The sequence below is a fragment of the Strix aluco genome, chromosome 1 (assembly GCF_031877795.1).
Source record: "Strix aluco isolate bStrAlu1 chromosome 1, bStrAlu1.hap1, whole genome shotgun sequence".
NCBI classification, from domain to species: domain Eukaryota; kingdom Metazoa; phylum Chordata; class Aves; order Strigiformes; family Strigidae; genus Strix; species Strix aluco.
The window spans coordinates 144,031,748-144,320,105 of NC_133931.1; the positions used below are offsets into that span (position 1 = coordinate 144,031,748).

The following is a 288,358-nucleotide window of genomic DNA, read 5'->3' on the forward strand; positions in this document are numbered from 1 at the left end:
CGTAGTTCAATCAACCAGTTAGCAAATGCATATAAAAAAGACTGAGGACAGATGACAAGTGGCATTTTTCCTGGATATGATATTCAGTATTTGACTTACATCAAGACAACTAGGATATGTTATCCCTTACATTCCAAATTTATCATGGTACAGACATTCTTGCACACATGATAACAAAAATCAGCCTTGATTTCAGAATTGCAAAAGACATAATGAAATTTTTAGAATTAGGTTTGAAACCAAAGATATTTGTCTAATTATTTTAGTATATCCTAGCATCTTAAAATGTTTTGGAAAGATTCTGCAGGTGGAAGACTATGGAAATGCTAATGAAATGTTCAGGCTACTACATAAAAAAAAACAACTGCTTAGGGGTTAAGAAATAGAAAACACAGATCTTCAGACACAGATTCCTGGAAGTTGAAGGAGTATCCTGTGAAGTACCATTGCATGCTTGCCCTATCCTTACAGTTTTTCTGGGCTCCTGTTACTGACTATTGTTAGAGACAAGATCCTGTGCTAAATGCTCTCAGTCTGGAGCACAATGATCAGACTTTTTAGAAAAATTAATAAAATTCAAGAAATGAAATCTTCCACATTTATCAAAAAAAGGCTTAAACTGCTAACTATTCAATGCAGCTATTAAAATGAATTTAACACTGTTTACAAAGGAGGATTCCATTGTGGCATATTGTGGAATATTTTGTTACTTTTCCAAACTGTAAGAAATTTTGCACCAAAAAAATAAGGTGTGATTTTTAATGTAAATTTAAAATTGAATTAATGGATATAATTTTTAAGAGTCACTCTAATATTTTTGACATTTTTAATATAATGTCATTACTGAATTCATGTAATGTTTGTAAAAATATTGTACAAAATAAGAAAATAATTGTGCAAAAGCCATGATTCTGCAAGTCACGCCATGGAGCTTTGTGCAGGTACAAGATACAGATTCAAAGGCTTGAAGAATTATTTCTGTTTATAGACTGACTATAAAGCCTGAAAGAAGGTGTGTCAATACTTCTCCAAACTGTTTTATCCTTGTGCTGATTAACTCAAAATTAGAAGTTAATTCTTCGTTTCTTTTCAGAAGGTAAACTGTAAGTATCAGTACCCACGTTTATATGATGTGGATGTCTAGCTTCAGGGAAATAAGTTAGAGTAACAACTAATTTCATACAGGAGTATCATACATATAACTGAATCCTAATTTCCCTGCTTTTTAACTCTAATTGTCCCTTTTCACTGCACTATGCACCTGTAATACTAGGGATAAATAGGCCTCTTTGAGGCTGTAATGGTAATTTTTGTCATCCCTGTCCACCTCCAGGAGCATCATATCTGTTTCCACTAGCAACAGAAGATTAAAAAGATGAATCGTAAACCTGGGGCACCCATGCCTTATGTAAGACATGATCTTGTTCAAGTGACCAAGCTGGAGTGACCTCAAATAGTTTTAAAATTCAGAACTTGTCTGGTGTTTCAAATTTAGGGTGTTACTGTTTTTTCTTCAACTTCTGTCTGTTAGATGCCAGAAATTTGGGTGTTTTGTGAGATTTCTCATGTGCATTATGTTGTTGAAGGGTAAGCTGTACTTACAGCACAAAACATAATTCCATCAACTCTGGAGTCACACAACTAGAACAGCAAAGTGTGAGCTATACAGTCAGGGACTGGCTATTAAGCCTTGAAGCATAGTAGACATAGGTCACAGATCCACAACAGCAGCAGTAGCACCGCAGAAAACTGAGCTGCCTTTGTGCTGTGACTTTGAATTAGATTAGGACCTGTGAGATAGTGTCTTTAGGGTGGACTTTTCTACGGTAATCACCTCTACCCCACAGCAACAGGCAATCTGCAGCTGTGACTATGCAGGTTTCTCCCCATCCTGTTTGGGCCACCTCTGCCTTTACCTGTATGATTATTTTTCCATAGTCCAGCATCCTGGCTTTGAGTTAATCTTGATCTGTCATCTTTGGGGTTGTGAAACTCAGTATTAACTCACTGCTGAGATGCCTGGTGGTGGGTCTGGTGTGAATAATATGGCAACTACAGTTACATGCTTATCCAGGTGCTGGGAAATATAGGAAACTCCTGGTTAGACATGGGAATATGAGGCAGAAAATGCTATAGAGATTTTGGGTAATCCTTTGTTTTCATTTATTGTTTTGGGGTGATAGTGTTCTGTTTTCGGTTTTATTTAAAACAGTTTTGTTCTTTGTTCTATCATTTGTGAAAGCTTGGAAAAAACACAGGAGAAAGAGGTGCTGAATTAAAACTGACCCATTTCTGTAGTTTACAAGCAGACATAGAGAATCAAATCCAGGAGCTGAGCTGATTACTGTAGCTGTCATGTGATTTTCTTTTACACTTTTTCGCTTATTTACTTGCAAAGAAGAGTATAGCAAGAAACAGCACTTCTGTCCCATTTACTTAGAGAGTTGGAAGGAATGTTCAACATGCAAGGTATGAAGATATGAGTATCTCTCAGACAAATGGACGTTACCTTATTCTTCAGAGACCTTTGGTCTACTCTTCTCCTTAAATTAGACTCTCATTCCTTATTCATAAAATTGCTATTTTCCATCCCCGCTTCTGCTTTCAAATCTCTCCTTTGGAAAGGTGAGATTTGCTGAGTCAGTCACTTTAACTAAAGTGGCTCAATATTTTAGTTTTTCCTGTAGTTTGTTCTTAATATATAGCACCCATGAATGTTAATCAGGAGGGAAAGGTATTGGGGAAATCCTAGCCTTTCTTTAAATCAACAAAGTACTAACTGCAGAAGACTGAAAAAAACCCACAGTCTGATTTATAGCTGCCAAAACATTTTTGGGTTACTAAGCTGCTTACCATGTTCTTTGTCTCCTATCCAGTATATAAAAAGACTGTTTAAAAACTGTGTGAAAATTTTCAAAAACACCTTTAAAAGAATCCATTACTTAAAGTGATTTGGATAATTGTGTTCAATGGTAGCCATTATTTAAAAATATAATTAGTTGCTGAACTCAGAGAAGGAGGGAAATTTCTGCAGGTGTTTCTCATTATTTACTATGCATACAAAATATCTGCATAAATTACCATTATTATTTCAATGTATACTAAGAGACAATAAAGCATTAGCAAGCAAAGAAAAATGTTGTTGACCCACAATCTGTGTTAGCAGCATAGAGTTTTGGCCTTCAGTGTTTTTGAGGCACATGTGCAACAGCATTCAAGATTGAAATTACAGTTTTGCACCTGTAACAACATTAAGTATGTAATAAAAGTGCATCAGAAGGATATTGAAAATGTAAAGACATTAGGAGAAAGACAGTAGCACACGCCTGTGACTGTGCGCTACACAAAACAGGTATTGATAGGCAGAGATTTCCATTCTGTATGAAGGCTTCAGGCAAAAGAAGTCATCCTTTCATTCCTTCCATAAGGATCTGAACTTCCAAGAATCTCTTTTGTAATTTATTGATGCTGCTACAGGAAGATTTTACATGTGAAGCACTGAGACCAGTTAGGACTTTCTGACTTTTAGCTCTGGTTCTGAGCAAGAGATATACTGCAACTTTGGGAAAGTTTCTATTTCTTCTTCTGTGAAATGTAACAATAGTAATAATAGGAGATGAACAAAAAGCAGAAAAATTCAAATTATCTAGTAGATTGATAATTTCAAATATATGCATTTTTTATGAATACAAATGAGAAAAAAATTCAGACAACCTCGAATTTCATAGAAATTCATTCAATTTGAGAAACTTGAGGTTACTTGAGTTTTTCACTGCTAGTTTTTCAATGAGCCCTTGTAAAAATAAATTTTGATTAGTTTACTGAAATGTTAATGGAAAAATCAGCATTTACTCATTGTAAGGAAAGTTTTGTCTTTCCTATCTGAATGTCTTTATTTTTCATCCTTTTGTTTCTAGAATTTTATCCCATAAAGGGGAAATGATAGTAATATGAAGTCAAGATGTAGTCATGAATAGAAAATAAATTATTAATCTCTTATCGATTATGGATGCTTTGTATCTTGTCACAATGAGTAGTATTCAAGTGCCCCACCAGGTAGAAAGAACTGCCTTGGAGGAAGGTATAAGATTTCTCACAGTACACATTCAGGATGAAATGATCTCCATGACAAGACTATTTTTACACTTTAAGGTTCAGAAACTGATGATGAAATTATTCCCTGAAGTATTTACGCTGTGAGCAGATTTTGCATTTTACAATGCAATTCTGTGATGTTTCATTACAGTAAGGGAGATGCAGTCTAGCTGAGACATGAGTCCACAAATGGTCTGGAAGAGTGAAGGATCAAACCTAGAACTCCTAACAGAAAATGTTAACATCTTTTCCAAATAAACATTTGCCAGTTTTTACACAAGAGTAGAAACTTTTGGATTAGTTGCACAAAAGACTTTTTTTTTTCTTTTCCAAAGGATAATCGAATGGTAATTTTCATGCATTTCTTATTAAAATAATGTGATATATGTAAATGCAAGATAATATAATATGAATGAAAGGCTTTAGGAAGATTGAAATGATGCAGTGGCTATCTGCACAGGAATAAATTTCAATCTGTTCCTTTCCTTATTCCTGGGACAATGCAGGACCTTGAGCAAGCACGTATAGGAAGTGACTTTCAGCTTTTCAGAGAATTCTTTATTTGCAAGGCTCCAATATTCTCAGCTGGATTAGAGGACGGAAATTGAGATGGGACTTTCTGAAGTTGCTAGGAAGAGTCATGATGATTAGCTTCAGAATAGCAGGGTATATAATGGGACTCAAACCATTTCACTTCTGAAAATCAATTGCGCTGGAAAGTAGCCATGTTAGAATCTTGTTAATCATTCACTAATAATTGTAGAACAGTTTAGTTCATATACTCACAAGGTTTTAATGACTGTAGTCTCCCATTGAGCAATACTCTTCTATCTTACTATTCTAATTTCCCCCATTTTCTGTAAAACTTCTCTTACGATTTTTTGAGTAAGTTGTTCACTTGTGTTTGTTTTAATTTTTAAATCCTTTGTAGTTTGGAAGGCCTGGGGTTTTTTTACAGAAAATGGGTAAGAAATTATTTACAATTAGTTAAAATTTGATTATCTAAAAATGTAACATTTGCGAAGTTTAAGTGAAGGAAAAGCAAAATTTCCAGAGCACATGGCAAGTGTAAGCCATTTTACTGGTGTAATTAGGATAAGGCTGTACTGTTGTCTGACCAGGATGGCTGTGTTATGTGACAAAAACTCTTTAGAAAGCACCATATCTTTCATTCACCTAGAAAGCAGCTCCATTTAAAGTAATGCATTTACAAAACTATTCCTCCACTTAAATAAATCCTGAAACTTAAAATTCCGTGTGGTGTACTAATACTTTTAACAGTTCAAGAGAATAGCTTGATACTAGCCTTGAAACCTATAAAAGACTCTGATGTCTGTAATTTTAGTGGTGTATCACAGTAACATGAAGAAACAGATTTATTCATTTTTTCTTCTGAGATTAAATGTAATTGGTTTAAAGAGATAATCATTCTTTTGTTTGAGTTTTATGCATTTCTTATGAAGAGCTAACACATTTTTCTGCAGTCTGACAAAGTGTACAGTCTTTTATCCTCATTTCCCAGTGGATAAATACTTTGTTAATTAATAAAGTATTATACTAGCACTTAGTGTCTGCATTTAACTGTGGAAGGATTTTATTCAGATTATGTTAATAGATTGTCCGCTTTATTTTTGCATTAATTACAACCTTTTGCTGTGATGTTGTCATAAGAGAATTGCCACTATGAATACAGGGGGCTTTTTTGGATTATTTTTGTTTGACTGTTCTGAAATAATGCCTGTTACATATTGTTACTTATGCTATTAAACTGGATGTTTAATTATTTCCTGTGAATGATATCAATTGCAAATTCACCTTTTTTTCTGCTTTATAATTTTTTACAAATAAGTCCTGATATACACACGTATCTGTATATAAGTATTTACTAAAGAACATGTACAGATAACAAAAAAATTTAGTGTTTTGTTTTTTCTTGGTGCATTTTTTTCTGATTATCTGTCTTTTTTTAATATCAGGTAAATAACATTCTATAGTGGTACAGTTGTTGAAGAGAATGGCTGTGATTTCTCTTAAAACAAGACTGATGAATGAGGGAAAATAATAATCACAATGAAAATAAAATTGCATTATATATATTTATTTTTGCAACAATATTGTAGTTTTACAGTATTGCTGAACTGTGGCTGTCCAGAGAAATGTGTATGTCCAGTGACAGATCTTTGCACCTAGTCTATAAGATAACATATGTATGTGGGAAACAACAGAGCTTCACATAACAGTACTATGGAACATTCTTACTTAGTCTTTGCCCATGTCTATCGAGTGAGAAAAGACTTTAATTTTCAAAGATTTTGACCAAATTTCCTTCAAAGAAGAAATTATTGTCTTTGCCATGTTGGGAAAGCAGATTGTATTTCTTATTTTTTTTCATATTTCATATCTAAAGACAGAAATAGAGAAAACACATATGCAGACACTAATATTAGCCATTCTCTTCCTGGACACTTAAAACTTGTGGAACCTCACTCCATTCTGTGGGAGTCTGGCCATACCAGCCTGTACATAAAAAACACATGACATTTGTAGATACACTCAAAACAAATCTAGGAGAGACCTGGTAAGTCAATTTTTTAAAATGTATTGCAATTAATTAAAATTTTTTTTCTTCCCCGCTTCCCAATGATTCTGCTAAACTGTTGATATATTGGTACTGAAGGAGAAGTCAAGTTTTCTATTTAACCTCTTAGTATATATATATATATATATATATAGTTTGATGTTCTTATTTTCAAATAAAAGGCTGTCTAAAAGCATAGTTTGTTTTTAAAAAACTTCAGTAAGCATAGCAAAGATAATTATTATGTGTTCTTCATTAAAGATATCTGAGATACTAAAGATATGTTAGGGGAGTCACCAAATTAGAGTTTAGCCCAGGTGCAATATTCCATGGCTCAGGGCAAATAACTATTGATGGTCTATCATTCTGCTACCCATGGCTTTTTTATAATTGCATCTATTTCCTGCATGCCTAAATAAATAAATAATAAAAAAGACTAATTTGCATGTGCTAAAACTGATGATCCATCACTATCTGCTACCAGGAAGTGATTCCCAGCACTCCTCATGTATCCACACCATGATAACACAGTAGCTTAGATGGCAGCCTGTGCTCAGAGATGTACAACCCTAGAAGAACGGAAATTCTGCAAACAAGGATCAAGGTGCATTGTCAAAGCTACTTGCAAAAGTATACACAACACCTGCCCACAGTATGCCAGGACCTATCTAGACTTCTCTGTTGCCGCTTCTTATATTGCATTCATTATCTTCACCTAGGAAAATCGGTGACAAATAAAATGGCGAAAAATATGGATGCACCTGCAACTATTTTACAGCATGTAACACACTTCTAACACTTAAATATTGGTATGTTTACTTGTTTTACTGACCACATTCAAGCAAAATTCTGAACTGAGTGTTAGATAGGGCCAAGTAAGTTCAGGTTTGGGAAGTCATCCCTGGCAATGTGTATGACACATGGTGAATCTGAAAGATAGAATATGTTCGTTTCATTTTTTTGAGATATCAGTTTGTTTCTTGAGTGCTTATAGAGTTTGGGAGGCTAAAACATGAAAAGGCTTTCAAAGGGTACAACTACAGTAGCATTTTTGTTCAGCTCAGGAGCATGCTTTTGCAATGAATCACCCAATAATCCCCACTTACCAGGCTTTTGCTTGCATTTTGGAGTGGTTCATCCTTTCGGTTGGAACTAAAGTGGAAGCTGTGATCCCTAATGTACATCTCATGCACTCTCAACAGGTATTCAGGCATAGGACACATATAATGTTGATGTCAGGTGTTTAGCATCAACTGTTTGGCTCTGCAGGTCTGTTCATAAAGTATGACACTACTCGTTAATATAGGCTTGGCCAACAGTATAACTTAAAGGTTCTGCTAGCAACTGGATACATACATTGCATGAAATAAGAATACCATCCTCACAAAACCTTGTCACCCACTCCAAATGGGAAATCTATATTACAGAAAGGCTCTTAATCTTCTCCTGTTATTCAAGGTCATTAGTGATCCTTGAGAAGACATGTATGAACATCTCTCCTCTGTTTTAACACCTCCCAGTTTCCTGGAGTACAGCTTGTGATGCCTTTCTTTAGTCTGAAAGCTGCCTGCCTCTGACAGCTTCATCCTACCAGCTGCTCCTTCTTCATCTTCTTGAAAATACTGCCAAAGCTGTGAGGCAAAGCAGAAGACACAGGTAAGACTGACAACTACCAAGAAGGAGATGATCAACTAACTAAAAAAAAGCCTGCCTTTTTTCATCAATGAGAGAAACAGGTGCATAAGGGCAGCTTTACTCCTCTACATCAGTGGTATCAACTGAAACACTTGCTTGAAAGGAAACTAAACAAATCCAAAACTTAACAGTACAAAGGTGATCTTCTGTTAGCACAAAACCTAATATTTCTGTGGTACTGAACTGAGAAAACCAGAGTGCATTTGTTCTTTGGAATGAAGTAATTTTTTTAATTACTGTGAAATGTTTAGAGTAACCAGCAGACCGGTATTAGCAACTTTTCTAGATAAGCAGGAATCTTTGTCATTAAGCATGTTAAAATCTGATGCTAACACATTGCTACCTTTAAAGTGGAACATTTTTCTTTATAAACCTCTAAATATTGTGATAGCTATCAGCTGCCATTCATTTAAGGACAGTGATGTAACATGGCTGGAATTTCAGAAGCAAATCTGCAGAACCTATTATATTTTTATAATATATTTGGAGACTTTCCAATTCACACTGTCAGTATAAAACTAAGATGGGCAGTACCATTTGACTATTTTCTGATGATGCAGTTTAACAGTTTGTTTGGAAGGCCCTGGGCAATTTGATTAGTGCTGTTTGATGGAGCAGTGTCATCAGCATGAAGTGGAACAGTTCTGCTTGTAAGTGTCTGGCAGGAGATCCGAGTTTCTGAGCATCACACAGGCATAAGCAATAAACAACATGTTATTGTACATTCCATTTTATATTTTTATAGCTGAAGAAAATTAATAATGCATGAGCATCCAATAGGTTTCCATAAGACTCTGCCTTCAAAATAAAAATACAAACTACAGCTTGTGGTAGTATAAATGTCTGTACTTCATATCTGTGAGCACACTTTCATGTCTCTTGAGGCAGCAAGAACCTGGGCTGAATTCTGGCCTTGCTAAAGTCAGAGCTCCACTAGACTCAGATGTGCCAGCATCTCACCCTGGTTTGTAGTGGTGAATTGTGGCAATGTTGCTGCTCTAGAGACTACATCAGGTGCTGCTGCTAGGCAGTGCAGATGGAGAAGCAATCTCTCTTTGTAATGCTCAGCTACCCTTTTGTTCTCCATGTTGGAGTTGCGGAACAGATATTGTGTAGACTTTCCTGCATCAGAGGATATATATGAATTCAGACTTCCCTATGCCTGGACTCTGAAAATTTTCCCCTTTCTGGAGATTTCTTTTCTGCCAAGAAAAGTCTTCCAGATTATTAATATCTGAAGTTGCATTAGAAGAAGGACAGAGGTGTAATGGGGCTGTTACCAGGTAGAGTTGATAGCAGCTGCCAATAACCATGCTTCTTGGTCCTGACCTGTTACAAATGCGTAACAGCTAGTCTGCTGGGTGTGCTAGTTTCCATACTAGGACCACTGCATGAATACTGCTTATCTGAAACTTTGGGGTAGGATTCATTGGTTGATGCATAAACAGAAAAAGAAACACCTTGGAATTGAGTGTTATAACTCAATGCACTACTTAGTATTATTACGAAAGTAACAATCAAAGTATTTTCAATTTGTATCTTGCAGATGAACCTCTGTTTCATGAGATGGAGCTTGGATGGATTGAAATGGCATGAGTGCTTAAAGCCTTTTTCTGCTCTTTATAATATAGCTGCAGACAGAGCTGAAATCCTAGGTGTTTATCTGCAAAATCTTGGATGATATGCCATTTAGTAGATCAAATACTGTTTTTCACTTAATGTTACTCAGTTTCTATACATGCTTTACAGCTGTAGTTGCATGGTCACAGATTTGGGATTACTTCACAGAGGTGTGGGATTACTTCACAGTATACACTTAACTGAAGTTAGGGTTAAATTGCCTAGAGTACATAAATCAATGTTAATATTGGTTGTGAGGGAACAGGTAAAATCACATTTAGCATCACATTGAAGCACTGTAGATTGGTGTTACTTAGTCTAGGGAAGAAGTCTGCCTAGCAGATACTTACACAGTTTTTTGAACAAACATGAATAACCAGAAAAAGCATATTCTAGATTAATACTTTATGTTGTGATTGTGGTGTTTCTACTTCGAAGTGTTCTGAAACCTGATTTACTCTATCACATAAGATAAAATAAAATAAATAAACTCAAAGGCAAAACCATAATCTAGAAAGTCAGTCTCCCTTCCCTGCCTCTGGCAATGAACCAGTCTTGGCTGTGTAACCCACCATTGCCAGAAGTCAGGCTAAATTCAAGCATTCTTGATATTATATAAAAACCATTTTCACTTCACAAGAGCCAAGCTCAGGGAAATTTCTTAAAATATTTTTTAAAAGAAACATTTTTAAACTGAAAGCCAGGAGACAGATTTAATTTTTATTTTTTGTGTTTGATTACATAGAGTGACACCTGATGGCTACATAGAATATTGTCTTGGTAACACACATTGTGATAGTTTAACAGATTTGCAAACCAGAGGGATTCTTCTATTAATGTGAGCCACCTGCACATTAGCACAGACCTTATCGATTCATCAGGTGATTCTTGCCTAACACACCCTTAGTGAACAGTGCCACTAATTGCCTCAAAAGACAGTGGAGTCCTCAACAGGTGAAAGTGTTTCTGTAAAAAGTTATAAATTGAATTAATGTGGCCTTATGTTTAGGTGACTGTTTTGTTCCCTGCTTTTCTGCTTTTTTGTTTGTTTGCTGTGGTTTCTTTTTACAGATAATTTTGGATTAAAGATCTCAAGGGGTAGAAAGTCTACAACTTCTATAGGTAAGTTGTTTTGGTATTTTTATATATATTGTTAACCACAAGATCGTATCTCATCTATTTATTTTCTCCTTCCACAGATTTTCTGATCTTGGCTAATAATTCTAGAACATAGACATGATTATGTGAGTGTTTTGGATAATATTGCTTCCTCAAAAAGACCTGGGAGGGGGAAGGAGAAGAACTTAGTATTTGCAGTGAAGACTAGAATTCTTCCTGCTCACAGTAGGAGAAAAGATTTTATAATAAAATGAAATTTTGGCTTTTTTCCCTGTTCACATTCAGTCTCTGTGGCTGTACACCCAAAGCACGTCCTTATGTGTCTCTTCCATGTGATAAATAAATAGAATTATTTGGGGACAGAGTAACAATTTTCAGTTGACTTTAAGTCTTTAATATACTAATTTAATTTCAGATTAGGGATTTAGCTTAATCAGAAGAAGAAGATGAAGCTCACAAACAAGGGAGTAAGCTGCAAAATCTGGTTATCTTAGTTTTGATGTAGTTAAAACTCTGAGAGTTTACGTGTTTAGTAATATAGATCAAGCTTTTGGTTTTAAGCATTATGTTGCTTAAAATAAATTGTATTTTATTATTGAAATAGTGTTTTCTAATGCCTTTAGTCAAATTAAATAAAGAATGGACAGAAGACTATTTAAAAATGAGATGACTTTAAATGTAAACTCTTGAACTCACTGGAAAATACTTGGTCAACACTTGTTAGCTGTGTTTCATTGCAACAATCAAGAGAAGATGATAAAGAACCCTTTATACATAAAGTTTAATATTTTCAGAAGTAGGGTCATGCTTTTCACATCAATAGTTTCACATGTTTCTTAATTTGTAAAGATTTTATAAGTAGCTATACAAAAGCTTTTATGGTAATATATAGATCTGCCATGATATTAAGGATTTAGATTACTTAAGAGTGAAAGCAAACAAGATCAAAAATATGAGGGACAAAGCAAAGCAGAGTCTTATAAAAAGGCTGCCTTTATAGCTCATCAGTGCAAATTTCTTGTCAAAATGCTCCTTGAGCTAAGTAAGGGTTACTTATTCATATGAACACCTGACTTATAAAATCAATCAAGCACTGATATCAAAGATGTCTGGCTTTTGCATCTATTCAGGTTGATGCTTCCATTAACTTAGCTTCATACTCTAAAAGCGTATTTCATTTCTAAATATGCTGTGTATAACTCATTAACATCAGAGCCCCTAACAGTAATTGCCTGAAAGTGAGTAAAGAAAATCGGAAAAGATGAAGAGCTGAATTACCACTTAATGAAAGAAAAAAAATACAGACAGACATTTAAATTGACTGTCATGCAGTAGAAAGTCTCTTCTCTATGGAAAACATTCAGTTGTGGGTTTTCTAAAGATTTTTAGACTGCATTTACAGTTTGTGTTCAGATGTTTAAAAATGAGTTAAGTAATATTAAATACTACTTAAAGCCTCAATATACTCCTAGATGGAAGTTTACTCAAGAATTATGCTTGTCAATGATTTTTTTTTTAATGCTTGCAATATTTTATGATGTTTCACTCTACATACCGTTGTCATGTCAGCCTTTAGAAAGGTCTTAAGAATGAAGTAAAACTCATTTTTGAGAAGGTATGACATATCAAAAATCTATTTTTCAGAATACTTCATTTCAGACAAAGCAAACGCGTCACTTTTGTTATCTGATTGGCATTCAGTAACTGAAGTCTTCTGAGCCAAAGACAGGACTGAGAGTGTTCTTGCACATGTTTCTTGCATGTGGTTATAGTGTGATGGCAGATATGGCCTCTCAGCAGAGTTTGTCAGTGTGGCTCCACTGGCTGTAATGGTCCTCACCTGGTGCAGATCAATAAGGCTCCATTTGCCTCAGTGCAGCTGGATTGATTTCCACCAGCTGTGGATCTGGCTGGGCGTGTGCAGAGACAGTGTTACAGAGGCAGGCAGACAGACAGCAGCTTTAAATATTTTAACATCATGAAGGCATATAAAGGTGAGATTAACTTTTTTGTCAGTTTAGCAGGGTACTGTGATAAATGGTTGATTTGATTGTAGTAGTGAAGCAAAAGGATATTTTGTTTTGGCTTTTTTTGAGCTATTAGAAGCTGGGTTGAAGCATTATGCAGGAACTATTGGATTCAGATTGTAAAACTAATTGTTGTCAGTGCAATTCATATTGATTCCTCTCACGCACTTACTCCTGCTTTGTGCTAATGTTGTCAAACCAGTTCTTCCAAATTCCTTCAGCTAGCTATTGGGGAGAAGCAGGTGATACAGCAAACTGGCATGGCTTAACTAATTCATTCACAACTTTCACAGGGACTCTTATTAAAGGATGAATATTTATTATTCTTGTTCTGGAAACTAATGCTTCAGTTTTATAATGCTGTAAGATAGATTTCTTTTAAAAACACCTGTGTAGACATGATCATAGTAGGAACTAAATATTTAGGTGTGTGTATGCCACGTGTTAAAGAGTGCACTGTGATTAAAATGATCACCGAAAAACCCACTCTACTATCGATGTACAGAAGGATTAACATTTAGGAAGATATGTGTTTTACTGAAGTAGCTAGAGATTAATTTCTCCCTGTAACTTTATGGATTGCCATTCAAAGAGATATTTCAGGTAGCATTTTATTTTGTGTTTTGCAATTATCTCATGTGAATCAAACTCTTAAGCTTGGCAAAGACAGGAGGGGAGAAAAAAAACCACCACTTTTCATGGCTGCTGAAGTTGTTTTTTTTAAAAAAAAAAATTTCAGTATTTTCAAAATAACAGTGAAATTTACCTTTTTATCTTAGCTGTGAAATGAGAAAACAAGATATTTATTTTCACACTGCACCTGTTTCTGTGTGCCTTCCAGTCATGAACAATATGATTCCTATCAGGCCACATGTCACTAATGGTGTGGGGTTTTTTCTCTCCCTGGAATGAAAATTACACATAGACTTTTTCCACATATGTGTATGTATTTTTAAGTGTGCCAAAACTGTCCTGGCATCCCTTTAGCAGCAAAGGGAAGGTGGAAGGCTGCTAAGCCTTTAATAGGAAGAAACAACGGCAAAGCTTTTCATTGTCCTTTAGACCTTCAAAGCCTCATTTTACAGTTTTCAATGTGTTCCAGCACAGATGTGGTTTCCTGCTTGTGCCTATCCCCGCTAATTCCTATTGTGCCTAATTGCCACTAGTGTCAGAATAAGTACTGGTACTGTATATATTTCATAAACTTTCCTTGGATTTAAATATATTTTAACACTTCACTCCCTCATGCTCTTATCTTGCACACCTTCCAGAAATCCTTCTTTCATAGTTTCTCCACAAAATCTTTTCAGGCAATCGTTGAGCAACTTCATTTTGATAAATCAGTATGCCTATTTGTTAAGGCACAGGCACAAGACTGGGGGAAGTACGATTTGCTCTGGGGTCGGCACCCACAGGTGTCCAGATCGTGGTGGCATAAGTATTGTGGAGTGCCATTTTGGAAGGACCTGATGGCACATGCTTCTAGTGAGAAGACAAGACAATCTTGTTTTTACTGCCTTAGTCATGTGCTGTTTCTGGGCTTGTTTCCACTACCTCAGTCATGCAGGGGCATTTTTTAGGATGTCATGGGAGATACGGACTGAGTAAGTACTACTGTTCCTGTGCCACTGCTCTTCACTGTAGACAAATGCATGCTTGGACCTGTGCTAAAGGGTACCATGGAAACAGGATTTGTTCCTCACCACAGTCTGGGCTTATGTCCAAATAACTTGTATGAGATGAGTGTGAGCTCAAGCATAAGGTTGGACTCATGCTTAAAATCAATCCTGAAGTAGCCATAGTAACCACTCAACTATCAGGGCTGAGTTTGCAAGACTACTTCATGCCCCTAAAATGTAAGCACTATTTATAGTACCTTTTCTTAGTTGGTAAGACTTGTATGTACACATCCTGAGGTAGCTTTTTCTGAGAATAGAGTCTTTATGTCAAAAGAATAATAATTCATTTTACAGGTGGCAAAAGTCCACAATGAGTGAAATAATAAGAAACGGCACTTTTAAAAAAAATTTAAATCTGCCAGTTTGCCCAAAAACCCCCTTTAATTATGAAGTTTATGTAATTCCTTACAGCATTTATTAATCTTAAATTGAAAATATGGGCCACCAATCTTAGTTGCCCACAAGTCAAGAACCTGTTAAATCTTGTTTTCATTATAATCTGAATTGTTTTTTTATATGCGCACATAAAGATTCTTATCTGAATGTCCAAGTATTTCATAAGTACTTAGATAAATAAGACTCTTGTTCCAAGGAAAACAGTCTAATATGGAAAAAATCAAGTAATTGAGAGCATTAAAAAAGAGAACAGAAAGGAGACTGTAGATAACAGAAATGGAATCTTGCTGCTGTGTTCCTATATTTTTGCTTAATTCTGAAGTTGTCAAATACTAATTGATAAATAAAATCTGTTATTTCTGACTGCTGCACAAACACACCCGTTGTAGTTGTCTGGGCTTCTAGACCTACCTTTGTCATGATGCTTAAAAGGGGTTAATTTTGAAGGAAATGGTTTTGTGGTTAAGTTGGAAAGTATTTTACAATCATGAGAAAATACAGAAGAAAAATTTGGAAATGTTGGAGGAGCTGTCAATGGAGCATCCAAGACAGACATCATTAATTCAGGAGCAAATATGTGCAAGTGTGCCTAAATAATACAAGAGGTACTACGAGACAAAAAAAAAAAGTGAGCTGCAGAGGAGAGAGAGACTTGTAGGATCAGTAAATGAAGGTTTGCGTAGTGTGTTGGGCCTCCTTTGGCTGTAGGAAATGACAGAAGAATATGGCAGGTGTTCTGCTTCCTGTTCTGTGCACAATAACTCTAGGGTAGACTCACAGGTAAACATATATATATATATATATATATAGTCTGCCTGTGGGAGGCTGGCTGAGGCTAACTCTGTGTTAATCGCATGTTCTTCTGAGGGTGGAAGTTTAGGTACTCTGCTTCCACAGGGTGTTGCCCTCAGATTCATTTACCTGTCATGTGGAGGTGTTAGGCCTGCCTTTGCTCCTTTAGTATAGGCATCAGATTGGAAAGATGACCACAAGGTACCAGAGACCTTCCTAGGTCCCAGGCAGATACTGCTTGCTGTATGGTAGTGATTGAGATATGTAGTCATAAGCCACTCCTCACTAATGTGGAACACTCTAAGCAGTGCTGTGGATGCAAAGAGATTAAGAAACAATGAGATTAGAGCTTTTACCCTACTTAGTATCTCAGACACTCACTTTCCCCCCATCCCATGTTATATTCGCTGGGTCTTGACTTGTGCTTCTCATCAGCAAGTTGGCTGCAGGTCTAGGTGGGTCAGGGAGAAAGATTTGTTGGTTTGTGCTGTGCAGCTGCTTACAACTACCAGCCCTGGACATTACTGGCCAAGGTCCCAGAGGCCGTTCTGCTGGCACTTGTTTCCATTCATTCCTTGATCTCCAGGCTCTTTTCTCCAGTCAGGACCTTCACCTTCTCTCTGGCTCCCAAGCCCCCCAGTTTTCCCAATATAGATAACCTATGTGCAGAAGTACAAGACATAATCAGCCTCCTAAAGGGGGAGGTGCCACTTTTTTTTTTTGGTCAGAATTTAGAAGCAGCCAGTACCAGTTGGAGCTAGCAATTATCCAAGCATCTTTTAAATTGGAAGTGATCTCCTGAGATCATCTAGTCCAACCTTCTTGCTCAAGCAAGGTCAAGGGAAGCAGACTAGCCTAGGACAGCATGAAGTTGGATTTTTAATATCTCCAAAGATGGAGACTCCACAACCTGTTTGGCCACCTGTAAAATAATAAAAAAACCACAAAACAAACCCCAAACGAACCAGTTTTTTGCTTCTATTCAGATGGAATTCCATGTGTTTTAATTTGTGCCCATTGTGTCTGGTCCTGTCATTGCGTACCGAGAAAAGTCTGGCTCCCTCTTATTCTTTCCCTCCCATTGGGTATTTACACACATTTGACAAGCTTTTCTCTCCCCGCCCTTCCATTCCCCACCTCCCAAGCCTTCTTTTATCCAGGATGAACAGTATAATCTCACTTGGCCTCTGCTCACGTATCATATGCTCCAAGCTTGATTGTGTTTGTAGTTCTTTGCTGGACTTGCTCTAGTAAGTTCAACTTTCTTGCATTTGGGAGTCCAGATCTGGACCAGCAGTGCAGGTGTGGTCTCTGTGTTGAGCAGAAGGAGAGAATCGCCTCCCTCAATCTGCTGGCAATGTTCTTCCTAATACAGCACAGGATACTGTTGGCCCAGGGTACAAAGGCACATTGCTGGGTCATGATCAGCTTGTTGTCCACCTGTACCCTAAGGCTGGTCTCTGCAGAACTGCTTTCCAGCTGATTGGTGCTGGTGCACATACTTGCCACCCCTCAGTGTGTCATGGTGCATGGGGTTATTCTTCCCTTCATGGGGGACTTGGGATATCCCCTTGCTGAGCTTCATGATGTTCCTTCAACCCTTTTCTCCAGCATGTTGAGGTCCCTTCATTGTCATTCTCTTGTCACTCTTTGCATTAATCCTACCTTAAAATCAATCATTTTCCTTTTGTACAACTCCTTCATCCTTCTCATAGTAAAGAGGGGAAAGATAACCTGATGCCTACACTTTAGGTGCTAGATAAAGTTGCTAGAAATGACATTTAAAAGGCCAAATTAGACTGAATTTTCAACTTCCTCTCTTGCATTGTCACAAGGCAGCTGCAGTGAATATACCATGTATATATCAGAAGACCGGGTTTGAGACCATCTAAGGAACCTGAAGGTGCACAAGTCCATGGGACCTGAGGAGATGCATCTGTGGGTCCTGAGGGAACTGGTGGATGAAGTGGTCAAGGCACTATCCATCATATTTGAGAAGTCGTGGCTGTCCAGTGAAGTTGCCACTGACTGGAAAAGGGGAAACATAACCCCCCTTTTTAAAAAAGGAAAAAAGACCCAGGGAACTACAGGCCAGTCAGTCTCACCTCTGTGGTCATGGAGCAGATCCTCCTGGAAACTATGCTAAGGCCCATGGAAAATAAGGAGGTGATGGGTGGCAGCCAACATGGTCTCACTAAGTGCAAATCATGCCTGACAAATTTGGTGGCCTTCTATGATGGGACTACAGTGTTGGTGAACAAGGGAAGAGCAACTGACATAATTTACCTGGACTTGTGCAAAGCTTTTGACACTGTCCTGCCACATGACATCCTTGTCTCTAAATTGGAGAGACATGGATTTGATGGATGGACCACTCGGTGGATAGGGAATTGTCTCAATGGTTGCACTCCCAGAGTTGCAGTCACTGGCTCAATGTCCAAGTGGAGAGCAGTGACAAGTGGTGTTTCTCAGGGGTCAGTATTGGGACTGGTGCTGTTTAACATCTTTGTTGGTGACATGGACAGCGGGATTGAGGGCACCCTCGGTGAGTTTGCCGATGAGACCAAGCTGTGTGGTGCAGTCAACACGCTGGAGGGAAGGGATGTGTCATCCAGAGGGACCTGGACAAGCTGGAGAGGTGGGACCATGCAAACCTCATGAAGTTCAGCAAGGCCAAGTACAAGGTCCTGCACGTGGATTGGGGCAATCCCAAACACAAATAAAGACTGGGCGATGAGGGGATTGAGAGCAGCCCTGCAGAGGAAGGACTTGGGGTTACGGCCGGATGAAAAACTGACTATGAGCCAGCAATGTGTGCTTGTGGCCCAGACAGCCAACTGTATCCTGGGCTGCATCAAGAGAAGGGTGGCCAGAAGGTCAAGGAAGGGGATTCTCCCCCCACTACTCCGCTCTTGTGAGACCCCCCCGGAGTACTGTGTCCAGCTCTGGGGACCCCAACATAAGAAAGACATGGACCTGCTAGAGTGAGCCCAGAGGAGGCCATGAAGATGATCAGGGGGCTGGAGCACCTCCCCTGTGAGGACAGGCTGAGAGAGTTGGGGTTGTTCAGCCTGGAGAGGGCTCCAAGGAGACCTTATAGTGGCCTTCCAGTACTTAAATGGGACCTTCAGGAAAGCTTGTCTTCTCCTGGTTTTTATTTCTCTTTTTGTTATGTTCTTTTTTGTTACAATTATCATTATTATATTCTACTTCAGTTATTAAAATATTCTTCTCTCAACCCACGAGTTGTACTTTTTTTTCCCATTATCCCCCCATCGCACTGGGAGCGGGGAGGAAGGAGCGAGCGGCTGCGTGGTGCCGAATCGCTGCCTGGGGTTAAACCGCGGCCGAGACCCGGCCCGAGGGGGGCAAAGGCCTTTTGCCACCGCCGGGGGGATCGGGGGGGGGGGGGGGGGGGCGTGTCGCGGCCGGCGGCTGCAGTGCGGCCCAGGGTGCGCTAGGGGGGGATCGCGCCACATCGGCGGCCGGGACGTGGAAAATGTTTTCACTGACGGGTTAGTTGAAATCCTTGTGTCATCAGTCTTTATCGTCATTCATGAAGGAGCTATGGGCAGCAGGAAAAAAACGCTGGAAGTCTTCAGTCTGGCTGAAAGAACACCCGTAGAAGCGGTGTTATAAAAATCTGTGTGTAGCGTTTTTTTCCTGAACCCCATTAATCCTACTTAAACCATAAGTATTGCAACAATTTAGCTAAGAAAAGCTTTTAGACATGTGTGGTAGAAAGTTAATAGTTTGGAGTTGTAATATATAACCCAAGTTTTCCAAGTGGGGCACCTGAATATGTGCTAGACTTGCTAATTCTCTATTGAACAGCTTGTTTCTGTTACTGGCTTGGTTTTGCATTTACAGTGTGAAATAAGACTTACTAATTCTTGATTGATAAATAAGACTTGCACTTCATCAGATGCCACATACAAAGAACATGATATGACAAAACCAACTGAAATGTCTGTCCCTCTGATCTAAACTCAAGCAGTGCTGTACCTTTGGGCAAGGTTAACTCAGCACCACCTTAGGCCTGGAGTGGGTCGAAGCATGTTTTAAAGTGTTTGGATGCTGTTTCTTTAAGTCCACATGTGGATTTCTGTTTTGGGGTCACCCTTTCTGTTTGCAGGACACATGAAAGGCCATGCTAAGTAAAGGGTAAGGTGGATGTGAGAGAGAATAAAGCAGTGAGGGAATTAATAAAGAGCTATCTGGAAAAAAAACCGTTCCTCTGACCTCTTCCTTAAAAGAGGTTATGAATAAAGCCTTCAAAGTATAAACGCCAGTTAAATACTCTGTCTCTGAAAGGCAATGATGAAAATATTTTAAGCCATAGATAAGATTTTAATGGAATATTTTCAATGTTCAAAATTCCTAATTTTGACAAGGGAAACCATCTAGCACTAGATATAGCAAAACTTCTCACTTCTGAAACAATGGTTTTTAGGGGGTAAACAAAATTATTGTTGAGGTAATGTGGCAAAACATTTGGGGTTTGGGTTATTTCCCCCCATAAATTCAGATTCCTGACCAGAAAAAAAAAGGCTTTGCTGGAAATGTTTTTGTAATTCATGCCCATTGGAAGTAAATACATCAGTTCATTGTCATAATTTCTCTTGATTTCAGTAATTAGGATGGGGTGATTAAGCTGCTTGCTAGGTTTCTTCATCGTAGTTTTCAATCTGACAGTCAATATTTGGAATTCTTCCACTACTAATCTCCTAAAGTTCACTCCTTGGATTAAACATAACTACCTATAAAACTGCATGATGTACAGGAGGCCTACCCTGAGTTTTTGAACTCCCATACTCACAGAAGTGTGTCTTTTCAGCCAACTCTTGCTGTCAAACAGCTGAGCAGTAAGGTTGTTTCACTCAACAGTTTCATGCAGTGTTTTCTGGTATATCACTTCTGGTCCCTTTATGCATGTGTTTATAATGGTATTCTCTTGATAATATCATCAGAAGTCACGTTTTTGGGTAGATTCTGAGGAAACATGCATGGTCAACCCCATCCAACACAACAGTGAGAAGGCTGCTCCTGACAAAGCAATGCAGTTATGCAAGTGTTCCCGCTTTACCCCTGAAGGAAAGCACTGCAGGATAAAGCAACACTATAAGGGACCAGAAATATGAAGTTTAATTATTGCAATTATGCAACTGAAACAAAAAGGTCTCTAAATGACCTGAGGGATTGAGGATTCAGTGTGGTAGGTGATTAGATGGTAGACTAATGATGACGATATCTTGACTCATTAGAGCACTGATAATTTCAAAGTGAAAGACACAGGGTTCATTGTTGGAGAATTTACAAGCTGTGGTATGTTTAGATATTGCAGTACAGCTTGATCCTCACACATTTGGTTGCGTGCTTTTGGAACTTTGTGAGTACTTTGTAATTAAAGCATATGATAGATGGAAGGTCATCATGATGTGCTTAATAAATTAATTATATATCATGTAGGAAGAACTGTCGTTTCTTGGATTCTCTGGACCAAGCTGTTGGATGGCTAAGATGTACTTGACATTACAGTGAGGCTGTAATTTAATGCCTTGCTTCCCCCAAAAGAGGCTTTGCATCCTTTTCTTAAGGTCTTGGTTAATAACCCAGAACAAATGGGCTATGTTTTTGCATTGTGAAGTTTAATAAAATTTCAGCCTGTTGTATTTCTTAATAAGTCAGTTCATGCAGTGAGCATCAGAACTTTTAAGTGGCTTAAAGTCATTCTTTCAGTATACATTATTTGGTTCTGGGTTTTTTTTTTAATTTTTTGATTTAAATAAGAGATGTTATCTGACTCTGTTACAGATGTAACATAACCTGGTTTAAAACTAGTTGAAGTCAGTGGCAAAGTACTTTCCTGCACACACACATCCCTTAAGGCCAGCAACAAGAAAGCTTCAAAATGGTCTAAGCATCCTAGGAAAATTCTTAATTTAATTCTCCATCCTCTAAATCAATAATTATTTTCCTTTATAAACCTTAATCTCTGGCAAATATGCAAATATTGTGCTGAGGAATTGCACTCAATCACAAATGGAAGCGGGAAGTCTGTGCTCTTCCCATGCTCTGCTCAACAACTCCCTCTCGCATAAAAGATATAAAGTGTTTGTCCAATTACCGTGGGTCTTTCCTGAGTAGAAGAGGTAGCATGTAATTAAAATGGCATGGAAATGTCTGTTTTATTTCAATTTGTAAGCAGGGGAGAACTTTGAGGAATTACACTGTGCACTGCCTCTGGCAGCAAAACTGTCTTCAGAAGTCCCTGCACCACCAGATCTCGTGCTACGGATCCTTCCCCCCAGCCCCGGCACTGTTCTGGCACAGATGTTGTCAGGGTTACAATATAATGTGGATCAGAGGAGCTATATGAGTAGGAAAAGAAACCTGGTGTTGGAAGATTGCTCTGAATCTAGATGAGTTTCTGATCTGATTTACTGAGCAGCTACTCAACAAATTCTATTGGGAAAACTGAGGAGGCTGAAACTCTTCCAGAGTGCTTGGAAGGAGCACCAAGTCAGGAACTTCTTAAGCTGGTTTTGCTTGCTTTGGCTAGTTTTCTCTTAGTTTGTTTGCTATAGTAGTAATGGATTTTTTTTTTTTTCTTATGTTATATGAGTAAAGGCAGAGTAAAGACTTACAGAATACTGTGCAGTTAGGAACACTGCAAACATTTATGTACATATCTATATATCGGTAGCTGGCTTTTGAAGCTTAAAGTAAACTCCCAAGGCTGAATTGATAGTCTGCAGCTATCTTTTTCTTTGGGTTTGTTTGTTGTTGTTTTGTTTTGTTTTCAAACAGTATCAAACTTTTAGATATCAAAGCAAGCGTCATAGAGTTGCCCACTGTTGGTAGGGATTTGATACAAAGCCAATGACTGCCTCTACTAACTTCAGTGAACTGAAGACCAAACTTGCAGTTAAAAACTGGCTTTGTGTTACAAAGTAATGCTACTTTCCATCAGGAAAAACCTGCCTTTTTTGTGCATGTGTTCTTCAATTAACTATAAAGAATACCACTCCTCCAGCAGTAGAAGTCATACATTACGAATTTTTACTTTGTAAGCTAGATGTGAAGCTTTTTAGTGAGAACTGGACTAGTGCAACAGCATTACAAAACAGTCATGAGTGTTCTTGGGTTATGACGTTAGGACATTAGTTTATCTTATTTTTAATTCCTGGTATTAAGCAGTAGGTGGCATCCTACTTTAACATAGTGAATAGTAGGCTCATTAACGTGTTATCACTTGGTCTAGAAAGTTCTTACAGTCTCTTTTCTACTTGTACTCATGTGCAGTATTAGCAAGGAAGGACTTTTTTTTGCTTAAAGTAAACAGGAATGTGTGTGAGTACTATATAGTGAAAGTGCTAGTTGAAATCTGAGTTTCAAATTCATCTTGTAAGACTAGAAGTAGACATTTATAAACCGGGAGAGTTGAAAAAAAATTATTGAAGGCTCTTCTTAGAAGCTGGATTGGTTCCAGATCTCTCACTCATCGTGTTCTGCCTACAGTGCCAGTGGGAAGCAAAAATAATTAATCCTGAAAATTAGATTGAAAAGCTGTTCAAGTTATGATTTGGAGCAGTAAAAGGAAGGAAATTCATCATTAACATCAATGCACTATTCTTAAGTCATCTCATTCAGTATCACAAAGTGTCAGGTTATGTGCTTAGGTAGAAACAAGTCAGAAAAACTCAGATGTGTTTAATGGAAAGAATCCAAAATAAACTTTTGAAAGGAGAAGAGTTACTGATGGTCCAAAGTGATAATGCAGAAGGAAACTGATTGGTATAAGTCTTGGAGTGGATAACAGAGAAATTGGATCAGTAACTGAAGCTGTTACTGTAAGATTTTAATATACTTCACCACTATCCCTCTGACTTTGAGTAGAGGTCCTTATTTCAGACTCAGGAAAGGTTCTAGGAACTCCTTTAGCATCTACTTTTTTATTATTTTTTTTTAAATTGGTGGGGGTGTGTGTGTAGAAATACACTTTCAGTAAAATTTAAGTATAGATTGCTCAGGGACCCTGAAGAGTATTCTCTGAAATACCTGTGCTCACTCAGGTTTGAACGGGGACTACTATCAGTAGGTGACATTTGAAACTCAGTGATATAGACTGGGTGAGGTACCTCTTTTGTTGATTTTAGTATCTATTTATTTGTATGGATTTGTGCCAGGACAGATTTACCTAACAGCTGCTCATTCTTTCTAATATGATAATTGTATCATGCTGAAAAGGAAAAATACTCAGTGCTTAAATGTTTTTGTGTATCTGGCCCTTGTGATACAAATAAGCAGCTTTTGTAATATTCAAAATCACATGGGTGCTCAACATAAAAATATTTCATTTACTGTCTAATCTTTTCTCTTTAAGCTGATTGCTTAGATTTTGCATATGAGAGCAGCTCTGTCTTAATAGGTGGTTAAAATTCAAGCCTTTTTAAATGTTACATGAAAACATACAAAGATATAAAGGGTGTTTAAACACTAGTTTGATATAAATTGTGTGTTTAACTTCATTATAATAACTTATTTGCTTAACGTGATTCACATACTTATGTCACCACCTGAATTTGGGCTATGGAGAAACAGCTTTATGAAAGAATTTATATGGCACAGCTTTATCCCAGTATTTATACTTCTGAAAGGAAAGTGCTGCTGTAAGCTGATAGGTCTTGGGCCAATGCATTTGGGATGTTGCTGTCTCTCCAGTCTGCTTCATTACTGATGCCTCTGAAATATATCACTTGCACATTCAGTAATAAACAATAACACTGAGTTACATGCTGTTCAGTATTGCAGATGAAGCCTTGCTAATGTTAGAAACAGTGTTTGGTGAATCGGAACAGCACACCTCAACTATAATCATACCTTCCTGTTCATGTTTAGTCTTTACTAATTTACCATACATAATATAATTGGGAAATAAGATAAAATATAGTTAGAAACAGGGCCTGGGAATTTCAATATACCTAGGCTGTATAAAGGGTGAGAATAATAATGAAGGAAACATGGAATGGATTGTCATGAGGCCAACTATGAAGTGCATAAGGGAGAAAAAACATTTGTGTCAATTTTATGTCCAGACCATAGTTCGAAGTATTGTGTTTATCTTCTACCAAATTAAACTGCTACATAACAGTTGCTGCAAGAAGTTCCTTAAGATTTTAAGGAAACAGAATGGATTGTTGGATTAACAGCATATAAATAAAACTGCTAAGAAAAATGTATCCTTCTCTAAAAAAAAATTTCCATGTACATCTAAAAATTATTAGTTTTCAAAGCCAGATAAACTACAGATAGGTTGATGTATCATAATTATTCTAGGCAGAAATTTAATATATCAAGCAAGTCTGGGCAGCTACTTTTTTAAAAAAAAAAATATTTTCTCTTTTTTCTTTGAGTTTTGGTTCTGGCTCTGAAAGCCCATCTAAACCCAGATCCTAAACTTTTAAACATTCATTTGATTCAAGTCCATAACACCTGAGGTGACAGCAGCTGTATATAGATCCAGTGCAAATTTACAAAATCTGTATGTTGTGCAACGTTTAAAGCCATGGGATGGAAGCTATGTTGTAACTCCAGTGTCATCAGTGCAATTTCACCAGCAGAGAAGCTGGACTTTCTGTCTATTCAGGAGTTTTCAAACATGTCAGTAACCAGGTCATGCTATGGCTGGAGGCAAACATTGACCACAGTCCTGGAAAAATATGTGGTGAAAGTTTAATACTTCAGTATGCTTATCTTCCAAAATACACTTGAACAAGTGCTAAAAGCATTTCACTAAACCAGAGCTTAATGTTAAGCATATTACCAGTCTTATATTAGTATATGTTTTAAGTGTTCTGCTGGATCAGCTCTGGAGAACATAAGCTTGTGCTTATAGGACTATAGCATTGATTCCAAAGGACTAGAGCATTAATTCCAAGCTAATTTTTAAAAAAATCAGTTAAAAAAACCCCTGCACTTACCATAGCATGAGTTGTACTCAGAATACTTGCAACAGCCATGTATATCACTGTATTGAAGTGTTTGGGACAAAATATGCATATTTAAGGTGTTTTCCTGCAACTCAAACTGTAGTCAGTGAAAATATTAATTTGAATACATTTCAGATAGTTATAAGATTCATAGTACCATATTGCCTGATTAAACTATGTAAATGGAGGTATAGCTAGCTGTAAAATTAATTTCCTACCTTTTGTACCACACTTCCATAATCTAAAAGTATATGAAAGATATCAATCAGCAGGTTGTATTTTCACTTGAGGAAACAGTTTGTGCTAATTAATATTTCACAGATTTTTATTTTTTTAAGTTCTTTCCACAATCTTCTTCCACATGCTTCTTTTATTCTCATTGAAAGTGTTTCATGTGCTACCTATGGTAAGGCTGCTCTTTTAGTGACATTATGATACTGGAAAATAAGGGCCCAGATCATATATGACTTGGGGGCCAGAATTCCAAACTGTTTAGCATCTGACTGCATCCTCTTTCAGCTTCTGGATGGCTGGAGAGTTTACTGCCCCTAACTCCTCATTCCTGCTATCTAATGAACTTTTACATTTAACAGACTTGCCCTGAAAGCTGCTCCCGAGAGCAGCCCATCTCGGTCATCTTTGTCAAAATGGGCTGGATAAGTAAAGATGAAGGAATGGATTATGTAGGGGAATTGGGGAGATACTAAGATCTAGGTGAAAGAGAAGAAGGGTCCTGATGGCTGTAAATAATTTCCCTCATGCATAGGGGAAGAGAAAGTGAGAACACCTTCTCAAACATATGATGGCATTTACAGCAAAAAGAGGAGGCAAAATTACACAGGTAATTAAACATTTCTGAAAATCCTGTACCTGTCCTACCTCCTCTTTAAACCACTGAAGACCGTTGTAACTTGGTCTTTAGCTGTTAGTACCTTGAACTCTGTTTTACCTGAACTTAATTGAAGTTTGAAAAGGCTGAAGCTGATCCTTGCACTTTATTTTAGTCAATAAACAGTGATACAAGGAGAGGGAGAAATCCAAATCCATCTAATAATTCTCTCCTATTAGTCACAAAATGCTTTAATGAAAGTACAAATACTCCAAAGGTTAGCAAAAAGAAATTGCAAAAATTATTGCATATCTTCTTCACAGTAAGAAAATAAGAAGGTAATATGTAATCCAAAATGTCATGGTGGCCTCTGTTCTGATTTAAAGGATGTTAAAGTCCAAATTCAATCTTGTGTTTTGTCCTGTTTTAGACAGCATAAGAGGTCCAGAAATCAGAGGTGTTAGAATAACTTTGTTACTATGTGAAGTTGAAGGAGGTTGGACTTTCAAGATAAGGACATCAATATTTAGCAGCTATGACAAATATAGAATATTCATACCAGAGTCTGGAAATGTACTCAAATATGCAAATATCACAAACTTGGAAGATGCATTCAGTGTTTTGAAATTAAATGTTTGTGAAGAACAACAGGATTAGTCAAAACTTATTAAAATAAATCTCTCTGAGAACCACTTTATCAATTCAAATGATCAACTTTACCAAGTTGTCTTGCCAAAGAGGGCAGATTAATTCTGTAGACAGTTAGGAAGTTGTGAATAACAATCTAGATTTTGAGGAAAATATGGAGGCATAGAGAAGTAAAGGAAAAGTGTAGCTGGAATGAGGGGAGGAGGAACCAACCATGAATTCTTGCTGAGGTTCTTCAGACAAGCAATTAGTTGGTCACAAGCAGGTACTCTGGGGTAATGTTGGCTCCAACAACTGTTGAAACCACATTGGGTAAATAAAGTGTCTTCCACTCTTAGACCATGTCAGGGATAGGTGAACTCTTGTTTTATCCCAACACTGCAGAGTGTGTTTGGTCTCAGGTTCACATGAAAAGGCTGGGCAGGTAGAGATGTAAAGAGAATTGTGAAGATGAGAATTTGGAGAACAAGATATCACACTGATGGAGCCATGAATCTTGGGAATGTGTGACTGATGGTTGTTTATGGGGTCTTGCATTCCCACTGAGGAAATGAGCTTCAGCTGCCACAATGAGGCTTAAAAGAAGATAATAGAATAAGCCATTTAGACTCTCATTTTACTTGCCTAATAACTTACTATTGGCGTGTTGACTTCCAAATGCTCGATTTTCTAGTTTACCAGATATATCAGTACAATCCTTGGACTTTATCAGCAGGCATTTTTGTGGGCTAATCACTCATTTTTTGTTATAATAATGTCTTTTTTTCTTGTAACTGAAATAAACCTCCTGAAACATAGTTTCTGCAACAGTTATCACGTGTCAGTTCTTTACAAATTGTGCAAGTGTTCATCTTCCATACAGTTTATCATAAAATATAAGCTACAAACTATATAGTTTGAATTTAAGAGAGAAAATAACAAAGTGCTTCTTTCAACTGTTAAAAGAATATAACAAATTAAAATTCTTTGTAATGTCAGAACAAAACTATTGTAGTTATTCTCTGCCCAGAGTAGTAAGTTCTATGACGTTCTGCTATTCTAGATAGAAAAATCTCTATCCAACCACTTACAGAGCATAAATAATATCTGTTTGTTACCCTGTCTAGTAAATATCTGACCACAATTTCTAATGAGAATACAGCTGTTTAGATTATAAGAATTTAGGAGTTTATTTGGAAAATACATTTTAGTAATATTAAATTCACTTATAGAAATCATAATACCATTCAGATAAAATACACACCATAAACTGCAACTACATGTTTACATGTATATTCAGCTTCAAACAAATCAGATGATATAGAAATTCACAATACCTAGCCCTTAATTGTGAAAGTTCCTCTTCTTCTGACACATGATTAGATATCGGGGATATATAAAAAAAAAACTGCTCATAACACTGATATATTTGATAGTTCACTTGAGTAAAGTTGTGATCCTTAATCTTTGTAAGACTTTTGACTGCTGCTAGTTCTACGGGTAACCTGGTAGACCAGCTTCACTAGAAAAATGGTACTGAAAGGTGGGAAAATGAATTCTGTTCAAATCTTGAATTTCAAGCTGCATATTTCAGCTCACCCTGGATTTGATTCCACATCATTTGTTCCCACTGTATTGCTAAAGGTGGAATGATCTGCTATTTGATGCTAGATCAAATAATACGAAGGTGATCATAGATTTCTGTCACTTGGTGTGAAACAAAATAAGGTTTGGGATTAAATAATCTGAACAGGTTTTTAGTCCAAGCAGAAAAAATAACCTTCTTGTTCTTGGGAAATAAATGTGTTTCAGAAGAACATGGAAAAATCTTTTACATGGCTAGAAAACCTCCCAAAAAGGCTTATGAAGTGCCCATGGGTTTTAGTGTGCTTGCTTGTTGTTATGAGACTGGAAGAAGCTGTGAGTCTTCTCAGGACAATGTCTGCATTATCTATGTTTTAATGCTTTAATTTCAGCTCTTCCTGGGAAAAAAAGCGCTGACACAAATTCTGTATCGAGTCTTAAACTGCACTGTAACAGCAAATGCCATCCTACATAAAAAATTCTGCTTGAAAATTCTACCAAGAATATGCCAACTAGTATATGCAAAAAGGATAAGGATATTAATTTAACCTGACTAGGAAGTAGATTATACTATAAATAGGACTCTGAGACTGCATCTACTGCAAGGCTGGTCATTTCCTAAAAAATCCATTGCATATATATTTGCCCTAATCCTATAATGTGATCCCCAGTCTAATCCTTACACTTAGCTATTATACTATACTAATTTTGCTATGCACAGAGAGCTGTGCATACTTAAGGCTTTACTTGCTTGGATCTATTGTAGGATCAGAGCAGAGGCACTGTATATAGATGGAACGTGTAGAAATATATAAAGTATTTTATACAGAAGATAAGCTAACAGAGGATTTACACACCTGAGATCTGAAATTCTTGCAAATACTGAAATAATTGAGAAAGATCAAAATCTAAATAAAAGCAAGGATTCTCTAAGATGAAAGTGTTGTGTGTACTAGTACAACCTATTTTGGAGCTGACTGGAGTTTAAGACTGATTTCTTCAGCCAAAGTCCAAAAATAACCTTTTGTTTCAGCCCCGAAGAACACACAAAAACAAGATGGATGTGATTACAGCATACATACATCATCTTAATCCTGAATTCCATATTTTTGCAATTAGTTCAGTTACAGACAAAAATACTGCAATTTTCCCTTTTTTTTTGGGGGGGTGGGGGGGGGGGGTGGTAGTTTGGTTTGGGTTTGTTTTTTTTTTTTTGTTCCTGGACTCTGCACAACTAAGCATTGCCTGAATCTCCTGCTATTCCTTCTTAGACCTGGTGCGCTGCTCACTCCTCTCTCCATAGATGTTATTTCCTCCTACTTAGACCCCTTTTGCCTTATGTTGCATATGTTGCACCACAGATTTAGTTAAAAGCCTATTCCTGTGCCAAGCAAGGTAACTTTCAACTACTGGAAGTTTCCTTCTAATTTTCCTTCTCTATCTTCCTGCTTAGGATTTCTTTGCCAATAATTCCTGTTGTGTTTTTTTTTTTCCTCCAAACTAACAATAGTGCTTTTTTCCTGCAATGTTCCTTTTCTCTCTCTGTCCCTTTGCAGTGTCTCTCTTCACAAATGTCTAACTCATTGTGTATTCAGTGAACACACATAGTTCAGAAAATCTTTCCAAACTAACAGAAGAGTTTTTCTAATAATGAAAACAGAGGTAATTTATTTGTAAAGTTATAGAGTATATTCTAAGTAGAAAAACATGAAGTCTGACTGAAGAAGTATCTTACTAGTTCTCATGTTTAAATGGCCTCATGAGGAGAACAACTAATGAAACTCTTATTAAGATGGAAAAGTAGTTGATGAGTTAGAGAAGATTAAAAAGCAGATTAATCAGTATTAAGGCTGATCTGTTATACTCTTGGTGGATCAGGTTACCATCTTGTTCCTTAATTACTTACAGTTTATCTGTTGTCTTCTGAAGTACTTCTAATGTAGAAATAGGATTTAATGCGCATTCAAAGGGATTTGTGTTTTTAGTTTAGGGTTGTGGTTTTTTCTTTTTAAACTATCATGTAATTGACTTAAGTGAGAAGAAAAATGTGATGATCATTGGTATAATAGTCATATAACCTGAACTTAACTTTTTTCTAAAAGCTATGGAAAATGGTTCCTATTAATTTTCCCATCTTTCAGAAAGGACATACATATTGCAATATCTGTACTAATTTCACCTATTCTAGTTCATGCAAGGATTCTTGAAATAAGACTAACCCATTTCAATTATTTTAAAATTAGTATTTTTCTTTTTCTCATCCTCTTTTCATTCTTCAACTAGGAGACAAGGGGTTATTACACTCAGAGTGCTGACAAATTTACTATTGCCTCAATTAGTCAAATGAGATACATGAAAGATTGTCATAGGACAACCCTCCCTGCTTTGTCTTCAAACTTTTCAGCTTGACCAATTAACCAGTAATAAATTATTTACACCATTCTGATTGCAAGTTGCTTTATACAGGACTATACGCACACACTCTCATATATTCATAAAATATATTTGTAAATATTTTTTTGGTACCATACATACATATAATACCTGTGGTGTGAGGGGGTTTGTATGTGTGTAGATACTTTTGTTTGGGGAGTAAGAAAGCAGCTATGATGTAAAATAAAATTTCATAGGTTTGCTTGTAAATTTGAAAGACTAAAGAACAATTTTGTATGTACTGGGAGATAGTTGGCTCTGGTTAATGTAGCTTTAACACACTGTAGTTAATCCTTTTTGCTGTGTGTCTTGAAATACCAGTATTACTTATTTTATGTATCTAGCCATTAAGATAGATCATTAGTTTTTTGTGGATTTCTCTCTTTGGTAACCATACCACTGTACCTATACTCAGACTCCTGAATAAAGAATGACAATAATGATGTCTGATAAAAAGATGGAAAATAAACTGCAGGCTGTATTTGAAAATTGCAAAGGGGTGGGGGTTGGAAGAGGAACAAACAACCCCCTCTGTTTTCAGTAGAGATGTCAAGATGGCAAATAACTTGCAACTAACTCTTGGCAAAATATTTGATGTTGGTGACGCTGTATTTTTACTAATAAATTGTCTTTTTTTTTAAAGGGCATTTACACTTCACGGACAGGTATTTTGGAATGATGGAAATATATTTTGGAGATAAACACATCTTTCTCTAATATTTTATGGAAGTTTTTAAGCTGCTAGTTATGACATTTTAATGATACATCAAACACGCTTTTTTTATTTCTGTGATCATTGTATTTACAGTCTTCTATGGCAAAGATTAAAGACCTCAGGACACCTTTAAAGTATATGCCCTTTAAATTCACATACAAGGTGTATTGAGGTAGAAGTTGCATTTGACCTGCCACGAGTATTAACCCTGAATTCTAAAAGAACTGAAATTCACAAACATAGTCCAGTTATTGTTTAGATGTTATGAAAGATACTACAAAATACATTGGCTATAACTATATAATGGGGAAAAACCCCTTAGTTTTCCTTGTTGAAAACTTCCTAAAGTAAAACTTATTATCTGGCTTCAATTATCGCTGTTGATTTCTGTGAAGCTTGCTAATTGCAGCTTTGAGACAATGTATTTTTACTGTTTACTTCACACCCAAAACAAGCCATATAATTGAGTGGTATCCATATTTACCATAAAAAACTTCAATGTCTAAGAACTTGGACCTATGTCTTTCTGATAAGATGTTTTTGTAGAAAAACTGTCAGGTCTAATTTATGTATTAATTTTAAATGTCTATTAAAAATACATTCATCATCATAGCACTAATTTCTGTGTGAAGCAATAGAAATACTTGTACATTACAAGCATGGAATTCCTGAATGTTATCTAACAGGTTTTAGCTATTAATCTTACATTTTAATATGAGATTTTTCATTTTTTTAAATGTAGTAAAATCCAAGAGATAAGAGGGAATAAAAACCAGTAGTCACCCAGGCTTTTTATTAATGAATCCTCTGTCAAAGCAATTTCACTGAAAACAGAATTGAAGATGACACCTAGTGAAATACTAGTCTCTGTTTCCTTTTGAGTTTTCTGTGTCTTGCCAGTCCTTTGTGATTTGCAGTGATTTATAAAAAACAATGTTGCTGTCATTTACTGGTCTCATGTTACTTCATATATGGCGATCAAAATCTTAATTCGAATTAGCACCACAACACTGATAAGCACTAGCATAGCTGTACTGTTTATTACTTTAAGCATTACCTGGCGTGTTTTGCAAGTCAGAAATACTATTAAAGTAAAAACAGTTGGTGGGTCTGAACCTCCTTTTTATTCCACTGTTGTAAGTCATGAAGAATACCACTGAATCATGCGAGTTATTTTAGTGATATTGAGGAAGCTTAAGCCCAATATGAATTGTGTTCCAAAAATATCAGCTAGGGAACAGAAGAAATTATTTTCCACTTATCCAGTTTAATCATTTAAAAATAGGTGTACTTGTGAAGGAATTTGTGCTGTCTTCTGAGTTGTATTTTAATAATGGTGTTTGAAAAGTGATCATACTAAACTGAAGTTCCACTGACAGGAAATTTAGATGCTTATTTCCCAGTGTTCAGGGGATATCTCTGTGGAAGCATAATTTCTAATTAACTTCTGTGGATCTGTGGGAAGAACTACTTCTTACATCTGCATGTAGGAAGATCATGCTTAAGGCTTAAGAGAAAATCCCATAGCTAGAGCTATGCTTATAAGTACTGTCTTTATTCAAAGCATCCTACTATAGCTCCTATACAAACAGTAACACTTCTTACACTTTTAGTCTGAATTCTCCTTTGCTTTCACTGAGCACAATTTTACCTTGCAAATAATTCTGGTTTTGTACTCTTTGAATGTGAACAGGCAAAAGGTAACAGATTATTTTTTATAATGAAATAGTTTTAAACTCCAAATCATAAATAAATGAAGTTGTGATACTATAAAGAAAATTCTCAGCAGCTATATTTGTGTTCACTAAGTATTCAAAGGAAAGAACTGGGAACAAAAATAACACTTAACAGGTGAACAGAAACAGTAACATTGTTTTGAGCTGTAGAATAATCTACAAGATCCTTCAACATCGATGTTACCTTCAGTGCCACAGTGAGGTAAACAGGCATGCCATGTCTTTCATATCCAAGAAATACACAAATAAGCTATTGCAGTGCTCCAGTCTTGTCCAAATCCAACTTTATCTCTATTTTCTTGCATAGATTTTTGAGAAGAAAACTTCCGTTCCCATTTAGTTAACAATAAGCTTCAGCTTCACCTCTGGAAGTGTAGGTTGTTTTGGGGGTGGGGTTTTGAGGGCTTGGGCATAGTTTGGTGGGGGGTTTTGTTTTGTTTTCTGGTGGGAAACAAACTTGATTCAAACTAGATATTGCTTATGCAGCTTTGGGTGCTAATTCTGTGCATAGAGGTACCTTTCTCCTTTAAGCAATATTTTTCCTATAAACAACAATTATTATTTTTTCCCACATGATGGTGCTCAATTAATGATAGAACAATTCAGTGTCTTGTAATTCCTTGTTTGAAATGTGGTTCCATAACTTTCTGAACATTGTCCAAACATCTCTTGAATGAAAACTGTTAATTTGTTTCTAGCTTTATTGAATGTTTTTGTGGAACTTGTTTGTGTAACAAAATTAGCAATAGCCACACAGTCCTTAGAGATGAGAGCTATAATCCTGCTTTTATGGATAGAAAAGTGGGGACAGAAACAGAAATTTTATAACCTTATTAATTTTGAGATCTGATATAGTCTATTCACCTTTGACTCATTTTTTTTTTTTTTTGTTTGACAACAAGATTAGCTTTCAGGTCTTATTTCACCTTCTACTTTCCAGAAGAAATGAGGCAGCATCTCCTCTCTATACAAATCTGATGTACACTCAAGACCTTGGTATGTGAATGAATGATGAGATTTCTAACTGAACAAAGACCAAATCAAGATACAAAGACCATAATCATTCTATGTAGTTGAAGAGTACAAATAATGGAATTATTCATTATGATGTGTGTGATTTCCTATACATCTTAAAAGTAATTATAATAATGTAAATTGCAGGCTAACATGCTGATGGTATCAGTACAACTAGAACCTTTTGAATCTACTACACTGATTTTTTCAGTACATTAGTGAATGACATGTCTGTGAACATTGATACACTTGCATCCTTTATTTACACCAGCACAAAAAAGAAAGGAGACTTTTGCCAAAACGTTTCATAGGTGCTTGCCAGCAACAGAGAAAAAGTGAGGTTGAAACTTTAACTTCATTCCAAGTAGTGATGTATGGATTCTACTTTCTTCCCCTGTGCTTCACATGTTTGACCCTTTCCTCGCCAAACTGTCCTTGATCCAATCCTGTATTTCCCCCATGTCTTTCTGTTTAGCTAGTCAGCTCATTTCCCTTCTGACTTTTCACCCTGTTCCTGGTGTTTTGCCCCATTGTTTCAGAGCTGCTCTGCTTCATCTCCTGCTGCTCATCTTCTATCTTGTTCCCATTGAGTTTAATTCAGCTGGGATATATTTCCTAATGATTTTTTGGTTTTTGCTTCTCCTGAATTTTATTTTCTGTCAAAGGCCTCAAGGGTTTCCAGGTTCCCTGCAGAGCTCTGGCTTTTCCTTACTCCAACATCTACTTCCCGTTTGCCCTCATCTGTTTCATCCTAATTACTAATCGTGTCCCAGGCCCATTGCCTAGCATGCCTCCTCCTTTACGTTATGTTCCAGTGTGTTGGTCCTTTATTTGCTGAGATTTCTTGACCTGTACTTTTCCTCCTCTCTTGAATCTTGAAAATGGCAGAATTTTTAAAATTATTATTTTAGCTGAAACGTTCCAGAGATATGTTCTCTCTGAAGCAGATTGTCATGTTTGGTAAAATTTTATACAATAGAAAAGATGGTCTTGTAGTAGGAATTGCTGGCAGATATGTAATTACATGTAGGTCTGTGTAACCCACGTAATATATGAGCAGCCTTTACTGGGTCGGACCAAGGGTCTGTCTAACCCAATATAAATTTCTCCACTGTGACTAATGGCAGATAGTGGGGGAAGATCATACTAACAAGGCAAGGATTGTAACCCTTTTTCTCACAAGCTTTCCCAGTCTATAACAACTTAGTCACCTCCTGAGACAGAGGTGGTATCATTGTATTTAAACTTTGACCCAGACTGTCCCTGACTTGGCAGAGCTTCAATTATGCAGCTTTATTCTTGAGAAGTTCCATTGGCTTATGCACAATGAAAGAAAGGGTCCAGCATTTCTTTATGCTCAATGGTCATTTATTAGGATAATACTCTTTAACACACACTACTTCAGACTAAATTAGCCTGTTCATGGCAGATGAACAGCAGGTTGCCATTCTTTGCCCTTTCCTAGTCTTTTCAGACTCTTTCATAATTCCTTTTTTTTTTCCATTGGATGCCCAGGTTAACAAACAAATAAGTGGGTGGTAATCTCAAGTACAAAAGTAAACTGCAGGCAGTCCTTTCTGATTGTTAATTTGTTTTTCACTAACTGTTTTCATTTACATAACTGTAGCAGGTAAACTGAGGTTACTTGCTTATGTCAGGGAAGAAATAAGCAGCTCCTAACTTCTTGTATTATGAGATAATTTGTGGTAGTGTGGAATATTAATCCAGAAACTTGGAAAATGTGTTTTCGGTTAATTTAAAAATGAAGAAAAGGAGGTGTGCAGTTATGACCAGAAAATGTTACAACGTGCTGCTCCTTGCGTATGTTCTGTGCAAAACTCACTGCCCATGCTCTCATTTCTGGGTGATAAACAATATCTACAAAGATTATACAGTGCCTCAGAATGTCATGTGCTACGTTGAATGCCCAAGTAGCTGTGGATAAGTAGGAGGAAACGTATGGCTGAGATTATATTTTACATATTGTTGAGTGCTTTGGAGCAACAAACCTTAATTTTTCAGACCCTAATTCTAGTCTAAACTGCAAACCCCTGACTAAATTTTGTTTTCAATGTAGATGTTAATGGCAACCTGAAGTATAGAAGCAGTGCTATTAGTCCCTAGTCTCTCAGCTTTGATATTGTCTTGTTATAGATTTTTTACATTTTGAATTCAGCAAAATGCTCCACAGTAAACAGAGAGGAATACAGGGAGTGGGTATGGATTTATATACAAAAATCAAAGTTAGATTTCAACTCTTGTTTATCTGTCCTTGCCAGCAAAATCACATAATCTTTTAGAGACAGTGTCCAGATATCCCAGATACTCAAATTCTAAATTAATGTAGAAGAGTTGAAAGCTGATTTCCTGAAGCAAGTTTAAAATTCATCTGGTTTTGTATTTTACCTTTTCTTAAACATAAAAAAAAAAAGAGGAAAAAAAAGATTAACACACACACACACCACCCCACCCCACCCCCCCCAACAACTATTTCAGACTATTCAGAGTCCCTAGTTTGCATTTTGCTAAAATCTTAAGAAATAATTTTCCAGGACTTGACTACAAATTTTCAGCTGCTCCTTCACCTCTCTTTTAAATACTCTCAGCTGTTCTGACTCTGCTTTCCTGAACTTTCTGTTCTCAGCAAAATGAAATTTTAACCTGCTAAATTTGTCTGCTTTGAACTGCTCCAGACTTAATGCTTCTGTGTTTTGCAATTAACTCTCTGAAGTTAAGTACCAGTCGGTATTAAGGAGGATTACTCTTGTGAGTAAAAAGTTGTAGAATATGCCAAATTCAAGAGCAAAATGGATGCTACACTTCAGTTTCTCTTCTTCTGTGGTTTGAGGCTTTTTGTGGTGTGCATAATTTTTGTAAAATGTTTCATTAGTTCTACTTCAGAAAAGTTTGGGGGTTTTGTGGTATGTAGAACACAAACATAATTTTTTTAAATGCTTAATTGTTCATAGTACACAGCTATTGTCATAACCAAATTATAATGGTATGCCATGATTGCAAGTATTTGTAAAGCACAGCAAACTTCCTCTTTCCTGAAGTTCTCACAGTTGTAGAGACCTTCAGCATGATCTCCTTATAAGGAATTTGGTATTGTCCCTCCCTCTTGTGCATCACTAGGTGTTCATTGTTGGTAGAGATTTCACTGCTGCTGCTATCACCTCCTCCTGACCAGTGATGCATACATTTCAATAACTGTAATTTGTGTTCACCATTATCAACATGAAACATGCCACATAACTCCTCTGGCAGATATCCATCCTTTCTGGGGTGTGTATTTGTGTAATTGTTTGGGGTTATGTTTTGACCCAGGGTAAGTCCTAAGGCTTTATTGAAACATTTTCTGTCATGGTTCCTAAGAAATCTCCATTGACTCTTAATAAAGAACTGAAGATGTTATGTCACAAAGCCCTCAAAACAACATTCTATTTACAGATCAGACTTTGTGTTGTGTGTGAGGAAGTATAGTATTAGCCACTTATGGGCTGGCACATTAGATGGCAATTTGACTCCCCTGGAAAATGGTATAATTTTTTTTTCCCCTTTTTGTGACAGTTTTTGGTGAGTCAAAATTGAGAAATATATATCTATCTTTAAATGTATACACAGGTTACTGTCTCCTGAATGCCCGTAGTAGGGTTGAGAATATATTCCTTTCTCCTTCACTGTATCCCTACTTAAATAGTGTTTGGGGCAGGTCATAGAAAAGAATGTAAGCTGAAACACATCCACAGGGCACAGGCTACATCATATGCAAGTCCCTTGGCAGATTTCAAAGGTTCAGATTTACCTTAATAACCTCTGCTGCACTTTGACAGAGTGAAAATCTGATCATGCTCTTCTGGATTTTGCAAGTGGTGGAATAGAATTTTCTTTATTTCACCAGTAGGGACATGCTGTACCATCAAACCTAACTACGAGTATCATACCTGCCACTGAGACGAAATGGAAAGCTATCAAGAAAATTAGTTTTGGTGTTCTGCTTATATTGAACTGGAAGATGTGAGAATAATTTTGAAAAAGAAAATTAACAATTCCTGGCATTCAGCATCAAAAATTGTATGTTATAAGGACAAGTCTAGTGATTCCCAATGAAGTTAAAATCCTGCCATGAATTTGACGTTTATCAGCTAAGAAACTCATAGTACTGTGAGATCTTAGAGACTTCCAAAGCAATAGTGACTGTAAGACAGACTCCCTTTTCACATGCCACTTCTGAAAACTGAGCTAGCAGCTCTATATCAACTATTTTGTACAGGCTTCCAGTACAAGGACAATTGGACAGATTCATGATCTCAGTAAAATACTGCTGTGTTCTTCAGAGCCAAGGTGGGGTTACTGTTGGTAGATTTTATATTGTGTTGTAAAACCTATGCATCAGCATTTTCTGAGGTTTTGATTTGTTGGGTTTTTTTTTTTTTTTTTTCCTTTTCATTATCTGTTGTAAAGAAATACCTCTTTTGTCCTTCCTGGAGTCTCCCTCTGTGCTGCTTATCCTAAAAAGTGGAAATCAAAGCCCTCTATCCATCCGGAGAAAGGGAGAACCTGAAATAAATGTGAATAGCAAGAAATAAGAATAGCAATACTGTAAAATAGCAAGAGACCAACAGGCTTCCCCTCCATAATGCACAGTGTCTTTGTATATTAGGGAGTGTACTCACACTTCTTTTCTCAAGTGTCTTTTAGTTCTGAAAAACCATAGCGAAGTTTTGCATTGCTGCTACAGTAAGTGAAATGACTGTTCCATGGGGCATTATCTGGCAGCATTTGAAAAGCCACGGTACCAGCCTGAGCAAGTTATCCCAATGTGGGAGCAGCTGGTGTGCTTGCTTCTTCATTTTTATTTTAATTTTTTAATTATTTTTTAATTTACACAGACCTCCTTATTTAGACTTCCTAGGCTAGCATCTAAGTCTTGATTCTCTCTTTGGTTGGCAAAAAAATAATTTATTTCTTCCAGGAACTTTTCAGGGCGGGATTTCTAAAAAAAAGGATCTAGGAAATATTCACAATGAAGTTGAAAATGCCAGTCCCTTAAGTAAACAAAATAGCCTCAACATGCAAATAAGGCGCCAGACCACACACCCGGTGGAACGTTCTCCACGTTCTAGTCTCGCTCCCCGGTGAGCACCTACGGGGGCACTTTGCTACCCGCGCCAGCCCCGTGCCACTCCTTCCAGCAAAGCCACATCCCGTGCCTGACCCTGTAAAACTTGCTCACGAAGCAGGGTGCAGGTGATCTCACCGTGCCTCCAGCCGAGGAAGCCTTTGACGTGCAGAGCCGAGAGCTGGCCGGGCCGGGCCGGGCTGGGGGGGGGAGGCGGCACCGGCAGCCCCGGGGCGGCCGCGCGATCCCGCGTTGCCCCCCCCGCTCCCGCCGCAGGCAGCTGAAGGTCGCTCTCCCCCCTCGCCCTGCCCTCCCCGCAGTTCCCCACCTCGCACGGCTGCTCTCTGCCGGCACCCCCTGCCCCCCACCCCCCTTGATTTTGGGGGGGGCGAGGGAGGGGTGCGGCGCCCCTGGGCGGGGCGGGAGCGCCCAGCGGTACCGGGGCTGACGAGCGGGGGGCTCCCGGCGCCGGAGGCGGCGCGGCGGCATCCCCATCCTCCTCCTCCTCCTCTCCATCCTTCCCTCCCGCCCTCCCTCCGCCCTCTCCCTCCCTCCCTTCCCCCGGGCGCCCTCTGCACTTTCTTCTCGAACCACCCTCGTAGGCAAACTTTGATGGGGAACCTCGCACCGGGCTGGAAAAATGCCGGTTATGAAGGGATTACTGGCACCCCAGAACACCTTCCTCGACACCATCGCCACCCGGTTTGACGGCACACGTGAGTTCGGGCTGGGCGGCGGGCGGCGGCTGCGGGCGCCCGGGGAGGGGGATGCGCGGGGGGCACTGTGCAGGCGATGGGAGCCTCCTCTCCCCTCCCCTCCGCCCTCCGGGGGTTTCCGTGGCACTAGAAGCTGGCAGTGAGGAGGGGGAGGCGAGGCGAGGCAGCTTCCAGCCTCTCCCGTTCTCCCGCCTGGCTCCTCCACAGCTCTGCAGGTGACGAGGGCGCTGGGTCCCCTCTTCTCCCGACCCCCTGCGCGGGGGCTCCGGGAGGGCCGGGGCAGCTGCTGGAGCCAGGATCTCTGCAGGAAAGTTGTGCCTTGGGCTGGGGCTCCCCGCCCGCCCCGCGCCCCCGGCAGCCGGGAGAGGCAGGCTTCAGAGCCTGGGCAGGAGCTCTGGGGAGTTTTTTGGGGTTTTTTTTGTCTTTATTACCCCCAGCCCCGCTCTTAAACCTCCCGAAAAACCGAATTGCTGTAATTCGGGCTCAGCAGTGGCAGCAGCTGTTGCCGGGTGTTGAGGGAGGGAGGGTGGACGGGCCCTTCAGCGGCCGCGGCGCTGGCAGCGGCGTCCGGCTGCAGCACCATGGACGGGGCCCGGCCCCGCGCGGGTCCCGCCGCCCGCGGCCGCGCTCGGCAGCTGCCCCGCAAGGCGCTGCCTCCCCTGCGGGAAGTTGTCTTGCTCCCCTAGGGCTGGCGGTTAGGGGCTGCCCGTGTCTTGAGTTTTGTTTCCTCCTTAATGGGGCTCACACATACTAAAGAAAATAACAGGAGGGGGGAGAGAGAGTCGATTTGGGCTGAAACGAACTCCCTTCCCTTTAATTCCCTTTAAAAAAAAAAAAAAAAAAGCAAGCCAGACATCCAGCGTGGAGGAAAAACAAACTCAGATTTGAGTTGCTGTCTGCTGTTTCTTGACTGAAAAGGTTGCAATCTAATGGTTTGACATCTTCTTGACTGAGTATCTATTAGCGTTTTCTCAATGGTTCAGTTAGTGTGTGGTTAAGACAACGGAACTGTGATTACTGGATCAGTAAGTTGTAAAATGCCAAGAAAATGATATAGTCACTGAGATCAATTGCGGAGAAGCACAGAACTGCATTATAACTGCTCTGCTACTCTGAGGATATGTAGCTAATTATGATTCAGGGCTGTATGTAACTGATACTTCATTATAAAGCAATCCTTCCTAAGATTACTTAGATGTACCTTTAAATTCCTTTGACTACAGAGCTCAGAGTCCTTTTTCCTCATCCTCCACCCTTTTATTTATATAAAGCATATCAGTATTATTTACTGCATATTGAAGCATGCAGCTCTAGTAAGAGTTTTGTTGCTGACACTGTCATTTGCCAGAAAAGCAATTCTTCCCTGCTTTGTGCTCAGGACTCTCCTCCTTTACAATGGCTTCCTTCCAAAGGATGGAGCACACAGCCTGCGAGCAGTACACACAAACATTTCGTAGATTCTATATTGTTCTTCAAAAATTCAATTTAGCAAGCAGCATTAATGATGACATGCAGGTCTTTTATTAAATAAACACTAGAAAAATGTCTAATCCCTGTGTTTTCAGTGACACCAACAGACAAGTGTGGTAGAAAGTTTATTGCTTAGCTGAATTCTATAGCCAAATGTAGCTACCTTTTTAAACCAGTAATTCTACTAACCTTCATGAAGTCAACTGGGCCAATGTTCTCTTGAACAAGAAGAAACAGACCCCAGGGTCTGACTTTGAGATCTCTAATGCTAACAACTCATATACTTTTTCCTGGGATGTAATTTAAGAAGAACGCAATTAGGTATTTAAGTACTTCCAGAAAATACAGCACACTATATTTTATTACAGGCAGTGAAATTTTTCTTTTTAGCTAGTGTTTCAGAATTTGGCTTAAATATTAAACCGCCCTATTCTGGAAGTCCTCATTGTATGACTATCAGCATGTGAAATATTCCCAGAAGTTCACAAGGGAAGACTTTTTGAACTATGTGGTCCTACATCTAATAAAACTTTGGAGGATGTACTATTCTGTGGAAAACTGGTAGCATGTCTCTTAATTTACAGAATAACATAACATCTCTTTTAGAGTGTTAGAGTAAAACAATGAATCAACTCAGTGTTCTCTGAAACAAAGTTATGTATAAGAATACACATCATAGCTCAACTGAAAATCTTCAGAAATAGCTCACCTCTTTTGCTGCTTTGATACAACATATTTTTTCATTAAAAATGCTAAATTTAAATATAAAATGATTGCTTCTTCAACTGACAACAAAATTTCAGCTAAAGAAGTTTTGTAATTTGTGTATACATATCTGAGCATCAAGTAGAAACATTAAAGCAAATTTTGTTTTCATTTATATTGTCCAGGTAGTATTCCTGAGGTTGTTCAGGTAGCTAAAGCTAGAATATGATGGCTAATCCTTGCAGGAATTGGTCCCTTGTCTTACTAGTTTTATAGGTGGTATGGTCTGTGAAAGGAATAGAACTGATACATGGCACTGAACCTGAGGCTATATTTCACAAACTACTTTGACCTCACACATGATGATATTTAAATGTTAAAATACGGTTTTGTGTCAAAGGGATTTTTTTTTTTTTTGGTTGTTGTTTTAACATAGTCTGTAGTTAACAGACCTCCTTTCATTTTAAGCCTCTGGGCAGGATATATTATGTTGTCATCAGTGATAGACTAATCCACCAATGCATCTTTAATCCAGAAGAGGGATAATTCTGATTCTGGGCAACAGTGCAAGAAGGGATTCCAGATAATATTAGAAAATATGCTTTGCTTTGCACAGAACTTTTCAAAAATTCATTCACATAAGTCTTTTAATTTTACTATTGCAATGATTTATGTCTAATTAGCAACTATAAATCACATTATGAAAAATTGCATATCTCAAAAAAACATAGAGAACTGCTTGACAGTTACTTCAACTGCTCGGAATTCTCACAGTAGATTTTTTTCTATTATAAGTATGTTACACATACATATTCTTTACATATGAAACCAGAGAATATATGCTAAACAAAGAATTAGATTACTGTTGGGGTGACTCTTAGCTGTGCAGGAGATCTCCTGCAAAGTTTCCATTACCTGTGATGCATATGTGGAAGAACAGCATTAAGGGTTTGCCTATCTGGATTTCCATGACTAGAGCTCTTAGATCTGCCCATGTGCTATTATACCTTCACCTTCTTACAACTCTGAACTGTCTTTTGTGTTCCTGACATTGTAATTTAAGTCAATGCTTTCTCAAAGACCACTTTTCCCCCCCGATAACTACGCATCAGGTCATCCAAACACTTTTTGCCATCTCTGTTAGCAATGTGGTTATGTAGTTATTGCTTATTCAGAAAACAAATGTACACGTTTTCAAATCAGTAGGTTGTGGTTTGGGGTTTTTGGGAGGTTTGTTGGGGTTTTTTTCAGATTTTTAAGACAAAATATTGTTTTAAAGTGGGAAAACTATTTAAAATATAAGCCTATAGTTAACACCTTCCCCCCACCCTCCACAATATTATGAAACTAAATTTTACTTCAATCTTTTGAATGGAAAATTTGCACATTTTTACTTCTCATTCTTACTTAGATAAGGCGAAGCATTCAGAAATTGTTGCATGGTAGAAAATTATGTTCTATTGCTTTCATATATATATATGTAAAAATAAATATTCTATATGTACACTTTATTTATTTCAATAGATTAAATCCACACCAGAGGTGTGTTTTTCTGAAAATTTGTGGCACTTGCTCAGAGAGCAAAGCTAAGAGATTAGCAAATGGCCTCATTAATTTGTATTTTTAAAAGTATAATGATTTTGTGTATGGTTATGCTATAAAATGACAGCTGAAGTTCTATAATTATCTCTTCTGTCTATCAAATATGATCAGTTTCCAAATTAAGTGTGTACTTCCACATCCTTATCAACACAATCTTGTATGATCAGCCTAATCTGAAGATCAAGCCGAGTTAATTCTTTCTTGCTCACTGTCAATGGTGATAATTTGATAATTCTCTATTTGTAGAACAACTACATTCAGATATGTTTTCTAATTAAAAACTTGCTCAAGTGTTAACGAACAGAACTTTGTACCTAAGCAGCAATTTTCATAACTTTTTTTTTGGTGCCTACCGTTCAGATGGATTCAGTTTTCCAGTTGCTTTAGTTGCCCTTAAGGGGTGATTGAAAGGTACCTGATGGGAACATACAGATTTACGCTGTCATCACATTTGAGATGTTTACTTCCACTGGCATCATGGGAAGAACCAGGTTGTCTCTTTTGCATAATCAGCAGTTGTTACAGAACTGAAAGCCTTTGTATGCAGCGATCTTCCCAGATTGCAGGGGCAGATTCCTCCCCTGCTCCCTCTACCCACCGCCCCCACCCCCATCACTTGCTTTTATCTCTCATAAGCAAACTGGTGAGGTCTGCTAGGTTGAGCCAATGCACTAACGCTTTCTGGAACTTTGTTGTCAAATTCTGTGTCTCATTAGGTTAAACTTTATCCTCTTTAGACTAGTCAATATGCTGCTTAACCATAACACGGTTATCGTAAAAACTTCAAAAGCAGCAAAATACTTCTTGGCTACTGATGCTACTCAAGTGGTTCTCTCCCAAAATGGGCTCAAGGAATTGCAGCAGTGTCAGGTGTAGGGAAACATCAGCTGAGCTTTCCCAGGGGGAGGATGTTATGATCAGACTCTAGGATCACAATGGTCCACCTCCCAAAGACAAAAACCTGTGACCAAAGAAGGGTGAAAGACTCAAACTATGATAGACACTGATCAACATCAGAGACTTCCAAGCAGTGACAGTGGAAAAGCTGGTGGCCTGTCAAACTCCCTCTGAAGGAGGGGAGATGCAGTGAGGGTGGTCTAGCTCTTTCTGCTAGAGATTGCTAGTCAGCCAGAGGAAAATTTTCAAAGATACATATATACTTGGTCTTCTGTCATGCAGACTCATTTTGCCCTTTTGCTTATATCCTTGGATAAGCAAATAATGTGTTGTTTTGAATGAATCATGTATTTGTCACTGCAAAAGTATACTGTCAACACAAGAAAAAAATCTTGCTTGTGCTCAGCTCAGAGCACAAAGAAAGCAAGTGTTTTCCTTTCTGTACTTGTCTCTATAATACATAGCCTGTGTCACAGCTCACTCTAGCTCTGTTACTAAAAAAAGGCAAATGTGATTTTGAATATAAATCAGGGGTCAGATGTTGGAATCTGTGTTGTACTGTTGCTCCTCACTGGAAGTAACCACAGGCTAGATTAAGCAGCTACTTGAAAAATCTTTTCCTCTCCTTTCGGCACAAGTGTTGGGGGCGTGGAACATCATAATTTAAGGTTGTTTTATTTGGATGATCTTTGTTTTCAACAGCTGTACTACCTTCTGATTCTAACTTGAACTGAAGTTGGACCAGAAAGATAGAATTGGAGGGGTTCAGAGCATTTTAAGACCACATTTCTTAACTAATTCTTGAGTTCTGGTCCTAAGGATCTGGTTCAAGGAAAAAAAAGCGTGCAGGTACCATTTTTAATATCCAGTCACTGGATTATTATTTAAAATCATGAAAAATCATGATTACTGTATGTTTTAATCAGAGATGATGTTACTGCTAGAGAAAATACTGATGTATTTGAACTGTCAGGTGGTGTTCTCTTGTTTTTCGCTAGACATAAAAAAGTTAGAATCACAATCCTGCAGTGCATCCATTCAGAAGGTTATAACTCATTAAGCACACCACGTTTAAACCTAAGGTTCTAGATTAATGCTAGTAAATGTAAAGTTAGACTAGTGGCCCACACTTATTTCAGAAGTGAACTCTGTATTTGAATTCAAGATGAGCACTTGAAATTTAAGAGTGGAAAACAGCCATTAAATAAGGGATTTTTTAATAATACAAGAATATTATCCTCTTTATTGTTTCTGGGTATAATTTTATATGTGAGCCTAAGAAACCTCAGACTCAATGCAGTGATCAAAACAAACCTGTATACTTGAAGTGACATATATTTGAATGAATGTATACTTTGTCAATGGATTACAGAAGCAACTCTTTAGAGGGTTTCTAAATCTTGGATGATTACCAGGATTCTTACTGGAGATGTTCTGTAAGTCTAACTTCTTTTTCTTCTCCAAATATATGATACTATTTTCTTCTCCGATAAAATTTCAGTGAGTAAATAGGTTTGCTCTGAAAATAGATTTATCGTTATTATTGCTATATATTCAACTTCTATTTTATCCTGGTTTTATCTTTTTATGCAGGTAGCAATTTTATATACATTCCCAGTCTTTTTGGATGCAAAGAAAATGTTCTCACATTATTGTTCAGAGCAACAGAATAGAAACAACAAAAACACTGCCTCAAGCACATGTAGAAGTGTAATCAAATATATATGCATGAATATTTTACAATAAATCAGGAAAAGTATGGGTTTACAGAGCATTAATTACTGTTAGTACCACTCTGATGTAATATATTTTTGAAAGGAAAGTTGCGTGTATTATATCAGCTATAGCCTGGAAAAGGTGAATGCAGGCAATTGCTACAGTAGTTCTGCATTTTCACAAGCTAGCTTACCTTACCTTTTGTTAAAGTGATTAGAAGTGAAGAGCAATTAAGGAACAACCTGCTCCGAAAGTAATGTTGTTTCCTGCCCACTCAGTCTAAAAATAAACAAATAAGAAAGAAAATAAAAAGAAAGGGGAGAGAGATAAAGAATCAAAAAAAGCATTCTCAAACTGCAGACAGGAGACAGACATCCTCAACAGTAAGAAAAATCTCCTTTTGGAGTTTTTATTGCCAAGTGCTTATGGTTCCTTCTGTTTTCTGGGACTGATAATAGTATTCAAAGGCTTTGGAACAGGTGTTGTTCTTAAAATACTAACGTATTCAACATTGAACTTGACATTAAATATTTTCTGAGCATCCGTAAAGCTTAAGACTGAGCTGTCAATCACTTGAAGGACAGCTGAAGACAGTTGCGTTATGGAGAAACACCTTGTCTTCCCTGTTGATCTTGGATGCAGGATTTGTTTTAAGAAACGTGGTCCGCTATCTTATGATGTTACAATGGTTTTCCCCTTTTCAGGGAAGGGTGGTTTGTTTGTTGTTGGATTTTGTTTGGTTGATTGGCTTGGGATTTTTTCCCCCTCCTCACAAGTTACCTGTTCTATTTTCAGTGGCTGCTTAAGACTAGATCCAGAGCTTTCTGATCTCCTGAGAGAAACTTAGGTTGAGCCAGTTGTCCCTGGGTCTTCAAGAAATGTTTTTCAGCAGAACATATTTTTGAGAGTTCATGGCCAGTTTAATTATTTTCCATTAATGTTTTTAATCAGGTTATATAAAAAACATTCAGAAATCTGCTGCATTTTATCCTTAAAGAAGCACTGCTTTTTTATGAAGATCAGTGAACTCTGATGGGAACACCCTTATTCTGTGTAAGGAAGAATGCAAATAAGCAATAATGAGGGTAGCCATGGGAACTGTCCTAAAAGATTTCCAAAATGTTCCCTCTCAAATGGAATGAAGGAGGTAACTGGTTCTATAGCTGAGTTTGTCCATCTTTGAGACATTAGGAAAAGTATTGAAAATACAAGTAAAACAACAGCCATTACCATTCAGGTTTTTCACAGAATTTTGTAATGGCAAACTGACAACATGCAAAGTCATTTTTTTGCTCAAAATGAAAGAAAATAAGCCAATTTCTTTCTTTTTTTTTTTTTTTGGCCTACCTTTACTTTCATTGAAGCCGATATGAAATTTATTCCTGTGATAATCAAAGTTTTGACTTCAGTGAGAATTGTTTAGGTACAAGTATTACCATGGTGTTACAGAATTTTGCAAATCCCTGCAATGGCTTTTAACGTTTTTGCAACTAAAGTTGGCCTCTTTCTTAGAGTGACTGTAGATGTATTCCACTTAAGATACTGATACAATTTCAGCAAGTTCATTTAGGCAAAAGAATGAGGAGTTTGGTCCAAAACCTTAAATGACCTTTTCAAGTAGCACCTTATCTTTTCCTATTTTTCTAGTACAGGCGTTCCAAAAATATTAATGCACTGAGTATGAAAGATTTTCCTTAGTACTGAGCACAAAATAGAAATACTAAAGTTTTCATCTATCTTTCAGGAAATATGAATTTATATACTCTTAAAGACAAAACATGAAATGTCAGGAAATTATGTCCTTTAGAATTCACAGTATTTAGTGATATAGTTAAAAGAAGTTAACACAACTTTTGAAGTAGAAAACTGCACATAGATCCAACAAATCGGCAAAAGAACCTGAAGAAAATTTGTTGTCACAAAATGATTCTTTTTTATTTTTTAAAATAGGTCAGTAATAAAGATGTAAATACATTGATGCATTGAATCTGAGTTAGACCTTTCCTGTGTCAAAAGAAGAAATGGAAGAAAAACAACTGTGACACAGTCTAACTTTAATTTTCTTTAATAAAGACATTTAACATATCATTCCTTTTTAATTTTACCATAAAGAAAAATTAGTGCGAGATCAATAGAGGAAATAACTGTCAGTATTTAGATGTATTACCTTTGGGGGGATGTAGGCAGTTTTGAGGTTGTATTATACAAAGCTGTAATTTTTCCCTTTTGAAGAGAAAACAGCTTCCAGTGTGCCAGCACTGAATTGACTTTTTCTTTAGGCATTACTTATGACTTCCAGGAGTCCAGGTTGCAGCTCTTGAGACTTTTAAGGGTTGAAAGTTACCAAGGTTACTTTGCTTTTCCTTCGATTTGAATCTATAGAAATACAGAAAGATTCATCTGGACGACATGGACCTGAAACTCATTACTACAGCTTTTTATGGTGCCCTTTTCTTTTTGCCTTCTATCTCCCTCAAGAGCTTGTTATGATACGTGACTAGACATCTTATTCCAAATGTATGAAAGAGAACTCTAACCTGGTCATTTTGCCATTTATGGGATGTTTTTAGAATGGCAAACTTGTCCTAAGACAAAAAGCTTTTTTTTTTTTTTTTTTTTTCCTAAATGTCAGATATCTCTTGAGATGAAAAGAGTATGCTTTTGCATAAATTGTGCCTTTTCTAACATTTTGGAATTAACAATGATAAGAAACATAATGGGAATACTATGTTGTTTTAGAGGAAAATATTTTTGTAGGAAAAACAAACTTCTTTGAGGAAGACCAAACCACCTTCTTTGGTGGGTAAAAACTTCAACAAGTCAATAATAATCATGATATATCAGCAATAAGTTGATTTTTTTTTTTTTAAGGAACCAAATGAAAATACACAATATTTTAATCTATGTCTTTCTTTTGTATATATGAATTACATTTATGAGGTAAGACAGTCATTGCATTTACTAAACTGGATTGTTTCTTTATAGATTTGAAAGGTCTTGAGGCTAGGAGTTTGGACTTTTCCACTTCAACAGTGGGAAGAAGCACACACCTCATGAAACCTGCTGTTATAGAACAATATGTTAGATATTTCAGTAATTAAAAGTTCAAGTAGAAAAGCACCATTAATAAAAATGGTAGAGGTTGAGCTACACATTTGCCAAGAATAAAGAAAGTTGACAGGATCACTGAATTTCAGAGGAAAATCTATAGGTAAATGTTGTGACTGTTTCAGTAATATAGAAGTTGGGCATCATGGAAGGTAAAGGGTGAGAGAATAGTGCAGTTAGACACTATATTTTGTGGGCTATTCAAAGTCTTACTGTAAATTGGTGTTTGCAATTTTAAAAGATATTGCAGCTTTAATGGCCTTTTTAAAAACAGAGCTGTGCCACAATACAATATGGCCAAGTCAGTTCTTAGTTGTGTTGAAGAGCTGCTTCTTCACTGGAAACAGAAAGCAGGATGCATTAGACATCCTGAATATCTTAATTATTTTTATATATTTTTACAGAAATATTTACCTAAAACTTTTTTTGTGAAAGTAGACTTATATGAGATTTTTACAATTTATCAGGAGGATGGTTCTGCTGATACTGCCTTGTAGAGCATGCATCCAAGAGTGGTTAGAGCACAATGTGCTCCATATATCTGTTACCAGGAAATTCTTGCCTGGAACTAGGCAGACAATGGCTCTTATATCATACTACATTGAGTCCTTCTCTAAGGAAAAGTGTGGTAGGCTTGACAGCCCCACATCAGTTATGTGAACTCATTGCAGTGCAGTATGAGACAAAAAATGGAGGATTCATCCTTTTCACACTTACAGGTGTGCTAAAGTTTGTGCTGGTGTTGTGGTTTAACCTCAGCTGGCAACTAAGCCTCACTCCACCCTAGTGGGATGGGGGAGACAATCAGAAAAGTGAGAACTTGTGAGTTGAGATAATGACAGTCTAATAAGTAATGCAAAAGCCATGCACCCAAGCAAAGCAAACAAAGGAATTCATTCACCACTTCCCATCGACAGTCGGATGTTCAACCATCTCCAGGAGAGCAGGGCTCCACCATGTGTAAAGGTTACTTGGGAAGACAAAATGCCATGAACTCCAAACATCCCCACCTTCCTTCTCCTTCCTTCCCCCAGTTTTTTATTGCTGAGCATGATGTCATATGGTATGGAATATTCCAGTGGTCAGTTGAAGTCAGCTGTCCCTGCTGTGTCCCCTCCCAGCTTCTTGTGCAGTCCCATCCTACTCACTGGTGGGGTGGTGTGAGAGGCAGAAAAAACCTTGACACTGTGTAAGCACGGTTCAGCAATAACAAAAACATCCTTGCATTATCGACACTGTTTTCGGCACAAATCCAAAATATAGCCCCATACTAGCTACTATGGAGAAAATTAACTCTACCCCAGCCAAAACTAGCACAACTGGTTAAAGCCTACTTTCAGATTTTCTTCTGGTAGGGTGCAGGTTTGCACCCAACTATTTCCAATAGCTTTGACATCCTTATGACAGCTTGTAATTTTTCTCTCTCTGAATCTGTGATTTTTGTCTTCAAATTCATTAGCAATTACAGATAATTATTTGTTAACTCATTTTCATATTAGTAGCCAGTAGCCGTAAGTGACGTGAATTTTGAAAAAGCAGGCTATTCTCCTTTAAGATGTATTAAAAGCCTTAAGAAAAAAATAGATCATAAGTGACCTTAAATAAAAAAAAAACCAAACAAAACTGTTTGGTTTGGGTTTTTTTAATTTTACTTCCAGCATGAGATGGAGTGGTGATTGATTTTCAGAGGGAAGAGGTAGTCTTTTGTGGTAAAATCTACAAGTCATCTTTGGCCAAGAAAGAGAAAGGGAGGGAGCAGCTGTGGAGAAGCAGTGGTTGACTGATGGGATTGCTGAGTGAGCAGCAGGTAGTGCTTTGGAATGAACTAAATGGCAGTAGCACTGTAGGAAGCTTCACTTCGGTGCAGAATGTGGCCAGGGAAAGGTTACTGTGAATGAGTAGAGTCACAAGAGGATTAAAAGCACTGTCTTCTTTCTTCTCAGAGAACAAATTACCTGTGGTCCTACCTAGCACTAGGCCATCTGGCAGTTCTTGGGTGTCATAGACCAACATGTCTTCATTATCTTCTTGGTGAATGTTTAACCACTAAAACCAATGAATTAAAGTCTTCATTTCAACATGTTGTCACTTCTAGCTGGTTGATATGGGGGAAAGAAGCAACTAGAAGTAAGTTAGGTAGCTGACGTAGTGAAAAATCACAGTGAGAATTGACTATGGCAACTTGTTATTACTTTTTTTTATAAAAGACTACCTGTATAAATGACTAATTTTATAAGGGTAATGAGGAACCAGCATTGGGGGTTTTTTTTGTTTTAACTGATTTTAGGTTTTTTACATGTGGATGACTGGATAGCACATGATCTTATTTTTCATAAACTTTCTTATAGTATGTCTGAAAGTCTGATGTGTTTCTCATGTTTGCCGTCTGTCCTGCCTTGCTCCCAGAATTTCCCCCCTGTACCCTTGGGGTGGATTGGATCTGACCAAGCAGCTGCTGAGCAGCTGCAGATTGCATCCTGGCAATGAACAGTCCCACCTTAACTCCATGCGTGGGGCTGTGAATCACAGCAATTCAGTGCTGCTTCCCCAGGCAGCTGATCGATCCCTGCAGCAGAAGCAGAGATCAGCAAGAGCCAGGATGGACAGGTGGAAATTACTTCAAACATTTAAGCTCATTAGTCATAATTCCTATACAAATAAAACAGGCAGCTGTTGAGCTGTTTTCATACTGCTATGAGCAGGATCCAGATGGGGACCTGGGGTTTTGGTTTCATTTGCAACTCAGAGCTAATAAGCGAAGCAGATAGTGGAAGCAGTAACTCTTGGAGAAATGCACAGACTTTGTTGCCTGGATCCAGTTGGAGCTATCTGAATTGCTCTTTTTCCACCGCTTTTGTACTAACTAAACAAAATAATTATGGATTAGAGATGTGCTTCCTTTTGACCCCAGCAGTATATTCAGAAAACCAATTATCTAGACCTTTCAATACTTTGTATGTAACATGTTTATAAATACAGAAACATGTATGCAGGTGATAACCTGCTTTAATTACAGAAGAAATCATGCTTTAGTTAGGAGAAATAGTTCATGTATTCATCTTTTTGCTGAAGAGAGTCTTCTGGGGATGATTGCTTGAACTGTCAGGGCAGCTGCAGGCCTTCTGTTTGTGTCTTTTTATGGTGAATAATTTTAATATTACTAATTCCTGATGTCTTTTTTTGAATTTGTTTTTTAAACATAAATAATCATAACTTGATGTGGTATCAATCTCACCTGAGATATAACAAATTACTGAAGTAAGAACTTTATATAAATAGGTGTAATCACTCACAGAAATCATGAGACAAGGAAAAGATTTATTCCAATGCAGAAAACAGTCATGGGGGGAAAGAAAAACAGTCAATATATGCATCGTTAAGTAAGGTGCAAAGTATAGGTAAATAGTCCAACTGACAGTCTCACAAGTGACAAATGAATAGCACAAGGAATGTCTCTTCCAGGAAACCAAGTTCAGGGAATTATTAGCCACATAAATAAATAAATAATCTGGAACTATAGTCATTCATTCACCTTTTACTCTTATTCTGCTTTTTAAAACACATTTCCCTTTTATGAATTCTTTGTAGGCAGGGTCTTCCTACTGAAAGGAAGAAAGACAAAGGCCAGAAAGCCCAACAACAGAAATACTGTGTGACCAACACCGTAATGGATAGTTCTTAATAAGCCAAGTTTTGGGAGATGAGTGAAGTAAGTACAAGTAAAGCTAAGAGGTTAGAATTAATTGGGGGAATTACAGTAGGTTTTTTTCCCCAGCCTGATGTGAATGATATGTCCTTTTATACAAACTGTCATTGAAAAAAAATACTTCCAGGGGTAAAACTAAAGGTTATGAGATATTTTCAGCCACCTTTACACATTCTGTGTGGGGATGACTTTAGAAGATGAGAAAGAATTAAGGGAGAGAAACAGTTTTTTTATATTTAAAGCATGAAGGTATTGTCTCCTAACCTTGTTGATGCTCAGGCATACATAAAATTGATTACTTATGTTTAATTAAAATGTACATAGTAATTCTAATGAAAATACTTTTCTAAAGTGAAGTTAATGAGAAAGAATCTTTGTAATGGTGTTTCTTAGTTTGATAGTTGCTGTTTTTCTAGCTATTAAACTTTAACATATTGCTGTGCAGAGCACAGGGACTTTATTTCATCTGTTTTAATGTTCAGGATATTGTAGCTGTTTGCATAGCACTTGAATGTTTTGGTGTTCATTTATCATGGTTAATTCGTGGCTTCGAGGGAGAGTTTGTGAATGGCACAATAAACTAAATATAATAACAGAATAGTTTGTTTTTGAAAGCAGGTGCTTCCTGATAGCTTTACAGGCCTGGCAAGCAAAGTTTGTGGCAATAAAATGCTGCAGTAAGTGTTCTGATAGCTTGGCTGTGAAAAAACACCAAAACTTTGCTTTTTGACAGACCTCACCACTATCTTCTTTGTTACATAAGACAATGCCATCTTGGGCCACATGACATGGAATATCTCTCGGGCTGAAGATGCAAAGTGGGAAGTGTTCTCCAGACAAACTCAGTCCAACTGCGTAGCATTCTGTTCTGCTTCAGGGAAGCACCAATGCCTCTTTTGTTCCAGGAACCCATGTGCCAGATTAGTACGTGATTAACAGATCAAATATCAGGGCAGGCAGCTACATATACAATGTGGGCACCTGACAGGAAGGGGTCTGAAGTATGGCACTGTGTGATATTCAGGCCTGTGTGCTGAGATTATGAGGCAAGAGCCAATAGCTGTTCTCTGTATTACCAAGAAGGTAAGTCCCCAGAAATAATACAAATGATATCCATAGAAATTCTATTCCTTTCTGCCAGTACTGCTACTACAAACTAAGGGATATGTTTGTTATTGTTGTTAAATTCCCAGTGCTTCCCAAATGAATTTATACTTGCACTTATAATCAAGCATATGGAGTTATTATGGAAAACAAAACCAAAAAAATTCCTGTGGTTCTGAACCAAAACATTTATCTTTGGTTTTTAATTATCTGAAATTTTGGATCAATTTTGCAATATTATCAGCTTTTAAGCTAAAAGAAGGAAATTTTAGAAACCTTTTATATTTTGTTACTCAAGAAAGGTCATGATGATCAAAATTGTTTCAGGATCTCTAGCAGGATCTAAGTAGTTCAGTTGCTCAAGTACAATGGTAGAGGACTGGATAATTGCAACAAAAGAGAAATAGAGAAGTTAGAAAAATGAGGGATGTATCTTATTTCCACAAGTGCAAACTACTTCCAGAGTTACAATTATGAGACTTCCACAACCAGAAGCCACCCTTGCACCATATCTATCCCATTCTTGCCATGAAAGGGGTGTATTTCACACTCTTAATTCTTTTTGTAGGATAGTTACTTTATGTGAATGGGTTATTATACACAAGAAGTGTGTTTCCATCCTTATCCTGTATTTCCAAAATTACTCTCATCAAAAGATATCCTACCAAGTCCAGGCCAGCAGAAAATGTTAAACTTAGTTTAAACTATACTGGTGACAAACCTGAAGCAACAAAGCACAGAGCTAAATAGTCTAGGTTGCAGAAACTCATCCTGCATTAGAAACACAAAATATCTCTCTTTTTCTAATCTTGGAATGTTCTCAATCACAGACTTGGAGGAAGAGGATTTTTCACGACAAGGGATTTGTAACAACCTACACTATGATGAAACAGCATGTCCGTGAAGAGGAATTCTATCTTTACTTGCAACGCTTATCTTTCACAACATTAATGCTCAGTCAGCAAGACAAAAACTTTTCATATAGATGTTGTTTTAAATGTCTAGAAGAAAAAAACAATCCTATAAAAATGTACTTCCTACTTTCCAAAAAGTTTTTCTAATTAATGCAACTTTCAGACCAAAATTTAAAAGAAAATTGCATAAATCTTTAAAAAGAAGACCAAAAAATAAAAGAAGATAATCCAAACATGCCTAACATCAATAAAAATGTGGCAATAATTAATTTCTATATCACATTGACATTCCTGTTATTTCATAACTTCAGGATTGCTGTGTTGTGTTCTAGCACACTTTGTGAAGCATCAGGAGGACATGAGGAGTCAACAGTGGTTTTTACCAGTATTGACTCAATTTCCTAAGTCACAGCTGAATTTGTTTTCAATCTACTGAAAACAAAAATATAACTTCTATGAATACTCTAAAGTGTCATGGTGTATCTTCCTGTTTTCTAAAGCATCAAGATCAGAACCTCCTAGTACTTTAGCCATTACCTTATCTAATTTGTTTCTTCAAGGTAGTATCTTTTGTGGTTCCTCCTCTCAGACTAGGCATTAGCAGCCCAACGTGCCTTTCTCCCAAGACAGTTCTTGACTCAGCTCAGATCTGTTGGAAAATTCCTTTTGTAAAGTATGAGAGAGCTGTCCTCGAAGTTCAGTTGCTTACTTGTTCACCAGGCTAACTGTTTGAATATTGAGACTTTTTCTAGGTGTCTTATGGGAACTACAGCAATAGCTTGGGTTTTTCTCCATAACTGGAATATAAACTCAGCGAGGAGAAATGTGAACCTTTAGACCCTAGCCCTGAACTGGTCACTTTTAATAAGCAGTGATAGTGGTATTAAATCAAAGGGGCATCTAGTAAATTGTATAATCTTTTTTTTTAATTAATATTTTTTGTTGCTTAATTTCATAAGGTGCTGAAATTCTAACATTTAAAATTTGTTGAAGAGAGATTTTTGTATCTGATACTTTATCTCTTGCAAGCATGTGAAAGGGGGAACAAATGATTTTGTGTGCCAAAGAACCAAGGAAGCCTTGTTTCCTCTTGCAGTTGAGCTCCTATATGAATTTTCTGAAATCCAATAAAGTCAAGATGACACTGAAGCCTTGCAAAAACGAGGCATGAATCATTTCTTTCCTGGCTGTTTTATGAAGCTTATAACATCTCAACACCCTTCAGATCTCTTCCTCTCTGTTAAATACTGATGAAAACAGGTGTTCAGGGGATCCCCCTGAAAACAAGGATTTAGCTCTGAGAAGGGAAAAGACTGGGGGAATCAGATATGCACGGGGAACATGTTCACTTATGTTCTGTTTTCTTTATTACAAAAAGCCTCAACAGGTTAAAACTTTCTTGAGAGATTCAGCAAGCATAGGCAATCCACAGCAGCTTAAGTACCACCCTTTATAACACTCTGAAATAGACCCTTATCTGACTCTGTGGTGATGATTTCCAAATTCAGCTGTATTTGCCTTCAGTATCCTGAAAGAAATGCTTGATACAGTAATTCTGAATCTACTGTTGTGAGAGAAGAAATTAATTGGTTGAAATACCGAGAATATGTATAATAGTCATATATGCCAGTTGTCCTTCTTGCTATTTTAGATATGAGCCTTTTCTTAGAACTGCCTTACTCCCTTTTTGCTAACAAATTTCTCAGTCAATGCCCCTCTCACAAGTGTGAGTAGAAGAACTGAGTATGGGCTTTGTGTCAATTGGATATTTAGGAGTAGGCTTTGAGTGATTTCACTGGATTCACCTTCCTGATGAAAGAAACTCTGAAAGGTATGGTGAATTTGGAAGTCTTTTTTTTTTTTTTTTTTTTCCCTTAACTGGTTTAAGTTATTTACAGAATGGAGTAGGGGAAAGTGCTTTTCTCTCTTTTGACTGCAGAGGGAATCTTGTATTCCTAATCTTTAGTGTTTCTTGGATGCATTTTAATTAGAGATCTAAAATAGACAGTATAACTACCTTTCATAAGTGCATAAAACTTATTATAAGAATCTTTTAACAGATTCTCTCAAATCTGTCACATCTGGAAATAGTGGAACCAATTTTTCTGTTACCTTTTTTCTGCTTTTATGGAAGGATCTTGTATAACACCTCCAGAATTACACCTCTTTCTCTCAAAAGAACTGATGTAGAGAGTGAAATAGAGTGGTCAAAAGCAAGACCATTTTGGTTTTTGTCTTGCATTTTTTTCACATACATCTGCCTGAAGCAGATGGAACTTGAGCTAATTTCATCAATAGAAATTACTGCCTAAGTTAACTAGAATAATTTATTTGCTTGAAACAGTTTAGAAATAAATGATGCTTAAAGGAGTTATCTAGCAACATTCATTTTTACACAGTTCCAGCTAAATCATATATTAGTACACAAAATGAAGCAGATGGTGATAGCTGTGACACTTGAGAAAGGAGGCAAATTTGTATCCATAAATTTAACCCATGTGAGTATGAGAAGGCTTTTTTAGGTATGTGTGGTATAGGTAGCAGTCTTAATATGCACATAATGAATTTTCTGATAATTAAACCAGGTTGGACTATATATTCAGTTATTTAATGTCTTTAGTGTTGCTGAGTAGTGTTTTCTTTTTGCCTAAAAATATACTTAAGGAGTATGAACTTAACCGGTTTAGTGATGGGGATCTTAGTTTGGTTTCTGCTTGTATTTTCTTAAATACTAAAATAACTACTAATCTAATGACCAATGAATTGCACATTGTAAGATACTTCTAATCAATCATTCAGTCTTTAGTGAGTTATCCCCATAAAAATCATTTCTTCCTAAGATAGTAACATTATCTGGTGTGCAGTGTCAGAACATCATGTACTTACTACAGTCTGTTGTTCCATGCAATGTTAAAAATGCTATTGAAGTAGTTTCCACGTAAACTGAACCACCTTGTATACCATTAAGTATTTTAAAATAGTTTTATCCACTGTTAGGAAAAGCTATGTAGTTATAACATGCATTTATAACATAAAAATCAGTATCACAAAAATACTTGTTAATATTATAAGGATGTGGGTTCCAATTTTTCCTTCAGATTTGATGATTGTAGAATGCCAGACCTTTATTAATAGGGAGTAAAAATAGGAGAGTTTGATTGGCTTGGCCTGTATTTATACTTCCATGTGTGGAAATTGAATAATAAGGAACAAGCCCTCCTGTCAGTTCTCAAAACACCAATAGAAAGTTTATACATGATCATCCATCTCTGATGAGTCAGCATGCAATTTATAGCTTGTAGTGAATTATTTTTTAGAAGTGACTTCATTCTTGAGAATATTCATCTGTAATTTTCAGATAAGTCTAAGGAGTGAAGTCAATTTTAAATTAAAATTTGAAACTTCTGGAGGACCAAATGTTTCAGTGTCTTTATTATGAACGTACTTCCTAAATGGAAGGGATGGGAAAGGTACAGGCAGCTCCAGATGGTTTTTTTGCCATCTGAAAAGTGTCCTCTCCAATGATTAGGGCAGGGAAGTAAGGAATAAATGCCTGAAGTTTGATGGGACAAAAGGGAGCATGCAGGGAAGGTAGTTGTGAAGTTAAATCATTAAAGAATATTGATCTATTACAAAAAAAAAAAATCTCTCTCTATAAATGTTACATTTATATAAATATATAAATGTTACAGCAAGTTCTAACCCCTGCAGTGATACAATTTGAAAACAGTTGAAGTATAACATGCTGTTTCAGACAAACCAAGTTAGTATTGATATTTGAACTTAAATCTACTGGTTAACTTCTGCAGAGTTAGATCTATTGAAAGCTGTTGTCCAAATTAAAACTGGGGAAAGTATTTCACAGGGCTGCACTGATTTTCACTAGGTATGAACTTGATTCAGTTCTTAATGAAGTTAAATTGAAAATCAAAACCCCAGTATTACCCTTGTCTTTCAGTGCAGAGATAGTTAAATAGAATGGATGTAGAAACAAATGATCATAGGAAGCTGCACACTGTAGGTTACAAGAAAGTGTAAGTGGGTCAGGAGCGATTGGGTTGTTGTTTACCATTTACCTCATGTTAATTTGTAATCCCACAGGCCGTTGGGAGATTACAGTGGAACAGAGCAGTCCTGTAACAATGCTTCACATAGTATTAATCATGAAAGAAAAACCTCTTTTCCCAGAAAAACAGAAGGAGCACTGAGCACCCAATAAACCGTATGCCTTTTCAGAGTAAGCCCTGTCAGGTTTGAAATACCACCTGCCTGTCACTGCATGCTCTCCATCACTGTTTCTCAGGAACTTGCAAGTGCACCCTTCAAAAAGGTAAGAGAGCTGAAAATGTAGCTCGCAGATAAGATCTTTCTAAGCTAGAATATTTTCCGTGGGAATGTCTTCTTCATCTCTCTTTTGATACTGCTTGCAGCTGTGTAGGTGTTTCATTTATATTGTGCAAATACATAGCCAGTAGGTTCACAGGGAGTATCTGATGCCTGTGTTTTGTAACGTTATTATTACTTTAAGTCAAACTAACTTATGTCTCTTATTAATGAGTGTACATTAAAAACTGAGGTGTGGTCTGAATAGGTCTCTTATATGTCCTTTAATTTAGTCAAAACCTAATGTGCCTATGTGAGCACTCTGTAGTACCTGTAGTTTGTTTCACATGCCATGGGTGCCTTGCACTAACCAAGGTGAGCTGCCATGTCCACATAATCTGCAAAGGAGACAGAGTGGGCATGGAGACCTGGTACAGCAGGTGCTCACCAGGCCTTGAATGGCAGGAAACATTGGCAAGACTGTGTGTGACATCCTGTAGCAACATATCAAGCTTAGTCTAGTGAGACCAGAGTAATATGCACAGGAGACTTTGTGTTTTCTGAGGGTGGTAATCCACATGTTGCACTGATGGATTTTATCCATGGTGTTACTATTAATTCTTACCATTTTGTGCCTCAAATACTCTTTTATTGCCTGCTTCTACATTTTTTCAAATTGGATTTATCCATTCTTTCTGAACGCAAAGCAATTTTTTTAAACATCACAAAAAGAAACAAACTATCCTGTAACTTCTTTTTTTTTTTCCTTTCTCTTTTTTGCTTCTAGCTACTTCATTAAACTTATAAAGGACTTAACGTTTTCTTTCTTTCTAACTTATATAGCCAGCCACAATCTCTTTGTGTGAATACTCCACACTGCCTTTGTAGGAGTCAGTGATGGATAGATGGGACAGATCAGTGAAGTAAATAGATGGAAGACCAGAGCCTTTTATTTGCTAAAGATTGTCAAGGCTTAAGCTGAAAATGCATGCATGTTACTCTTTCAGAAACAATGTAAAGAAATCCTGCTATGATTGACCTATTAGAAGGCCTGTTCCTGGAACATGGATTTTCCTTTTTCTTCCTTTCTTGACTTGTGAAAGTATTTCATACTTCTGAAACTATTTCATACTATTCAGTGTATCCTTCCATACGTATGATGCTTTTTTCACTTTTGCATGGGTGTACATGGACAGTGAAGTGCGTGATTACAAACGTTACCTTCTGTGACCCACGTGCTTTCCACCCACATGTCTAACTGTCAGTCCGGCTGTTGTTCAGTTACCACATCCACTGTTCTTGCTTAGGAAGAACTTAATTGGTTACTTGCTGATAAAGAAGCATACTAAACCCTGCTGACTCCCAACTCATTGTGGGCTGGGGCTTAGGCTCTTCACTTCTTTTGAGCTGTATGAGTTTGTCCAAGCCCACTCTTTAAGTGTTTGTGTATAAACCATGTGAATGGTGGCACTAGAAGACTGTCTTAATATGTTCTCACCAAGTTTTCTCACTTTCTCTTAAGTTTTCACTAAAAAAATCTTTAAAACACATAAAAATAAGCTTTTGCATAATCTTACCAAGAAAAGTATCTTTTGAATTGTAAAGGAAATAATTATTTCCTGGGGATAAATTTCAGAAGTTTGCATTTATTTAGATCTTAACCTTTAAAGCCTCTGAGGAAGCATAAGTATCCACAGGACACTGCAGCTCAGCAATAGCTTATTGTTCACACAGAAATATTCAAAAACTCCTATGTCCATGTGCAGCCAGAAAAATACATATTAAACCCTGAATGGAGAACCTGAAAGTCAGATTTCTATTTGCAAGGCAGTAGGAGAAAATACCTATTTATTTTTTTAATCACTTAATACTATAAGCCTTGTTTGCCATCCATTTTTAATAATAGGCTTTCATGTTAAGTGTTGCTATTTCTGCTGTTTCTTGGACAATTTCATACAGGCTTTCAGATCAAGATGTGTCATAAATATCAGAGTATAAATAATCTATCATTATACAGACTTTTAATAAATAATGCATGTCTGACATGAATGAGCATGCATAACTTGCAGAGTAACATTTTGAAACATTGATAAATATATGCAACAAAAATGTGTAAAAATTGTACCCACCTTTGCAACACCTACAAGCTGATGTAGTAACGAGACAGAATGGAAGTTTAATAAACAGAAACAAAAGAGTATTCTCAGGCATTGTTAGTTGTAAATGCAGACCGTAACTATAATTGCTCTTTCAATCTATTGGGGTGCTAGGTAAAAATATAACTACACTATTAGTAAATCAACTTAAGGAAAAAATTGATATATATTCCACTTCTGAAGATCATACTGTTGACTAGCAGTGCTTTGTGCAATATTTCATGCAAACTTTTTTGGGTGTGTTATTGCCAGATGATACACATATCAAAATGCAAAAAGTAGCATTAAAAAAAAAATCATTCTGCTCAAATATTGATTAAAAATGTAACTTAATTGTTTCTTACTTTATTAACTTGTCATAGAAGATAGTTTTCATTTTGTTTTGTGAATGTGAATCCTGAGCGTTTCTTTGTCACTAACTATTTAGATTTCTTATGTATATTTTATGTGGAGAACTTCTTAATGAAAAAGTTGTTGTCTCTTCCAGTGATATTAAGTTCCGTTCACTTCTGAAATTCTGTAGACTGTAACGTGTTCCCCCTGAAAACATGCTGATGGTTTCAATAGTTTCTCTTCATGTTTACATGTTTTAAATGATACAAAATTTAAAACAATTCAAACTAGAAGCAGAGACAAAAAGGTGTATGACAAATTATTATAAACAACATAGGCAGAGGAAAATAAAGCAAGATGCCTAGAATAGATACTGTAGAATTAAGGAAAAAAGGTGATGGATAGAAGAAAAGGTAGAGGTAATGAAGTATGACAACTGCTGTGACCACATGCTTATTTTTAGTGTGTATTGCTATTTGTGTCTATCTTTTACTATGATCTAGTGGAAAGTGTCCCTGCCCATGGCAGGGGGGTTGGAGCTAGGTGATCTTTAAGGTCCCTTCCATCCCAAACCATTCTATGAGACTATGATTAAATCTATGTGTACTGACAGATATTTATAAAGCCATTTGACACTTCTTGACCAGCCATTTAATGCCTTAATTTTATTTTTTAATTTTTAACTAGAAATAATGGAATTGTAAGGGTGTATTATGCTATAGTCAGAAAAAGATCCCAGAAAATATAGCTGAAAGTCTCACACAAAGCTGTGAGTCAAGTTTTCCTAAATATCACATATGATTATGTCTTGGAGTCTTTCAGCCCCATTAAATGGCATGGAGAAAATTGATTTTAGTAGAGAACAAAAAATGTTGAAATATCTTGCAGCACGCATGTCATTAAGGATGCATATATTATGCTTTTATTGAATAAACTGCAGTTACCACCAAATAATGCCATGTCTAATTTATGGTACACTACTGCTGAAAACCAGGATTGTGACATACCTTTTGCTTTAATGACATGCAGGACTCCAAATACTCCAGTTGTTTGTCACTACCCGATCATTCCTGTTTATTGTCATGTGTGTCTTTATATGTGATAGGTAAGACATGCCTCTGGAAATTAAGGCAACACTGTGCACCTTCTACTTTTCTGTGCAGTTAAATTATATATTTAGCTTAATTATAGTGTAGAAAAACCATTACAAAGATATTCTATTTATTAAGAGTTTTTCAATGCTGAAAGGAGTAACAAGAACTTGCAATAAAGTGAAATTATCCTTCTCAGTGTTTCCACAAATTGCAGTAAAAAATATCCAGATGTATACAAGATTCTTGAATATAGCAATATTTCTCTACCAGATAGTGCTATATGCATGGTAAATGGGGGGATTGATTGCATTGAAAAGCATAGCAAAATCCTGCATTTTTAAAAAATGAAGTAGGGTTATGATTATTCTGTCAGAACGTGCATCCTTTACTCTATATCCCAAATGCTGGTTTTCAAATTCTGTTCAGCAATTTGGTTCCTTTGATAAGTGCCCTTATTATCAGCACTGACATCTCTCACACAGTTGTTTTTCTTTTTGTTCTGCTTTATCATCAGACCAAGCATCTTCCCACTCATCTGTCTTCAGGGAGATTTACAATGGGTCTCTGTATGTATTTCAGATCCCAAGGGAAAAAGGACATCTTAGGGATGATAAATCACATTTCTTGTGCTTAAATTGCTTACCAAAGCCCTGATTTAGGAAAGGACTTAAGCAAAACCTTGACAGAAAGTGTATGTCAAAATTTTGTGTCTTTTTTTTTTTTCTTTAATTTCTACTTGAGCGGAAGAGGAAGGACATTGCATTAAGGGATGAGATTTTTTTTTCCTTCCTGATTGTGGCCTAAGCCTTTGGTTTGCTAGATTATGTGTACTCGATTTACATACCTTTGTTTTTTGAAATGTGGAGCTTTGTAATATAGATATTGTTTCCCATTATTTCAATTAGAAGATATTAGATATTAATTTTGTGGCAGTTAAATTTGTATTTTTTTACCCCCAAAAAAGATGGTCTTCCTAATATAGTTGGCTGATTGTTTTTTTAACTTTTCCATATTATTTAACTCCATATTATTAAACTTTGCTGTTTGAGTTATTCAGGGTTTGTACTGCTTTCAGCAAGATCAGAATTTGATGACTAGATCTTTATTGTTTATGTATGTATAAATATATATGTACAATTTATAACTTCATTTCAAATAAAGGAGTTTGTATTAAATATTTGAAGTGAGGCTGTGTAAATAATAGATTCTTTAATTTTGGGAGCCTAACAGATTTTTAAAAAGAAAAAAAAAACAAAAAACCCCCACAAAACAGAAAAAAAATTGGAGATTTATAACACATTGTTTAAGGCTTTTATGGAAAAGTTTAAAAAACTTGTGTCTTTTTAAATCCTTTCACCTTCAAAATGAAAATTCTATTTTCAAGAATATTTCCCTTTTATGGTCACAGTCTCTGGGATGACACCAACCACAAAATTCAACCAGTATATGGAATTAGTTCAAGTTTATGCAAAGTGGCTCAGGGGCACTTGTTACTTATTGTTCTTCTTGTTGTTTGTAGTTTAGTTTTTGCTAGGCTTAGCTTCAGTTACAGAACATGTCAAAAACATTTTTCTGGCATACGCTGGGTTATCTTCTGCACTGTGGTGTGTCTCAGTAATGATGGAATAACATCCCCACGGCAATTACAGTAAGTAGTGTTGCTGATGTATTTAATACTCTCTTATCTATTTTAATACAGTATAGCAGGTGGAAATTGGAGACACCCTGCCATCAACAGAGCAGCCTTCTGTGGTGTGTTAGCGTTTCTGTGATAGCTGTATAGATGGTAGATAGGTCATAATAAATACAAGTAATTATATGAAGTTTAAGAATCTGTGTCAAAATGAAGATAAATAGATAACAGAATGGTCATTTTCTGCTTCAGATTCATCTACTAGATTTAGAACTAGAGAGTCCTAAATGACAAAAGAGTTTCCAGACAAGAAAAATTATTATGATAGTTTTTAGTCCATGTTGTATATAGTTATTTTTGTTTCATTTAGATATGGATACAAAGATTTGTTCAGAAAGTGAATGTGTGTACTTATGAATATATAAATTGGATTAGATTTTATTTCTATTAATATACTTTTAAAAATAAGTTTAATAGAAAGTAATTTATCACAGAAGTATTCTGCTTTGGTATATAATCTTTTGAAGAAGGTAAAAAGTCTGCGAAAACACACTTTAAGGAATATAATTATTAATAGTTATAAATACATAGATTTGAGTAGGTTCTGAACATTAATGGAGATTAACATGACTTCTAATCTGTCTACATGTTGCTGTGATTCATTATATTTTTGAATACTCGAAATTCAGTGAAATTCTCTCTCCCTTTTTAGAGCAAGATGCTTTTTTAAAAAAAAAAACAAGACTTACGTTAGTCAAGTTGCTTTTTTTTAAAAAAAAGACTTGTTTATGGGAGTTAATTTTCAATTATTTTGTTTTGTTTCTTTCATTTCCTTTCCATACAGTTGAGGTTTTGAGTCACACACTAGCCACTGTCATAGCTAACTACCTCAGCATTCAAGATAGCTTTTAAAAGCTTATTTGTGGAAATTTCCCTGGCAATATGCAGAGACAGAAGCTACCTTGGAACACTGCTGGTTGCCAGTTCAGCTTCAGTTTAGTAAACGGATATTTTATTTCTCTGGATTACTGTGAGAACAGAGACAACTCTCTGGATGAACAATTCACAGTAAAACCAATGTTCATCAAATACAACTTTTTCTTTTTTTTTTTGTTTAACTGCATGTGAAACACCTGTGATCAGATCATACTGTACACACATTATTTGAGAAGTTCCACACTTGGGCCTATTTTGTTTATCTTCCTGACCTTGATTGCGACTTTGGGAAGGTTCCTTACAGGCATAGCCATTAGCAAGATCAGGCCTAATTTATCTGCAATTTTTGTCTCTGTCCCAGTGCAGGGCCCAAGTACCTGATCACCAGTGTGACTGAGGAATTCACAGCTTCTCAGTCATTATGTTCATGGTTCCAGCTGTGTAGGGTGAGATAAGCTATGTTTACTTGAAGCATACATGACATTTCTGTAGAAAGGGACAAAAATTTTTTTTCAGGTCAAGGGAGTCTGTATTTCATGTATAATTCCAGCAAGCTAACTCTGCTGGAGAATAATTTTAAATGAATTTCAGTTTCACAAATAATAACAGGGCCAGAGTCTGCAACCGTTCCGTTAAGCCATGGTCTAATGATTATTGCACAAACAGCCATGTTGATTTACAGTGTTTGTACTCTCTTGGGGGTGATTAGTATCTTCACAGTGCAGCCAGCATAATGGATCTTATTAGTGTTCTTGATATGTTTCTGTGCAAAATCAGCCAACGTATTTTAATCTACCTTCAGTGAACTTTTGTAGGGAAGTGGTGAGGAGTGCTCAAGTGCTTTTTCTGCAGATTGAGACAAGAGGTCATGGTTTTGCTGTGTAAAGACAGATTCTGGAAGGAAGGCAACAATTTGGTACTAATCATTTTATAATGACTCTACTACCTTATGCCATTGATAGCTCCCTTCATTTCAGTGAAGTCTTTTTCAGAGCAGACGTACGCTAAATCAGAAATTATGAGGATGGGCGATGGTAGCAAATAATCTATGTGGAGCTCTGTTTCTACCCATCATGGTCTCTTCCATTACTCCCATTAGAATCCTGGAGGAACAAAAGCAGCTGCTTCTGGGGTACTGCTTTTCTGGTGTAGAGGCAGGCAGGTAGTTGGAGAAAAATAGTAAGGAGCAACTGAAGCCTTGACAGCTCTTTTCTCTATCATATATCACTGACTGTGACTGAGGAAAAAAAGAAAAGGGGTTGGCACATCTTTCTTTCCTATCCTCTGCTTTCTTCCATAAATCCCAAATAAAAGGGATGATGGAAACCAGGTTTATCTTGGAGGAACACATACTAAGTGCTCTGACCTGCTTGGTGTAGTTATTGCTGCCTGTTACACAAGGGGAACTGAGAATTGCAAGGTGCAAATCCAATTCAGTGTGAAGGAGGAATGCAGAATATGGCCCATTTATTTTTAAGTTTGAGGAAATAATCAAAGCAAATTTGTTGTGGTTTTCACCCTGCTCTAATTGCAACACAGAACACTTCAAATGTAGTTATTGCCAGATCTATTTGCATATTCAGTGTAAATTAAAGTAATCATCCTGATTATCTGTCAAGATATATGTAAAACGATCATAAAATAGATGGAATATAGTATTCATTTTCTTACTATAACATGTTGCCTAAAACTGAAGTGTTATGGTCCCAGGAGTGAGATATGGATAAATATTAATATATGAACTTGATGTTACTTTTTCACATCATGCTTGTAAGTCATGGGAAGGTACGTAAAATGTTTCATTCTGGCTTTGTTAGTTTTGAGCAGAAAGGCTATAAATCTGTGACCTGACACAATGATTACTAATAACTGAAGAGCGTAGTTAAGAAAACGAGTTTCTGAAGAAAGTATAGTCCCAGCATACTGAGCTAAACTCGTAAGAGTTTCTTTTAGAGGAATTGAAAAAATGAAATGAAAGACATGGTAAGGAACACATTAATTTTAAAAGGATAAGTAAGGGAATAACTCATTTTCCCTTCAGACATTTGGATGTATGGTCACAGTGAAGAATGTGGCTGTAGAAAGTCATAAACAAACAGTATCTCTATTTAGATTCTATAGGGTATTTAAAAATCTTAACACTTTTTTTAGACTTAAAGATATGTTAGAATTAAAACAATATTGCTGAAAATTATTTTGGTGAACCAAACAAAACTGTTTATGTCATTTTCAGCTGAGTAAACCTCTGTTTTAAAAGGAAAAAAGGCATTTTGTATATGTTCTAAACATAGTCATTTTGATGCAGAAATAAAGTATGATTTGTTCCATTGCCTTCATTACTTCCTTTCATTGTTTCTTCATTTTATCCCAAATGGACTTTTTTCAGACATGTACACGATGTAAATTTAAGGACTAGATTCTTCTAGATCTGCCTGTTCTCAAATTACTGGTTTAGAAAAGGTGGAAATAAGGACACTGACATATCTATTATGCTGAATAGCAAACTGTCAGCAATGATGTAAATGCAAAAGATGAAGTCAGAACAATGGAAAAACACATTAGAAATTAGTGGCTTTTGATTAAGCTTTCATGACAGTTTTATGTTGGTACAACTTAATTATTTTTCAGTGGAACTTGTTTACATGGGATTCGAATAAATTTTATTTAAAATTTTCTGTGAGTACCTAGTAAAAAGCTTAAATCTGCAAACTGATATGTGAGAGAGTCATGCATACTCATGCAAACAAGATTTTGTGTCTCTGAGTTCCCAGTAAACATCCCTACACATATTCTTAGATATATAGCATATGCAGTAATGATTACAAATATAATGAATGTAAGCACTAGACAAAGCACAGGTATTCACAGTTCCATTGAAGAAAATGGGAAATATGTCTGCTGTTAGGAGCAGGATTTAGTCTGTTCAGATTTCATTTAATTTCTTTTTGGCAGTGGAATCTGTCTCTGCTTCTCTTCACATGTTAAGCTCTGTGTTTCTGCATCCTGGCATAAGTAGAGGAAATGAGCAGCAACTGGAATGGTCCTACACTGGCTGGCATGGATAGGAAAACAGCTACTGGAAACTGCCTTGGTAAAACACAGAGCAGAAAAACACCATGCAAAGCCTGAAGTAATACTTGAGGTTTTAAGATTAGGGCATAATCACTGCATTCATTGACTTTCTAAAAGATGTTTGAAAGGTCTGGCATTTTGAGGTTTGTAAAAATTACTAGGTTTACATTTTAGCTAGATTTTAGGGGGGTTTATAGATAACTGCATTAATATTTAGGGGGGTTGTTAGATTTTATTTAGTAGAAATTGTTAAATTCATATATTTCTGTCATCTTCTTGAAGCATGCAAGATTAAATAAGGAAGGTAAATATAAATCCATAAACCTCATCCTTTAATCAACAACATCATCAGCCAATTCATGTAGAGACGCTTTGGAGGCATAAAAATATGGCTTATCCAGTTTGGTATGACAAATGGGTTGTGCTGGTACAAGGAACACTGAATAGATAGCCTTGAGTTTCTACATCTTCTACCATGCTGTTAGAACCAGGTAGAAAGAGGGAGGAAAAAAATAAAAAGTAAAAGACATTAATATTTCCACTGGGCAGTCAAGTATTTAGGAAGTGCTGAACTCCAAGGTAGAAGAGATACTTTTGCATCGTAGCAGCTGAGACATGAGAGACAGTGAATAGACATGCTAAACATTATTTTTGGTGAAGTTTGCATCATAGTATCAGAAAATGTGTATTTGTGATGGTGTCACTAGGAGATCTTGTGTTCCAAACAGAGCAACAGGCAAGGCTGTGCTGGAGTTTGTTTATACAGGTCCTTTCAGAAGTTCAGTAGGCTCAAGCACTGCCTTTCCAACTCTGCAGGCATTCATAACGACTCCATTATGGCTCTTATGTATGAATGTATGAAATGCCTTTTTGTATGAAGTTTTTATCTTTTGGCACTGACTAGTTAATATACAAAAGCTATATGAACAGGATTCAAATAAATAACTGTGTAGCCTTAACTTTTACAAAGAATATAAACAGCCTGTTGCAGAGGTAAGGTTTGCTACCAGTCTTTAGGAGGTGTGTTTCTGAGGTGCTATTGTTAATGTTACATCTTCGTATATCTGTTTTTTTAAGTATCTTTGTAGTTGAAGGATAGTGAAGATTTTGAGAAACTCCATAATTACCACATTTATTACTAAATGATCTCTTGGAAGATTTACTATATTGAAAAGGAGGAAAACTCCCTTCAAAAATGTTCACATTATATAAAAATTTCGTGGGTTTGACTTTGAGAGTATGTTTTTCTTTGAAAAAATTCAAGAGTGACTGTAAGGGGTTATGTCGTGCAGGAGAAAGAAATAATATCATGTGGATAGAAGATTTGCTTCATTGTAAGGAGAATAAATGTTTAGAAAACAACAGTATCTGCCTCTTACCTACTATAAAACGTTTGATGCCATGTTTAGAGAAGTAGCTGTGTAATGAAATATTTAGGTGGAGGCTTTGGTCCAAAGACATTCTTTCAGGAATTGTAAATAGCCTGATTAATTTTAGCTGTTGTTCAGAAAAGGATACGTTTCACATGTAGGCATGGAAAATGGATGAAGTGCTATGGATGACTGTGTTAAAGTGATCTTAGAGATCTTAGTGGTCTTGGAGATTCGTAAAGACTCAAAGCCCTGCAGTAATTGATCTAGATCAGATTGTAAGTGTCAAGCCTTTCCCTAATGTCTTTCTGTTAGGATAACAGACCTTGTTGGAAAAGAGGTGCTGACTTTTCAAAAGAAAAAGGATTAGCTTGATTTGTAAAAGATCAGACCATTTCAAAATACTCCAGTGGCTGCTGGAACAGATTGATTCAGCCTGTGGCAAATATCCCTTCATCACTACCTGGGATTAGTCTGTGAACCAAAGGCCATACTCCACCAGCCCAAACAACTGAATATGCAGCTTGTTATGAGGATTTTATTTTTATTCCTTGGTGTCTTTAAGGAAATATGTGGGAGATAAATGTGTGAGTACAGTCCTGGTATATTTGTTTAAAAAACATGGAGAACAGGATTGGATCAGGCTAACTGAATGTTGCACTCCTGTCCTAGTCAGAAAAAACATCACAGCTCAGGAGGGAACATGACTGCAGGAAATTGTTGCATAATTAAATCTTTAATTAATTTATTAATTCAAGGCAAACTCCTTCACTGTGTTTCACCTACCAATAATGGATTTTTCCATGACATATACAATAGAATTTGATCTGGGTTTAGGGATAAGCTTTGTGGCAGTAGTTTCAAGTCATGTCTTTGAGGTTCTTTCTTATAAAGGTATAAAAAGAGGTTTCTTCTGAATCCACATCTCATATATAAAATTCAATAAAATGTGACCCTTTTAATAAAAGCATTCAGTTCAATCTACTGGAGATTATTCTGGTGTCTATCAAACTCCCACATTTCTTCATTTGTACATGTTATTAGCAGCTTCTTTGCGGAAGTGTGCAAGATTAAATAGCCTAAGTTTAAGGCGCCTTTTGTGATTATTTTAAAGACAATTACTTGCAAATAAAATAAACACACTAATAAACGGCACAGCAGAAGAGAGTTGGGTTTTTTCCTCTTCTGATTGTTTTTCCTTGCTTAATTTCATACCACAAACCTCTCTAAGACAGACTTCTCATGTCACCTTATCACATTGGTTCTTGATGGCAATGATCAGGTTGAAAAGTGAATGGTAAGACTCCTGTGTAACTGCTGAATATTTACTTATGACAATGCATGTACTTGAGAAGACGAGCCTTTTTGTCACATTGAATAATAACAATTTGGAGCCAAAGGGAAAAAGAGAAACACTCAATTTTTGTAAGAAAGAGGAATGAGTAAGTTTTTTGCAGGTCCAGTATGTGAATGGGTCTGTCTTTATGTCAAGAGAGTGAAAATGAAACTGAGCATGAAGGTCAATGTCAGATTTCAAGAATACAAATATTAGAAGTAAAATTTTATGTTTAAAGCACATCACAAAATCACTTCTGTCTATAGATATAAGTTATTAATGTGTCCTACTGAAAGCCAAAGAGTAGTTTTGAAAAAGTATTGAGTTGGCATCACTAAGTTGCAATGCTGCCTGTCACCCTTGCTGTATATCAGTCGTGATTTACACATTTGTTAAATTACTTTCTGTGCTGTTTCTGAATAGTTAAAATTAGACCATTTATTTTATTTTTTTAAAAATTATTTCATTAGGAAACTTAGAATTTGAGTTCGGAAATTTATTCTTTCATCCCTAATTTAAACTTCTCTTCAAACTGTTAAGTTTTTCCAAGTATCGATGTACAATGCATCTTCATGCTCGTGTCCTTAGCAGCAAGTTAGGATATCTCAATATAGAATTGAGATATGTTAATAAAAGTGGCAGCTATGCAGTCACAGAAAGCCATTCATGAACAATGCATAAATATGAAATTAAATTACATTTCAATGAATTATTTAATTTATTTGTGGTTTTAAATAACTATGTTTATGGGTAGATAATTTGTGACTAGACAGGCATTTCCAAAGGGATAATTGTTTTAAGCATTTTTCCCAACTCTAGAGGGAAATAAGATTACATTGGTATTCTGAAATACGAGAATAAGGAAGCTATGACATTGCTATATCTTCAAATGAGTCTTCTGGACAGAAATACTAGTGATATACTGCAGTAGTGTCACATAATAAAATGGGAAAGACAACCCACTGTGGTAAATACAATCCAAGCATGTCTTAAGGGACTGGCAGGGCCCTGAGAAACTTGTAGTTTAAGCAATTGGAAGGAAAAGAAATAATATTATAAAAAGATTAATTTACCCACATGTGTTGACACTGAAAGAAATTGGTCATAGTGATCAGAATGAGACAGTGGGTGTCCTTGTCTTGCTTTGCCAGTTGGGCTGCATTCATCAACACTGTGTCTAAAAATAAGTTTCTCTTCTGGAACAGTATAAACAACCTTTTAAAAATAGATAGAAATCCTATTCAACATTATTATGTATTCAGTATTCTGTGTTAGTGTTATAACATTTGCTGTAATACTCTTGCATTTTATTTATATGAAATAAACACCCTTCCCCTTCATACCTCATTTGCCATAGAACGGTAAAGTGTTCAGGATGCTGCTGAGTTCTCAAGACCTGCCAAGTTCCATGTTCAGTTTTCAGCATCTGATTCTAATGAATCTTCTCTTGTTTTCAGACCATTTTGCTCCAAGGAAAGGGAATACAGGTCTGTAGATGCTTGCTTATGGGATCTTGTTTACATCTACTTTTAGATTAATTATATCATAATTCCACTGAGTTGAAGCTAATAGGAGTATTTTATTTTTCTCCTTATGTGCACTTACTGCTTTTCTGATTATGGCACGGTATATTGTAGGAAAATATAATACTGAATAAAATCTTTCACTTTTTAAAATTAAAAAAATTATTGAAATAGGATAAGAATTGACATGTCTGAGCATATTCATTTCAATGCATTAGTATTTTTTTCTGGGTTGCTCTTTCATTATCCTTTTTTGACATTTCTCTTTAAGATCAAGTTACCATGCCATTATGGATTGCTTTGTGGTGCCACATAGGTGCTGTCTCTTTTCTGAACTGTTTCTTTAGGTCTTGTGACTACTACCTGAATTCTAAATAGCCAGTTTAGCAGGACCAAGACAACTGTTCTCCTAATCACAATTTAAAAGCCATATGCAGTCAATCAGGATTCTTAGAGTGCTGCTGTTATGGCCTTGATGTAAATCAGAGCAGTTTAAAGGATGTTTATGTTAGCTGTTCAACACCTGCTGAAAATTTACATCACATAGCTATAATCTTCCACTTTGTTATGCTCCCTTCAAGCACCTTTTCTGTCTGGGATAGAAGCCTGTGGGCTGTCATTATTGACCCAGTTAGTATTTGCTTCAGAGTCAATAGAGGAAATCTTGCCTGGGCAGCAGCAGGCAAAATCTGGCATCTAGTTGTAGACTGTATGTTAAGTAAATAGGAAGGGAATTTCATTCAAACAAAAACAGGTGATGATCATCTATAAATATTTTTTTTGCTGAGAAGTTAATTTTTGAAAGCTGCTTGCATTTGTATTCAATCATAAACTAGAAAATATCTTCTCAATGATTATCAGATAACATTGAAGTCTTTCCCATCATGCTGATCTACACAAATTTCATAGTTAAACACCATATAGGCTGTATCACACATGATATACATGAATGCAGCCCCTGTTCAGAGGGGTGAGGTAGAAGGTTCCTGTTCAGCTGGTGTATTCCTTAAGATTATGGTAAATCTATGCTTTGTGATATATAACCAGAAGAATAAGGATGGATTATATATGCAGATTTACCTGTGAACTCTAATAATAACTTTTACATGGATTTTATTTGCTTTAATTTCCTTTGCATTTTTTAACTGTAATATACCTTACATTGACATTTCATTTCATTATAAAGGAGTCTTTATAGGCTTCCACTGAAATTATTATTGCTATTGTACTCTTACATTGCAACAAGAATTGTCAGCGAGTGTGGACTTGCAGTGAATTAATTTCCTCCCTATAAATCTTGACTCATGGTGACATTAAAACAAGACTTGACAAGACTTGAGGGGGTTTTTTTATTGCAATCTCACACTATAATAGCATAAACTACTGAAACTGCCTTGAAATTTTCCAACGTGGATTTCATGGATTTGAAGTATTATCTCCAAAAATTGTGTATGAATCATGAGTTCTCCAGTTTTTCATTCACTATTTTAATTTTTTTTGTGTTCCAGATTTAAAAAAAAAAACCCTGCCCATATTTTAGTCAAACTGCAAGATTTGTTGATCTATTAGAACTTTAGAATGTAACTTATTTCACCCAAATATCTAAAAAGTATAAAGCTCAGTCATTAGTGAAAAGTGAGAAGTACTTTCAAAGGATGGTACATACTGTTCTGAGTTAGGTGTTTCCAGAGCGTGATTCATCCAGGCTTTCCCTCCTCTTTGGCTTGTAGGTGTTAGTTTGTAGGTGCAGTTTGTGCTAGAAAAGATGTATATTACGCTTAGTAGGTTTTTTTAATTGCATATGGTTTCTGAGCATGACTTCTGGTTTTTGTTTTGATTATTTTGGTGGCAGGGAGGAGTTAGCAAGTATTTGGAGGGGGATGAAATATGAAAGGGATTAAAAGGCAAAACTGATTTAGAGATTATTTGTGAATAGATGTAGAAATAATGCATATGTTATTATTATACCAAATATGCACATAGATGTTTAATTTCTGTCCTAATTTTATAGTTACAAAGTTAAAAGATTTCTAGATACCCAGCCGCTGTTCAGATGTGTTAAAGGACTGTAAAAATAAAAGGTATGTTTCTCATACTCATTAATTTTGGGGTGCTGTTTTTTCCACTTATAATAGATCCAAATAGTTTTTAAGTTTCTGTTTTGTATTAACAGCTAATAAATCGTACACATATTCCTATGAATTTGCATTAGGCCTGACAGAAGGGAGTTGCCAATGGTTTTTCTTTTTTCTGAAGTGGTGCCTGCACCAACTGCAAGAGAGAGTTAGAGTTTATTCTTTTACCTCTAAGTCATCTTTTAGAGATCTGGGAGTGCCTCTAATGGCTGCCTAAGCGTATTAGCTACATCTCTACAAAGCTGTAGTGATATAAAGCTGCTTCAGTGCATGACATAATTGTGGCCATAAATTCTGTTTCTCTAAATGAGAAAATAGGCAGCCAAGAAACAACTGAAAACTATTGTTGTGACTCTGTCAAGGAGAATTGCAAATACATATCAAAGTGGTCACGTCTTAGTCTCCAGAGGCTATTAGTATGTTGGAGATTGCAATGTGAGATACAAGGTTAGGTAGCAGAACTTGGAATGTAAAGGTTGCAATTTAGAAGAAGCTTATGAAATCTTTCAAGCTGCATGGTATTTTGATTATTTTATAAACAACATAAAAGTTGTACCTTCTATATACTGGTTTTAAATTATTTAACCCATTATTTTTAGTGTTCTCTTTAATTGAGTGAATTTTAGAATTTCAGGCTGCTGGTGTATCTCAGGAATAGCCTTAGGTGTTAAAAGTATTTAAGGACAGAAAAGGGAATGTGTTGCCAATGTGTTCTCAATAGCCAATCTACTTTCTAGACTGTTGGGAAAGCCAAGATATGGTCCATACGACACAACCTGAAGTTTACTGCATCCTGTAGGACACAGTGGGAAGTCAAGGCAGAAACTTGGTCTTATGTTACTAGTAGAACATGTGATGCTAACCAAATAAAAGATTTTTTTTTTTTTTCTCCAGTCTTCTTAACTTTGCCAAGTCCAGCCTGTCTATCAGTTTAACTTCTTGTACTCATACTTCTCAGATGTATGTTGTTTTTTACATACAGGAAAAGTCCCTTTATTTATATATCAAAATCCCTAGCTTCATTCAAGTCAACCTTTTAAAATAACTTATTTTCAGAAAACTTAGTCAAGATAAGTCACAGTACATAACAAACAAGGCCATGTATAACTAGTGTTTTACCTTGTCAGATCTGACTAGTAGATACTATCTGTTGGTAGTGTCTGTAAGAAAACATTTTATTCAGGGCCTGTTCTGCAAATAGTTTTACACAACGGCACATTCAGAATTTCTACCCATATTTATAAACAACATGAATCATGGAAGATGACTCGTGAGAATGACTGTGTATAGAAGAGCGGGGCTATACTGGGTAAGGTTCGACCACTGGTACTTGCTCAAGAATAAGCCCTAATTTGGAGATTACTTGAATACTTCCTTACCAATGTGATGTTGAAGTGCTATGCCTGTGTGGAGTCCTCTGGAGGAGAGGAACTGGTTGTCCAGGGTGGACAGGAGTTTTCCTTGCAGTTAACCATGTGAGGCAATTACTATGAACCAGCAAGCACGACCATGCACGTTAGCTGGTGCTGTTCAATAGAGTCTGGGTCCTGTGTTGAATGCTTGTTCCAGGACAAAGTCACAGGAGGCCTCAAGTCAGGGGGTGTTTGAATCACCTTTTGAATTTATAGTGGAATAAAGGAATACTGAAATGTTTAGACAGGTATGCTCTGTAAGGAAACATTTGGAATGAGAAGGCACAAAATGGAGCTTAACTTTTCAAAGGCTGGAATTTAAAGTCGTTTTTCATAACAAAAAATTTTGAAACATTTTTGGATAATGGATTTATATGCCTGGGTATTGGTATTAATATCATGTTTTAATATTTGGCTTTAAAATTATGACATGATGACATTTTACCTGATGTAAAAGTTGTGAGATCCTATGGGAGAGAAGGAGCTTAGTGGAAGAAAAAACCAAACAAAATGCCCTCTACCACATCAACCTTACTTTAATTCATTATACAGCTTTTCATAGACCTTGGTTTAGCTTCTCAAACAGTGGAGTGGATTAATAAATGGCAGCTGAGCTCTGGTTTTCCATAACTTTTTGGAGTATGCTGCTTCTCTGACCCAAATACCCACCTGCAGTTGAGCCATCTTCTATCTTTGTAGTTAACGGATAGAAATAAACAACTTCAGGGCATGATTTATATGACCTGTTTTTGACATCTACATTAAAAAAGATTAATCATGACCAGGAAACACCCATTGTCCTTCCAACTATAAAAGGAGACCAGATGTATACTTCAGATATGAAGTACATTTAGTCAGATGAGATTTAACCATGGATTGAGGAATGGACATTTTTAGAAGTGTAGTGAATATATATAGTCTGCCTTTTCTTTCAGGTATATGACTTAGTATCTTTTCCCCTTAGTATTGGGGGAAAAAAATAGCTTAACAGATTCTGCTATACAAATATGTCAGAAAATACTGTAATATGGGTGACAAGCACATGGAATCCTGAAGTCTCTGTTTATAATATTCATTTCATAAGACAGAAATTGGAAATGATTCATATAAAAACTGATAAACTTTTAAATGCTTGTTGTTACTGTCTTGGTTCTTGCAATAGATTTCATGATGCCTCCTGCCCTTGCTTTTAAGTGTACAATAGATACATTTGTCAAGGGGTACTTAGGAGGCTTTTTCTCTTTTTTATGTTGTTAAAGAGATATTCCTATCAAAAATTTTATAGAAATTGAACTCTCCATCTTTCAGTGTGCTCGTTTCACCTTTGAAGCATTTAATGTAAAACCCCATAAGTATTTTTGCAGGCTACTTTGTACTTTCCTGTTCTCCATAACTGAAAATTTTAGACTGCTAAATTCTTGCTTCCCTAATCTCTAGTGACTTAAAATACTGTGTGGTAGGAATTTTTTTTTTTTTTTGTGGATTCAAATCAGTCTTAATGGTTTGACCATACCTGAACTACTAGCAAGTTCTCAAAATTATTCGTTTCTATCTTCCTAAAGATAGGAATTTACCTTACACATGCGTGCTTTGCAATTTATCTGTCATTCTTGCATAAGAGTTTACAAAGTTTAAAGATAATCTATCATAGCAGCTTTTGAAGACTAAGTTGGCAAAACTATTTTTGCATTTGGAAGAAGGGAAATGATAACTATTATTGGTTTTCTTAGCATGTGACTAAAGTAGCATGGAACTATTTCACCCTATAGATCATCTCCAAATGCCATTGAAAATGAAAATGTACTGTTGATGCAAACTTACACAGCAATTAATGAAAAGAGATCAATGGACATGATGGGAATTAAATATTCACAGTCTTAAGAGCTAAGGCTGTTGATAACTCAGAGGTGAAGCAGATAAAAATTTACTGTATGTATTTTTACAGACTATATATATCTCCAAAGCTGCTAATACATGATGTAGTCCTTTTTTGTCCTTTTTCATTCTTTTCCTAAAATTAGTGATGTTAGAGCAGATGCTAATGGAACAGATATTAGCAGATACTAATGTAAAATACTACCAAGAAAATATTTTTGAAGTTTCACTGTTTTGATGGCAACTAGGGACAAGAAAAGAATGTTTTTATCTGCCGTTATAAGAAATCTGAAATGGAAAAGCACTGACTATATGTTTAAAAATGTGAAAGTCTTTATTGATATTGGCAATAATTTGTTGAAAATGTTCTAACAAATTTCCATAAATAACAGATAGCACAACCCCAAATATTTAGTTAAAATGTTTTATTTGTCTCAATCAAAATATGGTACTAGAAGAGTACTGCCTGGATCCCCACAATATTCACCTTGGTAAGACAGGTAGAAACATCCCAATTTTCCCATCTCAGGGCTGATGTTCCCAGCACCTCTGTCCTGTGTCACATTTACTTCAGTAGGACTAGGATTTGAGCTCATAATTTTTTTGTATTTAGCAGTTTCAAAAGGAATAGGAATTTAGAATTAGAAGGGATTTCCTGAGTCACTGGACAAAGTATTTTACTATTGCAGACAACACATCATGTAATCTCTTTAAATTTTTTTCAGCTTAATCTTCAAGCTGGGTTTGTGAGAGAGGTGGTGTTCTGTTTCAGAGAGGAGTATTGTCCCTTTACACGCTCTGAGGCTTCTCCTGAGCCTGACTTTTGATGGAAATCAGGATAAATTTTCCAATGCATAACTACATAAAGACAAAATATTTTTATAGTTCCTATCTTTCCTTACCCCATTTACATGCTCTTTCTCACACACAGAAGCTATATGTCTTCTCAGTCTTTACTTTGCCAGACAAAATAGTGCTCCTTCTGTTCCTACAGTTGCCTCGATTTTCCTAGTTTTGTACCTTTATAAATTTAACGCAGTGTAAAATTCCCTGTTAAAATCTCACAGTGTGTCTCTAACATTATTCAGATCTTCTAGACCTTTCTGATAGAACAAGACAAGGTCAAGGCAGTGTGGTAAAAGATTTGCCTTACTCATTAAGTATTTATGGAATGTATACCATAGAATAAATAGTGTCTGTATAGAGCTAATCTTCATATCGCGGAGGGACCTCTAACTAGCTGCAATCAATGGTTGTTGACACAAAAAACTGATAGATTTGGCAATGATTTTGTGACTACTGTTGACTGCTTAGTACTTGGCATTGGTACCTTTAATTGGTCTGTTTTATTTATCAGTATAGACTTAGACAAAATTCCTAAACATGGCCAAGGTACAAGCTTTTATCCTATACTGTATGATAGTTAATATGCTTCGTGATACTGTTTTGGCCCAAACCAACTTCTGTTTTCACATGTAGTGCCAAAGAAAGATACAGGAATAAGGTTTGTTCTCAATAGGTAGTAAGAATGCGACTACCTTGACATTTGTTGCTTAGGGTTTTCACTTGTTTGTTTGTCTTGTTTTGTTTGTGGATTTGCTCTTTTTTTGGGGTGGAAGCTAAATGAAGAGGTGGTAGCTGTATGAATAAGAAATGTGCTGTGCCATTGACCTCTGAGCCCCGAGATCTGCTTCATTGCTAAGCTGAGCAAGAAAGTTTGGTCTATGATTAACTGTTGCCTTCATTTTTTCTAAAATCCTGTGTTTATTAAGTCTGAGGAGATGCTCATCTGTGACTCTGTCTAGAAGAATAGAACTAGAAGATATAAACAATACAGTACTATATAAGTCTGGTTTTGGTAACATTTTCTGTTCTCCAGACTACAAAAAGCTTGAGCTTTGTAGAAATAATTATGCTGCATGCCAGGCATCAGGGAATTAACATCAAATCTTAAGAAAGATGGGTTTTATTCATAATTACTTGTAGCATCAATATCTGTGTAATGCTTTTCTCTTTCAAAACACTGTATAAATACAAGCTAATTAATTCTGGAATCTATTAATAAATATTCCATTGTGCTCCAGAAGTTTGGAGAGTCAGACTTGTGCAGGATAAAGAGGAGTCTGCAGTAGCAGCCATGCCACAGAAGGACATCATTTAAAAGGCAGACAAAATTGCCCTTTGTTCCAATTATTAGAACATTTTAAGCTATGGTGATGTCATTGTTAATTAAAAATAATGCTATTATATGTATAAGACAGCTTCTTGTGTATCTTTGAGGAAAAAAAAAAAAAGAAAAAGTGATCCCTGTTTCATTCCAGTTAAAATATTCAGCCAAAAACAAAGAGGAAAAGTTGAGTGATGTTAGGCTACAGATGTAAAAGATTGGGGGGGGGTTAGTTTTCTTTTAAATGTAGCTAGCATTTTACAACAAGTCTGAATATTAGAAAGTGGTTGAAGTTGGAAGGAATAATTTCTGTTCTGAGACCTCGGCAAAGAAAAATGCCCATGTCTACTATCCTGAATTACGGTGTTGCTACTGGGATAATAGTCACAATAAAATCCAGCTGAAAGAAGGAGATTTGTATGGAATGACTTAAAGAATACTGGGCTTTGAAAACTCCCAGAGACAATTTAGTCAGTCCATTAGTCTCTACATAAAATTTCTGGAGAAATCGGAAGAGTTAAGGGTGACTCAGACCCAAAATGCACAATACCCTGGGATATTGATGACTGTGTTTCAGTCGCTCTCTAACTCAGTGAATATTACTTTTTAAGTGGAACAGACAAGACTGAGAGACAGAAATTGAATACATACACTGATAATTCAGGTATTTACAGATACAACCTCTTTGAGATCAAATCCTGCATGTCAGATGAGTGTCCCGTCTTCTCAGCTTCTGATTATGGGGAAAAAGGAGGAAGGCAATCAGGGCAAAGACATATGCAAGTCTTATTTTTTACTTTGGAGTCAGAGGGAGGCTTCTCATGTGGAACAAAATCTGTATTTCCAGACTCCAGCATTTCTTACAAAATTGGCTCTTTGTTCTGAGGGTGCTCCATTCCATAGGGGTACAGGGCTTTTTCTGTGAGTTTCCAGTTTAAATCTTGTCTCAAGCTCGCTGTTGGAGTTATAATTGACAATCACTACTGTGACTCTTTTACATATGCCTCTTGTTGCCACTCAGGTTTATGCTTCTATGGTGTAACAAACTTGAATTACACACTGTGTCTAGAGACCGCTTTCAAACCACATTTAATAAATGCAGCCCCACCATAAGCATTGCTTTTAAATCAGAACTGACAAGGTAGAATATGTAATAAATGCATACTTAATTGACTGAACAACTCTAATTTCATTCATTCATAGAATTAAATCTAGAACAAATAGATGTCAGTTTTAGAGTAGGGATGTCCTGCCTGTCCTCTACTTCTCTTCATACATAGCAGGCAGTCTGATCATTCAGAAATGGGCTGCTGTGGTCAAGACTTTGCCAGTTTATTGATACCTCTGCTTATATCACTCATTTTAATGCAGATAATTGTTGCGTTCCTACAAGTTTTTATTAGCTGGCTTGGTAAATATTCTTAAATAATTGGTAAGTAGTTGTTGCAAGTAATATAGTGACTGTTTAATTATAACTTATTTCTTTCTATGTTTGATGAAATGTAAGAACACATTTTCTGTTTGACCCAACTTCAGTTAAGGGTGTTCTACTTATTCTTTTAATCTTGAGGTTGAGCACAATGTCTCATTTCCTGTAGCTTAAAGCAAGGTATTAACTTCATTCAGCTTTCTCCAGTCTTGATGAATCTCTTCAAGATGACAATCTACTTGCAAGAGAGAAGAGTGGGTAATTATTGGTAAGGAAAGCTGTCTCACATCCTGTATGCATAACACAGAACTGTTGTTTTATTAGTGGATAAAACAGTTGGCTGTGAGGAAGGTTACTTACTCTTCGCTCTCAGAAAATGTTGTAATTCACAGTATAACTGGCTGCAGAAATAGGTCACAAACAATTAATTTCCAAGCTCAAATATAGTCCACAAACACTAACTTCAGTGTTTATCTTCTAGTTTTCAGCTCAGTTGCAGGCAGTGCCTTTGCATCCTTGTTCAGTAATCTTCTGACTGGGAATGTGGGAATGGAAAATGGCTTGAGTTAGCAATATGGAGCTGGAGAAAATAAATAAGAAACAATAAATGAGAAAAATTAGTGAGAAAGTGTGGAATGAAGGGGAGATATTAGAAATTAGAACAGTAAAATAAGCACGAGAAGGAAAGAAGAAGTATCAGTCTATCCCACGTGAAATAAAAAAATCCCAACCCCCAAAGCAAAAAAAATTCAAACACCCCCACACCAAATATAATAATCCAGAGGAATCTAGTGATTTATTTGGGAAGACTGAAACCCATTTTGATGTAATTCAGTCTGAGCACTGATTCTCAAGCACAAATCTACTATAATTGTGTTTTGATTAGTTTTGAATTTTCTGTTTACTTCAGTTCTGTTTTACTTAATTTCTAGTGAAAGAACAGCTGCTAAAATTGCAAAATGATCTTTAATAATCAGACCTGTGGACTGAGTATTAAACAACCAGTCTCATCCAGCAGACCTTGTGTGGTAGAGCACAGTTAGCTCAGACAGCACAGTTTCATCCAGACACGGGTCACTTAACAAAACCCATCAAAAGTCCTGCCACATCTTTTCTTGTAAAAAGGATGCGTTGGTAGTAATGAAGGATATGGCCTAGCTCTCCAAAGTCCCTTTATTTTTTCTGCTGTTAGTGATTTGCAGAAAGATGCAATATTGCAGAGGTTTGACACCTGTAGGAGTGAAGAAGTTGAATTAACTTCTGCTCTGGTGTCAGGGAAAATGTTGATTTAGTTACAGTTTTGGAGACAAAATATTGGAATTTTTAAGAAATTGAAACAAGAGAGTTATTATTCAGCATGCAATTGCAGAGGAGATCCCAAAAGACACAAACATTCCAATCCAAAATTTATGTAATGCTTGACATCTTAGTTATTGGAAAAAACATATTATAAATGGAATTGCAAAAGTTACAAAAGGCTTTTATCTGTTTTAACAGTCTATTAATGCACTTTTAGACATGTCACTGGTGTTGCTTTTCTTTTAGAGTTTATAAATCTTCAAAGTTTATTAATTTACCAAACAGTTTTTCTGTTTGATACTGTTGTACTTTCTCCCCTAAACAGATAAAGATGACAACCTATCAACACATGTTTTAAGCTTGTCAGATATTTTCAGACTGACATCTGAATGTTGTTTGGCACCATTGTTTTGCAGGGAGAAGGAATTTAAAAAATGAACAACAACAAGCTAAAAATAGTAAAGAGAATAAATAATGTAACATCTGTTCTAAACCGGAATAAAACAGTTTAGAAAAGAGAGAATATGGAAGTTTAGAAACAAATTCTATTTATTGACATTCAAATTAACAGCAACCTAAAATTATTATTGCCTTAGTTACTGTTTTGCTGTTTCTCTTTGATAACAATATTATACTTTAATAATATTGGTTAATTGTTAGACTGTGATCCTAAAATTATTGTCTCTTCTTGAGTCTGCACAGAAAATATTTTCTATGACATGAAAATGATTGTTATTAAAATCAAAATCTAATCTCCAGCTACTAGGGAAAAAGTGTTGGATTCAACTGAAATACTTCTCAAAAGTACTAAGCTTAATTTAAGTTTCCAGATTTCCATCTCTTCTAGAGTAAGGTAAATTTATTACTGTCACATGAATTGCCCTGGAGATGTACCAGAGTAACTGAGAGCATGAAAAATGAGATTTTAAATACATATATCTAAGGATGAAGATGATAAACCCTTTTTTGAAAGAGGAAAAAACATATATTGGTTAAAATGACATTCATTCCTTCTCATTATTAACTTGTTTCTTTAGGAAATCAAGGGGAGGTCATGATGATGCATATCAGGAAAGGTTTTTTGTTTGGTTCCCCCCTCCCAGCTTGCTTCTCTCCTTTACATTAAGTAGTAAAGTAAATTTAAGTAGCAATAACAGAGCTTTATTCTCTTTTTTATATCTTGATTTTGCTGTGCATGCTTGCAAACTCCAAAGAAACATCATGAAAGGTCAAACAGGTTGCACCTGAACAAGATTTTATTAGGATCCATTCTACTGAAGATTTTCAGACACACTCAGCATCTATTACATGATAAATAATTGTGGGAAGTGAAAGTGTAGACTTTAATCCTAGGTTTCTAATATCATATTCACAAGAATAACCTTTTTTAATGTATGTTGTGACAGACAATATAAGATGATAGGTCTAGAGACAACTTTTGGAGCAGTTTGAAAATCAAGTAAAAAAAAAGGGGGATAGGGTGAAATAATAATAATGATGGGAACAAAGGGATACTTCGATGCCAGTGCTCTCACTGCTGCTGCATGAATCCTATGAAGGAATATAACCAGAATTTACATCACCAGTCAATAGCAAGCTTGAGAGTTTCTATTTTAGCTATTACTTTCTAGTTATGGATATGCTGTCTTTTAACCATTAAAAGTGGCACTTGATTTTGAGCAGATTAGCATCCCAAGGGAAGAAAAATCACAAATCACAACTTTTAAACATTAAAAAAGATAAATCACCCTAAAAGCCCAGTGACTGAAATAGTTTACAAGTATAATATGAAAAAAAAGTATCCGCTTGTAGACAAATATTCTGAGGATAGTCACATCTGATCTGGGCTCTTCTGGCCAGCAAAATTACAAAAGTATATACCCTGGATTCTTATACTATGCAAAAATACTGTGCAGTGGTGAACTAAAATAAAAGCCTTCAGATTAGCAAAAACTGAGCATATTTTAACAATCTCAGTAAAAAGTATGCATGCATACTCTGGATCAGAATGCTATTTTTACTGATTCTGTACTGATCTAAATCTATATCAACAAAACAGAGTTTGTTTAGAGATTTTCACTTTCACTATTTTCATGATGCAATACCATTGCATCATCCTAAAATTCTCAGAGGATTGAAATTAATATAGTCATGGCATGTACTTCTTTTTGTCCTGGTTCCAAGAAAACAAGATGTTTGCTGTACTATAGTCTGTCGGTTCCCCTCCCCCTTCCCCAGAAAATAAACTTGGGAACTTGCTGTATGATTTAAGAAATAGTAAATTTGCGCAATAGGCCTGCAGAAGAAACAACCAGAACCCACATAAAATATTTCAAGCCATTTACTTGGCTCTCAGCACCTGGGAAGAAGTTCCACTTGGCTTACCCGTGTCTCTTAGGTGGAAGGTGTCCAGCTCCGGTTGCGCCAGCAGACCAACCAGCAAGCACACCTTGGCAGGCCAGGAAAATGTGCTCTGCCTCTTCATGTGGGATCTGAAAGCAAAGTAAAATAGATAGGGACCTGAAGAAGAAAGAGAGGAACTGGGAGAACTGTGAGGGGGTGTATGCAAGGAGTAAGGAGTACTGCAGTAGAGAAGGAAGAGGATTTAAATTCTGTGACATAAGGAAAGAAGTTATGAATATGATCTGCAGTGGAATGCAGTAAAAAAGTTGGTGGTTAGGAACTGTAAATGCCATTTAAAAACCCGCATATTTTAGTTCTCTCACAGCTAATAGTTAAGGAGCTTCTATAGTAGACTTGTTTTGTGAAAGGCCTACTTATGTTTTTTTTCCATGCAAATATTCCTAAAGTTTGATACCAAATACAGAAAACACAAATCCAACCAGTAAGCGTGCATGCACCTCATCTTGCTTTCAAAACAAAGCTGGCCTGGACACCGGGTGAAAGCACCAGGCGATACATCACTAATGGTGTCAGTTAACCATCAGTAATTCTGCGTTCTAAGATATGGGGTGCTGAACGCAGCGAGACATCAATGGGACACATCTGTCTCATGACTGAGAAACAGGCTTCTTGTGAATTATAATATTCTTGAAATATTTTATAAATTGCATATTAATCTTGTTATGAATGTGTTCTCTGTTTATTTGTCATTTTGCAGAGAGAAAACCCTTTAGGAAATGAAACATCTCAGTTACAGAAATATCTTGTCATGATCAATACAAATCTCGCCTACATGCCATGTAATGACAGAAGTGTTTGGCTAAATATTGATTTTTTTTTTTTTTTAAAGATTTTTTTAGAAACAAATCATACTGGGTTTGGAAACGAAAAAAAAAATGAGTCATTTGTCTCTTCTAATTTAGTTTTAGTTACAGAAAGTGAAGTAAGACTGAGTCATTAGTTTTACCAGCTGAATAGGACTGTCTCAATTAGCATCAGCTCCCACTTCTTCAAGTGTGAAACAGCATAACTAAGAGCAGTGCCTGAAAATGCCTATCATGTTAGTAAGAAATGGAGCAACAACTAATTAACAGAAGTTTTAAACATTCAAATTATTGCATACAAAATATATTGAAAAATTTGAACATTACAAGATTTTAATCGAAAACATGGTGACGTGGTACAGGAGTATATTTGTAAAGTTAAATCCTTAAGATTACCTCTCTTTACAAAAGAAGATATGAAACATTCCTTTCTTGTGGAAGCTGAAATTTGTACAGATGATTGCTAGGTTATTCAGTTTTCAACTGTGGGCATATATGTGATAGCAGATTATGTTTTTGTTGTATCTCTTGAAGACCGGGATAAGATCAAGGAGCACAAACTGTGAACAAGACTACTCATTCTTTTCTAGGAAAGCCTAAACGGAAGAAAAAATTGTTCAGGAAGAGTAGTTGTTAAATGCTGTGAAGGCAGAGGTCAATGTGATTAACCTTTGTGTGTTATGTGTACTTCATAGTAAAAGTGTGTACAACATATTACATGTGTACAACATGTACTTCATAGTAAAATGAAGATCAAGAATATGTGAATCTCAGATCCTTGCCTAATTAAAGTTTGAGGCAAATGCTATTTCTATTCCACTCTAATTAGTTCCTATTTCCTAAATCCAGTCAGAGACAGCTACCATAAAAATCAACATAAATCCCCTTTCTTAGGGATTCAGACTGCTCAAAGAAATAGTGATAGTTCTGGGGACTGCAATAGCAGTGGAGGCCACAACATGGGTAAATGGATGAGAAATAAGCTTCTCAGTAGTTTAAAGCAGAGGACCTGGATGACTTCCATACCTAAAAGAAATTGTTGAGAGTGCCTCTGAAGAAGGAAATGTAGGGACTATGGCATGGATTTTTGTCCTCTAAATGCCATTCATACTTTACCAATCTAGTAATTTATGAAAAGTGTGGGGCAAAAAAAGCCACACTGAAAATCCTTTCCTGAAATATCACCAGTGTATTACTCTCTAGAGGTCCAAGCATGTTTACTTTTCTTGCATGCTGCAAAAATGTCAGTTAGTCTATTATTGAGGCTCTATCCTGAGAAGAACAAAAGCTTTGGGAAATTGTTTTCTTTATTTCTTTTCTTAATTGATTTTCTTCCCTGTGTACTCTTTTACATTTTTATTACTATGTCGTATGAAATGGTAAACAGAAATAGCTTATCATTATTACTTTTAGGTTTTTTTTATAAGGCCGCAAAAAAACTTTGTGAAAATCGTTTTATTTGAAACTTCATTATATCAGTTTAAATTTTTGCATTTCATACATGTTTTGTTATTCAACTAATTTTTTTTAAGACATGCCCTTCTTGAAGCAGAGGTTGTATGAAAAAGGTATTTTTAAAAGTTAATTTAAATGTTAATTGAAAGTTAGTTAGTAGTACTTTCAGAGAAATAACCAATACATTTCCTGCTTCTGAAGAACCCTTTGAAATATAGTGGATTAATTGGTGGGTTAGAAAGATGGGGAATTGCTTCTCTTGGTCAGGTTTGCAAAACCCAAAACTTAATCCTATGACAGTATTCCAATTAATTTTGAAGGAGTATAACCAACTGAACATTTCTATATATTGAAAAATAAACTTCAAGATATTATTGAAAAAGATTACTTCTTGTGATGGCATTGATACTAAAAACATTTTAATATTATTTAAAAAATAGTGTTTATATAATTTTCCCCTTGGAATTTCTTTAGTGAAGTAGAGTGAGGAAGTAAGGCCAAAGAGGTTAATGATCTGACCTGTGCAGACAACTGTATCCCACAGCATCCTTTAGAAATATCAAGATAATTATGTTGATAGCAATTGTCTTTTCTGAATTCCTCTTCTTTTTATTTTTTTTCCCTCTCCAACTCTTTATTGTCTCTTAAGTTACATTTTGGTTTACAATTTAGGCTTATAAAATGCCATAGAACAGAAGAATCTAACAAAGTGCAAGTAGATGATAATACTGACAGAAGTATGCTAACACCTCCAACTAGTGAGGAATGAAATAAATAACAATTAAAAAGAGGAACAGAACCAAGTTTCAGAGTTCTGTCTCTCCATTTCTTCCATCTCCTGGAGTGAAAAGAAGTGAGTCTTGCTTACTTTAATATCCAAGCCTTTGTTAGGAGAGTGGGAAATTCAGGCAATAGGCAATATCTGTCTTTCCTGAGAGAGAGAAGGCTGATTAACTTTTCCTGAAGCAAGTGAAGTTCTTGGGCAGGCCTCTGAAGGGTCTTTCCATCTAAGCTAAGGTTAAAAACTATTTGAAAGTTTTATGAAAGAGAAAAAAATTTTAAAAAGTAAAGCCTGGAAGTGTTCTAAAAGAGTTGGGAGACTTTTGCCTCTCTTCTGAATGAATCCCAATTTATTACTGTGTCAGATGTTGGCTTGTTATTTAGTGCTTGGATGATTGCCTTGATGAGAGACTTCATTCTTCCCTGAAACATATTTTCTTTTTGGCTCCTGCTGTGGCTTCTCAGTTTTCCACTGATGTGAATCCTGCACAGGAGTCCACATTAATATAGAAAACAGTGCAGCAGCACTCATGTTCTGACATGTTTGCTAGAAGAAGCCCTTTCTCTGGAGTATTGCGTCCTTGAGCTGCTCCCCAGATTGCTCCCTACCACAGGCCACTGTGACACAAACTGGGTTACATTTGTTAGCATACAAAGAATTAGCAAAATTGGCCTACCACCTACTGACCTCTAAAGGGAGAGGTCCCATGCTGTCACTTCCTCCTCCTCCTCCATGCTTCTCTCCCTGCTGTCCCTTGCACTGAAGTTCTGAGCTCATATGACCATAGGATTCAGCCTGCTAATCCAGCAGGACTTTAATGCAAGTTTAAAAAAAAATAAAATAAAATAAAAAGAACACTTCTTTACTGCATCTGTTGATGAGGCCAGCTGGGTGACACAAAAAGCATGACGGACTGAGAAAACCTGCATAGGCAAGAGCAGAGGATGACAGTAGGGAATGGGTAGGAAGTTTTGTGTTGCACAAAAGATGTTGAGACAGGCTTATGTACACAGAGGTTTTGTAGTGGAGCCAACAGCTGACACCATATATTGACTCTGAAAAGCTGATTTAGAAGAAAGGTAAAACAACAAAGGAGAGAGAGAGTGCAAAGGGAAAAGGAAAACTCTCTCCAGTGGCCAGCTGGGAGAAGCAGTGACAGGATCCCTAGAAGAGCTCTGGGCATTACTCCAGTGCAGCAGGTGTCAGTGAGGAAGATGGTTTTTTCACCTTGTTTTCCCCTAGTGCTATACACTTTTACCAGGATCTCCTCTAACCACCACTCCCCACTGGTTTTTCCCGTTAAATGATATCATTAGCGCTGACTGTGATACATGAATTAGCTGGCAGTGATGTGTATTTATTGTTTGTTAAGCTTGTGTGTACACCTATTACAGGTTAATAATTACTGAATACTTAAATTACTATTATTTACTTGGTTGTGCACAGTGTTTTGGTTCTCTCTAATAAACAAAATCTACAACGTGAGAAAAGGAGACAAGGGGAATGAAGGGGTCATTCTTAGATCAGTGATAGGTGCTTCCTGTGAGAACCACTATTCAGGCTTGCAGGTGCATGGCCATGAGAATGACAATATAAGATCAAGGATATGAAAAGAATAAAGGAAAAGTAATACTACAGAGGCTCTGAAAACACTTCCTCAACAGTGCAGGTAAGGATTACAGGGCTGTAAGTAGCAGTCCCATAGCATTACCAAGAATAAGGTACCGTGGTGCTTAAAGTACTGCATATTTTTTACTATTTCGATGTAAATCCACTATACCGTATGTCTTCTCTGCTTGTGTGAGAATATTTGTTTTAACAGGCCAGGTTTCACACATTTTGTTTGTTATATTAAAACAGCAATTGTAGATTTTGTGAAGTTTTCTCCTAAATCTTTCAGAGAGTTATCATTATTGCTATTGTAACTTAAGAAAGTTTATTTATGCTGTTGTGCACAATATGTGTGATGACCCTGTTTACTCATATTTACACATACAGGGAGGTCTGAAATGGAGTGATTTTGCTACACCACGGTATAATTCATGAGGTCAGACTCTTATTCATGCACCTTATTTTGTTGGAATAAAAAGAAAACCAACAAAACCAGCAACAAAAGCCTGTACCTTTTCTCTCTTTCCTTAGAATAATTTTCACCTAAGAAATTAGTTCTACAGTATCTCACCTACAGATGTTCTTTGCCCTTTATTTGCAAGAAGGAAAGACATGGACAAGGTTAGGTACATTTACTCAACAATTAGAACCCACCTGCATATACAGTACAAAAGGGTTCTGTCAATACAGTAGAAGTCACCACAAGCTGGCATGAAATTGTCATGAGGGTCATAGAGGATTGTTAAAGTGACAGTGGACTGTCCCTAAATCATGTGTATGAGCTAACATACATGAAAAGCAGCTTTGAGCTTCTTTGAGTAACAACTTTGGGGTAGTACAGCGCTTGTATGAATGATGAATGTTTCTTATTCAGAGAATATAATAGCAATATGGGATATTTGCACAGCCAGTAGTTTTTGACATAAGAAAGGTATGGATATTGTTATTTGGGTATCTCACATGTGGAAATGAAAACTGCATGCAAAAGCTCTGTGCTGTTACTATGTGCAGGACCAGATGCATCTGTGATAGTGATGGGTGAAAAGTTGAGGATGCTGCATCACTCCCTGTGGAGTGCAAGTGCTGCACTATATAGATGGTGCTGAGGAAGGATGACTACTGTCCCTTTGCCTTAAAATTAAACCCAGAGCTGGGTCTGGGTCTGTTTTGAGCACAGATCATTTTGTTCAGGTGAGGAACAGTGGTGTGAGATGCCCCACTGTTGCCAGAGAATTAGTACATTTATGACTTGTGTCTCACTGGAGTCTCTAGCATCCAGAGGCCATAGCCTGTTCTCAGTTTCTTCCATGGCCACTTCCAGGGCTTCAAGTGTAATTTGTTCTCCTTCATTCTTTTTGCAAATAATGGCTGAAAGTTCCCTGTGCTCAACATGTGGACAGTAAGCAGATTCAACTGGCCTTACATGGTAGCAGCAAGGGAAGGACCATGAAGTTTTTGCACTCTCTTTGCACTCAGATCCCTTTATATTTCCATGATGAAAATATTTTCTTTATGCAATTACTGCAACTTTCGTTTGTGTATATCATCTGCTGTACCACAGTGGTTTTTTCCATGGTCACTTCCAAAGGGGAAACAAATTTCCACAGAATCTACTCATTTCAAGTGATAAGATGAAACTTTCTCAATAGTAGGTAAATAGTTCTTCAACCCCAAATCATCACATTGTAAAGAAATCCAATTCCTTATTTCCAGTATAGTTGGCATCAGGATATTTTCCAAGCCCCTGAGCTACCACTCCATAACCAACATAGTCTCATAAGGTGAAAGGAGCATCAGCTTTCAAAGAGGCAGGAACATGATCTTTTAAAGGCATTTCACACTAGGTTCAAAATTTCTAGCTTAAGTTCTTCCCCTCAGGTGTGCAGGAATAACAGCTCATTAATCTATTTCCTGTACTCTGCTACTAGCTCTGTTAACAGCATCCGTAACATGTGGCTGCTCAGATATATTGCAACATCAGTAGCAGTACATACATTGAAGACAAATACACAAAGGGCTATCCACTGCAGTAGTATTACAAACAGGTTCATCAGGCATGATACTTTTTAAAGGCATGTGTAGGACACTAAACCCACAAAATATTATGCAATGGTGAAAGTCTGGTATGTCTGTAAACTGAGCACCAGTTGTGAGTAGGTGACATAGTGCTTAAAACAGCTATAAACAAACCAGCTTTCAACTCCTCATTTCATTCCTATTTCAGACAAGTGATAAAGGATGTGGACAGAATCATATTGGTAAATGTTTGACAAGGATGTGGCTCCTGTCTTTGAAAATGTTTTTGTTCAGGACTGTTCATCTGTAAACCTTTCTCTTAGTTGAATGCTTGAAACCAAGTCATGATCCCAGGCTCCTAAGTCATTAGGCTATATGATTTGAGCGTATGAGAATGCAATGTGTTCGTTTCACTTATAGCAATTCCATTTCGACCATTCTAGGTGAATTTTAAATCAACAGAACAGTCTGAAAAAAACCAGCAAATTAAATATAGCTGGGTTACACAAATGGCCCTTCTGCCTGGTGGATGAACTTAAAATTTCCATGTATTTCACTGGAGAAATTGCAAAACATGTTTCCTTTGGAGGTGGGAATCTGTGCACTCTGCTCTCCAGTGGGCACCTGCAGGAAACACCAAACAACAGCTGAACTCCCTTGTCAGGGATAGAGGGTTCAGTTCTGCCAGGTAAACAAGCAGCTTCAGTTCCCATTGAGAAACTTCTGGGTGACACCGCGTGGTTACAATGTGCTGACGACTCATAAGTTGCAGTTTCTCTTCACTGCTAATGTCTTCTTTTCTCTGTCTTTTCCACTGACAAGTGCTGTTTCACTTCCAACATTTCAATGCATATAAAACTGCATGCTAGCATTTAAATATTTGACAACTGCAATATAGCTTTTTTAGTTATATCAGCACTGTGTGCTGGCAGTCACTGCACAATCAATAATGCAAATAAATCTGGTCAAATAGAATGTAATATTTTTTTACTGAAAAATTACATTTTGTCAAAATCAACACAGCTTAAAGGTGGGAAAATAGATATTTTATAGCAACCTTGATTCAGCTTCATATATTGGATTTAAATTTTTGTTGCACATAATATATGTAATGTGAATTTGTAATTCCTGGCAAATATCAGGAAAAAAGTAAAAAGACATATATTAGACTAGTTCCTCCTGAGGAAAAGATATAGATGTCTGCTTCTGCTAGTGGAGTTTAATTTTGAAGAACTTCAAAGCCATCTCTGCTAAAAGTTCCTCTCCTTTACTATAGTTCTTCCATTACAACTGCACTTATTGTTAAATGAGCAGTAACAGCATTGCCACTATTTGAACAAAGTCCTTCTCATTCCTTATACTTTGGAGTTCAGGTGGATGCAAATGAAATTGGGATTAGAAAAGCAATGGAAACATGTACAGAGATTTGTAATGAAGGAGCAAATTATTTATTTTTCTTCTCCTCCCCACCCCAAATCCCAGGAGTCCATTCACCATGAGGGTTATTTTTGCTTTTGTTTTTTATTTTGTTTCCCTCTGATACTGTCTGGCTTTTTGATCTGCTTTGTTCTAGGAATAGGTACTTTGTTCATAAAGAAAGCTGCAATCATTTTTCCAGTATTGACCTGATGCAGTAATGGCACTGAAGGCTGGGTTCAAGTTCGTTTAACACTCAGTCTCTTAAACGGCTTATGATTTGTGTTTATCAAGACTAGGAGATGATTTAGCATCCAGATGCCCAAGTTCTGCTTGAATGTCTCTATGGTGAACTACATCAGAGATTAACTCTTTTTATAGCTATAAATATTGTATGCAGGAAAGCATTTTCACTGTCAGACTAAATATTATTGTAAATGCAAACGATTTCTTAGCTGATTAATTCAGAACTTTTCTACATAATGGGGATTCATTTTGACAATCAATGCTGGTTAAGTGGGAACTATGGCAGCTCACCCTTGAACTGAGTCCATAGAGCTAGGTACTTCAAATATTGTTTTATACTCTGAATTTGTAACTGTTACCCAATTTTATTGATACATTTCCTTGTAGTGTCAGCCTTTATTTGAAATTACTTTGCCAATTAAATCAATTATACAGTTTACACTGATGGGTCCTTTGTTCATCAGTCCATACTTGTAGTTTCTTACATAATAATTTTACCTTTTACTGTACTACTGTAAATTCACTGGAATATACAGTATTTTTTTAGTGAAGAGTGGGAAGAGGTACTGGTATAATCAACGGGTTTTTTTTGCTGATTCACCCAGATCTGGATAAATCTTAACCTCACACTAGTGACCCAGTTGACTACACTGAGATTTTCAAGAGGAACTTTAATATTTGGAAGTGTATGCATTTTAAAATCATTTTGGTCCCAATCAGATTCAAAGGACTGTAGTTTTTAAATGAGCTTGAACTCTAATTAAACTCACTTGCAGATAAATGTGCTGATATAAAGCTAAATGTTTTCATATGCTATTTTAATCATTCAATTAGGCAATCTTAACTGTTAATGTGGTCATGTTCTCTGTAACAGTAATTTGCATGAACCTGGGATGAGACTTCTCTTGTTAAGTTGCCCATGTAGAAACTATGGAATCAAACCTAAATGTAGTAAAACCTTTGATCCAGAAGAATTACGGACCGTTCTTTATTTGATAGAGTAACTATGTGAGTCACTTGTTTAATTAATGCAGCTTCTTTGATTGCTAGGGATTTTTTTCTTTTGTAGGTTTTCTTCCTTTTTAATTCATAAGTAATTTAATATTTAAAATTATAATGATGGTTGGCTGTGCTGAGTTGCACAAGAACTCAGATGTTCTCTTCACTGATAAAGATGAAGACTTGCAGAAACCATCTAGACTTTGATTGAAAAGAACTGTTACAAGAGCTGGGGAAGCACAACGATGAGATTTATAGCAGTCATAGCTACAGTATTAAAGAAAAAACCCTTTTGTCATTTTTCACTAAATAAGATGACAGCAAGATTTATCAAGGGAGTGCTGACTTTAATTGTAACATGGTCTCATTACAAACAGTCAGATAAATTGTGTACATTAATTATGAAGAGAGAATTGCATAATAGCCTTTTCCCTTTAATTATCTCAATTCTAAAACTCTGTCATGGGATGTTTAACAAACCTATCTCTCTGTATCAGATGGCATGTGATATAAATTTGTTCTGTTTCTTAGGTTATAATTTTTGGGTATGAGGTCATTGAAACAGGGCGACGGTGTGTAAGCCTGTGATTGAAGGTGTAGTTAGCATGGTTCTGGTTCAGCTCCTCTAATTGTCTCCAAGTTTATGCTATATGTCTGGCAGAGGTTTCTGGAAACCATGCAAGTCTTCTGTTGATAAATGTCCTATCCACTCCAATATGTCCTGCTTCCAAAGCAAATGCAGGCATGCAAGCTCCTAATAGTCCTCCTTCGAATTTTCATGTGAAAAAGTCATTTGATCTTCATAGAAAATGAGCTTAAAGGAAAAGAAGCATGGCTGAAACAAATCTGCTTTTAAATTGTGCTGAAGAGTTGTGCAATACCTCTGTCATATTAATCCATCTCTGCTGATTTACTGCTGAAGGAAAACTTTGTGAATGTTGTTGGATTTTTTTTGTCTAGGCTTCTTATCTCATCTTTCAGAAGCACTTTTAAATCATCCTTTACACATCACATGCAGGCTTGAACATACATCCAAGTATTTTTTTCGAAAGCTAATATACAAATACATAATTTGAATAATTTTATTTATTTCGCACAGACCTACAGCCCTTAATTTCTGAACTGAAGAGTGCTACTCATGGTTTTGTCAAAATCTGTTCTTTTAGATCGTATGCAGATTTGCAGCAGTTCTCTGTTGTTGCAAAGGCCCTGTACTCTGAAACAGTCCCAGAGGCTCAAGGTTACATCTTTCTCAATAGATCGTAATTTTAGCTTGAATGTGTTTTCTTCTCTAGAAAAGAAAAACAACCAACAAAACACCCTATCAGTAATCTAGTTCTGTCTCCTGATCAACCAACCTGAATAAAATAACTTAATATTCAGGGTGATATGCTGAAAGGAATAATATGGAATTCAAAGTCATCTTTATTATAATGGAAGTGTCACAATCTACACATAAACATACCAAAATATACAGACCAATAAGTTTGTACCACTCATTGCAACTTTCCTACTGTAAGTTCAAAGATAAGCAAAAGTGCTGTCTTCCAGTCCATGGATTTCTAATAAATTATTCTAAAAAAAATTTCATTCTTCCTACTCTGGATTTTAAGATTCAGGTAGCTATCACTGAAGATCATAGAATTAAATGATGGGTTTTTTATTTGTGTCACACTGAAGCCTGAATGATAAAATTTCACTCTCATTTCTTGTTTTTTGAAATATTTTATGGTGCTTCATGTGCACTACAAATAGCAAGTGATATAAAAGATTCCAAGCTATGAAAATAAATTACAGAAGTAAATAAACTTAACAAGTATATTTTAAGATTTTTTTTTCAAATGTTTTGTGTAATAGGTAAATGTTAATTATCACTTAATAAATATTATACTGAAGAATTTGGTGAAACAGGTAATTATTGGACAAAATTATGTTGCTTGATCCTTAAATATTACAAGGAATTTTTTCAATATATTATTTAAATATGTCCCTTAGTCTACTAGTTTGGGATTGTAAGCACATCTTTCATCATTTGATTTGAACTTCAAGCTCAAGAAAAACAGAAATATATTTCTGATTGTATTTTCCTGAAGATGGTGCTTTACTGTTGTACTCAAAGTTCAGCAAAATTAGTCTTACAAGCCTTATCAGACATCTGCTGATGTTAATTATTCTAGCTGGCCCTGGATTGTCTTTTCCAAGTAAATTATCTTCTTCTATGAATGTTAAAGTAATCAAAAGTATTCTGGGTTTGTTTTGATGTACAAATTCTGACAGTAGAGTTTAGCCATCTTAAATTTTTCATAAAATCATGATATGCTTTGCAAGATCCAGTGTATTCCTGTTCATGATTATATTCAAACACTCCTGCATTCTGAGAACATCCTCCTTACCCTTTCTGTCCTTTTGGTATTTCATATTCTGTCTCATGCAATTCACAACAATTAGAATTTTTTAAAAAAAAAAAAAAGTCTTTGCATCACATAATTATATCTTAAACAATAAGAAACCCAGGAGTAAATTCATTTGATAGCTTACAGATGCATTTGGAAAGGATGAACCGCAGGTCTTACAATGCAACACTGTCATTAAACTGCACTGCAAGCATATGATTTTAATTCTTCTGGTGGTGTTGGGATTTCGTTTTGTGTTGACAGGGGGAGTATCATGTCAGTGCATGAATGGTAATACTTATTCCTTAGTTAGGCAAATAAAAATGATAGGCTAAGTCAACCTCTGTACTGAACCAGAATGCATTTTTAAATCACACTATTTTGTAAATGAGAAAAATCTGTTTTAATATAACAATCATTTATTGAAAGACTTTAATTAGATTTAAGCAAAAGGTGAGTAATTGAAATAAAGTCTGAAGACCAAATCGATCATTTAATAAACCTCAGCATTACCTTTAAAATACTGAAATCTTAGCAGTATCAGCCATAGTATTTTATCCCTTGGGTAAATAAAGTGTAACATAGCTGAAGTTGCTGGAATTTCATGGATGTAGAACTCTTGTGACAGCTAAGGCTGAAACAGACCTATTTTTCCTCTATTTTAGTTTATGAATTCTGTTCCTCCTTTCCCCATTCATGAATAATATATCCCTGTATGGGGATTAGGCATATCAGCCTGAGTTTTCCATTAAAATAGTTCATTTTTTCTCTTTAAATTTATGAATATTTATCAGGGGATTCTCAGTTAGTTAATAGTATTTTCCCTTAATACATACACATGAATCCACATGCACATAGTTCTGAAAAATGAGAGGTATCTGTCTTGGGACTAGACTGCTCCTAAACTCCCGCTAGCAAGCTGTAAGGTAAACATTCCTTAATAAGCAATAGGCAAAAAAATAGTCTTTCCTCTGTCAATGTGAAATGTAGACAGATTCCTACCATAAAACTTTTTTTTTTTTCACTTCAAGATAAGGAAATATGCGCAAAAAAACTATGTGAAAACTTCATATATTATTTGGAAAGGATCTCCATGCTAATTTAAAAAAACTATAAAGTGCTAGAGCTGCTGACGTAAACTGAAGATGAGACTCTAAGGCACAAAACCTTCAAAGACACTTCAGAAAGGGGTGGAAATGAGCTATTAGGCTGCAAAATTTGGCAAAGATTTGAACTCAGTTTAGAACATTGTTTTTTGTTGATTGATGTCCATGTCAGTTCTTGAATTTATCATACATGATAGTTGCATCTTACACACACTGGAAAATTATAAAGTGCATTAAGGTGTAACAGGATGGTGAATGTTTGATATGCCTCTTTCATAGGGGAGAAGTATGTTGGGGCTCTGGAAGACAGCTGATAGTGCTTTTAGATTAAATCTTTTTCCCTCACACAAAAAAAAAAAAAAAAAAAGAAAAAGAGAAAACAAAGGACAAACAATTCCATGTAGCTTCCAAATGTCCTTCAACCTTACTTTTAAGGATTTCCTTGCAAAATTATATAATAGAAATTAGTTCGAGTGTTGATAAAGGTTAGTTTTAGCTTATTGAGAGCATAGAGGGATTAGATTTTTTTTAAGATATAGCTGTGTCTGTTCAGACTGCAAAGTAGTCTGAGTGGCAACATAACACAGCACCTTTGAAATTTCTCAAAAGCTGCCATGTTTGACACCAGTCTTTGGTCAAGTCATTGTTTTAATGTGCTAATATCCATCTCAGAGGCAGTTATAAATTATTGCTTGGGGATGTAATGAGGCAAGCTGTACATATCCATGAGGAACCATTGTATCAAGGTGTTCCGTGGACTGTTAGACTTGATTTCATTTTAGACTAATGGTCTAAAAACAGAAGTTACATTCTTGTTTGCAGGGAATTGGGACTTTGCTTTTAAATGTATGTCCATTTGTGCCTTCCTATGGAGCTAAAGGAAGTCTTATGTCAAATGATATAGAATTCAGACTGTAATTCATGTTTTACTTTTGTGTTCTTCTACAGATAGCAACTTCATTCTTGCAAATGCTCAGGTGGCTAAGGGATTCCCTATTGTTTACTGCTCAGATGGCTTCTGTGAGCTTGCTGGATTTGCACGAACTGAAGTCATGCAGAAGAGCTGCAGCTGTAAATTTTTACTTGGTGCTGAAACAAATGAGCAGATGATTCTTCAAATTGAGAAATCATTGGAGGAGAAGGTAGAATTCAAAGGAGAAATCATGTTCTATAAGAAGAACGGTAAGATTTTCTTTCCTGTTTTGTTAGTCCCAAAGAATGAAACTTAGTATTCATGCATATAATATACAATATGCATTTCTGTGTAATGATTTTTTATGTCCATAATCAGACCTACAAGATTAGATTTGAATAAAGACAGTTGTGTACACATTGAAACTATGTTTATGTTAGTGTTACTGATTTTACATAGGTATATGACAAGTTACAAAGCCGCATAAAAGAAATTCAGGTTCCTAAACTGCATTGTGAGACACTGTATTACCTGCACTCAGTATGACATTGCATTTTCTACTTTTTCGTATATTGAAGTTCTTACCCCTTCTTGTGAAACCGTAATTTAAAAAATACTCACCATAAGGTAGACAGTGGCTATGTAAAATTTTCAGTCCCATAAATAAAATGCTCAGAGGTTTGAATGATCCAAGTGACTTGTTCTCCACAGTCACTATATATAAACACAATAATAATGAATTTCAAAAAGTGGTTAAGTACTCTAAGTAAAATTTATGTTTACGTATGTGTTGTCACATAAAAAAGTTTCCAGGCTTCGGTAAATTTCAAGTTGTACCGCCAAAGCTTTCACTCTTGTGGTAAGGCATTTATAAGGACCATTTCAAAGTCAGGATGAGTGAGCCATGGAAGAAAGCACCCCATGATGCACACTTATCAACTTGTTTCATTTATATCGGGCTACTTCAGTGTATCTATTTGGTAAGCATTTACACTGCTATCATTCATGTGATCCTCAAATAGGTGACACTAACTGTGAGATACTGACAGGATTGCAACCACCCCAGTGCCATAGGAGCCTTCACATGTGCTTAATGATCCATGGGCTCAATGGATCCATGGGTGCCTGTGGGGTATCACCTTCTGTTTCATTGTATGGCTGGAATTTCTAGGCATATGTTTAGGCCACATGTTTTCCTCATAGAGCCTACTTGTGCTCTTCTTTACTAATGAAACATTTCGTCTCAAATATTATTACTATTACATTAAAAAGTTTAAAAAGTTATTTTCCAAAAGTAATAACTGTGTATTGACAAGAAGGTAGTCAGTGATCTAGTGTGCTAAGAGAAGGCAGCTTCACTTTCCCTGACATACATAGAAATGTTGCTTAGTTGGCTTGTCTTCATGACCTCTGTTTTTCACAGTATGAAATTTTGAAGTGACTCTGAAGATGCTGCTAAATGTTGCCTCCTCTTGTCTTTTTGGGAAGACCTGGGGTGTGTGTGTTTGTTGTTTGTTGGGTTTTAGAATTTAGAAGATACTCCCGTAGTTCCTTGAACTCATGTTTCAGGAAGGATATTCAAAGAAAGTAGTTTCAAATTTGTAAATCATGACTGAATATAGGGAAAAAATTATCTTAATCTGGAAAGATGAGCTGTTTTTCTCCAGTATTTTATCATGATAAGTGGGCACGGCGAGAAGATATTTCAATGTATGTGTATGTTTTAGCTTTACTTCTTTTATTTATTTAACTGTCTTGGTCCTGAATGATAAATTGTAATTCCTTTTCACTATGAAGGGGTGTTTCAAACCTATAATAGATATGATTAATGCAGGCAGAAAGAGATTACAGGTCAATTTGCTTATCAGTGAAGCAGCTGAACCACAGATAAATAGATAAAGAGAAATTGTTTAGGATAAAAGAATTCCCACAATCCATCCTATTTGCATCCCTGTGTATAATTTGACTGGAAGCCATTCCAAGACATTTTCTGAGTATGAATAAATTTCCCAGACTGCCTATTATGTTTTTCATTTTCATGTATTTCTGTACCACTGGGAAACAGAAATAAATAGGTATTAAAATAACATGAGACTGTTCTTGAATAGAAGAAAAAATTATCTTAAAAAATAATCTTGTTTTTTCAACAGAGCTGCAAAGTACAGACACCAAATTTGGTAAATCATCCATTTTAGCTAAATGTTTTGAGTTTGGGTTTTTTTAGAAGAAAAATTGAACTTCTAAAGCTGTTAGGCTTATTCAACATTGACAGGAAAAAAAAGAAAAATAAAATGTCTTTGTTGCAGAGAAATGTTTTAAAAATGTAAGAACTTTGGGAATTATGGCCCCAAAATGACTGTGTGGATACGTTCGGGCTTACCTGATATTGAAAATAATTGTCAGTTAGGCTAGTGTCTAGTGTAATGCCAGGATCATGGGTCAGTGGGAGACAAATAACTAACAATGTCTATTCATCACCAGGTTACATTTCACTGTCCCCTTTAGGACTTTAGAGTGAAACTAGGTATCTGGCTTTAGTCCACACTTCAGAGGTACAGCCTTGCTCTGTAAGCCTAACTACAAGACCAAATGAACACTTTCACGGATATCTTCAGGGATAGAAGTTCAGCTTCCGGGATAATTCTGAGCTCACAGAAAAGATTGACATCTCTCAGCATACTTCTTAAAACTTAATAATGAGTACAACATTATGATAAGAAATAACTATGAGGGAAATGGATGTATGAACAAAATAACTTATTCACAGTTTCTTCTGTATTTGATCTAAAATGTAGAAGCTTGAAATTTGTAATTAATCTTTTTTTCTTCTTTTTCCCCTGTCTGTGTCTTATCTTTTCGGAAAGAAATTCAAGTTTCCAAAACCAAATATGGGTTGATTTCTTAATTGTCACATTTTTTAGTATTTTGAATTTTATTTAAACTTAGTTTAAAACTGATTTAGTTTTTAACATTAAATTAGATTATTCACTCTAAATAAGCAGTGATTCAAGCTTGGGACTTAAAGCTCTTACTAGTTTTGATCTGAATTTAGTAAGCTTGAATATGGGGCCCTTCACAGTTACTTAACCATCATTTAAAGAAGCCACATAGCACTTCTGCTCAGTAATTGTTAGTTAAAGGAATGATTGTTATAACTAAAGCAACTCCAGCAACCCACATGCAATTTCATGGAAGTTCCGGACTACTCTGAGCTGACACTGCAGCAAGTAAGAGTGGCGTGCAAGGAGTTAGGTAGGGAGCTGAATAAAACGGATTACCTGTCTGGGGGATAAAATGCAGGATTTCATTGTCGTTGTCATTTGGGTTTGGATCTTAACAGAAGGATGATCTTCAGCGGTTGTGTTCTGACCAAACTAGAAAACAATCCTCCTGGAACAACTAGTAGTGGGCAGGAACTTTTCTCTATATGTGTTTTTCCTTTTGAAATTTTAATGAATCCTTAGAATAGGATAAGCTGGCTGTACCTTCTCATCCAGGATATCTTCTACCATATTAGCACAGAACTATGGAAGCAGCTTCAGAGAGAGATGTCTTTTGAAAATCCCACTCAAAATACACTTTTCATCACAGTTTCAGCATTTAATCTGATTCCTCATTCAGTTTCTAAATTTTCATTCATCAGAACTATATTGGGTTTTTGAAGGCAAATACAAAAGGAAACGAGCAAGAGACAAGGAATTTTATGATTGTTGCCATCTTCAGAAAGTTTTAAAATTACATAGCTTAACTGATTTTTTTAAACTTTTTTTCCTCTTATTATTTCTACACTTTCTTTAAAACACCTGCAACAAATTAAAGTTGTCAGTTATGATAATGAAAACACAAAGTAAACTTTTTGAATTCAAGTGAGTTGTGAGAAAAGAACTCACTGGATCTCTTTTTTAGAGTAATCTAAAAGCAGATGGACACTATGCTGAGGAACTGCAATTAGAGAAACCATTCTTTTTCTTTGTGCCAAACCACTGCAGAAATTTGTCAATAACAAGTACATGTAGAATGAGGTCTTCACAGTCCCCCAAACTGATGTACAAATAAGCAGCAGTGTGGATTTTTTCTTTTTCTGTTACAGCCTAAAATCATGCTACAATAAGCCCTATAATCATTGACTTAGTCCAGTCTAAGCTCTTCATCTTCAGTTGCTGAGAAGGTCATACCTTGGTTCCCTTATGACCCCATCAGACTCATTTCCTATGTCTCAAAAATCAGTTTGTAGTATTTTAAAAGAGGTCTGTTCTTCCACATATGCTCTTAAGACCTGCAGTAGTCCTACAACCTTCCTTCATTGAAAGGAAATCGACATCTTTCTGTGTATGTGTAACTTGTGTGAAAGACTATGTAATCAGCGATGGCTACTTCTGACTTACAGATGTTTGAGAGGCTTTACTGTGGTCTCCATTGTATCTGTGCACCCCAGCAACAGGGCTGTTTGCTTAGGCTTTTGAGGGCAATTAAAAATCTCTGCTGTAAGAGGACTGGAGCAAGTGGGTATTGCTGGGACCACCATCACAAGTTGCCTTAGGACTTGGCTGCAAGCAGAGTTTGCTTCATTTGTGGTAGACAACAGGGACTCAAGGGACTCTTTGTCACTTTCTATGTGTAAACCAATTTAAACACTTTCTGAGGTATGTCTTGGGCATGTGTCTTGTAGTTCTTGGCCTTTAAATATTTGCTAAATAACTTACAAAGTCACGAATTTAAGAGTCAGTAGAATTAAATCAAGGTATTTGGGCTCTTTTCATCAGTGTAGGAGAATATGTGTTTTAATAACTGTGTATCCTTATCTGGAAGGTCAACACCAAGGTATTATTTCAGATGAGTGGAATATGAGAGGAGAAAGGGTGAAAGGTAGAGCCTCTGATTGAGTTACTGGATATCATCAGCAAAAGGCCATTTGAAGTCTTGGTGTAATAGCGTTCTCATATAAGCTGCAATGACAGCCACAGGCAAATGAAATAAGCCTCAAGCCATGAGGCATCATCTATAGCTTCTGCCACAGTTGCAGTTGAATAATTTGGCTACAGGATAACAAAGACTACATTACATTATTTGCAGTTAATACATGACTTGCGCTAAGCAAACAAAGCAAGCTTTTTTAGATGATGAGTTTAATCTTATTTAAAATTATAGAAGATTTAATTAATTTTAAAGAAATTTAAGGAAAATTAATTTCCTTTAAAATGAAACAAAATTGGGTTTTCTTAAAGCTCTTCTTTACAAAAAATATTTTCTCATTGCAGAAATTGTATCCCTTTTTTCCAACAAGAAATTTAAATACCTACTTTTAATGGTTGTCTGAAAATATCCTGTAGCATTTTGAAGCATGGAAGTCATATGGTACCTTTTTAATATGAACTGACTTCCTGCTTTAACAATCTCCTGAAATCCACCATGTCTTTGGGAAACTTCAAGCCCAGCAGTTAGAGAAGAGGCATTTAATAGAATTTTCTAATTGAAAAAAAAAAAATTCCATACGGAAAAATCAATTTTTTAGTGATGTCTAGTTACCAATGTAGAGGAAGTCCCTTGAGAAGTTACTTGACAGGATAGTTCATAGCAATGTGATCTCACTCCTGCCCTGCCTTGAAAACATGGCCTAAAAATAAAAAAGCTAAAAAGCTTTTGTGGCTGGGTTGCTCACATTATCTAAATTATAGTACAAAATACAGGAGGAGGGGAATAAGAAGAGCAAGTAACACTGAAAAATTGATATAATGATAATCATAGGATCATAGAGTGGTTTGTGTTGGAAGGGACCTTAAAGATCATCCAGTTTCAACACCGCTGCCACGGGCAGGGACACCTTCCACTAGACCAGGTTGCTCAAAGCCCCGTCCAACCTGGCCTTGAACACTTCCAGGGAGGGGGCATCCATAACTTCTCTGGTCAACCTGTTTCAGTGTCTCACCACCCTCACAGTGAAGAATTTAGTCCTTATATCTAATCTAAATCTACCCTCTTTCAGTTTAAAACCACTACCCCTCATCCTATCATGACGCTTCCTGATAAAGAGTCCCACCCCATCTTTCCTGTAGGCCCACTTTAAGTATTGGAAGGCCAGCACTTAAAGAAGTACTTAAAGAAGGCCTTAGAGCCTTCTCTTCTCTAGGCTGAACCACTCCAACTCTCAGCCCATCCTCATAGGGGAGATGCTCCAGCCCCTTGATCATCCTCGTGGACCTCCTCCAACAGGTCCATGTCATTCTTAGGTTGGGGTCCCCAGAACTAGACACAGCACTGCAGGTGGGGTCTCAGGAGATGGAGTAGCAGGGGAGAATCCCCTCCCTCGACCTGCTGGCCACACTTCTCTTGATGCAGCCTAGAATATGGTTGGTTTTCTGGGCTGCAAGCACACGTTGCTGGCTCATAGTCAGTTTTCCATCCACCCATACCCCCAAGCCCTTCTCTGCAGGGCTGCTCTCAATCCACTCATTGCCCAGCCTGTATTTGTGCTTGGGATTGCCCCAACCCTTGTCCAGGACCTTGCACTTGGCCTTGTTGAACTTCATGAGGTTCACACGGGCCCACCTCTCCAGCCTGTCCAGGTACCTCTGGATGGCACATCCCTTTCCTCCAGCGTGTCGACCGCACCACACAGCTTGTTGTCATCAGCAAACTTGCTGAAGGTGCCCTCAATCCCACTGTCTGCGTCACCAACAAAGATGTTAAACAGCGCCAGTCCCAATACTGACCCCTGAGGAATGCCACTTGTCACTGCTCTCCACTTGGACATTGAGCTGTTGAGCACAACTCTTTGAGTGCGACCATCCAGCCAATTCCTTATCCACCGAGTGGTCCATCTGTCAAATCCATGTCTCTCCAATTTGGAGACAAGGATGTTGTGTACTACAGCGTCAGATGCTTTGCAGAAGTCCAGGTAGATGATGTCAGTTGCTCTACCCTTATCCACGAATGCTGTTACCTCATTGTAGAAGATCATCAGATTTGTCAGGCACGATTTGTCCTTAGTGAAGCCATGTTGGCTGTCACCCATAATTTCCTTATTTTCCATATGTCCTAACATAGTTTCCAGGAGGATCCGCTCCATGATCTTGCTGGGCACAGAGGTGAGACTGACTGGCCTGTAGTTCCCTGGGTCTTCCTTTTGTCCCCTTTTAAAAAATGGGGGTTATGTTTCCTCCTTTCCAGTCAGCAGAAACTTCATCAGACTGCCATGACTTCTCAAATATGATGGATAGTGGCTTGGCCACTTCACCAGTTCCCTCAGGACCTGCGGATGTATCTCTTCAGGTCCCATGGTCTTGTGCACCTTCAGGTTCCTTAGATGGTCTCAAACCTGATCTTCTCCTACAGTGGTCAGTTCTTCATTCTCCCAGTCCCCACCTTCACCTTCTGTGTCTTGGGTGGTGTGGCTTGAGTGGTTGCCAGTGAAGACTGAGGCAAAAAAGTCATAAGAGTACCTCAGCCTTCTCCATATCCCCATAACCAAGTCTCCTGCTTCCTTCTGGAGATGGCCCACATTTTCCTTAACCTTCCTTTTTATCACCGATTTACCTGTAGAAGCTTTATTTGTTTTCCTTGTTGACATCCCTGGCCAGATTTAATACTAATTTAGTTCTACTTGGCCTTTCTAAACTGATCCTTGGCTGCTCAGACAGTTTCTCTGTATTCCTTACAGGCTTTCTGTCCTCGCTTCTACCCTCTGCAGGCTTCCTTTTTATGTTTGTGTTTGTCCAGGAGCTCCTTGTTCATCCATGCGGGCTTCCTGTCATTCTTACCTGACTTCCTCTTTGTTGGGATGCATTGCTCCTGAGCTTGGAGAAGGTGATTCTTGAATACAAACCAGAGTTCTTGGGCCCCTCTTCCCTCCAGATCTTTAACCAATTGGTACTCTACCAAGCAGATCCCTGAAGAGGCTAAAGCCTGCTCTTCTGTGAAGTTCAAGGTAACGAGCTTGCTGTGTGCCCTCCTCACTGCCCTGAGGATCTTGAACTCTGCTATTTCATGGTCACTGCAGCCAAGGCTGCCCTTGAGCTTCACGCTCTGCATCAGACCCTCCTTGTTGGTGAGAACAAGGTCCAAAATAGCACCTCTCCTTATTGGCTCCTCTATCACTTGGAGAAGAAAGTTATCATCGATGCATTCCAGGAACCTCCTGGATTGCTTATGCCCTGTTGTGTTTTCCCTCCAACAGAATATCTAATATTAGTCAATATCTAATTGCAATTACATGAGCCATAAATGATTATTTTTATATTTATAAATACATCATCTTTTTTTTTTCATTTTTCCTTCTTCCTTTTTCTTTCTTTTTTCTTCCCCGCTTCCATATAGCTCAGTAGGCATGAGGAAGTTTCATTGATCTTGGGGAAATCCTTCTCTTAAAAAAGCAGTGTGGTTGTGGATGTAGACAGAAGGCATGTCCTTATTTTCCTCTGTTTCACAGAAGAGGGAATTTTTTGGCTCCTTTCCTCTTCAAAGACTTCATCTGATTTACCCACATCCTCTGATGAAAGGTAATATGTAGCCTTGAATTGTGTAAATGTTTTAGAGACAGTCCCAGCTTCTGCAGCAGAAGAGGAAGACTGGGCAGACTTCTGCTCCTCCAGAGAGCCCTGACGTAAACTCTGCAGAGCCATGGGTGAAGCAGTCAGCAAAAGCCTGTGAGGAGACAAATAAGGGGATGAACTTCAGTTAGAAGAAGGAAAAAAAAAAAAAAAAAAAAGCAGTAAAATCCCCTGTGTGCAATGTGATCTAAAACAGCTGAGATCTTTTGCTGTAATTTAATGAGACATCGACAAGACTGTTCCTTACTAACTGACAGCGGTGATACTTTGTTCTGGTAGCACTCACGATGACATTGACTAATAGCTTCTTTCAATAACAACATGATTTATTAAAAGCGTAATTCACTGAGAAAAGATTTGTTCTCCTAGAAACACATTGATAATAAATAAATCTGTATGAGAGTTTCCTGCTGTTTACTGCATTGTTACAAAGTGATGGACCCTTCATTGCTTACAGATGTTTACAGATTAGTGTGTCCACACAGGCATTCTGGGCTTCCAGCTGCACTTAATATGAATGACTGTTAGTAATGCTGTATGCACTTTTTAATTTTTTTAGGATATATTTGATTATGCTACTTTTTACACATTCATTTTTAGGAAGAGATGTAGGTATTTATTTTTTAGTGGGATGTTTGTACTACATCAGACTGGTCACTCTTCAAATTTTCTCACAATTTAATGGCCACACTGAGGCTGCTGATAGACTGCCTTTTATTTTTATGAGGTTTAAATCAAGCTTTAGCTAAAAGTTGACTTGTGTCCCTGTGCTTCACCATGAATTAGGCTGTTCTTTGGTTAAAGAAAGATCATTTCTCCTGATGACTATCTGCCTCCCTCCTCCTGACATTTCCTTATATTTTTCATGATCCCCAAATCCACATACTGGATCATGGTGCAGACTAGTTGCCATCTCCTGTGTTGACAGTTGCAGTGAGTTTCTTGCATTAGGTCCATAGTTTTTAGAAAGAGCGGCAGGAGGCTCATATTAGCACTGTCTGTTGAACCCTCTCACTAATTTGGCTTGGGAATTGCAAAAGCAGTCTGATTTTATAGAGCAGTTAAGTAATTAAAAGGTTAGAATCTGACAGGGTTACTGTAATTCTTTTCAGTGGGCAGGCTCGGAGTCTGTTTACAGCATGTGCTTACATGGATTCAAGTGGTGAAGTGGGAAGATTAATCCTCTCTACAGTGTTATGTAATTACTCAGCATGTGTTTCAAAACCCTTCTGTACAAAAAACTTGAACCTGACAAGATGGAGGAATCAATCCCAATCCACGACTTGACCCCTTCTCAGGTCCCAACTTTAGCCCCTTCCTTCCAGAAAGGTGCCAGTGGGCAGCATGTCAAGTGCAAGTTAAAGTTCTTGAATCATAAGCTCAACAGAAAATCCTCAAACTTGCTGAAAACTGCTGATTAATATTAATAAATAAAGCTAAAATATAATAGACAGCAACTATAGAGGCACTGATGGTCTTATTAAACATAAAACTTCTCTGACCTAACCTCGTGGAAAAAACAGTGGAAAATAAATGATCGGTTTCTAAAGTAGAGCTTTGCAACGTAAGTGGAAAACTAATCAGCAGAATCCCCTTTCTCCATGTAATGTCTGTTGAAAGCTATATGAATAAGCATGAGACTTTGACCAGCACCTCTCCTAGCGCTGGGAGACCTCCCATTCTGCAGACACCAGACCTTCTGTTTCTAGGGGCTGCCACTGCCAGAGACACCAGAATCAGGGTCATGAAAATATCTTACACAAAGATATTTTTATTTATATTGTTATCACTTGTTATTTGAAACTAGAAAGTGGAAAATTTTCTTTGTGAATGTAGTGGTCTGTTTTGGTATTGCTGTGTTTTTGCTTACAGGAAATATCATGTTATTTCTGAAGCTTCTCTTTAAGAGAATAAAATAATGAGCTTAAAAGCAAAATAATGTCATTTGAAAACATAGTTTTGTTTAGATGAATGTGGGCTACAACTCCTTTGATACCAAAATATCAGACACTGTTTCAAAAAGATTAGGTAGCTTACAGGAAGAAACCAAGAGACATAAAAAAAATGTGTGTATAAATATGTGGGTTTTAATATATATGTGTATATATGTAAATATGTATGCACATATACATATATATATATGAGAGATCATCCTAGCTTAAGAAAATTTCTTGCTTTTTTTTTTCAAGGGACAGAAGTACATCCCTCAGTACACTGAGAAATCATATTTACTACTGTGATTACATCTACATGTTGGATTAGAATCTCTGAAACTCCAAAAGGAATAAGGACCATAGGTTGTAAGCACAGTTTTAACAATAGATTTCAAAAATATAGTAATCAAGGGAAAGCAAACTTTATTCATTGTGGGACTGCTCAACTCAAAGCAATGAAAAAAGCAGAATTCAGCTGAAGACAGTAAAGACTAGACTGCTCAGGAAGGATTGAGCCTGACTTTTCTGAAATAGTCCATACAAAGATATTGAAGAAACAGTATTTTGTTTTGTTTTTTGTTGGTTTTGTTTTGTTGAGGTTTTTTTCCCACTTTAACTATAGATATTGGATATTCATCTACATAGACTGTCTCAATTAGTACTTTCCCAGGATTTAGCTGACAAATGCTGAATGCCTTGTATTATTATGACTATGACAGAGTAATGATAATTGGAGGTGGAGGAAAAGCAAGTTGCAGACTGATATGAATCTGCCCTGAAGCTTTTTGCATTTAAACAGAATGCATTTCATTCATTTAACTGAGTTTTTAGATAATCCTGTGTATTTTACTAATTGTTATAAATTTAACCTGGTAAATGTATTACATCAGGGAAGTATTTATCTCCTTAAATGCAGTTGTCTTTTCTAATCTGGATGGAGATAGGAAAAGGAAATTAGAGCAGACAAAAAGTAAGTAGTACACATAAGGATAATGTATGTCACATGGTTTTAACAAGCATTGCTTAGCTTCTCTATTTTTGTGCAATGAAAACTCAAATGTAGCTAGAGGATTTTGAAATGGAGTTTCATTAATTAGGAAAGATAGTGGAGTTATAAAGAGAGACAGGAAAGCTGAGTAAACCAAGCTGAAATGTAGATGTGCTGGAGCTCATAAATTAGTTTGCATAAAATGTGCACTGCAGACTGTACTTAGTGGTTGCATACAAAAAATGTAAAGGATACTAAGGTTGGAAGAGTCACACACTCAAACTAGGACCTGCTGTAATAGAGGTACTCTGTGTTCACACAGTAATAAACGGAGACTTTGAGGTGGCAAGTTAAGCCTCTCTCTGCTTAACAATGGCAGTTTTCAGGAGAGCCAAGGATAGGAGATTGCTGTGCTGAAAAGTGTCTTCTCTTAGAACATCCTTTCCCTCTCTCCCTCTCTCCATCATGGCAGTGATGGCAGAAGTTAGACATGATGGGTAACATGACATACGAGTCACTGAGTCACCTGGCAGTAGAGAGGACACAGCGTAGGTTGAAGTAGTTGGGCACAAAAAAAGAGGGTGGAAACACATGAAGGAGGGATTTGCCCATTTTCTGATGAGATATAATAAATTTGAATAATTTCCTGTAGTACTCCATAGCCTATACAGAGGCATGTAGACATATTTTTTATGGAAGTTTCTAAATCAGCTCTGCAGAATTATCACCTTCTAATTCATACTGAAACGCAATTTTTGCTTTGTTATTGAGGTATCTTATGTATCACCTTTCTTCTACCTCGTTCTTGGGATATCGCTGTATTCTGGTTTAAGATATTTTGGAATGGATTTACACTGGCTGTTAAAACTTGTAGGGAGAGTCACTTGCAGGATACAGGCATGATCTGTTGGCCGTACAGAGCCTGGGGAAACAAGTTCTTGAGCTTTCTTTACTAGTCCTATGAAAGTGTTAACACAACCATCAGTGACCATATAAGTCAATTACCTAATAGCCCTTATGTGTTGTTAGTTTTCTTGCAATTTTGTCAGACCAAAAACTGTCACTAGGCTAAAGCACACAGGCTGTCATCTACAAGAGCAGAATTCAAGGGAAAAAAAAATGATAGATTTTGTTAATACATATATGTGATTTCTGCAGAGTTGACGCGAGAAGAATGAGGTGTTCATTTGCTTAAAGCACAAAAATTTGCATTAGGTGTGTTAGTTGATCGTTGTCAAAGTTGGGATATTTACAAGAGAGAAAGTACTCTAATTATAGCTATACTTTTTCTTTCATCTCCTTTCCCTTTCTGTTTAGTTCAGTTGCATTTTTTTTTAAAGCATTGTTTTCTTGTTTGCACTTTGTACTTCTCAACAAACTGTTGACACCTTGTCAAAACCACAGAACATTCAAAACAAAATGTTATCAGTGATGCTGGAAAACTTTGGGTAAACTAATGAAAGAGAGAGTCTGGTTTCCCTAGGCAAAATCTTTGTCATCCTGGTCTGTCAGTCTTAGAGTCTGCAGTGGGAAAGTGGAAATGATGAGGCTAAAACTTCTCTGGCAATATCATGTATCCAACAGCCGGTTTATTTTGCTAACTGAAAGTAACTCTGTCAATGAGACTGTGTTGCAATGCTGAAGACTTAGCATCAACCTTGTTGACAAGTTATTACAGCTATCTATGTGAAAATATTTTTATCTTTGCCTTTTACATAGTAAATTCCTGGAAATATGGTGGTGTGTTTTCCTTTTTTTTTAAGGTTTGATTTGCATCTATTTAAAAGAACATTTAGTTTACTTAGTCAAGTACTGAAACAAACAAATGTGCCAGATTTATGACGCCTTGTACAGCCTAATTCTGCCCTCTTATGCATATATATCATCATGATTATTCCTTGAAGAGTGATTGTTTGGTGTCATAAGACTAATATGCGTATCTAATATGCAAAACATTTAAACTTTCATTTTTTTTCTTCAGGTACTTGGTTTCTTAGACTATGAAACACTACATTTGGTTAGTCTGGAATATTAAATGCAGATGTAGAGCTTTGTGAAAGAGCTCTGCACCTTAATCCCTCTTCTTACCACAGAGAGGTGGAGATAAATCACAGGAATTTGTTCATTTGTTATTTCCTGCCCTTGAGTGATGGAAGACACAATACAAGCTGGTTCAGTGTCTGTCTGGAGAGTGGTGTGGCAAGCAAGATCCTGAGGAAGTGAAGGTCTGGAAGTGGATATAACCACTGACGTTTGACACATGGCAAAAAAAGGAAGCCTTAGGCTTGTCTGCCTGAACAAAACTACTCCCAGACTGTCAAGAGCAAAATGAGAATATAGCTTTGCATCAGTATCACTGGTTCCAAGTAATTCATAGGAATATGTGTGGCTAAGAAGATACTTACTGCAGAAAAGCTCAATTAAAATTTTGACTAGATGTGTGCAGAACATAGTTATTTTGTTAAATAATTAAATTAGCTGGTTATCAATAATCCCATTCCATTTCTATATTATGATGACCCTGCAATACCCAAATATCCACTAAAGATTTCCATTCCGAGTATTTCATTGGGCTTTGTCTAGGGTGGGCATGACCAAAGATTGAGTGAGTATTATTGTACGGTGAGTACACATTGCTCACCAATAGGGCTAATGGTCTGAGTCTGTTCCTTCATTTAGGCAGGTCTTATTTTCTAGTGAAAGGAATGAGTGGCTCTGAAAGCTATTGGCATTTTGATGGCAGGGTTTTGTATAAAATGTCCCTTTTAAATTCCTTGGTCTGTTGACCTTTGTTTTGATTTCACTCTGTGGACAGACTTCTAGCTGTCGGAGTGAGGAAAGGTAGAAAGCGTGGTTGAAAGAGTGACCATAAACCACTCTCTTTTTTATGTATATATAAAAGGTGGACTATAGTCAAATTGCTTTGTGATAAGATTATGCTTCATTTGGTCTCTTTTCTCCTTCCCTGTGATGTGCTTACATAAGCCTTGAGGATATTAAAATATATTTTAAACCTTCAGTTCATAATGCAGTATAAAGATTAGAGTCTTCAAGAGTGGTGACTTGGAGCAATAAAGAGAGTCTGTATATAAATAAACCTCCAAAACAAATTTATTTGATAGACAACTCTTGACAATACAGAAGACCTTTGTTTGCACCATCTGAAGCAAGGCAGGAATTTCTCTCTCACAGATGAGCGCACTCAAAAGAACTGTAACAAAATAGGGCATTTCTTTTTTTTTTTTTTTTTTAAATGAGTAGAAAGTTCTTCTTTTGGCTTATTATATGATGCTGGCATTCAGTAAAAGCTATGCAATGGATTGCACTGGATCAGTGTATTTTTCCAAGAATGCTCCTCAATAATGAAAGATACCACCCTTCTGTTCTTCACAGAGTGCAAGCACATATTGACCTAGTCCTGACCTAAACTGGATCATCTCCTCTAGTCCTGAAGAGTACATCATATTCATTTACTCCTTTCAGAGTAAAGGTAGAAAAACAAAAAAACAAACCAACAAGCTCAGATTGGGTCTTCTGAAGATGGAGTATATAAGTAATGCCGAGACTGGCAGCTCCACCATGCCATAGCCTGGAACTCTTCAGGAGAGAAGTAGCCTGTGCATGTATTGGATATGTCTTTTCTTTAGTTGTGCATACAATTTTTTATGCATATTTGCTTTGCCTATTCAAAATATTTCCAGACATATTTACAGAGGAGGAGAATGAGGACAGGTAATGAGAGAAAATATGATTGAAGAGAAACAGCAAATGACATTAAATGGTGACAGGATGCGGAACAATTTCAGTGACCAGTGTTCACCTGCAAAGAATTCAAATGCACTTCATTGTACAAGAGTGAATGCATTAAAACATGAAATGTTAAATGGATTTGTCTCAATTTTTGATGATGAACCATTTTACAATAACTTCCTTAAACCTACAGATCTATCATTTCAGATAATATTACCAGATGTGCTTCTTAGCATAAATGAGTTAGGTTTGTTTGAACGTGGCTGATGTCTACAAGTTTCTTCCAGAAGCAGTCTTAATGAGTAATTTGTGTGTGTGTGTGTGTAGAAAAGACATGAAACAATTGAAAAGGGTAAAATACGCCTCTACTTCTGGAGGAGATTAAAACAGCTGTTTAAAAGAACATTGCAGCTATTGGTGTTGTTTAGAAGAAGGAGTTGAGAGTGACTTATTGTTCCAACTGAAACTACTGCTAGAATGCAGCCAGGCAGAATGTAATTTTACAAGTAAGAATTTGGCCAGTATAAGATATTATAATGTATATAAAGTATAATGATATTCTGTAGAGGTCTGTGATTCTATTTTTAAACAGGAAAGTAAAATTTCTTAATGCTTCTTATCTTTGAATATATCACTTCAGATTGGTAGTGTGGTGGCGCTCTCTAACATTTCTGACAGTGACACCACTGAGCAGGTTTTCCCATAAGTTTTGATAAAAGAGTCAAATCTGCACAAAAAATTAATTAAGAATGGAAAATTAAAAAGGAAGAAGGAACAATAAAATATCTTGTTTCTGATATAATTTCTACCTTCTTTTAAAAGAAGGGCTTCTTTGCTTGCTCTGTCTTCAACATCAAAATGAGAATATTTAAACCCAATATTAAGCCAGTCTGCTTCTTCCCATGATCTTTCTCTCCTTCTCCAGTCTTCTTTCCTCCTGTTCCCAATTCTCCATGTCCCATTTTTAAATACCTTAAGTGGAAGCTTTACCTGATGATTTAACTAGTAATGTTACTCTCAAAGCTGCCTGACTGCCTCTTGGAAAGTTTGACCAGGACAGAGAGGCCCAGATGAATTTCCTTTGAAGCATACTTTTCTACCTTCAACTGTGGTGGTCCTTCAAAATGGAAGCTGCTGTTTCACCTGCCATGCTTGCCTACATCCTTCAACAGGCAGTCAGGGAACTTCCAGTTGGAAATTTAGATTAGAAAGCTGAATTGGGATCTTGGTGTGTCCAGTTCATTTTCAAAATTGCAGAGTTCAGAAGATAGAGAATAGAGTAGGAAGTGACTAATCTACTTGCTCCTTCCTAAGGACCCCTCCGAAGCTTAGCTGATCATTTGCCAGTAGTCAGCTGTGGCTTCAGTGATTCAGGGAACTATTCCTGCTCCTGTATATGAATGAAAATAGACTTGTGCTTGTAAATGAATGCCAAAAATAGTATGTTGGAAAGGAACATGATTGTCAAAGTGTAAAGACATGTCCAAAAAAGAAATTTAAAACTAAAAGTAATTCTGTAGCAGTACTTATATATCTCATAAATAATATTAGTCAGCTGACGATGGGTGAAGGTAATTAGTGTGGATAGACAAAAAACCTGAAAAAGACAAAAGCCTGACACTGGGCTGAATTATCCCAGAACGGATGGGATTGGGATCTAGGATGTTTGCGGAGATCTCTGTTATACTTCCAGTGCTTTACCAGCACCTAGGCATTTATTCTCTTCTGAGTGGTCTGCATTAACAGCAAACTTGGAATTGAACAACATACCTTGCAAACAGGACATGACATAATCAGTGACAACAGAAACAATTTATTTTTAAGGCATATAATTACGTAGCAGGTGTGGGCAGAGAAAGGTTAACATGAATTAAAAATATTGGCAAACTCAGCATTGTCTAAGTCTTAGCAAGGTGAACTTTATAGACACTAAGGAAGATAGCTGATATTAATTTTACAGATGATGTGTGGTATTATAAGCCACACCATCTGTAAGATGCAAGGAGTTAATTCTATTTCTATTCTAAATCTGATGTCTGATTAGTTTAAATACCTTTGAATTAGTGGGATGATGCTCTGACTATCAGGTCTTCTGTCAAGAGGTTTTAATGAGTATCAAGTCAGATGATTAAGGTAGAATGATTCTATAGTAAACATGTAAGCTTCAGATGTCAAGTTAACAAAGTGAAAGCTATTCCAGTAAAATAAGCAACATCAGTTGAGAATTCAAAGAAGAGCATGGTTTCAGAGGAGTAAGCAGCTTCATTAAACTCTATTAATGATCCCTGTAGATAAATTTTGCATTTAAATTAATGCCTTGCTTCTAGAGAAAGCAGTATTACTGAGCTTCAGCCAATGATGCAAAGAGATTTACATGAGCTGAACATCTGTGATTCCCTGACTACTGACCTCCTAAATAAGAATTTTTTAGAATTACATTAGTTGTAGATTTAGTAATTTACTTTTTTTTTTTTTTTTTTTTTATCTCTGTGCAAAAAGACAGCTGTTTGAATTAAATTTGTTCTTTATCCTTGCAGGGTCTTCATTCTGGTGCCTACTGGATATTGTTCCTATAAAGAATGAAAAAGGAGATGTAGTACTCTTTCTGGCCTCTTTCAAAGATATAACAGACACGAAAGTGAAGATTGCTGCAGAAGACAAAAAGGAAGGTTTGTGTGAATTGCAACATTGATAAGAACCAACACTGATAAGTTTTTGAGAGTCACACCTATATGAAATCTCACTCTTGTGTACACTTTTCAATATGGAGACCTCCTAGCTTTCCAAAGAATAAATTAATACATGACATAGAAGGATAAATAATCAATCTGTTGAAGTTCTTATTTGTAATTTTTTTTATTTACATACTGGTCCACATTGTGTAAACATGGACTTCAGGGGAAAAAGTACTTTGTCCTCAAAATTTAATTTGTTTTACTGCACTATGATTTAATTTATTTACTTTCTGGATTTACGGAGGTACATTTTGGAAAAGCTAGACCTTTCAACCATTCCTTCTGTGAATCTGATTTCAGCATGGCTGAGAGATGAATGAATGCATTTTTTTCATTTTTTCATGAGAAAAGCATGCAACTTTAGAAATTATTTTACCTATTGAGAAACATGACTATTCTTGTGTCATCTAATTTTCATTACATTATATGAAATTATAAGATTTATATGTTTTTAGAAATACCCAATAGTGTAAGGAATACGTTCTCACATCTATTTGCTTCTGAAAGGAAAGAACACAAGGATTCTTTCATGAATTTGGAAAGAGATTGTGGTATGATAATGATTCATAGCTGCCATAAAATAATTTTGACTGTATAGTATAGTCAAGTTTTACTAAATTCTGCTAACACAAAGCAAAGACAGCTGGGGAGGATGGAGGTTACGCAGTCAGTATTGGCCTGTGTTGTGTATCAAAGGCAGTGAACTTATTCCAGGTTTAGATTTTGTAAAGGTATAATGAAACAAGACTTTAGGTTTGCAATTTTTCAGTGTCAAACAAACTGTCTAGAAAACGTTTATCTGTAGACAGAAAGAATAACTCAGAATTCTGTAAAATTTCATTACTGTTGAGTTTTCCAGTCTGGTACTACTCTGGGATTTATTTAAATTTTTTACCCTGTGATAGCCATATGATGTCTGCATATCTCAGAAGCAACATAGATACAGCCTAATGGCTCCTTTTCTCCTTGTGGGTTTCTGAAGTAGGGGAACAATTAATATTCAGATTTTTCTGATTTTAAATACTCGCTTTCCAATAAAATAGTTATATTCAGTTACAGAGAAATGTAATTCAGCATTCTTTTACAACATTTTAGTACATTAAAACAGAAAATATTATGCTTCCCTGTGCTTCTGAATATTCATAAATCAAGTTTATGCTAACAATCTCTGCCTCTTTTGTACATTTGCACAAATAGTTTCACCTTTGTCTTACTTTTCAAGCCCTGAATGCTGCAGCGTTTTTTATTACATCCTTCACTTTTTGCACTGAACATTTTTGAGAATTTCTGAGCTGGAAGACTGAAGAAAGGCTTTGAAGTAGCACACAAGTACATTTTGCAGCTTTTCCTTACATCCAATTTCAACCAGTTACTTCATCTCAAAGTAAAATAGTTAAAACATAAAATATATTTTATCTAGTTTCTCCTTAAGCCTCAAAAAACCTTATTCTTACCAAAGTTTTAAGAAATTAATTTATTAAAACATGATATGTGGAGCCATGTAGAAGAGAGATTGTCAGAACATCTGTGCTATCAAGGTTAATGATTTACCTTATGAGAGATGCAAATTTTCAGGATACACTCAGTGAGAAATCACATTTAGTATGCCAGTGATGACTTGAAATATGTATATCACTGATTACTTGTAAAATGACAGCTATTGTTTATCTAATAAATATTTTACAGCTGTGTGCTTATTTTAGGGTGGATTAAAATGATCTTCAGCTTTTGATGTGGGTTCATGTCAAATAGTAAATCTAAACAGATTTTAACTCATGTTTGTTGTTGCACATTTAAAAATTAATACTCCTCCTACTCTGTACTGACAGAGGAACACGCCTATGCAGAGCTACAGTACTCCAGCAAATGCCCATTCAATAAGCTTATGGATATTGGCATTTGGTTGTATTTCATAATGTACTCTTTAGAGCGCAATCCTGAAACTTGGTTGTTCCTTCCCTTTATACTAATTTTAAAACCATGGCAATCATTGTTTGCATCATGGCAACAGAAAGTAGCACTTAGTGTGGGGCTTTACCAGATTACATTGTTTCATATAACATAGTGAGATAAGAAACAAGGTTTAACCATTTATTCAAAATATTTACAAACAATTCCAGCATTTTAATTTTATGTAAATGTACCAGGCTATATAAAAATAATGGTACGTTTTCTCGTCTAGTAACGTTCAAATTCCTCCTATGAAAGTTGATTCACTAGTCCTCCAGTGGTGAACATCATCCCATCATTGTCAAGAGAGAATTCCCAGTACAATCTATGCAACTGCTTCAGTATATGAAATTCAGAGCGTTTAACTTCTAGAAGTAACTAGTTCTTCTTTACTTAGACCACAACTACCTTCAGGCATGTAGGATGCTCCTCATACTAACAGAAAATTGAGTTTGCGTTTTGCTTGAAGGTATTAAAGATCTTTTTTAATGTTCAGTGATTAACATCCACTGCAAAGTGATTGATACACATTGCTGGATATTATTTTCACAGTTAATATTGCAAAAAAGATAATTTTATATTTTTTTAAGATTACTGAATTTGTCCTTTCAAACATCAGCTAATTTGTAAACTTGGAGTTGAAAGCCAGCTCTTGCTATAAGATAATTGCCATTATGTGTAGTTTTCTATTGAGTTTTTTGGCATATCTTTTGCAGTTAGATTGTGTATGAGAAGGAGAGCTTAGATACAAACATGCTCAGTGTGAAGTTCTTCTGCCCATGCAAGTCTGTTGTATTAATGGTTTTGTTTCAGTCTATCTCTCATCTTTTCTGCCCATAAAAGACTTTTATAATTTGTATGGAACATTAATAGTCATATTCCATCTCCCTTTAATTTCTAAACTTTTTAGAAAGTTTTTCTAAAAAAATTCCTTCATGTCGCTTTTCTCCTAAGTCTTCCATGGACCCCTTGGCACTCCACCAACACTATATGGTAATACACTGGCACTGGCTGTGCCTCCAAAAGTCTTCTCCAGACTCACTCTTTTCATTTCTTTCCTACCTTTGATACCATCTGTTTCTTCTGTAAAATCTCGTTCTCCTTGCACTTTCACAATGACACCTTCAGTTATCTCCTGATTTTATGGCATGTCTTTTCTTGTGGATTGTCTTTTTACTTTTGCAGACCTCAGGAGTTGATACTACTTTGATTTGCTGCATTTTCTTATCTATTTTATCTCATCTGTTCACACAACTTCAGTTGCTCCTTTGTGTCAATGCACCTTGCAAAAATCCACTTTTTTGCCTGATTTTGCTTTACCCAGACCAAATGTCAGATGTCGTCTGTGACCTTTTCTTTTGAATGTCTCATTCTAAATACAAATTTAACAGAATTTTTTTCTGTTCCTCTTCTGTATAAAAGTTTCCAGTGAAATCAGCCCTATCAACCAATGGAAGAGCAGACTTTGTCCTAAGACTTTCATATAAGAAAAATGCAAAAACACATGCCTGAGAAACTTGGCAGTCTTTAAGAAGTGTTGTGACAGTCACCAACTCTCATATGGCTTCTTCAGTTTGGTTTGGTTTTGGGTTTTTTTAAGTTAATTTACTATCCCCCTCCTCCACCCTCACGCCTCTTTTAATTGCAGTGTTCTTAGGGGCCTCAGCTTTTCAGTATTGGTAATATGCTTTCAACAATACAGGTTTCCCCTAACTATAAAATTATTGTAGAAATTCACTCTGCTTTCCATCTGCTTAATAATACCTATAATCATTTACTGTTGTGGAAAACAACTCAACAGCTTTTCTTCCTAAACTTGGGCTCTTGAATCAAATTGATGGTCTTCCAATATACAGGAAAAGTCTTTCTTTATAAATACAATTATTCCTTCTGAAACTGTTTCTTAATCAGTTTTATAGGAGATTTATTTTAGCATCCTAACTTACAATGAGCTATATTTTAGTAAACAGGTTAAGAGTTCCATTGTCCTTTTGGGGGAAAACTGATTAAACTGAAAACACCAGCCTCCAAATCTGGACTCCAATATGGTATGGCTGGGTCAGTGTTTCTACATTTCTGCATATGAACTTTCCATAGTGCACTTGGACATGTGCTGGAAGTTAGTGAGATTACAAGAATCCAAGTAGGGAAATAAGAAATTAAATTAGTCTGTGACTACTTTTATATCTCTAATCTGTATGCAAATATATAATAATTTGGGTTATATAGGAGTAGAGTAGTACTGTTACAATTATTGTTAAAATTCCCCTGTTGAATTCGACTCATTCTGAAAAGTTTCCTTTAGCCTTCATTGTTAATCTATTTGTTGTTTTTTTCTTTGGGAAAATTTTTATCTCTTTGAAAACAATTATCTTAGGACAGATTTACTCAACTTTATTCCATTATTATTATAAAAATGTGTGCAATATATAGTAAACACAGAGTCACAAAACAGTTGAGGTGGGAAGGCATCTCTGGAGATTGTCTGCTCCAGTGCCCCCTACTTAAAGCTGGATCAACTAGAAGACCATGTCGAAATGGGTGCCAAATATCAAGAAAGATGGACTTTCTGGGCAGCCTGTTCCAGTGTTTGACTGCTCACAACGTAAATAGGTCTTTTTCTTATATTTAAACGAATTTCACATATTTAATTTTTGTGCCCGTTGCCTCTTGTCCTTTCATGGGGCACCACTGAGAAGATGCTGGCTTTGTCACTTTTACATCCCCCCATCACATATTTATACACATTGATAAGATCCCTCCCTGAGGCTTCTCTGCTCCAGGCTGAACAGTCCCAGCTCTCTCAGCCTCTCCTCCTATGTCAGATGTTTCAAACACCTGATCATCTTTATGGCCATTTACTGGATGTGTTCTAATATGTCCCTGTTTCTCTTCCACTGAGGAGCCCAGACCTAGACCCAGCACAACAGATGTGTCTCACCAGTGTTGTAGAGGGGAAGAATCACCTCCCTTTAACCTACTATCAGCGTTCTTCCCAATGCAAACTGCAATGTTGTTGGCCACCTTTGCCACAAGGCATTGCTGGCTCATGTTAAACTTGGTGTCTACCAGGACCTTCGGGTCCTTGCCCGGCAATCTGTTTGCCAGTTGGTTGTCCCCCAGCCTCTCCTAGTGCATGGGTTTATTCTTCCCAGGTGCAGGACTTTGCACCTTCCTCTGTTGAACTCAATCAGGTTCCTGTTGTCTCATTTATCCAGCCTGTCAAGGTCCCTCTGAAGCTTCTTGCAGCACAAACATCTGATGTAACAACTCCTCGCTCCCAAATTGTAGCATCTGTAAACTTGCCAAGAGCATACTCTTTCCCATTTTCTAGGTCATTAATGAATTTGCCATAGCATCAGTGCCCCAATCATAATGCTATTGAGTGACATCCAGCTGGACTTTATACTGCAGATCACAACCCTCTGAGTCCAGCAGTCCAGCCACTTATCAGTTCATCTCACCGCTTCCTCACTTCTATGTGGTCGTCATCTTCTTCCCATATTGTTCCTAGTTTGAAGAGCTCCTTGCCAAGTTGGCCTACCTATTGGCAAGGACACTTTTACTCTAATAATATTAATTAAAAGTTGGACTACACCCTTTCCCACCATGGATTAAACTAACGTGCAGTGTTATGGTTTAACTGGCTAGCTTTTTCTGGCTTCTTATTAATCCTTAGGTCTATACAAATTTCTAAGAAAACAGATTTATTTTGATTATGCATCATTTGTTGGAGGGAGGTGTTGTTCTTTTCAGTGTGCCAGAAGTGAAATAACATGTGCCAAACATTTGGATTCCAGATTTTTATGTAAAAAATGTCTGTTGGGGGCAGGGATGAGCTCTTCTTCTAAGAAATTCTCAATGTGCACATTGATTTATTCTGTTTAATTACTGTCTCAGTTCAAGCTACAGAAGTGAATATTCAGGGCACAACTTTTTGGTTTAAAGTTCCTTACACCTGTCAGGAGGCAGGATATTGAGAAGAGGATGTACAGTCACTTAGATGTACAGTATTCAAAGCAGATAAATTGTTTCAGGGTGCATCAGGTACCATGCAGTTCTACTGATGGAGGAGGTGGGATAGAAGCACCGTTTTAGTCCAATTTTCCCACTGCCTGAAGGAAGAATGTATTGGAGATGCCTATATTCTTCAGTGACTCAGTTACATCTTCTGTAGGATGACTTTACTGCTGGCTGACCATCAGAGTAGGAAGGGTCTGCATCTCTTCTGCCCTCAGTATAGAAAAATTTCTTTCCTCCTGGTCAGTGCATGAGTGTTAAAAATTTAGGGGATGAAAATAGAGCTGCCTTTCTACTTCCTGTTCCTGCAGATACATGTGAGCACATAGATGCTCTCCCTCTCTCCTTTCCATCATCTTATGCAAGCAGAGAAGTTGTATTTGAGCCCTGAACCTTTTGAGACATATCAATCTTTATGGCCTTTTTTCCAAGTGTTAACTGAGGGGCAGTTCCATTCCAGCAACTCTCAGAGAGGAACAGGGTATGCTCTGAAAGTGAGGGGAAATTGTCCTTTGTGGTATGTATGGAGTGAAAATGAGAAAAAGCAAACTCTGATTCTTGAGCAAATGCAGAGAAGCAGACCATATTCTGGGATATCCTGGAAGGATAAGAGAATATATGCATTAGCAACCAAATAGTTCATTGATTCACGAGTTCCTAGATAAACTCATGCAATCACCTCTAGATTTTCCTAGAAACCAAGTTATCAAACTGGGGGGGGGGAGTAGAGTTGTTTAGGGTTTTTGTTTTGTTTCTAATTTTGGTACTTTTCTTTTTGTTGGACTAAGTAATGGCAAACTTAGTGGAAAATATCTTCAGGTTTTCCTTTTAGAGTTTGCTAGCTCAACAATATAAGACTGACAACAGAAAGCATGGAAGAAACAGGGAATATGTTTAGTATGTATGTTGTCAACTAGAAAAGCTCTTCAGAGTTGTGTTGTGGGGGGTGGGTTTTTGAGGGGTAGAGGAAGGGGTTTTTGAGGAGGAAGAGGGTTTGCAAACCTTTGTACATAAATGTCTTATTGCTGTGGAAAAAATCTGAAAATGAAGACATGTCTTTAAAGATTTTCACATGCCTAGGCACAGCCTGGTATCTTACATTTTATTAAGAGACCATGAGGACTAAAATGAATAGTGCGTATGTAGTTTGTGTTCAGAAACACAAATAAGGGGACCTGGATTATTTGCAGAATTCACCTGTAATTGCAGTTATACTGAATGTAGTTCATGCCGTAGCTCCTCAGAGCAACTCTGAGGTCCTATAAAGACTCAGCAAATAAGACTTATTACAGGTGAGTTTTGCCTAGCTGTAGCAAAGACAGTTTTACATCTGCCAACCATCCATCCTACCTTGCATAACTAAGGTCGTAGAACAGTTTTGGTTTATGGCAAGTCACTTTCATAGTCTGAAAATACCATTTTTTGAGAGATAATCAGAGATACTTTCTGGATGTTTCAATGACTGCATGAAACGTATACACAGACATTATAGGTCTTTGAACTTTTATATGTCTTAGCTCTTTAAACTAAATTTTTTTTAAAAGCTGTTTTTCCTCCTTGTTTTAACTCAGGGCAAGTTGCACTGACCACAAAACATTTTTATAGGTGACTGATATGGTTCTGAATTGCAGATAGATATATTAAGAAAACAAGACAGAAGACTTGTTTTCACTACAAATTAGAAATTATTCAGGTGTATATATTCATATTTTCACTTAAATGAGCAAAGTTATAGTTTATCGCCAAATTCTCTGAAAAATGTTTTTTAATTAATTTGTGCAAAGATCAATGATTGTGAAATTATGATCACCTCAGATTACAAATAACCTTCCTCAAATATTCTGGAGGACAAAATATCAGTAAATAAAGTATGTGATTTAATTAATGGAATTAAAGAAAAAAATAAAACCTTTAGGTTAAGTGGGATTATGTCCTTAAATACTACATCCATAACTGGAAATATTTAAGATCTAGGGCTTTTTTAAAAAAAATATTTCAAACATTCTCTGTATTATTACAGTTATGTTCTTGTTCATAATGATAAATAAGCATATCACTTTGCCATAAGCTAACATTCACTGTGGGAAATACAACCTGTTCCAGGAGATGAGTCACATCAAAAAACAGCTGAAAGAATAAGTGATGATACAGATGCAAATTCAACACTACATTTTGTTCTGCAAGAGCTACATATGACCACTCACTTCAGTTAAATCAATAGACATGTTTCAGATTTGGTGGCGTAATAAAAATGACAATTTTTCCATTTGTGAGGTGACTCTACTTGTGTAGTAATAAGCTGGTAAATAAACTTTACACAATTATCAAATAGTTATTTTTGATTTGGAATATTTTACTTCATTATAAGAGATTCTGTAACTTTTTAGGTAAAACCTGGGAGAAGGTTTTTTAAATGGGGAAATAACTTAAAGTCAATTCACCTTCAGAGTTTTCTACTGATTCTCAGTCTATTAGAAGTAGTTGAAGAAAGGTGTGTCTACTTGGAATTTTTTTTTTTTTTAATTCTGAATTTTATGAGATAGGCCCAAATACTGGCATCTAAAAAAGAAAATTTATTTATTTATTTATGAGTGCACACCCATCAACCATCAAAATGGAGGTGGAGAAAGATCCCTTCTTCTGGTCTGTGTGTGTCTTTTCCCCCCTACCCTCGTTTTTGTAATGATGGAAGAGTCAGCAACCCAAAATGTGGTTAAGACTTTTTTATCTCATAAGCATACTACTGTTTAAAGGTCTTTCTGATCCGTGAAACAGTAGTAGTAATGTATACTATTGCTTCTTTTCTCTGCCTGTTCAAAGCTGAATTTTCTTTGAAGGCACAATATTAAAATTATGAAAATCATACAATTGGTTCTGTGTAAAATTGGTCCCTTTAAAAAATATTCCGTAATAATGTTTACAGCTTTTCAGCTGCTATGTGCATTAAGTACATCTTATTGAATCAGTTAATCAGTCAACAGAATGAAAAAGCAGCTAGAGGATAGCCTGGATGCACCACACAGCTAACAGTTCTGTGAATATTTGGTGATTGTTGACAGAAAGAGTGTGTCATGCAACCAAACAGACCTCCTGCAGCCTGTTACCCATGGTAGTGCTTTTATTCTGTCATTAATACCAAAGCAAGAACTTTTATCAGTTCTCTCTTTATTGACAACTGCTGGTGTGCTGTCCCCTAGAGAATAATATCGGAAAGTTAGCTAAAGGTTTTAAAAAGTTTAGAACAATTTATACCAGCCTTCCATACAATCTGTTTTTGAAGGGTTTTTTGCGTTCATTCAGAGTCCTTTTGTATCGCTTTACCCCAGTTGCCTCCGTTGGAATTTCCTTGGGTGTTTTTTTCAGTGTTTTTGAGGCCTGACTATGATACTGGATATGATTAAGTAACATTGTGTTTTCTGTAGACATCATTGTTTTTATTTTATGGCATGCGGGCTATTGATGGGTGTCTATGCAGAGGTCACACTTTCTGCTGTGGTTTTCCTTACCTTATGATGCAAGTGATGAGGATTTCCCAAGACATATTAAAAGGATAAAAAAATCTTGATTCCACTTCTTACAGGATGGCTTTTATAGCTAGAGTTATAAGATTAATAAATGATGGAGAAATTCTTTAGTGAACGGTTCATTGAACCCAGGACCAAAAAGGAACAGTTCAGTACTTGTAAGATATCCCAGGTAACAACATCTCATTGTGCAATTGGGTCGAGTGCTGGGTTATGACATCCTAGAGAAATACACAGGAAAGGTAATGGGGGAGGTTTATTTCCCTGCCTGATTTCAGAATACAGCAGTAGGAGAGATCATGCAGGTATGTGAACATGCTGCTCCCTCTGTGTTTTGAGGAAGGAAGGGTCCAACCAGCAATAGTGTGAAGTCACAGTATTAACCTGGTTACTATGCCTTTTCACAGTGCTCCACCATGTACATGGAGCAGCATCATGGATCTCTTCCAAGTCTGTCCATATCTGGATACTTCTTAGCAATGAAGAAAGTCCATTTACCCTGTTCTACTTTTTGTTGTTGTTCAAAAGGAAATCTAGTTCATACTTTCATAAGGATATTATTTCTGTGGTAAATTTTCTTAGTTGGGAGCTGCCATTACCTGTTGTTTCATCTTATGATTGACTTCAGCTTTGTAAACAATGAAATAAACAAAAATGTCCTTAGCTACTCTGTCAACTTATCCAGTCCTCTGAGTAAAATGCTAGTAGAATAAAAATGTTAACTATTTATTCCTCATACTTGCTCATGGACCTCAAAAGAGTGAAGAAGAAGTAATCTCATTATTTTATGCAAATCTATTTATAAAAATATGCACTACACTATTAAATAAAGCTAAAAAATAATTTTTTTTTCCAGATAGCAGACACTGTAGTGGTGACTGTCCATGTAAATCTGGAGCCATCTGACTGTTGCTCTCTGCTTTTCTTCAGAACTCTTCCTTGCAAAACCTTTAAAGATAGCTACATTTGTACTATCTTTCCTATTTTTGCCCACATGGACAGTCAGGTTTGCTGCATGTCATGACTTGAAATAGTCATATTTATACTGTTTGAAGAGGGAGGACAGTCAATGTGTCTTATCCTAAGCCTGGCAAGCAAACAGGACAGCCCTGGCAATCAAGTAGTTTGGGCTGGCGCATAACCTTGAGCATGGAGCCCATGTGGTTGTGAACATGTGAAAAAGCTGCGAAAGGTTATGGTCTTGTCCCTAGTAGTGAACTCCATCTTTTCAATGACTACTGTACTCAAAGGAGTGAAAAAAATTGCAGAAATACTGCTAAGAGGTCCAAGTCTGCAGCCTCACAGCCTTTAGGATAACTGTCACATTGTTTTTTGGTAAAAATAATTTCTGCGAATAAAGTTACTCAGGTGTGCATGTATTTCCAGGACTAATCCCTCAAACTACTTTACCTCGCCCTTCTCTACCTCATTCACATATTGTCTGTATATTGTGTTTTGGGTTAAATTTGAGAGGTGCTGCTTGCTTTTATTCATTCCCTAAATTTATGATTGCTTTAGTAAAAACAGGTAAATCTCTCAGATTTTCCTGTGTACTATGAAAGAAATGTTAGACATTAATTTTCTCTTTCACGTCCATACACACTTGAACAGTAAACTTACTGTGGTAATGATCCATGATCAGACTGGGACATGATTGCTTACAAGAGTGTGTTGGGTATTCATGCCAGAGGAAAACCTAAGTAGTAATTAATGCATATTTCTTTGTGATAATGTATAACTTGAGGAAAAAGTGAAGGTAGTTCTTTTGAAAGGATACAAATTAATGAAGTGAAAAATTGAGAAACATACCAAGGCTGAGACATTTTTTGTCAATAATGTACAACCTTTCTGGCCAAAGAAGGTTAGCTTATTTCAGTATTTGTAAAGCGATGCATTTCATGGTCTCTCTTGTGCCACAGCTTGTCTGCTATGGAGTGAGCATAATGCTTCTGAGGCACATCAGAGTTACTCAGTGTAGACAGCTTGAGTCCACTATACAAGAAGATTATGGTGGTTCTGTTTGTATGTGATGGATTTACTTTCCAAGGAAGCTCCTATGCCTGTGCAATTGCAGCCAAGCATGAGCCTGGACACCTAGAACAAGAGCAGGGTGCTATTCAGGTGCAGTTTGCCCGTGCCTGTGGAAGAGTTCCTGGGCCATGAGCCAGTTCCTGTCACACTCTCAGCTGTCCTGAGAAGGAAGATCCCCAGGAGCTGGAAGGCTGCAATGGGCTCCCTTGACCGTGAGTTGAGCACCCCTCTGGCTCTGCCTCAGGAAGGACTTGTGATATGTTTTATTTGTTGCCACCTGAACTTCATGACTGAAAGAACAGTATAAGCCTTATGTCCCATTTGATGATTAAACACATTATTTTACATTTCAAGGATTTAAATGTATCATACTTTATCTAGGGAATGAGAACATTATAAACCATGAAGTATTCTGGACTATATCCGACGCTATGCTCTGACTACTCTGATGTGCTTTGAAGGAGAACAGACATAGATTTCATTTTACTTTGGTCAGTAAAGTTGAGTTTACAGTTCTTCATTGCTAGGGCAGCATATACCTAGTAGAGCTTATCAGAAGTTATGGGGGTTTATTTTTCTTATTTATACCTAAGGAGTAGGTTTTATTTTTTCCAAAGGGACAAGAAAAGAGTTATGCCTACACTTGCTATTAACTCTAAGTGTAAGAATGGTGCCTCATGTTCTTATGAAAACGCAAACAGAAAAGTCAACTGTTACAAAGGCATTTGTGTCTGATTATGCTTTTTTTCACTGCAGCCTTCCTTTACAAGATTGTAAGAAGTCTTAAGCTGTTATGAGACTAATGTAAGGATTGACAAAGAGGTGGCATTGGTAGTTTCTTTTCTTAGAAAAGAATTCTGAGACTGTCATGTGTGATGGTTGTGGTGCTATACCTAATCTCATTTGAAAGAAAATACAACATGGAAGAACAGCAAGAAGAGTTAAAAAATGTATTATCACTTTTCTGATCAGAGAAAATGGGGGTTAAGACTAAATTGCAAAGCATCCTTTTTAAGAGCTCTTTGGGGTGGGGGATTATCCACACACAGGAAGGGGTGTGTAGAAGTGCCAGGAAATAGACCCCAAAATCTGAGATTTCTTTAGAACAATGAATTTTCACAGTATTTGGGGAGATGATAAATCCTTTTGATTTTAAGCACAGGGTAAATTTTAGCTAAGATCAGCCATGGAAAGACAAAAGCAAGTCTGTTGGGTACCTACATTTTTTTTAAGAACCAGAAAGAAACAATTGGATGTTTATAAAAAATAAACTGTCTCCTTCAGAATAGTGATCTGTAAACAGAGTATGACAGGAAAGGAATGAAGGTTACAGACAATGATCTCACACATACAAAGGTTCACCTGGGGAACAACGTAGTTTACTAAGGATCAGGATTGCCTCTTTTCCTAAAGGTACTGTGAAAATCAGAAAACAGGACAATGCACAAATTCACTGATTTATTCACATGCTCCAGTGATGGCATTGTCTGATGGCATCTTATCTGCACAGGCCACTCATATTTTTTTCACTGCTAATAACTACAATAAAAAATCTTTAGTATTTCTGTTTAAAAAGAAAAATACTATTACTTCATAATGAATGTCATGCTTTCCTTTTTTATCCACGCTTTTCAGTCTCTAGGAGTTGAGTGACTTCCAATATTAGCATAGAAGTGGCATTAATCCTTTGCAAATATTGGAATCAGCGTGTGATGGAAGTCACTTGCTGTGCAAATATGCAACTAGTATGGTTCTAAGTACCATATCAAACCCCACAGCCTGAGCAAGTTAATGACTACAGAATCCTTAGTGGCTGGAATGCTAAACCTGTGTAGGAGAGATGGGATCCATCTAAAGCAAAACATTATCAGACTGCTGGCACATAAAATTTAAAATCTTACTAGGAACTTGTTTTTATTTAAAGAGTGAACAGAAAATGAAAACTCAATAAATATATTGGAAAAAAGAAACTTTAACTGAATTGACTCTCTCCATAGTAATTATTGCCTTTCTGGAAAGAGATGGAGTTATGGACAGCTTTCAGCTCACTGCTCAGCATATAAGAAAATGACAAATCTGAGGTTAGGAGTTATTAAGAAAAGAACTGAAGGCATTATTACACTATTGGTCAGGCAATTGTGTATCCATATCTAGAAGGTTACATGCTATTCTCAAAAAAGGAGCTACTTAAAAGTATGCAGGAGATCTAGAAGGGGTAAAGAGAAGGCCTTCAAGCTTGACTAGAGGTAGAGAGCTCCGCTTCCACACAGGAGGAGCCTTGTGTTGTTGGGGCTGCTGAAAGTACTCAAAGAAACTCTACCTGAAGGCACCATGCCTGTCTTCTGCAACATGGCTCACTGTGGGTCTCACAACACATCACATTGCCTAGGCTGTTATATCTACCACCTACCAGGATGGACTATCTTGTGCTTTGTAGGCTGAGGACATGGAGAGGTATTAGATATGAGACATTGTGAGAATGAAGACTTTAGTTAAAGAGTCGTGAAAGCATTGCTGGCCAGAAACTTGGAAAAGGTATTTGCCCACTTTCTCAGCCTTCCTCACAGCAGATATGAAGCATATTTTATTGACTACTTTGGGAGGCAGTAAACTGAATGGCCTAATCCAAAATGGCAGTTTAGGTCGAGAAAGGGAAGAAAGAGAGTCCTGTTAATAGTTTTAAAGGGAATTTCAAAGTCATATGAGAAAAACAGGCTACTACAGCTGTCCAATATTACAGTGGAGACCCAATTCAATAGACTTAAATTAATTTTTGCTCGAGAAACAGATAAGAACTTTAATCTCACCCAAAATTTAAGAACACTTTCAAAATTTAGTTTGAGTTTTAAATGGTTTAATGATTGAGAGACAATTTTTTTTAAAAAAATGTTCATTTAATTGAGTATATTCTGAAATAGTCCCTTTTGTTTTATCTTTCTTCATTGTAGCTGGCACCTGTAGGTGTTGTAGCACTTTAAACCACCTGCAGGCATCCAAGTTGGAGATGGGGAAGTATAGGGCTTCTTCATCTGCCTCCTCCAACTTTCGAGTAGCTATTTGGTTTTGCAGTGCAACATTTTTTCCTTCCTGTTTTTGGTGGGTTTTTTCTCACACCCCACCCCCCCCCCCCCTTCTTCTCCTTACTGACATGTAAAAAATCCTCAACTGGATAGAGCTCTTTCATTAATTACATGAAACATTCTTCACTGAAAAGTTTGGAAAGTTTAGCTTCCTACACTTTTTGTTATGTATGGTTTTGTGTTGCAGAGCCAAAAATACATCAGTCTTCTGTAATTCAAATCTTTCTTGCTTTTCTAGGCAGGTGTCAAGATGTAGCTATTTTGCTTGTTAATTTCTGGCTCTGCTAATTGGTTTTTGGGTTTTTTTCCCCCCTTAATTTGTATGCATTGAATTGACTTTAATTAAACTGTTTGACAGACAGCTTTTTCCTTTATTCCCATAATTCTTTTTTTTCTTAATCCTGACACGTCACAAAATGTCTGCTTTCATTTACTCTGTCATCAATTCACTGTAATTCCATCAGAGTCACTGGAGGTACTTTGAATTTACCGCTGTATAAGCAAGAACAAAATTTGATCCCATGGCTGACAATTACAGACATCTGAATAGATGGAAAAACCACAGACCTTTCCAAAACAGTGCTCAGTCTTTACTCTTAATGGATTTCATGTCACCAAAGAATGTGTCAAGTGATTATGCCAGTGACCATGTGGTAGGAAAAGAAATCTAAACATGTGAATATAAGAACTGGATATTACTAATGAGCAAGCTTGCAAATTAGCATATTGTGACATAATGGAAGCCTAGTACAAGTCAGATAGTTTTTAAAAAGTACATCATGAAATTTATTTTTGTTTTTCTTTCCCTGAAATAAAAGAGAGACTAGGAACACCTTAAGTGGTCGTGCTTACCTCTGGTCAGTAGGCACTATTTCATTTTCTGAAACAGTAGAGAGTACATTTTTCTGATCTATGAAATCATATGTTGCAATTAATTGCTTCTGAGTTGCGTGAAGGCATTTGACAGTTAAAGCTTTATAGTGATTTTTATTTGCCCTTCAGGAGAGCAATTTTGTTTTCTTAAATGCAAAAGATTAAGCAAAACTAAAGAAAGGCGTGTATAATGTTTACATCTAGCCCTGTTTCTACCAAAGTCTAAAATGTCAGTAGTTCAGCTCACAAAGGTTAAAGTGCCATTTCCCAATGTTTAATGGACTATCACTTCTATTCTGCAGAAAAATGGAAAGGAAGAGGAAGAGCGGGGTCACATTTTGAGTCAGCAAGAAGACGGAGCAGAGCTGTACTTTATCATATCTCTGGACATCTACAAAGAAGAGAGAAGAACAAATTAAAATTAAATAATGTAGGTGTAATTCTTCTCTTTTTCAAAAATTTACTCTTTGTACTGTCTTTTTAAAAAAAAAAAACAAAACAAAAGTGTGTTGTAGAAGGTCAGTGAGTACCTGAGAAATATCCTAGTCATAATTTTATGGTAACAAAAGGAGTAAAATGCAGTTCATGCCTACTATGGTATTTGTTACACTTCATATAGCAAGACAGTGTATTTAGCCATACTGTAAACAGATATTTAACCCCAGGAAAACCACATTATAAAATTGCTCAGAACTTAATTTTAGATTCCAATTTATATTATAATCCCAATTATTTCATTTCAATAATTACTCTTTGCCAAAAAAATAATGAAGAAACTCAAGGTATTACCTCTAGCTGAAAATCTCTATGCTGTGTAAGCTCTGGAAGGTCACACTTCATTTAGGCAACTTTTCATGGGAATTTCTCCAGTTTTAATCAGTAGGTTCATAAACACCCCGTGAATGTTGCAAAAACCAAATCAAACAATAGACAAACCCAAAAATATAGCAGCAGAAAGACTTATAAAGAAATATGCTCAGGAGAAAGGATAACTCTCCTGTTCCATGGAACTATGTTTCAGGAGAAAAGTTAATGCAGAAGAAAACTATAAATGCATATGAAATCAGTATGTACATATAAAAATGTTAGAATAATATCTGAGAGCCTGTTCCAACAGTGAGAGCCTATAGTTATTAGACAGTGATGGCAAAAAGATACAGTTTTTCTTCAAATCTCAAAACAGTATTTAGTTTCTTGTTTGTAGATCATTAGCATCAAAAATCTAAAATCTTTGACAGGGCCACAAGAAGAAAATGGTCTTTATTTTAGTTTTGGTTTGGGTTTTTTTTGTGGTTAAAGGGAGGATGGAAGACAGACAATGGAAAAAGTAGCCAAAGGGTATAGATCATGAACACCCTTGAAAAGATGATCTGCCACTGGGCATGTTCCTTTTATTGGTTACCAAAATAATGTAGCAGTGCAGATACATTCCCCTAGATATTATTATATTAGAAATTAAAAGCAGAAAAATCTTGTTATAGATTAACAACATGAAAATACACAGGTGGTATATGCCTCAAAGGACATACAGTCACTTCCACTGTATGTAAATGTTAAATGTTAAAACATGTTAAATGTTTGAAAAAGTTTAAAAAGCTAACAAATTTTTTAAATGTTAAATGTTTAAAAAGTATAAATTTTTTTTTAAAAATCTGCAAAATATGACCACATCTTCTGGTGATATTTTCATAGTATAGTAATATTTTTCAGGAATATGAGTTTTAAATAGCTTTTGGTGACTTTGCTGTACTGTCAAAATCCTAGTGCAGATGAATTTATACTGGTTTAAAACATTTGTTGTCAGACTAATTTACTACCTTTAGTGCCTAGACTTTTAGAGCTATGAATTGGAAGTCATAAGAGGAACATTTTCTTCTCTGCAATTAAAAATGGGCTGATGATAACAACAATGAGAGTTCAGCTCCTAAGATTCATGAATGAGAATCAAGAATGGAGAAGGCAAGGACATCAGTATTTCAAAGAGAAAGGCTGTGACAGGCAAGGCAAATATAATTAAGTCTGCGGTCATGCAGTTGTTGTCTTTATATTCATAGTAATCTTAGCTTTCTGAACACACAGTATTATTTTGTGAGGTTCTTCATTATTGGAACAGCATTAACAAGGAGCACAATGACAGTGAGCAAGAATTTTTTTAGTAAATAATGTAAGACAGTTCATGTACCACATGCTGCTTTTCAGGAGGGTAGATGTTTTTGTTAAAACTGAAAGATGAAAGCTAAGAATTTATAAAACATGCTTAAGACTGAAGTCTTTATTACAAAGACCTTTGCTGGTTAGATGACAAAGACTTGAGACACATGACAAAGCTAAGTATAGTCTAACAGTGAAGGTAGGTAGTTCTGGAGCTGTATTATGGTAGGTCTATGTTAGTATTTTGGTTTAGATTAAGAGTGCAATTTTAAAGAGAATCAAAAAGTTATTCCCACTAATTGTACTTTGGTTCGTAGCAGTCTCAGGCACATTAACTGGATTCCCTCAGATAAAACTAAACCAGGAGAGGTGCTCTAAGTACTGAGAGGTATTCTAGAACCAGGCTAGAGTTAGTATGAAACAACCTTCTCACAGCTCTAAAATGTGTCCACGAAGGATGTTTTGTCTTCAGCACCATCTGTTCCTTTCTATGCATTTATTCCCTTTTGCAGTACTATGTCCTATGTACACAAAACTTTAACCTATCTGTCCAGCAGAAAAACATTGCTCTTTAGTCAGAATTCACCCAGCAGAGGAAGAAATAGTTTGCCAGATTCAGTTCCCTCCTCATTCTATTTAATATGTTCCTTATTAATGCTCTTCCTGCCCCAACATTCACAAAAGTTATTCCATCAACAGAACCATCTGTCTAAGTGAGTGTGAGGACCACATTAGAAAAAAAATAGCATTAGTTCTTGCCCGAATATGACGATGTCATATTTCATTATGCTTTAAAAAAAAACCCCAAAACTAATGGCTGTATTGAAAGAAATGTGTCTGTATGATCAAATTATTGTTTTGTCTCATTTCAGTTTTTTCTCTCTTTTTCAGAATGTTTTTGTAGATAAACCAGCATTTCCAGAATACAAAGTTTCAGATGCAAAAAAATCCAAATTCATACTGTTGCATTTTAGCACTTTTAAAGCTGGCTGGGACTGGCTTATTTTACTGGCAACGTTTTATGTTGCTGTGACTGTACCTTATAACGTTTGCTTTATTGGCCATGATGAGCTGTCTACAACTCGAAGCACAACTGTCAGTGACATTGCAGTGGAAATTCTTTTTATCATTGGTAAGATATGCTTGGGGTTTGTTTGGGATTTCTTTTTGACATTTAAGGCTTTCACAGAATATATAATATAGAAAAGGAAATAATCATCACTTTCATGATTTTAAAGAAAATCAATTATAGCTGTATAGTTTGAGATTTTATCTGAACTTTAGATCACCTTTTTTTTTTCCCTTTTTAATTTAAATTGATTCAGGTAGTCCTGCTGTTACTCAAAAGGGACCTTTGATCTCAAGAATGGTTGAAAACCATTGTTTCACCCTGTGGATGCCTAAAATTTTCCCAATGTAGGGATGTGCCCTGAATTTACTATAGTGTTGTTCATAATGTACTTTTTTTCTATTATCATTCACAAATGCTTAGAATACCCATGGACCACAAGTTGAAAATCACTAGATTTTAAACACTGATGACATAAGATTAAAATTCATACCACAATAATACAAAAGTGCAATATGAATATGCTATACTGATAACTGAGATAGAATTTATGAGATTGTAGCTTATCATCTGGTCCATTCTCTAAACGTTTTATTTCAATGATCCATTTAATCCTTATACCTTTAAAGAACTGAAAGAACAAGGTCATCATTTATAGTGGCCTTGTAGTAAAGCCTTGTATTACCTTTTTTCTGTTTCTTTGTGTAAGAAACTGGACTCTAGCATACCAATATTCCTCCCCAATAGCTTTAATAATGGCTCAATTTTCCCCAAAATAATTGTTTCTGAAGTTGTTATCTGTTTTTAAATTCGTGGCTCTGGGGAAAGGTTTATAGAGTATTTTTAAGACATTCTTATACTGGATTTAAATCTCTGCAGTGAATTTAAAGAAAATAGTGTGTTTATAGTCACCTCTCAATGCTCCCTTTTCCATTAAAATGTTGAATGAATATGTCTCAGAACATGCGTAACTATATTGAAAGTAGTGAGATTGACAGCGTACGTAAATTCAAGCATAAGATTCAGGGCATTGTTTCACTGTGGCTCTGACAAGAGCATCTCTGATGGTTGATCTATGTGCTCTGAGAAAAGTCAAAGAGAAGTATTGAGTCAGATTCTTTTTATGATGCTACTGCCTCAAAGTCAGTGGGGAGATCTATCTGAGATGGGGCCTTCAGCTGTATTATGCTCTGTAATCGTGGACTGAGGTATCACAACTCTGTAATCATGGATTGGAGAAAAAGAGACTGCTTTGATTTTAGTCTGATTTCTCAGAACATAGAATAAACACATAACTTGCATAAAATCTTATTTGGACTTGACAAGCTCTTCATTTTTAACTGTGTTATCAAAGGGAGCAAAGATATGACAATAAAAGGGAGAGATGTCTGCACATCAGTTCAAGGGACAAAATAGGGTAGAGGCTAAGGGTTTCCTTTAAGTAGAATAGTTTGAATAAATCTAGTAGCTAAAAAAAAACTTTTAGGCTTATCCAATTTATGAGTCAGTATATGCTTAAGCATGATAAAAATACATATGGAAGTGTTCTCCTGACTTGGAGTGCTTATAAAAGTGTTGATCTGAATTAAATTATTTATGAGAAAAGAGCACATCTAACTAGAGGTTTAACTGCTTTAGCCTTTAAAGTTCTCTAAAACATAAACAGAAGATAAACAATGATAATAACCCACTTTGTGTTATCTTTGGGGAAGAGGTTGGAGAGGGAACATAATTAAGGCTTCTCAAATTAAGTTAAAATATTTTTCACTTGATGTATCCTGTATATGCTAGTGCTTTGATAACTTCTGTGATGTGATGTTTGAGTGTACTTTCTCTAAAATACCCCTGTAAATAAATCTTTCGCTTCCTCCATGCAATTATAATGTAATACTAGTTTAGTTTTAGAAATTTTTCACTGTTTCAATACCCTAAAATCATTAAGAGGTGGAGAGAAAAACTTTTAACATTAGTCTATTTAAGAAAACACATAAAAAAAAAATCTTTAAAAATGTTTCAGCTGGTGAGTGATATTACCTGCTTTATTGCACTATTTACTTCAAAGTTTATGCCCCTTAATATACATGGGCAGTAGCTAAGTTCTTCATTTGTAGGTAGGTATGTCTGGGCTGCTAAAGTTTCCATATTTCTAAGCATAATGGATCTTGATTACTTTTCTATAATATTTGTAAAGTTTTCTCTCTTTTGGAGAGAAAATCTGGGAGAATCTCTCTCTAATTTCATTCTATTTTATTAGTAATAATCTGATTGCATGACTTTTACTCTTCCGTAACTATCCAGTATAGTGCTTTTCTGTCTGCAATTGTTTCATTCCAGTTTTCAGATCCTGCCTTTCTTTTACTTTTCTTCTGCATTTTTAAATTATTGAACACCTTAACTGAAGAAAGTAACATTACCAGAAAAATTATCAGTGCTTTACTGCTAAATGCTCAGACTCACTCACAGGTCTATTTGAATAAGATGTCTTCAACAGGAGTTCAGATCAACGCGCTGGTTCAGAGAAAGTATGTATAGGCTTTTGGGGCAATGGTAATACATTTTTTTCTGGACGAGACCAAAAACATCTGTGTATTTTGTCTCCTAAGGTAGCAAGGTACAACTATAGAGAGATGAGCTATACAAATAAGTGATCTTTAACTTTTAATTTTAATTTTCTATTTGTGGATCATCCAGTTTCTAGTGGAAGACAGAGAACCCTGGATACTAATTATATCTATAAAATTATACTTTTCGAAACATACTGGCAACAGTAATTTTAAGTGATTTTCTGCAATGTACTCCTTTGCCTACCTGTAGAAAAAAACCCATACTCATCCCTTCCCCCACTCTCCCCACAGACACTCCTGTCTGAAGACTTTATCTATGGTTTGCACTTTCAAGAGAGAAATTTAATCATGGTTACTAAGATTGCTTCTCTTCCTATGTATCTCTCTCTCTCTCGTTTACAAAGTGTTTTATCAGCAATTTCAGTTTTTTAAAGTAGCATGTTTAGAAGCCCTAAAGCTGTGATTTGTTTTGCACGATACTGTAGATTAAAGAGATGACTTGGCCCATTAGTGTCTATCACAAATGTAAATGACTCAAAATCTTCCCAAAACTGTCTTAAATGATGTGAAGCCCTTGAATCTCAGATGTTTAATATGTAGAGATTTAAAGATATGGTACAAACCCAGTAAAAATTAGTATCATCATTCATGACTTACACAGTCATTCAAGTGTGCATATTATTGTATTGAAAATAATATATGTTAAACAAAATTTGTTGGACTCAGATGACGTAATATTAAACGCTATAGATTTTATTAGGTTGCTTTAAATGCAAAGGTTTGTTTTATTTTTTCTGTCATGTTCTTTTCATTATAATAATGATTACCATTTCATGTCTTTGTAAGTGCACAAAAGGTCATGTAAATCAATATCTGTGTCTAGGTGACCTCACATCTAAGAGGACTTGTGCATTTTGAAAGGAAATGGCAGTGTTTTGAACCATATTTTAGAAATATGGGTGCTTTCAGACCCTAATATGTTAAAATTCAAGTAGACACCATGGAAGTGGTTTGAATATATCTCTGGGAATGCATCTCTGAGCACCAGATGGTCTCATCTGTGAACAAATATGAACAAAACATGAAACTGGATAGGGTGACATTGTTCATACATGTAATACTAAGAAGGGGAGGTCATAGTAAGTTGTTTGTGGACTATGGATTACCTAGTAATAAACAGTACAAAATGTTTATGTTGAAAGCAGTAATACATTTCATAAAGATTCTCACTCAAACTGTCAAACTGAAGTTGGCAAGACCACTGTATTGATAGAAATTTTTCCAGTAGCCTTCCTTACATAACATTGTAAGGAGGCCAGATGCTAGTCTGCATACAAGATGCTATTTCCAAGCACAGGAACATTCACCTGGACATAAATCGGACAAGCATTAGCCACAATAATTTAGAAGTGATAATTTCCATGGAAATATTTCTGTATCTTCAGGTGGATGAAGATAAATATTATGATAATGGAGGCACGCTGAAAATTTGACTTGTATTAGCTCTGATGACTCCTTCTCTTCATTTGCAGAGATGTGATGTCATTGTACACATCATTAGCCAGCTTATCATAGAATGAAAATATGGGTGCTTGTAGATCTAACCAAAGTTTTAAGAAATCATTGCCCCAAAATGTTGCTTACTACTCCTGAATTTGGGAGATACCTTACATTTAAGACAAGAAAGCTGCTCGTCTGAGCATTCCTGCTTTTTCTGCTGCCAAAATGAATGATATTGACTTAAACCACTGGTTGCAGGAAGGGATCCTAAGTATTGTGCCACGTACCATCAAAGTTAAAGGCAAAATCCAAGAAACAAGCACTTAAAGAAGTACTGAACAGGCTCCATTCTGAAACATGTTGTTGTGAAGGAAAACCTAATACAAAGCAAGTAGATTATACAGGATAAAGGCCTTTTAAAAAACACATGTAAGATGATGGGAACCTCATGAGTATAGGTTGAAATATGCAGCATTTGCCATATGTAATTCCTTACTATTCTGGGGACAGCTCTGTAGGCAGCTTATAGATGGGTCAAGATATTCTGCATCTGTGCTTCTGGCAAATATAGTCACTGTTCCACTTCTCGTCTGTCCTAAATGAATCCCTTCAGAGAGATTGTTTTTCTTTCCTACTTCCTATTTCACAATAAGGCTTGTAACATCAGAGTGATAGGCTTCTGAGTACTTACAAGTAGAAATCACTTAAGAACTGACTTGTCATCTTTTTTTGACTAAAGTGTGGTGCTACTGTAAAAAAAAAAAAAGTGTGACAAATCATTTATTTCACCAATAGTCAATCCACACATTGGGAAACGCTGTAGTAATAGTTTTGTACATAATTTTCACTCTGCTATGCTTTCTTTCAAAAGGTATGAAGAGTTAAAACTCCCCTGTTCTAGAGTGTGACTGACTCACATTACAGCTACAATTAGACAAAGTTTGCATTTTGGTTTACTATCTTATAACACAACGGTGAAACAACACTATATTTTTCAATAAGATTAAAGTCTTTTAATTAACCATTTAGGTAATTTCTAAGGAAATGCTTAGAAGCTTAATATAGTTTACATATTTTTTGTGAGCTTTCATGTGGTCTTCTTCATATTTTTTTATGATTTATGATTAATGTCCTATGTGAATTGTTGTCAAGCTGCATGAGGGAATTTCTGAGAAAAATATTTCAGGTTTTCCCCTTGGAATTGGTAAAAAAATTTTAAGCGCACGAAGCAGTTGCCCCATTGCCCACTGAATGTTTTACTTGTTTGATCTTTTCATTGTTGTCTCCAGCATCTGTGTAAAGTGAACTGTGTTCATGAAATACCTAACAACTACATTTACTTCACACATATTGAATTTATTTAAAAGTTAAATCATATGACTGATGTTTCTTCACTGTTTGGAATTGTTTCTTTCTGCCCTATTTCTGCAGGTTCTATTAAGAAAATTACCCATGTAGAAACTGTCACACTTCTGCAGTCACAAATACTAGTTTCTTTTAAAAGCAGAGGTAGCAGTCCATTTTTCAGAAATATTTTTAGTTCTTTGCTTTTATTTCAACACTCCAAAGTCTGTATCTTCCTTAGTAGAAAAGTCAGCATAATATATTTTAGTTACTCAATATGTTCATGGATTGAGTCTGGTTTTAAATGGTAGAGCACAGTTTATAAAAGAGAAAATCTTGCCAGTGTTTAGTATGTTATTGTAAAGGTCACAATATGTGATGCTTTTCTGGAGTACCAACTACTATAGAACTGAGATTAGCTAATCCCTGTTTATCACCCTCATAGTTAAGGAGACCAACTTGAAAAGGTGAACCCAAAGGGCTGAAAATCAAGGAAGCAGATAAAAGAATGTGACTTTTTATTTTTTTAAGTTTGTGGCCTTTTGTGCAATTTCATGGTATTGGGATTTGAATCCATAGGCTCTCAGCACAGCAGAAGGTTGCAGTTAAAACATCTGTTTTAAGTTTGGTGTGCTGGTCATTTTGTGTGTCCCAGCACGCCCACCATAATGGCTACAGCAGCCTAAGTATGGTGTTTGGTAGAGCATACCATGCTAGTGCAGTAACACTGACCATACTGCACTCCTGGAGGGAGTGTCTTTTGTTACCACAACAGCCATCCAAACTACTAATGTCTTCAGATTTCAGGGGTTTATATTAATGGATAATTTGCCCAAGTAAAACAGTACTTCCTCTTGGGTGTGACTTCAATACTCCATTACATTCCATTGTAAGAACAAATAGTAAGGAAGAGCAAATCAGTCTGTCAGTTACAGATGGATTTTATGAATCAGTTCTGCTATGATCCACAATACCTGAGAATAGATCTTGCTCCACTGAAACCACTAAACATAATGTTGGTTGTCAAACTGTAAAGGAGCAAGGCTGAGAACATGTTATAGCACTGCCTTAGAATAGGGACCATGTCACTCCTCATGTGCTGTAGTGACAAGCAACTTGGTGTCCAATTGTAAATAAGCTCTTTTCACTGGAGAAATTTGACTGGTAAAACAGCTTAGTGTATTCAATGGTCAGTTTAACAGAACAAAGCCTATGAATTATATTGATTCTACATTAGCAGAAGCTTTTTTCCAGAGGTCCATCATATTACATGAATGAGGTATCCCTGTGCTGAGGATTTTAAGAATCTGTAGCTTTAAACTATGTTTCTGATGTTCACCTGAATGTTAGTCATCCAGCTAAAGCCACAAGACCTCTAAAAAAGAGCTTCTTTGAATGGAGGTGGAATGTGTCTCTGAAATGAGGTTCCCAACCTCTGTGACTTCCCACACCAATCAAACCGGGTTATTTCCAGGTGCTAATGGCCAGGAGAAAATGCTACTGGGTGTTGCACCCAAGGAAAAATTAGGAGGGAGAGGTATAATTGCTAGTCAAATTTTATCATTTAAAATGTACTGTTGCTTAAGGATTTATTCTAATCCTTTTACATAATTTTCTTTAATGATCATGTTCTTCAATAAGACTTTTTTTTCTGTTTAAACTATGGAAGAGAACAAATTCTTCTATTTAACAAAATACCATCCTGGTGGTACAATGGTGGCTTTTGATATTCCTTTTTAGATTTCAAGTCCACTGCGACCTACACTTTGTATCTGGGATACTTTCTTTAATTTCTAACACTATAAAATTTAGGCTGGCTGCTTCCTTCTCACTCTTACATATTCAACACAATACATCTGAGATTTCAGTTATATGTAGTTTTATATGACCTTTCAGTTCGTAAAGATTCTGATAAGAAAGAAAAATTTTGACCATCTAGTTCAATCCTAAGACATTATATTTAATAGACATTATGTTTAATCCAGGTATTAATATTAATTGCAATAAACTGTGTTTGACTAAAACATGTTTTCCTGAAGAACATCAGCTCTTCTTCAAAGACCTCAGAGAAAGGAGAATCCACAACTCTACTCATCTATGGCTTGTAAATGACATATTTCTTTTTGTATTTTTTTCATCTACCTGCAGAAGTGCATCTTAAGTGTTCAGTACTAATAGTTTAAAATGTTACTACCTGCTGATTCTTAATTAGGATTGATTTTTACTTAGTATCTGTTCACCATTTGTTATACCTTTCTTAGGAAAAAAAATGCTTTTCCTTCAGCAGCTGCAACAGGCTGTTATAAAAACTCATTATTTTGTTATATATTATTATTTATAGATTATATATTTTATTATATATTATGTATTTATTATATAAACTCCCTACATTTAGGTTTTTTATTACTTAATCTCTGTTGTTTTTTTTTCTTGTAAACTTTATTTGACTTCATAATAGCCCGGATTCCTAAGCAACAGGTGTAAAATAAGAATTACTTTCCTTTCCTATATAAAACCAATATCATCTCCCTCACCTTATCATGTCAGCATCAAAAAGAAAATCATCAAGCTAATCATGGTAATAGACATTTTGAGGGGATATGCTGAGTTGAAAAATCACACTTCCATTTGAATAAATTTTTCCTAGGAGATTTACTAGAAACATCTAGTGTTATAGCAGCAGTAGAAAAGAAAAAATAAGAGTTTATATAGGGACAGATAAATTGTTCTTCAAGCAATGTAGCACTAATATTTCCTGGAATCTTTTCTAAAGCTCTCTGGCCAGATTCTAATACCATTATCCATATATAATTAAATAACATTGGCTCAAATAATCAGATAGATCAAAGAGCTTGGCCTTTGGGGAAAGTATTGCTAGCTAAAGACAATCAATGTAAAATCACATAAAGGAAGATGAAAAAAATAGAAGATATAACAGAAGAGACAGTTGTACCATCTAGGAGAGGGAGGTGGTGTAGGAAACTGTCTGCTCTGAAAATCAATGGGGTTAATATACCTAAATCATCTAGGTCTCAAGCACAGGATTGAATTACTGTAGTCTAATAAAAAATCATGCATCACCCAATACCCTAGTTACTGCTTATATGTATACTACTTGCCCTAAAGGTGCAGGATTTTTCAGCTTCATTTAGTTCACAGTAAAAGAGAGGTAAACTGAGTTATATTACCTAGCATTTGCTGCAATCCAAAAGTGTGCCACAGACAGTTATTGAATCATCTGACCAATCCTGAATTGTTATTCTGCTGTAGTTTGATAATATGTCTAATCCCATCAGGAATTATTTTTAAAAAATCAAGAGAAAAAAAAATGTTGGCACAGGAAAATCAGCTGTTCCAGGTAAAATTATCCTGTTTATAGGCAAAGAAATTGAGATTATACTAAACATGTGTTGTGCTTTTGAAATTGGAAAAGGTGTATTATTCTGGAAAACATCTTAAGGATTAGTAGGATAGCTTGGTGAATATCAGTTTATAGGTTTCTCTTTTTATATCATTTAGGGTTGCAATCTGCATTATACACTGAGTAGAGCCTCCATTTTTTTTTATGTAATGTAATCTTTTTTGCCTTTTGTTGAGCACCAGTTTAAATTGGTGTTTTCATACTACTCACTGTCTGTGTGTGAATGTGAACATGACAGAAATCTAGAAAAGGATGGCTTGGTAAAGGATGTGACATATCCTGCAGAGTTTTAATTCAAGAGAGGTCACCAAACGGTTCCAAAACTCTACAGACTTGCTAAGAATTCCTAGTTCATTTATGCCCAACTATGAATGAAGTTGTCTTTTCATGGGAACTGAGCATCGCTGGGGCATGGATTTTCACAGTGGAAGCTTGTGAAAAAGGAAATAGTCACAAATAGGTGAGTAAAATCCATTAGAACACTCAAATAAGGAAAGGAATGTTAGAGCTTTTCAGTTAGATCATGCTATTGGCTTCAGAAATTTAGAATGAAAATATCACAAAAGCATGTATCCATGGTAATTGAAAACTTGGAAGACATTAGGCTAATGTTGGTCTCAGCCTGCTGATGGTCACTGCTGTGGATACTGTGTAAGAGTTTAATTGGAGCAAAATATATAAATAAATTAGGAACTGCAACTGCATATAGATAGCATTATTTAATGTAGACAGTTTCATAGCTATAAAAACTGGGTTTTGTTTTTATACAAATTCATTTTCTTTAATCTGTCAGCGTAACTTTGTACAAGTTTTAGAGATATCACATTTCTTACAAGAATTCATTTTTTAAAAGAAAAGGATGTGTTCCCATATCTTATCAGTAGTGGAAATAATAGTCTGAGAGAATCCATGCAGATTGAGCTAGGTAGCCGTGGGATCCCACCAGAAGATAAATCAGAGTCAAGGTTTAAGTTTGAGGTTGATTGTACCAAATGTTTTTATGAGATTCACTGTTTATTTTCTCTGGATGCACCTTAGGGACTCAGTGCCTAACAGAGCTTCTGGTTTGCCTTGTGTGGGGTTGGTGGGGGAAGGTGATTGGATCTGCAGGCTAGAGAGAATGAGGAGCAGGACTGGAAAAGCAGAAAGGAATTGCATCAACAGGCACATGTGTTCAGAGGGTGCGCGGAGCAGAAACCTGTGTTTGGACATAACAGCGGAGCAGTGCTGGAGGATGTAGGGTGAAAGCAGTAGGCATGTAATAGAGAATATGAGGGGATAGAGAGGCAAGAAATTTGCCTAGGCAGACAAAGCAGAGCAGTCTTTCTGAGGGTGGCTGGCCATTGATTTGCCATTGAATTTTTCTTAATATGAAGTGATTCTGCCTGACCTGGGTGTGGAAATTAGAGCTGAAATAACTGGGAAAAAAAGCTCTATTTAAATCGTTGGAAGTGAGGGGCAAGGGAGCTGCATGGGTGATATGATTGCTTGTTCCAAGTCTGTTAAAATTGGAGATCTTGGGTTCTCCCTATTGAGTGCTGTCAGGTCAAGTTAACCTTTGGGTTTGATAGCAACAGAATTACTTGTTGCTTTGCGGACTGACACACTTTGCTTCTGTTAAACTCACAGGCTCACCTGCACAGCAGTAAGTGGCAAAGGAGCAAAAGTCTGCAACACAGGTCAGGGCTGGCTTAAAATGCATGGATGTTTGTTAACAAACCAGGTGTATTTATGCTAAAACACAGTAAAAATCTGTGGAAAAAAAAGGCACCTTGTAGTTTATACATGACTTCATGGCCTTTCTTAAAGTCAATAGGATAGTCTAAACTTTATCTTGAGCTTTAATTCTCTTGAACTTTGACTTTTTGCTGTCTAATTTTAACTGAAATTGAATTATCTAACTTGAAATAAGAACACAGCTTTTTTTCCTAATGAAGACAAGAATAGAGAGGCTTCACCCTTTTCTTCCTCTCTGCATCAAGTATAAAGATGATATTTTAGATATGTGTGTGCTGTGTTTCTGCACAGAATGCAGTAAGTGAGCCAGTTTATATTTTCTGCTGTTACTCTTGCTTTAGTTTTAGGTAACTTTCTAATTACATTGCTCATGTCAGAGACATTATTTATGTCCCCTATTCTGTTTTCCTGAGCACGTGGCATGTTCTATGTAGCTTGCAAGATCATTTAAAATATGCTTTTGCAGCTTACATGGAAAAAATTCACAGCGAGATAACTTCAGAATTTTTTTTCTATAGTAATAATGCTTATTGTTAATGATTTGTTAATTGTGTTATGAGAGCTGCTAAAACAGAAAAGAGATTGTATGTATTTCTTGTCCCAGTCTAAAACAAACATCAAACACAGCTTTAAATATGAAGCTTGCACAGACAGAAGTTTGTTGTTAGAGCATACTTAAAGATATTCAAATATACCTCTTGTAGAAAATTTCTGACCCACTAATTGTCCAAAGATATTGAAGTCATTTTATGTACACTTTAGCAATCAGCTCAGAGATTACATGTCCCTGTTGCCTGGTTTAAAGCTGTAACCTAAAAAATTGTTGCCCTTCACGCTGTAGGAAAAGGTTAAAGCCCACCTCATCTCAGGGCATTTGGAACACAAATTCAGCAGTAATGAAAATCATTAGTTTTGATGCTGTGGTGTTATCTGGAATCCCCAAAGCTTCACAACATTGATGCTCATGTTGAATTTCAAATTGTTCTTTGATAAGTTAGTGTTGTTATAGGTAGGATCTAGTGCTCAGTAAAATTCACAAACAATTTCCAATATATATTACATAATCCATGTGTACTTTCAGAATGGATTATTGTACCATTTTTTGATCTTTAACTACTTTTTGTTGCCTCAACTTGCTTACCATTCTAGTTGTTCAAAGTCTTAATGATAAGAAAACATTTATTTTAAAAAAGAAAAAAAAAAAGTTAATGTTCCACTTTTTAAACAGCATGCCCCAAAAGACTCTGGAACATGTAATTCCTAAAAATAATGAAATGTCTCAGGAGAAACAGATATTTCTAAATTTGAGTTAAAGGTTTTTTTGTGCTTTTAGAAGTATCTTGCCTCAGGAGCTCTGGTTGGTTTTGGTTTTTTTTTCCTTTACAGCTTTCTTGGTAAGTACTTTAGCACAGCAATTAAGCTGTAAATAAGGTTGCCCAGATGAAGAAACTCTTTATACCCAAGTACAGCTCAGAAAACTGCCAAGAAATAAAAGATGGATCACACTTACCTACCTCCCTCTGGTTTTTTATCTAATGAGTTGGATGCAGAAAGAAGCACTTAGCATTTCCTGTTCAATTTTATGTATATAAATGTTGTCTGGGGATGTTTTCCTAAATTGCTTTGATAAGAAGGCAGAAAGGGTGCAGAAAACCCTCTAATCTCTTCAATCTTGAACAGTGAATTCCATATGCACATTGATAAGCCTTTGGTGTACTGGATGGCTTAGGGGAGTTTAAAGCAAGTAGTTATCTCTTTTTCTGTTAAAGCTTTAGATGTTTCACAAACGCTAATGTGCAATAAGTAAGAAAATCCTTTTTCTAACTTTGATAACTACACACTGAGGTTTCTGAAACAAATGAGAATGAGAGGTTTCAAAGTACTAGTGATGCAAATATCCTTATCTTTCTTTCTTACCTATATCAAGCAAATCTGTGTGAAAGTTATGTATGTGGCTGGTGCTACCATACTGATCTGTAAACATGTATAGTAACCAACTAACTCTATATCTCCAATTTTACTTATATGTTCTATTCAGCTTGAGGATTTTGTTGCATTAAAACAGTAGTTCTAAAAACATGAACCAACTATAATCTGCAAGACGACAGTGCATGGAACCAGATAGCCTCCGGTATGTGTCCAGGTCACTCGTGTTAAGGCTTATGCACTAAAGCTTGAAAAATTTGAAGGATCAACACTGTGCCAAAACAACAAGAACTCCCCCAAAGATTTAATTAATTTAGGAGACTCAACTCTAATGGGTAAAAGAGAGGAAATGGCAGGGATCAAGCTGTCAGAAATACCATAGATCCACTACTAGCAGTGTATAGGTTAACTGGTATGTTTCAAATTATCACAGCAGACTGTCTAGCTTCAAACTGCAAGAAACAGCACAAAACATTTCTGCCTGTGAAACCTGGGAAGTAATTCTTTTCTAGACCCAGATCTGGCATTAGAACTGGGCATTTGATCAAAAAGCATCCTAAAGAAATGTTTTCTGACACCTCAAGGGAATGATCCAACATGATCTCTCTGTGCTCTCTCTACCTCTTCTCTTTGCCTCAGTAGTGTACCAGTGGGGGGAAGAATTGCTTCTTGAGTATAATATTTAACATTCTTGAAGATCTTTACCCAGTCTTAGTGTAGCCTACCTAAAGAACATGTAGGGAGAAATGCAAATCAGTCCTTTTTCCCCCTAAAGCTATGAAATGAAAGAGAAAACAGAGTAACCCAATGCTGCAAAGGATGATCATGACAGTCAAACCTGCCTTTCTTCTCCCTAGCACATCTACATATATATATTTTCACCTCACGTATATAAGTTATATGAGTCCATATATCTAAGTGCTGTGTGCTTGAACATAAATTAGATATCTTTAGTACGACATTGTGTTATACAGTATGAGTGTTTGATGTGAATCCAAATGATGCAAGTTCATCACCTCATTTGCTAAGCCACATCTGATTTCCAAAATTAATTTACCTAAAGTCAATGTCTGCCCAGTGTAGTCTATTTTGCCTAAGAATCCTATCAGTAGATGAAAACAAGTAGAAGTCAGTTCTGTTAGAATTCTGGAGCTGAGTAATCCAAGAAAGTTGAATTTATAACATCATGTAAAGTGAAGTCCAGGCAGTTCTTTGTAATTCTTCTCTTTGTCTTTTCGTTTGTCTTGAGGTGTGGGTGCTAGAGTTGTATGGCTGTAGTTGTTTCACCAAAATCATGAACTGTTTTCTATTCACAGGTGATATTCTTGGTTTTGCCACCTCTTTGTACTAAGCCCATACCAACACTCTTAGCTAGTAGAAATCTCTTAGCTATTAGAAATCTCTTCTGGTGTCCTTGTTTTCCAAGCCAGAATCTCCCCTTCTACAGATATCTTTTCCCTTCTTGGGTATTGGATGTGTTTTGCCTATCATACAGAGATATTTGACCCATTTTATATTTGGATTTGAATTGGCCATAGTCATCCATTTTCTTTGTTAAAAACTACTGTATCAGTGTGAACTTAATCAGCCAAGATGAATCATCTAGAAACAGTTTTGTTTATAAACAAACCCATAGTAACAACATTTTGAAACTGAACAGAAAGCCAGATTTGTCTTTTGTTTTATGTGTCCCACGTTCTATTTAATCCAAACCTTCAAATTAGGATGATACAGATTGAAATAATTTATCACATCTAAGTATTCTGTGACAATCAACTTGCTAGCTATATCAAAACCATATCATTTTCTTAGCAAAAGACAGTGTGTTGATTTCACACTCTCCATGAACTTACGGCATTAGTTACACTTTAAAATGTATTGTTATTACTGTATATTTAACATATATGATAGAATGATCTGCTTTTCTTGTGATTAACAAATGAACTGTTTTCTGGATCATCACTTTTAGTGGCCCGTGTCATTGTGTCCCCCCCATTATTAAAATTATCGTGCCAAATTCTATTTCCTTGGCATTTCTCCAATTTTCAGAGATTTTATTAGAAGTTAATACTGGTGATTCAGAAAGTTGCTCTCAGCAAGTTCCACTTAGAATATTAGGTGGAACTTTGTCTTCAAAATCTCCTTGAAATGTCCAATGCCTCCTTTGTTATATGATAAACTTCTGTGCCATCTACAGCATCATTTTGAGTGATAAATTTTCCTACTTCATTCCAAAACCAGAGTTTTAGTTTTCTTCTTTTTAGAAAATAAGAGGGAAGTGGACTATAATACTCTGTATACATCTTCAGGGTTTTTTAGTCATTTAAAATTAATGACATTTTGTTCTCACTTTCAAAATTGAAATTTTGATGGTCACCGATCTTTTCCGCATTTCAGTTACATTTTCTGGGTTATTTTGTATCTTAAAACTTTGTGAGGTTTTGTTTGGTTGGTTTGTTTTGGTTTGTTTTTTTTTTTTTTTTTTAACTTGGAAGCCTTATTATTTTTCTTTAATGTCTTGAATGTTAATTCATGCTCAAAATTTGTTCCAAACATATATGTTGACAAAACCCTTGGGGTCTTCAAAAAAGTTTCTTTTACACTTTCAAGGGCACATCTTAGATTATGTCATATTTTCACAGTGTCAATATATGATAAGATTATGTTCTCCAGATCCAAACAGTAATAAATTTTTTAACCCCCATTACAATAGATTGCAACACTAATTTATCCCAAATTAGAATCATAGAATCATTCAGGTTGGAAAAGACCTTTGTCTAATCTCATGTTACGTAGTTATTATTTTTTAGAAACTGTTAGGAATTTTTATTACTAAGCTTATAGAACAACCATAATATATCTGAAATTGAAGGCACCTATGATGTTGTGTTTAGCATCCTACATAATATGAATAGACAATGTTTTTCAGTAATTGATCTCTCCTTTGTAGACATAAGTTGTCCTTGCAAAAATGCATACATTTTTTGTTTGTGCCTGTTTCACTGCCAAAGTAGAACAGGCATAAAAGTGAAAGACAGGATCAAATATAGCTGAAAAATAATTTCTACTATCCACATTGAAGAACTTGAAATTAGTACATGAAATACCAAAATGTTTTAGAACTGGAACTATTAACATCTATTTGTTATAAGATTTTAAACGTATACAACAGAATTATCCTTTCTTTAAGGGTGAGGAATACATATATGAAATATGCATATGGCAGTGAAAATGATTAAATGTGCATTTGTCTTACTGCATGATAATTGAAAGTCTAATTAATATTTTGTAGAAGCTGATCTATCATAGAAGTGCTTCTCTGATTAGGTTACAAAAACTTTAAGAAAAACTCTAGGGAGATGAAACTTTGAAACCTGGTTGGTTTTTTTTCAGTTAAGAAGAAAAAATATCAAGTGTATATAATGAAACATGACTGGTTTATAGCAGCTATGAATTTCATCAGATCCTTTTATGGTTCAGTGCATCATCTAACATAATATAAATTCACAAAATGTGTGTGTCAATGAAAATCTGTGTAGAATTAAACAAGTTGGTAAAATTGACACTTTTGTAAAACATTATACCAATGTTTGGCAGTGCTTTAGGCAAACATTCTATACCTTGTCCCCCAGATATGTAGAGATCTTTAACTCCAATTCTTCATAGCTTCCATCATCATGATGTGCAAGTAGCACATCACAGCAAACATGGAGGAAAGCATCTCTACAAGTACACTAAAAGAAAGAAAGTTTGATATTGCTGTTCTTAAGATGGAAATGCTGTCATGGATATCAAGTGACATCAACAGATCTCCTGGTCAAACCTGGATAAGACTTAGTAATTTGTCTGAGTGTCAGCTACTCCATTATATTTAAAATTAAGTGTAAGCAACTAAGTAAAATTAATAGGTGGATGGATTTAATTTTCAAACTCCTTTGTAAGAAAAATAGTGTGAACTCTATTATAGGACTTCAACAGTAATTTCTCCATGGATTGTGTGGCTGCTCTATTTGAGTATCTATGTTCATAAGACATGAAAAAGAAGTTATAAAATAGTGGATCTGCCTGGTCCTAATGTAGACAATGTTAGCCCTAAGCATTTGAGTCATGTAGGTAACACTCTCCAATGCTATCCTGGTGCAGTGAGAGTCAAACAAATTCTATTTTTAATGTTCTTTTAGTACCGAAAGATTCTAAAATAAAATTCTGGAAGTGAAAGAATGCTTTAATATAGACTAGTGGCAATCCATGCCCTCTCAATGAGGCAGCATTTTCCATTGAGCTTTTATAATGTGTCAGATCATCTTAAATCGTTGATTTACTCAGTTAAGATGAACCTGGTCAGATACTTTTGCTCTGCTTTACAGTACTCTCCTTTACTGTAAGTCTGTGTGCTGGCTGTCCTCACTAGACTATTATTGAAAAGTGTCATTTGCAAAGCCATCTTATTTCAGAAGTACGGCACAGAAAAAAGCTACAATAAAAAAAGAGAAAACACGGGAAAGGTAAAAAACAATGTTCTTGATAAACAGGAAAATTCAGGAAAGGGGAAAAATACCTAACAATCAGAACCTAATAAAATCTGCTTCATTTAAAGAGAGCTGCATAAATGTTTATTTATTCCATTTTCAGTGTACATGTTCTATATAAGCATAAAGTTTCGATTTTCAGATTTTTGATTTTCAAATATATCATAGGGGAAAAAATCTTTTAATGTTCATTTTTGCATTTTGCTGTCTAGGTTGTACAAAAGCTTGCAAATGGGACAAAGCTCACCCACTGGTCTTTTTATGGCTCTAGTGGTAGCAATGCTTTGTGTCTCATGTTCTGGAAAATCTATCCTCCAATTTTGCTTTCTGGGGGGAGTCTGTTCATACGTGCTGGTTTTTGCAGACATTTCTCATACACTGAATGAAAAATGCAGGATAAAATGTATATCAGAAATTAGTCATTCATTCTCATGTGAGTATAGCAGAAAAAGAAGTTCTCAAGCCCCAGAAACTTACCTACAAAACCAAGAGCAGATGAATCTACTACTCCTACTACTACCTGCTTTTTAGATCTAACTTCATTTGCATTAAAACTAAGTTACAATACCAGTACTGTTAGTGTTCATTGTATTTTAATTATGAAGAGGCAAAAGTTGAGGTATGCTTGATTTTTAGGACTTCATAGCTTGTGTTTTTTCCAGGTATGTGCTGAATTGGAGCAGGTTTATATAATACACAAGAAACTAGCTGTGAGGAAAGGAGATATTTGCATCCAAAGATTAAAAAAAAAAAAAAATCCCTTGAATAGACTGAGGCTATGAAATTCTTATATTCTGTGTTTATTTCCATTTGCAAGACAGACCTCATGTTCTATACCTTTAGCCTGCTAGTGGGCAAGAGGCTGAATTTCAGTTGTAGGTGCTTCCATTTGTCATTTCTGTGTCCCCTTCCCCAGAGACTGTGAGAAACATCTGTTTGGGCAGCAAACACTTCCCAAACATCTGCACGCTCCATGCTGTATATGATGCAGAGCCATCCCCCAGCAGCTGCTGCTGTTACCTCCCTACAAGAGCAGAGTGTAGAAGAGGCAGCTGAAGGTGTATCTTATTGGACATCATCTAGCAGACAGAATCGAGTCAGCGCTGCCATTGCTGCCATAGACAGAGGCAGACGTCACAGGGAGTGCAGTTCCCTCCTTGTAACACTTAGTAATAGGCTACCTAGATTACAGATAACACAGTTGACAAGTCTGTTACACACTGGACTAGCATCTAGGAAGCTGCCTCTCATAACTTGGATATTAGAGTCCACTGGCTTTCAGGCTGCCAAGACCATCACCCTGCCGTTGCTAGTTTTTAATGAGGAAAAAAGTCAATCACACTCTGAATGTCTTCCTAACACTTGGGATCACTTCTTTCTCTTTTATGAGATGGTCTTCAGCATGAGGCATTACAATTTGCAAGGCAGCAGGCTAATTATCTTGCTGTAAAACACCAGTCTTGATGGTTGGCTGCACTCTTTTCTGACATTGTAAAAGTTATACACATAGTTCTCACTAATGTTAGTAGAAACTGGGTGCATAGCTTGAGGACAGATTATAGTCTTTGTCTTGTAGGACATGAAAATAATTGAGACTCTGTTGTCAAGACCTGAGCTTTTCTTTGAGTGTTAATGTGCTTTAGCAAGACATGTCAAAAGTATATCTCGTATTGAAAGACACTCATCCTGGAATGTTAGATAGGAACATACAAAATGCACAAGCCACCAAGCAATTCATATCACTTCTGTGATCTCCACCGTAGTCCAAAAGCCTTTTTTTTCAAGTGAGTTCAGCACTTTTCTGTTGATAAACAAACAGTTATCCTTGAGCATGACATTTGTTCTCTATGGTGGACAGTTATGACTAAAAGAAAGTTTCAATTACACCTTTTAAATAAAGTAATTAATGATTTTTTTATCGTAAAAGAAATGTAAATAGGTTTTATGCACAGCAGTCATACCCTCATTTTTCATTAAGAAAAATACAAATATTTGGTGCTGTTTAAAGAGCAATGTGACTGTTGGGGTTTTTTTTAATTCAAACTCCCTTTGAAATCAGTGAGTTTTAAATGCTTTAAACATTCTTTTTGCTCCTTACAAAAAACTTCGTGCATCGATTAGTTTAACTCTGTGTATGTTGATCTCTTACCACTATATTTTATCTGTTTCTGTATTAGATTCTTCATCTGTTTTTTTGCCATGCATAAGAGAAACAATTCCTGGTGTTATCCCCAGGAATCAAGAAATCATTGTCTCTGATTCTGTTCATTCTTTGTCAAGCAGATATTATTTTAAATTTCCGAACAACATATGTCAGCAAGTCTGGCCAAGTTATATTTGAAGCAAGATCTATTTGTATCCACTACGTGACTACCTGGTTTATCATTGATTTAATTGCTGCACTTCCTTTCGATCTTCTTTATGCTTTCAATGTCACTGTGGTAAGTACTAACCTGTCTTTTTTAATTGTTCTTTTTTCAAGAGGGGTTCATTGGGGGTTTTTTCCAGATCTGAAGACTAAAGCTGAATTAACTTTGGTGTTTTTTTCAGCTCTGTAGTGTATTTTCACAATGGATGCTGAAGGAAGGAATACAATGTATTGTACATTTTAATTAAAAGTATTGCAAGATTGAGTGTCAAAGTGGCCATTTATTATCATGAAAGACACATATGTACTGGTTTTTTTTATTCAATTATTCTTACATTGTAAACAGTTGGACCTGCGTTGGCTTCATTTTTACTTACCATACTGAAACACAATTCCCTATGGCTTTTGCTATTTGTGCTGCATAAATTTAATCCTTAATTTTTCAAGACTTATAAATTGTTACTGTGGCAAAGTAAATTATTGTTATGGTCAGCATTCTTTACTCATCCAGGGATCTTCTTTCTCTATACCTCTGGGCATTCTAGTAAAAAAATTACAGTATGATCATTAATTTTTGTGTGTTCTAACATCTATTACTTACAATTCTCATTTAACTTTGGCTTTGATTTCAACTCATCTTTTTTAGGAATATAATGACAAAATGCTTAAGGTGCTTTGCAAAATGTGTGGGTCTAACTTCTGGTGATGTCACAGTCATGATGGGTTACATTTGTATTGATTTACTTATGCTAAGTCAAAGGTTTTTCTTCTGATAGCCCTATTAGGTTTGGTAGAGTAAGAATCTACTAAACAAAAATACAGCAAACAAACAAACAAAATCCCAAACACCCCTCCCCCTCCAAATCAGAAAGTTTAATTTTGGGAAAAAATGTTGGCAAAGGTTTCTCAATTTTGCGGATTTTTCACATAAGAGACTTAGGCTTTTAAGCTGTCACTTTCTAATTCTCAGAATTCTGATCTTTTGTAAACAGATGCACTTAATCCCATTTTCATTAAATGTGAATTACAGACAAGTACATAGATGATAGGATAGACACATATCAAAAACAAAACGTAGAAAAACACTAGTCAGGAAGCCTCCCATGTAAGGTATGTTTGATTTTATCATTTTGTTCCATTGCCTTCAATGATCTTCCTTTTCACTCCATTTGCTACATTAAGAACCATCAATCTGGTGCTTTTAAAACCAGACAGTTAAGAGTTCCACGTTCTTAAATTACTGGTTTTTTATAACTGTTGGGTAATTTATTTAAATATACTACTATCTCAGTTTATCCCTTACATTAAAACCAAACAGCCAAACTGTATTGGTTTAATGTCCATTAAGTATTTTTCATTAAATGAACCAGGTCTGATCTTTTCCTTCAAGGAGAAAATTAAAAAACCAAAATTGCTCTTTTTTCTTTTGTTTTTTTCATTGGGAAGACTGATATATGTCCCATGCTGAATTCTGGAAAAGAAAGTATTAGCTAATTATTATTTTTACAGTTAAAATGTCACAATATCAAAAATGCTACTATAATATGAAATATACACATCTCCTGTCTGTTGTACTTTTAAACTTTTTACTGAATAAGATAACTAATATGGTGACTAAGAATATCCAGGGGCACCAAAATGTCCCTCTGTTAGCAGTGGATCCTTAATGAGGCAATTAATGTTAGATTAAGTCCTAACACTAAGCCCCAATTAAAAAACAATATATAGCCATGTTGATCTCAAAATTAAGACTGACTGACAGGCATAGCTCCCTGAATGCTCCAAGAGTGAAATACCTTGTTAAAAGTTTTTTCAAGATCCAATCTGCTTCCTTCATTTGCTTTGGCCCAACTTTGAGAGCTAACTGCTATATGTAAAGACCACTAAATAATAGAGAGTCAAGGGCCAACCCTCTCTTACCTCTGGTAACTCAGAGCAAATCCAGAGTTTGGGAGTCTGCACTCTGCATTCACCCCAACAAACTCAGTTGTTTTGTTCACTATATGATTCCTTGATGGGAACACAGTGCCTTACTATATCATATTTCCCATCGAGGCAAAACTTGACAACTGTTAATATAATCCTCAAGATAACAATGATTATCAACTGTTTCAAGAATGGGGGGAGGTGTTAATCACATTCCACTGTTTTCAGACTTTATGATTTAATAAGCCATTTCCTCATGTCTGTTCTCAGATTTTCACTCCATCGACTCTCAGATGTTGCCTCAACAGAACGGTGAGAAGGGGCATCAGGGAGCATCTCACTCCTTTGCTGTTCAGGCCCCGGCACAAAGGCCAAACCTTTAGGGATGCTCTAAATTCTGCAAGCTATAGGTATAGTGCCATACATACATAGGTATGTATGGCACATAAATGTCATCCTCCCGTTGGAGATTTGTGGAGTTAGAGTGCGTGAAAAAGCTGTGGAGTCTCTCGCCATCCTTGGAGATATTTTGAAAGAAAAAATGTGAAACTGTATGAGTTGGCTCTACTGCCTTTACACCTTGCAGGGATTTTGCCCTGTCACTAAATGGGTGACTCTTGGGAGGTCTGAGACGTTCCTGCCTTACCTCAGTGCCTGCTGAGACCCCAGCTCCTTCCATCTGTGTATTCATTTGACGTAAAGAATCCCTGAATCTGTGGAAATGTGGTGTGAAATGCTGCCAAAGTGAAAAACAGCCCATTAAGTTATCATGATTGAACCTGCTCCTCTCTGAGTAACTATTGGTGGTTATAGAGCAAGAGTATAATTTTTTGAGGAAAACCAATTAACCAAGCAGACAAAAAGGATTAAAGATCCCTACCACTAGTAATTTCTTAAAATGTATCGCGTTTCCTTATTAATTCCTTTTTGCTGTGGGAGATGATTCTTTCAAGCAGAGAATTTCATCACTAGTTTGTAGCAACTTTATTTCTCAGTACTTCTCAACATTATGCTATGATTGAGTTTGTGTTAGGTTTAGAAAAAGTTCTGTCATTTTGACAGGAAAAGGTTAACCCAGCTAGTCTAAAATGATTAACCAAATGGAAAATTTAGATGGTTTTATATCTGTGGGCAAAGCAAAACCTATGCAGGCACAAATAAGAGTGCTGAATCCTCATTTTGTCTTTCTAAATTTGTGACATAGAAAAGAAAGCTGCCTGATGGCATTTCAGGTCTTGCAATGACAGATTGGACACAATACAAGAAGAGTGTTTAGCATGACTAATGAGAAAATTCAGTGTAATTACATAAGATTAATTACAACTATGTTTAAATTTATGCAGAAATTATTTTGAAATGAGGTGGTCTTTAGGCCTTAAAATGAAACATGTCTCCACGTTAAAAAGAACATTATGATATCTGATTCACTGTTTCTATATCTATCAATGTTCTGTAACTTACTAAAAATGGTCAGAATTTAGTCACAAGTGATAAGTGGCAGGGCACACTTATTGTAATGGACCTTTTGAAGTTTCTTATTTGTGAAAATCTAATAAAAAAATCATTTCACCTAAGTCATCATTATTTGGTTGTGATGTAGTAGAACATAGGCACCCATGTAAAGATGAAGGCTCCGTAGCACATATACAATCATTATGTATACAATCATTATAACTATGTTTATATATTACTAAAACACCTTGAAGAGTCAGTCATGAATAGGGACCCCTTTATCTTAAGAGTGCAACCAGAACCATGTTTGATTCAAGCAAGCTGATGTGAGAGAAGAAAAGGAGACTTTGGGAAATGAATTATCACAGAAAAAGAGGCAGTTGGTATAGTGCCATGGCATTCAATTAGAATAATTATATTTTAAGAGTTATATGATCATATTAACGCAAACATGGCAATTCCTTCAAATATTTTACAGCCTTCTGCCCCAGAATTGCAGATATCCTTGTGCTTAAGGCCACAGACATAACTAATTTCACCGACTTATTGTAGATGACACAAGATGGATAAAAGAAATGCAAAAAGAGAAGACCTTGTAACTGTTTGTGTGCTCTAATGTCAAATCTTATTCCTGACAGCAGTGAACTTCAAAGTATTTTAAATAAGTGTCATGTTTTTGTCAATTTCTTTCTTCCCCTGCTATGTACATGAGAAGAAATGTAAAGGTTCTTGAGAAAAAAAAAAAAAAAAGACATAAAGGACAGTAAATGCTGCATAAAGAAGCTTGTGGGAGAATTACTTATGCACTATCAAAACTGTAGTAGCAAAAAAAAAAAAAAGAATGTTTGTAGGTTTTTTTTTTATTTTCTCTTTTACAGGTTTCCCACCCGCTTAATTCCTGAGACTGGAATAAAATCAATGAATTGTTAAGTCTTCATGAATAAATCTAAAATACCCCATGTTACAGAATTTATCAGTCAACCTGTTAGTGAATACACACACATAAAATTTAGATTTCAGATTATTAGTTTTGGTAACATAAACAGAAAGGCTTAATTTCAGGTTATTCTGGATTAGCAAAAGCAAAAGGATGTGCAAAACTGGGAGCTGTGCACACTCTGGTGTGGGCGTAGGTTAGAGGATGCTCTGGAGGGAATGAGGTCATCCAGAGACTGCTCACTCTGTGCATTGCTGCACCTCCCCTGAGGCCAAAGCCTATGCACTTCATAAACTGATGTACACTTAGGGTGCTGAGCAGATTAGGTGTTGCTTTTACCCCATACACTTGAAAAGCAATAATATTTTAGGTAAGAAATTTCAGAAGTAGTATTAGAAGTTCTAATACAAACCAGTAAAATGTGCCCAGGCCCCTGAACACAGGTTTAAATCTGAAGAACAAATCTGATTCTCCACTCACTTCTCTGCTTCCTTGTTCTGCAAAATATCTACTATATGTTATTGTCTCTTCCAGGCTTAATTATTAAGCTGGTTTCATCTCATATATAGTTGAATTAGGCCTACTGTTTGGCTGTTAACAGAAACTGAAAATCATCATGTGCTTGAAGATGTTTATTTTGTAGTTTCATATTGGAATCAAATGAACATTGGTCAGTTTGACAATTATGCTTCTCTTCTAGAGCAGGGAAGGATCCATTTTTTTCACAAACACAGATTTTTAAATTAAATCTGAAAGAACTGCATGAAAAAAGACAAAATGAAAGATCTCCCAGTATTTTAAATTTGTTTGGTTTAAGTCAGGAGTAGTAAATATGTATGTACACAACAAACTCAAATACTTTTTTTTTTTTAACCATCTGTATTATTCTCTGCTGTCTTAAGCTTTAATCTAAGCATAATATGCAGCTATGTAACTGAATAAAGAGTGGGCAAAAATTCATAGAGCTTTAGAAGATAGACTTTCCTTTCATTGAAACAAGAGAACTGTGTGATAGAAGTCAACTGCTGACAAGTTGCTTTCTCTCCCTGTTCTCCTAGGTTTCCCTTGTCCACCTCCTAAAGACAGTGCGGTTGCTACGCCTCTTGCGTCTCCTTCAGAAGTTGGATCGTTACTCCCAGCACAGCACAATAGTTCTCACGCTTCTCATGTCCATGTTTGCCTTGCTTGCTCACTGGATGGCCTGCATTTGGTATGTCATAGGGAAAAGGGAGATGGAACAGAATAACCCCCTTACCTGGGACATAGGTAAGTTTTCTTTCCACCATACACATATATATGTATGTAAATATATAAAACCACATATATAAGTCAATCAATATTTCCTTTTTTGTTTAATCTTATACAATTATTTAGTGATGTTTGTAGAAAAAAGGAAGAGATTGGTGGTCTGAATTTCAGGTCAGTCTAAAAAGAGGGTTAAAATGAAAAGAAAATGGGAAAAGTAGAAAACAACAAGATTTTTAAGAGTGATTCAATGTTTGGGGAATTGAGGATCTGGATAGGAAAGGGCTAGATATACTGTGTAAAAGAGTAGATGAGAAAGTTCATCCTGTTTTTGCAAATTAGGCAAATTCTTCAACAGAGGCATTCCCTTGAGTGTGCTGATTATTCCTTACTGTACATTGAAACAGATAGGCCCTGAAATGCCTTCAAGTTAAGAACTCCCTTTGGAAATATTGTCTGGCTGGTTTGCAAGCTTTGGTCTTTTGCACAGCAGACGAGGTGTTTATCAATGGAGAGATGGTTTTGGAAAGTTCAATTTTGATCCAATGTTTAGTTTCCACCCCAGCCTTCATTCTGATTTCATTGAGTGTTCCAGATTGACTCTAGATTTTAAGGTTTTCCTTTTTGTTTAAGGTTTATTATTATTTCTAAGGATTGTACCCATGTGTGGTGGTACAATGGGGAAACAATACACCTTGTATAAGAGCCTGGCATCACCAGGTACTTGTACGCTGTTCAAGGTGTGTTACCCACTAGTGCAACAGCTGATACTCCACATCTTCCCACGTGAGTCATTCTGGCTTTACTGTAGAGGTGCATTTCTTTTGCTGTCTTTCTCAGATGTCATATCAACGTCAAGCAACCCTTTTTCTCCCTTTTCTTTCTGGTTCCTTGTGGTCTATCTTTTTAATTCTACTTGTATTTATCTTAGCCTAAATCTATTATGTGTTCACTGAAGCAGGAGAAGAAACAAGGACAGTGATAAAATTAATTGGAAGGGGGAAGCCCTGCTAGTTTTCTTTATGCTGTTAGACATTAAAGACATGATTTAAAAGCATATGAATGATTTAGAGTATGTAACTTATCTGTGAGAAGAAAAGAATGCACACATGTGTCTCTCATAAAGAAAGAGTATCTAATGGTGAAATAGAGGTTCCCAACAGAAAAAAATTGGTGTGGGGGATATAGGCAGGCAAATACCTGTGAACGAAGGCTCAATGAGGTGCATTCAGACTGCAGTATTCCCTATTCTTATTTTCTTTAATTTCTTTCTTCTCTCTTAACCCCATTGTCATCTATCTAAATATCGTCTAATAACAATAAGTCTGAAGGAAAAATGACAAGTATGTTAAAGATGCCTGACTTCAGATGAGGTGAGGATGCTGGGTCAGGAAGAGGAAAAGAAGAAAGCCCAATAAATACATCTCTCTGGTTTGTTCATAGGTTACTGAAAGCTTTATGGAGTCTTTTTATTCTTCTAGTTGGTTGTTTATTTCTCCTTCCCTTTGTAAACCAGGTCTGTGACCAGCTGCTGAACTCCTCATAGAGTGTAAACCTCTCAAAGAAAAGACTGCAGCTGTAGGCAAGAATATACAAAGAAAGCCCACTGTGCACAAATTGGTCAAATACTGCTAACAGAAAAACAAATCCAGATAATAATAATAATAATAACAAAAAGAAGAGTCTCTCTGGCAGGAAGTAGCTAAGACACATTGTTAGCTTATGTAGGCCATAAATGATAGCTGATTTCAGAGCATTCATTGCAGTCCCAATGATGAAGATGGGCTCCATCCTTGCTCCCCAGGTGGGGCTCCCGGCTGAGCTCCCCATGCAGCCTGTTCCTCTTCCTTTTCCCTGAGCCAAGGCTGCATTCAGGAAATTCTCCTCACGTCCCCTGGGGCTTTTGGCATTTATTGCTACAAAAACATTTTCACCCCTCAGTTTTGTCCTCTCTTAGGCAATGGCAGCAGTAAACAAGTGTCTCAACAACCTCATTAGAGAAAATCCCAGTTTATCCAGAACAGAGCCACTTCACTGAAGTCCCATTTGCATCTCAGTGAAGAGTGTTGTATCTGAGTTATCATGCACTGATCATCTTCTAGCAGGCTTTCTAGCAGGAACTGCTCTTTAACAGCCTTTCAGCACTGGCTCATCTCAACGTGAGACTTGGTGACCTTCCCTTGACAGGTGCAGGCAATGCACCTCCCCATCAGATGGGCCAAGGCACTTCTTAGCGGTGTGTACTCTTAGACTTTAGCGTCCTACCTGGCAAAAGGACTTCACTGTTGAGCTTACAGCCTGGTTTTATTTCAGTTTTTTCCAAAAGTGTGGTTTTGCATTTTTTTCTGGGAAGCTGTTCTACCACCTTTGTGAATAGTCTCTAAAATATTTAGATGATGCAAGTGTATAATAAAAATTATACTGCAATGACTCCTGCAAAACTTCTATAGATATTAGTTCTCTATCTGTCAGAATGGTTATTTCTAAAGTTATCTCTAGCACTAAGTTAAATATTTTATGGTTTGGGGATTTGTTTGGGTTTGCTTTACGTTTTTAACGGTAAGAGGTTTAAAATATTAAATTATTAGAAACTGGTTTTAAAAAAAGAGATCAGAAAACTCCATATACCTGGTATGAACCATTATTTTGTAAAGACCACTTCAGTGCTCATAAAATTTCTGTTTAAGCTTACGTGTCACACATATGAGCAGAAAAATAAGATTATGTAATTTCTTCAATCAGTGTGGATGCTATTGCTCTCCACATGCAAACTACTTGCTGGTGAAACACGATGAAGTTAAGTCTTGGCCCTCTGTGTGTTATAATGTTCGCTCTGGTGATACTCAGCTCATAATATTTAACTAGCCTTTCTTTTCACATTAAGAAAACTTTAAATGACCAGTCTGCTACACCTCACGGCATCCATGTAGGTGATATATTGAGGGGAGAACGTTAGATGAGATTTAGGGTATGAGTGATTAAGCAAAGTAAAATGAGATTTGGAGATCATATTAAATCACAAACAATGCACACAGGAGAAATCTTGGTTGGGGTATAATAAAGGTAGTATTATTGTAAGACAGAGGATATTCTGTTCCTTCTGTATGAAGGCCTCAATTGGAAATTTTTGTGCAGTTTTGGAGTGCATGTAAAAGAGATTTCTTACTGCAGACAAAGCAGTAGAGTATGAACCTTACTCTTGTATTTACAGGTTTTAATTTTTAGATTTTGAATTTTATTACATTAATACCAAAACTAGAGACTCAAGTTTCCATCAGTAGATCTTATACAAAGTTCATTCCAGGCATTAGGAGGCTTCCTAACTGGCTGCATTAAAAAATACAATGTAAAAAATAGAATTCCTATACATTTTTATTAAAAGGAGTGTGTCTTCCCCTTGGAAAGTATGCTTTTTATTCTTCACTGGAGTGGCTCAGGTGGTGTCCGCTTGAAAATCTGTACCCTGGGTATGGATGCTGCAATGCATACAATAGCTGACATACAGGGATGGGTTTGTTCTAAGAAAGGAAAACCATGCCTGGAATGAAAAGATTTCTTTGCTTTTTATGTTTGCTTCTATTTTTGGGGTGAGAGGCAGAGGGAGAAAAAAGCTTTTAGCAACCTCCTTACTCCATTTAGTGCTTGCTCAGAAAGCCTGCGGCACTGATTTCAAGACCACGGTTTTGCTAACACTTAAAGCAAACATTTTAAAGCTGCACTACTGTTAACATAATACTTTGGACCTTGCTGTGCCATCAGATATGCACCATAGCCCAGATCTCACAACATTGATTTTAGTGGGAGTAGCATTTGTTTCTGTGTATCTATTTCTCTGGCTAATTTAAACAAATGAGGTGCTTAATTTGCTTTTCGACTGGGGCAATGGGAGTGATAAAGTTCTCCCTATGAAAATACCCAGAACCGAAAACTGTATTTGCTTTGTTCTTGCTGGGACTAATTATAAGTCTTTATTTCTTTTCTTTTTTTTTTTTTTTTTTTTTTTGTCCTTATTCAGGCAACATTCTTATTGCAAATAATCTTCAAACGTTGTTACATTCACAAATTTAGCCACATGGTTGCACGATGAGAAAGATGTAGTGTCTGGGAATATTATTCATGAACGGTCATGGTGTGGTGGCATTGGGATAATGTTAAAATCTGGATCTCTTAATTTTAGAACTGCTATTTTAACTGATTACATGAGGTATTTGGAAGATATCCAGTATGGGCACTGTTTTCAGGTGCTAGAAACCTTTACCTCAGCAAGTTCTCCTATCTCAGGAAACAATTGTTCCATGTGCAACAGCTTGACTCTTAACATCTGATGAAAACATGACTCCTGGACTGTCATTCCCACCCGCCTGAGACAGTGGTACAGTCCTTGTCCTGTTTTTTCCTTCTAGCTTTTTCAGATCCCTCTCTGTTACATTCCACCTTGTTCCCCTCATTTGTCCTCACTGGTGAAACAGATGTTTCCTTGAGACACGGCATGATTTTCAGCAATCTGTAAAAATAAGATTAACTTTCCTTTAGCTGACACAAAGTAGAGACTAGACTGTGTTGAGGTTCCTGGCTGACCCTACCACCCTAATTCCGTTGACTTCAAGACACTGGCTCTCATTTCTATAGGTTTAACTGGTATCAGATTTAGGCATAAGTTTTTTTTTGCTGTCTGCTGTTTTGAATTAGTATATACCATGCAATTCCCGTTCAAGTTCTTATCAAATATGAGAAATGACTTTTCGATCTGTCTCTAGGGGAAAGACATAATATTGAAAATGTTTCCTGTTGCTAAAGGCATTCATTCTGTGAACTATATGAGCTGTTGAAACTCAGCTATCTTGAGTGTAGTGAGGAGATTAGGAGAAGGCCAGGAGTAAAAATGCTGGTTCCCTTAGATAGTCAAAGCTGTCAGGTATAATTTGTGTAATTGTCTCAAAAAAAATTCCTTCCTGTCCACCAGAAATTCAGCTGTAACTTTTTATTAGTCCACGCACAGTACCACTCATTACATTCTGACTATGGAGGAGTTGTTATCAGAGCAAAATTTTAAAAAATTAAAATAAAAAAAAAAAACAACTGTGCTTTTATAGAAAATAAACTATATGTGTTTACTCTGGGAGAAGTTTTAACATCAGGTCTGTAAAGGTTATTCTTTAGTTATTTAAATCTTTATTTCAATAAAATACCTCTACTCTCATCTCAGGATTTTACTCATTTTGTATTAGCTTTGTAATTTACAGTACTTGTGAAAATAAGAAAATAAGGAGATAGTCAGTGACCTACTGCATCACATAGACATACACAAGTCTATGGGACTGGATGAGATACACCCGAGGGTGCTGAAGGAGCTGGCTGGGGTGCTCACCAAGCTGCTTTCCATCATTTACCAGCAGTCCTGGCTGACCAGGGAGGTCCCAACAGATTGGAAATTGGCCAGTGTGACACCCATATATAAGAAGGGTTGGAAGGATGATCTGGGAAATTACAGGCTTGTCAGCTTGACTTCGGTGCCTGGGAAGCTGATGGAGCAGCTCATCCTGAGTACCATCATACAACACATGCAGGACAACCAGATGATCAGGCCCAGTCAGCATGGTTTTATGAAAGGCAGGTCCTGCTTGACAAACCTGATTTCCCTCTACGACAGGGAGACCTGCTTATTGGATGAGGGAAAGGATGTGGATGTTGTTTACTTTGACTTTAGTAAGGCCTTTGACACCATTTCCCACAGCATTCTCCTGGTGAAACTGGCTGCTCTCGGCTTGGATGGGCACACACTTTGCTGGGTAAAACTCTGTCTGGATGGCCGGGCCCAAAAACTTGTGGTAAACGGAGTTAAATCCGGTTGGCGGCTGGTCATGAGTGGTGTCCCCTAGGGCTCGGTTTTGGGGCCACTCCTGTTTAACATCTTTATTGATGACCTAGACGAGGGGATTGAGTGTACCCTCAGTAAGTTTACAGATGACACCAAGTTGGGTGGGAGTGTTGATCTGCTCGAGGGTAGGGAGGCTCTGCAGAGAGACCTGGACAGGCTGGAGTGATGGGCTAAGGCCAACTGTATGAGTTTCAATAAGGCCAAATGCCGGGTGCTGCACTTCGGCCACAACAACCCCCAGCAGCGCTACAGGCTTGGGGAGGAGTGGCTGGAGGGTTGCCAGTCAGAGAGGGACCTGGGGGTGTTGATTGACAGCCAGCTGAACATGAGCCAGCAGTGTGCCCAGGTGGCCAAGAAGGCCAATGGTATCCTGGCTTGCATCAGAAATAGCGTGGCCAGCAGGGACAGGGAAGAGATCTTACCCCTGTACTCAGCACTGGTGAGGCCGCACCTCGATTACTGTGTTCAGTTTTGGGCCCCTCACTACAAAAAGGACATTGAATTACTCGAGCTTGTCCAAAGAAGGGCAACAAAGCTGGTGCAGGGTCTGGAGCACAGGTCTTATGAGGAGCATCTGAGGGAACTGGGGTTGTTTAGTTTGGAGAAGAGGAGGCTGAGGGGAGACCTCATCGCCCTCTACAACTACCTGAAAGGAGGTTGCAGAGAACTGGAGATGAGTCTCTTTAACCAAGTAAAAAGTGATAGAACGAGAGGGAATGGCCTCAAGTTGCACCAGGGAAGGTTTAGACTGGATATTAGGAAGCATTTCTTTACAGAACATGTTGTTAAGTGTTGGAATGGGCTGTCCAGGGAGGTAGTGGAGTCCCCATCCCTGGAGGTGTTTAAGAGTAGAGTCGACATAGCGCTTAGGGATATGGTGTAGTTGGGAACTGTTAATGTTGGGTTGATGGTTGGACTGGATGATCTTCAAGGTCTTTTCCAACCTAGACAATTCTGTGATTCTGTGAAGAACTCAGTCATGACTGAACCACTGTACTTTCACATACATGGCAATAGAAAACTTCACACACACACACACACACTTTGTTTATCACACGCTTGCAGTCAGAGCCTTTAATGGGACTTGGATGCCTGGCTCCCAATGAAGGATTTATACCCTGAATTAACTCTCAAGGCAGTGGGTGGCAGATTTAGGTGTAGAATGAGGTTCTGCATAACACCTGGGTGGAACCAGTAGGAAATGCTGAAAATAGGCTTTTGCCTTCAGGGCCTTTCACTCAAGTTTTGTATGCCTTATGTTGGGCTGCAGGGAAGTTATAAGTCCTTTTCCAGGTACTGAAGAACATGTATGTTTCACATAATGGAATTTAACATAGGAATCCCTCCAATAGTGTTGATCCAAACTGGTAAATCTAGCAGTGTTTAGTTTTATGAAAGTTTACCTGTGTTTGTACCTGTGCCAGTAAGGATTGCCCCTTTCTGCAGAAGTTTATGCACTCCTCTGAGTCTGCGCAAGCAGCTTGGGGTTTGTCTCCATCCAGAGCACAGATATGAAGTATGTTGTTCTGGTGAAAAACAAAACAAGAGACTGCTGATTTCTTTTGGCCACAGAAGGAGGGAGAGGCATTGTTACTGAATTTCACTTTTCTTCAGCATGGGGTTCAGGCACTGGAACTTGTGTCTAAAGCATGGAAGATACGGGTACAAGGCAAATCTATTTAAGAGAGCACCATATCCTGATATATGGGTTACTTCACACAGCATTTTTCCTGGGCAGCTCTCTTCCCTGAGTCCTAGTTGGGTTTTTTTCTTCCCAAATTGATGTGATTTCAACAGAGGAATGACCAATGCCTGAGTCTCCACTCAGAGTCTCCAGTGTCCAGGTGAAGTTAGAGATGAAGTCTTGGACTCTTCAAGGATGAGAAGAACAGAGGTACAAAGTCTTTCATGTTTCTTTTTACCAGTGAGGTAATAGGTGTAATGACAATCCACATACTCTTTTGCAATTAAATTTCCTAGAGCCACGCAGTGATGGGTGAGAGAGGAAGAACAAGAGTTCACAACTACCTTCCCTATTGAGTCCTTCAGGGGATTTAGATGAAGGGGCAAGGTGGCTGAAGGATCCCCATGGGGTGCAGATAGGATAGATGCTCTGTGTGTCTTAATTATGCAAAGATGGTGGCATTTCTGGCCTGATGCAGAAGTTGGCTGATACATACTATCCAAATGTAGGTGTCTAATGACTTAGATGCAAACTTTAGGTTAGACTCTTGAGCTTGGTTTCCTAAATTCTAAGTCCTCTGTGGCCCTCTGGTAGCTTCGGTCTTGTCAGAGTTTTGTAAGTCAGCATCAAGCTGCAATATCCATGTAGAGTCATTGCCCTCTTGACAATGTAATTCTCTTGAGTTTCAACAGCTTGGAAAGTTTTCGGTGCCAGGAAGGTTTTTCCAAGTTTATGCTAAGAAACCTAAGGCAGTCTTTGTTAGTTTTCTTAAGGTCTTGAGCAATTTTGCCAGGAATTCTGAAGTTGCAGATTTAAGTATATATATCCTTGACAACAGATACTTGTGGCATTAGTACATTTATTCAGGTTAAAACTCCAGCTATCCTCTTTTTGGGAAAAAGACTATTTTCAGGTATGTGTATCTGCTAGTTCTTCCTCAAATAATGTATGTTAGTGAACAAACACAAGTTTCTGGTGCTCTTGGACCCAGCATAACCATGGAGTAAGTAACAGTAGAAGTCATATTGGAAAAATCAGTGTCATTACTCCCGTTCTTGGTCAATATAATATCTAATTTGTTAAAGCAATAATTACTTAACTCTTAGTAATTTCATATTACATTAATCCTCATAATGTGTTGTAGAAGCAGGTAAATATTTATGTATTGTGAAGTTTTTGCAAAGCAGTTTAATGACTTAAATGGCTAGATGTGCCAAAAGAGGTGGTATCAAATTTGAGATAGAGGCTTGGATTTTATTTTTCTTTTTCATATATGAATTCTCTTAATTACTAATGATCCCAGATCATCCCAAGTCTGTCTCTGTACAACATTTGCTTCTGTTAGAGAATTAATAAATTTGGTTTTGAATGTGACATGAGCAGTTTTTACCAAATCCAAGCATTCAAAAAACAGAACGAAAAGAAGTATAAAAAATAATGAGATTTTTAAAATGTGTATTTGTCAGTCTGCTTTTGAACCCTCTGAGATTCCTATTTTCAACATATTCTTAGCAACATTGACAACCAGGAACATAATTTTAAGAAGTTATGAAAGCTGAGATTTTGTATGATCACAGATCTCCAGGTACTGGGGCTGTCAGGTAGATCAGTTAACAAAACACATGGGGCAAAATTATAATGCTGAGGAATGATCAAGTTTTGAACCCAGGTCATGTACGTGGTCAGTGCATGCAGGTACAAGTACATACTTCTGGATTCCAGACCTACCCTTTGGAGTCTGAGTCTGGACCTATGAGAAAACAGCTTCTAGTAATTTCAACAAGTGTTCAGCCTAATAAGAGCTCATAGTAATGAACTACTCATGGGGTTTTGGGAAAGTCTTCAGTTGACACCTGATCTGGTGTTGCCAGTTAGGTGGCAAGGTTCAGCCCAGATCCTCAGCACAACCTGGTCCGTTCTCATCACCTCTGTTGAGGGTGGAAACAGCAGTTCAGTTTGTTTGTTGCACTGGTAGAACTAAGTGGATCCTCTTCACTGCCAGAAAGAGTACTTGTAAATTTCCAAGGCTCTTGGCCAAGAAAACTATGTTCTGCTACAAAATATTAGTTTAGTTTCACCGCTCCAAATGCACACATCCATCAGGTTTGAACTGGCATGTGCAAATTTATGAATCCTTGCAGGGGAGGAAAGAACTTCATGCTCACTAAATTGCACAGCACATCATTCACTAGCCATGATCAGTTGTTCATTTCAATCTCTCATCTCTGTACCTGAATGTTTGATTTTAATCTCTCTTTCAGTCTACTTTATGTCTTTGATTATCAGCTTTCTTAATTTTTTGCCACTGGTAATAACAAAACCAGTTACTTTGGAACTATGGTTCCTTCTGGTTTTTAAGAGACAACTCTAAGAAAAAGAACTAAAAAAATACAGTTATGTCACACATGAGTGCTGACATCTTCAAACTAGTAAAATGAATTATAATGCTTTGTTGACCTGGGGTGTCTGTATTTTGAAGGTCCAGTGTTATGTAGAACGTACACTCCCATATACTCACCTGTCTATTCTGGATATCTGGGAGAGGGGAAGTGAATTAATCTGGCTGAAAAATAATTTCTAGTTAATATATGAAGGAAATGGTTTATGATTACCACTCTTGTGAAGCATTTAGGGACATCAGTATTTTAAAGACTCAGTCAACTAGTTTGGATTCTTTCTTCACAGAATCACAGAATCACCTGGGTTGGAAAAGACCTTGAAGATCATCTAGTCCAACCATTAACCTAACACTGATCATTCTTAACTACACCATATCCCTAAGCGCTAAAATCTTGCAGCACTTACATTAAATAATTAGCCCCTGGACTGTCATACATGAATAATAAATAAAAATAAAATAAATGACCAAAATAAGACAATTACTTTGAACTATGAAACTTTTCAAAACATAATTACAAACTGCACTTGTTACATTGTATATCCTTTGAAAAAGACAAGGAGGTACTGCAACAGTGAAGCATTTCACAGCGATGAAGTATTCTAAGGCAGTTGAAACAGAAATTTTAAACCCCAGGAGAATGCCTTACACTAGAATGCTTCTCAGTATTTTCAATGTTTTTGAATGCTCTTGAGTTTTATCCCTCAGTAAAAGTAATGCTTTTATTGTATACACAATGTGTACTTTTTCCACACATTAATGTTTGAGGTACAAAATTTCCAGCCTTATAAGAACCAAAATAGATAAATTCACTAAAATCATGAAGAAATTGTAGTGAATAAATGTGCTTATTTGTTTCAAAACCACCAAAAATATTTCTTTAAAGTCTGCTGAATACCTTACCTGAATGGTTAAAACAATTCTGGTGTAGAATACTATATATGAGGCCCAGTTTGGAGAAGCTTGTAGTGTGAAATATTTATGAAAGAAAAATTTTTCTTTTATCTGATCGGGTTACACTTTTGCATAAGTATAATTGAGGAGGGAAAGTTCTCCTAGTTTTTGAAGAGGAAATCCTATTTGCAGATGATCCATTATGCACAATTTTTAGTACAATACAAGCAGAGGCACGTAGTTTTTCTACTTGTTTGTCAGTCTGTTAGAATAGACACAGAGAAATTGAACTGTTGCAAGGAGGTTTTATATACACAGCTGTAATCACCTAGACATGGGCTGGAAGTGTGTGTGGAAACATGTCGGCACGTGGTAAAGACCTACACTTACAAATGAAGGTCTTGTAAATGCTTGTGTGAAAAGCTGGCCCTATTTTTCTGCTTGCTTTATATGTAAAACATACTTTCTAGGAAAGGTTTTCTTTATAAACATCCCTCACTTCAGACCTGTGTATACCAGACCTTGTCAGGATTTAAAATATAAATTTAAATTTTAGAATATCTATAGAAATTAATTTTGTGGAAATCATTAAATTTTGTATTTGAGAATCCAAACCACAATTTTTATGATGGAGCTGTGCCAAACCAAAGTGTCATTTCTTGAACTGAACTGAAATATTTCCCTTGCTTTTAGTTTAACATTGATTTGTATTTCAGCTACTTTGGGCCTTAGTAGGTTTTATTCTGCCATTCTTCCTGCTGTTCTTTTCTACAGGCTTAGTTTCTTGATTAAAATATATTTTCCTTTATACACTGTACTTTGCCTTCTGATTGAACCGTTCTAGCAATCATAAAATACCCCAGGACTGAGATACCCCATTGGATTTACAGCCCCAAAAAAATAGGGATGAAAGTACCTTATTAAAGGGAGTCTGAGGTTTTTATGTAGTTATTAATACATTTCCAAGATTTTGTACCTAGGACAAAAATTTTGGACAATTTTTAAGTGAAAAGTAAAAATCTGGTGTGTGGATGAAGCCCCTGAGATTTGACAAAGTTGAAAGTGTCCTGCTGTGTCTAACCACAGATTACCTACATATTGTTCATTAATTCCACAAAGCAGTTTTTATCTCAGTGGAAAAGCTGTATCTGGACCAATTTCTACAGCCGTAATAGAAATTCTTAGTACGACAACGTAGGGGGAAAATCTGCTCAGTATACACCCAATAAAAGGGAGTACTTCTTAGAGGTAAAACACCATGATCTTTCCACATGGCTTCTGTAATAGGAATACCATAGACTATAATTTATTGAAAGGTGCAAATGTGCGTGAAAGCCTTGCTCAGTCAATTAGAAATTACATCAGAGTCTTTAACCCTTAACGGCTATACTTTGAATTGTAGAAATGTTGGCTGGAAAGAACCTCTGGGGTTTATTTAGTCCAGTCAACTAGCTGAAGCAAGGACTATCATCAGTACTAAATCATGTCAGACACAGCTTGCTCCCTCCAAGTCCTGAAAACTAGCAAGGCTGGAGAGGCTTCCATCTCTTTGGGTAGCTTGTTCTAGGGTTACACTACCCTCCTTGGAGAGCTTTGTACCATTTTGCTAAAACATCAGTGTTTCTTACACATGGATGTAATAGGAAGTTTTGTTAGGATTTCTCAGAGATTTCTGCTTCTGGTTTCAAAGCTCATGGCTTGGCTGTTCAAGTTACAGTGTCTCAATCCAGTTTAAACCCACAAAGCCTTTGCTATATATTTTGAAATCTTTTCAGCAGCTGATTCAATATTTGATTGGACTGCATTTCAGCCCCATCACATAGGTAGAGATCCTTGGGTGTTAGAATGCCATATTACATTCCATAGACATCCCATAATGACTAAAACTGCTTTTCTTTACTTCTGTAGCACAAACATGCCTTACATTTTTAAAGTAGAAATGTCCTTTGTGTATATTACTATTTTCTATTTATTTATCCTTTTCTCTGCCCTTTAACAGAGCAGGTGCTTGATAAAAGAAAGGTTTTCCTGCTAATAGAATAGAAAATCATTTCCATATAAAAATGAGAAATTATCAAGACTGTCTTCTTTCCAGACTTTCTTCCATTTTCACATGCCTTGGAAAATATTTGTGCTTCTTTTGTACTTTCAGGTGACAATGCTTAAAGTTAACTAGAACTGCTTTCAGTAAAAGAAACCGATATGGAGTTGTGAGAGTATGTCATGGCATTCTACAGTCTATAAAGTTTTACACAAGCCAGATTCTGTAAAACTAATTATATCTAATTACACTAAATAATTTTTCATTGTCAGATCTAAGATAGCTATAGATAAAAATGTTAATGCTTAGGATTTCCTTATGTCATGCACTTCAAAAAAGACCTGTCAGATCTGCAAACACAGATGTTTTATTTCAGAACTGCTGTAACTTTAAATACATAGTGTGCTTTCCCATTAAGACACCAGCTTTCTTCTTTACTTTTTATTCCTTTTTTACATCAATCCTTCATTACATTGCAAATTCTTGGTTTGCTATTATGTTAAGATAAAATCTAGAGTAAAATATCCCCTCTTGTTGATTTTCCCCTCACAAAAGCCAAATATGTTTGTATCTCAACTTCCCTGATTCAAATGATACAGAAAAAATTATGATGAAAAATATTAATTAGTTTGTAGATTCAAGGACTAGGAAATTAAGACACGATAAGAGCAGATAAATTGTTGATATTGTTTATTGTATGGCTGTGTGACTGGGGCAGTGTCCTGGTCCAGGAAGCAACACAGTGAGTGGCTCCTTAGTTAAGAATGCAGAGGAAAAAGACAATATTGTGAAATCTATGGAGCAAGCAATGAAAGAATTGTAGTGAGGGTTAGCATACTTAAGTGTTCTCTAACTAACATAGGTGTTATTAGCATAGAAGACAAGGAGAAATGCATGTCATGTAGACTGCAACAGTCTATGTTGACCTGAACTGAACTCCATACTGTCCTATGTGATGTCCTATGTCCCTGTGTGATTATGCAGGCCAGTCAGATGGAAACTAACATGTTTTTGTGGCAATTCTGCAATTACCTTTTCATTTGTAATTAGACCTACTAAAGGAAATGGCTGATATGCTGAGGCATCTGCCCCTGTTTCACCAAGTTGTGAGGCTGCATTTGAATGGGTAAAAGCTGCTGAAAATTGTCTTGATTGCTGGACTGGGGGAGATGGCAGGAGAGGGGAAAGTATTGACTGTCAGGGACCCCCAATTGCATTACTCAGCTTTGAGAAGGAGAGAGAACTCTTACAGAGGAGTCTAGAAGTAAACAGCTCCACTCTCGCAGATCGCTGGTGGTTAAACAGGCAGTATGAAAATACGTGTAGCATATTTCACTGCTTTTATAAGAAATATAGTCCTCTTGATATCTTGCTCTTGCAAATAAATAATACTTTCTTTTGCAGAGATTTTAAGGTACTGATTAGCACTGTTATTGCCCCCAGGACAAACTATTTGCAGATTCTGATTCAGGACTGTTAATATACTTACTCTTAGGACTGAGAAATTGATGTAAATGAAGTACTGAATGACTTTAGCCTGAGTTTTTTTGATGGTGAGACCTGAGCAGGTGAGAACATCAGGGCAGAGGTGAGATTAATTTACCAGCTATGCCATACTGCACACATACAGTCCAAAAGTTTTGCTAGCAACCTTAAAACTGATGTTCTTCAAGGTTTTGTTTTGTGGGATTTTTTTTGCATATTTTGATAATAAAGGTTTTATTTTGATCTAATCTGTATTGCTAATGGACTAGGGTATTTATTTCTTTAAAAAGACAGGAATGTATCACCTGTAGAAGCTCAAACCCTTTTTTGGGATGATTTGAACTCCAAACACAGAAAAATGCAAAGCAGGTTTCTAACACTTTAGCTGACCACATAAAAAGAAAGTCATTATCATTAATTTTATTACAACAGCACCTGGGATCCTAGTTATGGGTCAAGACCCTCTTGTCTTCATTTCTGAATTAACACAGGATAAAAAGGCTGCTCTTGCCCAAAAGGGTGTTACACTCTAAATATAAGATAAGACAAACTCTAACAGATGGATACTGACTGATGGAGCCCAGGGAAGCAAAGAGGGCATAGATAGACATGCTCTTTGTACTGAATGGACTAGAAGCACTAACATTTATAATTCCAAGCTTAGCTGCAGGAAATCTGACAGTCTGGAAAAAGACAGTAACAGCCAGTTTGCCTAGGGAGCAGTAATGTTAAATGCTGAGACTATTTGTGAAGTGACAGTGTGACCATCTCCTTAAAGGGGATGATTTGCAAATGATTTATATATTTCTAATATGCTTGCAATTTTATTTCTTAAATTAGTTATATGTTTAGACTTGTATGTTTTACCTGTAATCTAAAAATTAAATGAACATTTACAATATTACAAAAAAGCAGTTAATTTACTTATGTTACTAATTTCTTTCAGTTTAAGAACCCTAAAAAAAAGTGTTGGGGTTTTTTGGAGAGGGACAAACCAGGATAATTTAAAAAAATCTAGAAGGCATTTGTCTTCACTACAAATATATTAATGGCATTAGAGCTCTTTATAGGGTATTCTTAGTATTGACTGCCACAGTCATGGAAAGTAGATGTTGAAAATATCCCTATCTTGTCCTTTCGATGATGTGGGGAAGAGAAAAAGAACTGCTGACTGGCAAAAGCAAGGATTTAAATCTCCCACAAATCCAAATATAGCCATCTGATAAATTACTGTTGAGAAGAGCTGTATATGCCTACCACAGAGAAGAGTTTCCAGTACATTTCTTTTCTAAATTTACCTACTGCCTGATAAATGAGACTGAAGGAATTTATGACCTAGTTCTGCAGGAGTGCAGGTGCACTTATCATGTACGCTGGAACTTCTATGTAACAGTAAGTATAAATGTTTAGAGAATTATCATAAAATATCAAAAAGACTGTGTTCCTTGCAGATCTGCTGAGCTAGTTCTTAAAATTCTTGTACATAGTTCTTATATGTAATATAGTCAGGTCTCTACCTTGGAATAAACATATCTCTACTGTAAGAGAAATCTTTATTCTGTAATACTATGAGACTATTGAGAAGGTATATTGGAGAACCTCTACGGTCATGCAGAACACCAGCTAGATTTTTGGAGACTGTCTTGGAGCTCCACTCAAAAAGACATGTCTCCCCCCATATCACTCCCTTCTTTCCTCTCACTAGAATATACTGTAGTTGTAGGCATAAAATAACTTACCTGGAAAGAGAGTTTTTTGCCACATGGTGAAGGAGAAATGTAAGTAGCTAACTCACATGAACTATCTACCATCTTAAGAAATATTTGGGGCTCTGACTTTTGAACTGTGTCTGGGCTGGTCCTCAGGGATTTGTCCAGCCTAGTAGAAGAAAAAGTAAAAATAGCAAAACCTTACTTTGTAGACAAAAGAAGATAGGACTTCATCTGGAAATGTTTAATGCATAAACATAGGTTCTGGCTAGAAACTGGGACTTGAAACGTATGAAGCTGTTGGTAATTCATGTACACTGTATTTTGTGAAGTGTTTATGTAGCATTTTGCGTTAGGTGGAAGAGCTGCAAAACTCTATCCTGTTCTTACTTATGACTAACCAAATATTTTTTAACATATATCATTCCATCATTTTCTAATAAAATTATAGCATTACAGGTATTTCATATCAGTCCTATTGCTCTACCACTTACAAGCCATGAACATGTCCAGGAGTGATCAACCATAGAGACTTTGGAAATCACATTATAATCCATGCACCTATAGTACCTTCACTGGAGTGGATTACAAGCTTCCTATAGGATAAAAAGCATCTCTCCTTGCACTTTATGGCCTTCCAAATGAAAATGTAAATTATTTAACAGACCACACCTTGCTGATGACAAGAAATTAAATGCCTCCCACAAAGGAATTTTGTCAGTATCTTCAAGGGGACATTTTACCATGAGAATACAAAAATTTTACTTTCTTATTCTAAGCAGGGATACTTGCAATTTAGAGTTGAGTTTTGTCAGATAATTAAAGCTTAATTGTCACGTTTTCAGCACTTCTGTGGGCTCAGCTGTGTTTTTGTTATCAGCAACATTATAATTAGATTTTAGATTTTTTTCTTTTTTTAATCCCTTGATTGAGCACCTCTCTTTACTGAAACTACTTAGTTCATTGAATATATATTGCGCCATGAAAACTTCATTTTCAGTGAGCACAATGGGTCGATATCTTGTTATGACTTTGTCGAGTTACATGAGTTAAAGCTCTACAAAATGTAATTATTTTTACGATAGCTTCTAAGTATATATTCAATCAGAAATACAGCAGCCAATTTATTTACAAAGGGTATTAGTCAGCCTTACAAAAGAATTACATAGGATGTCACCTTTCAAATTAATTTTTGGTAAACCTGGGAAAGGTTAAGCTTGTATCTAAAAATGCTCTAACCAAAGGGAGTATGCATTTAGTTTGAAAAACTCCATGGATTTTAAAATTCTTTAAAACATCTGCTTCACTGTATGTCTCTAGATAGTTAAAAACTTTCCCTAAGGATCTATAGAAAGATACAGTTTCCTCTAGATCAGTGTCCAAGAAGAACACCAGTCAATGTATCAGCAAAGGGTACTCCGTCATTTAAGGCACGCATTCAGAAGGAACCAGATATGAAAGTAACAATTTCAGCTACGTGCCTTTGACTACAGAGGCTGATGTATCTTGAGTGTGCAAGCTTCATGGAGCAGTGGGGCATACATGGGCCTTCAATTTTTATCTTTTTTTTTCTTTTCTGACTTTACTATACCCAAGTTCAAACTTTCTCTGGATGATGTTACAGATGCTAGAAAATCAGTGGTAGAATTACCAAAGTCTGTCAGAGAATTACAATTTCATCTGACATATGGTCAAATCCTGAGTTTTTTAGTTGATCCGTAATGAAGAAATTAACTAGATGAAAAGATATGGTCCAGATCTCAGCATTATTAGGAGCACATTTGTACCTTGGATTTTGGCTCATGCCCATTTCTTAATTCATTTGTTAATTTGGGAAGAGATGTAATAAAAATTCTACCCAGTTTCTCTGAAATTGAAGTCAAATGGCATTTTTGTTGAATCTATCCATTCCTAGTGTCCACTTAATTTCTAATACAACAAGGATCCTAAAATTTGCTGCTCATGAATCCTCATGTATAATTTTGGAGAGAAGATGTCTCATCAAGGTTTGTTTCTGAGAAGGGCATGGTTTTGAAACTCTTGACCATTTTTCTTTTCATTTAAAATTTTGCATTTATTGACATTGTTTGCAAGGAGTCCAGCTGCAGGCAGTTGAGATAAAGCTGGTTTATATAATCCAAGTTAAATCTATTTCTCTTCTATGCCATGTCAAGAATTACCCTCCACAAAATTTGACCACGTTGATTTGACTGCAGTAGATGTTCCTCTAGTTCTGTCACACTATCAGTCTCATTCATACACGTGTTATGTGTCTTTCTAGTTTAAGATAAATAAATAAAGACATCATAATAAAGAATATACTCCATTAAGGACCATATTTTAGAATGCAAAAATAAGAAACATATTTTGAGAATAAATTATTTTGGGAACGGCTTTAATATTTTTAAGCAGAGTTTCAGTGCTTGAGAAAAATGTTAATGTCTTTCCTTTATCGTATTTGTTTTCTTTGTAACTTTGGGTGTCTACTGTTTGCAGAAAAGCATGCTAGCTAAATGAAGACCAAGGGGAGTAGATTAATCCTATTGCTTCTTCATTGTCATGCAGCTATTATGCTTATGTCTGTTGTACTAATATTGACGTCTTTCTAGTCTAAATTTCATGCATTGTCACTTAACTTTTACTTATTTTGAATGCCAGCTAATTCTCTTCTTCAAATATAGACAGAGCTGTTCTTTTGTAGCCTGTATTTGTTGACACATCATACAGATGCACCTCGGGTTTCTTCTTACACATATAACATTTATTTATTATCTTCATTTTGAAAAGCGCATAAACTCATGTCCTGTATTTTACTATTGTGCAATTGTGGCATTTGGGCACACATGATGGAACTGTGTTTTCACACTCCTAGAACCTGCAGCTGTACGACATCTTCAGGGTTGTGTGGTTTTCTATTTTTAGCACGTATCTTTTATAATCTGTGTGAAAGAAAAGCCTGATTCATGTTTTATTTGTGACCTGGTGCAATAAGGTCTGCCACATTTACAGTCCTCGAGAAGCAGTGCTTCAAATTATGATTGCTCCTGTCATCTCTGGGGGGTCTTTAATCCTTAAACCATCTGCTTGGGTACCTGTGAGCCTCTTCTAACATAACAGGTAAAATTCCATTATAGATCAAACCTGTAAACAAATGATCAGGTTTTGTGACAATGAAAGGGTAACAGTGATGTTCCACAGGATTAAGTAGTAGGGATGGTGCTGTTTAGTGTATTAATAATCTGGGGAAAAAATGCAAATGATTTGGCAGGAAAAATTTGCAGATGTCAAAAACATTTTGGCTAGGCAGGGATAAAAAAGGCTTTGAGGATCTTGAGAAATTGAATACCTTAAATGAGTAATCACCATGAGAAGAGAGGCAACGATTATTTGATAATGCAGAGTCACGCACACTAGAAGTAGTAAAATGATTCCGTCTTCTTGTATACCTCTAAATTTTGAATGCATTGTATCAGTCAGAAACAACTAGAGAGTAACTGTGCAAAATTCTTTGGAAGCAATCTTAAAAGCAAAGCTAATGTTTTACTGTCTAATGAATTATAATTAGGGTTTGATAAGGTAGAATATATTCATTATACTCTTATACAAAATGATGGTAACATCTTATCTTATATATTAGCTCTGTTCTCCTCTCCTCAAATGCTCTTCTGAAGAAGCAACACGGACACTTGATGGAAGTGATTTGGACATGTATCTCACAGAGACTGTAATCACAATTGGTTTTACCTGAAAAGAAGGGAATTTGCCTATTTGTTCTATCTTAGCAACTGTTTTGCCCTAAGGTTTATTTTTTGGAGGTTAATATTTCACGGACATAGAGTAGAGAGAGATAAAAGCTAAAATCTTGGCTTCATTGAGATCAGTGGGATCTTTGAAACAGTTTTCCCCCATTAAAAATGGAAATATGGGATGATCATTTGCAGAGGGGAGTGTGCAGCTGTGCAATGAAAGGGTGGAGTGGTTTCCCATGCAAATTTACAGCTCCTTGCTGCCTGACTCTAGATCTGAAATGAGGAGTTATCGGCAGTGACCAGGGACTGCTGCAGTGGGAGCCAACAGAGCAATCAGGGCACATGGTGATTTTCATTTAAAAATGCATTCCAGTGACAAAGAATGTAATTTCTCTTGTATAGTTTTTATCTTTTAATTGATGACCCTAAACTGTTCACTGTAACACACATTAGTAGGCATAAAACATAGACTTCAGTGTTAAAAGTTGTAATCTATTTATATCAGAAGGCTGTATATGCTCCAGTTCAGTACATTTTTTTTTGTTATTGTTTTTCAGTGTTTGGTGATTTCTTTGTAGTTCTTGCCTTTTGTTCTCCAGTATTTGTAGGTTTTGTGTGGTTTTAGATGGTTTAGTATCACCTGCTATTTCATGAGGTAGAGTTGTAGGTTTTGGAGAAGTATAAAGAAGATGTGGCATGTAATAAAGACATTGCCATCTTTTGTGCTTTCATTTAGAGCTCCAAAGTTTTTTAGTCAAGCCAGAAAAACATAAGTCAGCCTGAAACATAGCCCTTATAGATAAAGCACAGTTGACAGTGTCCTTTAGTTTACCCCAGAACTACTTATTACATATTCTCTTCCCTACTATCAGCATAACATTGATTACTCTCTTTGCTCACTAGCATGAGAGAGCTGAGTATGGTCTGGCCCTAAATGAGGTTCAAATACTCTTTAAACACAAAAAGGTGACGATGCGGGAGCAGATAAGCTTTTCTACCTTCACATTTCCCCAGGGAGTAACTAAAGTCCCTGAATTTGATACGTAACAACAGCTGAGAGAAGGTGGGCCTTTGTCCCATTCTTTCTGTTCTAACATCATCACCACTGGTCTATTGGAGAACCATTCCTGCTTTTAGGCATTCAGGGATGCTCTAAGAGATACTCCTCATCCATACTGCTTTGCACTTCCTGATGCAGTAGTTCAGAGTAAACCAGAAAGTTTTGGTCTACTTTTTAACTGGAAAAAAATGTTTGGCTGTTTTATAGAATAAACACTGTAGGTAATTAATGCATTAGAAAATGCAACTATTTTCGAACTTGTTGAAACACCAGACAGGATTTTGGTATGTTAAGTGTCTGGCATATAAGGAAAATCTAAGTAGTAGCATAGAATGAATCTGCAAATTATAGGGAGCAATGTGCCTGCTCAGTGAAGTGTGAGCACCAGACTGAGGGAAGACTGAGTTTCTGGTTGTCCAGTAAGATGAGATAATGTGTTTTACATCAAGTTATAAAGTATGACATCTACAGATGCTTAAATGCTTGTTTATGTTTATGCTGGTACTTGAGATCTTCCCAAATACAGGTAAATGAAACTCAATACAAATTCTTCCAGCATTTTTCAAAGTAGCCTAAAGGAGCTAGATATCCAATTCCTACTGTCTTTTCCAATGGGACTTGATTACTTAAGTGCTCTTTTTCCCATTGAAAAGTCTTCCTCTTAATTACGCTAATTGGTACTTTAAAACGTTTTCAAAGTCACAGAGCTATATCTAGATAATGTTAATTCAGAACCAGACAGAATTCATAAGGCTAAATTCTAGGAAGCTCCTTCTGACTACAAGGTATATTTATTTTTCTCTTCTACCCTGAGGGCAGAAATTAATTACTCAAGTCTGCCAGAGAATCTGCTGAGAGCTGTTACCTACAGAAACCAAAAAAGTAAAAGGCATTAGTCAATCGTGCTATCTCAAGACTATTTCCATTGGCTAATGAAAGTATTTACAGCCAACAGTATATTTTCTCTACCCCCAAATGGAAAAAGATGTAGTGCTGTCAACAAAAATCTAAGTATAGTTGATCTGGAAGATCTTGCAGCATTTTAAATACTTTGGCTGAAACCTCATCCTATATAATTTCTTCAAAAGGTCCTGATTAGGATCATCTCTAAAAACCAGAATAGAAATAAGAAGCTGTAAACATGTCCTTATCTACAAATCAGGGGAATATATTTATTAGGTTTTCACTCTCAGATATACATTTTCTGTTCCAAATCTCACGGTCCATCTCTAAAGAAAGTTTCCTAATAGTTTTTCTTTATATAGTGGACATTTTTTTTAGCAAATGTTAACAATTGCTAATAATTGCTAACTGCTAGTGTTGTAGCTCAGTGATAAGCCATTCATCTTGCTGATTGAGATCATTTGTCTGACCCTCAGTTATGCCATGGAACTGGGCACAGAGTGCTGAGCTCATCTCAAATACTGGTACCCTGGCAGAAGTTCTTGTAAGCAACTGTAAAATGCTAATATTGTATTTGGTAGTTTGGTAGTAGAATTATATTAAGAGATATTATAGGGACTTCTATTGTTTGATACAATGTAGGCATTTATTTTTTGTACTTTACCTTTATTAGCAGTAATGCATCCTTTAGGAGCAATGATTTTTCAGTAGGGTTGGGTGTTTTGTTTGATAACCTTGAACATAAAGTGTGTTGTAAAGGAGAAAACATCAATTAAAGAATGGAGTCATCCACCTTTTCTGGATAGCATTGAATATATATTAGTCTAAAAGTGAGGCCATATATGTTTTATATGAAGTTACAATAGGTAAATATTTTTTTGTTGTTGTTTGATAGCTGAAACTGAGGTAGAGAAACTTGCAGTCAGATGCAATATGACCATGAGGAACAATGAATGTGAAATTCATTCAGATAACAAAAGGCAGAAAAATGGGAATAAGAGGCTTTTAGAATGCGCTCAGGAAAGAGATTTTCTCCTAAGAGGCATTATTTCAGCATTCACACATAAGATACAAGTATTTAAAATAACTTATGTGTTTCAGCTTTACACTTCTTCATAGGACTAGAATATTTTCAAGAACTGTCACTGAACTTTATTATTGAATGAACATTAGATTTAGGTAGAATTTTTTAAACTCCATCTACTCTCTGCCAGAACTGGTATTGCTTCAGTTAGGCTTTTTTTTTTTTTTTTTTTTTTTGGTTTTGCTTTTCTTTCATTTTAAATAATTGGGAGCCACAAATATAAAATAGCTTCATGATTAATACTTTCTATCAAGGCAAAATCAAGTAGATATTCATATGCTTTCTTGTCTGTTGGCAAGGTAAACCAGCCCACTCAGTACAGCCATCTTATGACAATGCAGAACGCTGCATAGGGTCAGCAGGGTCATGGCTAGACCTTACGCTGTCATTACCCAGCCCTCCTGGCTTAGCTTTCTCTGTAGGAGAGCATGCAAGAGAGTATGGAGTTGAGGATGGCAGCAGCCATGGTCAACAAGTCTGCTGTAGGTGCTAAATTCCTACAGACTTTTTCTCCAACTTGATTGGAAGTCTTGGGACAGATACTTTAAATCTGCCCCCTAATTTTGCAGATATTCTGCACAAGGGGGTTTCCCCCAGTTCATACTTGGATTCATCCAAAATGAAGAAATGGATGCTGACTGAACTGGAGAGAGAATAAGCTTCATGAGGTGATTCAGTCTGTCAGGTCTCAACTTACAACAGGGGAACCCCCAACCAATGTTTCTAAAGTAAAACTCTGCCTACCAGGAATATTTTGGTTTGGCAGTTCTCCCTGAATATCCAGGAAAGATTCCCAGTCTCCCAAGCAAACTGCTTAACAGGCAAAACCGGGCATGCAAATGGATTTTTATCTCTTTTTTTTCCCCTATCTTGATTTTTATGAAGCATTGGGTTTATGCAATTCATTCAGGTTGTTTGTTTTCCTTTTCCAAAAGAGGAACTGCATGCTTTTCCCTGGTTTGTTGCTTTGGGGTCTTTTTGTTGGCTTGTTGTTGTTTTTTAAATATCTATGAGGCAGTAACTAATTCTACTTTCTCTAGCACACATAGACTCATTTAGCATAATGAAAGGAAAGATTAAATGAACAATTTAGAAAATACTTACTGAAGCATCTTTTGAAAATTAATTCTGGTTTGTAAGTTATGTTTAGTTATTTGAATCTTTTCTACTGTAAAAAGAAACATGTAAAAAGCTCTAAATATGTAATTATTATAACAATTTAGTCTTAGAGTCTCAAAAATCTTTCCAAACATTAATTAATGGAAAGAATCAAAATGATATTGCATTCTTGCTGCAGTGTTATTAGGTGATGATTTTTTCTTTTCAGTGCCTTAATGGATTTTGTGAATTATCTAATTAGACCTGTAATATGCAATTCAAAACCACTTGATTTCCATACAGAAATACAGTTCTTATCAGAAATAAAACAAATACTCCAGAGACACAATTCATAGCATGCTATATAAATTCCTACAGTTTAATGTTCTTTTATTCTTGGAAATGTGTGAAGAATGTGGTGTCTTCTAAATAATTTTTTTTTTTTTAGAATTATTTTGTTTTACGGAACGTGTAGTTTTCATGGTGTCAGTATTCCTTAATAGGTTTTTTTATGCTTTGTTTTTCAGGTTGGCTTCATGAGCTAGGAAAACGTATTGAGTCTCCTTACTATGAGAATAATACACTAGGAGGCCCATCAATCAGAAGTGCCTATATAGCTGCCCTATATTTCACCCTCAGCAGCCTCACCAGTGTTGGGTTTGGAAATGTTTCAGCTAATACTGATGCTGAAAAGATCTTCTCCATTTGCACAATGCTGATTGGGGGTAGGTACAAATGCTAAGCATCATGTAAAACGTTTTGGGAGGGTAAGGACAAGTAAAACAAGAGCTGAAATTTTGCTAAGTTTCTTTAAAAGAAAAAACACAACAGAAAGTTTAATTTAAAATGGCAAAAGAAGGAAATAATTTTATTGGCTTTACACTCTCTTAAGCAGACATATTTCTAACCTTTTGATCACTATGGCGACAAAAGACAGTTGTCCCCCAGTAAAATGCAAACTCACATTATTGTTGGTGAGTATGGCCCAGCTATGTGCCAGGGGATTTTGGTTACATGCCAGGCGCTTTTCCACTCAGACAGGTAATAGGTGCATGTTCAGCTCCAGTTCAGTCTCCATGGCATCCCTGGGAATGATGGCGACGAAAGGTGGGCAGCCCACAGGTGAATCTGGCTGTGAGCTGGTGCGTATCCTCATCTGAAAGACCGGACCAGAGAGAAGGCAACAGAGACAGGACAGAGCCAGGAGGACTGTTTGGTGGACCATAGGTGACTCTATCATGAATAAAAAGCAGTTTAATTATCACTAAGTAAATTTTACCACATCACTGCTTCAGATTAGAATCAAAATGCAATGTTTTTGTCATATTTGGAGCTCTTAGTAGTATTTTTATTTATGTTAATTACCTAGTCATACTGTTGGAGAAAGCCAAGTGCTCATTTATGGTCACCTCCTTTCTGCTGAGGCACCCAGGCACAACCAGACAGCTGGTGGCACCTGCAGAGTTTGGTAAATCAAGGCCACTAGAGAAAGTACCTGCAGCTCTCTCTTTACCTTCATCTTCCTCTCCCAAACAAATCAGTTGTCCTATGTCATATTGTGTACATCAAACAGCTCAAAGATGTCACAGTAGGTGTGAAGGGTAAAAGCAAATCACTGCTAGATCACTGCCCCACTCATTCTTTTTTTTATTGCTTGTCCAATTGTTCTGGAAATACTAGTAGGTATTTCTCCAGGGCTAGTCAGTAAGGCACTGGTTGTCAGCTTTGCAGAATAAATTTTTCTGGGAAAAAATAAATTGGCAACTTGACACTTGAAAGCCAGGAACACAATGAATGAATCGTAAACTATATATTTGCAGCATCAATGAATTATTGTCATTTTTCCCAGTCCTGAAAATGAGTGGCAATAATTGAATCATCCACGAATGATATCATTTTGATTTTGACAATGTCACAAAAACACAAGCAGCTCATTAATTGCTTTTGCTGGTAGCACAAAATTATAGTTTTAAATTACAATGTGACCTCTACATAAAATCTGTTGGAATGAAGGAAGGGGTTTTCATTTCTATCAAGAAATCAAGAGATATCCTGTGTAAGGCAATGATGAATATTTAATTCACTTTGATATGGCAGAGCTTTCACAAACTTAATAGTCCAGTTGTAGCAGTTTCTTTTTCATTTCTTATATTATTGAGTTATAGAACTAATATGCTTGTGCCCTGAAAAAATTGTGAAGAATTAGTCAACTGAATATAGTAAGAGGGAACTGAAAACTTAAAGGGAAAATTACTCATAGGCAAGCAGGTAGAAGAATGACTTCTACCAGATGACATTTGGGAGGGTCCGGTGAACAAGAGACATCCAGGTAAGAAAGCAGAACAGGTTGGTTTGCAGGTATTTTCTTCAGAAACTGTATTTTAGACACTCTTTAAGAAAATCAGGAGAGCAAGGAAACTTGAAGAAAGAGTTATCATCATACAGCACAGATTGGTGAGCACGCCTCAGAAAACTCTGTTAGAAATGGAAGTACTAGTTTGTATACTTTAGGGCATAATACATTTTCATTTCTTAAAACATGTTTTGATGGATAGTTTTGACTGATATTTAATTTTAAAAATCACTAGTAGAAAGTGATGTCTTGAGAAAAATCAAGGTTTTTTACAGTTTTTAGAATAAGCCATTACTTTACGAAATTTCAGGTGTAATGGACAGTGTGATTTAGTTTATTAGTAGTTTGTCTGTACCTCTTTAATGTCACTGTCACTGCAAGTTGAAAGAATGAAGTGAATTTATTGCAACCTTAAAGAAATTTGAAGCTGGGAAAAAAAAAAAAAAAAAAAGGTGTTAATTTAACAGATAACATAATATTCTTGTTTGATTTTTACTTGCCTCTTGGTTTTAATTTTTATTTTGCATGAATTTTAAATTACAATTTAAGACAAGTAATATTGTGAAGATAAAACATCTTATTCTATACAGTATTTCTTCTTCAAGTTGGAAAGAAAAGTTACTTGTTAAAATAACCAGAATTCCTAGCATACCCAGTGTCTGTAAAATATTAATCAAATCTGTCCTCCTGCAGATGACCATACCCTGTGCTGTCTTGTATTCTTCATATTTTTTGAGCAAAGAATGTGCAGTTTTGTATTTATGAGACTGGAGGCCCATTCTAGTAGCTCAAGTCCTTTCTGGTATCAGAGGTGTTCCTCTGTTCCCCCTAAGCAACAAAAATGTAATTTAAAATATCCATTAAAATCAAGGCCACTTTATGAAATACAGTTCCTAGAAGTTTTTAACTTGTCCTACTTGGTTTTATAGGATTGGATTAATGGATTTCTTACAGAAAGTAGGGTGGGTCTGTCATTATTTGATAAAGAAATCTAATGCCTATCACAGCCAGGAACAACTTGTCATCATCAGTAGGAGCTGTCTTCCAATGTACATATGCAAAGACAGATTCTCCCATAATAATAAAATTCTTGATGATCTTTGTGACTACAATCATGTCATAGAGACCTCTACACTGTCCAGCTCCTAACCTTGGACCCTGTTGGGAGATTTATCACATGTGATTTTTACATATGTATCAATACTCCAACTAATGCTTTATACCCCCTCCCTCCCGCTTTTTAAATTATCACATCCTCAAAGAGGCTACAGTATCTTTTTAGTCTATTTAGCTGAATTTTTTCAGCCCTAGCTGCCATATTTCTTATTATAATATCCTGTATCTAGCATTATACCAGTCCCTCACATTTTGTTGTCCAAGGTTCTGACATTAATGACTTAACAATTCACTGCACCATCAGGAACAACACCTGGTTAATCCAGCTGATTATTCTTAGAAATACATTTCCAATTATGTTTACTTTTTTTCTAATATTCATATCTGAGCCTTTTCTTTCTGCCTTGCTTTTCATTTACCTTCCTTTACTAATGGACTTGCAGTGACTTAATCATACCATTGGATCACCTCTATAGGGATGCATACTGTACTGTGAAACTACATCACACTGCAGTGCTTTATCTGTTTTTTTGAACTCCCTTCACAATAAAGACATAGATATTATCACTAGCTCCTTTGGGTTTTACTCACCCTGTAAAAATTTTCAACACTCCAAACTAAAGAATTTTCTGCCTGTTTTTATCATGTAAAAACATTACTAACCACCAAAACGCATGCTTTCCTCCTACTGTTCCCCCTTGTCTCTCTTCATTCACACTGGACTTCTGTAAATTGCTATACACGGTCAACATCTTGTTTCTCTTGTTTATAAACCAATTTCTTTGCCACTCTGAGGAGTGAGTCTGCTTTCTTTCAAGAACTATAAAGATAGATGTCCCTTAAGAGCAGTAATCAAGCTCTTTAATAGTTTTTTCAATAAACAATTTGTAAATGTGTGTACTATATACCTCAGATCAATACCACATGACAGACAATCTAGCAGTGATTTTTCCCACTGATAATCAGCAAGAACATTTCTGCACAGACAAACCCAAACGACCTGTATCTGTAAGCATTTCTTCAATTTTGCTTCTGGTCTTTTTATTCCCAAGCCGGTCTCTAATTGTAGACAAGCTCCAGGATGTCAGAGCTTTCTGATAAACAATTTCACACCACATTCGACCTTCTCAAGCAATATAAGAAATTAGCTTGTCAGTTTGAATGTATCTTTTTTTTAACCTGAATTTCTGCTTTACAATGGGTTTTTTCTGTCTTTTCTTTTTAACATCTTATTCCCCAGAATATGATACATCTCTAAATGTTTGCAATCTCATTCCACTACATATGGTCCCCATCAGTAACTTTTTATTTATATGATTTCTCTGAAATTTATTACATTCTATGTAGTTGCTAACTGATCGTTTCAGTCTAGTTTACATACTGATTAATAGTTTCTCATTATTTCCTGAACATGCCTGCCTACATATGTTCATCTGTTTTCCTTTTTCTTAGACTATGAAATTAATTTGACTTGGGCATTCTTTTGCTTCATACCCTGACTAGATAGCATAAGTCGTAGTTATACCCTGTCCTATGACTGTGACTGCTAGTGACACAAAAAATAGAAATGAATAATCATATGAACACTACTTTATATTACTCGTGGAGCCTTATATTCAAAAGCTTTCTTTTATCTCTCAATCAGCAAACTGGTTTTCTGTGAAGATCCTGTTTATTTTCTGTGTTATGTTTTAATGATCAACAAGTCACTCCACACTGCACATAATTTCTGTCCTCCCTAGCTCTGATGCATGCCTTGGTGTTTGGCAATGTGACTGCCATAATTCAGAGGATGTACTCCAGATGGTCCCTTTATCACACAAGAACCAAGGATCTGAAGGACTTTATACGTGTCCATCACCTGCCACAGCAGCTAAAGCAAAGGATGCTTGAATATTTCCAAACCACGTGGTCTGTCAATAATGGAATTGATTCCAATGAGGTAACCAAACCAGGGAGGTTGTATGTTTGATGGTTTTGACTATGGACTTAGAGTCAGGGAGGGGGGTAGTTTTCCATTTGTGATGCTGCATTGTGTGTGAAGTTACATATAAAAAAGAGCATGCTTAAAAATAAAGCTGCGTTATCCCAGGAAGAGAGCATACTGTTGAAAAATCTGGTTTAGAACATCATATCATATATTAAAAATTCAAAGTCCTCCATAATTCTGAAATGCTGAAGAAGCATTCATCAGAAACCTTTTGGATGATGCCAGCAGAAACACCCTAGTGAGCAGTTTTGCCTTTCACCAAAAAAAAATCTACTGGGTTTTTTCAGTCTTTTTTAAAGGAGGCACTTCTTTACTGCCCTTTCCTACCTCCTTCATTTTCTTTTATTCTTTGCAATACTGTAAACAAGTGGTTTAGCCTGAATTTTTTTATTATTCATTTCCCTATATTTTTTTTAAAATATTGCAGAATGTAACACGAGTGAATTCAAAAGACAGACTTCTGGTTGTGTCTTTGCTTGTTTGTTTTAAATGACTTATCCAGGTTATATATTACTATACTCCATAAGAAAAAACGGCTTCTCTCAGCTGGAGTGTTATTTGAAAGAACCGTTCCCTTCAGAGTTCTTGTTATATATGCCATTATAAAACTCAGTGGCCTCTAAAGATAATGTGGAAATAAGCAGAAAGATTTGGGTTTGAGAACATTCTTTTCCTGATAAATTCTTTTTGTGGTGTGCACAGCACAAAGAATGAGATTTTCACCAGCATCCTAGCAACACAAGTAGTCTAGTAAGATTTACAAAGGTACAAAAGCCACTTAGATGTCAAAGCTTTCCCAGATTTGGTTAAGGATCACCTTCAGCTTCTGTACCTTTAGCTGCACTGAAAGTGAGTGACTGTCGTACTACAACAGCAACCTCTGGAGAGACCATCAGTATTTCATGATTTGCCTTCCATCCACAAACTGCCTCGTCTAAGTTCACTTGGTCAAGTGTTTGCTGATTGCATTGCTCAGATGCCAGATCCCCTCTAACTACAAAGAAAACTATGATTGTGGGCCTGCAGCTTGCACGGTTCAGAGCACCATTAAACATTATTTTTTTAAAAAAGCTCCACCTGAAATTTTTGTGGTGCCTTGACAAAAGGAAAGATGATTTGATCAGTTACATGTCTTCTCTCAATTTTGCCATCCTGCAGCAGATCTTCTGTAAAACTTATATAGATATCATTACGTGTTGGCTAGGCTGCATTTCCCTGAAATTAAGATAAAGGAAAAATAGGAAGACTTTACAGTCTTTTAGTTTCTATAGTTTCTCCCACTAAACATGCACCTTGTCTCCATTCCTTTTCCACATCTCCTTCACTGTCCAATTGCATCATCAAAAAAAGAACAAAAAACCCACAAAAAAAAAGATCTTAGAAATTTTTCTGAGTTATTCCTCTTCCAGTGGTTTTACCACAGAAGAAGTAGTAATATACACAAACAGCCTACTGTGTTCTAACAGCTGAGAAGAACTTGTGCATTAGGGAGAATTCCTATACACAGTGGTGTCGAAGTTTTTCCCTTGTTTTTGTATAAAGGCATATTTTAATTCATGTTTTTCCTGGAATTTATCAGTGTTTTATCAGCATAAAGAGTTATTAAGACATAGCACATGTCTCATCAAAGGAAAATCTTTGCATCAGTATGACATGTGCAGCACTACTAAATCGGATCACTTCTGCAAAAGAGGAAACAAATTATTTTACACTTTTTCTCTTTTTCACCCCTTTGTCTCTTTTTTTGGACAGCTTTTAAAAGACTTCCCAGATGAGCTACGTTCAGACATCACCATGCACTTGAACAAGGAGATTTTTCAGCTCTCTCTTTTTGAGTGTGCCAGCCGTGGTTGCCTCAGGTCTCTGTCTCTGCATATCAAAACCTCCTTCTGTGCTCCCGGGGAATACCTCCTCCGTCAGGGAGATGCCCTGCAAGCGATCTACTTTGTGTGCTCAGGTTCCATGGAAGTCCTGAAGGACAGCACGGTGCTGGCGATTCTTGGTATGCTCCTAATCATAGCTTCAAAGAAAAAGAATGGTCCTCCAATGTAGGAGGACCTTCACTACTAACTGATGAGAGTCTGATGAGAAATAATTTGTTCTGATTTTAATCTGTTTTTCATACTCTATGGACATCCCTGATTTTATTTTTTTTTTAGTTAAAACTTTCTTATCTTTTGCCCTAAGGAGATTTCAATTGCTAAAGTGTTAGCTGTGCAATATTTCACTTATATCCTGGTTTTCTTATATTTAATCTCTCTCCTTTGCATGTAAGGAGGTACTTGCTAGCTTTTGATACAAATTGCTGCTTTCAACTAAATTTGATGACAGTATTGATGCCTCAGAGGTTATTAGTTCCTAAATCTTCCACGAAAATTAGTGGCCAGGCAGTGCTCCCACTAATGCTCCCAAATGAAAGAAAGCAATGTGAGCCTACTCTCATTCTTTGAGGCATGTATATTAACACCCCTTGCAGGACATCTATGTGATGAAAACCAAGCATTATTGGCTCTGCTCCCCCCAGAGTTACTTCTTGACACTAATTGGTGCTGCCAGCAGTCATCTAGTATATTAGAACAGAGAAAGGCCAGAAGTTCTGTTCTAATAAATTTTGATTATTTGTTTGCTAGATGACTGCTTTGACTTATCTAGGGTTAAGCATCTCTATCTGTAAATTTCAGTGATTGGCCTCAATCTAATGCCTATGAAACAGATTCCCTTTATCTTCAGCTAAAGTATGATTAGACTTGTCTGAGTTAATGCTTATAAAGTATTTTGGTAAAGTAAAATATAAAATTTTGCTCTAAGCGTAAAGAATTATTTTATTATGATTTTAATACCTCTTTAGATTTAAATGTATTGTTCTTTCTAATAACTTTTAATGTTCTTATAAAGCAGAGTTAAAAAGAACATTTCCTTTTTTCTTTCCTTCCTGTTTTGTAGGATTGCACTAGACTGTTGATAATGCAAGCTTCTGGTCTTCTGTAATTGAATTTCCTTTATTTTACCAGCATGCATTTGATTGGTCTTTTTTTAGAATATAAATGTGATACATGTCCTATTTGTTTCATAACTCCTTAATTCCATTAGATTGACAGCCCACATCACTCTATCACTCATTTGTAATTAGGAAGTTTTTGAATGCCTCGATTTTATTATATCAGATAGCAAAGCTATAAAATATGGCTTAGAAAAAGCCTAAGCTTAAATATAGCAAAAGGTCAAGAGCTGCCCCCATTGGAATTATGATTTCATTAATGATTCCATTTTCAGGTACTTCTGAAAATGTTAATGAAAGCACATCGTGTAATGGTGACAACGAAAACAAGAAGAGAGAGATTCATGGATTTCTGAGAAAAGTTAATGAAATTGTAATGCAAAAACATAAACATAATACAATGAAATAATGTTTCATTATGGTGGATGGGTGCTTCACCATTTAAACCTAATTAACACCAAAAGAAGGTGAATGCATCAAACCTGTAGGTCCCTATGAGAAACTGTGTTACTGATGTGATGTAAATCCAAGAGAGCAGTTTTTTTCCCTGACAATGCTGGGTTACTTACAGTTCCCAGACCATTATTTTATAATTCTGTCATGATTATAATTCTAGTGGATTAGTTTTTGTTTACTGAACCATTCTCACTAACAAGCAATACAGCAAAAATACAATGAAATGCTCTGATTAAATACAGCTGTTTGGTTCCCCTTGAGACTATTACTTGATATCTAATAATGATGGTTAGAATATCTTTTATAGGAAAATATGTTTTAATATAAGTTATGTACCATTTCAGTATACATCTTAGATTTATTTAAAAATATTAGCCATAAGTGATTTAAAAGATATCTATAAAAATAAATTTATAACTTTGACCACACGTCCCAGATATATTAGCAAATAGATGTGTCTGCATAAACATTTATAAGTGACTTTATTCTCCAATGAAAAAGAAAGAGCTACTAAGAATAACTTACATGATTCTGTTTATGTAACAAATGTTGATATTCAAGGTCCAATAATTTTACTGCTGCTGTAATTCTACATGAAACTTCAGTTTACTACCTACAGCCTTTGTTACATGATTTTCGTTTGGAAAGAAACATACATTAGCATTACCAGATCAATTGCAGTGTCTTTCAGGATGACATCATTTCATCAAACACTGTAACTACAATCAAATACAACTCTAACATTTTTTCTGAATTATTTATGCATTATTGATACTAATGCCTTAGGTTCATATGCCTAAAAAGTTTCTAATTAAGATGTTTAAAGATCGGTTTTGGCATATTTGAAATATTTTTTCTCTTGTCCATATTTACACAGCCAGCAACAGATTAACATTGCCAGCTCTCTACTCAGTATAATAAAAGAAATCTAAATTTACTAATTTTACTAAAAGTAAATTAATGCTTAGCTTCACATTGTATTTGATTATGTAAGAATTGCATCATTTCAAGAGCAGTGACAAATGTTATTGCCATCTATCAGATTTATCTTTCCCTAAACTAATACGAGTTCTCATTTATACCGATTGCAATTTTTAAGAAACCCCAAAGTAGCATGAATGTATGTATATTACTAGCATAAAATAAAATCCCTCCCTATTCTGGGTTTATGATAAGCTCTTTTGAGAAAGTTGTTCAAGATCCTTGTAAATAGAACAAATTACAAGTAGTATTTTCAAGTATAAAATTGTCTTATTTAAGCAGCTTTGGGTATAGTTGGCTGCTTAGTTTAACTTACCCTTCAATTTCACCATTTCCTGCGTAATATTCGGTTGGAATCACATGCTGGGTTGATTTTCAGATTTTACAGTCTTATTAATCACAGGATAATGTAAGTTTGGAAGGGACCTCTGGAAGCCAGCTAACTTAAACCTGCTTAAAGCTAATTTAGCTCAGCTTCCTCAGGGCCACATCCAGGCAAATTTTTAACATCTCCAAGGATGGCGATTCCACAGCCTCTCTGGGCAACCTGTTTGACCAGCCTCCCGGTGACTTTCATTTCCTGATTTCTAATCACAATTTATTTTGTTACAACTTGTGCCCAGTACATTCTGTCGCACTGTACACCCTGAAGAGGAGTTTAGCTCTGTTTTCTCTACACTTTTTCCCTAGGTTATTGAAGGCAGTAATAATACCCTTCCTTTGCTTTCTCTTCTTAAGGCGGAACAATATGCAGTTTTTTCAGCCTTTCCTTGTAGATTATGTTCTCCAGTCCCTGCTCATCTTAGTGGCCTCTTCTGGACTCACTCTACTATGTCAATATTCTGTTTTGTACTGGGAAGCCCAAAACTGGACACAGTACTCCAGCTGTGGTATGAGAAGCGACATATAGGTGGAAAGAGTCACTTCCTGGGACTTGCTGATGCTCTTGTTAATGCTGCACAAGAGGTTCTTGGACTTTTTTGCTGCAAAGGCACATTGTTGGCTCACGTTCAGCTTGTTGTTCACAAGGACCCCGAGGTCCTTTCCCAGAGACCTGCCTTCCAGCTGGTCAGTCCTCAGCCCATACAGTTGCAGGGACGATTTCCATCTCAGGTGCAGGCCTTGGCATTTGTTTTTGTTGAGGTTCCTGTTAGTCCTTTTCTCATTCATTGAAGTCCCTCTGAATAGCAGCTTTGCCCTTAAGCATATCAACCACTCTCCCTAATTTGATGTTGCCCATAAACTTGCCAAGAATGCACTCCATCACACTGTCTGGGTCTTTAACAAAGACCATCTGCCTTAAATTTTGGGGAAGACCTCTCCTTCAATGACTGCTTTATACCTCAGATCAGATGTTTGTGAAAGCTTCTCATTATACAATTTTTGTGCTTTTAAATATATGGTCAGTTGTGGGTTTTAATACATTCAGTATTCCAAGGCACTCTTGCCCATAAATGAAAATATAATAGCTTAAGAATTCATTCTTTTCTCTTGGGAGAAGTGCCATTGAGCTACACATGTATTAATAGCCATTACAACTAAGATATATTATGAAGTGTAGCTATAATGTTTGCTTTTTGAAAAACAAAGTCTCACCTGCTATTAATTACCAGTGTAAATCTTAATTTTATGCGTATTTACTTGATTGCTCCCTTAAATCAGGTAGTTACCTGTCTGGAAATTAGTCTTTGTACCTTCAATTAATTACATATAAGATTGCACCTGCAAAAAAAAAAAAAAAAAAAAAAAAGACAGCTTTTAGTCAAAGATCCTTTAGAATGTTATTAATTAAACAATACAGTGGTAACAATGGGATTTAAGATTTAGCAATTATGTTGAAATAGAGTTATGATTCAAAAAAGGAGTAAAGAATTTGTGCTTTGAAGATGATTATTTTCATGTTTTCTTTTAGGTAAAGGAGATTTAATTGGAGCAAACCTATCCATTAGGGATCAAGTTATTAAAACAAATGCAGATGTTAAAGCTCTAACGTACTGTGACCTCCAATGCATTATCCTCAAAGGCCTCTTTGAAGTGCTTGACCTTTACCCAGAGTATGCTCACAAGTTTGTTGAAGATATACAGCATGATCTCACATACAATCTAAGAGAAGGCCATGAAAGTGATGTAAGTATCTTTAAAGGTCTCTGCAGCTCTTGTTAACTTTAAGATGTTTCTCATACTTTAGCCAGTTCTCATAATTTTGCTACAGTAAAGAAATACACAGATTATGTTAAAAGGACCACTCATTCAATTTGTTTGATAATTCAGTCATTCATAATGCATAATTCAAAAATTCAACAATTCATAAACATGAATTGTTTATCAACTGATCAGATCATAAACAGTGAGCATGTTCTCTGCTTCTCATTTTTCCATAGAAAACATCACCTATGAGAGAACATTCTTATTTAATATTTTGTTATTTTTATACTTTTTCTAGAAGCTTGTGTGCCAGCCTAATGAACATTAATTTCATAGATCACTGATTATTACTTCGTTGTTAAGAATGTCGTCACACACATTCAAAATGAGAAACAATTGTTTTTCATCACACTAACTAAAATGTGTTTTTCCATTTAAATGAGCAGTTTAATGTGAACAAGAAATTCCAGATAAAGCATTGACACAAGACTTCAGTATAGACTTACCAAAGTGCTTTTACTGATATTATGTAGTAATATATATATTCAGATTTTAATAATGAAAAGCTTTATGACAGCTTTCTTTTTCCGACTTAACCGTATGAGTGTATGAAGATAGTGATAGCCAAACTTTTAGGTTGGTATTTAACAGTTCAGGTATTTGTCCTTGTATTGTGCTTCTCCTTATACACAGAGAGAAGTAACATTGAAAACACACTATCAAGTCAGGAGATGAATGTACAGCCAAGGAAGCGTAAAGGGCAAAAAAGGTTATCTGTTTGGGCAGACACCACAAAGAGCTGCAGAGTTTAAAAACTCCATACCCTGTGTGGCTGTTGTCCTCTGTGTAGTGTAGGTAAGCACTCACTAGAGTGGCCTGTTGCTTGGCTGGTTTGTGAGAAGAAGTGTCAATGGATGCCCTGTGTGCACACCACTCCAGCACTATGTCTTCCCTGCTCATGCCCACTCATGTGTCCTTTTTCAGCTCAAACACCCAGTGAACACAAGATATAGGCTGATTTTTCTATAAAAAGCTTCTCACTAGGTGTACTTTGGCACCAGTGTTTCCACAGCAATGCTCTATAAACAACTGCAGTAGAAAGGTGTAAAGATATAAATGCAAACTTGTAGAAAGGAAAACTATCAGGGCATCTCATTTGTTTGCCTCTTGCAATGTCCCCAGACTTCCTGCTGCTGAAGACAGCAGCTGAGAGAGTACACATCTGTTCTGAGAACATGAAGATTAGTTTTATAACCAACACATTTTCCTTGGGGGGGAATGCTTAATCTGAAAAGGAGTATAACTCCATGTAAAGATAGGGTCTGAAGCTGATTGCATGCTCCTCTCCATTTTTGTTATGGACCCTGGTGAACCACCACAATGTATTGCTTCATGCTTTTCTGTATGACAAATCTGAGGATCACCATCTCAGCTGCATACACATTCAGCTTTTATAAAATCAGGGACAACTCTTCCCAATTAAAGTCAGCTGGGTGATGTACAGACTCTCCTGCTGGGAGCAAATCTACACCAGCCTCAAAGGTGAGTGTGCAGACAGGAAAAGAACATCCTCACACACACTGTGGAGGATGGGGTTTAAAGCAGTGCAGGACATATCCAAGCACCTTTTCTGCTTTAAAGAGGAAAATATTTACAGCATTTGTGAATACACACTGTACTGTCATGGTATAATCCATTATCTTAAAATTAAAAGGAAAAAAAAAAAAAAAGATCCTGACACTGAGTACCATTCAATGTCACAGGCAAATATCAAGAACCCAAGACAGATTATCATAGTGTCACTTTCTCTACATCCTTGGGTTAACTATGCCCTCCACTAGTATTTCTCTTGCAGCAGAACCAACTTCAGTCATGTGTCTCTCATTTCTTATCCAATTATTTTATTTATCAATAAGGATAAAGAGCAGGAATAAAGTGGCCAAAAAGAAGGCTCAACAAATGAGAGAAGATATCTATGTCAGTAGGAAGTGTGCCTGGTCAACCACTCTCTCTGCTTCACCCAGAAACTACCATGTCTTCATGAATATAATTTGCAAGCAGAAATAATTTCAGAGTTATCTGGTGGTTTACTCTCATAGAATAGTAAGAATATTTTCAGAAGTACAGTTTGTGGGTATGAAAATATGAACATTAAATTTTTTTTTTTTTTTAATACAGCATTATTTCTTGGGAATGGTGCTATGGGAGAGTTTGACAGCTGTGACACTGTATCTTGATCTCTCTCTTCCTAAGACAGGGAGATTTTATTTTTGCAAGTGTCTATGACTTCTGCAGCTTTATGGAAATTTTGGGTTTGGAGAGCTCTTCCATAGTTAAACAGGAGATTGATTCATTTGAATAAGTCAGTTTCTCACTCTCTTTTTCCTTGGATGTTTTAAATAACTGCAAATTTGCAATTGAATATGAATTTAATGCTTCTGAAAATGGATCAGCAGCAGTATTTAGGGTCAGGTGAAGTGAAATAGCATTCATTTCCCCACTATGACTTGTCAAGTGCCTTTCAGTTTAGGGTCAGGTAAAACTACAGATTGAAATAGCATGAATTTCTCTACTTGCCAGGTGCCTTTCAGTCCTGACTTAGATTATTGCATTTTCAGTCTACCAAAACTGCCTTAGGTTGTAGATATCCTAACACTTTAAGCCAGCATTAAAAAAGCGAAGCTGCAGAAAGATGCAGTCCTGATGATCCATTATCCCCTTCCTTGTGCTGTTTGAACTGTTCATTGCACACAAAACTGAATGAGAGATTTGAACTGAATTAAAATTAAGTGGATCAAAAAGGGCCAAAAGTCATCAAGAGTTTCCTGATCCCGGAGTGTCAAAGTTGGATACTTAAGCACTAGATCATGTAACTACCCTACCCACACAGAAATCTCTAGGAAAACTTTCAAAATTTGTTTTTCTGGTTCATTTGCAAGTCTAAAAGCATATATAATGATGTGCTCCATCTACATTAAAATCCAAGTAAGGTGTAATGGTGGAAAAGGCTCCAGGACTTCCATAGCCATGCCACTTTTCAGTAAACAAGGAGGATCTGTAATGAGATTTCCCAGTAACAAGTAGAAACTGTAGCTGTTTATAGCTGGTTACAAAAAGATTGAAAGTGTTGCTTAAGCAATCTTGGAAGAAAAACTCAGGAGATTTTAAGTACAGGAGCTGGCAATCATGTAACTATTTCAACCTCTAATGAGTAACAGATAGAGAAACGCAAAGACACAAAACCAGGGAAATAAAGCTTCGGTGGTTCCTCATGACAGCTCTAAACCCAGCAATCATTAAGTGATTTATGATTATAACCATTAATGTGTGAGCAATCACACTGGCAGTGCTATTATGCCATCTTTTTATATATTCCTATCACAGTGAGATGTGAATTAGGAAAAAAAGTCTTTACATTGATTATATATATACATTCTGTCCTTTGCTTTCTTGGCTGCATTTTGCTCAAGAAACTTGTAACTGTTTTTGTAAATGTAGTCAATTATTTGAGGACAGTTAGAAAAAGATAATTTGTAGCTGGAGTTGTGACATTAAAACAATTCAGCCATTCAGGTGTTTCAACCACTTTTTCTAGATCTGTGACTATGATGTCATAGCCATTAAAGAGTTTGCTAAGTGACACAGGTTTTGACACTCGCCTCACCCAGCCTATATGATTTTGCACTATATACAGGCTGCATATATACCAGGCAGTGGGAGAGTCAGATATCTGGTTTGATAAAGCTAGGCACTCATAAGAAGGTTCTTACAACACATAATACAATTATATGAGAAAAAAGAAAATTATTTTGCTATCCACTAGTCCTGGAAAATGTACTATTTTATATATTTAGAGAGAAGTAGCAGATGTTCATAACTCTGAATTATCCTATGAGAAACTCAGAATAGGTAAATATTTGCACAATATCTTTGTGGGCTTGGTAACAGTTTATTGTTTCTGATTATTTCTTGTGTCCACGCAGAAATGTCTAGAGTGTAGACATCATTATTCAGCAAAAAAAACCCAAGGGTTGGTTACAGCCAGACTGATACAAAGAACAGGAGGCCTCCTTGATATCTATGCCATCCCTCAAGTTGTAATGAAGTCCCAAAGGAAGATAAGACCCATGCAGGCACTATCTTTGACTCATTAGAGCTCTATCAATACCTGTCATTTTCAAAAAGAAAAGTTTATATGACTGAAGATTCAAAAATCTGTGTTTGTAGACAGGACTTGTAATTAATAAGAATCTACTTTTCCTTTTGTAGCCTTAAAAGTAGTGTTCTGACTCCTACAAGAACTTCCCTTCCCCCAAAGGAGAAGCTACTCTTTAAAATTAAAATACTCTGTCTCTGAAGCAGGGGGGAGGACTGCTTCCTTCAGTGCATCTGCAGTGTAAATGAAACATAATGATAAAGATTGCACAAGAAAAGTAGTAGATTCTTCCTCCAGTTGGGAACACTGAGTCTTACTGTAGCTTAGCCAGGCTCCTCGATAATAAAATAAATAGAGAAATTTTAAAAGGCAACCAAGAAGCCATAAAAAACAAAGAATATTTTTTTTTCCCCCAGAAAGACATTGTCTGACAAAACAGGGCTTAATTCTTGTCCTTTAGAGAGGCTGGTGTTTAGAATTTATTAAATTTTAATGATTGAGTTGTGGGGGGTTTTAATATAATAAAGATCAGGTTGCTATTAGCAATACTAAATAAATTACAAGGGATGCTCCTCATCTTCTACTGGGAAACCTGAAAACTGGCCAAACCAATTGTTCTTAAAGGTGAAAAATGCTCTAAGCTCTGGAGCATAAAACAGAGAGCACAGTTTGGGAAGAAAAATATCTACAAATTCTAATCTAAAATATGCTGAGTGTTCTGGTTCATTCCAGCTAAGCATTAAACAAGTATTTTAAGGCCATAATGTAATTCCACCTTATTTCTTTTTAATTGGTTTATTTCTATACTTTAATCTTTCTTTGTGCCAACTGGTGGTATTGCTCCTGTAGGCAGAAAAAATGCCTACAGGAATTTTTGAATGCAGCACAAAATTCAGCTGAAAGTCTGCCTAGCCACTGTCTGTTTTTCAGCTAGTAGATTATGTATTTGACATACATTTATTCTTGCCTCTTTAGTCATGCTTTTTCTAAATATTCTAATATAGGTCTGTTGAATTTATGAATGCTGCTTTCCAATATAGTAATAACTCAGAAGGAATTCTATCTGTTACATATTTGATTATCTATTATGAATCAGCAATGGAAATAGCATGACATTTCTGATTTTTTTAATGCATCTTTATTGTCTGCTTAATAAATAGTATTTTGCATTAAAGAAACAAATCAAAGTCATCCTATTTGCAATTCTATAGATATTAAGGAAAAAATAAGCATTTTTTTTAAAATAGTTGCTTTTAATTTTGGAAAGTGTTGTAAGATAAGAAAACCTGATAGAAACTTCAGTCACATAATTACTTATTGATGTGTTTAACTTTCAGAGCCAAAAAAATGTTATATCTTGGGTATTACCTATGTTTTTATAATAAAACCTATGCACTGAAAAAATTAATTTCCAAACCAGCTCTTACTACACTGCTACACTTAGTCACAATTCCTCTACCCCAGCCTAGATCATAGCTCATCATGTACACTGCAGGACAATCAGAGATTGCAAAATATTTTTCATAATAAATAATTTCCATAGAAGATTTCCCAAATAATTCCAACCACCTTTTTAATAGAGAAGAGGGTTTTGCCACGTTACCCAGCAGCTGTGTAGAAAAAAGTGGCTTACCTTAGAAAAGTTAAAAAGCTCCACTATATCACTTCAAGTGGGGTTGGATAACTATGAGGAAAACTTGTCATTTTTAAACAAACTTATATGCAGTTAAGCACCCACCTTTGTCAACAGGTCATCTGGCAGAAGATCGTGTACTATTACTGCAGCTGTAACTCACTGGTGTTTATTGTCTGTGGCACAGTAGGTATAAATTCTGCAAAACAGGAGACCATCAGTCGATGACAATTTTTGTGTTTCTACAAGAATTACTACAACAGGTGGAATATAGAAATGAATAAATCACCTAAAGTAACATAAGTCTAACACTTTATCTGCATGATTATTCTGAAAACAAAACAAAACACCTTAGATTCCCATTCATCATCTTTTTCTTTAGTCCATGTGCACTTGGCAGCAACACAGAACAAATTCCCCTTGATCTATTAGAGACCCTAAGTGGCTGATGGCTGTGCGTCCACTGCTTTCTGCCAGTCAGCCACCATATTTCCATTTCTTCTTTATACCTCTTTTGATATGAGACGGAGTCTGCAAAAGTCTCATCTTCTCGGCAATTATAGAATAGGAAGGAAGGTGCTCCTCATGCTATCAAAAAGTAAAATAATTTTAAAACTGGGTACATATAATTCTCTTTGAGACATGACCCCTGATGCGTTCATGGGAGTAGGTCTCTTACCTGCCTCTGCACATGGACTACTCTGCAATCAGTGCTGCTGTGAAATATTGCTCAGTGCTCTTTCGCATTTTACAAGCAACTCAGATTTTTATCCATGCATCTGGGGCCATCTGGAATTTTTTTTTCCTTCTTCCCTCTCTCTCCCCCTATCCATCTTCTCAAAATAAATTACTCAATTGCTGAACAAAGCAGCACTCATACAACATCACTTACACAGCTCAACATCTATATTTTTATGGAACAAGTAACAGTACTGCAAGCTGTAGAAGTGTGTGACTACTGGCAAAAACCAGAGCAGTTCGTTCACCTGTTTTACACTTAATTTCTGATTTTAAATGAATGAGAAGCAGTTTGGCAATGAGCTTTGGTCATCTAGCTCTCCGCAAGATATTTCACAGTCTCCTACCTGTATTCATGACATTAAGCAGGTTTTGGTGGATCTTTGGCTATTTAAAGGCGGATGCTAGTTTCAGACAGTTGATTCTGCTGCAATATCCTCCTCCCCATGCAGTGTTACAGTCAGTCCTTCCTCCATTCCCTCAACCTGGCAATTACCTGCTTCACTCAGCACCGGAGTGGTGCTGACCTGGAGCTATAGTGCGAGCCAGGTTTCACTCCTTTCTGTTGTCTGCTAACTCATAAAGCTTGTTTACTTGCAGTCATTGGTGAGCATGATGCGTGGTGCCTCTGAGCCATCAGTTCACTCAGTAACCCTCAAGATAATCATCTTACTATCATGTTTCTAATATATCCTTCAATATGGTACACCGCTGAGAAATAATGCAATAAGGAAACATGTAATTCAAAAAGGACAGACTGGTATGACTGTTCTCTTGCAGGCTTGGTGGTCTTTTCATTTTCTTTCCTAGTATCTTTACCTGAAGAATTCTTTTTGCTGGTATGTTCCTGTTTCATTTCTGTAGCCTTCAGTTATTCTAACATTTTTTCAAAATAACACCACACAGCCACCTATAATGTCTGGTTTTGTCTCTCTTATAGTTTATTCTTCTGATTTGTGGTCATTTTCCAGTTAGAATATTCATCCCTCCACAACTTTTATTGATCTTATTCATTAATTGTTTTTTCATTAGTTCTTGTGTTTTACAAGTGTTTTCCATTTTTCACCTAAAACAAATAGACAATTGGCTGTAAGGATGAATCCCATGAGATGTGGAAGAGGCCAAAGGAGAAGAGAGGAAAATAACCCATTTAAATTTGTCTGGAAATATGTTACATACATGTGACCCATCCCAAAATTCCCACCCCTGTGGTCACTCTTACTTTTGTGAATGGGACAGGAATTATGATTACTAGTCACACATTATTTATAACAAGACTATATAATGCATGTATAAAATTAGGATTTTCACAGTTGGACCGTAGCACTTTCCTGACAAATGCAAACAATTTTCATTGTAACTAGAATTAAAATGTTTAAATAAGTGACAAAATTTTGCTTCTAATTTTAGCTTTTGAGTTCTTTTGAACACTCTCTCATTCATTTCAGTTCCTGGGATTATTGCATTCTGCATCAGATTATAAAGCTTAACCAGAGGGTTACATGTTGTAAAAAAAATCCAGGCTAGCAAAGCAGCTTATTGATGTTTTTATACTGTGGTATGAGAGTATAAAACACTGTGTCAAACGGAATTTTAGCCAGGAAAAGCTCCTGGCTTTCAGAGAGTATTGCCTTGGAATCTAACATATTTCTGTTTTAATTACACAGGGATGCTAGATGATAACTTTTTCCAATATGCTTCACTGTGTCTTAGGAAATATGATAATGTAACTTTTACAATATTAATATTATATTTCTGTCTCTACATCGGAAAAAATGGAAAATGAAATTAATCTTAATATTTCTTAACCTTAAAATATGAATTAGAGGGTGGATTTTATTTTGCATTGATAAACTAATGACCAGATAGTGGCCTTAAATTTAGAAGCATTCTTGCAGTAACCTATCCTTTTATTATTCTGTGAAAAGACTAATTTATGACGGAAATTATAATACTTATCACAATTTCTTCTATAAGAACAATGGTTCTGGAGGCACAGACTACCTTGAGATTGAATGAGCATGTCAGACTGGCTTATATGGTAAAGTTACTATATCACTTACAGAGTCATCATAACCTCAGGATATGTGCTGAAATGTGTGAAATTAAATATGATGTAGTCTTTAAGCAAACTGACTATAATCAGTGCAATTTGTGTATCAAGTTGGCATTCTACATGAATACAAGTATGTGTTCTCAATTTTATTGAGCTGGTAACATTCTAGTGCAACTTTTTTAAACATCATAGAATAGTAGAATAGCTGAGCTTGGAAGGGACCTCTGATGATCATCTAGACCCACCCTTCTGCTCAAAAATATGAAAGCATATAAAAATGAAAAACAAAAATTATTTATGTACAAATTCAGTCTAAGATTTTACTGATATAAAACCAAATATACCAGCATATTGTTCTTTTTAATCATCTATAGCTTCACTCAGTAAAACCAGAGCTACAGAACCTGCCTACATAAGTGTAACTAGAGTTCTGCTGAAAATGCAATTCCTACCTAAGACATATAGATCACTTTTTCAGTGTTGTGATAAATAATAACATGATTGTAGTAGCAAATATATACATACAGTATATACATATATACTGTACATACAGTATGGTACTACATATATAGTAAGTGTTCAGGGACAGGCACCATTGATAATCACACTATGTTCATTCCTTCAGGAAAACTGTTACTGGATTTCTCTAACACTGTGTTTGGTTTTATATCACAGTACTTTGAAAACTGAAGCAATTTTTTTCACTTATTGAGTGTCCATGGTGTCTTAGTTTCTAACCCATGCAGAACTTCTTGAGTGACAAAGCTTCCAAGAGCTCCAAAAAGCTACGCCTTCAGCTTTTCTGTATTATACGTATATAGAAAACACAAATTGCATCTCAGGGGAAGGAAATTATGATGGCTCTCTTACTTAATAATGTTATATACTTAAACTTCTGCTGACATCTTCACATGTCAAGACATGGCTTCTTGCCCTGAGGTGAAATTATGTGAATCACTTTCACAGTTATTGTATGTTTGCCATCTTCCCCAAAGTTTTAGCTCTGAATATGTCTAGGGGCCAAATGTGTGCTCAATTTGCAATTTTCTTCCTTCTGGGAGAATTGACTAGAGATTAATCTACTGATCAAGCTGCCACCCAAAAAGCAAAATATTCATTATTTAGAAGCAATGTTTCTGAGGAAAAAAAACCCAATAGATTTTAAAATAAGGAAACAGGTTATGCTTGTCCCTGCCTTCTTTGTAACGTTTACCCTGAAAGCCAGATAAAGCTTGACTTTCTTACAAATTCTCCACAGACGTGTTCCTGTCCTCACTTATTAACACTCATCCCATTGATTCAGCCTCTGAGTGCTGGCAAAACAGCTGGGCAACATTGGGGATGCTTGAAAGTAGGCAATTGGCAGGTAATAAAACTCGATGGGAGAATATTTTTCAAGATCCAATTCATTGCATTCCTCTTCTCTTTTTAATAGCCTCTCTGAAGTTAGATAAACATATTTACATAAGAAGTAGTATGGAGTTCCATTTAAAGATAAAGCTAACACTACATGCTTAAAAACAACTCTTCCACAGTATCTATAGCCTCCAGTTGAGAAGTGTAATTGGATATCAATCCACCGGGCCAGTCCTGCAAATATTTATGACTCTCTGAAATCTTAGAGTTGTATGAAGTTAAGATAAGTTTTATTGCCTTGAAAGCTATTAGCATTCATTGTCATTTCTATTAATATTAAGTAAATCTTTACATGACTGTAATCAAACTGTAAGAATATCAAAGTTTTCTCCACTATATCTTTTGTCTGTAGTAATCTGCAAGCTTTTCCAAAAATGCAACCTTCAAGACCAATGTAAAGTCAGTACCAGGTCTAGTTTAACAATTCCTCCTTTTGTCTTTTGACATTATTGACAGTCTCTTCATTAATATTTTTTTTTTTTAATTCTTATTGGCACACGTTTGCTATGAAAAATGTATGTTCAGAGCAGTCTGCGACCCTACTTTCTTCTCTTGTTTTGGGGTGGGGGAGAGGTAAGTAAGAATATAGAAGTAAAAATGACAAATTATAACATCCACATTCACTATTTATTCGATCTTTGATTTGGACCAAGTGACAGAGGGGTTTGGTTTTGTTTCTGTGACACCTTTTTAACAGAAAATGCAATAGATCCTGTATTGTTAACAAAACAATCGAAGTATAATTGAAAATTTTTGCTAATGAGTGCAGTGAAATTAACATCCAGGTTTTAAAGAAATATATGAAAAGTAAACTTTTCATACTAAATATAAAAGCTTATGTGAGAAATTTGAATCCAAGAAACTGTTTGTTTGCAAAAAACTTATCCAAAGCTAACCACAACCAGCCAATTACTGAACATTTGTCCTAACTTCACAGGCTACAATAATTTATTCAAAAGATAGGCATGATGTAGGATAATGACTTAACAGAAGGTTGCAGAGCTCATGGCAATTCACAGTTATTGGTCACCTAGAATAAAATACTGGTGATAGATCTGCTGCTCAACTTTTGCTGCTAATGCAATATACTCTATACTCTAAGTGGGATCAGAGAATGCTAAAAGCATCTGCTTCCACAAAATACATTTTCTTTATCTGTTCATTAAGCAAGGAGAAGAGATAAGAATAAACCTGAGAAAATATAGGAAAAAAAAGAAAGGGTAAATTGCTCAGTAGATGTAGATATAAAACAATTATATCTAACCTGATAAACTCTTTGTGACTGATTGAGTCCTTTGTGATTTAAAGGATTTCTGATATTTCATTGAAAAATTTCTGATTGTGGAAAACTGAGGCCTGAACACACATGAAGCATTAAGTGCTACAACTCATTTCAGTGCTACAATAATCCCTTGTTATGTACTTGCCTCTTTTCCATTACCATACAATAAATTTGCAAAGAATAGAACATATGGCATGTGTTATTTCCCCCACGCTGCCAATGCTCCTAAATGGGTTTTTCCTGTTTCCAAATGTTGACTAAGAACATTAATATTCTAGTTTGATTTCAAATCCTTTCCTGAATCTGTATTTTATTGTTTTGACTCCCCAGATACAAAGAATTATTCATATGTTTTAGGACTCAAGACTTAAAAGCAAATCAGTGAAATTATATTTCTATTCTTGTTCTTACTTCCTGTGAAGGCAACAGGAATTAGGCCAATAAAAACATTCTTTGGAGCTGCAAAATGCAAATTTACTTACCTGGACATTTAATGTATTAATCTCAAATTTAGCTGTATATCTATATTTCTCTTTTTAGGGTTTTATAATTGGAATTAATCTTGAATTATTGTACAGCTAATTAACTGGTTTGGCCACAATTCCTGGTACAAATTCTTCTGTTAAAGACTGCTGTCTCTTGATCCTGGAAAAATCTTCAGATCACTGATTTTCGACAGCAAACCACCAGTGTTTTCAGATAGGGAAATGTTCTTTCTGTGCTTGTAATAAGCAATGATAAATATTATTGAATTTTTAAGATGTATATATTAACATATTAAACAATTACAAGATTATAGATTTGAGATTACATCCATAGAAGAATTCAATATGAATCTGCTTTTGGTATCTATTATTGTTTTGTCTTGTGAAACTAAATTTAATAGCTGGTTTCACAAGACATAAAGAGCCACCAGGGCTGAAATTAAAATTGAATTAGACTCTTTGACAGTATTTCACATAACTCATGCTAACATTAGTCTTCCTGGTTTTTTCCTAATGCATAACAGGGGAAATACCTGTTTTTCTTTCAGCAGCCCTTATTCTTTAAGAGTTGTACTTCTTTTTAAAAGACTAGCATGTGAGCTATTTTGTATCCTCTTTCTTTTTGCATAAGAAAGCAAACCATTTTATAGAAGGCTACACCATTGTGTTGCTCTAAATAAAAGATTTTTAGCAGATCAGAAGCTAGGACAGCACCTCGTAATTATTTACTTTGATACTACATTTTGACAGAGCTAAAGCTATGTGCATGGTGAGGTCTTCAAATTTACTGCTCTATGACTGGCCTTGTCAATGTTCTTGTTCATCTTTTCTCTTTGAGAATGGTATTTTTGCAGAGAGAGAGAGAGAAAGAGAGAGAGTGGAGTTGCTGGAGAAGGTTTAAAAGCAAAACTCTTGAGAATTCTCTCTGGTCACAGATTAATTATAGTTTCTTTTACCAGCTTTCAACTACCAAGCCTTAAAGTCCAGGCCCCTGTTTTATGTGTGCAAGATATGGTGTTCAAAGTTACAAATGATAAATATGGCTGCAGTGTATTAATATAGAAGCAATTACAACACTATTTACTGTGGGTTCTGTGCTATGGAAAAGGCAGTTTCTAGGTCCAGAGTTTATCTAAAAAATCTCAGTTTATCAGACCGAAATTGTCCCCAGTGGATTAAAGGGGTCAGTTTGGGGAAATGGAAGAAGTCTGATGAGCAGTTTCTCATGTCACATGCTCCCTGTTCATACCTTTCCTCCTTTCCTGCTACCCTTTCTGCTGAGGACACTCCATCCCCTCCTTGCAAAAAGCAACCTGCCTTCAAAAATCCCTTTATCTTTTTCTTGATAAGGTCATAAGGCTACAAAGTGCTGCCAGTAACCCCATTTCTTCCACAGCCAGTTTCTCACTGCTGCAGCGACCAGCGAGGGTAATACTGAGAGCGGAGAAGGATGGATGGGTGGCTGGCTGTGGCTGCTGTGTTGATGGGCAGCAGAGAGGTCCTGCAGACCAGGCACAGTGCTACCAACTGGTCATGGAGCTGAAAGCCCAGCCCAGCTGAAAGACCCCAGCAGGGCTGTGGGAAATGCAACCAGGACATCTAGGAGACACCCATATAATGTTTTCTTTGTCTCTGTTTTCAAGATGTACAATCAGGATTAACACATGTGCTCAGGAAAAAAAAAAAAAGTGAGAAATCTTCACCCACATTACAAACTACAAATGACAAGTCACTTCTAAAGCCTTCAACAGGCAAATCCGTACTTTCTAAGATCTTTTTTGTGAAGCTGCTAATATTTGAGATTAGCTTGGAGTTTTAATTAAGGCTGCTATTTAACATTCATACTGCACCTGTGCCTAGAAGCCAAGCAAACCGATGCCCCAAAATTCTGGGCACTCTTGTAAATTAATCCTGTTAAACATATGTGCAAAGTGGGCCATTAGTACTTCCTAATTTTGACTTTAATATCTTAGTACATTTCCAGTTTCCTGTTCTCCTGAATCTTGAAGGAGATGGTGTTTCTTCAGTTGGTATAGATTATAGTGAAAGCTGGGATATTTCAGTATCTGAGATCTCATCCTCTGCTAATATTATCTACTACTTTATCTTATGCGGGAAGAACACAGCAGTTATTCTATTTACATAGCCTAATTATTGCAGTTGTTCTGTTTAGCAGTTATTAGAGTGTTATTGCTGATACACCTGTGACTGGCTTGGTTGTTTTGGAGTAGGATTTCTGCTTACACAAACTTAAATATTGTGTATTTGTATATTATACCACTACTAGTACCTTCACTTCTATGAGCAACTATAAAACAGTTTACAGGTTAACCTGAAAGACTTGTGAAGAAGAAAACAAAACAAAACAACCCAAACCAACACAATTATTTTTTTCCAAATCTGTGCCTAAAGTTTATGTATATAGGAATTCTGAAAACTTTTATCAAACAAACTTGGAATCCTAATGACTTCCAGAAAGGCTTACTTCTTCTTCCTGAGTTTGGATAAAAATAAACCAATGCTTCAAATTTAAAATTGATGGGTGTTAAGCACTTTTTATCTTGACGTGTGAGTTTAGGAAAGCTGAAAATCACTTTTGAAAATTCTACCTGGCAGACTAAAATTTTCCTACTAATACAGCATGTAGGCTGTCAAGAGACTTGCCTGTGGTCAAGGTGTGGACATTCAAATAAACAACAGAATGGTCCTAACAGATATTACTCAGCAGTTTCCGTATATTTTATTAGAAGAGTTACACATTAAACTTGCATGATTTTTATTTCTTCCTTTTCTTTTCTTTTGCTTTCTGTTTAATCCAAGAAGGAAAACTATCATGGTCTTGAACAGCTGTTAGCCATGTATCTCCCTTGGGATTATATATTGGGGCCTACTTGCTTCAGTCCTATTACTGCCTTTGAAAATTCCCCAGATATGCTACAGTTAGTTAGATCATCTGTAAGGACTAGGCTGGCACAGGAGCTAAAGGTACAAAGAGATAGGGCCAAATCAGAGCACCGTTCCTGCATGGGTTTTCATCAAACCAGCACTGAAACTCACCAGGCGTACATTCACCCATCTACATTCATTCACAGGTTTGGAGAATTGTCCCAACTTTTTTTTAAAGTAAAATGTTATTTTTGCAGGAACTATCTTTTCAATAAAAATAAAACTTTTTTTTTCTTTTTCTCACAGCATCTGTTTCGAAGGCGTGTCCTTAGTTCAGTGTTATGTCACCATTTAATTTAATACAGATGTTTTATCATGAGATTCTTTTCTTGTATCAACATAAATGTTTCGGTTTAGATGTTTGTATGCTCTTGGAAGCCAATTCTGTGCAGATGCACATATTTACTCCTTTTTTGTTTTGTTTCTTTCAGGTAATATCAAAATTATCAAACAAGTCTACATTATCTCAGGTACGTTAGTCACATTTTAAATATGTCAAGCTTGACTTTGACACATGCACACAGTTATGGCCAGAGCAAAGCTGGAAAAATTCCAACTGACTTCTGTGGTTTCAGAATGAGACTTTAAATAGCATCCTGCAGATAGTTCTGCCACTGTCCATTTTATGAGTATCAGCTTATGATGTTTTTTTCCAGGTGCTGGATTTGGTTATCCTAATATGGCACCTGCATTTTAAATACATGGTTACCCAAACCAAAGTTTTGAATATGGGTAACGCTCATGTTCTGTAGAGTATAGGCTGCATCAGTGCCAGGTCCTGTACAATTTAATCATCATAACAGCCTTCAGACGACTATTATGGTTGACAACAAGGCTGTTATATTTTATATGGACAGGTCTTTTGCCACTATTTTAAATTATTACCCTTTCATACATCTCAGATGGAAAGGACTTAGGTCACTAAATCTGCCAATGTATAAGAGAAAATAATTTACTCAATAGAAGTGTGCTGTAGAACACAACAAAATTAAACCCATGCTGCAAAATGTTTAAGCAGGTACTAATAGGGGCTGAGAACATTTGGATAAACTCCCCAAATCTGCATTTCCACCCAGACAATCTTACTTGGCCTGAATGTGTGAAATTTGACTATACAAGTTCATCTGGGGTTTTCTATCTAAAGTTAACAGTGCCTTAATCAAGCTTGATTAAGAGAAGTAGCCTGAAAAACTGAATAGCAACCTTTTCTGAAGCCAGGAAGTTGCATTTGGCTGTACTCTTCACTGAGATGTGTGGAATTTGTTAATTTGATCTGGAACCTGATTCTGCCTTAGTCCATTCACCTACTTCCAATAAATACAGTAAGTTGTACCATGTCAATAAATGGAAATATTTTTGATTTATGGCCTGATCCTAATGTGAACTCCATGTTGGCATATCTTAGCACTCATGACCGGTGTATTTTGTTACCGTGAAACAGTAACAAACTATATTGCTCTCTTACAACGTGCTTTAATTAGTACATAAAGTACAGAACCGATGTCTATGTTGCCTCTAAATTGCCTTGGTTCCAACATCAAGCATTCAAATTGTATTTTTTTTAAAAAAACAGATGTAGCTCTGCTTTTCAATGCTCAGCTCTGAAGATGACACTGTCACACCACTGGTGCATTAATGGGACTTTGTATAAACTGAAAAATCTGCCTACTATCCCAGCAGTGGTTTCAGTTACAACAACCAAGAAGGATACAGAGAACATTTGGGCTTGAGCTGAACTGGTGTTAATGCTATTTATAGATTATAAATGATTCTATATGAAAATGTGTAATTATATGAATTACCAGCCTCAGTTCTTTCCCTTGGTCCACCAGGAGCCTGAGAGCATAACATTCAAAACAAACAATGCCTCAGTAAAGCAAGAGTTGTCTACTCAAGTGTACATATGGTACATGGCTTGTAAAAACTAGTCATATAATCTCTCTTGGTAACAAAACGTATTGGAGTGAGTTCACTGGCTATATCACTAGTGACCTCAATTTGTTTGTATTTTTCTCACATATGCGCATATAGCCATAGTTGGGGAGGGAAGCTATGGCAAAGTTCCAAAAGAGCTATATCTAATGAGAAATGAAAGCTGTGCTAGATCTGGATTTGTTCTAGGATGAACACCAGAAGAAATTGTGTTTCTGCAACATCAGGCTCTGAATTTTACGCTAGTATGTATTATCTGCTATTTTAGACAGAGCTCAAGGGAAATGGAAATATAAAGAAGAGACTCCCTTCAATTGTGGAAGATGAAGACGAGGATGAGGAGGGAGAAGAAGAGAGTAGCACCCTTTCACCAGTCCATACAAGAAGCACAAATTGTTCTCAGCAGAAGAAGGCTGGAAGCAATAAAAGCCACCTAGGAAGAAACTTGAAGCAGTTGGCCTCAGGCGCAGTGCCCTTTCATTCACCCATCCATGCTTGCAGTTCAAACCCCTCAAGAACCAAGCACGAAATGGAGCTCCATTACTACTCCAGAAGGAAGGAGAAAAACCTTAAGTTACACCTTTCAGCACTGACCACCAGTGGTCCACCTGACCTGAGTCCAAGGTAATAGTTATAAATGGTTATTTTCTTCTCTGTCATGTAACTCCTATTAAAAATATCATGATTATAACAATATAAAATATTTCTTTTTCTTTAATAGTTGATACTTTTGTTCATCCCACACAGAAGGAACAGTCCTCTTATTGTAGGAACTATTACACGCTACACAGAATGTTATGACTTTAGGACTTTATTGCAAAATAAAATATTTCTGCCAGTAAAAAGGGAAAGTATTGAGCAATTACGAAAATGACTATTTGAATAATCTGGGTTTATGGTATCATTTTGTCCATCTATAATAATACGCATTGCCACAATAGCACCATGAAACATTCCAAGTCCATCAGAGAGACAGCAATTTAGAAAGCAAGTAGATAATAATACAGCATAGCAGTGCAAATACAAAAATTACTGGAGTAGAGGACTATAATGGAAAACTATTGCCTGGCAATTTTAGAAAATATTTAGAGGTTTTTTTACATTAGAGAAAAGAAACAAGATAATGCAAGTTATGTAGAGAGTAAACATGAAGTTGAGAAAATCTGTTTTGCTGTGACTTTTAACATAAACAAGTCATGTAATAGTATTATTATTACAGTATTATTAGTGTATAATTTTTAACATTTTAATTTTTTACTTGTATGTTGTAAGATGATTTATGTACCTTATTTCTAAATTGCTGCAATGTAATAATTAATTATTAACCAAGAGTTTTGGGATCAGTTCTTTATAGAAAACACAATCACTTCTTCACATATGAGGAGCTGCAGCAGTTGACCTTCCAGTTCAAGTTTTGGTTTCTATAATTTGAAGTATTTTACATGTTCAAGAACAAGGATACAAACTGATTTTAGTTTTGTCAATACAGGGGAAGATAATGCGTGGAAAACCACCTTCTACACCAGCAAAATTGAAATGCATAGTGGATATTTTCTCATTTCTTTTGTAGATCTCATATGAATTTGGTTCAGGTCAGCTATGAGTAAAGGTCATTATCATTTGCATAACAAGTGGTAATTCTGGGAAAAGCTCCCTTTCATATTTTCTACTGAAATGTATTTTTGCTCATTATTGTTCTGAATATATGCAGCCAGACATTGGCACCCAGGGCTGCAAAAGTGAATGTGAAACAAGTATTTTTAGATATATTCTTATTTCCTATTTCCATTCATAATTTCATAACTGCAGAATAATCCCGTTATTAGACTGGAAAATTGGCCCAAGACATATGTGTTTTTAAGACTTTGTTTTCCAGCCAAAACACTTTCATATTATGTTCCAGAATGAGTTTATATTATTAGAACATTTAAACTGACAATTTAAAACCACTTTAAAAAGACCCTTAAATATTTCTTCTTAAGTATTAAAGAGAAAATAAGACCTTAATTAAGATCCTTGTTTTTGTTTTGCTGTTGGACAGCAGTGTAAGGGGAAGGCAAGACTCTAGTTGAAATGTCCAGTCAGTGCAGTTGTGAGGCGTATAACGACATTTGTCAGGAGAACGTACTTTGTCTGCTTAACAAATTTGTTTCACTGTGGATGTTCCCTAGAGTAAGCAACCAGAACTCTTCACTGGTGCTTCATGTTCTTTCCTTGTACACCACAGTTAAGGCAACAGAGCACAGAGACAGGGTAAATTATTCGAATACTTCTTGGTGCAAGGAATTGAAGCCAGCATCCTAACTTTTAAGATACAATCACAGTCTTCCCAATCACTTTTGGGTACTACCTATGAAGTAGAAGAGCATCAAAAGGAAGGAAGTGTAAGTGATAATAAAGGCAGTCCTAGGAGGAGGCATTTATGCATTTGAATCTCCTCAGACCCACATGGATGAGTGCACTCTAGCCCTGATGAACTGGATAGAAGAGGTCACATGTTAATCTTTCCTGACATTTTGGCTTCTACAAGTGGAGGTGTCTGTCTTCAGGGGAAAATTCAGGGCTGTACAATAGCTTATTCAGAAAGGGGTGAGACTTACCAATTACTTTTGTCCCCTCATGTTTTCAACTCACTTGATTACATCACTCCACAGCCAGTTCCTTGTATATGAATAAGCATATGAATGCCTGTTACATGTTTCCCACATAGAAGTCTGTCTTTTGGCTGTCCAGAACTAGCTCTTTTTGCTACTATGGTTTCTTTTTAGTCTGAGTCTTTAAACACTTTAAATAATACAGCATCTATAAATTCTAAGTCACGTCTGAGTAGGTTTTCCCATGTGCTTTAAAGGCAGTTAAAATGTTAGCATTTTATATAATTAGAAATCTCTACAAAAGGGATATCGGTGTTTAAAATTTACTTTTTGAAGCACTGAGGCCAGATGACATTAAATAGGTTTTATAGCAAATTTCAAACAAAGTAATCATTCAGGTTTTCAGCTGCAGATAACAGTATAGGCCAGAGCAGCTCAAGCACCACATTTGAGTCTCATTTCCTCCCAGAGACTGGATAAGATTAGAGTGAAATCTAGTAACATCCAGTCAGCATCATGAACACTCAGACATGACACAGAGCCCTAAACCCACACGAAGAGCCAAGAAATACAATATATGGTACATGCACAGAGCTCTAAGTTATGTGGGTCTTTCAAGCCAAATACATTTCAGATATCTCTGTATTGTCTGTTTTTTGTTTCTCCAAATATTTCCAGTCAAGAGGTTTGCTTGAGAATATCCTTATTAGATGGAAAGTTTAACTTCCATCATCACAGTTATCACTATTGACTAAGAGGCCAAGAACTGTCTGCTTTAGCCCTTCCAGATTAGTATTTAACTCATCTGCCTACTTTAAGACAAATTCTGAATCTTGTGCCTGGACAAAACAAGAAATTAATGCTCCATGTCTGTCAGTTGGCAATTTTCTGAGTCACTTCCGTTGACTTTAAAACTGTTCTCTTTATAGCACAATTTATGATAAATAAGAACAAAAAGTATTCATAATTATATATTTTAATAATATGTATTGATTCCTCAATCCAATACCAGTTTTCTATTCTTAGTATGCAGCACTTGATTACTGTATAAAATGCTTCATTTTTTTTTTTCTTTGGATCTCTTGACACTGCAAATTGGAGGTCAGCTGCAATGCATGAGTAGAAATAACTGACAAAAATGTTTTTTCTAGTAGTTAGATCCAATACCAATATACCTGGAACATTGCAGGCTGGTCTACACATCTTCCTATACCCAGTTTGCAAACAAGACTTCTCTGTCTGAGCTAGTTAGTTTGAACCGAATTTGGGAATAGCTATTTGCATGGCAACAACACTTTTGACTGTAGTTTACAGAGATGCTTTCATAAATACATTATGTTCAGGCTTGGGCTCTGCATAAGTAAGCTTAATATAAGAGGCTGACTGTTCTGTGCAAGGAGGTTTAAACTTTCCAAGACCATAGTGAAGCATCTTTAGTTTGTGAAGAATAATGGCAACAGATTACTTTAGATACGAAAAGCAAACTGTATTCAATACAGGTTTTGTTAGGACCCAGGATATACTGCAGAAGTCATGAAAATTTTGAAACTTCAATTTAATTCTATTTGGCCTCACATTCCTTCCTCTAACAGTAGGTTTAATCTTTAGTGACTCACAAGAAGGTACACCAGTATAATAGCTTTTACTTTTCTCTAAACTCAATGTTGTTCAAAATTTGCCATTGCTTAAAAATGTGCCCTTTAGGAGTAATTTTGACAACATAATTATGAATGTGTTGTTTATGAAACTGTTTATGAAACTGCTCCATCACTCCTATTTTTCTCAACAGAATTGTTTATGGGATTGAAGATGGAAACCATAATGAGGAAAGCCAAAACTTTGACTTCGGCTCTGATCAGCTCAGGCAGGAATCCAGGTTATCTCCTACAATTGGAGGTAAGTTTTGCCTGGAAAAATCACTCTTTAGAGAAAACAGTTTTCACAACTGCTTTTTGTTCCCCTTTGTTTCTTTGATTCTCAGAAATGGCATAAATGTGTTTAACGTATATCCCTACTTTCAGTACCATTTCAGTATCACAACCAGTACTGTAGAAAAATACAACAGGGTCCTGAAGGCCATTTGTTGTTTTCCTGCTAACAGAAAGTCATGATAAAACAGCTTGCAAAGAGTACTGTATTTTCATGCATTATACTTTACTAGTAGTATTGTAGGATCAGCCAGGAGCCTCATGCTCCCAAACCTTTGGGCATGGAAGGTACTAAACACAAGGACAAAATTCAACATAAAAATATTCTAATACCAAATAAAATTTTTTAAAAAATCATAAAGAACCATATGCAAACTTGGCTCTCAATTTTTGTTAAAACTATTTACAGAAGTGGAGGAGTATGAAAGTACCTAGATTTTTAGAAGTAAAAGAGTGAAAACCTTGAATAGCAAGAGGTTTTAGGAAGTCTTAAATGACCTACACTCTGAAAAGGTTGATAAAATAGCACCACAGAGGAATAGAGCATGTCAACGTGGAAAGAAAAAAAAAAAAAAAGAGAGGAAGAAAGAGACAGAGGGGAGGGACCAGTTGACTGATGCTGAAGTGACACAATCAGTGCAGTTCAGACTGTTTCCAACATCCCCTCTTTTACAAGTAAACAGTCCTCACATAGTTATGTACCTTTTGCATGGAGGCTATTAGGACACATTTTGATCCTCTTAAAGCCAAACAGAAAAAAATAATGGAAGTTTAATTATATCTAGGATTTTTAAAAACAGATGACATGTCATACGTTTGGCACCATGGCTGTCATTTTCAGTCCTTTCAGGTTCAGACTGAAGAGAGCAGTATGAAATTTATTCATCACAATTTTCTTACACATTATGCACTGAACATTAAACACAATATTTTATTTTCATTCTATCCAAGTGCAAACTCAGTTTAAATTTAAAGCATTGGATAAGTGCAATAATAGCATTGCTGTTTTCAAATTATTATACTTTTCTCATTTACATGCATTTGAATTATTTTCAGATGCTGAAATTGGTGCTGCTGTGCTTGTTATCAAAGCAGAAGAGACCAAACAGCAGATCAGCAGGCTTAATGATGAGGTAACGAGCTTTTGTGGGGGTTGGAGGATATTAACAGTGATTCAAGAAATGCTGGAGAAAACTCAGAAAATTTGGGAATATGATAAATGTGTGACAAACGAGTTTGCAAAACTGGATGGGGTTCCTACCTTTAGGGCAGTTTGAGGCTTATAACTCTTTCCAGATTAATTTTCTACATGAAAGCTATATAAAAGTTTGTGTCATGTGTTAGAGCTAAAAACAAAGTGAGGTTAGCATAGTTAGTGTATTTAATCTTAGGATTTATTCCCTTCTGTACATGCTTCTATTTCTTTCTTTCCTCTCATTCTTTCTCCAAGCCCCTTCTTTCAATTCTTCTTGTTTTGGTGAATGCTATGCTTTTGGAGAGTTTCCTTGAAAGAAATGAAAATCCAGTCATCTTCAAATTCACATCAAACGTTACCTATGCCTATTTAGAATGAAACAGAAGTTCATCCATTCCTGCTCAAGCAGTATGACCTGAGGAATGTAGGGTCAGTATTGTTCAGTGGTGCTTCCTGTTCTTCCCGTCTAATACCTTCAAACCTATAATCGACTACCATTCTGACACTGAAGAGGAAATGTTCTCTGGCTAAAGTATTGCAGTACTTTGGCTAACAAGATGAAAGCATCAGACTTTAACTTCACAGTTATACTGCAAGAATAAAATCTGTTCCCAGCATAATCTGTCTTTCAGTATGAAAAGATTAGAGACAATTGTTCTCTACATGAGGAAACATTTAAATAAGTCCAACCACACAGTTTCACTTCTTTTTTCTGATCTCTTTGGTTACAAGAAATGTCAAGTTTTATTTTATTTTTCCTTCTATATTGTGTACTATTTATTTATTTCCATACACGACGTATTGGGCTTGTAAATCTCTTACATCCTGGCTCAGGTTAACTTGGTCAGATAATTTAAATGTCCTAAGCTAAGACTGAATGCATGGTTAGTTAGTCGCTATGAATGCATCACCTCATTTGTATGTCAAACTGACAAAAGTCTCATGCCCCATTGACTACAGTTTCTTATAAGGCTTGGTCAAAGAACTCAAAGATATCTCCAAGATGTTCATTGACAACACTATTATTATAGAAAATTATATTTCCTATGGAATATTTTTGAAACAGACAAGTCATATTGTTTCATCCCTTTTGACTTTGAAGAGGACAGGTATTTTTAAAATATGAAGATGCATTACGTGGTTATCTGCAAGAGGCAATTAGAAAATACATCACAGTGGCAGATGTGCTAAGGCAGGCATCTTGTGGATTAACCAAACATTTGAACTGCAATAGTTCTGGGCTTATCATTGCTTCTCTAGTGAAAAACAATAAATAAATCTTGGAGCAGGGCAGTATGTTAAACAAAAGAAGAAAAAAAACCAAACCCACAATGAAGGTCATTTCGTTCCATGTACAATCTTCATTTTTCCCTACTAAAACACTACCTGAACAAAATATCATGCAACTTGCTTGCTCACACTAACAGAAAAAAGGGAATACGACCACATGAAGTAAAACGCTAAAGTTTCCACACAGGGAAACAGAATCCAAAATCCAGAGACAAAGTTTTCACTGTTCTGAATATGGGTCACTCTTTTATTTCAAATTGAGGAGGGGGGATCCATCTATTTTTTCCACATAGTATGCTACCTGTGAGACTTCACTTGAAATAAGAGGTGTTTACCTCCCAAGACTTCTGCAGTCTCTCCTGGGAATGAGACAGATTTGAACCACTAATTCTTGATTAAACAAGTCAACCATTAGGTTGTCAGACAAAAAGAAGTCATCCCCAGCAGGTCCTTCTCTTCTTTCCACAGGAGTGTGACAGAAGAGGGCTCATCTATAGTCTCTGTCTGTTGAGCAGATATTAGGAGTCCGTAAGTAAGAGGATCTCTGGAAATTTAGAGTACCACCAACTTCTGGAGTCTCGGGTGTGTGAAACAGAGTTTATTTTCACACTGCATAACTGACTGGGGCCTGCACCAACACAGAATGCTAAGTACTAAAACTGAAAGCCAAATAAGGTTCTGGTAGGTTTAGACATCTTTTGGCAACACATGAATTGATTTACATCATTGGATTAATAATAATGCAACCAGAAGATACAATAACATGATAAGGTTGAAAAAAATCTGAAAATAGGTGTACCTATTGCTTAGTCACAGCAGAGAAAGATACCTTTCTCTGATTACAGAACCTCATAGAATTTATAGGAGATTACAAAGCTACATGAGGCTACATGAATGACTACAGAAAACCCTACACTCTGGGAAACACATCAGACTTAGTCAAGGAACTTAAGGGAACATTTATATTCAGCTTTGCAGTATCTCTAACATTAATTTACTCCATGCTGTATAGAGTACATTACATAGAGTACATCTACGTTAGTGTAGTCATGTTTAAGATGAAGACTGTAGTTGGTGCCTTGCAGTACTGTGGAGTATTCTCTACTTTTCAAGCTCATTTTTTGTTTTCTAAGTCCCCTAGCAAAGAAAACAATGTTCTGCATTCTAACCACGCAAGAGTTTTAAACATAGAAACATTTATATACATAAGAATTCTCAATTCAATGCAACAATGCATGGGCACACAATATGAACAAATATTGGACTGGGATATTAAAAAAAAAAAAAAAGCATGAGGAGCAATTCTAAACTGGTGTAGATTTAGATTTCATAGTTAACATTCCGGGCTCAAATCCCAGAGACAGATGGGTATCCTCCAAGTCCTCCCATGGATCAAAATTTATGTTGAAAAAACTGCACAACTATAAGGCTTCTTAATTGCATATTCTACATGTATCAAACATGCTCCATCTGGAGTTTCTGAACTGACAGTACCGACTTGGCACTTACCCAAATAAGCCTATGAGTAGCCTTGGTGGAATACACTAGCTGTTCCTTGGGGTTTTTGTTGTTACATTAAGTACTGAACAACACTTGTAGACCCCAGTGCTTTCATCATTCCATCACTCGATGATGACCATTAATGGAAGATTATGACTGATGCTGCAGCAGACTTCTAGCAGTAGTTAAAATACCAGCAGAATTAGAAATTAACTCCTCCTTTAAGACATGCAGCCTCCTCCTGAAAAAGAAAATATAAGAAAACAGGTCACAAGTAGCCAACAGCAGCAAACACTATCATTAATACATTTTCCAGTGGAGATCAGAAGTCAATCAACAAATGCAAAAATAAGTGCTTTCATGAAAGGCAATCGTATTACAACAGTTCACTAGTTAGCTTAAAACCATTTCAGCTGTTTATTGGAGGAACAAAGACATGCATCTTCCCATTCAAACATTCAATACAGTCTGTTGTTAGCAAAGCAAATCAAATCAAAAAATAGTTTCCCCAGAGATAAAACTACAAAACAAGCTATACCCAGCTTAGATATCCAGTGGAGCTCTTGGCAGTATTTGAGGCGTATGACATTCACTACATAATCCAAAGGAAAGTTCATTTACCTAAGAATGGGACTAACAGAAGACAGAGCCTTGATTATACTTCTCAAAGTTTGTTACATATTAACTTTAGGAATAATGGATGCACACACTTCCTCTAAGAAGGGTAGGCTCCAAAGTTAGCACTACCAGTTTGTTAGGCAACGCAAGAGAAATTTGAACGCAACCCAGATTCCTATTGTATAGCTCCATGGTTTGGCTGCTCGGCCAGTTACCCAGCTTCTTCATTCACTCACCTAACCTCACTTCTCATTTTGAGCCTGAATGAGACGCAAGCTGATGAAAGGGAATTTCTCTTATGTTCAGTATTGCAAGGTGGAGTGGCATAGGACTACTTAATCTCCTACCCTATTTTCCCATTCCACTTAGTCTAAATAATCACTGAATAATAAAGGCATGACTTTCATTATAGTTCAGTATGTGACAGGCAAGAGAGTTAAGGTTCTGGTTCTCCTGCAAAAATGCAATTATTTAAGCAATAGTTTCAAGACTAAGTGACTGAATACCCAGCAACATGACACAATTTCTGAGCTCGAGGAAGCTTGATTCAAAGACCTGCTCCTAATTAGGCAGAGTGAGAATTTAGGAATAGGTCTTCTGCCCTACAAGCACGCATCCTTCCTGTGCAGAGATCTGTACAACTCAATGCATTTTTCTGCAAAGACTGATCACATGAGTGTATCTAAACATTCAGCATTTTTTCAGAGGCACCATTTATCTGGTGCAATCATACATAACTACTAAGGAGCCCGGAAGTAAAATAGGAAACCACTAAGCAGACTTTCTGAGATATACAGATGGACATAAATCTAGATTAAAGCACCTGCCTATCACTGTCCCATTGTCTGTATCCTACTAGGCTTTTCGCTATCATTTGAATGCAATTGTATGAAAAAAGCATGGAAATACTTCTACTTTGATTCAACATGCAAAACCCAAATCTGAATTATTTAAAACATAGACCAGTTAAAAATAAGAAAATACCCAAATTTTAGTCATATTTTTTCTCCTATAATTTGTACATATTCTCCATCCAAATACACAGGTACAGGATTTCAGGCTCAGATACACAGGACATCTCATGCAGTACATGCAGACAAACTCAGATTTCTTTATCATGTCCCCTGTTTTTCCCATATATGACCCAGCTCCAGTGCAGCCTCTTTCAGCTTCAGAATCTGGTGTCTGATTTCATATTTTACCACATCAGTAGACCCCGCTTTTACAGTACTAAAACGGTATAATGAACAGAGCGCTCACATTTCTCCCATTCAAGTGGAAAACAAACAAACATGAGAAAATATGAATAGGGTCAGGTTTCATACTAGAAAATTGCCTTCTATTTAGCTGCATGTTGGAGCACTTAGTGGAAATTCAGCTATTTTTAATTTTGGGTTTTTTAGATGCAAGTGCTTAAAATACTCTAAGCATTTGGCACTTATTCAGAACAGAGAAAATGCATTCACAGGGACATTTACCTAACAAAAGGAACAATCCTAAATAAATATGTTTATTTTCCAAATCACCTAAAGAAATTCTATAAATAGATTATTTTAAAACATATTTCACATCCAGCTGCCAAAAATCAATCTCATTCTCCTCTCAGGACAAGAAAAAAACATTCTTTTTTCAAGGCAAAACATATTTCTTAATACTAAAAATGTATGTACACGAAGGAAACAGTCATTTTATAATCACTGCCAATGAAGAAAATTTGGTAAATTTAATCAGGCCATCAGTTTTACATAGGGGATGTACTGTTGAAGTTCAGTTTGCAGCTTGAGAACTCATATAAAGAACTCCCCTGACTTACAGTAATTGAAAACATGTTCTTTGTAACAAGATCATAACAATATTATCACATGAGAGAAATTATTTTGCAGCAAGGCTATCCCAACAATTCACTTTGGAAAACATCCTTTAATCAAGAAAAATGTGGCAAAAAATGAACTAATGACATTTATTGATGATGAAAACAAATAATAACTAATGTATCCATTTTGGATTTTATCTACGTAATTTTAGCATAAACGTCAAGACATAAAGCCTAGTATTATTTGTGCTAAGAAATAAAAGCTTTCTAAACCATAAATACCCAGTAAACACATTTTTTTTCTACTGAGATTTGTAAAAATATATTTTCCTTTTAGCACTGACATTCTCCTACCTTGTTGTTGTTTTGTCTCTCTCTCTGCTCTTGTACTTTGGTGATTGTAGAGTAGTCTTTCCAGCTAATTTCTTCTTTCTTTTAATGTTAGCTTAGTAGCTATTGGCAGATGTAGGTAACAGAAATGGCTGATGCTCTAAAGCTTAGGTTAATTTCTTTTTTAAGCAGGACATACGACACATACATAGCATAGATCCTACACGCTGTGGTGTCTCTCTTGCACTTTTCCTTCGTGGAAAGGCACCCGAGACAAAGAAATTAATCAAGAGAGAAAGCCATGAAGTGTGAAAATCAACTGGGCACCAAAAGCTGACTTCAGATTTGAATAAAAAAATGTTACTACCATGACAGATGACAATTATCCTGTTAACTCTCTAACAGGCATTTCAAAACCTTCCTGTACTGAAAAGATCTATTTTTCAACATCTAAATGTAAACCTCTGTTGGTATGCAAATTCACTGCTTTTTGTCTTATGCCTACAAGATATAAGAAAAAGCTGATTGCCATTCTTCTAAAACCAGCATACTGTTCCAGCAGATCTCTATAAACAAAATTCCTTCTTTCTTTGCTCATCACATTTTCTAAAACTCTTCACTGGTAGCATTTTATTTTGGGTTGTCTTTGGTTAGATCTTTTAAGTCACTGACAAAGTACATGATATCAAGCTGCACCAGCATAAGTAATTCCTGGTGAAGAGAACCCTCTTCCTGTGTCCAATAAAAAATGATGCTGATATATCCTGGGAGCATGATCAATGACTGCAAAGTGTGATTCAGCAAAACTCCACAGATATTTTTCTATAATACTCTGCATAGGGAGAATATTATGCTTATATTCATGTCTCTGACATTTTCTTTTCAAATGTAATGTTAAACATTTATCTTTTTTGAAATTCATATTACTGATATTTAAAAGTGAACATGAATTCCATTTAGCCATTAAAAATAAATATTAAATGAAAACAATCAGGATAGGCTGCTAAAAAGAATGGCTTGAAATGTCCATGGATGACAGCAAAACATTGATCATAAATCATTCCTGTCACGTATGAATCCAACACATGGTGATTACATCTCAGTCATATTTTCTTAGTTGGTTTAGAAGAATGTCACGTGGACAGTAACATCTGAGAAGTCTTTGGACAAGATACATATTACATCTACAGTTTCTTCTTATCTATTAAACTAGATTTTCAATTAAAGAAGAGAATTACATTGTTTTGCCATGGTTAATTCTTGAGAAATATATGTTGCCTGATCTCTTTTAACTATTCCTTTAGATGCTTATAGAAATTGTTTCCTTAATTTTTGCCCGATATCATATGTACAATCTCAGGCTTTCTTTCAACTGTACACTTTAACAGCTTCTCTTCTCCCAGCCACCTGGGATTTCCACGATCCTCCATTTGCTATCAGTCAGTAGCTAGAGAGTCAGAGTTTGTCCCTGATACTTTCTGAAATTCTTGAAGCAGTAACTTCCAAACCTGTTTTTCCTATTGCCACCATCATGCTGACACTGTCCCGGTTCTATGCCAACCTGAAGGCAGCATCCACATCCAACAATGAAGAGCCACAAATTATTATTAGAACTGCAGTTTTGCAACCCTTTTTCTAGACTGAATTTCATGGGACCCCTGTTGACTTGAATACACTTAAATTATCTAGTCCTTTATACTTTTCTGTTCTGTCCTTACTTGTTTAATAGCAACAGTAGTAATCTCAGCATCCTAATTTACTCAGACAGACTGGTTGCCCTGGAACTACCTGAGAGCTGGCTCGTGAGTCAGCAGAGAAACCAACAAATTTTCTTCTACTCCTACAGGATAAAGCCAATTTCACAACCTTCCAGATTTCTGATTTCACTGAAACTGAACCATCACATCATTGCACAAATCCTATATATTTAATCTGAACTCAGATTCGCTATACTGGGTGTTGGTTTCTTTCTTTTGCAACTAGCTTTATTCCTAAAGTGCCATTAAATCAGAAATGTTTGTCACCATACCACCAATGGTCACAGAGATGCTGATAGATGATCAGGAAAAAGTCTGTCTCAGCTCAGTTCTCATTTTATTCATTGAGTCAACAATGCCGTTACTGGGAAACAGAGTATCAGCAGCTCGTTAATCTGAGCCTTGAAAGACAACTCATTCTGGCTAAAAGTCTCCCTGACTTTATGAAGCACCAGAATAGAAGAACCAATGAAACACCAAGCAAGGGAACAGAGAAGCTGCCATATACAATGCAAACCAGGCAGCTTCCCCGCATTGCCAAAATACAACTTCCATTTCTCAAGAAGCAAATTTTCTTCTTCACTTTTGGGTGTTCAGAAAGAGTCATGGTAGGAAGATGTCTGGGTGAATCTTGAATTGCAAAAGGGAGTAAACCACAGAGAGAAAAAAATATCAATGTATTAGGCTTCTAATCAGAAAAAAAGATGCTTATTGCAGATAGGTATTCTAGTAGAAAATATAACATTAAAAAAATTTAAATGCTGGAATATATAATAGACAAACAAAGAAAACTGTTTAGCCAATACTATTTAAACAAAGCCACAATCACCATCATCATCTTACATTATATAGAGCCTTTCATCCCTTTTATAGAAAGATTTAAATACAATCACCCCATTCATACTTAACTACATGGAACAAAGTATTCAAACTGCAAAACAGTTTAATACTGGTAGTAAAGAAAAATACTCTTCCTACTGAAACTGCTGAAGTAATTTGAAAATGTAAAATACAACTACTAAAACTTATATTGGTCAGGGCATCAGAAAGTGTTATTATTAAAGTCCATGTGTTTAAAAAAAAAAAATCTTTTTTTTTAACCTCTGTTTTGAAATATATTCTTTCTTTATAACAGGTCTGCTAAAAAGGTACCAGAGCATTGCTTTTGACCAGCCTTAGTACCAAGTACCTCTTGCTAATTCAAGCTAAATCTGTATAAATCCCAGTTTCTACACCAGGAAATATTGCAGTATCATTTCCAAATCCTAGAAACTGTTAAGGCAGCATTTCAATTATATTTGGGATCTAACAGATTATTTTAAAGCTGTCTGCCTAGCACAGTGGGAACCATTTGTACAACTATTTGTATTGACTGGTGATAATCACTGAACTCCTGAAAAGAGAATAGCCTTACCAGCATGCAAGGAATTAGACCTTTCACTCGGGACGAAACTGCACTGCTTTTAATTTCTGTTTCATAGACTCAAAATTTCTTTTGCTTTTAATCTTCGTTCTTTTGCACATTCTGGAGGACTGTGAAATTGTTAGCATTATTGATAAAATTGGTCCCTGTTACACCTGTTTATTTTCATCTGCTCAAGAATCTCCACAGGGTGTAAAAAGGACAGCATAAACAGTATAGTATTGATAGTAACAGTAATAGTATGCTATGTAAGTATATAATAATATAGAGATAGATGGTAATTAATAGTACAGGTATTGGATGTTTAATCCAGTAAGACTAACAGTTTCTAAAGTCCAGAAAAGGTTTTAAATTATCCAGAGAATTACATATTTGCTTTGCCTATGTGTCAAGCAGTATTGGTCCAAATAGATCTCACTAAATGGTGCTCAATTTCTAATGAAGTTTGGCATAATTACTTTGGATCTTAAACTAGCATACTACTGGAAACTATTAAAGCATATATCAAAGGCTGGTTTATCAGTTCCTGTGACTGTGTGAGAGCAAGCTTATGAGAATATAGCACTCTAAGAACTAGCTGATATATCAAAAATAGTATCTGGGCACTAGAGCAAGTTGTAATGAACAGAAATTCAGGACTGCCACAAGTACTGATGCTGGGATTGATTTTTGCTGTTTTGTCTCAATGAATTGGCAAAAGAAACATGTTAAAGAATAATTAAACTTTTAAAAAGCCTTTAAGTAACCAGAAACAGAAGAGAAAAACATGGACCAAACCAAGCAAGATATTTTAAAGTTGCAGATATTTTCATACAGCGTTCATAGTTTGGGTAAAGATGCATAGTCATAAGGTAGCATATCTTCCTTTCTGCATGACTGCAGAAAGCCCTGTAAAATGGATGCAAGTTGGGAAACTAGGCACAGAAAACAAAGGTGCTTTATCTGTTAGGAGGGGCCAGTGATGATCCTAAAAAGAACTGATGACCACTGAATCTAGCTAGCCATGGGTTTTGTTGTCCTTTCTTCCCCTTTCTTCCCAAATAAGCTTTTGGAGGTTTTGCAATGCCATCTCCCAGTTCCCAATGGAGTACAGAAGTTCTTGCATGGTTGATTTGTCCAGAAATCTCACAGTGTGTTTCCTTACACTCTGACAGTACCAAGAACCTTATCTGGCTGCTCTGACACCATGGGAAGCCTGTTCACAGATCACTTTTCTAACATATTTTAATCCCTTACAGTAACTGAAGTTCAAGTGACCTACCAGGCATTCGAAGTTTAATCTCAGCTGGCAGAAGATTTCATGGTTATTTTCTATCTAGCATAACTTAATTAGGTAACAAGGCAGAGAAAGAGGTGGAGAGAGAGACAGAGAGAGATCCTGTTATGTTCCGCTCAAGAGCCTCCTCCCTTTAAGCATTTTCCCTCCAAGGGCAGTGTTAACAAAACTATTGAACAGTATGATGGGTTTGAACTCTTAGCTCAGAGAGAAACTAATAGATGTATAGGAGCTGTATTAGAGCTTCCTTCTAACTCAGAATTTCTTTAAAATTACTGTGCCTGTAGTAACACAGTCAAACTCATCCTGAAATGTCTTTCCAGCACACTTCTTTGGAACTATCCTGTCAGAAAAATGAAAATTGTATTTCTATTTCTGATTACATGAAAATTAATCTGTGTAGGGCACCTAATCCGTGGTGTCTTTACTTCAGGGCAAAGAAAGCCCCCCTGAATTAGCCTTTTTTCTTTTTGACAAGTGGTTTATCGTTCTGAAGATAAATGTGCAGTCATGTCTTTTTTCAACAGAGTATTTTCACCAGCGTCAGTATGAGAAGCTCTATTTTAACGGTAACGACAGTGGTTTGACCTAAAATAGATTGATTAGCTACCACGGAGACAAAGTTCATTTCTAACTCTTGATGGGTTCATTTCTCTTTATTAAAAATAATTGACTGATTTGAAATTCCTACAAACTTTTCCTTAAGAAGGGAAAAAGAAAGACAAACACATTTGAAATGGTGAGTGGGTCACTTCTGTGTTTGAGTTAGGCTTTTCATTTCCCAACATGTCCTTATAATGTCCTAAAGAACATACCTGTTAATGTTCATATATCAATTTACTTTAAGACATAAATTTAGAACTTGTTAATCTGACCCCCACCCAAACCAGCAGTTTTGGGGACATTAAAGACTTCATGTAATTCATGTAATTAGCTGAATGCTATCAGTGTTTGTTTTGGGTTTTTTTTTTTTAAAAAAAAAGGTCTAATACACTAATACAAAATATGATTCTTTCTTTTGCATACACATCAGAGTAATCTATGGTATGGATTACTGTCTCTCTCAGTGTTATATGGAATACCTTTCAAGTGTAAACACAACTAAATAGAAGGAAACTGTTTCATAGGCTTTATTCTGTTTAAATTTTTAGAGGTAGCAAGTGGATTTTAGAGTTTCCCTTTTCTTTTCTTTTTTTTTTTTTTTTTTTTTGTTTTTAGTAGTAGTCCACCAGATTTTCCATACATTACTTGCATCCGACAACTTCGTGTATGGGTTTCTTTTATTTTACTATAAAGATGGCACGTGTATTTCTGAACAAGATTTCATAAGACCTCAGTTTTGTATCATTCATGAGTATAAAATCGGTTAATAAAAAATGTTTGTGCATTGAAACATTTAATGATTGATCAAAAAGCTATTGATGTCATACTGCCACTGGAAATCATCTCAGTTCTGACTCTAAGGCCATTCCTTATATACAGAGTATCATTTAAAATCAGGTGAATTATGCCTACAGTGTTTCCATCATACATTTTAATTGAGCCAATTTAATTATTTCAATATGCCACAGGAAGTGTAACATGTAGCTGTGGTAAGGCAGATGGATGGACTATTTCCCACACATATATTAGTATATTTCTTTAAAATAAAGACACTGTACCACAGATCAAAGCTGATATTGTTACAAGGAAAAAAGGTATGTATGTGTGTGTTTCAGGCATAACTGCATAAATAAATACTGTAATGTTTTGCCTTGCCATAACAGGTGACAACTTTAACTCAAGAAGTCTCTCAATTAAGTAAGAATATGAAGAACATGATGGACCTTCTGGAGAACCTGCTCACATCCCAGAAGCCTCCAGGGTTCTGTGCTGTGCACGGCATATCTCGAAGTCCCACCCTGGAAAGTCTGCAGTCTCGAATGGCTTGGACTACACAACCTTGCACGCACATGCAAGCTGGGAACTTTACTTGCACCAAAGCACAACTTTGCCGTGGCAACACGTTATGTGACATTTGGAATACAGATCTGTCCTCTGTAGGCAGCAGTCCCCAAAGAACTGAACCCAACCTACAAAATTCTATGGACGGTGAATTTTATTATACACCAGGCCTTCACAATTCCCCCTCCCAGTATCAGGTAATTCAGAAAGACAATTTGCAATTTTTAAGATGCACCTCTCCCCATTCAGACACTACCTTGACTCCTCTTCAGTCTATTTCAGCAACTCTTTCTTCTTCAGTATGCTCTTCATCAGAGACATCGTTACACCTCGTGCTCCCCAGCAGATCTGAGGAAGGTAGCTTTAGCCAAGGAGCAATCAGCTCACTAAGCCTTGAGAACCTGCCGGGATCATGGGACCTGGAAGGAACAGCCGGAATAGTTTCTGCACAGACCCCAGGTTTCCCAATAGACATTGTGACAAGCACAAGGGATATTAAAGATAAAGATTACCAAGCCATAGACGTATAATGAGAGACAGTGAAGCAGTACTCAAAGCATGTTCCACAGCTGCCAGTTTTAAATTTAGAGAGTACTGCATGACTGATTTATTTGACCTTTTCTCTGGCGATTGTGGAGACTTACAAACATGAAAATTCAGATTTATAGAAAGTAAGAAAAGGTATTGCTGGTTCATACTATAGGAAAAAAAAAATTCTAGATTCTAGAAGCATGTTGAAAAGCATTTTATATACAAATATAACTTACTGGTCTGTTTGGCAGACTTTTGTGATAGTCCAAAGACCCTGAGGGTCAGAGCAGCTGGAAGTCTAGGACAAAAGAACTATCTTGGGTGGCTTTTGTTCATCGAAGCAAAGGTTTTCCCTGGGTGTCTGACTGTTGTTCCCAAACAATGTCTATGGCACTGTTTGCTTCAGGTGACCGTGGGTCCTGCTGATCTGTTTGTCAGTTCTGTGAAGGCAAAGGGACAATTATCCCTGCATGTCATCTAGACAATCAAACAAATAGAGCTGGTAGAGAGTGGTTAGTTGTTGCACGTTGTTTGTCATGTAAATGAAACCTCTTAATTTATCTAAAAATACTATTTTTATATACTTGTTATGAAACATACTTAAAAATATTTAAAATATTTATAAGGAGAATAAGAGTTTGTTTTCATTTTGGTAAAAGCTTGCAGTTTTAACAAGAAATGCACTACCATCATGTATTAGATCAAATACTATTTATTGTTAAGATATTATGTAGTTTACAAATGGATTCCCTTTTATGTGCATGCAATTTGCAATGAATGTATTCATGCTGGTGGAATACAAATAAATTAAGGTATTATTTTATTTAAAAAAAATAAAACAGCTGGAATGTTGTATCCCATACTAAGTCAGCTATCACTAGTTAAAAAGTGAATTGTTATACTGATAACATTAAGTACCCTTGGTTTGCACTATTATTGGTAAGACCAAGTCAACATTTTACTACACATCCCTGCTTTGGAATTTTATATGTAGACAAGGAAATTAAGAAGGATGAAAACCATTGAGCAAATTAAGGAATATTAAAGGAGAAAATTACAATGGTCTAGTCAGAATCAAAGAAATAAGTTTTAAACAGTTATTTATTTGTTGATTTTTTACTTACAAATGTAAAAATTAGCTTTGACCTTTAGTCAAAAAAAAGAGACTATAGGTTTGACAAATTATTTAATGCCCAAAGGAAATTTGAAGGGTTTTTTCAGTATTTAATGTATTAGAAACTTATATTGCTACAGTGTAACCAGAGCTACTGCTTTGCGTTGGAATTTTGATTTATATATTTAAAGATGCCCAGTATACACCACATTTGCATGTTCTTTAGCAAGCTTTCTAAAAGAACATATTTACAACCCAAAATAAATGTTCTAAAATGGAGACGTAAATTGTTATGTTTAATAATTAATGCAAACTGGTGACTGTTATCAAATTAAAATTTTTACAGCGCACAGATTTTTGTTTAACTTAAGAGGGTTTTTTTTCTGAAAGCTTCAAAGACTAAGTTCATTGTTAACATTTAGATGTGTGTGGGAACACAAATCCCAGCTGATATTCTGTGCCCAATTTACATCCTTTTTCCCACTGGTACAAATTAAGGACAAAATGTCATCTCTCATTTTCAGCTGCCTGAATTTTGTCAGTGTGTCTACACTTCAACATGAGCGTTTATATATAGGGTTTCTTACTTCCCCTCTATTCCAGTTCTTACTTAGTTTAAGGCTAAATAGATTAGTGCTGATTAAATAAGGCATAACCCAGAAATCTTAAAATATTCATTACAAATACTAGCTAATAAAGGTCTATGGTATTTCTGCAAACAATCCTGGCTCATCTTTAGCAATCTGCCATCAGCCACCCTGCCACAAGGCAGGAGGATGAGACTGGCGGAGGCTGCCTGGCCCCCACACCCAGGGCAGGCGCACGCTGGCCCGAAGTCAGGAGCTGCCTAACGTGGGGCAGCGGAGATGAGGTCCTGGTAGAGCAGCCAGAAGCTCGGTGGCAATACGGCACCACCTCGCCTCAGCAGCTGGCCAGCACACTGTATAGCCATGCCCCTCTCTTGCCCTCCTCATAAAGCGCAGATGCTGGTTCCTTGGGATGCATGGGCACACGCAGCACAGCTGTCTGCAAATCCTGATTCTTCACTGCCACCTTCTTCATGCCACACAAGGTAACCTGCCTCCAAACTATTGCATTAATGAAATGCAGAGGTTAATCTAGGCTCACCATATCCCAGACACTGACTGGGACTGCACAAACATGCTATGTGTCTACCATGTTTACTTCCCAATATCATTTAATAATTTCCATTACATATATAAATTGGGAGCAGTGTTTGCTTTCTCATTTTATAAGCAATGCATAAACCATTATGTATATGCTTTGAAGTTTTGGCATTGTTTTTTCTTTTCCAGTATAAACACTAGCGTCGTGAGATTAAAACTGGATGCTTTTTGTTCTGGAGTTTTTGTGTTAGTCTTATACAAAGGTTAGTGGAAACAAAAAGCAACTTTGGTTGAATAGCCATAACTTTACTGTTGTACATCTAACTCTTGAATAAAAAAATGCATGTGTGGTAATTGAGAAGAAACAGCACCCAGATATCTGTCCTAAGTAGTTCCTTGTTTCTGCAAGTGTCAAATATATCCTAAACAAAGTTGGCAAACATTGTGCCATTTGTATTGGCCATAGTTTCAAAGAACATACATAGCCATTACCTGGATTGCAGAGTCTGTAAAATGGGCATCATACAAGTGAGGGTACTGCCTTCCAGGGAAAGCTCAAGGAACTTAGGACAGGAAAGTTCATGCCAGGCCAAAACCAAGTAAGGAAAAAAGAAGGTCACCAAAATAGAAATCTGGATTTGAATGGTGGTTCTATTTTAAACTTTCTGACACCATTATATTATGAAAGCTTCAGGAAAAGAATCCCGCAAGCAGCTTTTTTTGGACAATATCTGGCAACCAATTCAGCAAATTTCAGTTCTGAAGGTAAAATGAAAATTCATAGGGACAAATGGGAAGGGCACATACATGTGGAACAGAACAGTAATTTCCAAACAAGATAACTATGAGCAGAATAGTTCTACACACAGCATAGCCATGGAGGATTTCTGGGCTTAAAGCAACAACCACTTAATACTCAAGTATTACTCTCAAAAGTACTCCTGTGAACATCAATACAAGCATCCCACACCCTAACATTCAGCAGCCCAGCTCAGACAAATTACTGTATTCCTTTTTGCACTAAGCTTTAGAAAAATAAAAACTAGAATTCATTTTTCTCTCAGGATTGTTCTGCCCATCTAATTCTGTAGCAGTTTACTTCCTAAATTTGCTACATTTTGTTCCTTTCTTGCAATTTCCGTCATTGTTAGTTTCTTCTTCTGTACAGTAACTGTAATCTCTGTTTATTTCTTTTCCCTCTCTTTTTATTCCTCACCCATTCTCTTTTATATGCCATTTATAACACCACCAAACTCAGCCATTTCTTTGCTCATTTCCTGGCCATTTTCCTACAAATAAATATTCTAGGCCTGCCACTAATTAACTAAGTGGCTACCATACTGTCATGCAGTAGGACAGCAGATTTGGTCAGTGTCAAGATTCAAATCACCAATCTGTAACCTCAATCTCACACACTATTACCTTCTCACAATGCTGAAGTTGACTCCATTGACAATAGGGAAAAAAAGGTGTTGGGAAAAAAAAAAAAAAAAACAACAAAAAAACCACACACCAAAACAAATGAGGCATCGAAAAAAGGAAAAAAAAAAAAAAAGTAGAATCCCCCATTAATTTTCCCCTGTCTTCTGTTTTTATACCTTCAGATCTATTTTTAAAGATGTATATTTGTGTTGTCACAATAACTACTAGATTCAATTTAAGAAACACAGCTTATCACAAATTCTGAAAAAATTCTATCATTTTTTTTAAAAATCATACACATCTCTTGTGATAACCTTGCTTTGACCCATTGGTTGGTTATCTACCACAAATAATTTACTCTCTAATTAGTCCATCTGCTAACAGCACATGAGATTTCAAAACATTTTATTTTATGAGGCAATTTTGTAACACACTGTGTCAATAGCCTCACCTGGTAGCTTGTAAAAAATCCTGTGTTTCACAAATTAAGTTTTGGAATGAAGCAAACCTGTTCTCAACATTTTCTGCATCTTCTCTCCTTAACATAAAAGCACTTGCTTCTCACAACCATCTCAGTGGGACACATTGCAGATATTTCATGCTGCTGGACCTACCACAGAAAGTGCAGTCATATTCCCATTTTCTAGCAAAATGCTTCTAACTTACCTCAGCAATGAAAGAATGAGCCTACAGCTGGGAATTTAGGCAACAATGGGGTGAGCAATAAGAAAAGGGAAAAGGCTGGTGCCTGGTTTCCTGGCTCCATCCCCCAACTCAGTAAGGGGAATTTGCACAGCAGTCACTAATTCCAGCAGCCTACATCATAGTATTTAGTCCTCACTTGACTCAGAAAATCAGATAACCTATGACAAGAAACCTAAGCCCATGTCCGTCAGTATCTGCAAGTCATCAAAATAGTCAAATTATATTTAAAAAAATGGATAGCTGCAAGTTTGTTAGATGATACCACATACGAAATTGGTCTTCTACCTTCCTAGATGAGCATAAAAGTCATATCACCATTCCCAGACCAGCCACTGACCTCTGTACTTCATAAACTTGTCTTCCCAGAGTCCCTGTATTTATCCTACCATTCACTGTCAGTGGCAACAACCACAAGAAACAGCAATTTCCTGCTTCAAAACCAAAGTGTCACAGATCTGAATCTTTTTTTTAGAGAAAGTGGCTGATTAAAAGAGAATTTTATTTCGTATGTACCTTGATACCAGAAGTCTCCCAGACTTTGGAAATCTCTCAAAGAAGCAAGTTAATGAAGGTTAAGAGTTAGAAGACTCATTTCAATTAGAACTCAGAACCACAAAAATTGTGCAAGAGGAGAAGCAGTACCCTCCTCTTTCAAGTTGTTTTAATGTTCATGATTTAGTATGTAATCGTACATTTATGTCTTGATGGTGTGTTTTAAGTCTTGGCATTTATGTAAAAGAGATCATCATTTGAATTTATTCTCTCTCCACAGCTCTTCAGGAACCTGTTAACGTTTGCCATGGTAAATCCAAAGATCTTATACACTACAAACAGCTCAGCACAACAGAGGAAAGGTAGAACAAAAGAATAGTAAAGATCTTTATCTTCAATGACACCAAATTGTACAAATGATGTACTACAATGATAAATGGTTAGTATTTATCTAACTATAGGATAAATTATCAACAGAATTAATCTCAGATGGAATAAATGCTTCTACTAACTGGCTTATGAGGAGCATTGAAAAGAAACACGTTTCCTCAGTTTTCTGATTTTCTCATCCTTGACGTTGTGTTATCAACCTCACATATTCAAATTATTCTGATAGGGTCCCTAAAAGTTACAACTTCAGAGAACTCTTCAAATTCATTCTTTTTTTTTACTTGCCTTTGACCTGTTACAGTTGATTTCCACCAAAATGTAAGTGCCAGCCAGAGTAGTGCAAAGAGTTACTTAACACTGTCATAAATCACAACTGTAGGAACTACTGCACTAAGGACACTTAGGCATTACAAGCATCACAAAAAAAAATGCTCAGAAACAGGCAAAATTAGAGTTTGTGCAGATGAATCCTAGGGTCTTATAAAACAATAATGGAAGTAAATCAAAAAGCAGCAGATTTCTCAGGGAAACATGCAAAGATAAAGAAGGATTTTTTTACAATAAAAACTCACAAGTCTTCACATTTAGCAGTCCACACATTGTAAGGATTTAGGACAGTCAGTGCAAATTTCCAAATGTGTATCTTATCTGCACTTAAATTTCACATTTCACATGTAGTGGGTGATGTTATATGTATGTATTGACCCTGTCCTGGGCTACATGGTAACGATTCTGATACCTTACTTTTTGTATATTCTACCTCTGATCTCTTTGCACAATCAGTCGGACTACTTCTTCCTTTGCTTGCCCTAATAAAACACAAGATAACTGTGTAGTCACTTAAAATGCACATATTTAGAGAAATTTTTCTTCATGAGGCACCTTAAAGATTTTGCTTCTTGCTCTAAAAATCAAAGCTTCCTTCAAGAAGAAGAAAAGAAAAACAGTGTTAACCACCCTATGTACAAACAGTGAAATCCCACACACCAGTTTCTTTTTGACTCTGCAGTCAGACACAGGACAAAAACAGTAGCACCATGAGAAAAACTGGAACCACAAGTCCACTAACTTTACAGATTAATTATGCCTTCTTAAAGGCAAACATTGTCAATCATTTACTTCCTGAGTTTCCTTCCATGATATTGTAACTTAACACATATATCTAGTGTTGCTGAATTTTTTTTTCCACCCCTACACAGCACTGATCCACAGAAATACAGCTCACATTCTTACTAGGAAAATTTCAACGTTATTTCAGTAACCACGCAAATGGCTGTTAAACAGAATTTTAAAGCCTACAGTATATGAAAAATGTATGGGTTTCTTGTATTAGACTTGTTTATAGGAAAGGAAAGGAAAATTATAACCACACAAATGAAAATATTTTTCTTCTTACTCACATCAGTCTGAAATTGTTTTCGAAAAACAAATGGCAAAGTCCTCTTCTGTGCCTTTGCTTGCAATGAAATCTAATAGATGGAGGAAAAAAAAAAAAAACAAAAACCCAACACATACATTCTCCAAATGCTACACTGTCTCATAACAGTATTTTAAAATGTTACAGGGTCAGGCTTGTCAAGCAGCTATTGCAGGTTTAAAAAAATATATCACCTCCTTATTTTTCTCTATAGAAAACTGCCTGTTTGCACTACAGATTGTGCCACAGAATCTCTGATGAATGTATATCTAGCTACTGATACTTCTAACATATCAGACATAAGGCAAATCTTCCTTATTCACCACCTTATAACAATAGGCAAAGCTTTTTTTTACAAAAGAAAAATGCTGGGTAGCCTTTTGTAGAACATTAATTATTTTTTAATAACCTTAATAATCTCTTTTAGGACTAAATTATCTTAATGAATGGCAGCAATATGACAAGTATAGAGCACCCAAGGTGAGAAGCTGCCTATTTCTGCAAACCAGTATGTAAACATAAGTATTCTTTCAACTGTTGGTAAGAACAGAGCCTTTCAGCAACTGGCTGTTATAAAAAAGCTTGGGTCTATATATCTACTTATTAGCAAAAAAATAAAACAAGAGAATTGTAAAAACTCTCAGGGACATTTGACAGTATCCTCACTACAGCCATAGCACACAGTCTTTTGAAGCACTGGTCACCCTTCGCTTCAATAAGAAAATTATATTTGATGATAAATGGCATTGTATGGAGCTTAGTTTAGCAATTATTCACATTGTGATAGAAACTGGAGTGCCTAAAAGAGTTCAGGGATCCATTGTATTCATCACAGTATATGGGAATAATATGAAGTTCAGAGAGCTTTCAACCTAACGAAACAAGGAGTAGCACATAAAGGAGAAAAACGAGCATGAAAAATTTATCCAAGGTCCTGCAACAGCTTGTGGAGAGGCAGGAGCGGTGCACCTGTCTGCCTGGGCACAGACCCCTCCGCCCAGCCTGGCGGCACCGGGCAGAAGCAGTTTCCCCACCTGCTCCGCGGCAGGGGAGCAGCAGGCAGCTGCACCAGGGAACAGAGCCCTAAGGAAAGCAGAAAGTTTTTGCAAGCACTAATGCTGAAGGACTCCCAGCACTATGCTTTGTACAAAAATAGGTTACCTACAAAGAAGACTTATGGGAGGGTTATCTGTGGTCTGAGCTATACAGCACAGCAGTTTTTCTAATTGTGCTTGTTAAGTTTCTGAGAGCAGGTGCTTGAATTATGCCAGTCAGTTTGATAATTAATTACACTTTTCATGTGTGCAAGGTGGAAGAAAATGTAGCCTCTGAAGGACTTGCGTAAGGTTCGTATTGCACCTGCAATCCCAGGTTAGCAACAACAGCAGAGCAGCCCTTTTCCTTAACCAGCTATCAGACATAAAAATCACATCTGGACAATACCCATGCATTCTAGTGCCTGTGAGGATAAACTTTGCCTCTGTCAGGTATTTTCAGAGATAAGAAGGCAGGCAATGTGTCCTAGCAACACAGTACCTCTGCTGACTCTGCATGTACAGCTGTCCAAGCCTCAATGCTGCTACAGTCAGCCTTCCAAGCAAAGTCCTTGAGAGACATTTTACATCCTGTGCCTGCCCTTCTTCTACACCCTTTCCCCCAATCATCGTGCAAGCAGTAGTAGAAAGACCTCAGGCCCTATCCGAAACCAGAAACAAACTATAGCTTGTGAAACACTGTAGTGAAAACTAAACACACTGGGGGAAAAAAGGAAAGAGTGTGTCAAATAATGCCTCTCAGCATGACCTTCGTATGAGTTAATATAGACTAAGGCATTCAGGGGGGTAAGGAAAGAGCTGGCAGCTTTGGGAATGGGAACAGGTTCTGCTCAAATCAGCAGCAATGAGGTCCTTTACAGTTATTTACAGACAACCTTCATGTTAAAAATATTGAATTTATTCAGATTGTAAAGAGAGTTTGATAACTCCCTTTTATCTATTTTGCCAGATGATACTGAATAGGCTAACATAGTCACAATTGCTTGTGTGAATGGATGATGTTAATACTGGAGCCTGTTTCTAAAAACATTGTCCTCTTTCTAGGAATACAGAGTCTAGATATTTTGTTATATCTTTTATGTGAAGAAAAGCAAGGCCTCCTCAGTATTCATACCCTTGAGCAACTTGGGTTCAACTAACTTCAGACTGTCATATGCATACCCTTTCAGACTTTTATTTTCCATTTAATTTAAACTCTCTACATGTGGTCATTTGGTCCAAGGTTACCTTCTGCAATGCCCCTGTTAAAAGTCTAAAATAGACCTGATACAGGACCTTCCTCTTGTATTTTCAGAGACCATTTGGTGATTAAATCTGCCTGCTGTCATCTCTCTGGAATGTTTTTTGTCTACCACTGTTAGTGGCATTTGTTCTCTAAACTATATTTGAGAAGTGAAAGTTTTCCTTAGTGAAAACAGTTCCCAGTTCTCTCTCTCACTAATAACAGCACTGAACTTTCCAGCCATATCCAAGTCTAGACTAGAGAGTTTATGACAAGTTCCCAATATTTCTAGGGTCCCTTGCCAGCTCTAAGCTGAGTTCTACAGAGTAAAAGAACATTTAATTTTTTTTACAGTCATAAACGTCAGTGGCAGAAACCAATCTTTTTTTCCTTAACTACAGTTTTATTGTAGTTCTCCAGCCAGGCTATGACTTTCATCCAGCCTGAACTTTCCTGAGTGAACTCTTAATTCTTAATATTTATGTGAATCCATTTTCACTTTCTACTTTCCCACTATTGTTTGGTTTAAACCAGAATGTGGTGACTTGGAAATAGCCTTTTTCCTTTCTGCAGGGGCAGCTTTTCTGATTCTGAGCTTGTTTTGTTTTATCTTGTGTAAATTCTGTCATGTAACATCAGCATAAAATAAATGTTTTAAGTGCAGGATAAAAGGCTTTTATTGTCCTATTCAGAACTTCACCCAAATATTAAAGATGCTGATCCACACAGAGTGTAAATATATTATTTTTAAATTGAAACCAATAAAACACTAGTTTTGTTTTTCACTGTATGTATGTTAAGTGTCTGTTACAGACTTAATTTATGACACAGGTGCAAGGTAGCCTGGAACAATGTGCTTTGCACATAATGACTATGAAAAGGCCGTGCATTTCTGTTTGTTATTGTTCTTACTAATAAATAAACAAGCCCTCAGAACAGTGGAAAGCAGACAAAGTAGCACACAATGATTCATTGCCGGCTGGGAAACATTTAACAAGAAAAACCTGTAAAACAACAACCGAAGCCAGAGACTAACTGCAAGGCAGGGAAAGAATCACCACCACCCAGGAAAAGGATTGCAAGAGCTTACTAACTATAAGGCTCAACAGCAACCTGTAGGCATTATCCTGAAGATGGGGTGGATACAAGGGCTCTCTGTGATACAAAATTAACCTCAGGGTTTAAGTTTTTAGAGCTGAATTCTTCCCTGGTTAGCATCAGTAACAAAAATCAAACAGACAAGAATTCCAACATCCTTGTTTTCAGCTAACGACTCACAGGAAGGCAATGACAGAAACCCAGGATGTGCCTTCAGTTGCCTTGCTGTTTAGGGTACATCAGAATGCAACTACTCTGAAAGGCTTCTCCCCCCAGGTCATAGTTTTCTTGATCTTGGGACCTGGTTTGGGGTTTTTTTGCACAAGGTCTGCCATATAAATATCACCACCGCAGCGTAAATTACCTAAATGGGAGACAGAATGCTTTTATGGGCATCCATAATAATTACTCTTCAATGTTCACCTGAATTATACTACTGCTCAGTAGTGTTTACCATAAGGAAAAATTATTTCTGGTGTTCAGCTTCCATTTCATATCAGGAAAATCCTATTTATAATCTATTTTTAGTATTCTTTTTCTTTCTTATTTGTGTTTAATATTTACAGATATCTATAAGACATATATTGCCCTTGAACAGGTATCAAGTACATGTATTAAATCTACATTAAAGTGTTTTTTAGAAATCTTCATAGGAACCATTTTCTTCTATGAAAAGCCCAACTTGCCTTAGCAAGAATGACTGCCACAAAACAGCGCAAGAATGAGAAAGACCTGCAGGCCACTTGGAGCTCCTCAGTGGGAATCCACACCTATTATAGATTATTGTCAAGCTTAATTTGCATTCCAGTTTGTTAGCTTACATTCTCCTAAAAGCAGTTTTGTGCGTTTTCTACTTTTTCTCCTAAATCCTGGGTTATTCTGTTCCATACCTTCAGTGCATTTTTCTCCTTCACATTAGTTGTTTCCCATGAGAAAAAATGTTGCTTAACTGTATGTTCTCCAGCTCACCAAAGAGAAAACATCACTATCCATCAGCAGGCTTTATGGTTTCCATATTGAAGCTAACACAGCCTCTGTTTCAGATAATGAGAAAATTGATATCTTTCTTCTGCTTTGTACTTGTAATTCTTTAGGCTGCAAGGCTGAACTAGTGATGATATTGATGTGCCTCAAAAGCAGCCATATGCAACTTTCAAAACCACCAGAATTAGACTTCCACTCAAACTGGTGGGCTAAAAGTCATACACTAATAACTTAAAGACAGATAAAGAAAATTATTTCATGCACTCATAAAACATGAAATTCTGCCAAACTCACATGCTACAGAAGTATGCTGCGTACAGCTCACTGGGAATTCTCAGAACAAACAGATTTAACTGGAAATTTGGAAACTGAACCTGAAATGCCTTCTAAAAATATCTAAGTTGCCATTGATGTTTAACAAAATATCGACAGTTCCTAGACAATTAACCTAATAGTCTGGACCTTCCAAGTCTGCTTTTCTAGCGCAGCCCCTGCTGTATAGAATACCACAGGTTTTCACCTTTGTGATACCAAATTGTGGGGCACTGGAAATTTAGACCATGTATACTAAGGAACCCTAAACCTTAATTCCTAATCTCAATGACTTTGAGAATTCAGCTTTAAAGTTTCAGAAACTATGTCATATGCTCATTAGTAAATACTTTCATTTCAAATAACTAAACAAGAATATGTTTCAAAAAGCTTTCAAAAAATCTGCTGTTTACTTCAGATACAGCTCAAACACCAACTTCCCAGGTTTCTCATAGAACAGAAATTCCAGCTTTGGACCCTCTAGCTCAGGTATCTCGATAATGTGTACTTTGCTGATACTACCTCAATAAATGCATGGGTCCTTCTTTGTTATGCTTTTTCTGTCAAAACATTCTAAAAAATTACATTGAGCTGTTATTTTTCCATTAGTAACCACTATAGAATGACTGAAAAACACCATCCTTGTTTGATCTATTGTGAAAAGACCATTTTCTTTCTGCAAGTGCTTTCAATTAGCTGGGTGTTTGAAGGTCAGGAAAGGATGCGTTCACTCTGCAAGAGAAGACAGTCTGTGCACCACAGATACCACTTCCCTATTACCTTTCGGTCCAAGCAGGAGTATGCATTTTTCATCTTTTACAGAAGTCATAATCAGCTCACTCTATAAGGAGCAACTTTTGAGGAGACCTGAAAAGTTATATTAACCCATTGCCTACGGAGGGACGTTTTTTATATCCGTTAGTTCCAAATAGAATACTTCACTCAGATGGCTGCCAATTAAGGCCTTATGTAATTAATCTGTCTTTACTCTACACAGTCAACATGCTGCCAGAATAGACTTTTTCACATGATTCTCGAAAATTATTTTCAGATAAATTTCTAATACCTTGGGTGTTATTAACAATTTCATATTTTCTTTCCTTCAATAATTCCTTGCCTTTCACTTCTGAAGCAATGTGCTGTAGGGATGGAAACACAAATTTCCAACCTACAGGTAGTTTTCTGCTTGTCTATTTATACAATACTTTTATCATCAGCTGCAGTTCCCTGAGAAGCCTGAACAGTCACAGCAGAATATTTGATTAGCTACGGAAAGAATCAGATTCCACCCTGGGCAGACACATAACAACAACAATAAAAAACTTAACCCCTCTCACCTTTGTCCCTGAACTCTCTAAGGAAGCATTAAGCATCAAATGGAGAGAGCAGTCAGTTGAATAGCTAATAAGTGTCATTATAACTGGAAACTAAAATTTCCTGAGGTACTCTCCACTTCACGTAAAATCACTGAGTTACAGTTTCCAGCAAGAGAGACAGGACTTCCAAGACTCCAGTGCTGTATCAAACATATAGCTGTGTTGTTAAGACAGGTTTCTTGCTGTTTCAACAATTCCTTTCCATTCATTTTAAAATCAAGTGTTAAAAGCCTGAAAGCAAAACACTGCACATCTACCCAAAAGATAATTATTTTCAAACTTCTAGTTCAGCAAAGATTTCAAAACTAATTAATTCTTGCTCAGAATGAGATAGTCCCCTCTCCCACTCCAGCATTTACATTATCAGTGAACTTAAAACACATTTGTTTATCTTTGACTTCTACGTACTTTCTGCAGCTGATGATAACTAAAATATATTTAATTTACAAATAATTCAAAATCAGATTAAAATCTGCTTCCAGAAAGTCAAGCCAACCTGAGAAAAAAGGAGAGAAAAATCAAAACAAAATCAAAACAGGCTGCCCAGCTGTAGCTGAAATCCTTTACTACTTTCTTCTTATTCTCCTACCTATTTTCTGTCTACTCCATTTCACAAGTGAAGGAAACAACCTGCCCCCAAATTAAGTTTCCTTAAGGAAGTTCATTAACAACTGGATCAAGTTCCATCAAATTAACTCAAGACTTGGCTCCTTTCCCCACGCAGCAGGTTTTGTCATTGGGGTCTGGATACACCTGTGTCCAGGATGTAAAGGACTTTATACCCTCGGTGGTCTTTGGTTACCATTTTAATTTGCTTCCTAGTCAAAAGGTTTCTAGTCAATTCTGATAATCCTTCAAAAGAAGAGCCACAGGAGTAAGTAGCAAGCACCAGCAATAAGCCTCTGGGGAGGGAGGGATTTCTACTCCAAGAGGAGAGGAGCAAGGAAAACCAGGTGAGAAGCAATAAGCAAAAATTTGTGAGGAAACTTTGTGTGTGTTAAAAAATAAGGGCAGTGGAGCTGGTAATTACAGGGAATGGCAAGAAGCAGGCAGAAGCCCCAAAACAGGAACGACCACGGCTAAGTATTCTGCCAGGGAATTATGAAAGGTTTTGACAGTTAAAAAGTTTCTGGGATTTTTGACAGCTAACAGCATTGCAGGACCTGACAGCAAGGCACAAATGAACTGTGTACATGCATAGTCTGTGACAATCCATACCTCCAAAAGCTTCCTTTTTAATAGAGAGGGTACATAAATTGTCGAAGAAGCAGCAGCACAGGCAGGAAAAGTGACTTGCCAGTGATAGATAGCCAGCAGACCAGCAATGAAACCAGAAACAGGCATGAGATCTCCTGAGACACAGGCCATCTCCCCTCCAACAGCCCATACTGACTCTTAAACTTTGCTAAGCACTTAACATACCAGTTTGCTCTCAGTCCACCTTGGTACCAGTGTACATCCTGTGTTTTGTTGAGCAACTGGCTGGCCACCAACACGCACATCCCACACCTTTGCTAGTTTGCACAAGCCATTCAAATACTCAAGAATTACATGATCCATCTGAAAAGTGCACCAGCCCCCAGCACTGAGTTCCAGGTGACACTCAAGGTGGAGGCTGTGACCTTGTTATCTTACTGAATTACAGTAAGAAATGGATGCAAAGTCTTTCTACTGTTCTCCAGGCAATTTACACATCTCCTGGAGGCAATTTTGAATGCTAATAACACCCAATCCCTGCCACAGAGCAAGTGGCAAAGCAAAATGAAAAAAAGGCAAAAGCAGTCAAACAACATAAGCATGTGCCTAGAAAGACAATAATGTTATGAGTGTCTCTATCAACATATGGATACAGGAAAAAAGGGTTGGAGAACTACACAGTGATAAAAAACCTTGAAATAAATTCTTTTTATTAAAAATTTTACAAGGTATTTAACAAGGTCCAGTATATCCAGATATTGGGATTGTTTCTTTTAATAACACTTAATTGTTGATTAAGATGACAGCATTCTCTTTCATGGGGTATATGGTTTTGATGAAGTGGGATAGGAAAAGCATATGCAGATGCTTACACCTCAAACTTTCTTTTCTTTTGTAAATGAAGTCTGAGTTCATTAGAGTTATAAAGCCATCACTGAAGACTTTTTTTCAGCCTGACATAAACACCTTGCACAATGTTATATTCAGGTAGCATTTTATGGCCTCTCCTTGACACTGCAGAAGAAAACTTGCACACATTTCATAGTTCAGAGGAGAATTTGTACTTGCTGACACAAGTTTCCTGTCTCTGCTCCTATCCTGGCTGCTGTTAGCGTTCTGCCCTCTTCACAGTCTCCAGTCCACCAATTCTTAGAGGCCATCATGCACTGCATTACTAGAGTCATCTGCAGTCTAAACCACATCCATGTTATCTTTATTTACACAACTGAACACTCATTTTAACAAGAACCCCTTACTTCTTTTGTACTAGAGGAATGATGATGAGGTTCAAGGAAGGTGTACATTTCTTTCATGTCCCTTGAGAGGCTTATAAACTTCAACAAAACAACACAAATAATAACCATGTCTTCTCTATTACCTTTCCCTCCTTTAGTACTCTCCCTGTTGCCACTCCCTTACTACAGTTTTATTATATTGTTATATTCCTGTATTTCCTTATAGATTTTTCACAGCCAAACACTGTCCAATATTTTATCAAATAGTAGATGCTACCAAGAGGAATAATCAGGTTGAAAACCACTTCTAGCTCACTCATGTATCCCTAGAAAATGACTTGTAATAGTGGTTTCTAATAACACTGCGTACTGAAGCATTTTTAAGTGGTTTTCAAAAGGAACTTGTCTATTTTACAACACCCCTCCGCTTTTTCATCTCTCACTTCATAGGAAATCCTGAATAAGAAAATTCTCATTTAAGTGTCTGCCACTTTTCTTAAGCTCTCTGAAGAACAGAGCAATTACTGCATATGCCTCTGACAATTTTACTTACCTTTACTCTGCTCCTGAAGATCTACTTCCAGTTATCAAGAGAACAACCACATAAAATCACTACATGAACCATAAATGCACAGTAGATGGAGCATCATGGCATAATGAGAAGCATCCAGAAAACATATTCAAGCTAGTGTCTGAATGAAAAAAGCCCTGAAACAGAGTCATTACGTCCTCTTCCCCTTTTACTGCCTTGTGTAATTATTCATAGAAACTCAGATACTGAGAAATTAGAACTGGGTATGAAACCTGGGCCTGCATGCATGAAAAGATTTGTGTATGGTGACACCTGAGAAATAGAAATCAGCTAGTTCAATCCAGTACCTATATACAGCATACAATGAACAGTAAAATTTCTTGCAGTAGGCTAAGGATGCAGTGGAAACAAGGTTTGTGTACAGATATCTCTAGTAGACTACTGAATACAGTTTAAAACAATGGGATCTATATTTCACATTTGGAGGCTCACCAGCTCTCTGAGGCTGAAGCTTGTCTCCTACTGACTAAACAAAATACCATCATGCTTCCAGAGAAGCAGGGGCAGACTTGGATGCAGGCCACTAAGTGGTACGCATAGTTTGGTATCCTTTGAAAGGGCTGAGACTTTCATTTGCTCTGAAAGGTAGATACATTCTGCCTTCATAATAAGCTGAACTCTGCTATAGTGGGGCTGACTGCAGCAGGCTTGCATGGAGAATGATATTAAGAAAGTAACAATCCATACTGCTAAGCCACCTCAAATAGTCAGACTTGCAGGACCTCTGGAGGTCTGAAAAGCTGCCCAAAATGCTTGTTCCCTATTCTGAGACAAGTCATTATAATCACACTCTTTTATAAACCTGTCATGTGCTATGTGCAATGTTGCATTCGAAATAAAAGTTGAGATAGTAGGCATAGAAGTGGATCAAAGCATCTGTTGCTTTTGAAATCTTTCCCCAATTTGCCACTGCTCTCCCCCTCAGTTCCTCCATCCTTAATATGAAGTAATGATATGAAAAAATTTTGAAGACAGTTTCCTTAAAATTTCAGGGTCATTTTTCCTTCTATGTGAAATATAGTCTTTGTATCTGTTGTCTTTTTATAACTTTCTACATTTCTCTCCACTCTGCCTTTTCTTTCCCCTTCACATCTTTCTCCTAGAAATCTATCCATCCACATGCTTTTCTACTCTACATGCCAAATTATAATAGTCATCGCGTTACACAAATTACTGTTACGAGACACTAAAAAAAAAAAAAAAGACATCCATATCCTCTTAGCACCCTTATAATATCTATTATACTCTATAGTCCTACTACAAGGGCATGATTTAATGTGCATCCCCTGCCTCAAGACCCCAGTGTGCAATATCATGTACTACAACACACATGGAGTTGTAGGTGATCCCTGTCCTGAAGAAAATGACAAGCAGACAAAAGGAGAACAAGACAGGAAAGGTGAAACACACTGCCTAACCGAATGGTACGGTCCCAGCCCGCACCACCTCACTTCTGTTTCCACTCAACTATTTCTTCTTGTGCCAAGTCTTGGATCATTAAACTCATTAAATCATTTTGTGCAGCATCTAGGCATTATGATCTAATTGTTAAAGGACTGCTTGTTGATGAGTTGTTTTATACCTGCATGCCATCCCAAGCATTCAAAAGAAGCATATGTTTCAGCTGAGACAAAATCACTGGAAGATGACTCCAATACTATGGCATTTGCATGATAATCTTCTTTACTGGACATAATTGTGGTTTGCAAACACCTCTATTCATCACACAACTACCTTTTAATGACCTTTGTAGTTCAAATCTTTCTTTTTGAGCTGTGTTAGCTTAATCAGCTGAGTTACAGTACTCAAGCACATTATACTTGCTTAAAGCTTCTAATGACTGTCAGAGTAGTTAGATAAGATTCTTCTGTGAACCTGCAGACTACACATGGCAGATATTTAGATCCAAATAATTCACAGGCAACAAAAGCTGAATTACTTGTATTAACATTTTACACACTGCATTTAAGTCTAACCTAAGAAAGTTATCTTGAAAGGGATTTAATACTCCGACTGGCATACTTTGTCTCTTGCTATGCTTTGGCAGTATTTACTGTAAGGGATTACTGGCTGTGTTGAGAGATGTGTTTGCTTATTTATCTTCTGTATTTGGTATTTGAGTATTTCTAGTGATTTACTGTAGAATACATATTGTAAAAAGCATAGCTCATGTCCTTTCAATGAAAGTAGTCAGATGAAATGTGATGGGAAACTTGCAAATAGGATAGATTGAAAAGCACATATTCCTGAAATCCACAGTAGTCTTATTGTGTTCAGGTGTTATTTTTAATTACAGCAGTATTGTCAAGTGGTGCCATATGGCAGTTGTATGTAATACATCACCCCACTACGTTGTGACCTTCTGACAGGAGACAAAAAAATCTGCCAGTTTTGGCACTCCCCATAGAGATAGCCCGTCTTCATCTGTGATCAGCACCAGTTCTGTCAAAGAGGTTGCACAAGGGTCCTTTGGTCTCATCTCCCTTCAAGTAATTCTTCTTTTCCAATGGGTGAGCAAAAAAGCTAAAAATCCCTCCCCTTCCTTATCATACCATGGACTTAGTTATTTTCTTGCTGACCAGGGCTCACTAAAAATCAATCCTGAGACCAAGTAGGGTGTTTTGTTTTGGTTAAAGAAGCTGAAGCCTTCAGTCAAAGTTCTTGGTGAGACATAAGACCGATCTTCAGACACTTTTCAGTTGCTATTACAGACAGGTAAAAAGTCAGTCTCACCCCATGATATTTCTGCTTTCTGAGCACCCCACTAAGCAGGTTTTGTTCTGGCCTGGCCTCATGGCACCAGCCTCGTCATTCAGACTAGCAGTAAACCCCACCTGTGGAGAATGCATTAAGCTCAGTATCCAGTCTAAGAAAGAGAAAACCAACCTGAAAAGACTGTCTGGGGCTGCTACCAACTGGTGGGCAGCTCATTACCAATCATTACTGGTTACCTGTAGTTCATTCACAGGGGTCTCCCTAAACTCCTGGAAACAGTCAGTGTGAGAATCTAAGTGGTATGAACAGCTTGTTCAGCTCTCATTTCACTTAACATTATAATAACCACGATAAATGTATTTTAGAATTTTTTTTAAAAGTTTATTAAAAAAGAAGTCTCAGTAGTCAAATGTCTAGGGCTATTTCCCTACTACCTTCTCAAAAAAAACCAAACAAGAAAACAAACAAAAAACCATTCCACACATCTTAGGGATATTTAAAGACCAACTATGGAGAAGAATTGAAAAGAATTAATAAGTTAACCAGAAGGCAAGACAAAAAAACCTGCACAATATCGATCCCACACAATGAGCTGTTGAACCAGTCTGCTACTAAAGACTTCATATCATTGTTCTAATATATGCATCATGATCTGAAACTTTTAATTGGCAGGTAGATCATTATACAAAGAATATAAATCGTGCCTTTATTTAATTATATACTGTTAGAAATTATTTGATCTAAAATTGAATTTGATAAATTTTCAGTTACCTGTATTTTATCAGCATAAGCCATACTTCCCAAAACCAGTGTGGCCAAAGGTATTTCATAACTGCAAACAGTAATATAAAAATAAAAATACCTCATTTTAAAAATAAAATACACTGAGAACAAACACTGTCTTTAAGAAGTTTAAGAGGAAATGTATCATCTCATTCAGCTGGTTTGAGGAAAACCAGCTGAAAGGTATAACTAGATTACATCACTGCTCTTTCACTCACCCACAGAAAAATGTCAGATTGCAGGTTTAGATTTTGTTAAAAATTGACAAAGACATGGTGTTATAAGAAAGGACATTGCACGAGCTTAAAGCAGTTCCAAACAAACAGACAAAAACCCACTGAAATAACCAAGGACTTGAATGCCACCTTGCCACTTAGTTCTACTATGCCAAGAAACAAGATCCACAAAACAGAAAACAGATAGCACCCTTTCTGTACTATTTGTTGTTATTGTTCTAAGATCTACTAATACTCATTTATTTGGGGGATGCAGATCTCTGAAGGCTTGGATGGTGCTTTTTGTCAGCTTTGTGTGTGTATTAAACTTCCATGCACGGCCCCTCCTTTTGCCTCCTTGACACCTTTCTATACACTGCTGATATTAGCATCAGCTTCCTCATCTCTCCCTCCTTCCCTCCAGTCCTTCTGTCACGCTGCTCAGCAACAGCCTTTCTGGCATCCATAGCCCTTTATTGTCAAGCAGAGCAGCTGTTGGTTTTTTGAGTCACAAGCTTAGTTTCTTTTCCACAACCAATTTGCTTTCACATTTTAAATGCTTCAGCCAATTTAATAAGCGTAAGTGATAATCTGACAAACTTTTTTCCACTGAACAGAGGACACATGGCATGCCAAAATAGAGCAATGTTTCTTCAGCTTCATACCAATGTCCTTTACTCCTCAGATGATAAAAGCAGCTCTGACCACTAATTATTGGGCCTTGAAGAAAACCCACAAGAATGTGAATGAGGTCCATGTATTATTCAAGGTACTCTGAGACAGACTTCTGATGAACAGACCTTGATCTCATTTGACACAAACCACAAGATAATGAACAGTTATAGATCACCTGCTGGATGATTACTAAGTATAAAGCCCTTGAAGTGGTAAAAAGTCTCTATAGAAAGTTATTCTCCTATCAGCCATCCCTTTTTTAGTATGCTTTTTTTAAAATCCTAAGTACTTTCTATAGATTATATATTTTATATATATATCAGCAGTTTCCTTCTTGCACTGAGAAGTGATGTATGACTGTGTAAGAGGAGCTGCAACAGCATGTGCTTGGCTCTATGGTTTTGATTTATTACTTTAAGTTGAGAGAAAACAAAGGTTACCTCAAAGTACTTTGGCACATATGCTCATACAGTTATTTTTAGACTTGCATAGATTTCATCTAAGAAAACAGGTTGGCATATGTTGTGTTGTGTGTGCGCCATAGACTGCAGTCCTGAACATACCTGAAGAACCTATAAACTGTGTGATTTCATTAAAAAAGTGAATTAAATGGAAACAATACAACAGGGAAAGATTCATAATTACTGCTGTATTGCCACACATCTGCCAACAACTGTTCAATATTCTGATGAGCACCAAAATGGCATTGATGTTGTTACTGTTAATTAAACTTAAATTGATGTGTGCCGTGTTTGGGAAAGATGATTTTTATTTTTAGTATCAACTGTTTGTGCTTTTGAAATCACACTATTCCAATTTAATTTTATTTTTTCTTTCATTATGGACTAGCAATACCTAGTAAACATTCATTTTTGTTCTACTAAAGAATTTGCTTGTGGAAGGGCATGACAGATTAAATAGCATTTCTACTAACAAATACACTCAAGGGCTGAAAATGTTGGAATATCATTGCAAACAGATACAGTTCAACACACATGGTAAAAGGCTCCAATGCTTTCCTGTTTTCAGCCATTGAACTATTAAAAATCTGGGTCAGTGATACCAAAACTTTCAAATCCTTGTTTTTGTTTCAAGTCAAAATTTATTTATTCACTTGGGAAAATCTCATGAGAGAGGCTTTGTGGTTTTCCAGAACAAGGTTGGGAAGCCATGTCTCTATGGCTTTCTCAGATTGGAAGGCTTTGTATTATAATTCACTAAAACTTTTAATCTTTAAAACAGCAAAACAGATCCAAACAGGTACAATTAAGAGCACCCTGAAAAAAAACCCAACACTATAATTAACACATAATCAGCAGAACATTGCAGAGCACTTCTGTTCTCAATAAGTTACCTTTATACCGGATTTGTTCTAGCACAGACTTTTACAGTGTTTCCCCTGCACTTGTTCCAACAATGAAACTAAACCCAGAAGGATTCTCTCTGCTGCTTGCTTGACAATTCAAGCTCAAAACCACAAAAGAATACACTGGGAGTAATAGAGACTGAGAGGTCTTATTGAGAGCAAAGATTGCATCATTATGCATGTTCATGGGAGCTCACAGTCAACCTAAATTCTGCCCTTTTCCAATTTTGATTGCTTGCTTTTGTAAGCTTAAATTACATATCATTAGAATATACTGAAGTGAAGATTTGACGCACAGCATTGTGCACTTGCAACCCAGAAAGCCAACCATATTCTGGGCTGCATCAAGAGAAGTGACCCAGCAGGTCATGGGAGGGGATTCTCCCCCTCCACTCTCCTCTCGTGAGACCCCCCCTGCAGTGCTGTGTCCAGCTCTGGGGCGCCAACAGAAGGAGGACATGGACCTGCCTAGAGGAGGCCACAAAGGTGATCAGGGGACTGGAGCATCTTCCCTATGAGGACAGGCTGAGAGAGTTGGGGTTGTTCAGCCTGGAGAAGAGAAGGCTCCAGGGAGACCTTATAGCGGCCTTCCAGTACTTAAAGGGGGCTACAGGAAAGATGGGACTCTTTATCAGGGAGTGTAGTGATAGGATGAGGGGTAACGGTTTTAAAGTGAAAGAGGGTAGATTTACATTAGATATATGGAAGAAATTCTTCACTATGAGGGTGATGAAGCACTTGAACAAGTTGCCCAGAGAAGCTGTGGCTGCCCCCTCCCTGGCAGTGTTCAAGGCCAGGTTGGACGGGGCTTTGAGCAACCTGGTCTAGTGGAAGGTGTCCCTGCCCATGGCAGGGGAGTTGGAACTAGATGATCTTTAAGGTCCCTTTCAACCCAAACCGTTTTATGATTCTAGGATTTGTTCTAAAATGCCATCATAAAAATGGCTTCGTTTCACTTATGACTGTACTTTTCAAGAGAGTTGCCAGCTGTCCTGTTATATCTACACTTTTTCTTGAAACCACTGGCTGTTACAACTCTAGTTAAAGGGAGAAATTAAGTTTAAAGTCCAGGTTTTGTAAATTCAGTTCCCTGAAAACACAGCTGTGTGGCTTGCCTTAATCCAGTATTAACAAAAACCCCAATGCCCTAGTGTTACCAAAGATAGCAGCCTGACATTTACCCAGTTAGCCTCAGAAAAAAATAAAGCAACTTTGCTGCAGACTCCACAGGGAGTGTACATGCTCTGAGCACTGTACTTCTTGCAGAGGATCTCAACCTGCCTCCAAGCAAAGTGGATTGTCATCCATGAAACACTACAAAATACTAATAATAATTCTAGCTCTGATCCTCGGCTCCACCACCTGCTTCCAGGCTAAGCAACAAATTGGCTGGGGCAAGTGGAGTGACTATATTGTTCTGTTTCTAGTTCTTTTAACATCAGTTTGGGGATATCTATTTAGCATCTTACAGAATGGTGTAGACACCCCATAGAGATTTTGATATTGCAAAACTTATTGAGGATAAAATCTAGTTAGATTAAAGTTTTAATGTCTGGTTTAAAGACTGATGTATCTCAAATGTAAACAAATTAAGAATTTCTAGAATTTCTTGAATGAAACACTTCAACATTTAAGATGACAACTGTCATCTTCCATGATTCCAAAATTCCACTTCCTGGTATTTAATGAACTATACTTTTCTGAATGTGTTTCTCACTCACAGTACTTTAAACAGTATTTTCAGAAGTCTTACTCCATTCTAATTATGACTACACAATTACTATCATTTGTGACAAGGAATATTTTAGAGTACCCTTTAATAGTTATTAGGAGCTTAGAAGTGTCATAGACATAGTGGTATTCACTTGCTAGGAAAAAGCCAGCTTCCCATTTTCTCTCAAAGGAAAACATTTAACTAGTGAATCTGGTTAGAGACCCATCACAAAGGCTCATCTGGGATATGTCTTATTGCAATACAGTGTGCTTCCTTTCAGCCCATTACTATCCTCTCTGGGTTTCAAGCCAAAAATAAACTTGAAAGAAGTTCAAAGTCTGAATCTCGTTTAGAAGTTTGTTGAATCTCCAAAAGACTAGCAGATGTACCTGTCTGTTAACTTCCCTCATCCTCCTACCTCTGGTGAAGAATTTTATCAGGTTAGTAATTGCAATGAAATATCAATCATTACATAAATATGAAAACATTTTACAAGGCTTTAAAAATCTGTACATTCTGTGCCCCTCTGCCAAACAGTAACAGATGTTGAGTCAGCTTTCAAACAGATCAGTGACACAGATATCGATGTTTGTTTATATGTATCGGTTCCTGAAGACAAATGATGTCAGATCAATCTGGTCACGATTTCTTTGACAAAATATTTTGGGGCTGGATTCTTATTATTTTGGGGGCAGATGGGGGAGAAATGTTAGAAAATATTAATTCACCAAAACCAAAACCGTTGCCAGAAATTATCAATTTTAATGCACTGGGAAATATTTTTGACAGTCAACACAAAACTTCTAGACAAAAAAGAGAAGTTTCTTCATTCTCAAAATTATTTCATACTCAGAAATACCATTTGTATGGCTTGGTGCACTATGTTGACTCCACTAGTGATACGTTCTCCCTCAGTTCTGTCAAATTATTTCTTTTTTTCCTCACAATCAAATACTATTCTGACAATATTCAAGTATTTGAATGGAAATTGGATCAACAAGGAGAATAAAAGGAACTTTGAGTTTCTAAAGTTCAAACCAAGGCTTTCCCTATACTAAAAAACTAAACACATTGATCATAAATGCATTAAGGAAATACATTACAAACTACTAATATCCACCTCTTAAAGTAATTTAAAAGACTTGTTTAAAATTGTTTTAGGTTATATGTGTAAGTCAAATATTTGAACTAAACCGATATGGCTTAGACACTATAATAAAAATTAGCCGCAGCATATCAGCTACACCAAACCAGTTATCCATGTGCCTGTTCTTCCCCACTTATATATCTTATCCTTCAAAGCAAAGAAAAAAAGGGGTAAGTGGCTTCGGATGACCTTGCATTTACCAAAAGAGTTGTCCCATATTTACATCTCTGTTGAACCACCAATACATATTTTGTTCAGGTATCACAGCCCTTAGATTTCACTTGAGTTTTACTTACACTTAGACACTCTGTCAGATCATTTAATTTCCCTATTTGTCACAAAAACTGGCCATTGTGTCAAAAGCGCTGCAAGTTGCATGCTGCAGGGGTACTTCCATGCCACATGAGCTGCTTCGTCCTAATTGAATGAATGGTTTTCTACTGACATTCTTCAGCCTTGCAACTAAATAACATATATCCTTTGTCAATCTATTTGTCTCAAACCACAGTGCAGTGAAAATCCTGACAGTGACTTATTTTCAAATTATACATAACATGCTATAAATGTTTTCTGAAATCTGAAAGTTTTCAGCTGCAGTTTGACAACTTGTTTTTCCATGTGTTCTCTCGGCTACCCAAAGACAGTTAGTCTGGTCCTTTTTGAAAGAGCAACACCTAACAACTACATCCAAGTACTTCACAGCACGTCAAGTACACTCAGAGAGCATGGAAGAATTTGCCATACCTTAGAGTCCCCCTCAACCCTCTGGCATTCTTCCATCAAGCCAACCAAGGTGTACCCACAGCCGGGCCAATGCTATTGACTGCAGTGTGAGCATAACCTGTATCAGGGCCTAAACAGGGAGCTTGCTTATTACAGCACAGGACAAAAATGATTCCCTCAAAACCAGGAATTTTTTCAGAGTACCCGTGACATTCAGTTGACCTCCTTTATTGGGTCCTCCTATTGTCATTGCTGCTCAGCACTCCAAATCACTGTGATCCCCAACACAAATCAGCTCATCCTTGTGGTATAGCTAGGCAGGCATTCTTAGGTCTTAGTAGACTGCATACCTATGGTCATTCACATGGAGGTAGCCTTCAAACCTGCTGGCTTGGCCCAGTATGACTGCCCTTCACAGCAGTTCTGCTAGTGGAGCAACTTTGTGTCCAAATCAATTGCCAGGGATGACAACGCATCAGTGCTGAAAGCTGTCCATTGTAATAGCAAGAACTTAGCTGCAGTTACCTGTTGGTTGGGGAAAAAAGGACACACTGTGGTCAACATATCTGTTAGGCCTCTATCATACTATTTGGTGGAGGAATGTAGAATACTGAATGGAATACCGATATATTATTATTGTGATAATTTGTTGTGAATCAAAGTTTTACCCTCCATGGAAAAACAAAGCATACTAGAGTTTATCACTGTAAAAAAAAGAAAAAGAAAAAAGTGTTATTTTTCACTTGTACTAGCTTAGGAAAGCTTTCACAAGCTAACTACAAGAGGGCATGTTACAAAACTGACAGATTCACCCTATGCTGGGCTCTGTTAATTGAAAGTTGTTTGTTTCGTGGTAGTTGTCTGAGACTGAGCTAGCTGTTATAGGACATCCTTGAAATAATCAGTCCCTTTAGATTTACCGCAGAGGTAAAGAGGGTTGCTGAAAGGCAAGATTCTTGCTCCAGAGATTCACTGCACGGATTTTCTTTCCAGCCTCCTGTCAGAAAATGTGATGTAAGCGTTTCACAATTTTCATTCTTACAGATAAAGAATATTTTGCACTATACAGTAACTTTAAATTATTCCTACTTGCACCATCCTTAAAATAAATTTCCTCCACAGTAATCTGAAGTTACATGATTATCTTATATTCCTGTCTATGTTCATTATACAGCTTCTGAGATTTGCATTACAAATTAAAAGAACTTCTCTCCTACAGTAGCCAAACTTGTATTGCAGGTTTACACCACTCTCCAACTCAAATTTTTATTGTAGGTGTATGTATCTCAGACAGCTTAGTTTTGGAATTTTATTTTGACTGGCTACAGAAACACAATTTTCAGACGCTGTCATAAACATGAGTCTTCCTGTGCTATTAAGTCCTTTCTTTTTCACATTTTTTTCTTTGTGTAACAATATGCCAATGATGATTCTACACATCTGGATAAAATGTGATCATAAAATTGCAGCTAGATTAGATGCAAAACTTTAAAAGTTGCTCACACCAGATTTTGTTCTTACACTAGTCCTTTTATTGGGTGTTGCACTGACCAGACCTTCCTCCTCCTTCCTTAGATAACCCAGACCTGGATCTCCTCCTCCACGCTCCTCCAGATTGTGTAAAAAATGCTCTGCAAGAGCTTGCATGATTTTGCACCCCTGTAGACATATTTAGAGACAATTTTAAGAAATATAGAAGTCAACAGTGATAAAAACTAATATCATAAAATGAAGAGTCTTTTAACATCCCTCTCAGAGATTCTGAAGTCAAGCTGCCAGGAACTATCAATTTCCATTCTTTTATTTCCATCCTTTCTAAAATCTTTTCCTAAAGAAAGACAGTCTAACTATAGGTATGTTCAGGTTTCAAGACTAGGGTGGGGGAAAGTAGCTCCTTCATTTGCACTGACAAATGATAGCAAAACTGGGTAAGGCAAGTGTCACTCAATAACATTTTTATCTTTCTCTCCACCATGATAATTTTGAAGAATATATTTAATCAATTCTCTGGTTTCAGAAAGCATCCTAATATCAGATGGAAAGAATCCTTATGATTTTGTTGACAATACAGAAATCAGGAAATACCTAACTGTTAGTGTCTATTGTTTTACCCCACCTTCAGCAACAAAGGATTATCTTTCAAAGAGGTAATGCTAAGGAAAGCAAGTAACAGAACAAGCACAGTGGTTGGGCTATGGTTTGATGTATGGACTGGTAGAGGCAGGGAGTGACAATTAAATGTGTCACCACAGATGCCATGTCAAACTTTTCACTCTTTCCTGAAATGTGCACTGGGAAACCTTGTGAGAAAGGTATTTTCATTTGATGTTAATACAGATAAGGAGAAGAAAGACAAACAAGACCATTTAAAAACACTGAGGTCTAGTAGTAGAGATACAGTTTGCCCCTCATAAGCATTATATTCCCTGCCAGCCATCACCTCGTCCATTTGCAAGTGCCCTGGGTTGTACAGCCCTTTCATTGCATAGCCTTACACTGATGCCTCATTTTATTTTGATCAGCTGTACTCAATTAAAGTGGTCCCACCTCAGATGTTTCAGTTTCTGTGTAGAAAATCATGACTGGAAGTAATGGATGATAAAGGGAATTACATCTGGATGAGGCAAAGCAAAAATAAGAAATGCCTTATCAGAAACTCTCAGAGTAACAGAGCTGTTCTGAAGAGCTCTGGAAATCAGAAATACAATCGTCCAAACAGATGCTGTCACCCATACCAACACTATCCTTCATGCCAGTAAACCTATACTTCAACAGAAATCATTCTTTAATGTATCCCAGGGATGAGGCATGACATAGCTACAGTTAGAGCCTGACCTGTGAACTTACTTTACCCCTGAAAGACATCATTGCCTGTAGAATGACACTAAAGGATTACAGCAACCCTTGCCGCTGCAGATTTTTCAGCTTCATGCATTTCCATTGACAGTTTTAGTAGAATAACTTCTGTCAAGAAAGATAGAGTCAAAGAAGAGAGATTCCATTTAACCATCACTTTCTGAAAGAATAAAGACTAAAAATAAACTCGTATGGTAAATGCAGGCAAAAAAAAATCATAGAGAATACTTAAGTATGGGCATGATTAATTTATATGATAGCAGGAAATTGTCCAACAGCAGCTTGTGAAGCCTGAAAAGGAGAAAGCAAAAAGGGTCTCAAAAGCAGCTCTCAGGTACATGTGGAAAAGACTAAAATACAAGTCTGTCAAGTAAAAGTCTTTACAGAAAAAAATATTACATCCTGCATTTACCATAGTAAACAAATTATTTTTTTTAAACAGGTATATATAATCAAAGTTGATAAATCTTCCAGTACAATCGTACACAAGTTCCATATATACTGAGAAAGGCATACAACTTCTTAAAAATGTGCTTTCTTTTAGAGTAATACAAATTGCAAACAAAACAAACGTCAAGTAACACAGCTTTGTTTTACATGGATGTGCATCATAAGTGTGAGTTCCAGTTGCAAGTGTCTTTCCTCAGAGCCCTTCTAAATCATTCTCTGCAGCACAGCATCTCTAGTGTCCAATAACACATACATGAAGACACATACAGGTGCTCTTTTACAGTGCTGCTTGTTTTCACAGAAAGGATAGAAACTTAATTCTCCTAGATAACTTTACCTCTCTAAGGTGTGGGTGAAACTGGCCACATTTGCAAAAGCCATTAAGGAAGAAGTGAAAAAAAGTCCACATAAAACAGGTGTACATGTGTACATAAAGCCTGAGTCGTCAAATAAATGGCAGAGCAAATCAAACGTGGCAGGTGCATGGGACAGGGATGAAGTGAAAAAAATTACATGAATGAGCATTAGCTGATTCAAAAAAAAAAAACCCAACTTAATAATGATTAGAATGGCAAGAGACAAAAATAACAGTGCAGGAGGGAAAAGGAAACTGCTGCTACGTGCTAGGTCAGCACAGACATCCCATCAGCCAGCAGCAACCATCTTGGAGTTTTCTGATAAAATAAAAAGCTAAAAACCCCTCACAAAAATTAGTAACATTGGGAACACAATCTACTTTGCATCAGCAAGAAGACAGAAATTTGGGAATAAAAGGAAAGAAAATGGAAGACTGGCAGGGCAGGAAAGCCAGTAGCCACTCACTCACAGGGAGACTATAGCAAAGAGGGACTTAGAATAAACAGCAAGACTCACAAATTAAAAGTCTGGAGCAGACTGGGACAACAGCTTGTACCAGCAGGAGCAGGGATGCTGACTATAGTAGGTGGAATGAGACAGGCCAGAGAAAGAAAGCTGGATGATATAATCACAGAGATAATAATTTTCTTCATAAAACCTTCCTCATCACCAAGAACAAAGGAAAAATTTAACAAGTATTATTATAAATGCCAAATAAATCCTGAGAGGCAGATACCATTGTAAAAAATAGAGACAGCATACATTTGGTCCACGTAACCCTGTGACACCTTTAAAAGTAACACAGAATATAGTTTAACAAAAGGGACTCCCAAGTGCTGTAAGCTGGTTTACACATACAGACACACACTTCATCAAAGGCTGTAACTGGGGGGGGGGGGGGGGAAGGGGGGAGGGGGGCATCAAGATGGGTTTTAATAATTCCTCATGCCAGAACAAAAAAAAGATTATGAAGTTGTGCCCACATCCCATAGCAACTCAGATTCATACCATTAAGTTTCTACAACAAAAATATTTTGACTATTACAGATCAAAGTGTTTCAGCTATATCTATTTACTTTCAGTATCACACTTAGTTTGCTAAGAAAGAGTAAGACACTGGGACAAGGAACTGGTTTTTGATGCAGATATATCTGACACCTTGAAAAATCCAGCTTTCATTTTGGACTTCAACCAGTGACAGAATGTAAGTTAAATAATAGCACAGATTGCATCATCATGAATGAGAGCTGGAAGAACTAGCAAGTCATCCTCCCGATGTATTTTCAGATAGTGTGAAAACATGAAGAGGTGTCTCTACGTCTCCAGTGGTCATTGCTGGCTCAAAAGAAAGCAAGATTTTAACTCGCATGGCACTGCTATCATAAGATTACCTGTATTTGTCATCTGGATAGCTGGTTGCAGTTTATCAGACCTTTGTGAGATGAGGAGACAGGTTATGTCCCTCTGGATGACTTGGCAGCTCAGAGCATCCTGATGGACATTTATGTAGTTCGGGTGCAGACAGGCGTGCCCAAGCTCTCCTCTTCAGCGGGTGTGATGGGAACCCAAAGGCAGACTGTCCCTGGCTTTCCACCATCTCCGCTCTCAGAAGCGTCAAAAGCTGCTGAGAGATCTCATACGACCCGTATTGTCAAGCAGCTTTAATCTACATCAAGCACAGGAACTCATAGGGCACTGTGTGGAGTTAATGTGCAAGCCCAAGCCTGGGCATGAATCTCAGGTGGAAAACACCAAGGATGTCTGTCTTATTCCTGTGTTCCATTTCTTCCAGTCCCTTACTCTGTCTCATAACTAGTCTCCTCTCCTTTCATTGTTCTTTTTTACCAGCATTTCTTTCTCTGCCTCAGCTGATCCCGAGTCACCTACACAAACTGAAAGGGAGAGTTTGTGTGTTGGCCAGTCCCAAGAAATACAAGGAGCACAGATGTACAGCTGGAAAGGGAGACACTGCAGAGAGAAGGGTTAGAGCTGCAGAGGGTGGTTAGGGAGCTGACTGGAAAAGTCAAGTCTGTATTTCAGAGTGCAGGGAGCCTCCCTTTGGCATATATGCATATATATACCTTTACACAGTAAGAAGGAAAATAATGAAAATTTTAATTATGTTCTTCGCTTGAAAGCAACTGTCACCTAAGATAGTTTTTGAGTTTCCCCTTTGCCCAACTTATTAACAATTAACAATGTCTGGAATCTACATAAGGGCAGCTGTTCTAAACAGCTATCTTTATTTATTTTCAATTTAATCTCTATGTTTAAAGTATGACACTACCTTTATTATAAAAGTTACACTGAGGTTAAGACAACCCTACATTTTCCACTTAAAATTGAACATTTCCTGAAAAGAAAATGCACTTCACTATTTTAAACAAGTGTAAAAATATAAAATACCTTCTGAGCTGTGAAAAAAAGTTGAAATTACTTTTCATGCTTGCGAATTAACATTGCCCCCAAAAAAAATTCAACTGAAGAAAAGAAAAACTTGTGCTTTTTTTTTTTTTTTCCTGTACCAGAAAACTTTCTTCTAGAGTGTAATCCCTTCTTCATTATGAAGCATTTTTTATTACCTTTTTTCCCCAGCTAGTGTACACTAAGTCACTGCAGAGTTTGGCAGGTTTTTTCCCCTCCCTATTATAGGGATTCAAGCATGAACAGAGGTGGGAAATTTTTAAAAGGATAGTGGGATTCACCTTATTCTGAAGAAAGCTTTGTATTAGAAGTGATTCTTCTTGATACTGCCACAAATACATAAAAGCAAGCCTACAGCAAAACTAGTTTTCTCAGCTGCATTCATTTTGAAGCCATCAACTTTTATTTCACAACAAAAGTAACTGTAGCAAGCTCACTAGAAGTTGAGAAGGATGCTGTAAATCTGAACAACTTCCTGCCTCATAACATAATCTGTTCCCACCGCCACTTCACCCTCCTCTATAACTTTTCTAAAAGGATCACTTGCACTGTCAACAGTTCCATTTACCTTGGGTGCACAGGAAGTCTAATTCAAACTTGAAACATTTCTAATAGGGCTACTTGAATCTGCCGTAATACTGGGATTACAGGCTACTAGAATATACTTCTTCTGGCAAATGTGATTGTGTCTCTGTATTATTTATTTCTCCTTCTGGAACTGATTGCCTAATGGGTTTTGTGATATATTATTAGTTAAGTGTATCTACAGAACAAACCATCTACGAGAGCCTTTCTGCTGGTATTTTTTTTGCTTGCTTTATGTAGGAAAACAGATGCTCCTGAAAAGTAACAAACTAGTGTTGCTCTGCTAAGTTCACTACCCGTTTACATGGTAGATGTGGTCTTCTTTTAAAACAGATTACTTCTGTAATTACAGTAATGAGAAGATCATAAGTGCATTTGTCCAGCTGGGACAACAGTATACAGGCATATTGACTTTCCACAGCTGCACTTTTCCCCAATCAATATATTATGAACAAATGAAACTACATGCTTATTATCACTTGATGATTTTCATCCACTCCTGAGTCCTGTTTCATTGTAAGTGGACTCAGCAGGATGGTCTAATTGTGTGTCACATATGCCAGTGCTGACTTTTTATGAAGCTGTTGTAAATGTATGGGTGATGGGATAACATATTCGATTGAAATGGAACATGAATTTATGTAAAGGAGGTCAATGTTCTCAGTGTCCTCAATGGATTGGTACATCATGTACTTCTGTTCATCTGACATTCTCGTGAAAGCTGTATTTTCAAAGATCATCACAGAACAATTAAAAAGGAGAGCGCAGGATAAATTGATGATGAGGAACAGAGTACAGGTTTTCAGCCCTAAATTAAATTTTAGATGACCACTTCATTCTAGAGCCTCCTCTAAAATGCAGCTTGTTAGCGTCATATGGGAACAGCAACCTAATTTTCTGTTATTATTTGCAAACTTATCCCATAATATACACGTAATGCACACCACGTTCATTAAGCTCTAAATATACAGGCTTTCCACTTACAAGGGCAAAGTTGTACTTATCTGTGGCACTGAATGTTTTCTGATGTACAGGAGGCTGTGGCTTGCTCAGTTTTTTAATCTTATTTTTGTCTAATATGAATTCACAGACTTTGTATCAAAAAATAAAAGAGTCACAGGGAGAATTAGGAGAATATACAATGTAAAAGACTATTTAGAAAAGTATTTCAGCTTTGATTATCAAAGACAACTAAAAATGTCAAAATATTTCTCCAAAGTTCAATTCTTTCCTTCTGAGCAGTTATTTACATAAGCAGCCAGTTAAATAGATGCACTTTTAAGCTCAATTTCTAGGAGCAACAGAAGATGTGATGCATCCTTTGATTTGCTCTACAGAAGCTGATTTTCTGCCAAAGAGCTCAAGGCAGCAAATTCACAAACAGAATTCCTCATCCTAATTTATACAACCTGAGAAATACTATAAAATGTTGTAACACATTTACACACACAAATCACGATACCAAGAACTTTCTTCTCTATATTTTCATTACTTTCTTTCTAACAGGCAACAGTAAAAAAAAAATCAAAAAACCCTCCAGTCACTAATCCTCAATTAAAAATAAAAAAGGCTGTGAGCATTTATGAAATGAGAACTATTTTGTACTTTTCTGTATATGAAAGAGTTCTTTTGTGAGAAAGTGATTTTTTTGTCTACTCCAAAGCAAATACTCAATATTTTTAATGTCTGATAAATTCCTGAAGGAACAATGTTACAGATTAACAGCACAGTTAACTGGAAATGAAGTTGTCCTCTTTGTTTTAAACAAGAGAGAAGATAAAGATATTCCAAGATGATGCCAAAGGAGATATTTCCAATGCTTTTGCTTCATTAAAGCCACTCCACAGCAGGAAATAAGAGCTCAGCTTTGATTCATATTCACTAAGTACATATCTATGACAGGTGGTAACTTAACTGGCCTTTAGCACTCTGCTGCTGCTGTTTGCCATAGCAGGTAACCTCCCCTCCACCTGCTGATGAGAGGCTACCACTCACATTAAGAGTCAGCAAGGAACCACTTACTCTGGTACCTTAGCTCTGCAGGACAGGATGGAGGCTGCTGAATGGGATGGGTAAGGAGGAACAAACTAAGCAGAGGATCCACACCCCAGAAAGGGGCGGGAGGGGTGGAAAGAGGCCTGGCAACCACAAATCAAGGAGCCCATGGCCCATTAATCCCCCAGAAACTGCATTAATAAGCCTTGTATGTATATATACACACACAAATACGTGCACAAGGGGATTCTGAGGCTGACAGCCATGTGCTGTGTATCCAGGAGTCAGATTTCTCAGTCACACATGTCCAATCAGGCAAAGTTATGGCAGGGCAAAGGGTTTATTTTATTCTGAATTCAGCCTGGAAACGAACAGAATCCTACAGAATGAGTTGATCTTTTATGTGTTCATTCAGTTGTAAGAAAGCATTAATTATGCTGGTGTTTGATCTATCGCTATTACCTTCAAACAATATAAAAAAAGTAAAACTTCCAAATAGTTTTCCACTTAAAGGAAAATGTTAACTCAGGAACAGGAGAGACTATAAACAGAGATTTTTTTCAAAATGTCTTTTACAGGTTGTATAGTTATTTAGTTATCCTGTAAGTTACTCTATTAAATACACTGTCATCTGAGATGACAGATACTTAAATTAACCCCTGAAAGGCCTAAGCCAGGGAGCTCAAGAGAAATGTTTGGGTCCTGGACCTCTCTCTCTCTACTATGATATGCAAAGAAAAGCTGCTTTTGAAATTATGCTAAACTGGATCCTGCAGTCAAAAGAACTGGGGTATCACGGTCCTTGCCCGACAAGTAAATACACTGGGTCAAGGTAAGTCAGCATTTATAACTAAAGCTTTTTCATAGTCATGGGCATGCTGTTGTTTTCCAAAGTAGTTTGTGTCCTTGTTAAAATTACTTCATTATATTACAGGTATAAATGAAAATGCTGTAAACCCTGCTTTATGCTGAAACACTTTCAGCACAATGAACAATTTTGAACATCCTCACAGCTTTGCAGTGTTTATACCCAACCTCAGATGCCTCTAGTTTGTGTTCCTATTGCTTCTTCAAATAATTCCAAATGAATACTAACAGATAGTCTGTACATGAGCTATGATAACATTTCATATGACTGCTTTTAAAATGAAAAGCAAAAATGAAAATGTAAACCAGTGGGATAGTAAAATTAGTTATTTTCTTATTTTTTTGATCAGTAAATCAGTTTAGAGAGCCAGCCTGACATAGCTTAAATCAAATTCTTAGTCAAGAAAATAGTCAGCATAAGGAATTGGCCTCACATTTTCTAAATTAATTCAATTTTTTTCTTTTTTTTTTTTTTATGTGAACGGGACAGTACATAGAGAAATAGGAAATTAGGTGAAGATAACAGAATAGTGATCAGCCATTTAAAAGAAAATTTGGAAGTGAGATTAAACAAAGAAAGGGGCATTTACTATCTGAACGGAAACCCAGATGGTACATTGTCATCTATGAAAAGACATGCACTTTAAGCATGTTGATGAGTTGAAATAATATTTGAAAAAGGGAACCATTCAAAATATATCAAACAGATTGCTGCAGAGGTGCAGGAGCTATGTTCAGGCATAATATTTGCAATGAAACTGAAGATGAAAACAGAACTAAGGATTTGAGTTACAGAGGGGCAACACAGAACCAGTGAAATGAATACACAACATAACTATTGTGAGACTTTTCTCACACTATTTAGGAATTTCAGCTTTTATAAACTTTTTTTACCTCAGTTAGGGTGAAGATTATCTCAAACCAACCAAGTGAACCAGAGCTTTGAACAAGTAAATAAAGAAAAGCTGTTCATTCTCCAAAAACAAAACTGAAGGAGAAGTCTCAATAGGCCCTGGTGTTCAGGCAGTTATCTAAATCACTTGGTTAGCTGCTGTTTTGGTGGCACAAATACTGCCACAGGTGGGTAACAAAAGGTTCTCAAGTCTAAAACTAAAGCCCTTCTGTCACACTGTGAGCCATTGTTCAGTGGTGTCCTGTACAGCAGTAATTCCAACTGAGGGAAGTTTTCAGTTTATTACCTTTGGACCTTGGCATTCCACTGCATCTGCAAACCTGACCTACAGTGATGTGAGGAAATTGCTCTACATCTGGTTTTCCCTCCAGAATATCAAGTCAGCATCCCACTTGCTAAGATGGTACTTTCAACAGTAGAATAAGCCTAGTTGACATAAGGTCCTTCCCGCATGCAGAAACTTCTATTTGTTTAAAAGCAAGATATTCCATGAAAACATTATTTTTGACATATCTTTCAGAGAAAGATAAAGAAGGTTTCTGTTGTTTTTCTGACTGCTTCCCCAACTTTGCAACATATCTGGTCAAGAAATACACGGGCAAGGCCTGCTGCACCCCCATGTTTCCCAAAAGCCTCCATACTTAATAGCACAGATCACTTTTTTTGGACAACTGAAGCTCAGAATATGTCAGAGACACACAGGAAATAACAAACAAACAAACAAAAAAACCCACAAAAAACCAGAACAACAATGACAAAAAAATTTTACACTCTCTTTCAGTTAGAAATTTGACATTCCCAAAACATTGTCTGACTTCACTTCCAACAAGGTTTAAGGGCTTGTGTTTGCATTCAGAGTGGTGATAAAAGATGTTTCAAAAACATTCATGCTATTTAAGACTAACCAAAAAAAAAATTTCCTGTTATTATTACTCACTATAACATGCAGTTTGGCAATCAGTGGAGCCAGCCTAACAGCTTGCTACCTTGAAGAACAGCATACCCCTGAGATATTTAAAGTGTGCCAAGTGATCATCGTTACAGTCTGCCTGACAAAGACGTAAGTGTTAAACAGAATGACAGAAGCAACAACAGTTGGGAACGATAGCTTCAATAAAGACATCTGCATACAACATCTCTAACAGCAGATCAGTTCTGGTCAAGTAATGCCAAGAGTTTTCCATGTCATTGTCCTGTTATGTGCATTGCAAACTTTAATAAAGATTTCCCCAATTACTCATAATGAGTTGAACATAACTGATGTTCACACACATGCACGTCACATCTCCCTCAAAAAAGAATTTCCTATGCTGATAATCCATTACTTTCCAGACAATTCATTCAGACTTTACTATACTTAAAGTTAGAAGGATTTTTCTGATGCTTAATACTCTTTGCTGTGGCCTAAGCACATTAGTTCTTGTCCTTTAAACATGAAGATAGGTTGTTCTCTCTCTTCATAGGCTTAACATATTTCAAGACTTACATCTCTTCCTAGATCTTGTTTTTAGTATATTAAAGCAATTTCATGTGTCTCTTTACTGGTTGTCTTTTCTATGTTGTGATTTTTTTTTTTATGCTTTCTATGGCTTCTGGTCTTCTGGGTTCAGTTGGTTCTACTCAATCAAAACTTGCCACCACATTCCAACTACATTTTCACCGATGTTTAGAATTATTTCACATTTTTCAAACTCTTTAATTTCATCTACCTCTGCCTTTTGGATAACTGTGTTACACTGTTAGTTCCTGTTCAGCTTTCGATTCACACTACCTCACAGATTTTCTTACTGAACTGCTACCTCCACCATTGTTCCTGTGGTTACACAGGTGTCGGGGTTTGAGCCCAGAGAAAAACTGAGCACCACACAGCCATTCGCTCACCCCTTCTCCCTCAGGAATGGGAAGGAGAAAATAAAGCAAAAGGCCCTGGAATCGAGATAAGGACAGAGAAGGGTGACTCACCCATTATAGTTACAGGCAAAGGACAGACTCGTTAAGGGAAGAAAAATTTCAAACACTAACAACAACACTTAACAGAGTGGGACAGTGAGAAGCATTACCACATCTTAAAAACACATTTCCCCACCTTTCCCTTCTTCCTGGGCTCCGGTTTGTTCCCAATATCTCTACCTCATACCCCCCAGCGGCACAGGGGACAGGGAATGGGGGTTATGGTCAGTCTGCTGCTCCTTCCTCCTTAGGGGGAAAACCCCTCACATTCTTTGCCTGCTCTACATGGTTCCCCTCTCATGGGAGACAGTCCTCCACGAACCTTCTCTGTCGTGAACCCTTCCCACGGGCTGCAGCCATTCCCATGCTGCTCTGGTATGGGTCACCCCCGCATGTTGCAGTCCTCCCAGAGCTGAACTACAGCAGCAGGGGCTACTTCTTCCCACAGAGTCCCAGCATCATTCGGGCACAGCTGCCTGCTCTGGTGTGGGGTCATCCACAGGCTGCAGGTCAGTGTCTGCTCCACTGTGGACCTCCACGGATGGCACGGGGGCAGTCCTGCCGTCTCACCACAGGATACTGGGGGAGGTTTCTGCCCTGGCGCATCTCCCCCCCCTTCTCCTCCTTTGTTCCACTGACCTCAGTGTTTGCATAGGTGTCCTCCTTGCAACTCTTACTCGTAAGTCCCAACTCCTCCTCCGAGGTTTCCCTTCTTAAATATGTTATCACAGAGGCATGGCCACCATCGCTTATTGGCTCAGCCTTGGCCAAAGGTGGGTCTGACATGGAGCCAGGGGAGCTTTTCGAGAAGCTTCTCACAGGGGGCCACTGCTGTAGCCCACTCCCCTGATATCAAAAACACCGCCAAACAAACCCAGCATAACAGGAATTATCCTCAATTTTATCATCTTAGTAATTGATGTAAACATTGAATTGTACTTCAGCCAGGAAAGATCCCTGAAGCACCCTACTTTCTTTACTCATCCATTTTCTCCCTATACTACTGAAATTCATAAATTATTTTTTTTTACTAGTTACATTTAAATGTATTAATCTAGTTTGCTTGTGGGAATATTGTGCAAATCAATAACAAAGCTTTACTAGAGATATACAACATCTGTTCCTTTTTCCTACCCAAAAGGCCTGTTACCTTGTCACTGAAAATTAGATTGGTTTGACATGACTGTTCTCAACAAATACACATTGACTGTTACAAATTAGAAGCTTCCCAAACATGTCATGCTGGTTATTAAGATGACTGTGAAAAAGTGTCATCAAGATAATACCTGTAGCTTTTAACCAAAAGGTAATCAAAGACATTTTCTTAGCATTATAGAGGTAGCACCCTACTACATGTTGTATTTTAAATAGATTTTAAAATAGTCCCAAGCTTCTAAATTAAAAAAAATAAAATCTGTAACAAGACATAGTTTACTAGAACTAAGCACTTCCTTCCTCAAGTATTTTTACAGTTTTAAATAGCAGCCATGAACAACAGTGATCTCACAAAGTGCAGGTTTTAGGGCATATAACTCTGAGGCAGGGGAAAAAAATATACTTCTCAAACAGAAAAAAGCTATTTAAAATATGAACACTACCACTCATCACAGTAGATACTACCTTATACTTTCTGATAAACATCACTTGTGATACTCCAAATTCATCAAACTTATCAAAATTTTAAACCAACAATGGCTTCCATTGATGTCAGTGGTCAGATGGGATTACCATGTATGGGCATTATTTTGGAATTGTTACTTGGTTTTATAATGGGTTCAATTGTCCTTTGGATTACTTAGCATTGATTTTTATTTCAGAAAGTGTCACTGAAGCCATCGTTGATTCATATTAATATGAAAGAGGAAGAAAAGACAGTTATAGTTCTTCTGAAATAGTCAGTTCTTTGCCTGCTTTTCACAAAGATCAAGATAAACATTGGGGAGTTTTGAGGTAAATAGAATGTGTGCTTTCCTTAAGCACACATATATCAATCAATAAAGCAATTCAAGTTTGTGGGGTTTTTTTAATGTAACTCAAATATTTAAATTTTCAAGAAAACCTACAAGGCCTGGATTTCTATTTCTGGAACCAGATAGACTTTTTTTTCCATCACACCAGCAGAAATCCAGCTAACAAGTCCCTCTTGATTCAAAGATCAGCAGATGGACCATTTTTTCCCCCATCACTAGAGAGGCTGAAAGTGGGGAGGTGTGGGATCTAAATAAAAATTACACGCTTTGAGTGCAAAACATTCCTGACAACCCCTCTGAAAGCACATCCTGAGCATTGAAGACAAGCCTGCTATCATAGACAGTGATCAGAAGCTGGGCTGAATGTGCATAAGCACCTTTAGCTCCAGATGTAACTGTGAAGGTATATGCAAACACTTTTCTGTGTGGGAACACTAAGCCAGCTGACAGTACAGGTGACAATTAAAAATGAGAACAGCTTTGATTGCAAGGCTCATGCTGTTGAGATAAGAAAATTGGCTCATACTCCATCTTTCAGCTTATACACCAGTAGTGGAATGGCTTTCAAGGCTGTTTTATTCAGGTCCCTACTGTTTCCTCCACAAGCTTTACCACTTCCAACAAACACACATGGCATTTTGCCTGCTCTCCACAACAGCATTTCGCTTTGTTTATAAATCACCACATACTGTCTCAAATATTTTTTTCCAGGTCTGGAAATTAGTTTGCTTGAATAAAGCATTCATCAGCATGGGTAGTGGGGGAGAAGGAAAAATATTCATGTCTTTGCAACTAAATGTAAGGGAGAATTGCCCTTCCCTGCACCTCTCCTCTCTTAGTCAATAGAGGAAGATAAGCATCCCCAGAGAACCACTGGGAACACCTCCCTCTCTACAGGGATTATGTAGGTGAGTAAATTAAGAGCCAAGGCTCACTTAAATGATCAAATCTCACAGCATAAACAATCCTCTTTCCTCTTCAGAAACTAAAGAGGGTTTAGAGCTGTATGAACAATAAGTACATTTATAGCCATTTTAGAAGAAGACTCAGAGTCTGTTTCACCTATGCTGTGCTCCTGAATACCTCTGGCTCTGCCTCACTGGCACTGAAAAGCAGAATTATGTAAAAGCTGTGTAATCTATTTAGACAGCCCTGTATTATTAAACCAGACTATGTATTCCTCTGAAATATCATATTATAAATCCAACTGCTCAAGAATCAAGAGCAGTTTGCCTAAATTCATTGGACTTGTTTAGCAAATGCACCCAGGGGTTGTTTTAGGGTTGAGGGGAAGCAATCTGCTTTCAAACTGTGATATATAAAGTACATCCAGGCCACCTTTTCAAGCTTCTCTCTATGAGCATGAGATACTTCCACCGCCCACCCACCCCCCACCTCCAATCAAAAGTCTTACTGTTTCTAGCCCAAATTCTCTTCCAGGGAAGGCACCAGCATGTACAGACTTCCAGTAAAATTCCAAGAATTCCAGCAGACAGACAGCAGTCCTGACCAGTGGGTCACACTGCCCACAAAGGGGAGACCAAATGAGAGATATACTTGGAAGGAGCATAAGTGAAGGAAAATATACCTTGGAAGCTGCTATATTGCAGAATGCCATAGCTACAGCAATAGTGCCTTTTCTAGGGTTTTGAAGGTAATTACCAGTGATAAAAAAATTTCAGTTTACACAGGGGGCCAAGGTAGTTTTTCCACTTTCATCTTTCTCCTTCTGTCTTCCCTCTATGTGAGGGAAAAGGATAAGCCTCCCTTTCTTCCATGACTATGCATTGAACAGATAAAGTTTCTTTACCAGATAATATTGTAGTAGATAATAAAAAAAACCCAAACCCAGTATTCTCAATCTGTTAACAGTGTACAGCAATTCATTTTGAACTACAGGTACAGTAAGACAAGCCTAGAGGCTGGCAATAAATTTATGTAAACACAGAAACTTAGATTTCTGTTTTATTAAAGGAGAATGCCAAGGGAAATCCCCTCCCGAGACAAGCTAGAGAAAACAGGAATGAGTGAGAATGAGCAGAGAGCAAAAGCAAGTGAGAAGGGGAGACAATGAGAAAGGAGAGAGCCAAATGCTTTAGACTCCACTCTTTCACCGAAATCAGGTGTGATTTTCCTGCTTGTACTCCTATTCACAAGTAACAGCCTTGGTTTTGATGAGTTGTGTTTGCTTTTCCGTAAAAAAATAGACCAGTTAATGAAGATTTCCTATCCTTTCCCACCTCCCCACTTCCCTATAAAAGCTGCCATTCTCTTATTCAAAGTTTCTTTGCTTTCACTGAAACAATCACTATGATCTTAACGTACAGTTTTTACACTGCTTACATAGAAAGGCAACTACAATAAAGCTTCTCAAAGTGTTCAGGTGTGTAAAAACTTTCCTCCTTTTCCACAGACAGCAACAAACCAAGTGCAGAAGTCAACTGACATATCAACATACCAAATATAACTTTGTAACTGCCATTCATCCTAAGTGTTATTGTACTGTTTTAGTAGTTTTGATAGAAAAATTTCTGAAAATGAACATGAAGATGCCAGAGGATTAGCTTTATTGTCCTGGCACTCATACATGCATTAAAGTACAACAAACAAAGCTGAAGCCATTGTCCTTCCCTTTCATGTTTGGAGGCATGTGTTCTCAGAAACCTTTCAATTTTAAAATGTCACCTGCCAGACTCTGAACTTAACTGCACATTGCAAAGAGCTGCACTGCAGCTATTACATACACCTGGGGTTTTCTCAGTGTTTTCTAAAAAAACCCCACTAGTTTTGTTTTGAAGTCTTGTCAGCCTACCAAGCCAAAATACCATCACAGGCTTCATATCAAAATATCACAGTACTCTTGCAAAACCAAACCTTGAAGTATCAACCATTAAATTTCAATCTTTGCTATGGAACAACTGCAGGATCTAAGTTTTCAGACTGATGTACTTGAAAATGCACGTGCACTCAACATACAGGAACCAAGAAGCAACAAGACAATGCAAGACAATGAATATATTTTTTCAAAATATTTTTTTCTAACAGGTAAACACACAACAGTAAACCTAAAGGGACACACTTGTAGTTAGTATAAAAGGCTGAATGTAGTGATACACTGTTAATTAACAATTCAAGAATAAACAGCAAAGATTGCTTGCACAAATAAAGAACAAATTTAAGCTGTGGTTCCACGACTGTTTTCTTTTGCAAGCTAACTTAGGGAGATGTCAACCTTGTATTGCTGCTCACTGTCCACTCCCCAAATAACACAGAAACAATCTATTCATTGGAATAATATATCCCCTTTCCTTCCATTCACAGCATGAATGTAATACTTTTAAATACTTTCTAAATTTGAGTCAGTTCAGTTTACGTCGCACCACAAGTTATTTTTGTATAACTTAAGTGCAAGGATGGGAAAGAATAACTGAGGTCAGAAACCTCTTGGGCCTCTTCTACTGCCAAAAACAGCACTCGCAGAACCTCATCTGCAAGCAGAAGCAGATTGAAAGAGCATTATGACTAAAAACCCTTTAGAAGCATTAGTAATTTTTCAGTATTTCCCACACACACCTCGCTTGTAGACTTTATTGGAAATGTACACCTATCCCCAAGTGCACAAATACACCAGACATACCTTTCTTGTAAGTAAAAGCGACTCTAACTGTGAGGATAGGGCTAAAACAAGTGGTTCAAGGCTGTGCAGCCTGGAGGATTTAGGCACACCAAACATCCCACCAAGCGGAAAGGTCCATTGCTTCCCTCCCTATTTAGCAGGCACGTCCCAGGTCTCATTGCTTTCGCCTACTCCCTGTGCACCTTCCCCTCACATTACTGCCGCAGCCGTGGTAGCTATTACTCTGCAGCATTCTTAAAGCAGCAACATTTTATCCCTCAGCTAGCCCCCAGGGGCCAATGTAAGTCACAAATACAACATGAGAAATATACACGAAGTACAACTTAACGACCAATGCCTACTTGAGCCTCACAGACATTAATTGCTCCATTCTTCTCAAAACTTTAAGAACATAAGTTCCCACAGGATAGCAAATTGGCACAAGGTGTTTTCTCCACAGTAATCTCCCTTGGTTGTTTCTATTTTGTACTTAGTGTGGTACAGCTGATGGATAATAGCTTGCTCCTAGGTCAAAGCTGCAAGATATTAAAATACCTATCAGTAGCCATTTATGGTACTACTGTGTCTTTATCTTCCTTCCTCACCTGATTTAATATAAGAAAAACACACAAGTGTTCCAGGAGGATGCTCTCTGGCAGGTAAGTGGGGTGCAGTAAGGCTGCTCTCTCTTTCCAGCTGACAAGTTATTCTGGCAAAGGCAGCTGTTGGAACCGAGCTGGAATATCAAAGCAAAGGCAGTCAGTACAGTGCTCGTGACCGTGTAATACTGAGTAACTTCTAGAAGCTCACATAGGATGAGAAGCCAGTGCCTTTATGTATGGCCTGATTTACTGCGCACAGGATGTCAAATGCCAGCAGTAGATTTCAATATACATTTGCATTGTCATCAAGCTAAACATAAGATGAAGGGAGTTTGAATAGATGTATATCCCCCCTCCAACGGTGACACTCACACAAAGAGCAAGATTTTGTGGGTTGGTTTGTTTGGTAGTGTGTTTTTCCATTCTTCATTTCATCCATATGCCATCCTGCTCAAAAGGGGGGAAAATAAAAGAAAAAAAAAAAAAGTACTCAGATTTGAACTGGGGAGACTAGAGTGCTGGAGAACAAAATTTGAGACAACTTGTCAGAAATGTTCTGATACCACAAGTGTTAATTATTGGAGTATTATTTAAGCCATTCCACTGCACGGTTGGTATACTCTTTCCACTATGACTCAGAGGAACGACACTTCTGGAGAGCCAAATTCTGGAAATTCTAGAAAGTGACAAGTGTCAAACCAAGCCACTTACCTCCCACTTCCACAAATTCCTTCTCTGCATCTCACAGGACTCTCTCTACAGCAAAGCTGCCTGTATTGTATTGTACCATTCCTTCAACAGAAGTTTTCTCCAGTTTATTGACAGGATCTCAAACAATTGCCAAAGTCCCTTTAGAATCCAAAGCAATTTCCAGTTAATAGCCACGAGCTCCAGTGAATAAAACCTTCTTAGTTCCATTGCCTAACCTACCTAAAGTTTATGCAGAATACCTCAAGACTAGCAGGGCAGTTACCAGAATTTGTAATTACTTCCCAATCAGTGATCCAAATTAAGATGTGTAATATGTATTCAAAGTACCATGCATATGGATCTTGCCTATCATATCACCAGTGGGGCATCCTACATGGGTTTAACTTACTCATGCATACGGTATGCAGGAATGAAAGAGTACTTTTGCAAACTTGGGTAGGTGGCACCCAGAAGGATAGCTTGTATATAGTCTACTTAGCTTTTTTGCATGGTCATCCACAGTATATTCTGTATATTCTGAAGACCATTCTCTATTATATTTTAGGAAAGGGGATTTTTTCAGCCTGTTAACAGCTTAGGTTGTAAGTCTTCACAAGCAAATATGTCTCCCCAGACTATAATGAAGGCCGTGTCACTTCACAAACCTACCTTCTGTAAGATGCACTCGATACTACACTGGACCCTGACATCCCAAAGGTATAGTAGCAGGTATATTCACAAAGGGGTTGTAGGAGTAGTTAATCTTCTGCCTGCATTGCTGACTAAATCAGCTAATATCACTATGATGGTTTCATTTTTAAGAAAATCCATAAGGGAGCAAACCATTTTATCATGGAAGAATGTATACAATTAAATAGTAACAGCAGCAGCAGGAACCCCTTCTTCCTTCCATACACACCAGAAACAGTAGAATCTCATCAGAATCTGGAAAAATTACATTTCAAAGTTTGAGGAGGAAATAGACTCCTGGTTTATCATGATGAATAAAGTAGTCCTGAAAACATAATGAAGCTTCTATTCTTTCAGTTAGGGGAAAAAAAAAAAAAAGAAAAAAAAAAAAGAAAAATCACATATAACACCTCTTTTGAATTACATACTTCCTCCTGAGCCATTTGCATATTTTTCTATTGAATTTCAAAAGACTTAAAAGCAAAATTAATGTGCTTCATTGTGAATGCCAGGAAGACAATTACAGCCCATCAAAAGCTGCACAAAAGACGACAGAACTGATGTGCACAGCAATGCAAGACTTTTATTTTTAAGCACAAAGCTAGAGGTTATGTCTTTTTTATTCATGCTCTAGCCAGCTGTCCTGTGTTTGCTAGCCTTTCTTTCAAAGAGATCTTACATTATATAAAGTGGCCCAATAGGGACACAGAGAAGCAAAGAACAGCAATCTCTTCTTTAGCCTATCCAGCCTGAAGCAACTATTTCTTTACCTGACATTCCTTTAAAAACCATTATAGTCTAAATATCTTGCCTTCTGTCCCTTTTTAGGGTAGCAATGCTTTGAATAGCATTGTATAAACTTGTTCAAGACATCATGCAACTGTAATAGTTCAGGAAAGAGAGTTACAGAGATTTGACAGTATATTCTGAGTATAAACATTTCTCACTGTTTCACTGAGGAAGGAACATGTTAAAAGCTCAGTATAGACAGTCAATCTGTCTACTCAGTCTCCCTAGCATCATTGTGTATGTGTGGTGTATAGCATATATTCTCATAATAATATGCATCCATATATATGTGTATAAGTATCTATTCTCATGTATAACAGTTACTAATTCACTCCAGAGATAAATAAAGGATTTTTTTCCCCACTTTTTTAAGAGACACCCAGTCCAGTGCAGACTCTATAGCAAGGGAGCTGTTCACTCTGAGAGCCTAGAAGAGTGGGAGAAAGAAAAACACCAGCTTTCTTGTTTCTGTACACAAAGGTTTAGGATGCAGTTATTGCTTCTATTACTGAAAAGTTCATACAGACAGCATTAATGGACAGATTCCTACTACCTCAATACTTTCTTTTATGCCCAACTTGTAAATCACTGTCTGTTGTTGACTTTATATATAAAATTAGTATTGATTTGATTAATATTTCCCCAACTCTTGGACCTTCTATTGTATTAATGAAGTATCTCCCATATGACTCATTTGGGGAAAAGGTAATATTCTGTCTGAAAAAAAAAAAAAAAATCTTTTATGCAAAACTGAAAGAATTCATCTTCAGCCAACCCTCCCTTTACTTAAAACATGGATCTTTTCTTAAATATTGAATCGTTTCCACTCTGAGGCCAGGGAAACTCATCAATTCAGCACATGAAAATTCTGTAATCCTTACAGCTCTTGCTCCAACAGGATCCAGTTAGCTTTATGGGAATGTTGCTCTGATTGACCAGTACCCTACAATCACTTGACAGTTGACAACCAACTCTTCCTAACTTTCCCTCAATCTTTCCCCCCATATGGGTGGATCATATTTGTTTTCCATTTACCAAGAACCTGATCTCATTTACTATGGTTAGTGCTAATAAAGATAAAAAGCAAGTCAAAGAACTTGCCAAAAATTACACCTCAGTTACTGGTCTGAATTTCTCCACGTTTTTTCCTTGTCCCCACATTAGAAAAGGAGACATAATACATGTAGGTCATGTTCAGGTCTTTATAAAGTGTAGCAAAGATTAAACTGAACTCTCTTCTGTCATTGAACAGCACTAGTTAGACATTATTCCTTTAACAAACTAGCGCCATGTAGTCTGCAATTTTTGTAGAAGCTCCATAAGCAAGTTTCAGTTCTGGAAGATCTCTGGGGTTGATCTTCAACCCAGTAGCACCAACTGGGACTCCCAGTCTGTGAATAATGTATTCTTCCATTCAATTCCAGTTCCAAAAAGATTTGGGGATTTTGGTTGGTTATTTCTGCTAGCCTAAATGAAAAGCAAATCTAACACCAATTTTACTTACAGCATTTTTAAATTAGTCAATTAAAAGAGCTGAAGGAAGTTTGGAAACAAAAATCCCTTAAATTCAGTCTCATTTTCCATTACTTCCTAATAGTTAAAACCCTCAATTGGGTCCCCAAAGATAATGTTTTATTTAGAATAAGCATTTTAAAATTAATTTTCTGCTCTCGGAAGAAATTCTTGTCCTGATTTGGCAAGATAAGTATTATTAAATATTTACAGACCTGTATTCAGTATGTGCCCCATGGCCACAGGCATCCTATTTCTGTGACCACTCAGAGCCATAGAAAGCTAGAACTTCAGACAAGAGTCTGTGATATCAGTGGAAATATTCTGTAATATGCTTGCTGAAGGCAAAAAAGATTTGTGATATTCTCTGTTATTTCGAGATTACAAATGAGAAAGATATTATGTAAATCAGAGAAAGCTAAAATCAGTTTAACCAAATTTTTTCTTGAAAAAATTCCAGGATCAGATTGCAACCTGTAATTCAAACTCAGTTTGAAGAGAATTCAATTCAGTTTGAAGAGGACATTCAATATGTAGTTATTAGAAGGAAATATGGTTCCCAGTCATAAAAGGATTTGATGATCTTCAAAAACCTTCCAGATTTTACCCTATCAATTCAGAAAGATTTCAGCCCTCAGAGAAAGATGAGCTATTCATCAGTACAATAACAGGTAAATTCTTGTGGTGCATCACATCTAAAAGTAATAGAGCATAACAGAAACTGTTTGAAATGGAGAAAAATACATCTTTTGCTCTTAATAGGAATTTAGCTATGTTAGACTGATAGTTAAGGATCATTGTTACATACTACAATAGCCATTGCTTTCTATTTTCCAGGCTGCTAAAAAATCACTTCTCTGACTGCTGCAGCATTAAATATCTGATTAAAGAAAAGCCTTTCCAAAGTGCTAGCAATGGCTTTGTTTAAATGCTGGAGAGCTTCATAATCCTTGCAATGAAAACTTCTATTCTTAGTTCCCTATCCTCCGAAGCATTTAAATAAATAAATTAATAGAACATGAAGATTGAAGGGGTTGGGGCGAGGGGGGGGGGGGGGGGGTTGGTGTTATTGTTTGTATTTTGCTATGAGAATATGTACTGCTTATTAGGGAAAAAAATGCAAAGAACACCTTTTAAATCAAGGCCAAAATATTAGTAAGGATACAACTTCCACCCTAGAAGGAGCTTCAAAACACAAATTCTGTTGTGCTGTTTCATTAGGTTTATGCAAACCTTTTGACAAACTGCAAAGCATTAAAAGATGTTGTATTCTTTCACAGAAGACATACACACTAGCTCCTTCCCAAAAATATATAGAACTGGTTTTTTTAATGGCCAAATCCTCATACAGTGTAGATCAGATTATTTACAGTGTCTTGAAGTCTGACACACCTTGAAATACATGATTTAACACCAAAAGCACCTGTTCAGCATAACAATTCACAAAAGAGGCCAGAGGTTTATGCTCTTTAGAAACATTAAGATTATTTTTCTGAATATAAAATTCTGCCACCAGGTTTTTATTCTAGGAAAGGAGAACAGAAATAAAAATACACACACACACACACAGAGTTGGTAAGATTCCTGTGAAAACGTTCTTTTTATGGGAGGATTTTCACCAGTCCTGTGTTCAGTATGTTGTTTCCTAGTTACTGAAAACATATTCCTGTCTGTCATGCCATAACTCAAAATCAAGCATTTAATAAACCTTTCCAAGAGCAGTTTAATGTTTTTCACAGAAAAATACAAGCTGAAAAAGTTCTGTGTTTCAGATGGATGAGCCCATAAAATAAAAATCAAGGTATTTATCCAGTTCATTCTGTCCCACTCCCATCCAGCACATACAGAATTGAACAAACTACACAAAATATTCCAAAACTGGTATTCCAAAACTGCATACAATTAGGAAACTGTACATTACTATCCCAGGGCTCTGGAAGAATAACTGATGCTTAAATACTGAAGTACACAATCATAGAATCGTTTGGGTTGGAAGGGACCTTAAAGATCACCTAGTTCCAACCCCCCTGTCATGGGCAGTGACACCTTCCACTAGATCAGGTTGTTCAAAGCCCCGTCCAACCTGGCCTTGAACACTGCCAGGGAGGGGGCAGCCACAGCTTCTCTGGGCAACTTGTTCCAGTGTCTCACCACCCTCACAGGAAAGAATTTCTTCCTTATATCTCACCTAAATCTACACTCTTTTGGTTTAAAACTGTTACCCCTCAACCTATCCCTATCCTCCCTGATACAGAGCCCCTCCCCATCTTCCCTGTAGGCCCCCTTTAAGTACTGGAAGGCTGCTATAAGGTCTCCTGCAGCCTTCTCTTCTCCAGGCTGAACAACCCCAACTCTCACCCTGTCCTCACAGGGGAGGTGCTCCAGCCCCCTGATCATCTTCGTGGCCTCCTCTGGGTCCACTCCAACAGGTCCATGTCCTTCTTAGGTTGGGGACCCCCAAGCCAGTCAAAGTGACCGTGTTTCCTATCTGGCTTCTGTTATGATAGGAAACCATAGTAAAATTAAAGAGAAATGTGAAACACATTAACCTGATCATCAAATTCATACCGGTTTTATTGTACATACCTTACCCTGACAGTTGTTTAGGAGCTTAATTTGACTCACTTCCATTTATATATCCAAATTTCCTTGTGAATTGGCCAACAGAATGAGCTCTCACTGATGAGAATAAATGCTAGGCACCTGAAATTTCATCATTCAATACTTAAACTAGTTATCTCATAAGGAAACTACTGGAAGAGAAATAAAAGCTGTTTTACCTACACTTCAGAAAAGCTGTTTTACCTACAGCTGTTTATCCTACACTTCAGAAATCCCAAAGTTTATCATTCATTACATGGGGCAGATGAATATTTTAGTGTAATCCATGTGTCTTATCCAGACAAAGATGGAGGTCTGAAGTTGATATGTAATTGTTTGTGCTATTCTAATGTCAACATCAAAAGTTGACAAATAACCATTATATTCTCTTTGGGAGGTGGGGTGGTGAAAGCTAACAGAAATTACAGATTTCAGAAAACATTAAGAGAAAAATAAAACACTGTAACTGTATTCTGTATTTCCACCTATGAATTGAACTGCTTAGATTTTATGTATAAATTCCAGTCCTTCTAAGAGAATGAGTGGACACTATCAGGCCTGGAAGCCTGAACTAATTTTGATCTTCAGCTCTATGTCAGTTTCAAAGTCAGGTTTGCTACAAAAACAATAGAAAGAAATAATCCAGCACCCATGGAAACTACAGAAGGCAAGGAATTTTATAGAAGTAAAATACACTAGATAAAAAGTATTTTCCAGTCACTAAAACCTTCAATTTTTCACAGGAGATTAGATTTACTGTTCATGTCTATCATTTATATTGACTATTCAAGTAACTTTGCTCAAGAAAAGTCATTAGTTCAGTAAATACAAAAGGAAGCAACTTCAACATTAATTCATTTCAACCTCTTTATTTTTAGTGCAGCTTGCCAAACCGTGTATTTCTTGCCCTCACTTCTGCTTCATTGGCCTGAAAAGGAGAATGGATGATATGACATGCAACTGCCAAAACACACATAGCAGAACACATTTGTTCCTAACCAGGCACGAGGCTCCTATTACCCACCACTCTGCCCTCCTCATGCCCCCTCCTGCCAATCCAGCATTTTGTCTAAATTCAACAGTCAGAAAGAGGTCAGTTTATGAGGTAGAGGTATTGTTCATGTAGATGGTACACAAGGAAACCTAACCTGAGCAAGGGATAATTTATTCCAGTAGTCTCAGTTCTTACCCAAGACCAACCATTTAAATGCTCAGCCATACAGATACCAAACTAAAACTGTTGTGATACTGTTTAACTTTTAGGATAATTGAGAGTTGGAAGAAGGCATAAATGCAAGCTTCTCTCTTTGTGACCACTAAACCCCTGCTTGACATCTGACCTGATATTGTGGGTGGAAGGAAAGGACAAGAGAGGAGAAAGAGAATGAAATTTGTCCTCTGAAAGTCTTCATTCCCACAGGCATGTTGCTGTCTGAGGCACCTGGATCCCACCCCTCCTATGAAACAAATAGGTCCCTTCTTCCCCCTCTCACCCTGACTCAGATACCATGAGTGGAGCATTTCTCTGCTGTGTCACTTTTCAGGGGTGGCAAGGAGAGGGCTACTGGCTGGACAGGAAACAGGAGGCAGGAGGGAGAAGAGAGAGGGAAGACAGTGAACACAGCTCATCTTCAGCTCTCTTCCTTTTGCTTCTCCCTATGTCTAGAGCAGTTCTGAGTATTGTAAAAATGCATTGCCCTGGGTATATATGGTTTAGAGTAGAACATAAGACTGAACAGGGCAGGAGACTACATAAATATTACAGTAGTACTGATGCTTAGTAATTTTTACAGTGTGTGACCACAGACAAAATTTTGATAATGACAACAGTACCCAAATACCATTCAGTATTGCTATAAGCTATACCCTATTATGTCTTTGTGAAGGAGTCTGCAGTGATATTTTCTCCGTACAGTTTTGCTCAGTGGTCAAAAAGTCCTTGATGATTAAGTGGATTTATTTTCCCCTTTATACCTATTTCTGTGCTGCTTTTGTGTCCTCTTTGGTCATGTCAGACAAGCTTTGTTCCTGTTTACTTAGTAGCGATCACTTCATCTGCACTCTATTTAACAGACCTAACCTAAAACTTGCTCCTCCTACTTTTCTTTCCTTTGGCTTCTTTTTCTCAGCTTCTCAAATACTCCTTTACATGCTCATTTATCTTCTTTTTCCCCTTTCCAAGCAGTTTGGGTTTTATTCTTTTCATTAGAAAATTACCTCTTTTCCTGTTCAGGCTCCATTTATCAGGCTTGACTACCTCGTTGACTTGAGTGATGAAGAGCTGCCAATTCCCTTCATAATGTGTGTTTCCACAACACCTGCACAATTCACTCAACCACCCCTTCCCAACTCTCCTATCTGTGTGACACTGATGAATCCTGGGCACCTATGGATCCCTCATGACAACCCAACTGTAGCTTTTATCCTCATATAATTACTTCCATTTGAAAACAGAAGACTGAACAATGTTAAATCAAGAAAAATGAATTCAGTAATACTTATGTGAGTTTGTAAGCAGTCTGAAGCTGAAATGCAGGTGGAGGAACACCACAGTTAAATGAATCCTGAATTTTAATGTCTAGTGAACACACATTGTTCTCTTTTCTCCCTACAGGGTGCATACATCATTCTCTGCATCAGACAGACACATACTCATTGCAAGCAGCGGTCCAACATGATGTTTTCTCATTATTTGATCAACGTGCTGCCCCACATTTTCTTTACTTCATAGTATTCAACCTCAGTCCCAGGAAAGACCTAAGGTTCAATTTCTACCAGTTTTCTAGTTTATGTTATACATTGTATATCTAAAGTGTTTTACATATCTAAAACGTTCTACATTTCTAGAGTATACATCAATGTATTAAACATCATGCAGGTACCTATCTCTGCAGTCCTCTCAAATTCTAGACATTCCTGGTTTATAGAAAAGGAACAAAGGAGATCAACTTTTCCTCACATTTATAGAAAATCAGTTTAAGTGGCTTCTTCCAGGTTCCACTGCCAGCACCCCAAGATACATCGCCTCTTACGGTCCTGAGTCCTTGACTTAAAGCAAGCATGGTCATATACCACCATGCTACAGAGTCACTGACCTGACGCACTAGCTACTTTCAGCATGCTCTGCTTTCACAGATAGTAGGGGCCAAGTACCATGTAATACAGCTTTTCCTGGAATATTGTTTCCTGTAATCATCATCTTATTTTCTTGTGATAAAACCATTTACCAACTTTACACAAAGTTTACAAGTAACTGCTGTTTTTGCTGGCTCTCCTACACGCTTTCCTAGACTTACAGCAAACAAGAAAAAGGCCCTATAAAAATCCTCCTTCATTAGTTCACCCTCTAAACAGTTATATTCAACCCAATAAATCAAGAAGGAGTCTTGTGGGAAAATTAACTTGAGGTTTCATTGTTGTGAACTTCAGTATTTCTTAACTTCTGAGACATTACTACATACTTTTTTTTTTTCTCCTAATAAGAATAATGCTGTTGCTACAAACACACCAAATACCATATACTTCTATACATGTCATGCAATTTGTCAGTTAACCATTAATATTGACCTGGAGTAAATGAATAAGAGCCCTGAAAAAGCACAGCACACACAGTTACATTGTCTCCCTTTCAAACAGTATCTCGAAGGACTTAGGTACCAATAGGCTTGAAATTGTGCTCTGCTCAGCTACTCTTAACTTTTCCTCTGGCTTTAGAGGCTGTTCTTTGTTCAAGTGCTATCTTACTACTGCCTTTACTAATCTTTCATAGTTGTCTGAAAATGCTTGGGAAGGAACAATTTTCCTCCATGGAAGTTTAAACATTCCAGATAACCTTGCCACTAAGAATTAGCTTTTTGATTTACTCTACTGTTGACAAGTATTGGTAACTTTAAGTTTAAGAATATATTGGGTTAATAATACATTTAGACTAATTAATATACACAGAAAAGATCCCCTACTTTGCTACACTCATAGGGTCAAGACCACTTTCCTTACACTGTCCTACCACACTGCTTCACCACCCAGAGCGTTGCTTTTTAAAACAAGAACAAAAGATCATTTTCTTTGTCTTGTCCTCTTCTCAGTATGCCAAGTTGTCTCAACTCAGCTTTAAGACACAATCCTCTGGCTCATTGTAAGGTGCACCTGAACCACAACATTCTCATAAGCCCAGTGAAAATAGCAAACAGATACCTCATGATAACATGGAACAGGAACACGGAACTGAACCACCTACAAAAAAAAAAAAAATCTGAGGCAGGTGATAATGACAATTTACTCATGGGATCCAAAACCCCTGTACTTCTAACAGCTGTACCATGAAGATTTTCTTGCCCATCAAGTCTAAACCTCCTTCAAGAAATGTAATTGCCAAATTTTCAATATCCAATCATTTATTTTCACTTCAGCTTTGCTTTCCATCAAACACCCTGTGTAATGGCAGACCATCAATTAAAATAGTCTTCTAAACTATCATCAATTAACACATCTAGCAAAGCAGCAAGCGATTTATTTTTTTTTTTTTTTTTTTTGCTGAATCTATGATGAGGAAGAACAAATTGATACCACTATTTCAATAATTTGAGCACAGGCAGCTGTTCGGATCAAGAACTTTCCCCCCAGTGTGTCAGCTCATGCGCTACAGATACATAAAGTGGAAAAGGAACATATGGATCCAGGTGTTATCAGATGCCTTCACAGATAGTTTTCATACTTCACTGGCAATTACAGTTGTGAAATATCTCCTCCACCATCCTCTAGATCGCTGATGTATTACCGATACAGCAACCTAATCACTGCAAAATTGATTGCAGTGTAGAATGTTGACATACTATGTATTATACTAATTTATCACAATAGGCATAACAAAAGATATTGTGTTGTTAAGAATAGATTTGTGCCACTACAGCAATTAAAGCAAACACGACAAAAAGACAAACATGAGCATTAACCTGGCTAAACAGAAACAGGGAAAAATATGGATTATATTTTGTAACCAAACCAATATGCAAAGACGTAGGCCATGTAAGACGAGAGAACTGTGGAAAAAAAATGCTGAATGTTTTCCTTTACATCCAGGAGTAATTAATTTTTCACTGAAGCCAAACTGAACCATTTTCACAGTACAATATTTCAGAAATAATCCAGTTCCCAGCAGATCACTAAGCCATCAGGTTAGTGGTTGAACCAGTATGCAGACTTGCAGAAATGTTCAGATCATACACTTCCCCAAGACCCCAACTTGATCTCTTCTATTTATTTTTTCAAGGGACTGAAATATTTTGAGACTGGTCTTTTGCAGCATTTCAGGGTGGGATACCTTTAAGTTATTTTAGAGACAGCACATAGTGACTTCACCCCTCTGCCGCTTTCCTTTATTACGGTCTTTGAAGGAAGAGAAGAACAGCTTAGATTTAGCTTTCTTTAAACCTTCCAACACTAAGACCTCCAAAAGCAAGAAGACACCTAGAAAACAGGAGACACCACAATTCCTCTCAAACTTCTTTGTTTATATGTTTGCTTCAGAGCACTGTCATCATTACAAGCTTTCAACTTAAAGTTCACTTCAATCACCACAATGAATGCTATAAGATGTTCCTCCTCTAAAGCCATGGGAACTAGGAAAGGAAATAGGATGGCTGAGCCATTCTCTGTGGATACCCTGAAATGCTGGAACTGTAAAACTCACAAGGTTTAATTTGT

General features: G+C 36.6%; 1 protein-coding gene and 1 long non-coding RNA gene across 3 annotated transcripts; one reads left to right on the top strand and one right to left on the bottom strand.

The window, feature by feature from the left end:
- Positions 1-40,650: 40,650 nt before the first annotated feature.
- KCNH8 (potassium voltage-gated channel subfamily H member 8) lies at positions 40,651-234,072 on the top strand. 2 transcript variants are annotated; one of them, XM_074838629.1, is made up of 17 exons: positions 40,651-40,769; positions 100,283-100,516; positions 118,003-118,134; positions 133,981-134,108; positions 136,721-136,961; positions 156,203-156,360; positions 158,484-158,525; positions 161,661-161,868; positions 186,358-186,555; positions 191,042-191,241; positions 193,042-193,291; positions 197,637-197,851; positions 213,013-213,051; positions 214,782-215,137; positions 218,897-219,003; positions 220,092-220,168; positions 232,004-234,072. In XM_074838629.1, exons 1-17 carry the CDS (start codon positions 40,694-40,696, stop codon positions 232,709-232,711), a joined length of 3,369 nt encoding a protein of 1,122 aa, XP_074694730.1. In that variant the 5' UTR covers positions 40,651-40,693; the 3' UTR covers positions 232,712-234,072. The 2 variants fall into 2 exon arrangements, with proteins under 2 accessions (XP_074694730.1, XP_074694738.1); XM_074838637.1 differs by lacking the exon at positions 158,484-158,525.
- On the bottom strand, positions 186,965-223,160 carry LOC141929337 (uncharacterized). Its single transcript, XR_012625001.1, has 5 exons — positions 223,030-223,160; positions 203,764-203,857; positions 197,395-197,446; positions 188,539-188,610; positions 186,965-187,063 (listed from the first exon to the last, which is right to left on the bottom strand). It is a non-coding gene; the product is annotated as an uncharacterized LOC141929337 (long non-coding RNA).
- Positions 234,073-288,358: the final 54,286 nt, after the last annotated feature.

Excerpts from the sequence above, each read along its gene's own strand:
- KCNH8 (XM_074838629.1), top strand. The coding sequence starts at position 40,694 with ATGCCGGTTATGAAGGGATTACTGGCACCCCAGAACACCTTCCTCGAC. Across the intron at positions 40,770-100,282 it reads CACCCGGTTTGACGGCACAC|ATAGCAACTTCATTCTTGCA; the intron begins GTGAGTTCGGGC and ends GTTCTTCTACAG. Across the intron at positions 213,052-214,781 it reads ACAAGTCTACATTATCTCAG|ACAGAGCTCAAGGGAAATGG; the intron begins GTACGTTAGTCA and ends CTGCTATTTTAG.